This window comes from Prionailurus viverrinus, chromosome B1 (assembly GCF_022837055.1).
Source record: "Prionailurus viverrinus isolate Anna chromosome B1, UM_Priviv_1.0, whole genome shotgun sequence".
Taxonomy (NCBI): Eukaryota; Metazoa; Chordata; class Mammalia; order Carnivora; family Felidae; genus Prionailurus; species Prionailurus viverrinus.
Genome location: NC_062564.1, coordinates 50,548,275 through 50,836,632, shown reverse-complemented (window position 1 = coordinate 50,836,632; position 288,358 = coordinate 50,548,275). Strand labels below are relative to the sequence as shown.

At 39.7% G+C, this 288,358-nt stretch overlaps 1 protein-coding gene and 1 pseudogene across 2 annotated transcripts; both read left to right on the top strand.

Annotated features, from left to right (window-relative positions):
• Nucleotides 1-79,267: 79,267 nt before the first annotated feature.
• Nucleotides 79,268-282,851, top strand: KIF13B (kinesin family member 13B). 2 transcript variants are annotated; one of them, XM_047854895.1, is made up of 40 exons: nt 79,268-79,404; nt 95,361-95,454; nt 147,585-147,594; nt 151,912-151,972; nt 153,417-153,509; nt 155,048-155,228; nt 158,711-158,798; nt 161,773-161,907; nt 164,323-164,435; nt 165,654-165,765; nt 174,117-174,329; nt 175,690-175,800; nt 178,657-178,791; nt 189,182-189,312; nt 192,453-192,539; nt 194,080-194,270; nt 194,781-194,991; nt 195,878-196,040; nt 199,077-199,223; nt 200,615-200,764; nt 201,047-201,175; nt 207,479-207,652; nt 209,525-209,682; nt 211,112-211,244; nt 216,077-216,223; nt 216,852-216,881; nt 218,419-218,518; nt 219,329-219,455; nt 220,211-220,266; nt 221,888-222,012; nt 223,583-223,759; nt 226,813-226,905; nt 230,471-230,623; nt 231,636-231,713; nt 233,016-233,069; nt 244,659-244,770; nt 251,031-251,164; nt 271,372-271,434; nt 275,002-276,004; nt 278,139-282,851. In XM_047854895.1, exons 1-40 carry the CDS (start codon nt 79,350-79,352, stop codon nt 278,426-278,428), a joined length of 5,817 nt encoding a protein of 1,938 aa, XP_047710851.1. In that variant the 5' UTR covers nt 79,268-79,349; the 3' UTR covers nt 278,429-282,851. The 2 variants fall into 2 exon arrangements, with proteins under 2 accessions (XP_047710851.1, XP_047710850.1); XM_047854894.1 differs by having other exon boundaries at nt 147,582-147,594.
• Nucleotides 210,273-210,442, top strand: LOC125165109 (uncharacterized; annotated as a pseudogene).
• Nucleotides 282,852-288,358: the final 5,507 nt, after the last annotated feature.

The window sequence follows — 288,358 nt, the reverse complement described above, 5'->3', positions numbered from 1 at the left end:
GCGGCCTAGACCCTGCGCCTTCCCGCCGTGGCTCCCGGCCTGGCCTGCGCGTGCGCGGGGAGGGCCAGGGGCCGTTCTTCTCCCCTCATCCTCCTCCAGGCCGCCTTCCTGTCCACTCTAGAAGCTGCAATCTCCATAACCTCATCCCGCACCCCGGAAAGCCTCAGAATGTGCGAGAAAGAGGGGCGGGCACAGCCCAGGGAGGAGGTTGAGACTGGGGCTCTACCGAAAGGTCACTGTTCAGCCACTCCCCCGACTCCCCACCAACCCGGCGGCAGGGTGAAAGCACTTTAAGGGTGGATTTTTGGAAGGGGAGGGATTTCCGTCCCAGTGCATCCTACGTGACTCCCCTTTACGGCGCCCAGCCTCTCCTATCCCCATACCCACGGTGACCTGGCCACAGGGCCGGGGCAGCGGGCACCTTCCCCCAGGACCTAGCAACACGTCCTCATCATCCCCAACACCCTCCTTCCGCACCCTCACAGCACTCTCTAGAGAAGCCAAAACAGCAACACAAAACCCTCAGCCCAGAAGGAAAATACACATTTCTCCTTTAGCCTTGATGCTAGTCTTATGCCACAGGAGAGGGAGCCGAGAAATTGGTCTGAAAGAGAGAAGCAGACATGCTCTTTCTTCGTGAACCTCTGAACCCTTGCCGCTCTCCCAGGAGTCCTTCCCGTTCCCTGGGCGCGGTCTCTCTTCTAAAAAGAACTTAATTCCCTCCTTTTCCTCACCTGCTGGGCCCACCAGGGTGCAGAGTCCATGATGTGAGGCTCCTTCGGATTAACAGACCAGTGCCCTGAGATAACCTTTAGAGCCCTGGTCTCAAGGTCATGTGCCCCAGGAAAAGGAGGCCGACTGGCCTCAAGAGACCACAGGTCCGGACCAGAACGTGCCTGGCAAAGGTCATGCCACGGAAAGCTTCTGACATACAGGAAAGTGCACCTGGACTTCACAGGGGGCCTCCCTTCAGCCCCCTCTCACACTTACACAGATTGATGTGGCAATATTTATTCCCATTTAATTGAGACACTGGTTTAATTTCAGATTGCCTCGGTTTAAGGCCCAATGGGGTTTTCTGCAGCTCTTTTCCCTAGTGCCTCTACAGAAACTAATTGCTGTTAATATCCAATTTTGGCTTTATTATTCGTTAGCCAATTATGTATCCCATAGCCCAGGCCCCTTGCTGCTTACTGCCTCTGCTGGAATCAGCTAACACTATGCCTGGCTTCTGCTTTTTTCCCTTTGCCTGATTCAGACCCCTCCCCCACCCCTAGATGATTTACAGGGCACATCAGTCATTTTGTTTGTCCCAGCAGTTAGCGCAGTTGTGGGGGGGGGGGGTTACTTTGAGACTTTTTTTTTCTCCTTTTGAGAGAAATTTCTTCTTCGCAGGTGAAGTATACAATCGGCACTTTTTAGAAAAGAAAATTTAAGTTTTTCAACTCTCTCTTCACCACCTCTGGGCCTCCTTGTTCTGGAGCGGTTTTTGGAGTAGCCTGTTTCAGCCAGAAGCAAGGGTGCCTCATCCTTAGAGTTTCTCCTGCAGCCTGGCTCTCCTGTCACCTCCCCCAGGGGCCGCCTGCGAACTACCTACTGCATGTATATGACACCTTGGACTCTAACAGTGCCCAGACCATGTCATTTCATATTTCAAGGAGGGAAACTTGAAAATGTGATTTGAAAAAGGAACGATTTTCAGAGGTGAGGAGGCAGCTTTTGTCTCTACCACAGATACCCTGGAAACCGCTCCTGCTTTCACTCCTTAGCATGTGGAGCTGATGCAACTGGGGACAAGAGCCTTAAAAAAAAAAGTAGTTTTTTGCCTCCTTTTATTTGTGTGCCCCGAGTTCACTGATACACAGAAGCAAGCACTTCCCATTACTGGTGCTCTGGAAACAGGAAAATAAAAGTAAAAATCATAACGACAGCAGGAAGATCCTTCTTTGTCTGTTTTCCCTTCTTCCAGCCCCCCTTTGAATTAATGCTTTAAATGCTCTGATGTGCTCTTACATTTATCTCTGGCAGTTCTATAGCAACCTGCATAGTGTCAGCATCGGGATCGAATGGAGAGAAAACAAAATGTCAGAGCAACTGGTTTTAGCTGAGGCCTCCCTGAGCTACCTGGAGGCCCCCTCCCCTTCTGATAAAGCCAGAGGAGGCTGAAGGCTTTCATCATAGCCTGGGAATCCCATGGTCAGGTTTTTCAGAGGAAGGAAGTGAGGGTGCATGTAGGTCTGGAACACTGTTAAGAAGGTGCCTTACACATAAGGCTCAGTAAATACCACCAAATTGGATGTAATTAAATTAGCAGCAGCTGTCCTGCTTTTCTTGCAGAAAAGCTCCAATTGTGCATTCAGGCCTTTTGGGCAGAGAATAGAGTGACCTCACAGAATGAAGGGGTCTAAAGATGTTTCTGGTTCGTCTCCTAGCCTCAGCCTTGCTTAACTCATCCAGGTGTCTGGAGTTTGATTTCCAAGTGGTCCATGCGTTGTAGAGACTGTGTACCTGCCCAGTCCCAGACGTAAATTCAGAGTAAAAACAAACAAACAAACAAACAAACAAATCCTTCTATCTTCCTTGTAGAGCACTTCTTTCACTTTCTAATTACCCTTCTATGCAAATCTCTCCCTTTCGTCACCCCCAATCACATCTCATCCGAGGTCTGCCCCATGGGGGTGTGCTGTAAGTAAACACAAAAATACCAATTCTATTCCCTTCTACTGTCCTCCTCCCAGCCCGGTGAAAACATCTATATTCTCAATGGTCAACAGGTGTTAGGAGAAAATCAGTGATGCCAAGCCATCTCATACCAGTATGTGAATGGCTCAGTCTCTTAATTGTCCCAGAGATATTTCCACTTTAGAAGAGATGCTTAATGTAGCAAGTGGGATTCAGTTGTTGGAGTTTCTTGTAAAGGCATTTAAAAGTGGGAAAGCAGAGAAACATCAACTTGGGAAAGTTGGGAAATACCAGCTTTCCCACTTTTTGTGTGAGGAAAGCATCGTTGCCAGACGGACCAATGCTCCAAACACATAGATATGACATAGTTCATTAAGAAACACATTCCAAGTGAGTATCTGGGTGGCTCAGTCGGTTGAGCGTGTCCAGCTTCAGCTCAGGTCATGATCTCATGGTTCGTGAGTTCGAGCCCTGCTTTGGGCTCTGTGCTGACAGCTCAGAACTTGGTGTCTGCTTCAGATTCTGTGTCTCCCTCTCTCTCTGCCCCTCCCTGCTCATGCTCTTTCTCTCCCTCTCAAAAATAAATAACATTTAAAAAATTTTTTTAAAAATCCCACATTCCAAGAACCCCAAATGAATCCTTGTTGGTTCCCACCTTAAGCTCTGACATTATACTAGTCCATATAGAAGGCAGGGAGGAGCACCTAGAGCCTTTAAGAAAAACACCTGTGATTTTTGCATAATAAATGCCTACTGGCCCAGGCTATGGCCACCACATTTAAAACCACCCCTTTCATGTCACTTTGCATAATTGTGAATTCTGATTTTGCTGTTCCATGAATCACAATTATTCACTTAAATGCTGGCCTATATGACATGGTGATCCCACTTCACTCCAGAATCCAAAGCAGACTCAAAGGAGTTCCAGGCACAATTGGAACTGGGTAGAGCTTGACTTTGCCACAGTCCAGCATTGGTTTTGTTCACTTTCCTCTCTCTAATTGACCCTTCCCTTGTCTAGTGGAGCTCCCTCTTCCCCTGACACCCTGACTGTGTCCTGTCCCCACAGCGCATCTATGTTTCAGACAATGGCAAAGTCAGGACCAGGAGCATGTTCTTGTAGGGCAAGAAGGAGAAAAGGTTGTGACTTTTTTCCAGCACATACAGTAACTGCCTTCTCAGCTTTCTGCCAACCTCTTAGAAAACTTGGATTTGGAAAATGTCAAATGTCTCTCATCTTTCCACTCTTCCTCTTCTACCTCAGCATCTCGCCACCTTCTTGTGGACAATTAATCAATAGCAACAAGGTAGCATGAGAAGTTAGGAGCATAATCTTGCTGCCAGGCCATACTGCATCCCTGTTGCGTTAAACCTGTCTTATTCAATTCCTGAATCACTCATCATTCTATTGACTAAAACCTATCCAAGACAGCATTTGGGGCATCTAGGAACATTATTTAATGCAATACCAGAGCCTCCCAGAAGTCTGGAGGGATTTGGTTTTCTTCCATTTTTTGAGGCCTCCAGGATATTATAAAATTAAGACGTGCCGAAAGCAGGGTTACCAAACTTGTGATGTACTTTATATGCTTATAGTTAAGAATTTGACGGGTATTGAGGAGGGCACCTGTTGGGATGAGCACTGGGTGTTGTATGGAAACCAATCTGACAATACATTTCATATTAAAAAAATAATACATGAAATAAAAAGAGGAACTATTGATTTTTAAAAGAAAGAAGAATTTCGAATTACATGATTAATGTCTGCTTTCAATTCTGCTACTCAACCTGGGTGGTATGTATAGCATCTTCCAAAAATGTTACCAAAAAGTCTGCATATGAGACCCTTTGTGACTCTGGCACCCGAGCAGAAAATCCTGTATGCTCAGGCATAGCCCTTGGCCCCCAGAGAGAGCATAGCATAGGGTGTATGATTGCAAGCTCTAGCATCAGACCACCTCTGTTTGATTCTTGGCTCCATCACCGGGCTATGTGACATAAGGTACGTTGCTAAACCTCTCTGAGCATATTCTGTAAGACAGTGATGATAATTATGCTACCTACTTTATAGAGTTGTTGTCAGGATTAAGTTAGACAACGCGTGTTAAAATGTTTAGTGTAGCACGGAGCAGTATTCAACAGAATTATATGCAAGCATATATGGAATTTTAAGCTCTCTGGTAGCCACATTTTAAGTAGAAAGAAACATGTGACATGAATTTTAATCATGTTTTATTTAACCCAATATATGTAACCCAAAACATTATAATTTCAACATGTAATCAATATAAAAATTGTTACTAAGATATTTAACATTCTTTTATTCATCGTTAGTCTTCAAACTTTGATGTGTATGTTATACTTACCATTTTAGTCAATAGAATGACTCAATTCATATGCTAAATTTTCATCAGAAATACTTGCCTCATACTCCAATTTCATACAGTGTATAAAGAGGTAAATTCACATGCCCAAGTTAGTTCTAACCATTTTTAACAGTTTCTAATAACCAAACAGAGCATGTGTTTTTAACCTTAAATTAAAGATTCCATTCTTCAGTTGTAGTAGTCATATTTCAAATGCTCACTAACAACATGTAGCCAGTGGCTCCCATGCCAGACAATGCAGGTTTCAGCATAATACTTGGCACACAGTAAGTGCTCAATAAATGCTTACTGGCCATTACTCTCAGGGTCCATCCCTCCCCAGACACAGGGAATGACTCCTTCTCTTCCCTCAGATTCTAGATTGGACCAGGCCTGTCCTTTGCTCTACCCAGGGCCTGTGAGACGAGCCCTTCCTGACCTTCTCCTCTGTGATTTCATGAAGCCTTCTGCAATTGCTAGGAATATTTTGCTCTGTGCATGTGTAAGGAGCAGGGAGAGCAAGGCTTTTGTGGAGGGTTATTCTTGGCAACAATAACTTGGTACATCTGTGCAACAGAAATGACAGGACTAACGTGGTCACACTAGTGACTGACATTTGTTCCTATTCACAGACCAAATTGTATGTGAGAGAAAATAGACACGAGTATGGGACATGCTCCTAAATTTAATTCTGTGCTAATTTCTCATACTGTTAATTACGGACCTTTTCTAGCTTTCTCCATATTCATTTTTCAAGCAATTTTTATTAAAATCTTGCTGTGTGTCAAACATTGGTGTCAGCTAGGAGGAACTTGTAGATACATAGGATTCACTCCCTCTCTGCCCTCAGTAATCTTACAGACCAGTAGAAAAACTAAGGTAAGTGTGATTGGTGTCATGAGAGAGACAGTCAAAATGCTAGGAGAGTTCAAACAAAAGAAAAATGCCTTTTCCAATGAGAGAGTTAGGGAAACTTCAAGAGGCAGGTGGGATATTGAGGGGAGGGGAGCATCCTAAATGGAAAGATTAGCTTGAGGACCATCCCAGGGATGTGAAGACTCTGCAAGACTAAGCCTAGGTATAATGACAACATACCAGAAAGAAAGTGTGGGGCCAGATTGCATGTGGGAATTGCTGGATCATATAATGTCTTAGTCAGCTCAGGCTGCCATAACAAAATACCACAGACTGGCTGGCTTAAACAACAGAAATTTATTTTCTCACAAGTCTGGAGGCTGGAAGTTCAAGATCAGAGTGCCAGCATGGTCGAGTTCTGGTGAGAGCTCTCTTCCCGGCTTGCAGATGGCTGTCTTCTTGCAGTGTCTTCATGTGACAAAGAGGGAGAAAGAGAGAACTCTGGTCTTTTTTTATAAGAGCAATCATGATAGTCCCACCCTCACCCAAGCCTAATCGCCTCCCAAATACCATTTGCCAAATACTATTTGCCATCTCCAAATGCCATCACGTGGGGAGTTAGGGCTTCAACATATGAAGTTGGGGTGGGAGGGACACAATTCAGTTCATAGCACATAGTAATCCTATTTTTTAATTTTTTGAGGGACCACCATACTGTTGTCTATAGTGGCTGCACCATTTTACATTGCCACCAACAGTGCACAAGGATTCCAGTTTCACCACAACATTGCCAACCCTTGTTATTATTCTGTTGTTGTTTTTTTCTTAATAGCAATCACCCGAGTGGATGTGAGGTGGTATCTCGTTGTGGTTTTGGTTTGCATTTTTCTCAAGACTAGTGGTGTTGGAGCATCTTTCATGTGCTTATTGGCCATTTATATATCTTCTTTGGATAAATGTCTGTTCAAGTCCTTTGCCCATTTTTTAATTGGGTTTTGTTGCTGCTGTGACAATCATTACTCTGAGGCAGTTCTGACAAATGGAGTGGAGTCAGGAGTCCTAACCCACTGAATAAAATTTTACTGCCCTAAGTCTAATATCAGGTAGTCGCCCTGGTCACCTGCATACCCTCTGATCATCACGTGTCTCCTGGCACTTTGTGCTTAAATCCTCAAATGTTCCTCCTTGGTTGGATTTTTGAAACCCTTCTTGCCTGCCTCCAATTCCTCAGGGCAAGGCTTGACCACTGGAGGATTCCTATTCCAAATCTGATGAAGGACTTCAAACAGTAGTATGTTTACATCCATGACCCTGACCTCTAGCATATTACTCAGAACTCTGATGATTTCAAGTGACAGACACCCAATGTGAACCAGTTTAAGCATGAAGGGGAATTTAGTGACTCATGAAACCCTGTACAAGAATCTGTTTGTAACTAAAGGACGGCTGGAAACATGCACTCTTTTAGTCTTCTGTCTCTATGCCTTTCTGCTTGTATTTAATTCTTCTCTTTCTGCAAACTGGCCTCTGCTTCCCAGGTCTTCACAGCAAGACATGTGGCCATTGGAATTTTCCTGGGTTTTACATTTTATAGCCTGCTTAGGTCAGGTGCCCACCCCTGGGCCAATCAACTTGACCAAAGAGATGGAAAGCCCCAACTGGTTAAGTGTGAGTTAGGTGTAGGCATGGAGCTCCCATGTTAACTGTGGATGTAAGGGAGGGGTGTCCACCTAGAAAAAGGTACTGGCTAGTTAATACCACAGTGTTCTGTGACCACCCATGTCCTGTGAATGGTGCCCTTGGACTTGTGATGGAGGTCCTGGTAGAATATCCTATTTCTGGACTCAAAGCCACCAGGCTGGTATCTCTCTCCTATACCCTCCCTCTTCAGAAGGCCTCAGCACCAGAGCCCATTACATCCTCTGGAGTCCTGTAGTTTATTTATTTATTTATTTTAATTTTTTTTAACGTTTATTTATTTTTGAAACAGAGAGAGACAGAGCATAAACGGGGGAGGGGCAGAGACAGAGGGAGACACAGAACTGGAAGCAGGCTCCAGGCTCTGAGCCATCAGCCCAGAGCCCGACGCAGGGCTCGAACTCATAGACCGTGAGATCGTGACCTGAGCTGAAGTCGGACGCTTAACCGACTGAGCCACCCAGGCGCCCCTGGAGTCCTGTAGTTTAAAATGCTAATCACTTCTGACCCTGGTGCCAAGCTCCCAGCAAGCTTCAGGGTCAAGTTTAGTTTATGAGAGAAGCTGGTTGTGAAGACCACAAATTGTTACTTTTTTTTTTTAACCAACTGTATAACATTTGGTGATTTTCACAACACCACCCTGCTTCTATCTTACTGTGTTCTCTCCCTCGCAAGCCACTAATACTTCTTATCTCCTCCCTAAGAAAGGAAAAGGTGGGGGGAGCACCAGAAATGCCTATGGCCTCATCTCCCAGGGGTTCCTGGACACAGAGTAATTTGGGACCTGAAGGAAATCCCCACAGAAAGGCCCTGCCTCCAGGCCTCACTAATTCTGGATTTAATTCTCTCCTGTGAGCCAGGCATTGAATTACTGTCCCCCAGCCCCCATACCTCCTGTTTTCCATTGTCTCATCTAATAAAAGTTCCAGATCTGAAAGTATCTGAGACCCTAACCCTAATCCAATTAAACCTGCAAAAGCAACTAGACTTGGGAAAGACAAAGAGGTGAAGAGGTTAATAGCAGACAGAACCTCCACTGAAGAGCTAAATTAGCCTTGCCCACCTCAGGAGAAATGTTAAAAGCAGATTACTAAGACTGCTGTTGGTGATTAACATTTGCTCAAAATTCTAAGTAGCTGATTTTTTTCCCCAAGTTAAATGTTAACCTGAGGAAAGAAGGACAGGAGCTATGGGAGAAGAATGTAAAAGAGAAAACAGAAAGAAAGGCCTGTTGTGTGGATGTCTTCCTCCCAAAGTAGTGGGGATTGAGAATGCTTAGGAACCGCTTCCCATTCCCCTTTGTTTCCTTCTTAGGTAGGAAAGATGGAGATTTTCACCACCTTCATTCAACAGAGAAGCTGTGCTCCAGGATGCAGGAAGCAGGGTACCAAGCCTGAACTTGACAGGGAGGTTGGAAGCTACCTGGAAGCCTTCCAGTTTTGTATCCTATCTTGGTCAGTTAGGGCTACTATAACAAATACCATAGGGCACCTGGGTGGCTCAGTAGGCAAGTGTCCAACTTCCGTTCAGGTCCCCGTATGGAGCTCTCTGCTGTCAGCGTGGAGCCTGCTTCAGATCCTCTGTCTCCCTCTGTCTGCTCCTCCCACACTTGTGTTCTTTCTCTCTCTCTCTGTCTCTCTCAAATAAATATAAATAAATAAATAACATAACATAACATAAAAAAAAAAAACCAAGTACATAGCCTGGGTAGCATAAACAACAGACTCTTACTTCTTACTATTATGGAGGCTGGGAAGCCAACTCAATTGCTGGTGAAGACTCTCTTCGTGGTTTGCAGACATCTGCCTTCTCCCTGTGTCTTTAAGGTTTATTTATTTATTTATTTATTTTTATTTTTTGAGAGAGAGAGAGACAGAGCATGAGTGGACGAGGGGCAGAGAGTAAAGGAGACACAGAATCTGAAGCAGGCTCCAGGCTCTGAGTTGTCAGCACAGAGCCTGACATGGGGCTCAAACTCACAAACTGCAAGATAGTGACCTGAGCTGAAATTGGATGCTCAACCGACTGAGCCACCCAGGTGCCCCTATTCCTGTGTCCTTACGTGGCAGAGAGAGAGCTCTGGTCTCTCTATCCCCTTGTAAGGGCACCAATCATCATGGGGTCTCCATCCCCATGACCTCATTCAAACAGTTACCTCCCAAAGGCTCCACCTCCAAATATCATCACACTGGGGATTAGAGTTTCAACATACAGATTTGGGGGTAGGGGAGGATGGAAACATCCAGCCCAAAGCAATACTTGTGAATCTGTGAGGTGGGTTTGTTCTGATGCAACAAATAACTAACACTGAAAAAGCCCGATCTCTACTCAGTGTTCTGGGGCACTTTGGTGCATCAGGACCATATTCTTGGTGCAAATAAATATATTGATTTTCCTTGATATCCTGTGATAGAGGTTTCATTTGCCATGATGAAGAGTAGAAAGAGTATGATGTGAGTGTGTACGTGTGACTCTTTGTGAATACCATTAGTAGGATGTCAGTGTAGATAGAAATTCAGTCCAGCAAGCAGGGAGTCACAAGAGTAATGCGCAGAACAGCACTACATTAAGGCACTAATCCAGATGTATGGGAAGAAACAAAGAAAAATTGGATATGGATCTTAAGTTTTAGAAACTTACAATACAGGGAAGAGAAGACTTGTATAAAGGGCTAAAAACATAACAGAAAGTGATAATTAACATAGACTGCTGTTAAAAAAGTCATGTAGTTTCAAGAATGTAAAACGGTGCGGCCACCATGGGAAACAGTACCAGTTTCCTCCAAAAATTACAAATTGAAGGACCACATAGTCCAGCAACCCCACTTCCAGGTACAAATCCAAAAGAATTGAAAGCAAAGTCTCAAACATATATTTGCACATCCATGTTCATAGCAGCATTATTTGCAATGGCCAAAAAGGTGAAAGCAGCCCATGAGCCCATCAATAGATGAATGGATAAACAAAATGTCATCTATCCATACAATGGAATATTACTTAGTCTTAAACAGGAGTAAAATTCTGACACACATGACAACATGGATGAACCTTGAAGACATTAGGCTAAGTGAAATAAGCCAGTCACAAAAGGACAAATCCTGGATGATTCCACATACATGAGGTACCTAGAATGGTTAAATTCATAGAGAAAGACAGGAGAACGGTGGTGCCAGGGCCTGGGGAGAGGGAAGGTTGGGGAATTGTTTAATGGGCACAGAGTTTCAGTTTTGCAAGATGAAGAGTTCCATGGACAGATGGTGGTGATGACTGCACAAAAATATGAATGTATTTTTCATTAGCACTGAATGGTGCACTTTAAAATGGCCAAGATGATAAGTTTTATAAGTGTGTATTTTGCCACAATTTTTAAAAATATCATGTTATTTCAGACAAGACTTCCTGGAAGAGGTAGCATGGACCTGTGCCTGAAAGGGCAGGTAAATTTCAACATGTAAAGAGGAAAAAGGACAACAGAAACAGAAGGAAGAATGCAAAATGTCCAAAGGCAGACATATTCATAAGAAGACACAGTGAGTGGTTTGTTTCCTGGAACAAGCGTTTAGGAAGGAAAGTAGGCTTCAACAGCCTAGACGACGGGGCTTTGAAATCCAGGATTTTATTCTCTATGCCAGCATATCCAGCGTTTCCGTGGTGTGGTCCACAGAACACTGGTTCCATGAGATGCTGTGGGTAGAGGGGAGGAGTACTCCCTGTTCCACTGCAACAGTAATGGAGTAATAATAAGTAATAAGTAATCCCAATAGAGATTAATGGGTTTAGCTCTGCGACCACTTCTTCTACCCATCTTGGCCTGCAGAGGGAAGACACTACGGAACTTTCTCATTCATTCCTGATGCCCTTGGTAAAATGATGTATCCTCTGGGCCTTCCCATGGAACATAATCCGCTGGTGGATCTTCTTCTGGCCTCCAGTTATAAGTCCATTCTAGTATACCCACTTCCTCTTTCTGCCTTCTACTACCATCTTCCAGAGTAACTCAGGCATTTTCCACTTTGCTTAGTGTTGGCCATTGTCTTTTTCCGGGCTTCTAAGAGCAATCCCAGCAAGCAGCTGAGTTTTTTCCATCCTCTGGGGTCTTCAATAGAGTGTTAAATCTCATGAGGGGCTTCCAAATCAATACATTTTTTTTAATCTTTATTTTTGAGAGACAGAGTATGAGTGGGGGAGGGGCAGAGAGAGAGGGAGACACAGAATCTGAAGCAGGTTCCAGGCTCTGAGCTGTCAGCACAGAGCCCAACATGGGGCTGGAATCCATGAACTGTGAGATCATGACCTGAGCTGAAGTCAGACACTCAACCGACTGAGCCACCCAGGTGCCCCATCAAGTCAATACATTCTTGCCTGTCCAGCATCACATCCCATGTACTTGATCAAGTACCCCTAAAATCCAATCCCAGACATGCCCCCCAGCTCCTGCCAGTATATGTCATCTAGTTTTTATAATTCTTTAGGTATAAAGTCTCTTTTCTCCTTCATTTTGCTGAGCACATCTCCAGTCAGATTTAAATCTATGCTGAAATTTAACTAGTTATCAGCCTGGCAGCCAGGAGAGGAGATGAGGTCAACTCCTTAGGGGAGGCACCCAATTGTAGGGGAATGATTTCTGCAGCATCTTCCAGCACAACAAAAATTCTGGGCCTTACTAGGGAAGGATGAGCTACCTCTGCAAGCCCAGAAGGTCCGATGGTGGTTGTAGAGTTAACATCTTCAACATCCATCCAAATGCCCAGTCTCATGTTTTAAGGTCCCAGGCTGCCATAACATAATACCACAGACTGAACAGTTTAAACAACAGAGAGTTATTTTCTCACAGCTCTGGAAGCTTGGAAATCTAAGATCAAGGTGCTGACCGATTTGGTTTTTGGTGAGAGCTCTCTTCCTGGCTTACAGATTGGCTGCCTTCTTTCTGTGTCCTCACATGGCAGGAAGAGAGATCTCTGTTTCTCTTCTTGGAAGGCCACAGTCCTGTCAGATTAGAGTCTCACTCTTATTATCTAATTTAACTTAATTACCTTCTAAAAGTCCTGTCTCCAAATACAATCATGCTGGTGATTAAAGCTTCAACATATGAATTTGAGGGGAACACAATTCAGTTCATAGCACAGATTTTCACAGTGCCCTGTCCTTTGCATAATGCACCTGCCTTAGCTGAGCATTCAAACATATTTGGGGCTTTGTGACTCACAATGAGGTCTTCAGCCTGCTGCTCAAGTGTGTCTGCCTTTTCACTCTGGGTGGAAAAAGCCTCTTTGTGAACTACCACCAAGGCATTCTGGATCTTGCATTTAGCCATTATCTGCTTTTTAATAGCCTTCAGTCTCTCATTATCCTTTTGCAGGATACCAGTACAACTTTGCAGTAATCAGTCAACTCCATTGTCTCTGTAGGCACTGTTTTCCCCGTTTTCTCCCCAAATTTCTGTATCATCACACCGGCCACAGAATTACCCTCCACCATGACATTTTCTCAAGTCACCACCAGTGATAGCTTTAGCAATTGAGCCACCACATTGTGGTGACTATTCGTGACCCACCTACTAATCAAAATGGCTTCCTATTTCTATATTGGGTGAGTGATGGGCATACCCATCTTGCCCCTTATTTTTTCACACCACTCTCACACCACTTCACTTGTGTTAGTCCAAGTCCTCTGAGAATCAAACCCACGAAAGGAATAAGCATGCAAGGGGAAATGCCTATGGGAGAGCAAATGGGAAGAAAGCCCCAAAGGCTAGAGAGCCATGTCATATCACTTCTCCCAGGTGAAGGAGAGAGGGAGGAAAGAAGGTTAGATGGAAACATCCTGGACTGCCATGAAGTCTAAGAAAGTTTCAGCAAGGCCACTAAGAAGTACTGGAGTCAACATCAACTATCAGTATCCTTGCACATTTAGTCACTGACTGGGAGTACCCAATGGGAAGTCCTGACTCAGCACAAATACTGCTGCGGATTTCAGAAAAAAGAGCCAGGGAAATTGGTCCCTTATGATCCCTGTAGCTAGAAGTCGGCCAAGCTCAGTCACTACTCCACAGTGCTCCAGGCCTTCTCTGACTCCAACTGGGAAGAAAGAGAAAAAAAAAATGTTACATTCAACAAAAGAATAAACACATCATGTTTTTAAATCCTTGAATGTTGATCTCAATATCCACTTCTTCCAATTAATTGCAGAGGTAAACTTCTTATCACTGCATAATCTCCACCATATTGGTAGGTATTTGTTATTTTCTCCTACAGGTCAAAAACAACACTGATGGCAGTCTGTGAAGGCAAGGGTGCTAAAGGCCATCTTCACATTTTGCCCCCCATAATTTTTTTGATAATTGCCTTCTGAGAAGCTCACCACTGAGAAGTGTTCACAATGATTTGCCACTGCCATGGCATCATTTTATAATGTTCACAATGTGAGGCTAATCTCTGTGCATGAAAGTTTAATGCTCGATCAAAGCATATCCCCATGCTACCTCTGAAAGGAAAGGAGTGGGCAGGTGGGATCGTGTCCCTTTACCCAGAAAGGAGAAACTCAAGTCCATGGGAGCAGAGTGGCCACTGTGCAGAGTTGATCTGGTGCAGGCCTGAGTCCCTCTGGTTGACAAAGGCATTCCCCGGGTGCAATTACATGTCGGTCCTTTGTCAATGGTTTTTTTATATCTCTACTCAGCTTTTTTCTTTTATTTTATATCCCATTCCAGATCCTTCTGACACTAGTCAAAATCAATTCGCAGCCATGAAAGGCAAGTTCATAAGCTCCACCTAGCCTAACTCATATAAAATTAGAGAAAAAGATCCTCTAGGTTGTCAGTTCAGCATTTATCGAGCTCCTGCTGCATACCAAGCACACACTGTTAAGTCCTGAAATACAGAAATAAGATCCCGGCCCTACTTTCTGAAAGCTCCCAATCAACTCTTCCACAGTCCTCATGCTCCTCACTGCATTTGGAGTGCCAGGGTCTAAATTATTCACAGAGGATAAAATGGTCTATTTTGGGGTAACTCCTATCACACTTCGTGGTGGCTGCTTCCATTTTTAAAATAGCCTCAAGTGTGACTATTAATCAGGATATCATTAAAAATAATATCTGTCAGGATGACATTCATTTCTGTTCCATAAATAATGTCACCAGCATTGAATTCCTGAACAGTGGAACATTTACAGAGTTACAGAAGAACTCTAGGTAATGAGCTTCTGGAGGACAGGGCTGTGTCATTTGCCTTTCTGACACAGAGCACCTAGGACAGTGCCTGCCACAAAATGGGAGCTCAGCAAAGGTGTTCTGAATAAATTTAAAAATTCCTACATCTCACATTGTGACCGTGTGGTGAAAGTATGTAGCTCTTCTTTGTGACATCGAGCTCCAAGATTCAAAAAGTTTCCAAAACATCTTAATGTGTCTTAGAGACCATTATTGCTTTTTAAAAGTATATTTAAATCTTTAAAAGTGTGCTTATCTCACATCTCTTAGGTGAATACATTTTGTAAGTTCATTACTCAGTGTGTGAAAGGATACATAGTCCCATTGATTTTAAATCTACTTCTATTAAAGGTCAAGAGCTGCCTCTTTTTGAATGGGATAAAAATCAATGTCAGTGTTGCTTTGTCCACTTCTAATTTTCTCTAATGCTAATATTGTAGGCTTATTTAATTTTTTAAATTAGATTTTAGATAATTGTAGATTCACATGCAGTGGTAAGAAATAATACAAAGTGACCACATGCACCCTTCACCCAGTCTCCTACTAATGGAAGCATTTTACATAACTACAGTATAATATCACACCTGGGAAATTGGCATTGCTACAATCCACTGACCTTATTTAGACACTAGTTTTACATACACGTGTGTGCGTGTGTGTGTGTGTGTGTGTGTGTTCAGTTCTATGTGATCTTATCACAGGTGTAGATCTGTGTACTCACCACCCAATCAAGCTTTAGTACAGTTCTCTTGCCACAAAGATCTGGCATGCTACCATTCCAAAGCCACCTCCTTTCCTCCCTTCCCTCCCTAACCCCTGGCAACCACTACTTTGTTCTCTAGCTCTATTTAATAGAATGTTACATAAATGCAACCATATAGTAAGTAACCTTTCTTTTTTTTTTTTAACGTTTATTTATTTTTGAGACAGAGCATGAACGGGGGAGGGTCAGAGAGAGAGAGAGGGAGACACAGAATCTGAAACGGGCTCCAGGCTCTGAGCTGTCAGCACAGAGCCCCACGCGGGGCTCAAACTCACGGACCGCGAGATCATGACCTGAGCCGAAGTCGGAGGCTTAACCGTCCGAGCCACCCAGGCGACCCAGTAGATAACCTTTCAAGATTTGAGATCCACCCAAGTAGCTGCAGGTGTCAATAGTCTATTTCTTTTTCTGACAGAATAGTATTCCGTAGTATATATGGAATAGTATTCCATAGTATGTAGCACAGTTGAATAATTCACCTGCTAAAGGACACTTGGGTTGTTTCCAGTTTCAAAATCTATTTGATTTTATAAATTTTTTTTTCAAAAAATTAGGTCTTTGGGGGCACCTGGTTGGCTCAGTCAGTTGAACATCTGACTTTGGCTCAGGTCATGATCTCACTGCTCATGAGTTTGAGCCCCACATCAGGCTCTGTGCTAACAGCTCAGAGCCTGGAGCCTGCTTCAGATTCTGTCTTTGCCTCTCTGTCCCTCTCCCGCTCAGACGCACTCTCTCTCTCTCTCTCTCTCTCAAATATAAATAGAAACATTGAAAAATAAAATTAATTAATTAAATAAATAAAATATTTTAAATTAGGTCTTTAGCCATCAGTTTTATCATATTCAAAAGCCCAAATACTTTGTTTCCTCTCTTATCCCTATTGTTGCTTGTTCCTTTAACTTTTTAAAATCCTAGCATATTTTTCAGAGTCCTAGCATATTTTTCTGAGGTTTATTGACTAAAATTCCACATAGAAATCAGAATCAAGAACGCAATACTTTTAAATGATAGTACAATGATAATATTTTCTCTTATGTTTTTAATACCTTTCTTGGTTGGGCCCACACTTAGTTAACTTTTTTTGGCTACATGAAGCTGATAAACTCAGAGAACAGTCTAATATTTTCCACAAACAATTAGCCCAAAAAGCTGTAAGTATAGTTTGGATTATTATTTTTCTCAATATTCCATCTTTTATTTAGCCATGCTGAAACTCATTTGATACTTTTCTGCAGCTCAAAGAGTCTGGCAAGAGATTCTTCCATCCTATGACCCTCAGTTTGTGTTTTCACTACCTGGTAAGTTCTGTGCAGTCTGCATACTTGGAGACTGCACCTTGCAATCCCCTACCCTCCTTTTGTGTGCAGGTCCAGGGCTTCAAGCCAGCTTTTCTCAATTTCCTGTGACTGTGTCTCTTGCTAAGGAGTATCTTATTTATGACTGCTTTCTGTTCATCAGAAGCAAGGGATTCACTTGACTTTCCAGAGCCCTGAACCAGATTTCTGAGCTCTGGTAAACCAGCCTCATTACTGTCATAGACTGAAGAAGAAAGGTACCAATAAACTACCCCAGTGGTTCTCACATCTGTCTGCACATCATGTCCAGATATTAAATCTGGGGCAAACCCAGAGCATGAGCATTTTTAAAAAGTCCTCAAGAGTCACATAAATTATAGGGGCTCCTGGGTGTCTCAGTCAATTGAGCATCTGACTCTTGATTTGGGCTCAGGTCATGACCTCACTGTTCATGGGTTTGAGCCCAGCAGCAGGCTCTGCTCTGACAGTGCGGAACCTGCTTGAATTTCTCTCTCTCTCTCTCTCTCTCTCTCTCTCTCTGCCTCTCTCTCTCAAAATAAACAAATAAACCTTAAAAAATTTAAAGATTCACATAAATTATAGTAAATCCATATATTTTGAATACTATGCAACCGTAAAAAAGAGATCTTAAGGGGGACTCTGTGAGTGAAATGTTACAAGGACCACAAAGTACCAGAGACATCACTACAAGCATGAAACCTACAGACATCACAATGACTCTCAACCCATATCTTTCTATAATAACACTGAATGTAAATGGACTAAATGCTCCAACCAAAAGACAGGGTATCAGAATGGATAAAAAAAAATAAGACTCATCTATTTGTTGTCTACAAGAGACCCATTTTAGACCTGAGTACACCTTCAGATTGAAAGTGAGGGGATATAGAACTATCTATCATGCTACTGGAAGTCAAAAAAAGTTGGAGTAGCCATACTTATATCAGACAAACTAGACTTTAAATTAAAGGCTGTAACAAGAGATGAAGAAGGGCATTATATAATAATTACAGGGTCTATCCATCAGGAATAGCTAACAATTATAAATGTCTATGTGCCAAATACAGGAGCCCCCAAATATATAAAACAATTAATCACAAACATAAGCAACCTTATTGATAAGAATGTGGTAATTGCAGGATACTTTAATACTCCGCTTACAGCAGTGGATAGAACATCTAGACAGAGAATAAAGAAAGAAACAAGGGCCCTGAATGATATATTGGATGAGATGGACTTCACAGATATATTTAGAACTCTGCATCCCAAAGCAACAAAACATACTTTTTTCTTGAGTGCACATGGAACATTCTCCAAGATAGGTCACATAGTGGGTCACAAAACAGCCCTTAATAAGTAAAAACCTTAAAAAAATTTTAAAGAGTCACATAAATTATAATAAATCCATATATTTGGAATATTATGTAAGCATAAAAAAGATGGAGGAAGTCATTCTGTGCACTGGAACATCCTTTGAATAAGAAGGCAAATTCCCTCTTGCCCATCACCTTTCCAGTCTTCTATCCTGAAATAAGAACTTGATGTCAGGAGATATGGCAACCATCTTCTGATAATGACAACAAAAGTAAAAAAAAGATCAGGCAGGCAGCTACAAGGTATCTAGGTCTTCGATGATCTAGAACCATGGCACCAACCCTTCAGACCAGTCTGCATGAAAAGAAACAAGAAAATAGAAAAAAAGATGCATGGAGTAAAGCAGGGATGAGGAACAGGGAAGGTCTGATGGGCTTGAGTGTCAAGTCCCAGTTCACTGCTAAACCTGGTTGCATGCTGCTCTCACACCTTGCAATGCACCTGATCTTCTCATAAATCCTTCTTCCTTTGCTTATGTGAGCATCGCTGGATTTCTGTTACTTCAACCAAGGGTCTCACCAAAAGCAGTACTTCAGCATTGTGTTATCACTAATGTTTATAATTTTGTCTCTCATCAAGAAAAGGTTAAAATATACTTGATAATCTGGGAATGCAAGCTGGTGCAGCCACTCTGGAAAACAGTATGAAGGTTCCTGAAAAAAACTAAAAATAGAACTACCCTATGACCCAGCAATTGCACTACCAGGCATTTATCCACAGGATACAGGTGTGCTGTTTCGAAGGGACACATGCAACCCCATGTTTATAGAAGCACTATCAACAATAGCCAAAGTATGGAAAGAGCCCAAATGTCCATCGATGGATGAATGGATAAAGAAAATGTGATATATATATATATATATATATACACACAATGAAGTATTACTCAGCAATCAAAAAGAATGAAATCTTGCCATTTGCAACTACATGGATGGAACTGGGGGGTATTATGCTAAGTGAAATCAGTCAGTCAGAGAAAGGCAAAAATCATATGACTTCACTCATATGAGGACTTTAAGAGACAAAACAGATGAACATAAGGGAAGGGAAACAAAAATAATGTAAAAACAGGGAGGGGAACAAAACAGAAGAGACTCATAAATATGGAGAACAAACTAAGGGTTACTGGAGGGGTGGGGAGGTGGGCTAAATGGGTAAGGGGCACTAAGGAATCTCCTCCTGAGATCATCGTTTCACTATATGCTAACTAATTTGGATGCAAATTTTTAAAAATAAAAAATAAAATTAAAAAAATAAATATATACTTGATAATCTCTAATTTGTAAAAAGTAGGCGAGTTATCACAGTGTGGTAGCAATAACATTGGCTTTGGAGTTGGACAAAATTGGATTCAAATCCCCGTTCTGGCCTTCACCCAACATGTGATTTTAGCCAAGTGACATAAGTTCTCTGAGTCTCCGTTTTCCTTACTGCATAGAGGGTTGCTTACTGCATACCCATCTACAGGGTTTTTAAGGGCTGAATACAATAATGTATGTACATGGCTATTATTATTATTCAATAATAATAGGAATTTTTGAAAAAAGGTGAAGTATGTATTATATCTTAGAAATGTTTACCTTGAAAGTGACTTTCCTATGTAATAGGATTATCATTTTTTTTAGAGAGAGGATTACCCTATTTTCCTAATGATCCAGATGGTAGACCATCAGTGCATACTGGCCCAAACTTGGAATATTGCAAATATTATTTTTGAGTGTCAATAAACCATCAGAAAAATTATATGCTAGCTAAACAATATCCTTAAAGTAAGATTTCTAAAATTTATAGTCACTGTGTAAAGAGATTGGCAGCCAAAGGCTGCTCTGAACATCACTTGCCAGAGCTCAGGGACAAATTGGGTGTCTCAGAACACCAGATGACTTTACAGACCACACGCCTCCCATATTCATCTAAGCCCCAGAGATTTTGTGCAATCTCTGCACTAGAAAACCACATCCACAGGTCTGCTCTTCATCATGAACAACCATAGCTTTAAATACAAGACAGAACTTTACAATCAAACAAATCCAGATGGACAGTTCTCTCAAAGCCAAATCTATACCCAGGACACAGATTTCTAGAATAAAATGCAGCCAAGACTGATACAAAAACAACCCAGGGAACAAAAAGTCCCAGTCACTATAAAGTCATCGATCACTCTGCTACTCAGAATTGAGCACCACGTGCACATAGGGTGGGGGAGTAGGGGAGGACCACAAAGTAGATACCAAAGCCCTGGAAATGTGCAGGGTGAGTGGAGGTCAGTAGAACACAGTGGTAACAGAGGGAGGGCATATGCTCCTCTAACAACACAGTCCACTTGATCTCCATTCCTTGTTAAAGAATTAGGGCTTGCCTTCACGCATATCCATGGCCCTGCTAAGGGCCCTTACGCTACCCATGTAAGCCACCATGGTCATATATGATGCATCAAGAAGGTGAACTGTTTAGAATACTTTGATCTTCCAGGAGACACAGAGGTTATACTCCTTCTCTCAGCCTTGCAGGCTAGGACTTCAACTTGATCAGTTTGCTCCAAAGTGGCCAGGCCCTGCAGGACTACCTTGTGCTGACCAATCTTGTAAGAGACTCACTGGTAAACCAGATGTCTGTTGACTGACCTTTTATTAGGAGAATGCATATCCTGTAGGCTGTCCTCATTTGGTAATAACCTTTGCTCCCAACCTTCTTCTTTCCACCAACATATCTTTACCCTATATCCATGTCTTCAAAACCCTTCTCTTTGAGACAAACTCTTGATAAACTGTTAATGATGGTGGTGGGTGGTCAAGGATAGGCTATTTCTTTTGTAACTACAATAATAATGGTTACCATCTATTGAATAATTGTTATATGCCAGGCCTTTGGTAAGCATTTTACATACATAATCTCATGTAATTCTCAACCATATGTAATGGGCTTATTATTATTATGGTTTTTATAGATGAAGATGATTTTTATAGATGAAGAAGTGGAGGCTCCGAGTGGTCAAGTAACTGAATTGTCCCAGATTGGGCTGCCCAGGAAGCAGACCCTGGAGTTATTGTGCTGGATGTTTGTTAGGGAATGCCCTTGAGATTAGGACCTGTGGAGCAGAGGGGATGGTAATGGGAGTGGGTAGAAGGAGAAGTTGAGCTATGATGCCCATTGACAGCCTCAGCCAACCCATGGGTAGCTCTGGAGCCAGAATGGTGCTTCAGAATTGCCTCAGATTGGGCTGAGATGGCCAGGTCTTTGTATTCCCTCTCAGTCATTGGACATGGATCCTTCAGAAGGGTGGATTTTAGGTAAGGTGGCTCTGCAGCTGAAGTAAATCCCAAAGAGGCCAACAACTGGAAAAAGTTTGCTCATCACACTTCCGGCAGCTGGGGCAAAGAGTACTTCATTGACACAGGAAATGGGTGGCACATCACCCATTTGATGAGTCTGGAATGTTAAGAAGGTCCAAACCTAGTGAGTGGTAGAAGCAGACTTGGAACAGAAGCCTCTCTGACTCCAGACCTTTCCAATGAACCAGCTTTCTATAGCACCTCCCACAACTCTTTAAATTGACTGTTTAAGTTTCAGCTCTCAAAAGATGGTTTTCTTCTTTTATGCGCTTTGCCTGCAAATTGGTATCCTCCTCCAAGATAGTAGGGCCCTTGGGCACATTTATGACTCTTGCCTAGAGGAGAATGACTCTCCTCCCCTCTATGGAAGAATAGTGGCCTCAGCAGTGTTGACATCTTGAGCCTTTAGCCTGCAGAAAAATCAACAAATACTCATGTCCCTCTCATAACACACTCAGTGGTTATTTTAGCCTCAAGACCAGACATGCATGCTCACAGGATGAAACCAAACATTTCAGCAGCTCTACTTCATCCTACTGCTCTAGAACAATTTCCATCCATTTCCCTCTTTAAAAATTTACTTTTGAGACCTTATTTAATTTGCTTTTCTCCATCAGAGCTATTAAAGTAAACAGCAGTGCGTCAAACAACGTAAGAGTCACAGATCAATTTTGTAAAAGTGACACTTCATCTCTGTAAGAATTTCAAACCATATATTAAGTTCCTCAAAATGACATTACCCAAGGTTAACCACCGTTAACATTTTTTAGTATATACTTCCAGTATATCCTGTGCATATATTCAAATTAAAATATAGGTATTCACTTTTACATAAATGGGAATAAGCCATAAATATGATTTGGTAATCTGCCCTTTCCCTCACCAGTGGGATAGGGGCATCTTTTCATGACTACAGATTCTCACACTGGAGCATATGAGTAGCTGACAATGACCCTAGAGATACAGAGAGAGTTGCAGAGAAGGGGGTAAGTTGTGATAAAGCTTTAGGATTTTATCCTAAGAATAAGGAGAAGACATTAAAGGACTACAAAATTTAATTTATTTTTTTAATTTTTTATTACATTTAGTTATTTTTGAGAGATAGAGAGAGGCAGAGCACAAGTGGGGAGGGACAGAGAGAGACAGAGACACAGAATCCAAAGCAGGCTCCAGGCTCTGAGCTGTAAACACAGAGCTCAACATGGGGCTCGAACTCACGGTCGGCGAGATCATGACCTGAGCCAGAGTCGGATGCTTAACTGACTGAGCCACCCAGGCGCCCCTAATTTATTTTTTAAGTGGCTTATTCTGACCACTGGTTGCATCAAAACAAGTCACTGTTTGTTTATTGCCATTATTCAGTAAAAAAAAAAATCTACATTGAAATGATGTTCCCATGGTGTTCAACCTTAGACATGAGAAAGGCAAATGTGAGCAACCTCTACTCAATCCACACATAAGTTTTGGGGTTAGAATTTATTAATTATCAGAGAAAGAACCATCAAATCAAAAGGGTTTCCTCTCTCTATAAACCTTATCTGTCTGCTTCCAGAAACGATAAATGTTTGTGGTAGAAAATATAGAGAATTGAAAGAAAAAGAAAAGAAAAGTTAACTGATTTATAATTCTACCATCCACAGATAACCACTAATCATTACCATGTTGGTATATGTTCTCCCAGTCTTTTATCTAAGAATATTTTTTTCTTTTACAAACAAGAGCAATCATTTCACACAAACTTTTTATATTTTAATGTATTGTGAACATCCTTCTTGATCATTAAATATTTTCCCACAACTTCATTTTCAATGGTCATCTAGTATCCATTATGTGGTACCATCATTTGTTAAAATGGTCTCCAGTTGTTGGCAATTGGGTTGTTTCAAATCACTGTGATGAACAACCTTGTAAGTAAATCACACTGTGATGAACATCCTTGTAGAAAGGTATTTGCATGTATTGCCATTTTAAGATTACAGCCTATTCTTACAGCTCCGTCCCACATCATACCAAACATTATAAAATACACCTCCAGCTCACATCAAACATCACTGTTTTTGCAGTAAAAATGTAAAGGATTTTTATAAGTTGCTTTTGAAATAATTTAGCTGTAAGGAGCACATTTAATTTGGCTATGACTTTTCAGCAATCATTTACCATATAGCATAATTCTTGTAAACTGAGAAAAATCAAACCTACAGATAGCTTTTAAATATAATGAATTTTAGGGGCACCTGGGTGAATCAGTCAGCTGAGTGTCTGACTTAATTTTGCCTCAGGTCATGATCCCAGGGTTATAGGATGGAGCCCCACCTCATGCTGGGCATTGAACCTGCTTGAGATTCTCCCTCTCCCCTCTGCCCTTCTCCCCCGCTCATGCTCTCTCTCCCTCTCTCTCTAAAAAATATATGTATATATAATATGTGTAATAAATATAATGAATTTTATGAACAATAAATTTAATAATTTATTAAATTGATATAAAATTATATTTTGTGGATATTTAGTTCAACATCTGTTAATTTCTTTTTTCTTTTTTTTTTTTAAATTTTGGAGCCATGCGTTTTTTTTCTATGTCTCATTCCATCTATTTTGTAGGCTCTTTAAAAGCTTACAAGCCTCAGTCAGTATGACTGTAGATCCTAATATAAAAAGTGACATTGCAAATTGCTAAAAGGGGCCAATAATATAGAAAGGGTGTTTTTTTTAAGTTTATTTATTTTTGAAAGAGAGAGTGTGCACAGGGGAGAGGCAGGGAGAGAAGGAGAGAGAGAGAGAATCCCAACCAGGTTCTGTGCTGTCAGCGTAGAGCCTGACAGGGAGCCGATCCCACGACCGTGAGATCATGACCTGAGCAGAAATCAAGAGTCAGACCCCCAACTGACCAAGCCACCCAGGTGCTCTAGAAAGATACTTTTAATAAAGCATGGCCACTATCACTCTTGATAAATTGTGAACTATGTCTGTGTTCCCCTCCTCTTCTTCTTCCACCCCTCTGCACATGAATTTAACATTGACCACCTGTAGGTCAATGGGTGTCCCTGGGAGAAATAAGAGAAAGAAAGGCATATGGCTTCTTAGGAGTTGATGGCCTGCTTCCCACTTTTTGGTGGAAGGATCATATGGGTCAGCCCACACATTAGCACTTGAACTTGCTGTTGCTGAATAGACATCTGCTGAGATGGACATGCTTATGTATTTGCATGGATACATATCAGCAGGGCTTGAAGACGTGGCATAGTGATGGAGGCACAGGCCACCAGTAAACAACTGGACCCCATATCCTCCACTCTACCCAGCATTGACTTTCTACACCCAAGGAAGCCGACTTCCCCTTTTGTGTTTTCATAAAGCCAAGGGGTCCTCATTCTAAAGGCATCTCTGGCACAGAACACAAGAGGAAAGAAACCCACCCCCATCCAGCCATCTGGGATTAGACAGGCTTTAACATGCAACCCCCAGTATATTGAGGCAGGATTTCTCAAACTACCTCCAAATGTCAAGTGGAGGAATGTATTACAGCTCATCAATAGATGCTTTTTTTCTTTGAAGAGACATTTTAGGCAGCAGAAAAAGTCACTGCCTGTCCCTACCCTTCCCTTCTCACTAATTTTTTTAGTGCCTTTATTTTTTAGAGCAGTTTTAGGTTCATGAAAAATTGAGGAGAAGGTGTAGACATTTCCCACAGACCCCTTGCCCCACACATGCATGGTGCCTCAGGACTCTTCCCTCTTCCAGAAATGCCTCTCCTTTCATTTCACATTTTGTTCTTTGTGTTTTAGCCCCTTATCACTGGCATAGAATCTCTGAGGTTTCTTCCTTACGTCTTTACCCTAGCTAAGTTTTCTCTACCAAAAATTTCTCTCATTATTCTCTGAGTTTATTAGCCATGCATTTTCTTCTTATTGCATTTTATTTATTTTTAATTATAAGAGTAATAATATGAACCGAGCATATCTTGGCATTTAGCTATGATCAAGCCACCCACTCAACCCACCTCCACTAATTACTACCACCAATCATATATTCAACAAACATTTACCAGATTCCTGTTGGTACTAGGGACCACACTAGGAATTGCATAAGACAAGAAGCAATGGATTTAAGTTGGAGCAGATACGGTTTTTATGAAATAGAATTGATGTAATAACTCTTTACGGCTTAGCCAACGTTTTCACCAGAATCACCCCCATTTACTTCTTATGACAACTCTAAGGTTGCCTCGAACCACAGAGCCAATATCTACATGTGCCAGACATCTGTTGTTGGCCCCTCCACATCCACTCTTCCCACCCTATGAGTGTCACAGAAAGTTGACTTTCATGTGACCAGCAGGGTCCTGTGCCATGTGACTTTGGTTGAGTCTGGCCAGTGAGGAGCTTGGCAAGGGATCAGAAGAAGGAAGGGAGGGGACAGAGGTCAGGATATTTATTCCCCTGGTTTCTCTCCTTAAGTTTCCTCAAAGGGGGACGCCGGGGTGGCTCAGTCAGTTAAGCGACAGACCTCAGCTCAGGTCATGACTTCTCAGTTCATGATTTCAAGCCCCACGTTGGGCTCTGTGCTGACAGCTCAAAACCTGGAGCCTGCTTTGGATTCTGTGTCTCCGCCTCTCTTTCCCCCTTCTCCACTAGTGCTCTGTCCTTCAAAAATAAATAAACATTAAAAAAAAACCACAAAGTTTTCTCAAAGCGCTATGAATCTGGACCAAAGGTCATTGTTCTGGACCAAAGGTCAAGGCAACCTGTTCTACATAACTTTCCCTCCCAGTTCTGGGAACTTCTTCCCCTCAACCTTAAGAGTGGCAACACCTTCAGTGCTGCTAGCCCCATGTTCCTACAACATTCTTGTAGTTCCTCTTCACCTAACAACACTTTTGAAATGAGTTACTCTGTAAACAAAGCCCTCTCAAATTGTTTTAATTTGAAAGAGAGAGTGGAAGCGTATCCAAATGTGGTATATGTTAATAGGTGACGTGTTTATGAGTGTTTCTTGTAGTATTCTTCTACTTTTCTGAATTATCTTAATTTGCGTGGTATAATTTATTTATGTTGATCCCTAACTGATACAGTAGCCAAGCCAGAGTCCAAATCAAGCCTTTGTAAGCAGACATAGAGTGACCAACCGTCTTGGTTTGCTGGGACTGTCCCAGTGTTATCCCTGAAAGCCCTGCATTCCTGAGGGGAAACCCCTCAGTTGCAAGCACACTTTTCTACAACCCCAAGCATTTATCCAAGAAAGAACCAAACTGGTTGTGGTACAGGAAAAGCCCAGGCAAAAAAACCCCTGACTATCTTTTTGGTTAAATAGTGAGCCTTCAGCCTAACTTCCCAGCCCAGAAATGAATATGGAGAGAATCATTATTTCTAAAATACTTAGGTTGTTTTGATTGCATATTAATGATAAAACTAACTCAACCCTGAAAAAAAATGTGTTGAACTGTAGAGCCTTATGATTTCAAACTTAACATTTCACTTTATATACATTTTTTATAGTAGCAAAGTACCATAAGACGATCAATGAAGAATCTGCCAACACACGAAAAAAGTCACATTAGGATAAAATTCTGTGCAGGAAGTATAGTAAAATTATAAGTTCCAAGGAGAAATGGAATTATGTAAAATTTCTAACTATTAAAGAAATGTTTAATTTAGTTTTTTAAGTGGGTAATTCTGGGTATCAAATCACCATAACATTTATGTTCCAAAGGATATACTAAGAGTTATAAAATAGTTTCTTTAAAATTTTCAGTGTTTGCAGTATATTGGATTTCATGGCTCTTGCAAATATTTAAACTTACAATGAAACATTTTTAGTGTCAACTTTAAAATGTGTCAGAGAGAACATAGTTGTTTTTAATTGTTTAAGTTTTTTAATGTTTATTTATTTTTGAGAAAGAAAAGGAGCAGGGAAGGGGCAGAGACAGAGGAGGACAGAGGATCCAAAAGCAAGCTCTGTGCTGATAGCAGACAGCCCAATGTGGGGCTCAAACTCACAACCCATGAGATCATAACCTGAGCCAAAGTCTGCCGCTTAACCAACTGAGCCACCCAGACGCCCTGAGAACATAGTTTTAAAAAAAACAAAAAACCAAAAAAACAAAACAACAAAACAAAACAAAAATCCTTAAGGGCTACATAAGCACGTACATTAGCATGAATGAACATATGATCATCATAATAGTGACTTTTTGATCACCTGCTGCATTATCAGGCACATAACATTTCATTTCTCTCCCAACTTATTTGTTCAAAAAAGTGATAGACTAGCATAAGAAGCTCCACAAACCCTTCACTAGTTAATATTTGCCATTTTGCCCATTCTCTTTTCATATTGTGATATTTCTTCCCTAAATATTTCAATAATGCATTGTTTAAGAAAAGAACATCTCCTGTAGAACCACAACAGCATTATCACACTTAAAAACTTCACCATAATTTTACATTATCCAATATACAGTTAGTATTCAAATTTCTCTAGTCATCTAAGAATATTTCTGCTGGTTAGGGTATTGTTTTATTTTGATCCAAGATCTAATCAAATGTCATGCATTTGGTATAATGACTTTCTACTCTATTTTAAGTTAAAATGGTCTCATTGCCTTTTTAATATATTGTCTTATATTACTTATATTATATTATTATATTATATTATATTATATTATATTATATTATATTATATTTATTATAGTTTTTGACAAGTCTGGGTCACTTGTCCGATTGTCTTATAGAAAGCCTCATGTTTTGGATTTGTCTTATTGCTTCCTCATAACTTAGTTTCAAGTTAGACATTTTTGGCAAGAGTACATCTTAGGTGATGTTGCACCTCTTGTCCATCACTCTACTTCAGGAGGCACAGAATGTTAGGATGTCCCATGACTAGTGATGCTAAATTTAATCTCTGAGCTCAGGTAATTGCCCACTCTAAAGGTCCATGTTGTCCTTGGTAATTAGTAAGATTCTGAGGGGGGAAACTTTGAGACCATGGGAATAAGTTGTTCTTCAACAATTGTATTCATCCACTCATAATCCATACCTGAATCAACTATTACATTAGAGGTTTTAAAAAATGGCTTTTGGGGCACCTGGGTGGCTCAGTCAGTTAAGCACCCAACTCTTCTTGATTTCGGCTCAGGTCATGATCTCATGGTTTGTGGGTTCGAGGCCTATGTGGGTCTCTGTGCTGACAGTGTGGAGACTGCTTGGGATTCTCTCTCCTCTCTCCCTCTGCCCCTCCTTGATTTTTGTACATACTTGTTGTCTCTCTCTTTCTCTCGACGTAAATAAATGAACTTTAAAAAATGGCTTTCTATCATTTCTTCTATCATTAATTTTATTTTTATCTTTATTCTAGCTATTAGTATGGACTCACGGAAATTTTAAAAATCAATGTGTTACCTAAACATAAGACCCCAAACTATAAAACTTCTAGAAGAAACAGGGAGAAATACTTGTGACCATAGATTTGGTAATAATTTCTTAGATATGGCAAGGACAGGCAACAAAAGCAAAGTAGACATATAGGACTATATCAAGCCTCACAGCTTTTGTGCATCAAAGGACACAGTCAACAGAGTGAAAAGGCAATCTACAGAATGGGAGAAAATATTTGCAAATCATATATCTGATAAGGGGTTAATGTCCAAAATATACAAAAAATTCCTACAACTAACAACAAAAAATTCAAATAACCAGTTAAAAATAAGAAGACTTAAAAATTTTTTTATGTTTTATTTATTTTTTGAGAGTGAGACAGAATGTGAGTGGGGGAGAGGCAGAGAGAGAGGGGGAGACACAGAATCCAAAGCAGGCTCCAGGCTCTGAGCTGTCAGCACAGAGCCCAACATGGGGCTCGAACCCACGAACTGTGAGATCATGACCTGAGCCAAAGTCTGACGCTTAACCGACGAGCCACCCAGACAGAAGACTTTAAATAGACATTTCTCCACAGAGAATTATACAAATGGCCAAAATGAAATGATGCTCAGTGTCACTAATCATCATAGAAATGTAAATCAAACTACGATGAGATATCAGCTTACACACATCGGGATAACTACTATTTAAAAAAAGAAATAGTGAGTGTTGGTAAGGATTTGGAGAAATTGGAACCCTTGTTCTCTGTTAGTAGGATTACAGAATAGTGCAACCACTATAGAAAATAGTATGGTAGTTCCTGAAAATTTAAAAATAGAATTACCATATGATCTAACAATTCCACTTCTGGTTATACATCCAAAAGAATTGAAGGCAAGATCTAAAAGATATTTGCACACCATGTTAAGAACAGCACTATCCACAATAGCCAAGAGGTGGAATCAACAAAAATGTCTATCGACCGGTGCATGGATGAACAAAATGTAGTATATATGCATAATGGAATATTATTTAACTATAAAAGGAAACACTAATTATTTTTATTTATATGAATGGCTCGCTGTATATATCTAATTACCATATAGCACAACTACAAACATACACTTCCCTCAGATGGTTGGACCACCTTTATCGTGGATTTTATTCTCAAAGCCTGCATATATATATGTATTTAACCTTCATAGTTCAAGTAGCATTGCTGCCTATTCACAATTTAAAATATCCAGGAGGAGTTCTGCTGATGAGGATCTAAGTTCCTACCTCCACAATTTTTATAACATAAATAACATAAGAATAATATATAAATATATATAAATATAACATAGTAGCAATAGGGGATAACATGTACTGAACATAAATATGTGTCACGCATTGTGCTAAGCTCTCTATACATCTTTGATCATTTACTTGTCATAAAAAGCCTGATTCGTGGGTGTTATTACCATGCCCATTTCACAGATAAGGAAAGTAAGGTGTAGAGCAGCTGGGTCACTTGCTCAAGATCATACAGCCATTAAGTGACGAAGTCAGACAGGGTGGTTCCACACAACAATGCTGCACAATGACAGTGTTTGATGGTGCTTGTTAACGAATGTTGCACAGAGACAATGAGTGGTTGTCAGTAAAAGGGCAGGTTTCAGTGAACGGAAGGATCAGTGAAACCAACAGTCAGTAGAAGCCAATGTTATTTTTCTTATCAACAAGATTGTAACCCTCTTTGGGGATAAGGACCCTACTGTACATTTCTTGCTTGCCAACACTTAGCATAGTCCATATGCATAAAAGCTTCTGCTGCTCTGAGAATAATGCCAAATTCAGTTGATGTCTCTAACCCAATCACATGGAAATAACCCTCCCTCACCCCCTAGCCCCACCCACATCCCATGAGTCACCTAAATTGGGTCAATTCCACTACTGAAACAGTTTTCCAATCCCTCCTCTCTTCTCCATCCTCACTGCTACTGCTCCAGACTGGATCCTGATCATTACTTGCCTGGCTTGGGACAACATTCTCTTCGCTGCCTGGGACACCCTCACAGATTCTGCAATATCCAAGTCTCCCTTGACTCTCTAGATAGTGTCAGTTACTCTTTCCCAGCAGGGCTTATTCCGTTATATGACAATTCCCTATAAACACTTTTGTGGTTTCCAGTTAGACTGAGTTCCTCCAGCAAAGGTGCTGTGTCTTTTCACATCTCTTCTGCCGAGGACAGAGTGTAGAACACAACAAACGTCAGGAAGTGTTTGCCGAATTAATGATGTCCCAAAGAACTTTACTAAAATATTTTAAATTAAAAATCATACTTAAAAAATCAAAATGTAAAGTGTTCGAGCAATACAGAAATTACAAAATAAAGATAAACCTCCCTCTCCAACGCCAGTTCTTCCCAAAGATTACACACACACACACACACACACACACACGTACGTATATTTATAAAAAAATGGAATTACCCTGCATATATGTGTATATACAGCTTGCTTTTGTTGTATGCATCTGGGAGATTTTCTACAGAATTTGTCTCACTATTTAATTTTTTTTAATATTCTTTTAATGTTTATTTATTTTTGAGAGAGAGAGACAGAGACAGAAGGTGAGTGGGGGAGGGGCAGAGAGAGAGGAAGACACAGAATCTAAAGCAGGCTCCAGGCTCTGAGCTGTCAGCATAGAGCCCCATGCGTGGCTCGAACCCAAGGACTGCTAGATCATGACCTGAGCCAAAGTCGGACACCCAATTGACTGAGCCACCCAGGCGCCCCTGTCTCACTATTTTAAACTACTGCATAGTATTCTACCACATGCACATTTACTTAACCAGCTCCCTACTGGTGGATATTGGGTAAGTTTCAGTTCTTTGTTGTAATAATGTTCCAATGAAGTTGGCTTGAGGTCCCCTTTTTAAGTCTATTTTTTAAAAAAGAGTAACACGTCACATGGTTCAAAATCCAAATGTACAAGAGGGTATAGAGTAAAAAGTCTCCTCTTCTTTCCTATAATCCCCATTCCACCAACCCCCAGCCACCCAGTTGCTCCATCCATAGAGGCAATTAATGTCACTATTTTCTTACCTATGTCTACATTGCCATACAGTGAAGAGAACATCCAAGAGCTATATTCCAAGTATAGCTTGGAGTAGTGGGGTCTTTGTTGGGTCAAAGAATAGTGGTTTTGTGGGGTTGTTAGATGATACTGCAACTTGTCCTTCAAAAAGTTTGCACTCAGTCATACAAAGACAGATACCATATGTTTTCACTCTTATGTGGATCCTGAGAAACTTAACAGAAGACCATGGGGGAGGGGAAGGGGAAAAAAAGGTTAGAGAGGGAGGGAGGCAAACCATAAGGGAGTCTTAAAAACTGAGAATAAACTGAGGGTTGATGGGGGGTGGGAGGGAGGGGAAGTGGGTGATGGGCATTGAGGAGGGTACCTGTTGGGATGAGCAATGCGTGTTGTACGGAAACCAATTTGATAATAAATTTCACATAAAACTTATGATATAAATTTACTCACATAATTTGACAATAAATTTCATATAAAATGTATGATATAAAATTACATAATTTGTAAATATTGCGTTATTAATAAACATCAATTCAATAATTAGTAATACTAATTAGGACTTAGTAAATACCAATTTGCACTTCTACCAGCCACAAACAATGTTTATTTCCCTACACCCTCACCAACCCCAGCTATTTTCAAACCAGTAAATATTGGCCAATCTGACAGGTGATAAGAAATAGCTCTGATATACAGTTCTTTAATTATGAGGGAAAATGAGCAGCTTTTCATATGCTTATTATTCATGTGTTTGAATTTCTTTTTCTGTGAACTGCCTACTCAGGTCCTTTGCACATTTTTCTATTGGATTGTTCTATCTTATTGCTTTGTAAATTTTTTTGGCACTCTATCTGCAAATATTTTCCCTCTTAATACATTGGTGATTAAAACCCCATAATTCAAAATTCAAAGTTTCCATTCAGGTGTCAGTTTTGTCTCCCCAGTCAGATTGAAAATTCTTTGAAACCAGGGACCAAGAATCTCATCTAGTCCAAGATTATATGGCAAATTCTAGTTGATCAGCTGCAACCTTCATTCTGGGCACCTGACATGGGCTGAGATCCTCTGGGGAAGAATTGTATCTTCTGTAGTTACAGAAGAAGATGAGATTTGCCTTCCTGGGTCAGCCCCTCCATCGATCCAGTCTAGCTTTCTATCTGACAGCAGCAACAAGAAACATGTTGAAGGGAATCCAATTACCCTCTTTGACATCCACTTCAAAAGGTTAGGAATTTATCTTATGTATCACCACTTGAGATCTCTCTTCCATCAATTCATCTAAACCTCTCCTGAACCTCAGCGTATGGTCCCACTCCAGGCACTACCGACAATGAGTTCTTTTGTTTATAATGCAGTATATCAACTTCTGGGTCAGGAGGGCAGTATTATATGTAAGCACATATAATTCTCCCACTTCACTCCAAATACCTATAAATAATAAATAAAAGTGGGTTTAAAATATTAACACAATGTTCCTTGTATTGGTTCCAAAAGTTTCTTCAAACTTTTCTTTGACCCTTTTTTATTGTGCATTATTTCATGCAGAAAAAAACCAAAAATGTATAAATATACAGCTTAATGAACCATGCTAAAGGGACAGCTATGTACTCATACCACGTCAAGAAAGAACATTGCCAGGGTCTCCAACCCCCCTGTGTGTCCCTTTCCCACAAAAGGAAGGTAAACACCATCCTGACTTCTGAGATAATCATTTTCTCGCATTTCTTTTTGTTCTACCGTCTATGGATATACTCCTAAAGGCTAAACTTTAGTTTGGGCTGGTTTGGGCTTTATGTAAATGGACTTTGTATTTTTGTATTTTGATTCTTTCCCTCAACATTGGGTTTTTTAGGATTTATTCATGTTTGCTATGAATAGGAGTTTTTAAATTTTAAATTTTTATTTTTTTATTTTATTTGTTTTGAGAGAGAGTGCACATGCACACATGTGTCTATGTGCTTGAGCAGAGGAGGGGCAGAAAGAAAGAATCCCAAGCAGGCTATATTCTCAGTGCAGAGCCTGATGCAGCACTCGATCTCATGACCTTGAAAGCATGACCTGAGCTGAAATCAGGAGTCTGACGCTCTACTGACTGAGCCACCCAGGCGCCCCAAACAGTTTTATTTTTTTAATTTTTGTTAATTTATATTTTCTGCTGAAAACAGTTTTAGATCACTTCTTTTCTTTCTTGATAGTCTTCCATTATATGGCTATACCTTAATGACACATTCTACTGATGATGCACATTTGGGTTGTGTATTACAAGTAATGCTGGTATTCTTGTAAATGCATCCTGGTGTGTGTGTGTACAAGTTTCCCTAGGGGTACACTCAGGAGTAAAATTGCTGAATCAAGGGTATGCATATCTTCAACTACTAGATATTGCCAGACATCTCTCCAGAGAGGTTATACTAGTTTCCACCCCCAGCAACAGTGCCTAAGATTTCCCATTGCTCTATATAACCCTTAATACGTGGTATTGTCAGAGAGTTTTTTAAAACAACTTTGTTGAGATATAATTCACACACCATACAATTCGCCCTTTCAAAGTGTACAATTTGATGGGTTTAATATAGTCACAAAGTTGTGCTTCTGTCATCACAATAAATTTTGGGGAATATATATATATATATATATATCAAAGCATCAAAATGTGTACTTCAAATATCTCGCAATTTTATTTGTCAATTATACCTCAATAAAGCTGAAAAAAGAAGAATTAGTATCTTTAAATTCTTAGGACATTTTAATTACCACCCAAATAAAAACCCCACACTCCTTAGACATCATTGCTCAATCTTCCAATCCCAGCCCTAGACAACCATTAATCTACTTCTGTCTCTATACATTTCCTGTTCTGATCATTTCATATAAGTGGAATCATACAATATGTGGAACTTAATGATGGCATCTTTGACTTAGCATAATTTCTCAAGGCTCATCCATGTTGTAGCACGTATTAGTGTCTCATTTCTTTTCCAAATAATATCCCACTGTATGTGTATACCATATATTATTTATCCATTAATCAGTTGATGGACATTAGGGTTCTTTCTCTATGGGGCTATTGTGAACATATGCTATGAAACATTCACATACAAGATTTTGTGTGGACGTGTGTTTTCTTTTCCCTTGATTATATACCTAGGAGTGGAGATCCTGATCACATGGAGTCTGTGTTTAACCGTTTGAGGAACTGTCAAACTGTTTTCCAAAGCAGCTGTGGCATTTTACATTCCCACCAACAATGCATGATGGTTCCAGTTTCTCCACATCCTCTCCAACACTTGTTATTATCTCTGGTTTTTTATAATAACCATTCTAGTGGATGTAATTTGGTATCTCTTTCTAGTTTTGATTTGTATTTCCCTAATGGCTTCTGATGTTGAGCATCTTTTCATGTGCATATTGGTCATTTGTATATCTCCTTTAGAGAAGTGATTTTTTTCTGTATCCATTGACCATTTTTTAATTGGGCTATTTGTCTTTTTATTACTAAGTTGTAAGATAGATATATCTTCCTTACTGGATACATGATTTGCAAAAATTTTCTTCCATCCTGTGGCTGTCTTTTCGATTTCTTGTTAGTGTCCTTTGAAGCACAAGTGTTTTAAATTTAACTTCCCGTTTACCTATATTTTATTTTATTGCTTATGTTTTTGTGTTGTATTTAAGAAATTATTATGCCTAATTCAAGACCATGCAGATTTACATCTACATTTTCTTCTAATACTTTTATAGTTTCAGCTCTTACACTTAGATTTTTAACCTATTTTGAATCAATTTTTATATATACTGTGAGATAGGAGTCCAATTTTATTCCATGAGGATATCTATTTGCATATAGATATTCAGTTTTCCTAGTATTACTGGTTGAAATGACAATTCTTTTCTCATTAAATTGTCTTGACGCTTTTGTTAAAAATCAACTAACTGAAAATGTGAGGGCTTATTTGTAGACTACTCTCAATCTATTCCATTAATGTATGTGTCTATCCTTATACCAATATCACACTGTCTTAATTACCACAGCTTTGTGATAAATTTTGAACTGGGAAGTATGAATCCTCCAACTTCGTCCTTTTTCAGAATTGTTTTTGGATCCCTTGCATTTTCATGTGAATTTTAGGATCAGCATGGCAATCTCTGCAAAGTCAACTAGGAGTTTGGTTGTGACTGTATTGAATATGTATATCAATTTGGGGAGTATTGCCATCTTAACAATATCAATCATGATAACAAAATCAATCATGAACATAGGATATCTTCTCATCATTAAAGGCCATGTCAACCATGCTCTGTAATTTTTAGTTTCCTTGCCTAATCCTCCTGGCTAGCACCTCCCATACAATGTTGAATGGAAGTGGTGAGGGCAGACATCCTTGTTTTATTCCTGATCTTCGGGGAAAAGCTTTCACATTAAGTAAGATGTTAGCTGTGGGCTTTTTATAGATGGCCTTTATCATATGAAGGAAGTTCCCTTCTGTTCCTGGTTTGTTGAGTGCTTTCATCATGATGGAATGTGCTGGATTTTGTCAAATGCTTTTTTCCACATGTTTTCAGATGATCATGTTCTTTATTCTATCGATGCTGTGTATCACACATTTTTTTTTAAATGTTGCACTGATTTTTTAATGTTAAGCCAAACTTGCATTCCTGGGATAAATCCCACTTGGTTACAATGTAAAATCTTTGCATATATTGCTGTATTCAATTTCCTAATTTTTGTTGAGGATTTTTGTGTCTACAGTTGATTCTCGAATAACGTGGGGACACTGACCTCACACACAGTCAATGTAAGCCTTACCAATAACAGGAACAGTCCATTAACATGTATTTTGTATATGTATTATATACTGTAGTCTTACAATAAAGTAAACCAATAAGACATTATTAAGAAAATCATGAAAAAGAGAAAATACATTTATAGGACTGTACTATAAAAAAACTACATGTAAATGGCCCTTGTAGTTCAAATCCATGTTATTCAAACCCATATCAACTACATATTCATAAGAGATATCAGTCTGTGGTTTCCTTTTCTTCTGATGTCTTTGCCTGGTGTTGATATGAGGATAATACCAGCCTCATAAAATAAAGTGTTCCTTTCTCTACTTTTTTTTTTAAAAGTTTGTTGAACAATTGGTATTAAATTTTCCTGACATGTTGGATAGTTGGCAGATTTTTTTATTTCTACCAGCTGATGAATGCATATTGGTATCTCACAGTCATTTAAATTTGCATTTCTCTGGTTACCAAAAGTTGAATAATTTTTTATATTTTCATTGGACTTTTGAATTTTCTTCTATTCAAGTGTTCTGCTCATTTGGGGAAGGCTGTTTGTCATTTTATTATTGATTTACAGAGATTCTTTTTATGTTCTAGATCTATCTTTTGTAAATTATATGTGCTGAAACAAATATCTTCTTTTCTGTGTCTTTTTAAAAAGGCTTTTCATAGCCTTGATAAATATAAATTCTTATTTTTCTTTTTTTCTTTGACTATATTCTTTTTTAAATTTTATTTATTTTTTTTAATTTACATTCAAGTTAGGTACCATATGGTGTGATAAATAGAAATTCTTAATGCTTATGTAGTCAAATATATAGTCTTTTCCTCATCATAAGATTAGGAAATTTTGTATGTCCTACATAAAAAAAATCCTTCTCTTCTTCAAGATTATTAAAATATTCTCTTATTGTATCTCCTAATTTTTCTTCTTCTCATTTTAAAAACTTTTTTCCACCTGGGATGCTTTATTGCAAATGATGATGTTATATAGGAATCCACCTTCATTTTTTCCCCCAAATGGGTATCCACTCATCCTAACACTGTTTACTGAAAATACCATTCCTTCTGCACTACTCTGCAGAGCCAACTTTAGAATACATGTAGTATCCTTAAATGTTTCTGGATATCTCTGCAGTTCCAATGATCTATCTGCTTATTTTTATCCCAATACTACCCTTTTTAATTATTATAGCTTTAGGGGAGCTTGGGTGGCTCAGTTGGTTAAGCGTCAGACTTCAGTTCAGGTCATAATCTCACAGTTCTCAGGTTCAAATGCTGCCTTGAGCTCTGTGCTGACAGCTCAGACCCTGGAGCCTATTTCAGATTCTGTGTCTCCCTCTCTCTCTGTCCCTCCCCCACTCATGCTCTCTCTCTCTCCCTCTAAAATAAATAAACATTAAAAAAATTTTAATTATTACAATTTTAGAATTATTTTCAATAACTTGTAAAATAACTGCTTCAACCATGTTTCTTTTCATGAGTGCCTTGACTCTTCTTGGCCCCTTGTACTTCTATACATGTTGTGGAATTGGCTTCATCAAGTTCCCCCCAAAATTTGTTTGGATTGCACTGAATCTACTGATAAACTTGAGTAGAAATAACATTTTATTTTATTTTTTTATTTTATGTTTATTTTATTTTATTTTGATTTTACTTACAATTTTTTTTAACATTTATTTTCGAGAGACAGAGAGAGACAGGTGCAAGTGGGGGAGGGGCAGAGAGAGAGAGAGACACAGAATCCAAAGCAGGCTCCAGGCTCTGAGCTGTCAGCACAGAGCCCCACGCGGGGCTGGAACCCACCAACCGTGAGATCATGACCTGAGCTGAAGTCGAACACTTAACCAACTGAGCCACCCAGGCACCCCAAGATAACGTTTTATAATATTGAGTCTTCCAAACTACAAGCATGGTGTATTTCTCCATTTATTTAGGTATGCTTTAATGTCTCATGCTAAAGATTTTTATTTATTTTGGTAAAAGTATTATACAGACATTTTTATGTACTTCATGTTTTTGATGTTATAAAATTATATTCACATTAAATATCTTTCATTTTCTGTTTGTGACTAGTAGAATAGAAACATAACTGTTTTTTGTATCTAGTCAATTGGCTAAACATTCATTGATGTTAACCTTTGAACCATAAATTCTTGGGGAATTTTTATGCATACAACCAGATTACATAAAATGATGACACTTTTGTTCCTCCTTATGAATTTTGTTTTTCTTGCATTTCTGTGCTAATGAGGACTTCTATTTACTGAATACAGCAGTGATAGTGGATCCTTATTTGGTTCTCCATATCAAACAGAAAGTGAAGTTTCGTTAAGTGTGTGGCTTGTTGAGGATTAAAAAAAAATTTTTTTAATGTTTATTTATTTTTGAGAAAGAGAGAGAGACAGAGCGTGAACAGGGGAGGGAGAGAGACAGAGGGAGACACAGAATGTAAAGCAGGCTCCAGGCTCCAAGCTGTCAGCACAGAGCCTGACATGGGGCTCTAACCTACGAACCGTGAGATCATGACCTGAGCTGAAGTTGGATGCTCAACCGACTGAGCCATCCAGGGACCCTGAGAATTTGTTTTTTATTTGTTTGTTTTACTCTACTGTGTTTTTTTTTTTTTTGAAGACAGTTTTCATAAAGTTAAAAAAAAATCTATTCCCATTTGGCTATGAATGTTACCATGAATGGACACTAAATTTAATAAAATGCCTTTTCTCTATCTTTTAAAATGATCACAAGTGTTTTTTCTTTAATCTGTTACTGTGCTGGTTTACATTAATTGTTTCTCTAATTAAACCAACCCTAGTTTCCTAGAATAAACCAACTCGGTGCTAATATATTATCCTTTTTACATTGCTAGATTCTATTTGTTATTATATTGTTTAGAGTTTTTGTATCTGTGTGCGATTGGCCTAGAAGTTTCTTTTCACATACTATCTTTATCAGATTTTCTTTTGCAAGTGGTCCTTAAGCCCAGTGCAGAGCCTAACTGGGGGCTTGAACTTATGACCCTGAGACCAAGACCTGAGCTGAGACCAAGAGTCAGACGTTTAACCGACTGAGTCGCCCCATACCCTTATCAGATTTTGATAGCAAAATTATGACAGCTTCAGAAACGAATTAGAAGTAAACTCTTTTCCTGTTTTCTGAAAATTTGTTTAAGACTGCCATCACTTGTTCCTTGAATATTGGGTTGAACTTTCCAGTGAAGCCTGTGGGCCTGGGATTTTGCTTGTAGGAAGATTTTTAATTACTAATTAAATTTTTCCAATCACTTCTACAAATTTTCAGGGTTTTTTTTCTCTTCCAGAGTCAGTTTTCATCTTAAACATTATTGAGGGATAACTTATATAGCATCAAATTCAAGCATCTTTTTTTTTAAGTTTACTTATTTTGAGAGAGAGAGAGAGAAAGAGAGAGAGTGAACAGGGAAGAGGCAGAGAGAGGGAGAGAGAGAGAGAGAGAGAGAGAGAGAGAGAATCCCAAGCAGGCTCCACGCTGTCAGCACAGAGCCCAACGTCGAGCTCAAACCCACGAACCATGAGATATGACTTGAGCCAAAACCAAGAGTCAGTAGCTTTAACCAACTAAACCACCCAAGCACCCATCAAATTCAAGCATCTTAAGTGTATAATTGAATAATTTTTAGTACATTTGCAGAGTTGTGCACCTACAATCCTATTTTAGAACTCAGACTCAGTTTGGGCAAGTGTTTTTTTTCCTAAGAATTCATCCATGTCACCCAAGTGTTTTGGCATAAAGTTGTTTATAATACCTTATTATTATATTGTTAATTTTTCTAGTATCTAAGTTATCTCTCCTTTCCATTCCTGTATTTTTGTACTATTTTTCTTTATTCCTTGATCAGTCTCACCAAAAGTTTGTCAAATTTATTAATCTTTTTGGAGGAACAATTTCTGGTCATATCAAACCTCTCTGCTGTGGATTCGTTTTTCATTCCACTAATCTCTGCTTTCATCATAACTAATCCTTCTTTTTACTTTCTAAAGTTTATTATTCCTTCCTAGTAGTGAAAATGGATGTTGAACTCATTTATTTTCAGTCTTTTTTTTTCTTTTAGAGTAGAATTATTCAGAGTTGTAAATGCCCCATTAAGTATTATTTTAGCTGTAACAGTGAGTTTTGAAATGTAATATTTTTATTATTGCTCAACTCAAAATATTTCAAAATTTCTGTTATTATTTCTTTTTGGATTCATGGTTATTTACTGGTACATTTCTTAATTTCCAAATTTATGGAGATTATTTTGTTATATTTTCATTATTGATTTCTAGCCTAATCATATTTTGTTCAAAAAATAAGCAGTGCATGATTTAATACATCAAGATTTTTTTCACTTGTGGCCCAGAAGTGGCCACTCAAAAAAGTGTATAACATGTGCACTCAAAAGAAATGTTTTTATTCTGAAGTTATTGGAAGCAGTGTTCTAAATATTTACATTAGTTCCCTTTTGTCAATCATGATGTTCTAATCTTCATTGTTAGTGATTCTTTTGCAGCTTCTATAAATTAATGAGAGATCCCTGAATTATTAAATTTATATCCCTAAATTATAAATTATTGAGTGTTTTTTTAACCTTCTAGGATAATTGTAGATTGGTTCTTTCTCCTATGATTCTGTCAAGTTCTCTTTTATTAAGTTTTGTGAATGGTTATTAGGTAAATACAAATTTAGAAATTAATCAATATTTCTGATCATTTTCATGTGACCTTCTTTATGTCTAGAATTGCTTTTTGCCTTAAAGTCCTTTTATAGTGTCTTTTTATTTTACAAATACTGAAATTCATTCTTTTTGGTACAGTTCTATGAGTTTTGACAAGTGTATGGAGTTGTGTAACCACCACCACAATCAAGATATGGAACAATTTCTTCAGCCTCCAAAATGATTTTATGCTTCTCCATTGTACATACTCCTACAACTGATCCCTGGCGATCTGATTTGTTTTCTATCACTATAGTTTTGCCTTTGCCAAAATATCACACACAGAGAACTGTGAAGTATACAGCCTTTTGAGTCTGGCTTCTTTCAAATAGCATAATGCATTCAGGATTTATCCATATTATTGTGTACATCAATAATTTGTTCTTTTTGTTACTAAGTGGTATTCTATATTATGATTGTACTGAAATTTACTTATCCATTCTCCAGCTGAGAAACACCTGGGTTCATTACAGGGGTTTTTTGGTGGTTAGAAATAAAGCTGCTATCAACATTCACATACAGGTTTTCATGAAAACAAACCTTTTCTTCCTCTAAGGGGTGGTATTGCTAGGTGATATGGTACATCAACATTGAACTTCATAAGAAACTGTCAAACTATTTTCCAAAGTAGCTGTACCATTTTGCATTCCCACCAGTGATGGGTGTGAGTTTGATTGCTCTGTATTGCTGTCAGCTCTTGGTATTATCAGGCTTTTGTTTGTTTTATTTTAGCCATTTTGTTAAGTAGTAGCTCATTGGGCTTTTAATCTGCATTTCTCTAATGATTAATGATACTGAACAATTTTACACAGGTATCCATTATATCTTTGGTGAGTGTCTGTTCAAACCTTGGCTCATTTTAAAAATTTTAGTTGGTTTTTGTTGTCAAGTTTTGAGAGTTCTGTGCACAAGTCCTTTGCCATATAAGGTTATTTGCAAATAACCTTCTTCCAGTTTGTGGCTTGTCTTTTCAGTCCTTTAACAATGTCTTTCAAAGATAAATAATTTTTTAAAATGTTTACTTATTTATTTTGAGTGAGAGAGAGAGAGAGAGCAAGGAAAGGGCAGAGAGAGAGAGGGAGAGAGAGAATCCCAAGCAGGCTCTGAACTGTTAATGTAGAGCTTGATGCAGGGCTCAATCTCACCAACCACCAGATCATGACTTGGGCTGAAATCAAGAGTCAGATGTTTAACCGACTGAATCACCCAGATGAACCACTAAATAGTTTTTAATTTTATTGAGCTCCCTTTTTTTTTCTTGTATAGATCATGCTATTGGTGCCATGTCCAAAAACTTTCTCAAACTCAAGGTCAAAAGTTTTTTTCACATGTTTTCTTTGAGAAGTTTTATAGTTTGACATCTTACACTTAAGTCTATGATATATTTTGAGTTAGTTTTTATATAGTATCTAAGGTATGGGTCAAGGGTTTTGAGGGGCTTGTTTGGGGGCAAGGGTTGCAATTGTCCAATTGTTCTGGTATTTTTTGTTGAAAAGATTATTCTTTCCTCCTTGAGTTAGGTAATGGAAATTCTCCAACTTTTCTTCCTTTTCAAAATTGTTTTGACTATTCTATTTCCTGTGCTCTTTAAAAAAATGTTTATTTTATTTATTTTGAGAGAGAGAGAAAGCACAAGCAGGGGAGGGGCAGAGAGAGGACAGAGAGAATCCCAAGCAGGTTCCTCCCTGTCAGCACAGAGCCCATCACAGGGCTCAATCTCACCACCGTGAGATCATGACATGAGCAGAAATCAAGAGCCCAAAGCTTAACCAGCTGAGCCACCCAGGTGCCCCTCCTGTGCTTTTCTATGTAAATTTTAGATTTAATTCATCTATCTATAAAACCTCCAGCTAGGATTTTAATTGGAATTGCATTGAAGATACAAATCAAACTAGGGGAAATTCACATCTTAATGAATTAAGTCCTCCAACTGATGAACAGAGCATATATCTCCATTTATTTAGACTCTCTTTGATATCTTTCTTAAAGTGTATTTTGCCTGATAGAAATATAAGTACACCAGCTTTCCTTTAGGTCAATATTTGCATGGTGTATCTTTTCCTACCTGTGCCCCCTCAGAAATGTCCACATCCTAATCCCTAGAACCTGTGCATAATGATAGGTTACATGGCAAAGGGGAATTAAGGTTGCTGATGGAATTAAGACTGATCAGGCTAATCAACTGACCTTAAAATAGAAAAATTACCCTGGATTATCCAGATGAGTCTGATGTAATCAAAAAGGTTGTTAAAAATATCAGAGAGAGGCAGAGGAGAAGAGTAGGTAACATTGGTACAATGTAAGAAGGACTCAGCTTAATATTGCTCGCTTTGACGATAGAGAAAGGGGGCCATGCACCAAGGAATGTAGGCGGCCTTTAGAAACTGGAAAAGGCAAACAAATGGATTCTCACCTACAGCCACCAGAAGGAACACAGCTCCAACAACATCTTGATTTTAGCACAGTGAGATCTCATTTGTATTATTTAAGCCACCAAGTTCATGGTTCATGTAACTTGGTTACAGCAGAAATAGAAAAGTAATACACTATCCCTTTACTCATACTTCTTAAGTATTATGCTTAAAAAGTCTCTTGTAGACAGCATATGATTTAATTTTGCTTTTATTTTTCCTTACAGTCTGATAATCTTTGTTTTGTAACTGGAGCATAGGATCCACTTACACTTAATGCAATTGCTTATATATATTTGGGTTTAAGTCTAATACCTTATGTGATACTTTCTAATTATCCTATCTATTCTCTCTTTTTTTTTTTTGCTTATATATTTTCTTTTCTCTTTCTTTGCATCTTTTCACTTGATTATGTTTTATGATTCTGTTTTCCTCCCTACTGATTTATATATTATAATATTGTAATTCTATTATTTTAATGGATAACTAAAAATTAAAACATACATAATTAACTTACCAAAATCTAAAATTAGTCAATTGGTATTCTTTCCTTAGACAATTAAAAATCTTTAGAATGCTTTAACTCCATTTATCTCTGTCCAACATATTTCCTATTATTGTTATGTAGTTTAATTTTATTTTAAACCTTACAAGACATTATTATTGTTTTATCTAGTTTATGTTAATTTAGATTTTATCTGGATATTTGCCACTTTGTCTTTATTCATTTATTAATTTGGTATCATATGATTTCTGTTAGAAATGTATCCTTTTGGGGTGCCTGGGTGGCTCAGTCGGTTGAGCCTCTGACTTCAGCTCAGGTCATGATCTCACGGTTGTGAGTTTGAGCCCTGCGTTGGGCTCTGTGCTGACAGCTCAGAGCCTGGAGCCTGCTTCGGATCCTGTGTCTCCCTCTGTCTCTGACTCTCCCCCATTCATGCTCTGACTCTGTCTCAAAAATAAATAAACATAAAAAAAAATTTTTTTTTAAAGTATCCTTTGGAATTTGCTTTATTGAGCTTCTGATATTATCAAACTCTCTCTCTTCGTGTTTCTCTGTATGAAAAAATCTCTATGTTACCCTTATTCTTGGAATCTATCTTCACTGTATAGAAAGTGACAGTTATTTTCTTTTAATGAATTGACAAATTTCATTCCATTGTCTTCTGGCTTCCATTGTTGCTATTGAGAAGTCAGCTATTAGTCTTGCTGTCAATCCTTTGAAGATCTTTTTTCTCTGGATACTTTTCAGATCAGGTCTTAGTTTTTGGTCTTCTAATCTCAATATGGACTTAAAAAGAAATTGAAACACCTTGTGATTCTTAAGTTTTTACATCTCTGGGTTGGTGTCTCTTATTGTTTCTAGAAAGTTCTAGAAAATTCCTAGCCTTTCTCTCATCAAGTATTGCTGTTGCCCTTTTTTCTTCTCTCCTTATAGAAATTTGCTTAAATATATGTTAGACCTTTTCATTCTTTTAACCTTTTCCTGTGTGTGTGTGTGTGTGTGTGTGTGTGTGTGTGTTTATCTTTTTGCTTCTTTGTGCTACCTGCTGGAAAAATTTTCAGACCTTTCTTCAAAATGATTTATTCTCTCATCAGCTGTGTCTAATCTAGTGGTGAACTCATCCACTGAGGTTTTAATTTCAGTTATTGAAGTTTTGCCTCTAGATATTCTATTTTGTCCTTTTTCTATTAAAATAACTTTGTTCTTGCCATTTATTTCCATTTCCCTATAAATATATTCAAGCTTATCTTTTATCTATTTAAATATAGTAAGCACAGCTGTTTAATTATGCTTGACAATTCCGATAACTTGTGTCTCTGTGAGTCTTGTCTTATTGTTTCTTCTGGTTCTCAGTCATAGTTTTGTTCTCTTTTTGCATTTATCATCTATGTGTGCTGCTAATGTATAGAGAGAATTACTTACAAGAAGTATTTGAGGCCTCAGATGAAGTTTTTTTGCCCAGAGAGGATTTGCATTTGCTCCTCCCTGGTGTGGAGATGCTACAGGCCCCAACACTGCCCAAAGTTTCCTGAACCACTCAGATGGTATAAACCTGACAAATCCCTCTGAGGGCCAGGTCATCACCACTCTAAAGATATGGCTCTCTGAGTTTCATATTATGATCTTCATTCAAAATATCCTTCACTGGGAACTTTTCTCTTAGAGTACCAGAAATTTCAGTGTTCCATGTGGAGAAATATCTAGCTTTAAACAAGGAGAAGACAATAATGTCTGGGTTCTTTCTTTTTAATAACATTCTCTATGAATTAAGAATATATTAAGAAGCTTGTCCCTTAGAGTTAAAGCAACATGTTATGTTAGTTTCCTTGGGAAATAGTTCATAAAAAAAGAGCATATAATTCAGGATATATTTATTAAGTGTCTGCCACGAATCAGATGCAGTGGTGCTAAGAATATAACTCTGAGAAATACAGAAACCAGCCTTCTAATGATTACTTAATTTCTTTCCTGGATATAATTGGCAGCTTAAAGATTATTTTATTATTTTGATTGATAACTTTAGGGTAAAATAAATCATTGTGTTTCCATTATTTTACATTTGTTACTGTTCCTCAGAGAGCTCAAAGCCTATTTGGGGAGAAAACATGAAACAGCCTGGGTAATCCAATCTACAATTATTTATATGAGAGGTCTTCTACCAGGAATACGTAGGAACTAATGGTCATTGAGTTCTTAATTACAAGGTGCCCAGTACTCTACATCTATTTCTTACCTATGAGATAAGCATTATTATCCCCATTTTACAAGTGAAGAAACTGAGGTAGGAAGACATTCACTTTCCTGAAGTCACACTGCATGACACGCAACTTCCACAATGGTTCCAAAGATCCCTGCCTCCTGGGATCCCCACCACACTGTGTATTATCCCTCCTCCTTGAAAGTGGGCTAAAAGTAGGGGCACCTGGGTGGCTCAGTTAAGTGTCTGAGTTTAGCTCAGGTCATGACCTTGAGATTCATGGGTTCCAGCCCCACGGGTTCTGTGCTGACAGCTCAGAGCCTGGAGCCTGTTTCAGATTCTGTGTCTCCTTCTCTCTCTGCCCCTCCCTAGCTCGTGCTCTGTCTCTCTCTGTCTCAAAAATAAATAAACATTAAAAAAAATTTTTTTTTAAAGTGAGCTAAAAGTAGTAACTCACTTTAATCAACAGCGTAAAGAAAAGTGGTCGGATGTCCCTTCTGAGATTAGGTTATAAAAGACTAACTTTAATCTCACTGTCTGTATTTCCTTTTGGCTCTTTTCATTCCAATGAAGCAAGCGCCTATGTCATGAGCTGTCCTATGGAGAGGCCCATGTAAACAAATAGAGGCCCTCAGTGCAACAGCCCAAGAGGAACTGAGGTCTGCCAACAGCCACGTACATGAACATGAGAGCAGATCCTCCCCCCAGCCATGCCATCAGATGAGGCTGCAGCCTCGGCTATCTTCATGATTGCAGCATCTTGAGAGACCCTGAGCCAGAAAGCCCAGCTAAGTGATGGCCACATTCCTGACCCATGGGAACTGTAAGATAGTAAGTGTTGTTTGGAGCCACTAAGCTTTGGAGTCATGTGTACACAGTAGGGAACAAATACATACTGCTAAGATGAGGCAGTCTGATATTGGACAGGTCTATCTGAGACCACACTGTCTTCCCGAGCATGTTTATACACTAACACATAATTAAAATCATCAGAGAAAGTACCTCTGAAGAGAAATCCAGACAAAAATACAAGTAAAACTACAAAAGTGGAACTGAACTCATTCTTAAAACTCACTGAATCCAATGCTTTCATTTTACAGTTGAGGAAACTGAAGGACTGGGACTTTCCCAGTGCCCCATGGCCATTTGGGTAGGGCTAAGGCTAGAACCTAGTTCATTTCCCCAGCCAAAAGACTTTACACTGCTTCATCCTTGTTTGCCTTGCTATTTAAGGAAGGGGAAAATGCCTTTTGGGTTTTGTTCACTAATATGTTTTGTATAAATGGCCTGTATATGTTATGAAGTAATGGATACTTATTGCAAGAGAAGACCGCCAGCAACTGGCCCTTGATGGTCACAATGAAGAGAAATTGCTCAATATCTCCTTATTCCCTTTTCTCTACCTTTTGCCCCAGTGGCAAGAAATGGACACTGAGCAGAACTAGGAGAAGCCCTGGTTAATGGGTTATCTGGATGCTTTATGAATAAGAAATTGTAATCAGGCCACATGCAGGCAAGAGGAAAGGTACTAGTTATGAGAAGTAGATGATTAGGTAGCTTATTAGTCAGGGAATTATAGATATTTTGTGGCTGCTAGGATGTGGAAGATGGTTAAGAAGATAAAGAACAATTTTTCAGGGTCCCAAGGAATCCTCTTTTTTTTTTTTCTGAGAGAGTGAGAGAGTACACACACACACACACACATGAGCTGGGGAGGGGCGAAGGAGAGGGAGAATCTTAAGCAGCTTCCACAACCCGCAATGGAGCCCAATATAGGGCTTGATCTCATGACCCTGGGATCATGACCTGAGGCCAAAATCAAGAGTTGGATGCTAACCTTACTTTTTAAAAATTTTTTAATCACTTAAAAAATTTTTTGTTTTAATATTTACTTATTTTTGAGATACAGACAGAGTTCCAGGAGAGGTGCAGAGAGAGAGAGAGACGGAGACACAGAATCCAAAGCAGGCTCCAGGCTCTGAGACGTCAGCACAGAGCCTGACATGGGGCTCCAACTCATGAGCAGTGAGATCATGACCTGCATGAGCAGGGTTGAGAAGAGACAGAGAGAGAGAGAGAGAGAGAGAGAGAGAAAATCTCAAGTAGGCTCCACACTCAGCATGGAGCCTGATGAGGGGCTCCCTCCTATGATGCTGGGATCATGACTTGAGCCAAAATCAAGTTGGACGCTAAACCAACTGAGCCACCCAGGCGTTCCCCAAAGAATCCTCAAAGAAGAAAACAGCACTCTACAGAACGCATTCTATAGCCACTTGTCCAGCAATATCTTTCCCCACACCCCCAGCCTCATTCATAGGTTGTAATGTTATGTAGTTCCACTAGAGGTCAGCACTTCTCCCTTTCTAAAGCAGAATTGCTACCTTTTTCATTTAAAGCCTAACCGCCTTGAAATATTTTGTCTGCCAAACAGAGTTTATAAAGAAATAATCAACTTGGGTTTCAAAATTTTATTTATCAAAGATGCAAATAATAGCCTCCATACATTTCAGATCACTCTGAGATAACCAGTATTACAAAATTCTACCACTACCCCCCAATAGTTTTTAGTTAGCTTTCCCATGGGGAAATGTAAAACATCCAGTGGAGCTTTGAAATGCTTAAAATTAAAAAGAAAGGAAGAAGGAGAGGGAGGGGAAGGAAGAGAGGGTTGGAGAGAGGGAGAGAGGGAATCTGAGATGTATAGGGCTTCCCAATTCCCTTGGGATGCAGAGGCCCAGATGTTAGGAAACACCAGTTTTAGCTAGAGAAGTCCAACTATCTACTCAGGGTAAGATAATTATATTTTCCTTTTCAATGTAGGAAGACACATGTCCTTGGATAGAAGGAAGAACTTGGGTTCTTCCTTGGGTTAGGGAAGAACTAAATATGTATTGAGGAAATCTTCTAGATCAAGCAAGCTCCTAATTACGTTTTTGGCTAATGACAAATGTGTTGGAATTAAGTGGTGGTATTTGGCATCAGCTGAATGTCAGTGTTTACTCACATTTTGGTGTCATAAGCTTGCAGAAAGGAGACATCAGGCCAGTTTGAGGCAAGATGAATTTAATCACCTTGACCAGGTTGTAATCTGCTTGAAGTCAGAGATTCTATACCATATGTCATGTCTTCTCCAGTGTCACTACAGAGCTTGGCGATGGGTTGACGATAGTGTATTAAAAACCAACACTTGTTGGGGCGCCTGGGTGGCTCAGTCGGTTAAGCGGCCGACTTCGGCTCAGGTCATGATCTCGCGGTCCGTGAGTTTGAGCCCCGCGTCGGGCTCTGTGCTGACAGCTCAGAGCCTGGAGCCTGTTTTGGATTCTGTGTCTCCCTCTCTCTGACCCTCCCCCATTCATGCTCTGTCTCTCTCTGTCTCAAAAATAAATAAACGTTAAAACAAATTTTCTTTTTTAAAACCAAGACTTGCTAGCAAGCCTCTAATGAATAAAGTGCATCAATTCTCCAGAATCTACAATTCTCAAGATACATGTGGAAATGGGTAACATACTATATACATCTATGGTTTAGATATATAATCCATGTTCGATGCTCAAGTTAAGACTTCAACAGTTGACAAAACTCAAAGGATTTGAAAAGGAATATTGTGTATATTCTTTACATGCTTTTGAAGCCTTACTGCTGGGACACGTTGACTGCAGGAAAAATATTGGTCACAAGGTGGCGCTGTTGCCTTAGCGTCAACCTTTCCTCTGCCTCTCCTCTCAGCGGGCATGCCGGGTCTCCACCCATCAGACTAAATGATCCCCACGTTAGTTTGAATTACTAAATCTGGAAAGTGAGGAAAAATGATGGGCACAATGATGAAATCACTGTCAGTCTCTACCTTTGGGTCCATCTGAGACTCAACTTGATTTTATCAGAGCAAGAAAAGAGGGAGACAAAATTTAGAGCTCATTTCCTATTTCTGATAGGGTTACTGAGCTAAGACGTTAAGTATACTCTGCTTGGGCTCAATTTTCTCTCTGTGTCTATTCTATGCGGTCATTCAGTAAGACATGGCCAAGGTCTTATTCTTTGTGGAAGAAAGAAATGAGGGTTGAATGTGTGTTCACGGTGCCGGGGGGAGGGGGGGGGGGGTTGGGATGTTTCCAGAGGTGAGTTAAAAGGTCTGTGTTTCACCAGACCCTGACCCTGTTTTCAACAACACAAAGGAGGGAAGGTTATCAAACACTTTTGATCATGATTCAGAACGACCTAAATTGGCAGCAACAGTTAGCTAGACCCAATTAGGTGAAGTTGAATCTGCAATAAATGTAAAATCTCAAACCTGGAAGCAAATAAATGAATGACCCCAATTCAGCAGCTCCTCCTGTCCTCCAAACAATTCATTTGTATCTACTCTGGGCCATCCTTTATTTAATCCTCACAACAGTACCAAGAAGAATCTATGACTAGCCCCATTTTTTAAAGTTTATTGATTAATTTTGAGACAGAGAGTGAGGGGGAAGGGGCAGAGAGAGAGAAAAAGAGAGAGAATCCCAAGCAGGCTTCATGCTATCGGCACAGGGCCCAACGCAGGGCTCAAACCCATCAACTATGAGACCATGACCTGAGACAAAACCAAGAGCTGGCCACTTAACTGACTGAGCCACCCACATGCCCCAATTAGCCCCATTTTTATGGAGGCAAAACTGAGGCTAATGATCTTGGCTGGAGGCACACAGCTGACGGTGGCTCTGAGATGTGAATACATCTTCCTCTCAGAGAATCCTCTTTCTGCTTTGCCTGTGCAGCCTCTCCCACAAATTTTAGCAAAGGAGGTGGGGCCGGGGGGCCCTGTACTGGAAGTGGGGTTCTTTGTGAGGATCAGTGTGGGGGCTCCACAGTAATATGCTCATGGTTGGGTTTTTTTATTAGTATTATTATAAGTGGTTTTAGGGTCAGCTTTGTCACTAAAGCCATCTAAACTGGAGCAAGTGACTTAACCTCTCTGTGACTCAGTTTCCTCATCTGTACATGAGGGAGAATAAGAGTACCCATCATCCAGTTGCTGTGAGAATTTAGGGAATTAAATACAGGTAAAGCACCTTTTACACTCCACTCTGCACATTATGAAAACTTTATTTTTGTTCCTGTAGCCAAACCAGTGGGACTAGGCTCTGATACGGCTTTAATGAAGATTGTTCAATTCCATCAATGAGACAGTGCATACCTCAAGCGCCTACTGTGTGCTAAGCTCTCGCTAGCCATAGGGGGTTGACAGATGAAGCCACTGGCTGCTGCCATGCAGGGTCTCTCAGCCCTGCAGGAGAGACAGTTACAAATAAGGAGAACAATGTGTTGCTGTGTGATGACATCACCAGATCAAGGCCCTTCAAGGGTGAAGGAAGGAGAAAGCATTTAAATCTGCCCAAAGCTGTCAGGGAAGGCTTCCCAGAGGAGGGGACATTTAGCTGAGTTCCCAAGTAAACAGGAAAGGAAAGAAAATTTATTTTTTTAATGTTTATTTGTTTTTAAGAGAGAGAGAGAGTGCAAGTGGGGGAGGGACAGAGAGGGAGGGGGAACAGAGGATCCGAGGCAGGCATTGTGCTGACAGCAGTGAGCTTGACACGGGGCTGTAACTCACGAACTGAACCTGGGATCATGACCTGAGCCAAAGCCAGATGCTCAAGCAACCAAGCCACCCAGGGGCCCCAGGAAAGAAAATTTAAACTGGAGGCAACCCAAAAGCAGGTGGGCCTGCTGAACAGGGTGGGTAAGTGTGAGGAAATGGCAGACCAGATGCTGGAAGCAAGCAAACGTCCTTGGAGGGACTTCATACCCAAGATCCTGTGCAAGAAGAGCATCCTGGAAGAATGAAGCTCCTCAAACGTTAATTTGCAAACAAATCACCCGGGGATGGTGTTAAAATGCAGGGCTGAGGAGGGCCCAGCTTTTAGCATTTCAAGCTTCCCAGGCTGCTGGTCTTGAACTACAGTGTCCAAGGGTTCTCAGCTCAGACTGCATGCTATAGTCACCAGAGGGATTTCAAAATTCCCTTACTGCCCAGAGCACACTTCGAGCCAATTAAATCTGAATCTCCGGGATGAGACTCAGACATCAGTGGCTTTTACAGTTCCCCAGTGATTCCAGCGTGCAGCTGACAATCTACACAAGAGGTGGTAGGAATGTGGGAAGGATGTACATACAAGGAACTTTAAGCGGCTCATAGCCCCGTAACACTAAATGGAGGAGAAGAAGGTAGACCGAGGAAAGAATTCACCACATCATGAATTAACCCTCTTTGGAGAAGCCTTCCCTGGCAGCTGTGGGCAGAGTTAAGTGCTTTCTCACCCCCCTCCCTCAAAGGGCCTTGATCACCTGCCTGTTCCACACTAACACGCTGATCTCGTTTGTAACTTGCCTCTCTCTCTCTTGTTTTTTAAAAACTGGGGTAAGAGGGGCGCCTGGGTGGCGCAGTCGGTTAAGCGTCCAACTTCAGCCAGGTCACGATCTTACGGTCCGAGTGTTCGAGCCCCGCGTCAGGCTCTGGGCTGATGGCTCAGAGTCTGGAGCCTGTTTCCGATTCTGTGTCTCCCTCTCTCTCTGCCCCTCCCCCGTTCATGCTCTGTCTCTCTCTGTCCCAAAAATAAATAAACGTTGAAAAAAAAATTTTTTTTAATAAAAAAAATAAAATAAAAACTGGGGTAAGATATAATAACACAAAATTTACTCTTAACCATTTCCAAGTGTACAATTCAGTGGCATTAAGTACATTCACATGGTTGTGCCGCCATCACCAACATCCATCCACGGAAAGTGTCACCTCCCCAAATTGAAACTCTGTACTCACTAAACAACAATGCCCCCTTCCTCGCTTCCCCCACCCAGGGTCTCTGGCAACCACCACTCTACTTTCTGTCTCTCTGACTCTGACTACTGTAAGTGGAATCATTCAGTGTTTGTCCTTTGGAGACTGGCTTATTCCACTGAGCTTGATGGCTCTCAAGGTTCATCCATGTGAACGAATTTCATCCTGTGTCCGAATTTCCTTCCTTTCCAAGGCTGAATAATATTCCATCGAACGTGTACAGCATTTTGTGTATCCACTTATCTATCCATGGACACAGGTTGTTTCCTCCTTTTGGCTGTTGTGAATAATGCACAGCTATGTACAGCTTTCTGTTCCAGACCCTGCTTTCACTTCCTTTGGGCATATGTCCAGAAGTGGGGTTGCTGGATCGTGTGGTCTTTCTGTTTCATTTTATGAGAAACCTTGCCCATCGTTCTCAAAAGACTGGGAGAGTCTGCAAGGCAGGGGCTGGCGGCTTCACCCGAGAACACCTCTACGCTAGTCATTATCATGACTCTTTCTGGCCTGTTTGGGGTGTGCTGAGAATATGTAAAAAATTGAATCACAGAAAGCAGACAATTTATGGAGTCATTTCTAGCAATTTTCACTTAGTGCCACACCTGGTAGGGACAACAACAACAACAAGAAACTGTAGTCAATGCAGCCAAAGGGTGGGGGGTGCCTGGGTGGTTCAGTTGGTTAAGCGTGGGACTCTTGATCTCGGCTCAGGTCATGATCTCTCGGTTTGTGGGTTCAAGCCCTGCATTGGGCTCCGGGCTGAACATGGAAACTGCTTGGAATTCTGTCTCTCCCTCTCTCTCACTCTCTCTGCCCCTCCCCCGCTGTGCTCCCTCTTCTCTCTCTCTCTCTCTGTCAAAATAAATTAACTTAAAAAAAAAAAACAATAGGGGTGCCTGGGTGGCTCAGTCGGTTAAGTGTCCAACTTCAACTCAGGTCACGATCTCACGGTCTGTGAGTTTGAGCCCCACGTCGGGCTCTGGGCTGATGGCTCAGAGCCTGGAGCCTGCTTCAGATTCTGTGTCTCCCTCTCTCTCTGACCTCCCCCGTTCATGCTCTGTCTCTCTCTGTCTCAAAAATAAATAAACATTAAAAAAAAAAAAAAAACAGCCAAAGAGATCAGCAGGTCAAGGTGAGAGGTCAACAGAGAAATACCTCTCTGCTCTGGAGGCCGCTGGTAGGACACCAACATGTGTCAGAGAAGCCCCTGTGTGGCTTATACGAGGAGGAGATAATATGTATATGTATATGGGTGTATCTATATATATCATGTGCCCATTAGCAGACCTTCCCTAAAAAAACAAAAAACAAAAAACCCCAAAAACATCAGAGTATTTTATGGCATCAATTTCTGAGCTCTAGAATGAAGGGAAAAAATTAAGAGTGCTCTTCCCATCAATAGACACCACCGACATGGCTATAGAGGTGTAAGTAGAATCTGTGATGAAAAATGAGGGGTGACAAATGAAACACCTGTTTGAATGGTCATTGCAGTGAAAGAAACATAGTCCCAGAGTGTGCACCCTGAGCACCTCCGGGCCCGATGTGTGTAGAGTCAAAGACTTTAGTGATAACTTCTGGCAAGAGGAGGAACAAATGAGAAAGAAGCAGGAGAGAGACCACAGAGAAGCAGTGAGCCTGCCCCAACACATGTGGTGGGAGTGAGGGGGGTGGTGTAAATTAACTTTTGAATATAGAAAAATGATTTTTTTAAGTTTATTTATTTATTTTGAGACAGGAGAGAGAGAGAGAGGAGGGAGAGCATGCTAGAGCAGGGGAGGGGCAGGGAGAGAGGAAGAGAGAGAATCCCAAGTAGGTTCCATGCTGTCAGCTCAGAGCCCCATGCAGGGCTGAAACTCACAAACTATGAGATCATGACCTGAGTCAAAATAAAGAGTCAGATGTTTAACTGATTGAGCCACCCAGGTGCCCCAGAAAAGCGTTCTAGAAGACTCACAATCCCATCACTGAAAAATATTGACCAAAAATAAAATAAAATAAAATATATACATGTAGTTAAACAATTTTTTTAACTTACAAAAAATGCATGAAATAAAAGCAAAAGTCTTTTTTTCTCTGCCAAGCTCCTGCTGGCATACCTTTCTAGAAAACAGCATTTATGCATGCCAGTTTATTTACTTGTATTATTTTTTATATTTGCAAAGAAATATTATTATATGCATTATTCTATACCATCTTAGAGAGTGTTTGTTTTTTTTAACCCAAAAGAGGAAAAAAAATACCCAGCAAAGACCATAAAATATTAAAGGCAGGAAAGGGCAGAGAGGTCCATTCATACCAATGCTATTCATATGAATCCACTAAAATTTTTTTTAATTATGTTTATTTTTGAGAGACAGAGAGAGAGACAGAGCATGAACTGGCAAGGGGCAGAGAGATACAGGGAGACCCAGAATCCGGAGCAGGCTCCAGGCTCTGAGCTGTCAGCACAGAGCCCGACACGGGGCTCAAACTTACAGACTGTGTGATAATGACCGGAGACAAAGTCGGCCACCTAACCGATTGAGTCACCCAGGCATCCCCCACTAAACATTTTTTAGCCCAATTTTCCCCAAACATCCTTTGAGCAATTAAAAATGTCAGCACCTGGAGTTGGAGCTGAATATGGCAAAGATTAAGGTTGCCAGTGGCTAGGGGCGCCTAGGTGGCTCAGTTGGTTAAGCATTAGACTTCACCTCAGGTCATGATCTCACAGTCCATGAGTTCGAGCCCCATGTCAGGCTCTGTGCTGATAGCTCAGAGCCTTGAGCCTGCTTCGGATTCTGTGTCTTCCTCTCTCTGACCTTCCCCCGTTCATGCTCTGTCTCTGTCTCAAAAATAAATAAACATTAAAAAAAATTAAAAAAAAAAAGATTGCCAGTGGCTTCAACTTTCTCAATACATTTGACTTCATAGCAGCATCAGAAATATCACATTTCTCATTAATTACACAGGATGAGAAAAGAGAAATTACTTGTTTCATGTGCTTGAGTGGGCCACTTGCCCTGGTTCCCACTCTCTCCTGATTATGAACGAAGGAAGAAAATATTTTGGACCATTTTAATCAAATCTGGATTGGCAATGTTTTCAGAAGAAAACCGTCAGGCATGCTTTCACTCTTTTGTCCTTTGAAGCTCCCTGCAAGAAGTAGCAAATATTTCAATAAGGCCTTACATTGCCAAGCCAGATTAAGAGTAAGAGCCAGACTTTTCCCATATACTCTCTGCTCCCACACCGGCACAGCCTCCTCTATTATCAACATCCCTCACCAGAATGGCACACGATGAATCATGGCAGCCCATTTTTTTCACAGAGTAACTTTGCTGACATGCATGTTCTCTTGCAGTGGGAATTGAAACGCTTCTAGAAGAAAATTCTACAGAAAATTCACAGTTCAAGTTTCCAGGCATTTGTTTGAAGTGCTTCGCTGAGTCTGTATTTTGAAATGCCCACTGCAGGTGAATGTATTAAATATACTGTACGTGTTCTTCATGATTCTCCTAACTTTGAATTTCAAAAGAAATTCTTCTTCTCTATTCTTGCCGAAAGTTCATAATTCTATTTTTATTCCTAATTTTTAGATCCACACATTCAGGATCATCTTTGTCTACTTAATTTTTTTAACGTTTATTTATTATTGAGAGACAGAGAGAGACAGAGCATGAGTATGGGAGGGACAGGGAATGGGGAGACACAGAATCTGAAGCAGACTCCAGGCTCCAAGCTGTCAGCACAGAGCCTGACGCCAGGCTCAAACCCACAAACCGCAAGATCATGACCTGAGCCAAAGTCGGACGCTTAACCAACCGAGCCACCCAGGCGCCCCTGTCTACTTAATTATAAAAGCTTAAAACATAGCGGATGACTACATTTCACTCAATCATTTTATGGAGCACTATCATGTACCTGTCCTTCAGACATATCGGGATGAGATATCAGTCTCTGCCCTCGAGGGGGCGCTCACAACCAACTGAGTAGAAAGGTTAGTTCCCATCAGCAAATGGTATCTCCAAGTTGCCAAGCCAGAAACCCAGGAGAGCAACAACATGGATAAACCATAAAGACATTATGCTAAGTGAAACAGGTCAGTCCCAGAAGGACCAATCCTATATGATTCCACTTACATGAAGTATCTAGAGTAGTCAGATCATAGAGACAGAACATAGGATAAAAAATGGTTGGCAGGGATGGTGTGGGGGGGGTGCAGGGGGAATTGGGGAGTTGTTGTTCTTTAAAGGACACAGAGTTTCAGTTCGGGAAGATGGCAAGAGTTCTGGAGATGGATGGTGATGATGGTTGCCCAACAATGTAAATGTTCTTAATGCCACTGAACTGTGTATTAAAAATGGTCAAGAAGGTAAATTTGTGACATTTACTTTACCACAATAAAATTCTAAACAAAAACAAGAGTCACCTTTGAGGTCTGTTTCTCTTTTATCTCCATCTAATTCATCATCAAGTCACATTAGCTCTACTTTCAAAATAGATCCAGAAGGTGACTGCCTCTCACCTTGGCCCCCATCACCCTCTAAGGCCAGGCCACGCCGTCTCTCACTTCGACTCCTAAATGGGCTCCCTGCTTCCTCCTGTGGCCTGTGCTGCCTGTCTTCCACATAGCAGTAATAAACACTCTTGGTTTCTGCTTTTTTTAATCCAAATCTAAGCATTGTCCAAATTCCATTCTGAATGATTTTCTTTTTTATTATTATTTTTTTAAATGTTTATTTATTTATTTTGAGAGAGAAAGAGTGTGTGTGCACAAGAGGGGGAGGGGCAGAGGGAGAGGAAGGGAGAGAATCGCAAGCAGGCTCCACACAGGCTTTGTCAGCACAAAGCCTGATTCGGGGCTTGATCCCAAGAACCGTGACATCATGACCTGAGCCAAAAATCAAGAGTCAGACACTTAACTGACTGAGCCACTGAGGTGCCCAGGGAATGGGATATTTTAAAAATTGAAATACCCTGCATCATGTTAGTAGGGAAATGTAAATTAAAACTTTAATGAGATGCTACCACACACCTATTAGAGTGGCCCAAAGGCAAACACTGACAATAACAAACGCTGAGGAAGATGTAGAACAACAGAAACTCTCATTCATCGCTGGTGGGAATGCAAAATGGTCACATCAGTTTGCAAGACAGTTTGGCAGTTTCTTATAAAACTAAACATACCCTAAGATCCAGCAATCGTATTCCTTGGTATTTATCCTAAGGAGTTAAAAACTTATGTCCATTCGTGGCTCAGTTGGTTAAGCATCTGACTTCAGCTTGGGTCATGATCTCACAGCTCATGAGTTCAAGCCCCGCATTGGGCTCTGTGCTGACAGCTCAGAGCCTGGAGCCTGCTTCAGATTCTGGGTCTCCCTCTCTCTCTGCCTCTCCCCAGCTCATGCTCTGTCTCTGTCTCTCAAAAATAAATAAATGTTAAAAAAAATAAATAAATAACCTTATGTCCATTCAAAAACCTGCACACAGATGTTTATAGCAGCTTTGTTCATAATTGCCCAAACTTAGAAGCTACCAAGATATCCTTCAGAGATGAATAGATAAATAAACTGCAACGCACTGGAATATTATTCTGCCGTAAAAAGGAATGAGCTGTCAAGGACAAAAAGACATGGAGAAAACTTGAATGCATATTACTAAGTGCAAGAAGCTAACACAAAAGACTACATACCGTATGATTCCAACTACATCACATTCTGGAAAAGGCAAACTATGGAGACAGTCAAGAGATCAGTGGTCACCAAGGGTTAGGGAGAGGGAAAAGTGAATCTGCAGAGTCCAGAGGATTTTGAGGGTAGTGAAAACACTCTATAATATTATAGTGATGGGTACATGTCATTCTACTGTTTGTCCAAACCCATAAAATGTCCAACACCAAGAGTGAGCCCTAAGGTAAATCATGGACTTTGGGTGATGATGATGTGTTAATGTAGGTTCATCATTAGTAGAAAATGTGCCATTCTGGTGAGGGATGTTGATAATGGAGGAGGCTGTGCATGTGTGGGGATAGAGAGTATATGGGGAATCTCTGGCCCTTACTCTCAATTTTGTGGCAAACCTAAGACTACCAAAAAAAAAAAAAAACGAAGTCTTTAAAAAACAAACAAAATGAATAAAAAATAAAATAAAAAATTACTCCATGAAAAATGTAGAAATCATCATTAGAAAAAAACAGTAAAACTGATGGTTGTTTCCGGTAGTTGCTTTCTGTTAGGTTACATATAGTTTCAAGTGATAATAATGTACGTGTTCCTGAAAGTAAAAAGACACAACTTTTTAAAGTCCATTTGGAGGGGCACCTGGGTGGCTCAGTTGGTTAAGCATCCAACTCTTGATTTCGGCTTGGGTCATGATCTCACGGTTCTTGGGATCAAGCCCCACATCAGGATTTGTGCTGACAACGTGAAGCCTGCTTGGGATTCCCTCTCTCTCCCTCTCTCTCTCTGCCCCTCCCCCCTCATTCTCTCTCTCTCTCTCTCTCTCAGTAAATAAACATTTTTTAAATGATAATAAAAATAAAGTCCATTTGGAATAACTGCACTAACGAGTCATTCTGAGTGGTGTCTTCATGCTTTTCAAAGTGCTTTCATGTATATCACCCCACTGGATTTTAACAACAGCCACTAGGCTGGCATAGCCTAAGACAGCTGCAAAATTGCCACAGAAAGTGGATAGAAATGATGAAAGAGGAACTGTTTTATAACTCAGAATTCTATTTTAGTCACAATAAGACAAAAGAGAACAGACACAGGGCATTCTTCTAAAATTCCTGCCTAGGTAAATAAAATTTTCAGAAATAAGGAGGAGACAACTTTCCAAAAGGGCATCTTGAAGAATGATTGGAAAATATCAGAATGGCAAATTTCATTAGAGGAAGGGAAATAAATGATAGGTGTGTTATAGTCCTTAAAAATCACAAGAAATAGGGGCACCTGGGTGGCTCAGGCAGTTGAGCATCTGACTTTGGCTCAGGTCATGATTTCATGGTTCATGAGTTAGAGCCTCGCATTGGGCTCACTGCTGTCAGCACAGAACCTGCTTCAGATCCTCTGTGCCCCTATCTCTCTGCCCCTCCCCTGTTGTGCTCTCTCTCTCAAAAATAAATAAATAAACCTTTCACAAGAAATATAATCATGACTAGTAATTAGGGACCAGATGAGAACTGCATAATTTAAGTGATTGCATACTTTGTGTGAGAATGGAGGCAAACCCACCAATGAATACTATAGATACAGGGGCATGATACAGACCTGACTATTGGTCCAAGTCCTGGGTTAAGTCCTCTTCTGCACTGGCCCAAGGAGGGGCTGGCTCACAGACACAGAAGCTATGATGGTGAGCTGGGGTCTTCTCACCCCCCATCTAGTCCATCAGTGTCATGGCTTGACCTTCTCCCAAATATACTTGGAGAGTGGTCACTCTCCCCTCAGCCAAATACAGAAAAGATTTAGAGAATGAAGGTCAGGTTTACCCTGGATTTCTTCGTTCTTTAGGACCTAGGTCATGAGGGTGGAACCCTTGTAAATGGGATTAGGACCCTTAGAGAGAGATCCCAGAGAGATCTCTCACCCCTTCTACCATATGAGGACACATCAAGAAGATGGCCAGCTGTGAACCAGGAAGCAGTCTCTCACCAGACACCGAATCTACCAGCACCTTGATCTTGGACTTCCAGCCTCCAGAACTGTGAGAAACACATTTTTGTTGTTTATAAATCACCCAGTCTGTGCTATCTTTATTTTAACAGCCTGAAAGGACTAGGACACTCACCTTAGTCCCACCCTGCTGACCCTTGCTTTCCAACCCCAAAGCCACAGTCCCAGCTCCTGACCTGATTATTTTCTACTAATAATTTTCTAACTAGGCCCCTGTTTCCACTCTTTCTCTTCTTTAAGATCAAAGACATGCCCACTGTTGCTTTCTTCCAGCATCATTCCCCTAGGCAGAATTAACTGTGCCTCATTTGTGTCCTCAGAACACTATTAAGGCACTTATCTCCCAGCATTGTGGTTATTTCTTGACTTGTCTGTGATCTCTGTGTTCTCGAAGAATTCATGGGTACAGTCATTCATTGAACAAGAAGCTGTGCAGCTAAGTGGTTATGAAGGGGGTTTCGGAGTCCCACTGCCTGAATTCAAATCCTGACTCTCTTCTCTTTACTCATCTGTGACTTTGGGCAAGTCACCTCACCTTTCTAATCCTTAGATTCTCCATCTACAAAACAAGGTAACCAAAGTACCCACTGCACTGGACTGTTGACAGGATTGAGTAAGACTGTCACAGGGTTTGCTTCAATAAATTCTAGCCACCAGAATGCAAACTGGTGCACCCACTCTGGAAAACAGTATGGAGGTTCCTCAAAAAATTAAAAATAGAACTACCCCACGACCCAGCGATTGCACTGCTAGGTATTTATCCAGTGGATACAAAAAAGCTGATTCCAGTGCTATCGACAATAGCCCAAGTATGGAAAAAGCCCAAATGTCCATTGACTGACAAATGGATAGAGACGATGTGACGATGTGGTGTGAGTACACACACACACACACACACACACACACATAAAATGGACTGATAGTTGCTGGAGAATGTTGGGTGGGGGATGGACCAAATAGGTGATGGGCATCAAGAAGGGCACTTGTTGGGATGAGCACTGGGTGTTACATGTAAGTGATGAATCACTGGGTTCTACTCCTGAAACCATTATTACACCACTCCTGAAACATTATTACATTATTTTTTAAATAAAATTTTAAAAATTTTTAAATGCTAGCCACCATTATTAATAAATGCTTGCTGAATTGAATTTCCTCTACCCTGTACATCAATGTTCAGTTACTCTTCCTACAATGTCACTTTTGTCATATCATCCCCCTGATCAAAATCCTCCAGGGGCCTGCTCAATTTGGATGAAGCCCCAACTCCTTAACTTCAGTAGGTATTGATTTATGGTTTAGATGTGTTTAAATAAACATGTTTATTATTGTTTAAATGTTTTTTTAAGCACCATTTTTGTAAAGCTTCTTTTGTAATTAGGAGTTGATCACAAGAAAATGAATCTGTCAGGATTAACCTTTCAGGGAAGCATTCTGAGAACCTACCTGAAACTCAGTGGTTCCCACCCCTAGGTGCATATTAAAATCAGCTGGGGAGCTTTTTAAAGCATACCAAAGAGTAGGCCCAACACCCAGAAATTCCAATCTAATTGGTCTGGGGGTGTGGCTGCACGGTGGGATTTTTTTTTTTAAGCTCCCCGATGAGTCTAATATGCAGCCAGGATCGAGTGGCACTCTGATCACCTCTGCTTTGTCATACCTGGTAGGAATTTCATGCCAACTTACCTGCAACCACACAGTTCTGAGGTTCTTGCTTTTTAGCTGGCTGTTCCTGTTCCCAGTTTGCCTGGTATAGGCCCCAGACACACATCCTACCCTGAAGGATTCATAAAGAAGTACCTTTGGAGGGAAACAAGCCTTGTCTTCAATCAGGCCACGAACACATCTTGACTCACCCTCATAACTTCCTGGACTCTTGATCCAGTTTACACTTTACTGATAACATCCTAGCTGAAGAACCTGTTTCTGACCTGCAGTGATCCCTTCACCCCTTGGCTGGGTCTGGAATTTCATGTTCTCTGGGCTCCTCCCTGGTCTTAGACTGGCAGGAGTTGATTATTTCTTTGACTCTTAGGACTTAGCCTCCTGACTTTCACCTGGATAGCCCCTAGCCTTCTGAGCGTTTACAATCTTTACCTTCCATCTTGTGGTTCTAACCCCATCCCAGCCCCCCCCCCCGGCCCCCATCCCAGCCATCGGTACACTTGGGGTGACCAGATTCTACTTACTTTTCTGATAGAGAACTGGGTGACAAGCTGAGCTTTGAACAACAAGGAAGCAAGAGGTCTGGAATAAGTTAATCCAGAGAAAAAGGGAGGGGGGCAGTTTTACATTTGCGTGTGTGTGTTAGGAACCTAAAGTAACGCATAGGGTATTCCAGTAGACTGCAAAAATCACAGTCCTTTCCATCTAAATAGCATGTTTTCCACTCTTTATTTCTATCTTCCTCCAGCTTTGCTTTCCTCCCTTTTAGCACACAAAACACATGGAGCCCAAATAGGAAATCTGAATTTCTATTACAGTGAGGGCAAAATGAGATTTCAGAATCAAATTGAACCACTGCAGAATGGCAAAGAAAGTGACAGGTACCAGCACTCAGTATTTGTATAGGTCCTTCATGTAATGTCTGTATCGTTAATCTGGAAGGGCCCTGCTCTTTAATTAAGGCCCCTGTGGTACACTTGAGATGGGCATCTCCTCCCTCCTTGCCTTGGGTCATGCAGGTCTAAGCTGCCAGTCTCAATTTAGGAGAAGGGGTGCTGCTTCTCACATCAGCTCACTTCCGGCACCTACATCCCTTCCGCAGTTGTCACTTGAGGGCAACCTAGCTCACAAATCCAGCTGGGATGACACCTCAAGGGGTTCTTTCACTTAAGACTTGACAGGCAACTAAAAGATTTCCTAAGAATATGGGAATCCACACTATGGAAATGACAACTGGGTAAAATTTACTCTATAGTTAGCTTAAATATAATCATTTAAATTATAACTATAAATAATACGGAGTAGCGTTTTGATATTAATTCCTTTTCTACATCTTGGTGAAAACTTGGACAAATTTCTTCGCAGAGTCTCCTATTTTCTTATGATTTACTTCATCAGTAGCATCCCATATTAGCCTATAATGAAAAAAGTAATTTCCTTCCATTATGACCCTTATGACTAATTCCAGAAAACTCACATTCATGGTTGGCAATTGCTCCTTCCTCAGACAGTATTAAAACATTTGATCTAATTATGTTTTTAAGCCATCAGGCAAATCTACAAGAGAAGGTCTGAAGGATAATTACATCAATTGTCTATGAAAGAAACAATGGCTCCAAGTCTGAGAAGAGCCTGTGAATGAAGGCCAGCTTGAATTTTATGCAAAATGTAGCTGAATGAAGTGACCCTAAGGGTGGGGTCCCTTGGTGTCGCTCGCTTGGACCTTGGATGATATCTATCAAAATTCTGTTTTAACCTTTTCATCTTGACAGTGGCTAATCAAGAAATCTGGCCATACCTTAAAACTGCTCTGATTTCATTACAGTACAGAGAAGTTTACTGTCTTATTTTTATAGCACTTTTTTGTCATTGAAATATGTAATTCAAAAATATGAAATGGTTAAATGTCACAAAAGCAAAAAAGTCAGAAAAAATTTATTGATTATAGAAAATTAGGAAAATATGGAAAGTGTAATAAATCATTAAAATTAGCCATAGTCCTCCCAACTAAAATCTAACATTCTGGGGTATTTCTAGTTGTTCTTTTTCTTTTAGTGTACAGGTTTATATATGGGTATAAATGCATATCTTAGGTAAAAATGGGATCATACTGAAAACTGTTTTTAAAAATTATTGTTAGGAGGCGCCTGGGTGGCTCAGTCGGTTAGGCGTCTGACTTCGGCTCAGGTCATGATCTTGTGATTTGTGAGTTTAAGCCCCATGTCAGGCTCTGTGCAGACAGCTCAGCGCCTGGAGTCTGCTTCAGATTCTGTGTCTCCCCCTCTCTCTGCCCCTCCCCCACTCACACTCTGTCTCTCTCTCTCTCTCAAAAATAAACATTAAAAAAATTTTTTAAATTATTGCTAGAATGTATTTTTCCATGCCATTAAATATTTTCCAAAAACATGAATTTTCATGATTGTGTGTAATGACTGCATCCTCTTATAAAAAATACATATAACAGTTTATCTATATCCCTATTGTTGGAAATTTAAACTATTTTCAGTTTTTGAATACTATAAATAAAACCCAACTGATTATCCATAATTGTAAATGTTTATTTATGACCTCCTCTAATTACTTCTTTAGGATAAACTTCCTAGAAGTGGAATGACCAACGGGTTCACAGGTATAAACATGTTTAAGACTCTTTAATGTCTAAGTTGCTCTCTAGAAAAGTTGCACCAATATATACTTCCTACCAGAAATATCTGAAAGTGCTGTTGTCATAGGGACTGTCCCCCTGTGGCTTTAGCACTGAAAGTTCCACATTCCAGGAAACCCCTCTAGATCTCCAAGTTTTCATTCAGTATGGGTGTGGAGGCTTGGGGGAAAAGTATAAGATGCACGTGGTTGCTAAAACATGTGGGCTGAAAACAACATTGCTTTTAGCGTCAAATGGATATGGCATAGATTATCCACCCTCCATGGTCACCAACTACCCATGTTGGCTGCCATGACTTTCAGTTCCTTGTGATCATCAGCATGATTTGACTTAAGAGTGTAACTCAAAATGCCTTGTAACTGTGAGGCTTAACTGTCCTTGTCTCTGCCTATGGATTAACTGTTGTGCTTTGTTTGTACTGAGAATTTGTATTGAGTGCGAGTTTAATATTTAACATCGTGAATATTGTGATCATGTTTTCTAAGAATTCAGATTATAATACCAACTCCAGCATGACCCAGACGTCTCTGAAAACGAAGGCTAAACTGTGTCATTTTACTGGCAGATGAAAAGACACAGGGACATGGTTGGGGAGGTAAATAACCAAAACAGGGCACACTATGCAGGTGCAGAAAAAAAATTGGAGTCAGGTATGGTGGAGAAGATATAAAATCACAGATGAAGAATGAATCTCAGAAGTCTGGGATGAGACAATCAAAAGTTTGTTTGTTTCTCCAAAGGGCACCAATGCTTTGTGGAAAAGAGTGGCCATTGAATTAGTGAGAACATACCACACTAAGGAACACACAGTTTCATATTGCTCCTTTTGATTGCTCTGTGACTGAGTGAAGTCACATTTCCTGATTCAGAGGTTTAAACTGAAGTGTCCTATGGGAGAACAGGAGAACGAAAAGAGGAAATTCTGATAACGAATGTATTGGCCTCCTGCAATGGAGAGCCATTCTGGCAGAGCTCACCAACGTTACACTTTCTACAGTGTATCAAGTGATAAGTTAAATCACAGCAACAGTGGTGTTAATAAAGGGGATCAGGATATGCCACCCCCAAATATGCCAGCTTGGCATATTCTTTTGAGCTGAAGTTACTAGAGAAACAGCGGATACAAAACATGCTCTCTGCCCTCTTCCATCTGCCTCAAAGCACTATATAAATTTTCCCTGGGGGTACCTGGGTGGCTCAGTGGGTTGAGCATCTGACTTCAGCTCAGGTCATGATCTTGCGGTTTCTGAGTTGGAGCCCTGCCTCAGGCTCACTGCTGTCAGCACAGAGCCTGCTTAGGATCCTCTGTCCCGCCCCCCCACACACACCCCCCCCCCACCCCTACACTCCTCACATGCGCTCTCCCTCAAAAATAAATTAAAAAACATTAAATTTTCCCTGGAGAAAGGTGCCTCCCCACCCCTCCCCCCAGCCCTGCCCCTTGCACCAGGAAGAAAAGCACTTTCATCATCAGAAATAGGGAGTCGAAACTGAGATGGGTTTGCATAAACAGACCTTACTAAAATATCCATTATCTTCCATTAGTTCCCCCATATATTCCCCAATCTCTTCCCTGTGATTTATCATCTCTTGGAACCCAAACCTCCTTTCCTTTGTTCAAATGGTATATACACACCCAAGTCTAGCTGCTTCTTTGAGTTTCACTTCTTTTCTGTGAACTCCTGGGCACATAAATATTAAATAAAAATTATACCTTTTCTCCTGTTAATTGGTCTTTGTCAGTTTAATTCACAGGCTCCAGCTACTGAACTAAGAGGGCATAGGAAAACTTCTTCCTCCCTGACAGCAAAAAAAGTTCTATTTCTTGGGTACTTTGATAGGAAAAATGGAATTCCAAATCATCTTCTTGATTTCTATGAAGACTTTAGTGCAACTATAGAAAACATAAAACAAAAGGTTGTTGATATATTATCCAACTACAAGCTGGATCATGCTTATCTGCATATTTGGCAGACAGTTCAAAATGTAAATTTGGGCAAATTACATTCCGTCTATACTGTTCTCACCAAAGACTATGAAAAAAGATCTTTTCTGCTACATATTTTGCATACCTTGTACACCACCACCACATTGCTAAAAGAGAGATGTGATTTGCTCACCTATGAAATTGAGATTTTCATTACAAAAGCTTTGGTCCTTTTTCAGGCTCTTGAAAACTGCAGAATAACTTAATGAGATATTTGGCTATAAAAATGGAAGGAGATAGCCTTCTGAGACATGGGCCTGGAGAATGGCTTGCTTTGGAGTGCTCACGAATGATGAGCATTTTAGATATGAATAGTTGATAAGATGGATGTAGAGACGCAAAGACGTTATTGATAAACACATTGATAAGCTGTTATTTCTTCCAAAACAAGCTTGTAGTTGCAAAGTGGATGAACATTTTTGGAGAGTTGGATACAAATTCTTACATGTCTAAAACCCTGCTATTACTAGTAAGTAAAATCCTAAGTATTCCATGCTGAAATGCTTTGTTGAGAGGATATTAGCTTGTTTCCATCACATTGGAATTAGTGTAATGTGGGCTTGATAGGAGCATCTCTGTAAATCAAAATGACTTTTACATTTGAGTATATTCATTCTATCACTATATAAAACAAAAGGAGACTCTAAGTTATTATAAAAGGAAACAGAAAGGGTAAAAATATCCTATGGTATTATGGGAGAGAAATAAAATCTTTTGTTTTTTTTATTAAACATAGGTTAAGGTTTGTTTAATTAGTCCTATTGTATTTACACTCCCCTTTTGAAAAGTATTACATTTGTGTATCTTAAGCATACACAATAATAATACAGCCTACAAAATGTAAATATCCAATAAAGAGTTTTAAAAAGTTAAAAGTAAGTTGCTGTATCAGAGAATCGAAAGAAACATGATAAAAATATCATTTTTCAAGGTGCCTATCTGGCTCAGTTGGTGGAGTGTGCGACTCTTGATCTTGAGGTTGTGGGTTCGAGCCCCACATTGGATGTAGAGGTTACTTAAAAATTAAAAACATTAAAAAAAATCATATTTTTCCTGCACATCATTTTCTAATTTGTCTTGTTACCAAATATATGTTGCCCTTGTTAACTAGTCTTATTGTGGTTTTGTTTAAACAGCATTTATGGGAGTGCCTGAGTTGCTCAGTTGGTTAAACGTCTGGTTTTGCCTCAGGTCATGATCTCACAGTTCGTGGATTTGAGCCCTGCATTGGGTTCTCTGCTGTAAGTGCAGAGCCGGCTTTGGATCCTCTGTCTCCCTCTCTCTTTGCCTCTCCCCCTGCTCATGCATATGTGTGTGTGTGCATGTACTCACTCTCTCAAAAATAAACATTTAATAAATAAATAAATAATTTATGTAATGGATAAGTAAACAATACTAAATAACATCTAGTTTTAGATTAATATCTTGTTTTCATATTTTTATCTTAACAACGCATATATCTAGTTATTTATTATATATTCTATTGTTATTAATTGTTTTCTGGAATGATTGTGTCCTGGGTTGGCTCTCTAAAAAAACAGTCCCTTTACCAACTTTATGTCACCAAAAACTAGGCATTAATTTTTTGTTAGAAGTTTGCCAATTTGTTAGAAGGAAAATTGCCATGTCTTTGCCAAATGTGCATTTCTTTTTTAAATATTTTTTATTGTTTATTTTTAAGAGAGAGAGAGTGACAGAGACAGAGACAGAGTGCAAGTGGGGGAGAGGCAGAGAGAGAAGGAGACACAGTATCTGAAGCAGGCTCCAGGCTCTGAGCTGTCAGCACAGAGCCTGACGTGGGGCTCAAACTCATGAACTTCGAGATCATGACCTGAGCCAAAGCCTGACGCTTAACTGACTGAACCACTCAGGCACACCATCAAATGTGCATTTCTTTACTATGAAGCAGATTGAGCATTTTTCACATGTTCATGAACCACATATTTTTCCTTTGGAAACAGCCTGTTTCTTACTTTTATCAAAATTTCTATTGGTCTTAAAAATAAATTTAAAAACATTTCTATTGGTCTCTTTCTGTCTTTTTGATTTATAAATTTTCTTTAGGACTGTAAGTCTACGTCAATCAAACTTGCCACACTTCTCAATTTGTGGCTTGGTCTTTCCATTTTTTGGTGAAGTTTTTGGGCATACTTTAGAAATCTTTGTTTTTTGAACTACCCGTTTTTGTTTTTTCTTAAAGAAGCAGTTTTGTACAGGGTTGAGAATAGGGTTCTGGAGTTGCTCGGACCCATGTTTGAGTCTCACTTCCACCTATACAGACCTCGAACAAATTCTTGGTACTTGTACTATTACTGATGACTTCTTTCTTTGCTTGCAATCAGCTAACTATTCACTTTTACTTTTCTCTAGTTCAAGTTGATGCATGTAAGCCTTTGATCTGTCTGGAATCATACTGGTGAATGATGGCTACATCTTTCTATATTTCGAAGGAGGTTTTGCTTTTCCTTCCACAGATGATGTGCCAGTGAGAGAATAGTGCAGCTGTCCCCACTCCATTCTGGGGCTTGTTCAGCTGCCTCTGAGTCATTCTGTGGCATTGGGCGGGTGTTATAGCTCCTGGCTTTCTAGTGGGTAGAATAGCTTCCAGATTGGGTCCCAGCTGAATGAAGTCTCCCTTGGTGACATAGAAAAATGAACTCTATGATACTTCCTATTACAGAGGCCCCCCAGGCTACAGCTGTCTTGGGTTTCTCTTTAACCACTTCATGCCTGGTGCCTAGAAGATTAAAACCACACATGGCATCTATCCTAGCCTGGAACATTTCCTCTCCTCTTGTCTTCCCTCCAGTATCGGGATTTGGGTGCCCCACCCTCATGCTTCCTGCCTAGGTGACACCTTCTAGATCTGAATCTGTGGTGACTCAGAATGGTCCTCTCTCCCCAGCTACACTTTGGCCTCCACCCCACCCACCTGCTACTGTGATATGTGACAATCTCCCCGGGAAAACAGGATCTTAATTACCTCCCTCGTATCAAAGGTGGAATTCTGTGGATATTTCCTTCCATTGTAACAGCATACTTATCTTCAAATAAATTGTAACCTTCTGGAAATGTAGAGCTTGTCATACTCATACTCATTTTTTGCTTCCTTATCACAGGCAAGTATTTGATCACACACACATGCAATCAAATATTGGTTAGATTAGTTGCACCTGGGTGGTTCAGTCAGTTGAGCGTCCGACTCTTGGTTTCAGCTCAGGTCGTGATCTCACAGTTCATGGGATAGAGTTCCGTGTCCAGCTCTGCACTGACAGTGTGGAGCCTGCTTGGAATTCTGTCCCCCTCTCTAGACTCTGCCCCTCCCTGCTCATGCTGTTTCTGACTCTCTCAAAACGAATAAATAAACTTAAAAAAAAACCATAAATATTGGTTAGATTAAATAATATTTGATTTAACAATATCAATAAGGAACAAAGGGAGGAGAGTATCTTTGATGGCAAAGATTCCTTTCAAGGTATATTCCTGAGAGATTAATTTTCTTCCAACTCTATACAATATTTCCCAGAGGAGGTTTTTGCTCCTTTTCCAGATAGCCTTCTTTGTGAAAAAGTCAGTCGCTTCCCTTAGGCAAGGAGCCTGAGCCAAATAGTTTACCTCCAGCCTGCCCTAAACTTTCAAAGATTCAAAAAATCCCTTTAAATTCTAAGTCAGATTTGTTGATGAGCTGTGGAAATCTCTGAGTTTAAGGGAGTAGACCACTGCAACCACAGATCTGACTAATCTAATCCCTTAGGGGGTGCAGCGGGTCCCCCAAGCAGTCAGTGCTTTGTGCCATAGCCCATGAATATTTTATAGATGTCCTTTTGTGCTCACTTATGGGCACTGATCTGTACAATCTGGCTTGAATAATATCAAAAGAATACCTCCTCTTGACCTCTGTTCCTGAATGATTTATGGAGACGCACTAAGCCTATCAGAGATTCGTTATTGAGGTCCTTAAGAGATGCTTTTCTTTTTTTTTTTAAGTTTATTTATTTATTTTGAGAGAGACAGAGTGCACGAGCAGGGGAGGGGCAGAGAGAGAGAACCCCAAGCAGCCTCCAAATTGTCAGCACAGACCCTGATGTGGGGTTCAAACCCACAAACTGTGAGATCATGACCTAATACGAAATTAAGTCAGATGCTTAACCGACTGAGCCACCCAGGCATCCCAAGAGTTGCTTTTCAGCAAAGGGGGAAGTAAATTTATGTTTGTACATAGAGTGAACACTTTGGGGGGGCTTAGTGTAAAATCTGTGTTTTGGAAGGCCATCTCTGGCTCTTCAGAGATTAGTAGGAATTTAAATTTCCTCAATAAAAAGGGCCAAATGATGTTCTAAAGATCTTCTACTCCACTCCCTCTCCAGGCTTATTTATTCCTGGAATTTCTTGTTACTCTAGAATATCAGTCAAAATAATTAACTTAAATCCCTTCTCTTGTCTCCTGGCTCTTCCACCTCTGTGCCTTTTAAAAATGGAAACAATTCAGTCACCTAGTATATTCGGTGTTGGCTGTGTGCTCCTTGCTTTGAGCAATACCAAGAATGAGAAGACATCATCCCTGCTACTGAGTTCTCAGTCTAATTGGAGAAGACAAGACTTATATACCTTATTGAAGTTGGCTCGTAACCCGACGCTAACATAGTACAGTACTAGAAAAGTTTCCAGAAGGGAAATAGTAATGCGTGTAGGATTAGTGAGGGATGACTTTATGGAGAAAATAGGGCTTGAATGGTTAGATTTCAACTGGCAGAGGGAGGGCATCCTAAGGACAGTAGCAGTTTTGAGTGAGAGTAATCAAAGCAAGTTTGGGGGATGATAGAGACTGTACCAACAGTCTTGGAGAGCAGTAAGTGGTAAGGGCAGATGAGGAATGCCACGCTCCATAAAAGAGTAAAACCCAGGTCTGTGAAGCCAGCATGAAGAGAGGACTCTCCTGGAGCAGAACCCAGTGATCTCAAATCTGTACTTCTGATTTGACTCTTGTGGTCTTTTCCCAGTCCCCACTGCCCTTACCACATTGGCCTCAGAGATAGACTTGCTTTTTAAAGATCTGTCAAAAAGCCCCTTCCTTTGCTTCCCCTTAGCATAGGTCAAATAAACATAAGTTTAAGAAAAGTTTACTAAGCACAAAAAGAGAACAAAAAGAACATTAATACGTAAATAATTGAGTTTACAAGTTACACCTTGCTCTCTGGTCTCATAAACCATATCTCATTCCAAATGAGATCCCAGGGAAAGAGGGCCTTGTCTGGGGCCACCCTACTTAGTATATTCAGAGGACATCTTTTTTTTTTTTTTAATTTTTATGAGAGAGAGAGAGAGAGAGAGAGAGGGAAGGGCAGAGGCAGAGGTAGAGAGAGAGAGAATCCTAAATAGTCTCCATGCTCATGTGGAGCCTGATATGGGGCTCAGGTTCATGACCTGGGCTGAAATCAAGTTGAATGCCCAACTGACTAAGCCACCCAGGCGCCCCTCAGAGGAGATCTTTAATCTCCAACACTCAAGAGCACCCTTCTAATCATCTAAACCTCTCAAAATCCAAGCTAATTCCTTCAGCCTCCTAAACCCCAAGGCTGTGGCCTTACCCTTTTAGGAGAGTGCATACTACTGTTTCTTTCCTTTGTCGTCTTCTGTGCCTACTTTCTTACCTCTTAGCTAGAGGTAGAGAAAGAATGGGCAGCCATTCTATCTCTTGGCTCTTTCTCCCCCACCCTGGAACTGGCTGGAGTATCCTTAGCTTTGCCTTCTGTGTGATCTCTCAGGCCTGGCATACTGAGCCTGCCCCTTTTTGAGGCCATTGTCTTTAAAGGGGACTCCTACATGGCACTGAGAAACAAGCAAAGAGGCAGCAAAAGAACTTGAAGAAGTTACTGATTATCCAGAAATCTAAGCAAATCTTTTCGTTTTTAAGGACAGTTACCATGTCTTTCTTATCTTTGTATCCAAAGCACCTAACACAGTAGTGCCAAGCACATGATAGGGAAGTTTGTTGACTGGGGTAATAAGTTAATTAAAACAAGGAGAACAGAGTGCTGCCATAGAAATCAAGGGACGGACTCAAAAGCTTCAAGAAGAGGGATGGCTAATAATGCCAAATATCACAGAGAAATCAAGTATCAAGTAAAATGCTGAAAGATACCCTACTGGGTTTGCAATAGGAAGGCTGATTGCAATGACAGTTTTATTAGAGGGGTGAGGGTGGGTGAAAGCATGATTAAATTAATAGTTGGTTGACTAATGACAGGTGAGGAAGGAAAAACAATGGGTATGGATTATTATTTGGGGGAGGATGGCTATGAGGCAGAAAGGCTGGTAACTACAAGTGGACCAAGGGTTGACACAAAGTTGTCCTTGTTTTTTTTTTCCCTTGAGTTTTATTTTTTGTTTTGATTTTTCTGTGGGAGATACCAGCTAAAGAGAAGGGGCTAGTGGAGAAGGAAAGGTTGAATTGGTTAGACAGGGAATGACTAACAGAACAACTTTGCCATGGAGGTGGGATGAAAGATCATGGAACAGAGGTCTTAGCCTTGAGCTGAAGGTGCACACCTACCTCTGCAACTGGAGGGGAAAAGTTCGTGCTAATATAGTCATAGATAAAATTACGGGCATAGGAAATTTAGGGAATTTTCACCTGAGAGCCTTGATCTTTTACAGCAATGCAGGAGTGGCATGATTTGGGAGTGGCCATGCTGGGCTGGGTGGCCTTCTTGGGCTGGGGGCTTGAAGACAGTGATGAAGATGGTAAAAGCCTCTGGAGGAACAGGAGGGAGACCCGAGCAGGAGAACAGTTTTCAAGCTCTACTGAGGGCCACGCTGAGATCAAAGGCCACAGATTTGGTCTTTGATCAAAGACCACCACTGTGTATGGATGTGTGACTTCCTCTAGCTGGGTTCCTGGGCACACAAGGGAAATTGATTACATAAGTTTAGGGATTTACAGGTCATGAGTGGTGTTGATGATATAGTCAAGAGTAAGGTTTAGACTAGGGTTGTAAGAAAATGAATCTCTGGGGCACTTGGATGGCTATCAGTTGAGCGTCCAACTTCGGGTCAGGTCATGATCCCACAACTCGTGAGTTCAAGCCTCATGTTGGGCTCTCTGCTGTCAGCACAGAGCCTGTTTCAGATCCTCTGTCCCCCTCTGTCTCTTTCCCTGCGCCACTCACTATCTCTAGGAAGAAAGAACAAAAAAGAAAAAGAAAGAAAGAAAGAAAGAAAGAAAGAGAAAATAAGGTAAAAATGAACCCCTGAAGGAGTCTGAGTATGAGGGACACCTGGGTGGCTCAGTCAGTTAGGCATCCAACTCTTGGTTTCAGGTCAGGTCATGATCTCAAGGTTTGTGAGATTGAGCCCCATATCAGACTCTGAACAGACAGCATGGAACCTGCTTGGGATTCTCTCTCTCCCTCTCTCTCTGCCCCTCTCTCTCTCTCTCAAAATAAATAAACTTTTTTTTTAAAGGAGTTTGAGTATGAGAAATGAGGTAGGTTGAGGAACTAGAGGCTTAAGAACGATGTACTTGGTCCTTGGAAGTAGGAGGGTGAGGGAGTTTGGATGAAGTTGAGGTTATGGATGAGAGTTATTGAATTTCATAGGTGGAGCAGTCTTAGGTCATGGCAAGATCCAGGTGTGGTCCTGTTAGTGGGTGGTTGATGAGGAGTGTCAGTAAACACTGAAAGACCAGCTGAGCATCAGGTACTACATGAAGAGACAGGGTGGGGTACTGGTAATGGTTTGGCAGTCTAGACAAGGGACACCCAGGATTTGCATTCAGGAACTTCTTACTCAGGCTACTGTGTGAGTTAACTTGCCTTATTAAGTCTCAGTTGTCCATCTGTCAAAGGCTATAATCATAGCACCCACTTCATGGGATAGTTGTGAAAACTAAATGAGATCATATATGGGGAGTGCTGAGCACAATGCCTGGCACAGAAGCATTCCATAAATAACAGCTATGACATGATGACTGCTATTATGGAGGCCGAGTCTCCCACCAAGGATTCACAAGGTAGAAAAGCATGAAAAATACATGAAAGGACCCATGGGGATGGCTTCTTTGTGAAAACAGCCTAGATTTCTGGAATCAGACCAATTTGTGTTTGTCCTCCAGCCCAGCCGCTTACTAACTGTGTGATCTGAGGCAAGTCATCTAATCAATCTGTCTGAGGTCAATTGTGATGCTGTGTTGCTAGTATCTTCATTCCCCTAAATGTATTAAGTGCCTGCCTACTCAGTTCCAGGCATTGTAGTGAGTGTCGGAGACAAAGAGACTTGAAAAAGACACCCTCCTTGTGCTCACAGTATAGCTGAGGAGACTGGAAGAGACAATTCTAATTGGGAAAACTAAGCTCTGGCACAGCTAAGACACACAGGTGAATCCTGATTTATGCTGGAAAGAAATGTTTTGCCTGATCGAGCCATTAGCTCATTCCTTCCTTTTTAAAGGCAAAAACAGAACTTAGTACACAGTTCCCACTTTTTTACAATAATGGAGTTTTAGAAACGATTTTTGGAAAGTAGAATGGTGAAAAATAAATCTCAGGTTCCAAGGGGCTGAGCAATCTGCATGTAGACACCTCCCATCCGGGAAGACTGTGGATGGGAGGTCTGAACAGTAGGAGCACCGCGGCTCCTTTGGTGATTTGCTCAGGTCCTTGGTTTCCCCATCTGTAATGCAGGGATAATAACAGTAAGTACTTCACAGAGTTAGTGAGTGGTAAGTGAATTAATTCGTGTAAAATGTTTATGACAGTATCTGGCACATAGTGAGCATTCAGAGTATGTTAGCTAGTATTATTCTGTAAGTGATGATCTTATAAAGAGAAGGCAAAATGTATTCCTCAGTCGACGCAGGCGTCACCAGAAACTGCTGAATGAGTGGATCAAAGTAACAAAAAGTAAACCAGAAATCAGGTTTAGAATGAGTAAATTTGCAAAACGTCAGGGCAAAAAATAAGAAACTTATCAACACAGCTCAAAATCAACCTTAAACAGACCTTGAATCTAGTAGGTACCCAATAAATATTGGTTGGCTTCTTAAATCCTTGCTTTACAAAACAAAGGTCCAAGGGAGTGCTTTATTTACCAAGTTCTTTTTTCTTCCCTCATTCCTCTGAGTAGTTAAGAGAGAGACCTGACTTTTCCTGTCTCCTGTTGGAGCCTGAGCCCACACCCCCCGCATAGTGACTAGGCAGCTTTCCAGGTTCGCCTGATGTTAAAGCCCCCAAGCTCCTGGGCTGCAGGTTGTAACCTGTATCTCAGTCCTTTCTCTCTGGTCTACCTCAGGAAGACTTTCCATGGGAAGATAAAGGCACTTCTGGTCTTGGGCTCTCTTCTCTAAGAATCCTCTCTCCTCATCTATATTGCAGAAGTTAAAAGAGAGAAGTTGGTGTGAATAGAAGTCAGAACAGAGAATGGCCCACAGGGGTTTTCTCTACAGTTCCTTGGGAAGCTACTATCATTTTCTTCCAATCAAACATTTCCCCGACAATTTAAATGATTTTGGAACTTTAGAGAAAGTCCTCACCTCTTCCCTATTAATTTCTGCCCCACCCCCACTTCACCTCCTTAGGGGCTTTCTTCTGAAATTTGAGCATAAATTCAAACACAAGGTTCCCACAGAAACTGTGCAGCCTTCTCTTTTTCTGCCTGTCTGACCTCGGTTTACAATGCTAGATTCAAGCTATCATCACAACATGCCTTAAAAAAAATTTTTTTTTAACGTTTATTTATTTTTGAGACAGAGAGAGACAGAGCATGAACGGGGGAGGGGCAGAGAGAGAGGGAGACACAGAATCGGAAGCAGGCTCCAGGCTCTGAGCGGTCAGCACAGAGCCTGACGCGGGGCTCGAACTCACAGACCGCGAGATCATGACCTGAGCCAAAGTCGGATGCTCAACCGACTGAGCCACCCAGGCGCCCCTCATTTAAACCACTTTTAAGTGTACAGTGGCATTAAGTATATCCCTATTGTTGTCAACAATCATCACTATCCTTCTCCAGAACTTTTTTCATCTTTCGAAACAGAAACTCTGTACTCCATTAAACACTAACTCACTGGGGCACTGGGTGGCTCAATCAGTTAAGCGTCCAACTTCAGCTCAGGTCATGATCTCACAACTCATGAGTTTGAGCCCCGTGTCAGGCTCTGTGCTGACAGCTCACAGCACAGAGCCTGGAGCCTGCTTTGGATTCTGTGCCTCCCTCTCTCTCTCCCCTCCACTGCTCGAGCTCCATTTCTCTCTCTCTCTCTCTCTCTCTCTCTCTCTCTCTCTCAAACATTAAACAAAACAAAACAAAACACACTACCATTCCTGCTTTCCTCCAGCCCCCTGCAACCACCATTCTGCTTTCTGTCTCTATGAATTTCATTTTTCTAGGTATCTCATATACATGAAACCACACAGTGTTTTTGTGTGTGGTGTCTGGCTTATTTCAATGAGCATAATGTCTTCAATGTTCATCTATATGTGGTACAAGAATTACATTCCGCTTAAAGGCGCTTTTAACCTTTTTGACAGGTCAACGACAGGATGGTTGGTAAAAGGGCAAGTCATGCTGGCTTTCTGTATTTATTCACCTGTAAAATAGTTCTGAGTTTTGTACTATCATTAAAACATATCCAAGTAGGCATCACAAACCTACAGGATCCAGGCACATGAGTGGTAAAGCCGAGTGGAAGTAGGCAATGGTGAAAGGGAGAAACTTGCCTCTCATAAAAGTGGCCACTGCCACCTAGTTCTAATCCATTATTCTCAGGATGTAATTGCACAGGCCCAGAATTGCACAGACAAGTCTCCTAATTTTCATGACAGTACTGTTGGTGCAAATGGAACATATTTACAGGTCAGATCTGGCCAGTAGGCCACCAGTTAGTAGTCTCTGCTTGGGTTTAATAACAAGCTAATTTTAGCGCGGCTTCATGCATTCATTCATTCACTCATTCACGCAATAAATGTTTACTGGGTCTCTACTACCTGCTAAACTACACACATAAGATATGGTTTAAAAAATATATGGCAGGAGAACAAATAATCGCAGCATAAGTGCTATAACAAAGCAAAGATAATAATGACTTACTTTTATTGATCACTTGTTATGTGCCAGGGAGTTTTAAAAGAACTTATTCGTATTAACTCATTTAAGCCTTGCAACAATCCTATGAAGTAGGCATTAATGTCTCCATTTTAATCATGAAAAGACAAGCGCTAAATATCAAATCACTTGTCCGTGGTCACACCGCTGGAAAGTGTTGGTGCAGGATTTGAATTCGGATTGGTTCCAGAGCCCAAGGTCAAGACTGGAATAGATTGGTAGGGGCTCAGAGGGCGAGGTTGTATATGGTTAACCTGCGGATCTATGAAGACATCCTGAAGAGGTTAACTTTTGCCTTGTCTTGAAGGAAGATTTCAGCAAACAAGGCCGGGAGTGCAATCCAGGCAGAGGAAGTTGAGGCGGGGATCAAACTTTAAGGTTAGCGGGAAATAAGTCTGAAGAAATCGCTCTCAGGGTCTCCAATGTCATCTATTCAACTATTTTCAGGTATGGTATCAGCCTACCGACGGCGTATGTTTCAGTACTAGCTGTGAGAGTAGAATGATGTAGAAACAGAGGAGCATTTACACGTGCCAGAGAGCGAAATGCGTCTAATGTCTCCTGCCCCACCCGAGCCCCTCCGCCGCTGTCCTGCCCACTGCCCACGACTGCCTTCAGGGACTACAAGTCCCGTCATGCAACGAGGGAGCGCCGAGAGCTCGGCGACCTGCCCCGCCCCGCCCCGGCTCCGCCCCCTCCCCGCCCCTCCCTCCCGCAGCCCCCTCCCGCCCGGCCAGCCCCGAAGAGTTGCCCGGTGGCCGAGGCAGACGGAAGCCGAGGGAGAGTCTCGGCAGCAGCAGGATGGGGGATTCCAAAGTGAAAGTGGCTGTGCGGATCCGGCCCATGAACCGGAGAGGTGAGAGCCGAGCCCGCCCGGGGCCGCCACGGTGGAGGCGGCAGGTGCCTGGCGCGCCCTTCCCTCACCCGCGGCCGCCGTGTGGGGTCCGGCCGGCCCCGCCCCTGCAGTCCGCGACCAAGCGAGAGGGCGGCCGGCGCACCCCGAATCCTTGTCTCCCCGCGCCCGCCCGTCCTGCGCGGGGACGCCCCTCCCCTCGCCCGCACCGCGTCCGGGACGCGGCGGGCCCCACGTCCCGGTCCGCTGCCCCTTCCGCCGGCGCGCCCGCCCCGCCCCGGCGCCCTTTCGCCCTCACGCCTCTCCTGCCCTTGCGGGTGGGCGCTCTGGTCCTTCGCCCCGGGCTCGTTTCTTCCTTCCCCCGCCGCTACTCTTCGCCCGTGCACCGACGCGTCCCCTGCGTTTTCCTTGCCAGCTGTCAGAGTGGCCCCCACCCCTCGGTCTTCACCCCTCCACCCTGGCCGGGACGACCAGGCACCCCGAGGCCCCACGTCTCCGGCCCAGTCACCTCAACCCTGCACTTTTGTGGTCCGCGGCAGGAAAAAAATGGCAGGGAATTTGGTTTACTCTTGAGAAAGCACTCAAGTGCAAAAATTCCTCGTCTTCATTTTTCATTCTATACGTTTAACTGGGCGGTCATAAAGAATTGTAAAAACTTTGAAGTGAGAAGAGATGCCCTTCCATCCCCCGCTTTTTTGACTGTTGAGATAGTTTTGTTTTTGCTTGAAGTCATATTCGTCATCTCTCAACAATAAATAGTTTAAGTGCCAAGATTCTTGTGAAATTGTATCTTTCAGACATTCTCTCAATTCTGCAGGGAGGGTAGAGAAAGCAGATAAACCGAGTACATTTTAAATCCTCTTTAGACTGTCGAATGGAGTGAAGAGTACCGCGAGGAGGTGGGCTGGGTCTTGGCTTTAATGCTTAAGCAGCAGCGTGACTGAGCAAGGAACTTTAAATGAGATAATATATTTGAAAACACTTTCTGTACAAGGCTATGTTATTGAGATCACTGTTATAATCCCAGGAGATGACTTTTCAATTGATAAGACTCTTTTTGCAGCTTCTGTGTTCATATTCAAGTGTTAAGTCTGTAGAAATCACGAGTTTTCCAATTTTCCTTTTCTCTGCTGTCTTTTGTATATATTGAGATATACGTATCAGCTAGTTGACGGTCTGTTTTGTTGGTTTGTCCTTCTTTTCCAAGTTGGTTTATGTCTTCCCTAGGAGTCAGATCTTCCCAAAAGATCTTTCTTTTGGCGTTGCTAGGTCAGTGTAAGGCTGTCATGTGACCTGGGAGAGTTTTGTTTTTTGTTTTTTTCTCCTTCCCCTAAGAACTTAAACTAGTGCACATTTTGGGTCTTCAGTCTTTCCTTTGACAAAATCAAAGGGTCTTAGATGAACTCTGAAAGTTTTCAGAAGCTTTTGTTCTTAGGTGCTCAGGCATCTTTATTCAAGTTTATTACCATTACAATGATTTAAAAAAAATGAAAAAGCAGGCCATATAAAACACAACTTTATCTGGAACTTGATTCTGAAAGGATGATTTCAGCACATTCTTAAAATTTCCTTTTCACAAAAAACTTGGAAATGTCAGTGCTAAAAAGATGTAGCTAATCATCACAAAAGACCTATCTCAGATCATTAGAATCCTACCCTCGTCCCCTCCCCACATGAATTTCAGTTTTTAAACATTTTTTAAATGTTTTTTTAAATTTATTTTTGAGAGAGAGAGAGACAGAGCATGAGTGGGGGAGGGGCAGGGAACAAGAGGGGAACAGAATTTGAAGCAGCAGTTATTTTTTTTAAGTTTATTTATTTATTTTAAGTGAGAGAGAAGGAGGGAGAGCAGGGGAGAGGCAGAGAGAGAGGAGAGAATCCCAAGCAGGCTCCATGCTGCGAGTGCAGAGCCTGACATGGGGCTTGATCTCAGAGAACTGTGAGATCATTACCTGAGCCTAAATCAAGTCAGATGCTTAACTGACTGAGCCACCCAGGCACCCCATGAATTTCAGTTTTTGAGGGAAGGTACTATATAAATTGTCATTAATTAGATTATAATAATTGTATCAGAGTGCCCAGGGACACATAGAATACAAATTTTCACTGTGGAATGGATATTAGCTGTTCCTTTGGTTGAACTCATTTTAAAATTAAGGTTTGGGGTGCCTGGGTGTCTCAGTGGGTTGAGTGTCTGATTCTTGATTTCAGCTTAGGTTATGATCTCGTGGTCATGGGATCGAGCCCCATATGGGGCTCCACGCTGGGTGTGGAGCCTGCTTGGGATTCTTTCTCACTCCCTCTACCCCTGCTTGTGCTATCTCTAAAAACAAACAAACCTGCCCCCCCCCCCCAAAAAAAGATTTAAAATTAAGGTTTATACATAGATTCATTACTCCGTAAATAGAAGTGCATTATTTTGGTAACTGCTTCCCCATTCATTTAGTGCCATCTCTTACCTAGCCTTGTTATTTCCTGAATGCATATGGACTTCTTTTTTCTGTAATTACCACAGATAATTAAGATTGGTTCTATTTCTGTTTTGTCATGAAGTAGTCATTTACATAAATCTAGAAGTTATGGAATTCAGTGTATTATTGTGAAGCCGGTGATTTTTTTTTTTTTTTAACATTTCATTTTTAAGTAATCCCACTCCCAGCTTGGGGCTCGAACTCACAACCCCAACATCAAGAGTTGCATGCTCCACCGACTGAGGCAGCCAGGCACCCCTAAAGCCAGTGATTTTTAAACTGCTATCTAGAATTTGTTTAAAAAGACTACAATGGAACTATATTCCTTTCCAGGAATTTTGAGAAGAATCATATTACTTTGTCTAATCATTACTTCTGTGAAAATTAGTGTATTAAGTAGTAGTATATGATTATGACAAATAGTAAACTTTTAGTCATAACTGTTTCTCTCATAGCATATTAGTTCAGGAAGCAACCTCAGATATCACTCCTCACAAATAAGATTGAGATGAGAATGGGTTACAAGGACGTTTTACTGTGTAGTTTCTGATGTTTGGACTCATCGGCTACTTTTTGAGGAAAATTGAAATTTGCAGGAAGCTTCTAACGTACCATTAAGATCTTCATGTGGTTCAGTATCTGCTAAGGTGTTAAGGTAGTTAGTTGGCTTATTATTTAACATTTATCATGGAAGTAAGAGTGTTTCAGTCTTTTTTTTGCTAAATTATACGTGGGTTTGGGTATATGTAAATATACCCAATATAAAAAATTATATGTAATTTTACCTAGTTTTAACATTGCAACTTCTGTTTTGCTTTTCTTCATCTGAAATATGAACTCAAACGAGCTGAAGAAAAGCTGTAAACCTGTTTTGTCATGCTATCTTGAAGTTCTATTTGCAGATACTGTTTGGTTTTTCATGTTCTTTTTCAGACATGGACAACTCACCACGTAACTCTGGTTGTGTTCTTCCACTGTAAGGAACACCCATTCATACATTATTAACCAGTATAATTATTAAATGAACCGAAAGGTTTACAAGCATAATTGATGGCACTAGGTAGATCAGTGACACTCTCCTATTCAGGAATTTGATGTTTTATGACTTCAGATGGTTTAAAAAATATTTAGTATTTACTGAATGCCTGCCAGATGTCTAGCTTATATTAGATAGTATGGAATCTTACTGCCTTTTTGTAAGAGGTTTCCCATATTTAAATATGTGTAAAATCAATTACCAAAATAAATAAATTTACACCAAAAGTGTTTGGAAAATACCTTTGCTATCTATCTGGTCTAAGGTAGTGAAACCAAAAATTACATTAGATGTTTAGCTAGAGAGAAGAGTAGTGAAATGGGTTATTTCAGTTGTTAGGAAACATGGATAATAAATTTATTTCAACAGGTATTTCTCAAGGGTTTACTTTGCACTTTATAGTACTTAATTCAGTGAAAGGCTCAAAGACACAAAGAAGAATGTACTGATAGAAGTCAGTGCTTAAGGAAATCATAGTCTAGTATCTCAGTGGAAAAATTGTTATGTATCTATTAAGAATGATGACAATGGACATCATTTAACAAGGAAGACTTTTCTATGTTAGCAGAAAAACCAGAATGTAAAACAGAATGTGTAACTGTAAGGTTGAATTTGCTGTTAATTTTATTACTGTATAAAAATGTAAACAGGGATGGACAAGGGCTAGAAAGAAACATGAAAAAATGAGATTGCTTATTCTTGTTGGGAGAATCTTAACATCCTAAAAACTCTTAGTGTTGACTAGTATTGTAATATTCAGTTTTTTAAAACGTGCTTCATGGTTCACGCTCATGAGGTAATGGCCGTCCCGTGAAAAGATAAGATTAAAAGGTAAACAAGCACCTATCACAGATTGCCAGGTGAGTGATCTGGCAATACTGGAATTCAGAGGAGTGAAAGGTCCCTGGAAGCCTGGTGATCAGGGAAGGCTTCTCTGGGGAGGGAGAACCTTGGTTAGACTTAGAGGGAGGAAGCTTATGATCGGAATGGGTGCGTGGTAGGAGGGGAGGAGAGAGCGTTGGGTCTTTGAGGAGGAAGTGTGGCCTGAGAGCAAAGGCACAGAAACAGGAATGAACCAGGCAAGTTTAGGCGGCAGAGACAGATAAGCCTGCCAGAAGGATGAGATTAGAAAGGTAGGGTGGAATTGCAGGGAGCCCTTAGTGCTGGCTCGGCCCAGAAGTCCGGGTTAGGGTGGCTAGTCCATGTGCTCTCTTTAGCTCTGTAGAACTTCGCATGGATCTCGGACACAGCATGGAAAAGGAAGACTGCCAGGTCTCAGAGCAGGATCAAAAGCCTGGGTAGATGCCTGATTCAGGGCACAGCTGGGCAACATTTAAGAGCGGGTTGTGAAAATGAAGCCACGTGAATAGGAAGAGTAAGGAGGCTGGTCAAAACTTAGGTAAGCAGTCATGACTCAGAAGACAAGGTGAAACTACAAGGTGAAACTGAGGAAGTAGGAAGCTTAGAGAACATGCTGACAGTCTGGGAAGACACACGTGATCCTTAGGAAATGAAGGGGCAGGGTAGCAAGGAGATTCTGATACAGGAAGGTGGTTTTGACCCTCAGGACATTGGTGGGCTCAGGGAGATGACTGATACTGGAGTTGAGGACGGCTGTGGATGGAAATTTCTGACATACTTTCTAAAACAGAAGATCCTTGTTTTCTAGCATCTGCTTGATATGCTAATGGAGAATGAGACACACAACTCTTACAACATTGTTTTGTTTCTGCTGTCTACTCAGTGACTGAAATTGGGATTTATACATACAGGGCCACAGGCTTTTGGAGAAGAAAGTACAAGTTTACATGATAAAATAAAATAAAAACTTGTTTGAGTTGGCATTTACTTTTACCCCCTCACCTCCATAAAACAATGACTAATGTCCAACTTTTCCAGTCCTTAAGGTCTGAAGATGGAGGATACTACTGACAAAACTATTCATTAAGCAGATGAATGGAGATGTTTATTGAGTGGAAATGGATTATTATTGATTGATCTCTTGGCTTGCTGATCAGGTTTCCCTTGTGTTCAACAGAACATGTTAAAAAAAAAAACTTGGCAAAGATGAGCAGTGTAATTTATGGGGAAGTATGTGAAACTAATTGATCTCTAGGACACAAACCCATGACTTAATTGGTACTGGGCTTGAGCTTTTGGGTGATAGAGATACCTTTATTATTTTTTTAAATTTATTTTTGATTGAGAGCACAAGGTGGGGAGGGACAGAGGATCTGAAGCAGGTTCCATGCTGACAGTAGTGAGTCAGATGTGGGGCTTGAACTCATGAACCATGAGATCATGACCTGAGCCAAAGTCAGACACTCAACTGACTGAGCCACCCAGGTACCCCTGCTGTAGATATCTTTAAAAGATGGTATTAGCCCATTCAGTATGCGTTGATTGAAGAAAAGAATAATAGCTACTCCTTTTTAAGAGCTGTTTGTTAGCTACAGAGTTCAGTACTTTGTATATGTTATTCTTTAAACAAAACTTTGAAAGGTAGTTTATAGAATTACCATTTAACAAAATCTCAGACAGGGATAAGTAAATTTCCCCAGGATTACAAGACCAGTATTTTGGAGCCTGAGTTTCACCTACTTTCCCATTGAAACCTGTGCTTTTACTGCTATATTGGATGTGGTGATCTTTAAAGGGACCTTGCATTTTTGAGTTTATGTAATTTTCAAAGATGTGCAGGATATACGAGAAGCATAAGTCATGATCTTTGACCAAAGGGACTCCCTGTCTTGTTTGTAATAAGAGATGCATGCACAGGTGAGTCAATTACAAGAACATATGTACACAGTGATGCTAGTGCATTACAAATGAAAGAAATGGGGATGGGACTTGAGAATGGTAAGGGTTGAGTTGAAGACAGTGGGCAGGGAGGCATGCATCGTAGGTGGGGTACATAACACAAGTTGTTGGAATTAATCTATGTGTTTTTACCTTGCTCATAAGCTAATAAGTTAGCTAGTTACTGTTTCATGGATGCTAGGAGAAGACATAGGACTTCTGGGTCAGAAGACTTCATGGCAGAGCAGCCATTGTGAGTTGCTCCCCTCACTGGCCAATCCCACAGGGGTGATGTGGAGTGTCCAAATGGATGCCGTGCAAGCAATTGGTTTGCGCTGCATCTGAGGAACACAGGGCTTGGGGAATCCATTGTTTTAAGTGGTAAGCAAGCCTGCTCTCTGTCCTGAAGGACAAACTTGTCCCTCAAAGTTGCTGACTGCAGACCGATTCTTGACAGAGGTGCTGGGTAAAGAGCATTTATGGCTTAGCTCATACCACCAGCAGGAGCATGTCAAGATGGCATTAGAGCAACTGAAAGTTAGGAAATGCAGGAAGACTGTAAAGCTTCTGTTTTAGATGATTTATATGACTAAGTGAACAAATGTTGGGGTCATTAACTGACATCAGAAGTATAGGAGAAGCTGGTTTTAGGGTGGAGGTGTAGGAAATGATGAGTTCTGTTCTTGGGCATTCAACAATATTTAGTCAGTGGTGCCTACTGCACCTACGACTATGAATAAGATATTGTACATAGGTGGAAGAAACTCTTAGGTGTCTGCAGTGCAGTGGGTGGATCCAGAGGTTATTGCATAGGAGTCTGAACCTAAGGAACTAGAGATGTGTGTAGATTTGGGGGTCATTACTGTAGGTATAAGATAGAATACCAAATTAAGGTGTGTGCAAAGGAGGAGGTCATAGAGGCCAAGAGGAGAGACATAAGTAGAAGCAGGTAAAAGTAATATGGAACCCAGAGAGAAAATGTGTCAAAGGATGAATGGTCAGTAGGAGATCACAGGAATGGCATGTATGATAATGGCATGTATGAATTGTGTTCAGTGGACTAGGCAATATGGTGGTCAGTGGTAATTTTCAGAAGAATAATTTTGACTGAATGAATAAATTAGTGTTGGTGTGTTGGTAGTGGGCTGAGATGTAAGTGGGTTGCCAATATGGTGGAAGTGATTATACATGAATATTCTTTCAAGAAACTCCATTTATGAAATTCTTTTTTTTTAAGTAGGCTTCATGCCCGATATGGGGCTTGAACTCATGGCCCTGAGATCAAGACCTGAGCTGAGATCAAGAGTCAGATGCTCAACTGACTGAGCCACTCAAGCACCCCTCAAAAAACTGCATTTAGAAGGGAAGGATAGAGTGGCATCCGGAGGTGTCCTAGGAACAGACCTTTTTCCCCTTTGAGTCTGAGAGATGTTTGAGCCTTGTGGTAGACAGAAAAAGCCAAGAGAGGGAAATTTTTGAAATATGGGAAGAAGAGGATAATTATATAATGGGAAAGCCCTGGAGTCCTTAATTTTCTTGATGAGGTGGATTGTGAGGTTGTTATTTGAGAGTAAGAAGGATTGGCTTGACTGGGATCTTCAGAGCAATGTTCAGAAATTTAATTAAAGGGCTCTAACCATATTTTATATCTGTTGGGGGCAGTAGGGTCATTCTTGCTAATTTTTTTGAGATATAATTGACGCATCAAAAGTGTACAATTCAGTGGTTCTAGTGTTTTTGCAGAGTTGTGTACCCATCACCATTATCCAATGGCAGAACATATTCATCATCCCAAAGAGACTCTGTCCCCACTAGCAGTCACTGTCCACCCTCCTGACACCCTCTGTCCTCCAGCACACACCTACCCCTCTCCCCTGTCCGGGGCATCCACTGTTCTACTTCTTGTCTCTATGGATTTGCCTATTCTGAACGTTTCATGTAAATGGAATCATGCAGTATGTGGACTTCTGTATCTGACTTTTTTCACTTGGCATAATGTATTCAGGGTTTATCCATTGTTGTAGCATGAGTCAGTACTCATTCTTTTTTTTTTTTTAATTTTTTTTTTAATGTTTATTTATTTTTGAGACTGAGAGAGCAGAACATGAACAGGGGAGGGTCAGAAAGAGAGGGAGACACAGAATCCGAAGAAGGCTCCAGGCTCTGAGGTGTCAGCACAGAGCCCAACGCGGGGCTCGAACTCACACACCATGAGATCATGACCTGAGCCAAAGTCAGAGGTTCAACCAACTGAGCCACCCAGGCGCCCCAGTACTCATTCTTTTTTAAAGTAGAATAGTATTACACGATATGGATATGCTGCATGTGTTTACCTATTCATTAGTTGATGGGCATTTGGCTTGTTTCTACTTTTTTAGCTGTTTTGAATACTGCTATGAACGTTTATGTATATAACTTTTTGTGTGGATGTATATTTTTACTTCTTTTGGGTATGTGTGTATGTATATATATGATATATATATGTACATATATACATACATGTTTGTACATACACACATATATACTACACACACGCACATAGAAGCGGAATTGCTGGGTCATATAGTAATTCTGACTTTTGAGGAACTCCTAAATTGTTTTCCAAAGTGACTGCACCATTTTACATTCCCACCAACCATGTATGAAAGTTTTTCTCCATGTCCTTCCTTGCCAATACTTGTTTTATCTTTTTGATTATTACTATCCTAGTGTGTGTGAAGTAGTACCTCATTGTGGTTTTGATTTGCATTTCTCCAGTATCTAATGATGTTGAACATCTTTTCATGTGTTTATTGGTCATTTGTATATCTTTGGAGAGATTTCTATTCAAATCATCATTGTTTTAAAAATTGGGTTGTCTTTTTATTATTGAGCTGTTGGAGTTCTTTATATATTCTGGATACCAGTCCCTTATCAGATAAATGATTTGCAAACATTTTCTTGATTTCTGTGGGTTGCCTTTTCATTTTATTAATGGTGTCTTTTGAAGCACACATTTTTTTTCTAAGATTTTAAGTCATCTCTACACCCAATGTGAGGCTTGAACTCACAACCCCGAGATTAAGACTTGTATGCTCCACCGAGTGAGTCAGCCATGCACCCCTGAAGCATAAAACTTTTTCATTTTGATATGGTCCAATGTATCTGTTTTTTTTTTTTTTCTTTAGTTGCTTGTGCTTTTGATATCATATGTAAGGAATCATTACCTTACTCAAGGTCACATGGATTTATGTCTATATGTTTTAAGAGTTTTATAGTTTTAGACCTTGTATTTAGGTCTTTGGTCTGTTTGGAGTTAATTTTTGAATGTGATGTGAAGTAAAGGTTCCATTTTATTCTTCTGCATATGGATATCCAGTTGTCCCAGTACCACTTATTGAAAAGACTGTTCTTTCCCCACTGGATTTTCTTGGCACCCTTGTTGAAAATCAATTGCCTATTGAATTTAAGGATAAGATACAATAAGCTCTTTAGGAATGTGACTGGTAGGTAAAGGGAAGTACATTTACACTTCTGAGTAGTATATGTGGTTTGAAAATTATTAATAATTTTCTGGAGAATTAGAGAACAGATTAATAAATGGGCAAGTCAGAATTATTTTATTCACACTGAGAATGATACATTTCCTCAGATGCAACATGAGTTATGTAAAGGGAGTATCCCAGATCCTGCCTGTCTTTCACTGTGATGTCATTGAGGAACGAGCCATAGTTGATTTATGCATTGAAGAAAGACTTGTTTCAAATGATTGTTCACTTGTACAGGGTGACTAATTTGCTGGCTGAGTAAGCTGAATTGTCAGCTGTTAATATTTTAATATTCATCTTGAGGAACTTGACCTAGAAGAGGATCCTGTTTGGGAAATACTATGGGATCTTTAATGTTAGTGGAGTAAATTTCCTTTTTTTAAGGACTGATGGATACATCAAAGCATTCATGGCTCTAAGTATGATAAAACTCAATTAGTCATGACATAAACTTATAGTATTACTTAACTATAAGATCATTCTGGTTTTTTATTGGTTTTCAGACATAGTACTAATTAAATCCCAATCTCATTATTATAGACTTTGCTAGGTATAAACTGTTGTCCATGTGTTACTTATTATAATAGTGGTGAGTATTTAGTGCCTTTTTTTTTTTATTGTGGTAAGTATATATAACAAAATTTACCATCTTAAACCATTTTTAAGGGTGAAGTTTAGCGGCATTAAGTTGTTGTGCAACCATCACCACTATCCACCCCTAGAACGTTTTTATCTTCTAAAACTGAAACTCTGTATCCATGAAACTCTTCTGTTGACTCTTAAGCCCAGCCCCTGGCATCTACCATCTTACTTCCTATCTCTATGAATTTGATTACTCTAGGTACCTCTTATAAGTGGAATCATATAGTATTTGAGCTGTTACAACCAGTATATCTCATTTGGCATAATGTCTTCAAGGTTCATCCATGTTTTAGCAGAATTTCATTACTTTTTAAGGTTGAGTAATATTACATTGAATTACACCACATTTTGTTTTTCCATTCATTCATTGATGGGCACTTAGATTGTTTCTACCTTTTGGGTATTGTGACTACTGCTGTGCACATGGGTATACTTTAATGCAGTTTTTGCAAAGGCAGCTCATAGAAGTTAGGTCCTTATCTTTAAAAAACAATTTTTTTTTTTTTACATTGTATTTATTTTTGATAGAGAGAGACAGAGCACAAGTGGGGGAGGGGCAGAGAGAGAGGGAGGCACAGAATCCAGGCAGGCTCCAGGCTCCGAGCTGGAGCACAGAGACTGACGCGGGGCTCAAACTCACAAACCGTGAGATCATGACCTGAGCCAAAGTCGGACGCTTAACTGACTGAGCCACCCAGGTGCCCCAGGTCCTTATCTTTTTAATCTAAGTATTGCTCCAAACTAAGAGGAAGCTGCTTATCTTTTGAATTTTTGGTAGTTGTTTTAAAATTTTTTTTTAATTTTTAAAATTCACATTAAAGTTAGGGCCTAAATTTGTTACTGTTATTTAACTACTACTTACTTTCTAAGCAGTATAGATCAAGAAGTCTTAAATGGAGAACATATCATATTTAGAATCTTGTTGCAATATAATTGAATTCAACCAACTAGTAGCATTTGATGGTACTCTAGCTATAGCATTTTATATTAAATGTTTTTCATATATCTGATCCTTAAACTCTCTTCAGATCTCACAGATTTTATTTGCTTGTGTGTGTGTCCTAGATGTTCCACCCATATTCTAAACAGTCTTGTGAAAAGCCTTGTCTTAATATCTATTCATCAGTCAACAGAATTGGAGTGGGAATTTTGTTTGATTAAAAACTGAGCTAATGAGGGGTGTCTGGGTGGCTCAGTCGGTTGAGCTTCCAACTTTGGCTCAGGTCATGATCTCGTGGTTTGTGAGTTTGAGCCCCACATTGGGCTCTGTGTTGATAGCTTGGAGCCTGGCGCCTGCTTCAGATTCTATGTCTCCCTCTCTCTGCCCTTCCCCTGTTTGCATTCTGTCTGTCTCTCTCAAAAATAAATAAACATTAAAAAAAAAAAAAACTGAAGTAATGAAGTAAAGATAGTTGTGAATATTTTAAAGGCCACCTTTCATGAGTGTTCGATGTAGGGACATTTCTAAGTGTTGCAGTCTTCAGGACAGAATGAATTTAGGTTGGATATTAGTTATTAGGTGATTCTGTGTATTATATAGGATTTTCCAGGCGTTGGTTCCTTCATGATGTCATTAATGCTCCCAAATTATTAGTTGTATCTACCGAAGTCATGAAGAAGAGGCAGAGAAGGGAGGAGCTATGAAGAGAATAAGGAAAAAGTATACAAATGTTGAAGGAAAATGTTTGGATCCCTTCTCAATTCAAGATCATTTAAAATGATGGCAGAGCACTTAGTGAGAAAATATTGGATTTACAGTTTTTCAGGCATGCATTCTAATGTGTACTTTTGCATGCAAAACTATACACACAGCTCCTTTGCTCAGACCAAACACTCTTGCAAGACACTAATAACTAATTTTGTGGTGGGTGGTGAGACAGTAGATTCTGAGTCACAGCACAGTTTCCGGAGGGTTGATAATGCATTTGTGTATAATACAGATTTGACTGTGAGGGGCCAGCCAATACAATGTGGTCAGACACCATTAAGAAGTGGTGTTAACAAAGTATGATGATTATAAACTTTCTTGAGCTCTGGGCCTATAGACTTTAGTGTCAGTTGACCACAGTGGAACACTTGCTGCTTTGGGATTAGTCTTCCACACCTAACTCTGTAGTTTTCCTTTCAGTTTTCTTTGCCTAAAAAAATGTGTTGGCTAAAAGAAAGACTGCTAAATTTTTTTATACTTCTAGAATACATTTTTGAGAACAAATGTAGAATAACCAATATAAGTAAAATTGTGTCAGGTACAGGGAGGGAATTTTTTGTTTTGCTTTTTTTTTTTTTTTAAATTTGTCTCAGTTATGTAAGTTAAAATGTAAAAAATAAATGACCTTTCCTGGGAGTGGAAATACTTCTAAGTTATAATGAGATGACATTGACATTTGGCCAAGGTTCTTTGGGAAATACAAAATAGCTCCAGGGCAGTGCAGCTCCTTTCCTTAGGGTTTATCTTTTGGTAATGGCAATAAGACAAACAAATAGTTTCATACTTTGGGTCAGAAAGATATAAAAAAATATAAAAATATGAGAACATAAACATGCCGTGGCCTATACTTACAAAAAAATAGCTTTATTGAGATATAATTCACATATACAATTCAACCAATTTAGTGGTTTGTATTATGTGCAGTTATCAGCATAATCAATTGTAATATATCTTCATACCCCAGAAGAAAACTATACCCATGTAACAGCATGGTTACCATAGTTAGTGATACTGTATTGCATATTTGAAAGTTGCTAAGAGAGTAGATCTTAAGAATTCTCATAATGAAAAAAGTTTTTTTGTAATTGCATATGGTGACAGATGTTAATTAGACTTATGTGGTGAGCATTTTGCAGTATACACAAATATGGAATCATTTTACATGTTTTATACCTGGAACTAATACAATGTTATATGTCAATTATACCTCAATTTAAAAAAACCCTGTCATACCCATTAGCAGTCACTCCACAGCCATAGGAATAACTAGTCTGTTTTCTGTGTCTTGTTTGCCTATTCTGGACATTTCAAATGAGTAGAATCATATAACATGTGGTATTTTGTAACTGACTTTTTTCAGTTCACACAAGCTTTGTTCATGTCGTGTAGTATGTATCAGTACCTTATTCCTTTTAATTGCCAAATAATGTTCCATTTTATGGATATAATAAATTTATCCATTTATTAGTTAATGGACATTTGGCTTGTTCCACTTTTTGGCTGTTATGAATAGCCAAATACTAGGGTTATGAACATTTATGCACAAGCTTTTGTGTGGACCTAGATTGTCATTTCTCTTGAATATATATGTAGGAGTAGAATTACTGGGGACCAGCTCTGTGTTTAACCTTTTGAGGAGCTGCCAGACTGTTTTCCAAAGTAACTGCACCATTTTATATTCCCATCAGTGATGTATGAGGATTCCATTTTCTCCACATCCTCATTAACACTTGTTATTATCTATCTTTTTGACTATAGTTATGCTAGTGGGTGTGAAGTGGTATCTCATTGTACTTCTGATTTACATTTCCTAATGTGTAATCTGTTGAGTATCTTTTCTGCTTATTGGCCATTTTTGTATCTTTTTTTGAGAGATATCTGTTCAGATCATTGCCCATTTAAAAGTTGGATTATTTGTCTATTATTGAGTTGTAAGAGTTCTTTATATTTTCTGATGTAAGCCCCTTATTAGATATATAATTTACAAATATTTGTTCAATTCTGTGGGTTGTCTTTTTACTCTTTTGATGGCGTACATTGAAGTACAAAGGTTTTTCATATTGATGCTGTCCAGTTTATCTGTTTTCTTCTTTTGTGTTTGTGCTTTTGGTGTCTAAGAAACTATTACCTAACCCAACATCATGTGCATTTACTCATGTTTTTTTTTTTCTTATGAGTTTTATAGTTTTAGCTCTTACATATTTATTTCTATGATCTGTTGGAATTAGTTTTTGTGTATGGTGTTCATTTTTGTGTGTGTGGATATCCAGTTGTCCCACCACCATTTGCTGGAAAGACTGTAGTTTCCCCACTGGATTGTCTTGTCAAAATCAGTTGGCCATAAATATGACAAGTCTATTTCAGGACTGTCTATTCCCTTAATCTACATGTCTGTCCTTCTGTCCTTATAGTAGCACTGCACTGTCTTGATTACTATAGCTTTCTAGTTAAGTTTGACATTGGTGAATGTCGTCTTTCTATTTTGTTTTTTTTCAAGAGTATTTGGCTATTCCTGGTTGTATGCATTTCTATATAGATTTAGGATTACCTTGGTAATTTTTGTTTAAAAAAAAAAATCTAACAAACTAACTGGGATTTTGATAGGGATTATCTTGAATTTTGTAGACCAGTTTGGGATATATTGTCATCTTAATAGTATTAAGTCTCTCAGTTAATGAATGTAAAATAATTTTCTATGTATTTAAGTCTTGAATTTCAACAGTGTTTTGGAATTTTCATTGTACAAGTCTTACACTTTTTTTTTTCTTTTAGAAAGAGAGAGTGCAGGTGTGGGAGAGGGGTGGAGGGAGAGAGAGAGAATCCTAAGCAGGCTCCATGCTCAGCTCAGAGCCCTATGTGGGGCTCAATCCCATGTCTCTGGGATCATAATCTAAGCTGAAACCAAGAGTTGGACTCTCAACCAACTGAGCCTCCCAGGTGTCCCGGTCTTGCACTTCTTTTAAATTTATTCTTTTACATTCTATTTTATATTCTTTTAATACTTTTCAAAAGTATTTAAATCTTTTTGATGTCATTATAAATGAAATTGTTTTCTTGTTTCTGTTTTTTTTTTTTTTAATTGCTGGTGTATAGAAACACAACTGCTTTTTGTATACGGTATTGATCTTGTATCCTACAACTTTGCAAAACTTGTTTATTCTAATAGTTTTAAAATGGGTTCCTTAGGATTTTCTTTTTTTAATTTAATTAATTTATTTAGAGAGAGAGAGAGTGCGTGTGGGAAGAGGGGGTAAAGGGAGAGAGAGAGAGGGAGGGAGAATCTTAAGCAGGCTCCATGCTCAGCAAAGAGCCCAACACAGGGCTCCATCCCATGACCCTGGGATCATGACCTGAGCCAAAATCAAGAGTCCTCTTCTCAACTGACTGAGGTACCCAGGCACCCCTGATTCCTTAAGATTTTCTGTCTATAAGACCATATCATCACAAGTAGAGATAGTTTCACTTCTTTCTTTCCAATCTGGATCCTTTTTGTTTATCTTGCCTAACTGCCCTGACCAGAACTTCTAGAACAATGTTGAACAGAAGTTGCAGTTATAGAATATCCTTTTCTTATTCCTGATGTTAGTCTTTCACCATCAAATACGGTATTAACTTCAGGCTTTTGTAGATGTCCCTTATCAGGTTGAGAGGTTCCCTTCTATTTCTAGTTTGTTGAGTGTAAAGAGTGTTGGATTTTTGTCAAATGATTTTTTCTGAAATAAACTACTTTAAAAATGACTATTTTCTCTGTTTTTTTTTTCTTTTTTCATCTGCAGAAATTGACTTGCATACCAAATGTGTGGTGGATGTAGATGCAAACAAGGTTATTCTTAGTCCTGTAAATACTAATCTTTCCAAAGGAGATGCCCGGTAAGTTAAGAAACAGTGTTATGTTAAATGGATTTTTATTATTTATTTAAAACAATTTTTAGTGTTTATTCTTGAGAGAGAGAGAGAGAGAGAGAGAGAGAGAGAGAGACAGAGCATGAGTGGGGGAGGGTTAGAAAGAGAGGGAGACATAGAATTTGAAGCCATCTCCAGGCTTTGAGCCATCAGCACAGAGCCTGACGTGGGGCTTAAACCCATGAATGGCGAGATCATGACCTGAGCTGAAGTCAGACACTTAACCAACTGAACCACCCGGGTGCCCCTGTTCATGGATTTTTAAATGACTGAAAGCAACAATGGCTGCTGAGTTGAGTTCAGCTTAGCAGATAACAAATGCCTAATGACTATGTAGAGACATGTAGCTGTCAAGTCAAAGAGGAAAGGTCTATAATATGGAATGATTACGTGTTAGACTGAGTGTTGTAGATAGCAGTTGTACCAGAAGCTCAGAGAAGAGAACTTTAGGTAAGATGGTAGAGTAACTGAGGAAGCCTTGAAGGAGATGATATTGGCTAAAGGATTAGTAAGATGTAAATGGGAAGAAGTAGAGTAGAAGAGAAGGCCTTTAGGTTGTTCTTCAGCTTGGGCTGTTTTTACTTCTGCCACTTTGAATCCTGTCTGTCAGTTAGAGCCCATTTCAAGTGTTACTTCTTCCTGAAGGCATTGCTGCATCCCTCAGTGATTCCTCCCCTCTAAATCCCTGTAAACTATAATGTGTACTACCTAACTGGATTATTATACATTGTTTTAGATTGTTACTTGTAGCTCAATGGTGGATTGTAAGGTGTTGGAGGGAAGGGACTGTCTGTCAAGGGTTGAAGATGAATCACTTCCAGATTTGGATGACAGTATAAACAAAAAAGCAAGAAAGTGTTAAGAAAGCGAATTTGGGGAAGAAGCAAGAGATTTATTTGGTTTTTCTGAGCAAGTGCAGGGAAGTCAATTTAATAAAATAAGGTATGATCAGATTACAGAAGATCTTGAAAGAAGATAAGGAAATTTGACCTTTATTTTTATGGGTAAGATGTCATCTTTGACAGTTTTTAAACACTGTGTTTAAGCAGGTAGATTAGGAAAAGTTGGTAATTGGTCATATAGAGAATGGTTCCAAGTGGGGAAAGACTGGCTTTTCATAGAGATCAGCTTTAGTCAGAGTGAAGAACATAAATTAAACAGTGCCTTCCATGGTGCTTAGCATGAAGTAGATACTTAAATTTGTAGAGAAAATGTTGTATGTGGAAATATACACAGAAGGCATTGCATAAATGTTCTTTCACACTTGATCTTAGCCAAAAGGCCGAGAAGTGATCCATAAATGTTCTTTCAGATTCTTTGAGTTGAAAGAGCACTGAACTTAGTGTCAGAAAATCTTAAATTGAGTCCCTACTTAACCATGATATTTTTAACTATTAAGTAGCTACTAAATTAGTAGCTAGTTATTTTTTACTTTTTTTGAGCCTCATCTGTATGGCGTATGCCTTACCTATCTAATAGAAGTCTTTTCTGAAGATCAAATTAGTGATTGTTAAAGTACTTTGTAAAGTGTTCTGTAATTGTCCAGGTTTATTGTCATTGATGTAGAAAAATTGTTTTAAGTTTATTTATTTGTTTTGAGAGGGAGAGGGAGAGAGTACAAGCAGGAGAGGGGCAGAGAGAGAGGGAGACAGAGAATCCCAAGCAGGCTCTACACTGTCAGCACAGAACTGGATACAGGGTTTGAACTCACAAACCGTGAGATTATAACCTGAGCTGAAATCAAGAGTGGGATGCTTAACGGACTGAGCTACCCAGGCACCCCAACATAGATTTTGTAAGCATCACTAGGATATGGGTACTATTAGATAGGATGTTATTAGGGTGTGAAGGGTATAGATGTGTCAAAAATAATGCTAGAATTTTGAGCTTGCTAACTGAATGACCTATTGTCCTAAGTATTAATTGAGGTCATTAATACTGGAGGCTGTTTATTGCTCTTAGAATTCTCAATCTGGAGATTGTTGCTTTATTTGAAAATGTGGGTACCTCGGAACAAACATGGAGGCAATATCCTATGGTAGGAAGAGTATAGGCTTTACCTATAGGCTGACATGGATTCGAATTCTGGCTTTGCCATTTGGTAGATGGTTACCCACCTGTGATCCTTATTTATAAAGTGTTTTAGTTTCTTATTGCTGCATAACCAGTTACTTTTAATAGCTTAGTGGCTTAAGAAACAATAATCATTTATTATCTTATGGTTTCCTGTAGGTCAGGAATTCAGACAGGACAAAGCAGGGAGGGCTTGTCTCTGCTCCATGCTGTCTGGGGTGTAGCTGGAAGACTTGAAAGCTGGGTATGGGAATCATCTGGAAAAGGCCCAGTCACCCAGGTCTGGTGGTTAATGCTGCCTATTGGCTTGAGTGTAGCTGGGGTGGTAGGCAGAATACCTACTCACAATCTGGTGGCAAGTGTCCTGAGAGAGTGAGAAAGCCAGGTGGAAATAGTATTGGCTTTTATGTCCTAACCTTGGGAGTCACACAGTATCTTCTGTCCCACTTATTTACTCAGGCTGATATAAAGATCTAAACAGTTTCCAGAAGAGGAGGCATAAACTCATCTTTTTTTTAATGTTTATTTACTTTTGAGAGAGAGAGACAGAATGCGAGTGGGGGAGGGGCAGAGAAAGAGGAAGACACAGAATCCGCAGCAGGCTCCAGGCTCTGAGCTGTCAGCACAAGGCCAATGTGAGACTCAAACTCACAGACTGCAAGGTCATAACCTGAGCTGAAGTTGGACCCTCAACCAACTGAGTCACCTAGGCGCCCTTTAAATTTTTTTTTTTTAATGTTTATTTATTTTTGAGAGAGAGAGAGAGAGAGAACATAGACTAATCTTTTAATGGAGGAACATCAGTGTCACATGAGAAAAGCCTTTGGGTTGGGATATGTATTGTTGTGGCTGTCTTTGGAAAACACCGTCTCCCACAAGTGTGTAATAGTATCTACGTGATAAAGTTGTTGTGAGAAAAACATGACAATATAAAAGCTGAAAAATGTTTTCTTTCCTTTTGAGATCTTTAAATCTTAGGGGTTTCTGAAAGAATCAAGTAGCTTTTCTTGGTTTCACAGAATATCTTGGATGGCTCTTTTTTTCCATGTGCTGAAAATACAAGTCGAATATCACTCAGTGCTATAGAACATTGTAAAAAAAGTTTTTTTTTTTTTAAATGACAGCTGCCAGTAAGGTTGATATGTAATGGTTTTTGATGAAGGAAAGTTAAGCACAGACTTAAAAAACAGCTTTTTAAAAAAAGCTTATTTATTTAAGTAATCTCTATACCTAACGTAGGGCTCGAACCCACTACTCCAAGATCAAGCATACATGTTCTTCCTTCTGAGCCAGCCAGACACCCATTAAAAAACAGCTTTTTATTGACATATGTAATATACATATAGTGAAGTATACATGGCTTCATAATTTTCATAAGTTGAATACACTCCTTTAAGTGGCACCCAGAGAAAAAACAAGAACATTGCTGGGATGCCAGCTGGTTCAATCTGAAGAGCATGTGACTCTTGAGCTCAGGGTTGTGAGTTCAAGCCCCATGTTGAGTGTAGAGGTAACTAAAAGAAAATAAACTTAAAGAAAAAAAAACAACCAAGAACATTGCTAGTAAAACAAAAGATTGTCTCTGGGTGCCTGGTTGAGCATTTGACTCTTGATCTTGGCTCTGGTCATGATCTCTCGGTTCACGAGATTGAGCCCTGCATCTGGCTCTGCACCGACAACGTGGGGACTGGTTGGGACTCTGCCTCTTCTCTCTCTGCCCCTTCCCTGCTGTCTCTCTTTCTCTCTCTCTCAGAATAAAGAAATAAACTTAAAAAAAAAAAAAGATTGCTTCTGGAGAAATGCTTTTTCTTTTAATATAATATCAAGGTAAAAAGAGAAAATAGAATTTTGGAATATAGCAGTCTAGTGACATGTGTTGACTTTATTAAATCTGAGGAGTAATTGGAAGGAAAGCATAAATAAAAAGCTATTTTATGTGATGTGTGGTTAATTACAGTCTAGCTTGTAGAATGGCTAATCCATAAAACAACAAGTTATGCTAGCATATTTATAACTAGAGAGCCAGGAATTTGAAGTTAACATGTTAAGTGATTTGAGTCTGTTTAAGGCTCAAGTAGTCAGTTTAGGACTTAAGTTTAGTAGTCAGAAAGACTCAAATTAATATTTTTTCTTTAAAAGCTCTAAAATCCTTGCTTTTAGAATAGTATCCAATTTTATTAATGTAAAATCATGACTAATTTTATATGTATACTTAACTCAAGTTGGTATACTTTGAAAGTGAACATATATACATTTTAAAGTAATGATTTGTATATTTTTCTGATTAATTTTGTGTTAACTTCTGGCAGTTGTATGATTTGATGTTTGTGCTTATTAAAACTAATAGAAGCTATGGTTGAATGGGTAAACTGTTTCCAACATAACAGCTTCATCATGGGGATTTGGGAAATATTTTTTGCTGTGCTAGATACGGAATTTCAAAACTGTTCTATAAAGTAAGATGCTTAAAATTCAGAAAATTGATAACACAAAGCTAGAGAAGAGATTAAGAATGCCAACTTTGGAGCCAGAAATAGTGGATTAAATCTCAGCCTCACCATTTACCATGTGTGTTATGGAGCAGGTTACTTAATTGTCCTCTGCCTCTGTTTATTCACCTATAAAGTAGAGATTACATCAGTACCTGCTTGTAGGTTGTTATGGCAATTTAAACGAGTTAAAATATGTAAAATGGCAGTGCCTGGTATATAATAAACCATATATAAATATTAGCTATTACTTTATTAAAATTTTTTTAATGTTTATTTTTGAGAGAGAGACAGAGACAGAGTGCAAGTAGGGGAGGAGCAGAGAGGGAGACACTGAATCTGAAGCGGGCTCTAGGCTCTGAGCTGTCAGCACAGAGCCCTATGTGGGGCTCGAACTCACAAACAGCAAGATCATGACCTGAGCCGAAGTCAGACGCTTAACTGACTGGGCCACCCAGGCGCCCCTGTTAGCTATTAGTTTAAATATTACTGTTATTATTATGGGCTGTATTTATGGTATATTCAGTGAGATATAATATAACTTCATAAAGGAAATAAAAAATTTTAAAACAAAATATATTCAGTTCAATAATAGAGTATATATGCTTATCAAGAAATTACCTAGTTCTATAAAAATTTCAGCTGTGCAAGGTCAGAAACTTAATTTTATCTAGTTTGCCCAAAGTTGATGGAGCACTTAGGGACTAACATGCCATCTGTTAGAAAGCTATGACCCTTCATTTTATGTTTACAGTGAATAAAATAATTAGTCCCTGCCATCAAGCTTCTCCTTAGTATCAACTAATTTGGGAAACCAGATCAAAACATTGCTTGTGAGCATAGGGTAAGAACAAAAGGACATTTTATCAAATATGGAAAAGATTACGGACGAAGTATTTCTATTTCTACAATACTCAAAACACTAGAGATTATGGGGCGTCTGGGTGGCTTAGTCAGTTAAGCGTCTGACTTTGTCTCAGGTCATGATCTCATGGTTTGTGAGTTTGAGCCCCGTGTCAGGCTCTGTGCTGACAGCTCAGAGCCTGGAGCCTGCTTCAGATTCTGTCTCCCTCTCTCTCTGCCCCTCCCCTGCTCATGCTCTGTGTCTCTCTCTCAAAAATAAAATAAATATTGGGGCGCCTGGGTGGCGCAGTCGGTTAAGCGTCCGACTTCAGCCAGGTCACGATCTCGCGGTCCGTGAGTTCGAGCCCCACGTCGGGCTCTGGGCTGATGGCTCGGAGCCTGGAGCCTGTTTCTGATTCTTTGTCTCCCTCTCTCTCTGCCCTTCCCCCGTTCATGCTCTGTCTCTCTCTGTCCCAAAAATAAATAAACGTTGAAAAAATTAAAAAAAAAATAAATATTAAAAAAACAAAAACAAAAAAACCCACTAGAGACTGATACATTTGCATCCACCAGACCGATCTTTTTCTTGTGTATGGAGGACTGGGTACACACTCACAGATTTGCTCTATGTATTTTCTCATGCGGTGCCACACGGCTTGGACTACTAGTACAATTAACTGTTTTTTTGGAATTTCTTTTTTGCCCTGAATCAGTTTAGTTTTCTAGATTCGTCCTGGGGGTTTTTCAAATCTTCATAAGCACCATGTTCACAGATCATCTTTTAGAGCTAATGACCAATTCATTATCTATTTTTGGTACGTTTTTACAATTATAATTCTCAATGTTTGATTCTTAGCATTTAGGAGCACTTTAAGTTGCAAATAATACCATGGTGTAGAACAGCCTCCTTTTATGTATGTATGTATGTATTTATTTGTTTGTTTATTTATTCAACATCATACTTTTATTTTTTTAAATTTACATGCAAATTAGCATATAGTGCAACAGAGATTTTAGGAGTAGATTCCTTAATGCCCCTTACATGTTTAGCCCATCCCCCCTCCCTCACCCCCTCCAGTAACCCTCTGTTTGTTCTCCATATTTGAGTCTCTTATGCTTTGTCCCCCTCCCTGTTTTTATATTATTTTTGTTTCCCTTCCCTTATGTTCATCTGTTTTGTCTCTTAAAGTCCTCATATGAGTGAAGTCATATGATATTTGTCTTTCTCTGACTGACTAATTTCACTTAGCATAATACCCTCCAGTTCCATCCACGTAGTTGCAAATGGCAAGATTTCATTCTTTTTGATTGCCGAGTAATACTCCATTATATATATATACACCACATTTTCTTTATCTATTCATCCATTGATGGACGTTTGGGCTCTTTCCATGCTTTGGCTATTGTCGATAGTGCTGCTATAAACATGGGGGTGCATGTGTCCCTTCGAACTAGCACACCTGTATCCCTCGGATAAATACCTAGTAGTGCAATTGCTGGGTTGTAGGGTAGTTCTATTTTTAATTTTTTGAGGAACCTCCATACTGTTTTCCAGAGTGGCTGCACCAGCTTGCATTCCCAAGAACAGTCTCCTTTTAAATAACTGAATAAACCTTTAAGCCTTATTTGGTCTAAATTAAAAGAAAATTTTAATTTCAACTCAGGTCACAATCTCATGATTTGTAGGTTCGAGTTCCGCATTGGGCTCTGTGCTGACAGCGCAGAGCCTGCTTGGTATTCTTTCTCTGTGTCTCTCTCTCTCTCTCTCAAAATAAATAAACTTAAAAAAAAACCCAAAACTTAAAACTTAAACTCTTAAAACTTAGTAAAATTTTATCCTGTAATAAATGTTAATGCTAGTTAGCCTGTCACAATGATAGGGCAAAATAGTTTCTTAGGCTGAGGTTGATCTTCTGCCTTTTGCCTTATTCCTCCCTCATCTACCCACCAAACAGGCCTTTCCTACTAACCCTGGCTAAAGTCCATTGAAATACTAATATTGTTTTAAAAGGGAGTAAGGTGTGATTTCCCATGGAGAGTGGCAGCATCTACTTTATGAAACAGTTATGTTATAAAATTATGTATAGGTGAATTTGGAAATGAGAATGCATTTTCCCATGGGAACTGACAGTTGTTCCTCATAAAAATGCTATTCTATTAAAAAAGTGACTAGTTTGGCCCACAACTCATGGAATCAATCACATATTTTTACATTTTGGTATGCAGCAAAAGTGCTTCATTTTGTCACACATAATTTTAAAAAGATTGTATTCAAGAGTTGAGATTGAATAAAATTAATAATTTTTCCTCCTTATTGAGGACATTCTGAAGTGAGAAAAAAAATATATATATATTTTGGCTCTGGGTGTGTGGCAGTGAATAATGCAAGACTATCAATAACCAGAATCCTTTAGTGTCACCATGCAGAAAGTCCCAGCAGTTAAACCCACTATTGTTTTTGAAACAATTAAAAGACAAATAACAGTATTATTATGAACATAGTTCTTACCTCAAGACCACTAGGAGTCCTTACACAACAATTAACATTTTTTAAAATGTTTATTCATTTTTGAGAGAGAGAGAGAGAGAGATAAGAGAGAGATAGGGGAGGGGCAGAGAGAGACTGGGACAGAAGATCTGAAGGTTCTGCACTGTCAGCAGAAAGCCTGATGTGGGGCTCAAACTCACAAACTGAGATCATGACCTGAGTTGAGGTCGGAGGCTTAACCAACTGAGCCACACAGGCACCCCATTACATGACAATTTAAGAACCAAATTTAGGCATTCATTCATAGCCTGTAAGAACTGGATGGATGTCTTTGGTTATTTACTTTCAAGCTACTTTATTGAAATGTAATAAATATATCATGTAATTCACTGGAATTCATTGTTTAAACAGTTTAGTAGTTTTTATTATATTTACTGAGTTGTGCAACCAGCATCATGATCCAATTTTATGACATTTTAATCATTCTGTCACTCTACTTTCTATCTCTGTAGATTTGAGATTTGACAATTTTGGACATATAAATGAAATAATACAATACATGGTCTTCTGTGATTGGCTTCTTTTATGGAGCATAATGTGTTTGAGGTTTGTCCATGTAGCATTTATCAGTACCTCATTCTTTTCATGGTGGAATAATATTTCATTGTATTCTGTTTTGTTTATCTGTTCATCAGTTGATGGATATTTGGGTTCCACTTTTTGGCTATTATGAATAATGCTACTGTGAACATTTATGTACAAGTCTTTGTGTAGACATATGTTTTCATTTCTCTTAGGTAGATATCTAGGAGTGGAATGGCTGGGTCATGTGGTAACTCCATGCTTAATACTTTGAGGAGCTGCCAGACTATCCCAAAGCAGCTGCACCATTTTACATTCCTAACCAGCATTGTATGAGGATTCTCATTTCTCAAGCTTTTAAAGAAGGCTTATTTACTGAAAGGAAAATGGTGGTGACTCTGGCTAATTGGAGAGCGCATACCCTGCCTGAAGGCATTCAAATTACAGTTAAAAAGCAAAACAAAACATTGTGCTGTCCAAACAAAACAGGTCTTGGCCAGATTCAGCCCTTGGCTGCTGATTTGGAACCCCAGGTTCCAGGATACTTTCCTACTGAGTCTGACTTCTTGACAGCTTTTTAAAAATTGAGCAAATTTTAAAAAGTAACAATGCAAAAAGGTTTAAAGAATAAAACACTTTTATGTTAATCGGTCACGTTAACAAACCATTACCAATCCAAACAATTTAAGTCTTGTGTGAACCTCCTTCCAATTTTAATCCCGTTCCTCTCTGCTACGGTTAACCACTTTCCTGAAGTTTTTTTTTTTTTTTTTATCTTTCCCTTGTGTTTCTTTGTTTTTAGTTTGTGTACTTGTAAATTATTTGCATATATTACGTGTATGCGAATGACTGTTTCTAGTAAAAGATCAGATAGATAAGTGACTCAAAGTTTGACTATTTATACAGTATAATGCCTGATTGATTGACTGATTTATAGCCTGGGGACAGGACGCATGGGCAGGAAGAGCTGCCTAATGCCTGATTTTTAAAAGCAAAAAAAAAAAAAAAAAAAAAAAAAGTGTTAATAGGAGCCAAAAGAAATATCATAAGTTTATCTTAGGAGGGAAGCTAAAAGTTGATATTTAATCACATACCATATTCCTCCTTTTTTCCTCTGAAAAAACCCAGACCTAAACCAAAGCTTTTCCCTCCTCCTCTATTGTTTGCAGTGACTTCCAGACAAGAATGGCAGTGACATTGTATTAGTGTGCCTCCAACCCTTTGAGGAGACTGTGGATCAGTGAGCTGTGCCTGTTCAGAGGTGCTGCTTGAAACACCACAGCTGAAACCTAATAAAAGAGAAGGAAATTCTCACTAAAAATTGCATTGTTCAATCCCTTGGTCCACTAGTCTACTTTCCTCTTTAGCTCTGTGTTTTTTCTATCGTGTGTGTGTGTGCGCGCGTGTGTGTGTGTGTGTGTGTGTGCGTGTGTTGTGTAACACCGTAAGAGTTAATACATTAACTTGGGAGTTTCTCTTACAATTCTTTTTCACCCTGTCCCACCAAATGTAAGCTTTGAAGGTAAGAATTTTCTGAAATAGAAAACATTTGAGAGTTAGACTTTAAGACCTTAATGAATGTGAACACTGATTTTTTCGTGGTATTTTGTGAAATGGTCTGTTCTTTAGTACATGGTCTATATTTTGTGAAATGGGCTGTTCTTTAGAAGAGTTTCTTCAACATGGATGTCATTAGCCATAAATGGCACAGATATGCAGTGTTTTTCTGTTCTATAGTAAAACTATGGTGCTTCCTTCTTTTTTCCCATTTGGTCATGTTTAACCTAAAGACTAATTGATATGTATGAGGATAACTGCCAGTCTAGTGAGAAAAATACCTGAGATGTTGGTCTCAACCAGTACTGGTTAGTAAGGTCATTAAAAATCTTTTTATTCTTGGGGAACCTGGATGGTTCAGTAGGTTGAGTGTCCATCCAGCTCTTGATTTCGGCTCAGATCATGATCTCACTGTCGTGGGATTGAGCCTTGAGTCAGGCTCTGTGCTATGAGCCTGCTATGATTCACTGTCTCCCTCTCTCTCTGCCCCTACCCCATTTGCACTCTTTTGCTCTCTCAAAAATAAATAAATAAACTTAATAAAATTTTTTTATTCCTTCTGATTTTATACTAGACATCAGTTTAGTCACGTCATTATTACTTAATATGAGCAAAACATACTCCGTCTTTCTTTGGAGGTTCATAGTACTCTGATCCTGGTAGAAGAATGAATATGTGCATATACATTCAAATATATACAAACTTTAGTGAGGCTGACCCATGCATATACATTTCTCTTGCAGATGGATTGAGCAATGCTGCCTAGGAGAGGGCCTAATGCCAATAATTGCTTTGAAATATCAGAAGTCATTTTCGGAGCAATTCCTTGTTAGTGGAAGGCATCATTAGGTCATATTAGATGATGACTTTTAAAATTTTCTACTGCTATATGGATACTAATTTAAGTAAAGATTTTAATTGAAGGAAGTCATGCAAAATGTAATTATGGTATGTACAATAGACCTGTTTGTTCTTTCTGCTGTGAAATGACTTGAGTGAGGCTAATAATTCTGCCCAAATAGAATTTACTCCTCTGGAGAACAGTATGTGGTATGTTTTAATTTTATAAAGACCCTCTTCCTTGGGGAGCCTGTCCACCCTGATTATGTCAGAGTAAAGTGAGGAGAGCATTGTTCAGTATACTCAGAAAGTTATGATTTTTCCCTCTATTTTAAAAAAGTACTATGACCATTGAGTATAGAAGTCATGTACTACTTTTGAATATAGTTATGAAAATGAATCAGATTGTTAAAGCTGAAAAGATAATAAAATATGTATAACTGTATTCATATATTTATACAGTTAATATAGCAAATAATTAAATAGCTTTAAATATAGATTTTTTTGAAGTTTTGCCAGAAAAGGCTAGTAGATGGCCAAAATGAAATGTGAGATAGTTTGTTAGTAAACCTGCCTGAACAAAAATTAGACTTTTATAGTAGAATTGGTGATATTTTAACATTGCCATTGGGTATATAAATATTAATTATCTCATCCTTTTATTGGTATAACAAGAAATAAATTTTTAACTTTATTTTTTAAATGTCTATTTATTTTGAGAGAGGGAAAGAGAGCATGCGTGTGTGAGCAGGAGAGGGGCAGAGAGAGGGAGAGAGAGAATCCCAAGTGGAGTCCATACTGTTAGCACCGAGCCTGACATGGGGTTCAAACCCACAAACTGTGAGATCATAACCTGAGCTGAAATCAAGAGTCGGACACCTAACTGACTGAGCCACCCAGGTGCCCAGAAATAACCGTTTTTTAAAATATGAGAATAGAGAGTGTCTATCACTAAGTCTACTTGTTTACTAACATTTGCTATAATGAGAACTTAGCGTTATGTGTGTTAGTTACTAGGTTAAGGTTAATAGGAATTAAATGTTTTGAATTTATCCAGAATTCGAGATTCGGCACAGAAAATTATCAGATAATATATGTTAGATATCTAATTACAAATAAAGTTTAGGTAAAACTATCAAGTCTCATTATTGAGGTTTTTAAATTGTCTTTGTTCTTTAGCAGTACATTTTTTTAAGGGTTCTTTGTCTCGGTCTCTAGTGTAGGAGTTGTTGCTAACGTAAACTAGATATTGTATAAGCATCCAGACTTTTCTTTAAAGATAGAGGTAGCACTACTCCTTGAGGAAGTGTCACATGAGAAACCATTCTAACCCAAAAAGTTGCTGTATCACAGTACCTTAGCAATCTTTATGATCCGTTCAACAGTTCAACATCAGCTCTTTGCCAAGTATCAAGCTAAGAGTTAGGATAATCTTTATTAATCCTTAGTTCCATTACATCGTGGTTAAATTATTTTTAGCTTAGAATGTCTGTAAACACTAGTAAAACAAAACACAAAGCGAAACAGAAGACTGAAGAGTTGAGAAGTTGAATTACTCTCTTGTGGACTTTGTAAGGTTAGATTTTTGCAGACTCAGATTTGAAATGATTCTATTGTTTAATTTTGAGCATTGTGCATTTTTTATGAGAGTGATATTTAGCTAAAATGAAAAATGATTTATTTTGAACATTAGTAGTTTACGGTTCTGGAGCCCTGTTTACTTCTTCCTAAGTTTGTTAAGTGTCTTCTTTGATGGTGAATTTTACTTTTGCTTCATTTTCATCAAACATCATTTATATATATTTATAATTAAATAAAAACTTGTATAAAATGGGTAATAATTAAGAGCAATACTGAGTCTTTATCTTCCTGTTTTGGCCCTTATATAAAATAAGTCGGTAATCCCTTTGTTCTACTTTTAGGAAAACTGAAATGGAATTTGCATAAAGATCACTAAGTAGGTAAAAGTTGTATTTGTCACTTAATTTTAAAACTTTTTGTTACAGAGAATTTAAAAGATACACCAAAGTAGATAGGATAGTATAATAAACCCCCATGTGCCTGTTACTCAGCCTTCAAAATCATTAGCTTGTGGCTAATAAGGTCCTAATCAGATCTTCAATTCTTTCCTCTTTCCTATATTATCATCAAGTTTTCAGTGTTCACATGTCTAATTATCTGATAAAGTTTTTTCCCTATAGTTTGTTTTGAATAGCATATAAATATGGTCTCTACATTGTGATTGGATTATGTTTTTTGATTTATTGCTCCTTCAGTTGTTGAAGAAACTGGGTTGCTTGTTCTGTAGATAAAGAGGTGAATTTATTACAGAGGATGTGTTATCCTTAGTTAGATGTCAAATCTTCCTGATTTTTCTGGTGAGTATTTTTATCCCAAAATTCCTTTCCTCTCTCTGACATTACCCTAGTTAAGGACTGTAATTGCCTTATGTTTAGATTACAACATAGCTTTTAACTGATTTCTGAAACCCACTAATACCAGACTGATCTACCTTCAAGTCTGCCACTACTTCCTGTATTCTAGAATCTTTTGAATTTAGAGCATTTATTATTTCTAGTAACTAAGAAATGTCACTGTCTAGGTGACATCTTTTATGTTTGTCCTGTCCTATTTTCAAATGCTTATATTGTTTAGCTTTTTCTTGTGTGTTTTGAGGCCCCTCCGCTTTTAGACTGGCTACCTGAAAGCTGAGACCACTTCTATTCTTTGTGGCACTTGCAGTGCTTTCCAACGAGGTGTTTGTTCAGTGAGTGTTTCTTGATTATAGCTATTGTATTAGTGCTTGTTTTCAGAAGCTCCCTCGTTCTGGTATTACCCCCAATTAGTAATTGGAAGGGTGATTTATAAATCAGGGAGTTAGATTTTATGAAGAGTATTTTTCAAGACAGTGGTAGAGCCTGATGAGCCTTCTCCATCCACTTTACCATATGGAGGGCAGTTTTCAGTATCCTTGTCCACTAGATACAGTAGCTTGTTTACTCCCATAGCACCACGGCTTTTGTTTTATTTTTGTCGTTTGGACAACAACCTTTTGTTTCAATGCTGTTTCATTATATTTAAGTTTACTATTTCTTAGTGATCTAATATTAGGATCATACTGTAGGATAAATCTTCCTTTGGGAAGAATTTCCTGAAGATTAAATAACTCTGTAATATAGAAAATACATTTTCCCAACTGGGGTGCCGTGGGGTACATTTACCCATAGATGTGTTTTGTTTTGGTTTGCAGTTTCAGCATTTAAAAATCAGAAAGTTTCATATAAAAATTCAGATTTGTAGTTTTTCTTAAACAGCCCCAAAATCTGGCAACACTGGGCTTATTGCCTCCTTTGACAAGTCCATGAGCTCTTCAGGTCCCCAGCTGGTGAACTCCCTTATTTATGTTGTTTACCTGGCCCCTGTGGACCTTTCCATTTATAACCTTTGGTGTAGATTCTTACTGGTTCAGTCACAAAACACATTCTTTCCTGACCTCAGCCTAGGGGTTTGGGGCTCACGTTACTCTTTGAGACCATCAGTGTTTGCACTCTACATATGTTATCAGTTCTTCTTTATTAAGAAATGCAAATTCCATAATTGTTGACATGACTTTGTGTATAAATTATTAAGTGTTCAACTTAATACATTGTATACATTTGTAAAAATATAAAACAATACTATCTTCACTAAATGTATAGTTATATTTACATATATAGTTTTCAGAACAGTGTTATTTTTCTTAAAATACTATGTTAACCTATAATCTTGCTATTTTTTAAATTAATTAATAAAATGTTTTAAAAATTTCTCAGTTTTAAATTCTCACTCAAACATGGACCGTAATTCATAAAAAAAAGCTCTTTATGGTCCTCAGTAATATTTAAGAGTGTAAAGGAATCCTGATACCAAAAGGTTTAAGAATTTCTGATCCTAAAGGATAATTAAAATTGTCTGAGGCACACACCAAAATTTTAGAACATAATTATTTTTCCCCTTCTGAGCAAATCATCTCTAGGTCCCTGCAAAAGCCTACTTAGCCCATGGTATTTCTGAAGTTTATAGCACTATTTGGCTAAGACATTTTAAGCAAACAATTCTTTGATTCAGAGTTCCAGGTTAGCAAGGCCAAGAAATCTAACCCTCTCTTTTATAGTGGGGAGTCAGGGATTACCTGGTTCTAAGCCTTTCTGATTGTTCTCTTGCTCTTGATAGAGTTTGTCGGGTAAACGGTGGGAAGAGGATTTGAAGAACTGAGGTGTAATTTTTTGTGATTTGGGATTTTTTGGGGGGCTCTCCTGTGAGATTCAGATGCTAGGGGGTGAGAGAAGGAGTTGTGGAGAAGAAAACAGGTTTCTTAAAGACTTTGGGGGTTTGAAATAATCCTACCTCCTTCCCTTTGAGGAGTGGACAAATTAGGAGAGAACATGCCCTGCCAGGAGTTCCTGAAGTTTCTCCTCCCTCTTCTTTCCATCTATCAGTCACCCATTACTTGTCCCCAGCAGAGGATCAAGGAGGGAATCTTTCTTCCTCTCTCCACTTTGGTGTACTTTGTTCTATCATTACAGAGTCTTCACCTTATATTACTGGAGTAATAGAAGAGTTAAGTAAAGCAAGATATGGGTGGAGAAGAGGAATTCCTTTGCTTTTGCTGTGGTGAGATAGACAGGGAGATAGACAGTATGGAGAGACATTCCCAGCAGCTGTTTGCGGATAGGGGAATTCCCAGGCCAGTTCAGTTGGGCAGCTGTCCAAGTAGAAGGATAGCACGTGTACTCCTGACATATGCTTGGTTTTTTTAAATTCTCTAGTTGCCAACACCTATCTTGTTCCTCCAACTATATTTTAGATCCCTTTGGGTTAGGGATTGAGTCTTATCCAGTTATCCTTCGTGTTCAAAGGATTAATAGGTATAGAGTATCCATGTGCTAATATCTAGCATAGGGCTGGACACGCAGATGCTCAAGCAATACTTTTAGATTGAAAAAAAATCACATATATTGTCCTGTTGTCCTAAGAGGAAAGTGGAAAGTCCTCAGCCTAATCTCATACAATTTCCTTTATGATGTGGATTGGAACAGGCTCTACAAGTCTTACAAGAGTATATGTGGAGAAGACAAATTTAGGTGTATTTTAACTGTAGTGCTGATCATTGGAGGGACTTTGGCCTGCCATCCCTGGTCCTGAGGAGGGCTAGTTCTGATGGCTCTCTTGGTCTGTGTTGTACCTTTCAAGAAGGAGCTCCTCCAGGTGTGAGATTCCCGGGACAGGTCTGTTCTTCATAGTGGGTTATGTGAAGTTCTGTGTCTACCAGGGTATTAAAGAGGACAGAAAGGGCAAGAAATGAGTTTATATTAAAAGTGAAGTGAAGAAAGCAAGAAACCTTTGACAAATCAAAATCCTGCTTACTGTCAACAGGATGGATTTATTTGATTGTAAATTTGTATGTTGGAAAATTTATAATAATTTAACAAAAAAATTGAAAAATATCTCTGAATAGATGGGGCGCCTGGGTGGCTCAATCAGCTGGGCACAGGTCATGATCTCATGGTCTGTGGGTTCAGGCCCTGCGTCGGGCTCTGTGCTGACAGCTCAGAGCCTGGAGCCTGCTTTGGATTCTGTGTCTCCCTCTCTCACTTCTCCTCCCCCTGTTGTGTTCTATCAAAAATGAATAAACATTAAAAAAATAATTTAAAAAAATATCCCTAAATAGAAAGATCGGTAACTAAAGATTTCAGATGTCAACGGAATGTAGGTACTGTGAGGGAGAAAAGGATGGCCAAGACTAATCTTATTTTTATTTTCAATTGGAAATATAGTAATTTAAGTTTCAGGATATCTGTTAGTTTTTATGTAGCTGGAGCCTTACAGATTTCTGGGAAGTTGAATTTGTGATGCATAAGCACTTTTGATTAGAGTTCTTTGTTTTGCAGCCTGGGACTTTTATAGCAATTTTATGCAAGAATACATATATATCTAAATCTTTATTAAGGTAAAACCTTTTCCTTTTTATTTCTTAGATGTTACAAACTTAAAAAAATTATCAAGTGTTGTAAAAAAATAAATTTTACCCAACAAAATGAAAACCATCATATGAACCTGAAGAGTAGCTACTGTTCTTATAGTTATACTTTATAATTTTACTTGACTTACGTATCCTTCAGTGTAGAAAATTGGGTGACTTGATGTTTTGGTCATATGTAACAAATAAACTTCCTTGTTCAACTTTATTCGCAAAAAACAAAAACCCCATATGTAAGCAAAATCTTAGCCTGTTCAGTTATTACTCTCACTTAGTCTCTGGGCCAGTCATGGCTACCCTTGCAGTCTGCTATATACTCTTTGGGGGGATTGGAAACTGCAATATAATGGAAGCAAGTGGACACCATATACACATTTGGTACTATTTCACATTAGTCATTATAATTAAGTTATATAAGTTAGTACAGGAAAACCCTATTGTGTGAAAATTCTTTCCCTGAAAGTTTGATTTATTAGAATTGAACCCATATGCTGGCCTTTATCCACTTGCATCAGGAAGGATGCTTAAAAGCAGCATACTGGGACAGAGGCTGGCTCAAGATTAAGTCATACCTTGGCACTGAACTAAGGCCTTGTTATTTCTGTAAGCTTCATAGGTTTTCTGACTCTTTCACCTTTGTCTCCTGTATCACATACTTCTTATGTGTCACTTCAGATCTTCCTGGCCTTATTCTCCCTAGAGCCTTTGATCATGTTGTAGCCCTAGCTGTTGCCAACTCAAACTGGATGCTGACCAACTTCATGTGGACATAATCTGACACCTCATGGCTCCCTCCTCTTCCCCTTTTTCCCTGGGACTGTGTTCTATGATAAGCCTTAGGTTTTGCTTTCTGAGGAATCCATGCTGAGAATGGACATCCTTTTTGTATGCCCTCACTCTATATGGTAATGGGTTCCCTTGATTGTGCCTTAAGCTGACTATCAGTTGATCTGATGTATTTTGGCCTAACCTGGTACTAATAATAAAGACTTGAACTTAACAGTTAGGAAGAGGATAGGCTTGTTGATCATAGAGTGAATTGAGTTTTAAATTTATCAACCTTGGAAGAATTAGAAATGGTAAGGATTGAGGTGCTGCCAGTAGAGTTAACCATCATCATTGCTTATAAGGATAGGAAAAGGCAAGAGCTGGTTGAAGGGCATTCAAGAAGTAGGACTCAGACTACACTTTGAATTCTGGTCTGCCATTTACCAGCTGTGTGACTTTGGAAGTTTCCTTTACCTCCCTGAGCCTCAGTTTCCTTTTCTGTAAAATGGAGGTGATAATACCATGGGCATAAATGAGTTATTTATATCGGATGCTTGGCACATGGTGGGTTAGTAGATGGTAGCTGCTGTTATTAGTCTTTGATTTATTTATCTTGATCAACTATCTAAAACTTTTATTTATTGAAATGTCATATTTTAAGTAATTTTTTTTCTTTTTAAAAGTTTTTAAAATTTTATTTTGGAGAGAGAGAGCATGAGCAGGAGAGAGGGGCAAAGGGAGAGAGAGACTTAAGCAAGCTCCATGCTCAGTGCGGAGCCTGACGCAGGGCTCAATCCCGCAACCCTGGGATCATGACCTGAGCTGAAATCGAGTCAGATAGATGCCCAACTGACTGAGCCACTCAGGTGCCCCAATAATTTTTTTTTCAAACAACACTGACATATGCTAGATACTCAGTAAATATTTATTGGCTGGGTTAGACATGTGGTAAACTATCATACCATGTTCCTAATAACAAATAATGCCCTTTTGCTTTTAATTGGCAAGAATCTGAGGTGGTTTAAGCTGTGGTTTCTAGTTTCTTAACCCTCTAGATAGCAACTGCAAGATGTTTATTTCAGGGATTGTGGGTTTCCTCTGAAGTGCATTGATTTGCGTACTGTTTCTCAGAGTTGGTTTCCTTGTTCTGGGCAAAGAACTATTATATATAGTAAAAGGAACTCAGTGGTCAAGGTTTTCGAATACTTGAAGGTATAGGAAATGCAGAGACAGCTAGTTCAGAGTTCTTAGAAATACAAGGAGTGAATAGAATTTAGTTTTTGGATCTTCTGATTGTTGATAAATAGCACTTATTTATAGGTTGTATTATTGCTTACAGTATGTTAGATCCTTTGCAAGAGTTTTTTAATCTATAGGTATAACAAAAGTACCTACAACAAAAGATACAGGCACCATGCTTTCTCATAATTTTCTGGAGGTGAATGAGGCAGTAGGGCTTTCTGATATCACACAATTAGTAAGTGGCAGAGCTGGTATTGGAACTCAGGTTTTCCTGAGCTCATTTTCTCAAAGTCAGATGAACTCATTGTTTCTGTTTCCTTCTGAGATTTTACAGAAGAGTTTCTTCTTGATTTATAAACATTTGAAAAAATTATAATTGGTTATTTCATATTAGAGCAAATAGGCATTCAGTAGTTATCGATTGATATTTATTATATGTAACCCTGGCAAGGTTCCTGATAAGGGAAAGATAAATATGACATGCTTATTTATTTATTTTATTTTTTAAAGTTTATTTTTAGTAACCTCTACATCCATGTAGACCCTGAGGTCTAGAATCACATACTCATCCCACTGAGCCACCCAGGCGCTCCTGAACTGCTCTTTTAAAAATGATTTTTAAAAAAATACTTTTAATTTTGGAATAGTTTTAGACCTACAGAAAAATTTCCAAACTATTATAGAGAATTCTTCTGTTTACCTGTCACCCAGTTTCCTTTATGTTTATTTTTTATCATTAATTCAGCAAATATTTATTGAGTGCCTACTATGTGCCAAGCATTGTTCTAGGTGCTAGGGATATAGTAGTGAATAAAACAAAGTACCTGGTCTTACGAAATTTACATTGTTTAGGAATGAATTCATTTGGGAACTAAGGCTGGAATAACAAGGTACAAAAGGAAGGCTTATCCAAGATATAACTAGAACTTTTAATTTCAAAACTTAAGTAACCTGAGATTTGTTTAAAAAAATGTTTTACTCTACATCTGTCTTTAGTTTTTCCTTTTTAGACCGAAAAGGTCTTTTATTTTATTTAATTATTCCTCTGTAATTTATTTTTATTTTTTAAAATATTTATTTTTTTTTTTTTAATTTTTTTTTTTTCAAACGTTTATTTATTTTTGGGACAGAGAGAGACAGAGCATGAACGGGGGAGGGGCAGAGAGAGAGGGAGACACAGAATTGGAAACAGGCTCCAGGCTCCGAGCCATCAGCCCAGAGCCCGACGCGGGGCTCGAACTCACGGACCGCGAGATCGTGACCTGGCTGAAGTCGGACGCTCAACCGACTGCGCCACCCAGGCGCCCCTAAAATGTTTATTTTTGAGAGAGAGAGTGAGAGCATGAGCTGGGGAGGGTCAGAGGGAGAGAGGGAGACACAGAATCTGAAGCAGGCTCCAGGCTCCGAGCTGTCAGCACAGAGCCTGACGTGGGGCTAGAAGTCACACATCACAAGATCATGACCTGAGCCGAAGTCAGATGTTTAACCGACTGAGCCACCCAGGTGCCACCCTATTCCTTTGGAATTTAAGCAGCACTTTTATTTTTATTTTTTCACCATTTTATTATTAGTTTTCACTGAAATATAGTTGACATACAAAGTTACATTAGTTTCAGATGTGCAACATAGTGATTCCACAACTCTACGCATTATGTTGTGCTCACCACAAGTGTACCCACCACCTGTCACCATACAACACTGTTACAATACCATTCATTGACTGTGTTCCCAAGGCTGTACTTTTTATCCCTGTGACTTATTCATTCCATAACTGGGAGCCTGTATCTCCCACTTGCCCTCGTCTATTTTGCTAATCTCCCCTCCCCCTTCCTGTGTGGCAGCTATCAGTTTGTTCTCTGCATTTATGGGTCTGTTTCTGCTTTTTTGTTTATTTGTTTTTTAAATAACACATAGTATATGTGCTGCCGAAGCGAGCACTTTAAATAACATATATAAGCAAAATCATGTGGTATTTGTCTTTCTCTGAATGCTCTTTTTTTTTTTTTTTTTTTAAAGGAACTTACATCTTGGAGTTAGGGAAACCCATACACTGTTAAGTATATCACATTCATTAATTCATTCACCAACTATTTGTTGAGTGACCTCTGTGTATGTCAGGATGGTATTGACCCTAAGAAAGCAATGATGAACAGAAGAAAATTTAGGTTCCAGGCTTTATGGAGCTTTTTAGTCTAGCAGGGGTATTATGAACTGCTATCTTGGTTATTTATAATCAGATTAGATATAGATTAGATATAATCACCTAGGATTAGAGCTAGGTAGTCACTTATAGGTATTTTCACCCCCGTAACTACACTACCAGGAAATTCTGACTGAATTCTGCTACATGTTCGTTAGCAGGTAAGCACAACATTAGTCAGACAAACCCGTTTGTATGAGCTCAGGGAGGTCACAGCTTTTAAATAAGAATCTTGCTAGAAAGTTTCCCTTGAGACAAATGTAGCAGAATTTGGTACCCCTTGGTTGGAATTATGTGACAGAATCTTAATTCAGGTCAAGCTGGAGCCCTAGGCCAAAAATACTGTTCTCACTGGCACAGGATGCTAGGTTTGTGAGAGTCCTGGACTTTGTTCTCCTAAGAATGGAAGTACCTATTATAATATTTCTAACCAGTCTACATGGTTTTAACACAACACTTTTTATCAGTGAAAATTTATTTCTAACATTCCTTGTGTTGATTAACAAACCTTCCACTGTTGATCAGAAAAAAGATTAAAAAAATAAATAAAAAGAAAAAAGATAGTGGATGGTGTATAAAATCTACTGCTAGAGCAGAAATTCATAACCCATTTTTGCCATGAACCCTTTGGCAGCCTGATAAAGTCTGTGGGCCCTCCTCAGAATAATCTTTCTTTTTAAAAAAAAAAAAAATTTTTTTTAATGTTTATTTTTGCGTGCACGAGAGAGACAGAGTGTGAGCAGGGGAGGGGTGGAGATAAAGGACACACAGAATAGGAAGCAGGCTCCAGGCTCTGAACTGTCAGCACAGAGCCCCATGCAGGGCTCAAATTCACGAATAGTGAGATGAGACCTGAGCCAAAGTCGGATGCTTAACCAACTGAGCCACCAGGCGCCTCTCACAATAATCTTTTAAAAGCATAAAATACAAAGGTTTACAGGACACCGAAAATGATGAAATGTAGTTATTAGAAATATTTTATTTATGTGAGGCAGTAATATGTGCTTATTTATTATGGTATTAACTAACAAGATCTAGTGTTGGGAACCATTGCTGCTTTAATTTCAAAATTGTGACAAATGTAAATGTAAGGTATTTGCAGCAATTGAAATGTGCTGAAAATAGGTGTGATTTTTATTGGTAACAGTGTCACTGCTAATACTGTAATGTATTACCTACATTAATAATTGAGAGTAATTGCTAAACTTCAGTTACAAGTTCATGAAAAATCAAAGTATAACTTTTTCCCTGTCTTCTCAGGCATTCATTCTTTCTATCCAGTTTAATCTTCCCTACTCTAAGTTGTGCATTTTTTAAAAATTTTTTTTAGTTTAGAGAGAGAGCGAGAGAGCGAGAGCGAGTTGGGGAGAGGGGCAGAGGGAGAGAGAGAGAATCTTAAGCCCAACATGGGGCTAGATTCCCTGACCCTGGGATCATGACCTGTGCCAAAATCAAGAGCTAGATGCCCAACCGAGAATCTTTCATATGCTACCTAATCAACCCTGGAGTATATATTCATGATCAGGATATCAAATGTTAACTAATTATCCCTATATGTGGATTAAAACAAACACTTGCATTTATCACTGTTTTCCTTTTGGGGGGGTATAATTTAGTAGGGATGATGGCATTGTACAAATAATGAATACAGACGGTGTGAGGAGTTCCATAGGAGAGAGCCATAAAGAGGATCTTGTCTAAAATAGAGGCTATATGATAAGAGGATCTAGGTAAACATGAATACAGTGGTGTGTGCTGTGGGTGTTGGAAAAAAGTGAGGAGAAGGAATGAAGGTTATAATTACTGTACTTCTTTCTTTGAGGTTGAAAAAGACATCAGAAAAATATATGATTAGCAGGCTTTGTTCTGTCTGGTTCAGAAATAAAGATATTTCAGATATAGAGACTAGTATGATGGTGGGGGCAGAAGCTGGAAAGGCAGGATGGAGCCACATGTGAAGGAAGGGAGGGCACAGAAGGTTCTTTCACATGTGAGTGACCCAATTATCCAAGCACAGTTATAAGTACTTTAAACATGTTAAGTTATCTAATCCTCGAAGCAGTCTTATTATTATTTGCATTTTATGGATGAAGAAACAGGCATGGAGGGATTAAGTATCTTGCCCAGAGACAACAACTAGGCCTGTCTGGCTCCGCTGGACTGAGGACAACTCAATACAAGATCACACTGATGATGGTGTGGAGGAGAGGGTAGGCAGGGCATGACTGGAGATAGGAAAATCAGGTCAGAGACTTGTTAAGGTGATACTGGTACAAGATGGTTATTGTGGCCTGAACACTGAGCAGCGAGAATAGGTGAAAAGCATTTTCCAGCTTGGAAGTCTACATGTTTGTATTTTCAAGTTAGGCAACATCTCCAAAATTGGAAATGAAAGTCCAGGGTTCTACATAGAGATTTTTACCAGCCCGTTTAAAATATGTACTTGGCTGGATCAATTCCTATAAGTATCTCTTACTGACTGTAGAATGATCATTGTGGGCAGGCTTTTGTTGTAATCACCAGTTAATGTTTACAGTAAGCATCCACTTAGCCACTTGTCTGGATAGAAACACCAGCAGAAAGCTTCCCAAGTGTTACATGGTGACTAAGCTCACAGTTATAAGATACACATACCTAGGCCTTGTCACAGCAAAGGGAACATTCAAATTCTGGCTCACTGTTAGCAATCACTTTGAGAAAATTCCGGAGAAGTACGAGGGAAAGTTTTAGGCCAAGGGGAGACTAACAGTGCACTTTGGACCTGGAGGAGGATTGATTCATACTTGAATGTAGAATGCAGCAGACACCTCAGTGAGTCCTGATTTCCTAGGTCTAGGACAAGTTCCTGGCAGTGTAGTGAGTTCTTTGACAGATTCAAGAGGGCTCAAAAATGTGAACTTGTACTGCCTGGCAGATAAATAACCAGGGCCCATAGTTCTCCGTATTATAGATGATTGGCGCTAACTGGGAGTTCATAGAACATTCCTAATCCACATTCTGCATTTATAGGGATGAAGTAAATTCATTCCTGGTCACAAAGCTTTCTACTGGCTGTGTCCAGGTTCACCTCCAGGCCTCATAGATTGGATGGACGTTTCTTAGGGGCCTGTGGCAGGTGGGCAGGAAGTCCTGTGATGTCCTTTCCCAGCATGCTTACCCACACAGCTCTTCCTTTGACCTCAGACTCCCTGATATCTCTGCTCAGAAGTATGGCGTGTTTTTTTTTTTTTTATTTCTTTATTTTGAGAGAGAGAGAGAAAGAGAGAAAGAGGGAGAGAGAGAATCCCAAGCAGGCTTCACGCCTGGCACAGAGCCTGATGTGGACTCCATCCCATGACCATGTGATCATGACCTGAACTGAAATCAAGAGTTGGACGCTTAACCAACTGAGACACTCAGGTGACCCTGTTTTTAAAGCAATGAGGATTTTCAGGTCAGTCAAGACTAAATGTTAAAAATTTCACCCTCATAGTCCCTCAAATATGTTCTCTTCTATATTCCCATTTTTACTTCCATGTTTCTATTTTTCACTTTGATGCTGACAGACTAGCGGTCTGATTTAAACTGTGGTTTCTTGATAAATTGCCTCTGTTTAGATCTAGTTGTTAATTACAGTTACCAAAGTGTAGGTTTCCAGGCTGGAAGGTGCAAGCAATTCTTTTCTATTCTTAATATTCATCCCTGGGACAAGCTGTTAATTGGAAGGCAAGGTACTTTCAGTCAAAGCAGGAAAACTGGAATTATTTCCTTAGGATGCATCAGCAAAATGTACAGGTAAAATTTTTATACCATTTGTTTCAGGTTTTCGATGTACCTTATTTAATAGGGATTCAATAAGGTAGTTAAAATGTACTTTTATTAAATCACATCATGAAGTATTTATTTCAGTTATAGTCGATCCTCATTTCAAGTGATAAAATATTTAATATTTTCTGCCACCTGTTAACAGCATTTTATGCCAACTGCTAGAGTAGTTTACAATCTTCCATTAAATATGTAGAAAAAGTCTAATTTGATGTTTAAAAAAGTTAACTGACTGGGGTGCCTGGGTGGCTCAGTCGGTTAAGTGTCTGACTCTTGGTTTTGGCTCAGGTCATGATTTCATGGTTTATGAGATTGAGCCCTGTGGGCGGCTCTGTGCTGACAGTGCAGGGCTTCCTTGGGATTCTCTCTCTCTGTTCCTCTCTGCCCCTCCCCCGCTCACATGTGTACTATTTAATAAATAAATATTAAAAAAAAGTTAATGGACTTCTTTCTCATTCCTATTTAATTATTTTCAAGAACTCAGTATACTAGAGTTTGATATATGTGTTAACCGAATGAATACTATGTCTTTATCATACCCCGTGTTCTGTGAATAGCTTCTAGTTTTAGTTATACATTAAATTTTATTATTATAAATCAATTAATGAGAAACAACATACTGATATATCTTGTCTTTTATCCATTTTAAATTACTAGATGTATATAATTTAAATCCTTACTTGATTATTTTTAGTGATTTATCTTACGAAATGTATTCCATAATACAGTTCTCCTTGAAATGAATGTTAAAACTTTTATTTAAATTTTAAAAAGAGGTCAGGCTATTTTGTACAGAAATCATGTTTATTTACCTGGTTAGTTTGATAATAAGATAACCAAGATTTGATAAGATATGTAAGATAAGGATTTGATACTAAAGCCACATTCCAGTCATATTATACGGGATAAACTTTCCCATAAATTGAATCAGCTAAAAAGGCTGCTTCAATCTTTTGAGGAAAATATATTTAAAGCATGTCATAAGAGGATATAATTTTGTTAAGTAGTAGTATTTTCTGAAAGGTGTAATGAGTTAAAGTTTGATTTTTTTTTTTCTTTATGAGTTTCAGAGGCTAAGCAAAGTTCCAGTAAGTAAAACTGTAGCAAGTGTGATTAATTTGTTATGATGAAGTCTTTGGCATATATCCATGAATATACTCTGTGATGTGAGTGCAACTCCTCTTACAAGTCAGGCAGTTTCCAGTTCTTTGCTTTCAGGAGCCTAATTGATTCATTAGCTTATAGATCATTAAAAATAATAGTTGATGTTAGATCACTATGTGATTTTTTTTTTTTTTTGGCATGTACCATGGCAGAAGTGCAAGGATTTGAATGATGTTGCTATAACAAACTCCTTCCAGTCTCATACCTTATATATTTGAGCAAGGTTTTCAGTGTTTTGCTTTAGTACAAAAGAAAACAGGAATAGAATTAATGCTGAATGAGCAAATAAATTGAACCAGTTATCAAAAAACTCCCAACAAACAAAAGTCCAGCGCCAGATGGCTTCACAGGTGAATTCTGCCAAACATTTCAAGGAGAGTTAATACCTCTTCTTCTCAAACTATTCCAAAAAATATAAAAGGAAAGAAACCACCCAAACCCATTCTGTGAGGCCAGCATTACCCTGATACCAAAACCAGATAAAGACTCCATTAAAAAAGAGAACTACAGGGGCGCCTGGGTGGCGCAGTCGGTTAAGCGTCCGACTTCAGCCAGGTCACGATCTCGCGGTTCGTGAGTTCGAGCCCCGCATCAGGCTCTGGGCTGATGGCTCAGAGCCTGGAGCCTGTTTCCGATTCTGTGTCTCCCTCTCTCTCTGCCCCTCCCCCGTTCATGCTCTGTCTCTCTCTGTCCCAAAAATAAATAAACGTTGAAAAAAAAGAGAACTACAGGCCAATATCCCTGGTGAACATGGATGCAAAAATTCTCAATAAAATACAAGCAAGCCAATTACAACAATGCATTAAAAAAATCATTCACGACAATCAAATGGGATGTATTCCTGGGTTGCAAGTGTGTTTCAATATTTGCAAGTCAATCAACGTGATAAACCACATTAGTAAAAGAAAGGATAAGAACCGTATGATCATTTCAATAGATTCAGAAAAAGCATTTGACAAAGCACAACATCCATTCATGATAAAAATCCTCAACAAAATAGGCTTAGAGGGAACATACCTCAACATTATAAAGGCCATATATGAAAAACCCACAATAATATCATCCTCAATGGGGAAAAACAGAACTTTTCCTCTATAGTCAGGAACAAGACAGGGATGTCCACTCTCATCACTGTTATTTAACAGGGTACAACAAATCCCAGCCATAGCAATCAGACAACAAAAAGAAATAAAGGGCATCCAACTTGGCAAGAAAGAAGTCAAACTTTTACTATTTGCAGATGACATGATACTTTATGTAGAAAACCTTAAAGACTCCACCAAAAAATTGCTAGAACTGATACATGAATTCAGTAAAGTTGCAGGATGCAAAACGTTCAGAAATCTGTCACATTTCTACACATCAGTAATAAAGCAACGGAAAGAGAAGTTAAGGAATTGATCCTATTTTCAGGAATAAACTTAACCAAAGAGGTGAAAGGCCTATATTCTGAAAACTACAAAACACTGATGAAAAATTGAAGATGACACGAAGAAATGGAAAGATATTCCATAAATTATCATGGATTGGAAGAATAAATATTTTTAAGATGTCTATAGTACCCAAAGCCATCTACACACTTAATGCAATCCCTACCACAGTACCAACAGCATTTTTCACAGAGCTAGAACAAACTAAGAATCTGTATGGAACCACAAAAGACCCCAAATAACCAAAGCAGCCTTGAAAAAGAAAAGCAAAGCTAAAGCTGGAAGCATCATAATTCCTGGCTTCAAGTTATGTTACAAAGCTGTAGTGGTCAAAACAGTATAGTACTGGCATAAAAACTGTCACACACGTCAGTAGAACTGAATAGAAAACCCACAAATGAACCCATAAGTATATGGTCAATCTTGGACAAAGCAGGAAAGAATATCAACAAATGGTGTTGGGAAAACTGGACAGCAACATGTAAATGAATGAAACTGGCAAATTTTCTCGTACCAAACACATAAAAAAATTCAAAATGGATTAAAGACCTAAGTGTAAGACCTGAAACCATAAAAATCCTAGAGAACACAGGCAGTAACTTCTTTGACAACAGCTGTAGCAACTTCTTTCTAAATAGGTCTTTTGAAACAAGAGAACCAAAAGCAAAAATAAAGTTTGGGACTTCATCAAAATGAAAAGCTTCTGCACAGCGAAGGAAATAGTCAACGAAACTAAAAGGCCACCAACAGAATGGGAGAAGATACTTGCAAATAACATATCTAATAATGGGTTAGTGTCCAAAGTACATAAAGCACTTACAAAACTCAACACTGAAAAAGTGAATAATCCTAAAAAATGAGCAGAAAACATGAACAGACATTTCACCGAAGGAGATATCCAGATGGCCAACAGACACATGAAAAGATGCTTGACATCACTCATAATTAGGGAAATACAGATCAAAACTACATTGAGATATCACCTCATACCTGTCAGAATGGCTCAGATCAACAACACAAGAAACAACAGGTGTTGGCAAGGATGTGGAGAAAGGGGAACCCTCTTACAGTGTTGATGGGAATGCAAATTGGTGCAGCCACTGTGGAAAACAGTATGGAGGTTCCTCAAAAAGTTAAAAATAGAGCTACCCTATGATCCAACAATTGCACTACTGGGTATTTACCCAAAGAATACAAAAATACTAATTCAAAGGGATACATGCACCCTGGTGTTTATAGCAGCATTATCTACAATAGCCAAATTATGGAAACAGCCCAACTTTCCATTGACTGACAAATGGATGAAGAAGAGGTGGTGTGTGTGTATATGTATATGTATATGTGTATATGTGTATCTGTATATGTATATATGTATATGTATATACACACATACAATGGAATATTAGCCATAAAACAGAATGAAGTCTTGCCATTTGCAACGACATGGATAGAGTTAGAGTATTATGTTAAGTGAGGTAAGTCAGACAAAGGCAAATACCATATGATTTCACTCGTGGAATTTAAAAAACAAAACAAATGAGCAAAGGGAACAAAGTAGACTCTTAACTATAGAGAACAAACTGGTAGTTACCAGTTGGGGGGATGGGTTAAATAGGTGATGGGTTAAAGGCACTTGTGATGAGCACCTGTGATGAGCACCAGGTGTTGTTTAACTGACTGAGCCACCCAGGCGCCCCAAGCACCAGGTGTTATATGGACATTTTGAATCACTCTATTACACACTTGAAGCTAATATTACACTGTATGTTAACTGAAATTTAGGTAAAAACGTAAAGAATTAATGTTTGGTGACGTCTCATTTTAGTAGTAAGCTATAGTCAATCCATGGATTCATTTCATTAAAAGATGTTTTTCCAGGGGTGCCTGGGTGGCTCTGTTGGTTAAGCATCTGACTCCTAATTTTGGCTCAGGTCATAATCTCGGATCTCATGGTTTGTGGGATCACACCCTGCATTGGGCTCTGTGCTGACAGTGCAGAGCTTGCTTGGGATTCTCTCTCGCTCTATCTCTACCCCTTCTCCACTAGTGCTTGCTCTTGCTCTCTCTCTCTCTCTCTCTCACAAAATAAACTTTAACCTCCCCCCCCTAAAAAAAAAACAAAGCAACAACAAAAGAGATACTTTTCCAGTACAGTTTTACTTTTTATGTCTATCACAATTTGTAATATGTTTTATTCTGATCAATCATGTACTACTACTAATTGTATTGATAGCCCAGGTTAGAAGAAAAGTAGAGAAATTAAAAATTTTAATTTACATAGATTTTTTTTGCTGAAAAGAATGGTAGAGTGGTTAACAAAAGATTTTATATTAGGATAAGATACTTGGTGGAAAGTGGAATGGAATGGAAACATGAGTTCATGGGGGAAAAAGTAAAGGTATAAAATTACTATTAAAGAAGAGGTTTTTATTAAAAAAATAGTTGATAATATCAATAATAAAAATCATAAAATACCCAAATTTGCAAAAATGTATGGTACTTGGTTTCTGAAGGATATAATTAAGGGAATTTTATTAAAAAAAATTTTTTTACATTTATGTATTTTTGAGAGACAGAGTGAGACAGAGCGTGAGCAGGGGAGGGGCAGAGAGAGAAGGAGACACAGAATCTGAAGCAGGCCCCAGGCTCTGAGTGAGTATTCAGCACAGAGCCTGACGTGGGGCCTGAACCCAGAAACCGTGAGATCATGACCTGAGTCGAAGTTGGATGCTCAACTGACTGAGCCACCCAGGCGCCCCAAGGGAATTTTATTTTAAAATATGGTATTTCAGAAATTTTATCTTTTGTAACTATTTAAATTCAATTTTGAAAAATTTTATATGTCAACTTAACAATATATTAGAAGTTTTAAGATAATTTGGGGGTCCATGAGTGAAAAAGCTTGAGGATTATTGTAAGTAATGGGCATGTACTTTGATTTATTAATCTTAGACATATATTCAATGATTCACTGAAGATTTACTTATATAAAGTATATAGTATAAGGTTTATACCTCTTTTCCCACTGTTTGATTTTTATATTATTTTTATTTCTTCTGTTGGTCATTTCTGTGATGTTTTTACATAACATATTGAAACTTGTATTTCTTATTAAATTAACCTTAAATATTATCTCTTCACTATTTCTTTAACAAGCTAAGGACCCTGTCCTCCTCCTGTCTAACTCTTTTCATAATCTACTTGCTTTATTTTTAAGTTGACATTATTTTATATGATATATGTATGTATCCATCTATCTACCCACCTGCCATCTTGCCTGTCTGTCCATCCATCCATCTACGCATTCACCCATCCATTTGTCTATCTATCTCTCAATGCTAGACCAAATAGTGTGTTGGGATTGCTGGTCTTTCTCTGGGTTCAGTATCACAACCCACAGGCTGTTTGATGGAGATTGTTCTAGCATAAAGTGCAAATAAATTCTCTTTTCTTAAATTCCGTCACTTGTATTAGATTTTACTGCATTTTTGTTTGCGTTGTATTTGGACTATGGCTTACTGAATAGCTTTTTATTTTTCCTGCAGTTTTAAAAAATATTTGATTGTCTTTCTCATATTCTTAAAATTTTCCTTCCAAATTCTTAGCTATACAATTCTACTAAATTCTTCCAGAGATCTCTACCTCAGAGCCTTCTGTCTTGTGGTTGCTCTTTCAGCCTGCTCCTGTGCAATTCCTTATCTGGAATTCAGTGAAGAATAATTAACATTTTCAGTTTCTTTTTAATTTTTAGATCAATTCTTAAGGAAATTAGTACTTTGGAGTCTAGTGTATAACAATTGAGGAAGGACAAGATGTTGACAAAGAATATACATAGGAAAAGTGGCTACTGGAGATTTGAGGAGAGGCTTATAAGGAAAGATTTTTTTTAGACAGGGCGTAGTCGTGGTTAACCTAACTCTTAGTCTCTCATTCCATTGATGCCTACAATTTGGCAGGGACTGAGCTATATTTAGAGGCTGAGATATCAAGATGAAGGAGCTGGTGTGGAAGCAGCAGGCTGCAGAAGCACCTGTAGGCAGTTGATATAATGTAAAACATGTTATAAGAAAACATATTTAAGGAATTCTGGAAACTTTATAGTATTTTAATCCTTCACTACTGTGATTCTTTTATCCAGGAAGCATGATGTAACTATGTTTATAATGTCCTAAGACGCAACGGGTGTTTCAGATAAGAAACAAGTCTAAAGAGGTTCAAGGGGGAATCAATTGATACCCATAAAAGAAAGGAAAGGGGAGGGGAGGTGGTATTAGGAAAAGCCGCCTTACTTTAGCATATATTATTAGTGAGTGATCCGATTAATACAGCAAAGTATAAAGAACCATCTTGAGGGGTGTGCCCTGACAGCCCTTGGGCCTGGGAAAAACTTATTTTTGCAAATGAGTTTCCACTTGGTAGAATATGACTGGGGAAATTTTGAACTAAGCACTTGAGCTCCTTGTCTCCTCTGGACTAGCTCTTATTCTGGTGTTTCCTCCAAACTAGTTTACCAGAGAGTAAAATAAGACATTTGCATCATCTTGTCATCGTAGCCAAAAGGCATTCATCCCCACTTTTGAAAGAGATTCTTTTTCTCTGTTGGGATTTTTGTCCACCCCAACTGTGAACTGAGGTAGTCATGTGGGTTAGTAAGATAGAGGAAATATACAAACCAAAAATAAAAACACTACACGTGGTGTATAATATGCTCCAGGCACTGTTCTAATCTTCATAGCAATCCTGTGAAATAGGTTCTCTTATCATCTATAGGTAAGGGAAACTAGAGCATGGAAAGTTTAGGTTAGTTGTCCAATGTAACATAGTAAGTGGTAGAGCCGGGATTCAAAATCAGGCAATTTGATTCCAGAGCCTGATCTCTTTACCACTATTTTTATGCATCTCATTTCACCTCAGTTACTGATAGAACAGATGGAGAAAATGGCTTTAGGACTGAAACAAGTGGGTTTCCCGATTCCTCACCCCTGAATTACAGACTTTCCCAGGCACAGGCAAACTGGACAACTGTATGCCTCCTTTGTGGTTGTGGAGGAACAGATCCCGTGTACTACCCTGTCCCTTCTCTTGAACATCACTGACTGGATAATTCACCCTTCCTTTCCTCAGGAGGATGGAGTGAAGGGACTTAGAGACATCAGGAGTGTTACTTCGAATTTTTCCACATGGAAGCACGAGGAATGAGGAATTAAATATCTTCACCTTAGCACTTCTGATTCACTAAAGGACGAGTCTTTTGGATACTTAGCATAGGTATGCAGGAGCTTAGAGAAAGGGCAGCCTTTCCCCAACAGGCAAGATTTAAACTAAGCACCTGAAGCTTACATAACTTCAGTTTTCTGCCACTGAATATACTTATCCATATAGCTTTCTGCAGTTTATAGCTCACTTTGTTATGCCATCCGTTTCATTTGAAGGCAAACAACAAAAAACTATAAAACTCCAAATTAGGTCGTTTTAAACAAACATCCTTCCTCAAGTTTCCTGAAACAAGCAAAGTTGTTTTTTGCTTGTTCCCCCACGTCATTTGCCCTAAAAAGAGAGAGGCAAAATCCTAAAGTAGAAAGAACATAGTTTTTAGAACAAGAAACTTAGGTTTGAATCCCAATTTTGCCACTGAATAAATCATTTAATCTCTCTGTGCTATTCTTTCCTTATTAATCTATAAAATAGAGAGTGTAAGACCTACGATGTAGGGTCGGTGTGAGGATTAGAGATAAAGTATGCCAGGTATTTGACAGTAACAAAAAGTAGCTTCTAATGTTAATAAAGATATGAAAAATACAGACTTAAGCTTGTTGAATGCTTAAAAAATAATTTCAGCTTAAAAAATACTTTTATATGAACAGGTTTTTTAGGCAAGTCTCCTTTCAACACTGCTGGGAAACAGGAATACTGATGAATATTTGGGTATTTTGTCTGGTTATCTGTAGGCACACTCATGTATGAAGGTGAGTGCACAAAACTAATTTGCAACTAAGCCTCCAATATGTGGTACTGGTTATCTATATGTTGTATGCAAATCAGGTTTTAAATTTAAGAATTCATATCCTCATCTTTTTTTTTCCCTTTTATTTCTGAGAGTCGAAATTTGCATTCAAAAGCTTCCAGTGCTTTTTTTCTTTGTCCTTCAAGATAATGCATTCAAAGATTGCTGCTGCTTTCTGTAAAACATTTTAGCTTAGTTGAAGAATATCATAAATTCTGATGGCATAACTGTTTCTTTAAGAGTTTGTTGGTTATATCTTGGGATATTAAATAAACAAAGGATGTAGGTGCTTTTTTTCTTTTCTAGCACATTTCCCTTGTTGTCCCTCTCATCTTTACCCCCCAACCCCTAGCTCCCACTGCTGTGTTGCACAAAAATTAATGTTTTTGTTTGTTAGGTAGACTTGATAAATCTTTTGTACCTGTAACCCCCCTTCCCTGTTCCCTACACACCACTTAGTCTACTTGGGGACTGGAACACATTTCCTCAGGTCTGTTTTCCTATTCAGGAAAGGAGGGAGGGAAGGACGACCAAAACAAAACCATGAAAGACTAAGTCACAGAAGGAAGAGCCACCATACAATTTGCTTTAGCAACTTGGTCCTGAAAAGAAAATTCAGTGTTGATGATCTCACAAGAACTGTATGGTTTCGATTTTGTCCCTCCAGCTGAGTATTGCTTCTGTCTTTGTTTGAATCCCTGTCTAACATGTAATTGTTGACTTTGAGCAAGTTATTTAATCTTTCTGAGCCTTGGTTCCCTCACTTATAAAATGAGGATAATAATAGGATCTATCCTTTAAGGTCGTAGTGAGGATTAAAGAAAATGATACACGGGATGCACTTAAAATAATGCTTGGACTCAGGAAGATCACAAACCTTTATTGGATCCAGATTGAAACCCAAGTTGGCTTACTTCCACCATACACATGACATTGTACATTAGTGTCAAGTAGGTTATGTATGTAGTAGTAGCCCCACCAGATTACTGAAGTAGCAGAGAGGTTTGATGAGGTTAACTGACCATTAGGATCATAAGCTAGTGAAAGGCAGAACCTAACTAAACGAAGGTTTCTCTTTAACTGCTGGTGTAGATGCCTTTTGCTCTACCAGCATGTCATGAAGGCAGTGTCTTTGATATCTAATGATGTGTTGTTTTATCCACTGTATTGCAAGGTTCTTGAGGACTTCAGCTAAGTGCATGGTACCATCTGATTATAGATGCTTACATAGTTAGAAACTGGATGCAAAGCAATAAAGACTACTTTAGCATAATGATTCAGGTGTATTTGTTGAGTCATCCAGTGTAGACATGAGTAATTAAATACAATTTACTGTAATTAATTTACACATGTTGAGCTTGGTCCAAAAAAGATTGGTCTAAATTTCAATAGGCAGTTTTGCACATATGGACCATTAAAAAGTATTAAATGTGAAGTTAAATGTATGCTGAACATATGACCTAGCAGTTTTACTCTTAGCTATCCAAGGGAAATAAACATGAATGTCTACACAAAGATTGTGAAGTAGCTCGGAACTGGTTAAAGAGGTAGAAAAAGTGGACGAAATAATAGAAATGGCACAGGGAAATGAGTATGAATGAGAGTAAAGAAAAAGTGTGGATTTGACCAGGAGTTTGCCAATCCTTATAGTAGTCTAAAAGTAAGGATATGGGAATTTTCCTGTTCTCTACAGTGAAACATAAACACTTCTTAAAAAACTCAACCACTTTGGTCCTTATGGAAATGTAAATTAGCATCTCAGTGAGATGCCACTCCATACCCACTTGAATGGCTATAATATGAGACAGGTGGTACTAAGTGATGGTACAGATATGGAGCGGTTGTAACTCTCACCTGTTGCTTGTGGCAATATAAAGCAGTACATATACTTCAGAAAACAGTTTGTCTCCTGAAAAGGTAGATATACACTATGTGACCCAACATTCCTTCTCTTGGGCATCTCTTCAAGAGAAATAAAAAGAATCGTCTGCACAAAGACTTGTTCTTGAATGGTCACAGCCACACTATTCATAAGATCCCCAAACCAGAAACAATTCAAATGCCTATCAACTGATGAACGGAGAAACAAAAATGCTATTCAGCAGCAATAAAAAGGAACCGAGAACCGATAACATGCTACAACGTGGATAAACTTCAAAAACATGCTAAGTGAAAGACACCAGATGCAAAAGACCACATATTGTATGATTCCATTTATATGAAATGTCCAGGAAATAAGGAGGAAAGAAAACAGATAAGTAGTTGCCTGGGGCTGGGAGTAGGTCCTGGGATTGACTGCAGTCAGGCACAAGGGAACTTTTTGGAGCAATGACGGAAATGGTCTCAAAACAGATTGTCATTGAACTGTTCACTTAGAATGGGTGATTTTATGGCGTATAAATTATATCTCAATAAGTCTGTTAAGGAACTATGTACACACATATTTAGAATTTGTTAGGTTTTTTTATATCTTTGAAACTTGCATTTTTTTTTTAAGATGCCAGAATTGGCAACTCATAAGGAAATACCAAAGATTTACCTGAGCTTTCACTCCTCTGTGACTTAATATTTCACACTTCTTCCTGATCTTCTTTTAGCAGCTGATATTGGCTAATTCACACAAAATGTGAAGGAACATGAGGTGACTGTGCAGATGCATGTAGTCTTTTGGGTTTTGTTTTGTTTTGTAAGTAGGCTTCACACCCAGTGCAGATCCCAAAGCGGGGCTTGAACTCACGGCCCTGAGATCAAGACTTGAGCTGAGATCAAGAGTTGGACTCTTAACTGACTGAGCCACCCGAGCACCCCAGATGCATATAGTTTAAAGAATCCATTTGGTCTAAAGAAGGAGTTCTTCCGGTTGGCATTCATTTTGGCTCTTGCTGGTCCAGGCATTTTTGGTTCCTCAAAATAACTATTGCCATAGCTTTGTTCCTACATTGTAAAATGTTGCCATTTTTTGCTAGTGGCCTCAATTTAATCCTTGATCCTTTTTCTTCTTTCTATAGCTTGACTCTTTTCTTATTCCACAAATGACCAAGGCTTTTATTGATTTATTTTGCTTTCTCTGTTATTTCTTTGCTTATTAAAATCAATATTTACAGAGATGAAATTAATGGAAGCAGGGTGTTTTTTGGATGATGTAAAACTTATTTCCTTTGGGAAATGTTATAAGGTGAATGAACACAATTCCTGCTTACAAAAAGGAAAAAAAAGACTTTTGTAACTATACAATGAGAAATAGGTGTTTTTTTCCTTCACATTTCAGGCTTTTACTAAAACAATGGTAGAATATTTCGCTCTGTGATATGTAGCAGAGATTCTAGCAGATAAATCCAAGTTAGTTTTTGGCAGAAGAAATTAATATCAATAGTATAATTAAAATTGATTAAAAATACAAATGCAATTTTGATTTGGAGGTTTTTTGTGAAAATATTCTGTTTACCTTGTCACATTTATCTTTGTAAAGCTAAGTAATTTCCAAATATTGTATTCCTACTTTGTTCTCTGGCACATTTTAGCATTACTTTTTAATGTTTTATGATTTTGCTTTTAGCACATTCCCTCCAATAGTATCTCAGATTATGAAATTTCTTTTAATGAAGAACAAGAGTGTCATGATTCATTAGTGACCTTCACCATGAGCTTGAAATGGGGAAATGGCTGACTGCCTTGTATTTGCTCCATTTTTGTAGCACCCAGCCTTTTATTTATTTATTTATTAAAAAAAATTTTTAATTTTTTTTTTTTGGGGGCGCCTGGGTGGCGCAGTCGGTTAAGCGTCCGATTTCAGCCAGGTCACGATCTCGCGGTCTGTGAGTTCGAGCCCCGCGTCGGGCTCTGGGCTGATGGCTCAGAGCCTGGAGCCTGTTTCCGATTCTGTGTCTCCTTCTCTCTGCCCCTCCCCCGTTCATGCTCTGTCTCTCTCTGTCCCAAAAATAAATAAACGTTGAAAAAAAAAAATTAAAAAAAAATTTTTTTTTGAACGTTTTTATTTATTTTTGAGACAGGGAGAGACAGAGCATGAACAGGGGAAGGTTCAGAGAGAGGGAGACACAGAATCTGAAACAGGCTCCAGGCTCTGAGCTCTCAGCACAGAGCCCGACGCGGGGCTCGAACTCACAGACTGCGAGATCGTGACCTGAGCCGAAGTTGGCCACTTAACCGACTGAGCCACCCAGGCGCCCCGCACCCAGCCTTTTAAACGTAGGCTTTGGATCAGGCAGATGCCAGTTTGAATCTTAATTCACCTCCACTAGCTATATTAATTTCTAAGTACTAATTGACTCAGGTGTAAAATGAGGATACTACCTCATAGGGTTTACCATGTTAGATATGACGATTGTGAAGTACTTAATATAGTGCTTGGTGCTTGGTTACCATTCCATAAAATCAGTTCTGTGTTAAGCCTGTATCTACAGGATTCCAAGTTAGAAGAGTCCAGATTGAGTGAGTTGTTGCTCCATCCTTTGTTGGTGTGAGTGAGACACTGGAAAGTCCTCATGGGTAATTTACTTATGGATCAGCTGGATCTTGGCCTGTTTATAAGCTTTGTTAGGTTAGGGCCAGAGGAGCCTTTATTCTAGGGCAAGTTTAGCTGTACACCTAAATTGAGGCCTTTTGGGGCTCATCCACTAGCTGCTCTTAGTGTCCAAGGAGATCTGTCCACTGTGGCTGCTTATAACTCCTGTCTCCGAACCCTGTGTGAGCTCTGCAAAGTCCACCTACTTCTCCAGCAGTAGTCTTTCCCAGATAGTTTTTATGGCCGGTTGGCATCTCACCTTCTGCATGTGCAATTTAGTATTCAGTCGGAGACAGTGGGGGCCCCATGCACATTCCTGGAGTTTTTCTTCTGGACTGTTTACGTCTCTGGCCAACAAATTCCAGCTGCGTCAGATCTCAGATGTCCAATCTTACCATCTCAGCCCACGCCAACCTGTTCTGGCTTGGTTCCCTCTTCCTGTACAGAGCGTCTCTAGGTAGAAAGCTCGGGCAGTTGTAGGGCCCATCTTACTTGTTTGCCTTCTCCCCAAGATCATAATCCCGCACTGCCATTTTATGAAAACATTTGCTTCATATCTTTTGGGCAGTGTTCTTGTTTATGGTAGGAGAGCTAGAACCAGTTATTCTGTCTTGGCTAGAGTTGGAGACTTATCTTAACTTCCTTATTGAATACTAAGGAGAAACATTTCCTGCAGCTCTGAGGGCAAACAGCTACTGTGAGTCCAAGTACTCTACAGGGCTTTTGTAGCAAATGGTGCTTTTGTGCAAATAAAGAAAAGGTGGCCCCTCTAGCCAGACCAGTTAGAAATAGGCATTCCTTCTGAGCTGTCCCAGTCTTGTGAAAAGCAAATGGTGCCTTTGTATTTGAGCCCCTTCCTTTGCCATGGCCCATTTAGTGCTTGGTCATTGTAGCAGGGGCTGTGTTTTAGCTCGCACTGCACCTCTGGCCAGGTGTTCCTTTGTGCAGTACACTGACATGCAACTGTGTGTCATGGCCTGTGGTCTGGCTTAACGTGGTACAGCTCTTCTTCCAGCCCCACATAGTATGTCAATTGCTGGAGCAAATGAAAATTAATACTGTTATTCTGGAACATTTGTACTCCAATTGTACCTCTTATGTTGAGGAAAACTTGCTGAAAATTTCTTTTTCTACATTCTCCATTCAAAAGAGGGGTCAAATAAATTTGGCAAGAAGTTAAAGGCTAAGGACAGGGAAAAAGGTCCTTGACATTATTTTGAATTACATAGTAGGAAAATGTGTCAGGAACTCATTTTAGTAGATATCTGAAGACCAAATATTTCCTTTGGGTTCTCATTAGTTCGCTTGAAACAAATGTTATCTGCCCCACACATTTTGTTTCTGTCAAACTAATCAAAATGGAGTCCTATAAATTTGGGGAGGAACATGATATTTTCTCGGGGCATTATTTTGGGGAGTGAGGCTGGAAATGGTATTGGGTGTGTGTGGGTGTGACTTCGCCTGGAAGGGATCAGAAAAAAAGTCCTGTGCTGGTGTTCCCTGCAAGAAACATTTAACCACACAGCCCTCTGTGTGGGGGATGGCTCTGTAAGACTGGCTTTGTGCTCTGGAAAGAAACCTGGAATTCAAGGGTTTTTTTTTTTTTTTAATTTATTTTTTTGCAATCAAAAGTATAATGAATAATAATTCTGTGAACTTTTATTTAAAAAAATTTTTTAATGTTTATGTTTGAGAGGGAGAGAGAGACAGAGTGTGAGTGGTAGAGGGGCAGAGAGCCATGCATACACAGAATTTGAAGCAGGCTCCAGGCTCTGAGCTGTCAGCACAGAGCCTGATGTAGGTCTCAAACTCACAAACCACGAGATCATAACCTGAGCCAAAGTCAAACACTCAACCAACTGAATCACCCAGGCGCCCCTGTGAACTTTAATTGTAAATGTTTTATTTATTTATTTTTTTTTTTGAGAGAGAGAGAGACAGAGAGAGAGAGGCAAAACACAAGCAGGAGAAAGGTAGAGAGAGAGGGAGACAGACAACCTGAAGCAGGCTCCAAGCTCCAGGCTGCCAGCACAGAGCCCAACGCGGGGCCCAAACCCATGAACTGCAAGATCATGACCTGAGCCAAAGTCAGACACCCAACTGACTGAGCCACCCAGGTGCCCCATGAACTTTAATTTTAGATACCATCCCCTTGAGCCTACTACTGTCTTTTTTTTTTTTTGAGATATAACTGACATCTAAAATTTTTTTATGTGTACATTATTTCACCACCAAAAGTCTCCACCAAAATTAGGAGGTAGACCTACCCTCCTTAATTTGCTTCTACCCTCCTTAATTTGCTTGCTCTCTCAATAGTGTTTGATACTGGTTATGCTTCTTCCTTCTTGAAATTCTACCCTCCTTAATTTGCTTCTCCTTAATTTGCTTCTTCTACCCTCCTTAATTTGCTTGCTATCTCAATAGTGTTTGATACTGGTTATGCTTCTTCCTTCTTGAAATTCTCTTTTTCCCTGCGATGCCACTCTTACCTGGTTTTCCTCCTTTGGTCATTCCTTTTCGGTTTCTTTTGAAAGTACCTTATTATCGAAATAAAAATTTGCAAGGTAGTGTTATTTTCTTATTCTGCCGATGACTTTCATTTATATTTGGTCCTCAGTGTCTTTCTTATTTCTTATCCAAAATGTTAGCTAATCAATCTATGGAAATTAAACTAAGATGGGAACAAATAGAGGCTATTTGTTCAGTGTTTACTATAGCAAGGGAGTCTGCCACAGTCACTTGTGTTTGTCAGAGACTCAAAGGCAGGCAGAGAAGCACAAAAGCTTTATAGTAAAAAAAAAAAAAAAATGAAAAGAAAAAAAGAGCACTTCAGGTGTGCTTCTGATGGAGGTTGTTGGCATGAGGAAGCTGGAGGCTGGTTAACTAGAAGCAGGTGTCATTTGTGGTTGGTTTGGGAGCATACTTGGCTTTTTCTGGTTGGTTCTGAGTTGTAAACAGGGGCAGAAAATAGGGAAGTCACTGACCAATTCCTGACTGTTCTGGGTCAATTGCTGCAGAAGTTGTGGGTTCTAGTTGTCATATATGGTCTGGACATTGCCCATTTGTATATTCAGTCTTTTTTTTTTTTTTTTTTTTTAATTTGCATGTATTTCTACATGTGAGAGTAATCTTTGAAATTCGACCAGGCTCATCTTACAACTGGTTGAACCATCTTAAAATCTGACCAGAGCTGCTTTAGACCAAGACATTGAGCGATGAGCTCTGTGGGCTTTTGGTTACATCGTGGGTTTGCTCTGGTCTCTGAATCAGCAGAATCAGGCCCCTCACTTGTGAGGACAAAGCCACAGCTGACTTTTCCCCTTGCAGGCCAGCCCAAGGGACTTCCAGAAGCCTGGCCTCAAGGGGCTGTGTATATTCAGTCTTTTAAGCCAAACGTGGATTAGGACATGAAACTCCATTGCTCTTCGGAAAATGTCTCTGCAGCACTCTTTCTTAACCTTTTTTGGGTTATAGACTCTATTTAGAGAATCTGAAAACTATAGCTCTTCTACCCAGAAAAAAAAATCAGGAATTTACTGACCCACTGAGGCCCATCCATGGACCAAAGATCTCACCTATTTTCATGCATATTTACTCATTTTGTTACTATGATACAATATTTTGTTTGTATGAAGTTTTGACTAGTCTTCCCTATACCTTAGGAGTCATTGTGAACAAGTATATGTACAAATGTGTTTAAACAGCACAATTTTTATGCAGTATCATGGGAGGTGACATGCTAGATGAGTCAACATTCCTGGATACTGAGAAATAAGCTCATTCAGCCACAAAAAAGATTGAACTTTTTATCATTTCAATAGTTTTTTTATATAAAGCTTTCTAAAATACATCTTATTTCCCTGACAGGGAAAAAAATCGATGGAAGATAATGGCTTAGAATCTTTTTCATGAGGAACATGAAGAGCTCCTTGAGGGCAAGGAGTGGTTCCTTATTTATTCTGCAATCTGTCAGTAAATTTTAAAACGAGTACTTGCTCAGGGTTTGTACAGCAAATCGGCCCTAGGATATTGTGCTTTTCTTGTTGACATGTCTTTTCATCCCTTCGAGCAACAACTGATGGCTTCTAGTAAGATGTCACCTCAGATTCTCCTTAAACTGTCAAGATCGTTAGAGGGAAACAGACGAGCCGAACTCTTCTGGTCTACAACTTTACATTACAGTTATGATATTAAGTCTTTAGGTCCTGGTCTGTTCTGTAGAGAAAAGCATGGTGTCTGGCTTTTTTTGTTTGTTTGTTTGTTTCTGGAAGCATTGTTTGCTTTTGATTTAAACATATTTTGAATAGTTGGTAAATGATATTCTAATCTCTGGTTAAAAAGGTATCTTATTGTATGTACCTAACAGCAAATGTTTTTTGGATGAACATTAGGACACTCAAAGAATTATAGAGACCCTGGGAATATTATAAATCAGGAGTCCATTTAAGAACTGAACAGTTTGGACAAGCTCATCATCTGGTAATTCCAATAAGCATTGTTGTGCGCCTGCCATATGTCAGGCACTGGGAAAACGAAGAAGAATGAAACATGCCCTGTGTTCTCAAGGAACTCATTATCAAGGAGGAGGAAATACAGCCACAACACTTTCTTAGGAAAGAAGACCCAGGGGACCTAAAAGTTCCTAAAAACAGATAGAGAAGGTACCTTTTTGTAGTTTGGGACAAGAAGGTCATTACTAGGCTGAAAAGTGGGAGAAGTACGCAGGTCGCCGAAAGTACAAAAGTAACCAAGCCTGAAGGACACGACACATCCAAACGTGTGTAAAGCACAAGGCATTAGCAGGGAGGAGCAGTAGGAGACTGAGACTGGAGAGGTGGGAAGAGGTTCAACCCCAAGTTACCACTGTATCAGGACTCAAATCACGATAATGATGATATCTAACATTTATGGAGCGTGCACGAATGTATGTGCATCAGAGCCTGTCCTGCTCGAAGAGTGGATTTTACCTTCTAGGGGATAGGGAGCCAGTGAAGGGTTGTAGGGCAGAATTATGACCTGCTGAGACATGTGGCTTAAATACATAGTGGATGAGAGAGGAATTGTAGAGAACAGATAGGAGGCACGTGAGCACAGTTAGGAAGCTACATGGTGGGTAAATCTAGAGGGAGATGAAGAAATAGGGTATTGCTGCCAATGCATATGCCTTCTTACTTCCCATAGGCCTCCATGCAAATGCCATTCCACGAAGCTTCTAACCACCCTGTTTAAAATGTCAACCCCAGCTTCACTTCGTACTCCCCTTCCCTGCCTTATTTTTTTTCCCATAGCACTTACTGTATTACATATTCATTCATTCATTCATTCATTCACTCAACTGTAATAGGATTTAAGCTCTAACCGGGCTAGGATTTTTGTCTGATTCATTCAGTGCAATTTTGCCAGTACTGAGATTAGCACCTGGCTTTTCCTAGATACTCAGTAAAGTCTGCTGAGGGAAAGGGTGAATGTGAGAAGGGACGAGGGGATGGGTTTGAGAGATGTGTCAAAGATGAAAATCATGTCTCAGGAGAAGGATAAACACAGCAATCTTTAGTAAGTTAACTAAGCAGTTCTTATCCTTCTAAGTAGTGAAGTATGTAGTTGGGGAATTCTTGGACATGAATTTCCACTTAAGGAAGCTAAGGAAATCTTTGCTAAGTAATGGATTTGGAGAGTAATTATAGTAATGAACTAGAAATTACAGTTTTTCTCAACCTGCTAACTGACTTAACCCCCAAGTTAACGTTGTTTCATGAATCAAAATTGAACGTGCATGAATGTATGTGCACCAGGCATGATATATATGCTCTTTTTTTCCTTGAAGCCCTCAGCCTTTCCACTTTTAGTCTGAATTCTAGGCCTGTTACTGCTTATAGTGAAGATAAGGGCTTTAGCTCTCATTCTGTTTCCTGGCTACTGATTCTAATGTCATTACTGCTGCATGTGACATTTGAGTTTGGGACTCCTTATTTAGGATTTGACAGCCAGGATTATGTGTGGAGATATTAAAGAGGATTGTATTATTTAATTGGGTGGGCAGAATCTGTAGTATAGTCCTGATAGGATTATGATGGCACTCTACTTTGGGTTCTTGAGATTGGATATGGAAACCTTCTTATGTTTGTGAATTTGTAAGCCTCCATTTTCTTTGAGTATGAATAAAATCCAGTTCTACTTTTCTTTCTTAATAGGAATTTAAAACTCAGCTGCCACCTGGCAGATCCATGTGGAAGACAGCAGTAGTTCAGATGTAGCCAATGTTGATGTGTGGGAATTTAGGCCTCGTGTTTCCAGATCCTCTGAATTTTTAAGAGAATTCTGATGAGGAATCTTCCAATTTTCGACTTTTGTTCTATACTGTGAGGACTAAACAAAAGACAGCTGTGAGCTATATTGGGCCTGTGGACCTTGAGTATGTGACTTCTGGTTTGGAGACTGAAGTCTGGATCTAGCTAAAAAGAGTAAGGGAACAGGAGAGTTAATTTCATACTCAGTAAAAACTTTTTCCTGCTAAATCCAGTCCAATCAAAGAGAAGTCTAATCACAATAAAACTGGAGAAATATGGGTTCATAAAATTAGAAACCCAAGGATAACTACAAACACTGAAAGAAGTAATTATAAGAGCTGCTTTGCTTGGAGCCTAAGAGTCTTTCGGTAATCTATACTAATCTCTTGTATACCTGGAAGTTACTTTAACATATGATTACTAAAATGAATATGTATGATTCTGTTAACATAGATGTGAAATATATTTCACAACCCTCCCCCCCCGCCCCCACCTCCACACACAAAAGTGCACCAATATTGTTGTAATTCTCTGGCCAGATTTAAACTTTCGAGCTCAGGTAGACAATAGATTAAAATTTACTGTGCTTATGTCTCAGGAGAAAAATAAACACAGGGGAAGAAGCAGGTGATTTTCAAGTGACTGAGTTAATAGTGAATGTATTCTTTGAATTGCACTATCCCAATATTGATCATTGAAATCGTATGAATTTATAAATGAGGGTTTTCATATTTCTAAAGTTTTGTGATTGTGAAATATGCCAGTTGTGGTTCACCAGCCATATTTTTTGGATGTTCCCCTGTTCTCAACCAGTTGTAGTTTGTGTGGGTGGAAGATTCTAATAGAAGAGGATTGTTTCTCCAAGGACTGTCAGAGGTAGTGACCCAAATATTCTTCCATTTCTGAAGACCCCTCCCTGCCTCATTTTTTGGGATATTCAGCATTGCCCATTTCTGATCTTTTCTGGCAGTCCATGGATGCATTTTCTCTCTTCATGTAATGTGTGTCATTTATAATTATCTCCTAGTTTCTCATTGAAGACAGAATTTGTATTTGTTCTTTGTTTGCTTTATTGTTTGGGGGATGATGTTAGCAGAAATGCTGGTGGAAATATCTTTATTCTATCTGGGGTAAATGCGACTGGGAATAACATAAGTGACCATTGGATGTTTAAGAAAGATAAATATAGAGAAATAATTAAGCTGAGAAATGATGTATGGATAGGAATTAGCCTCAAGATTTCAGGACAGAAAGAAAGTCACAAATGAAAGCCCTGAGGCTAGAAAACTGGGCACCCCTGGCCAATTAGAGATGGCCAGCGTGGGCCAAAGGCAGACGGTGCCGGATTGTGTGCTGGATTGTGATGCTGGATTGCAGGTGAGACAGAGGCAGGTGCCAGGCCACCTAGAGAGCTTAAAACAGTGTTTGCCGAATAACAAAGAGCCTTGTGTTGGATACTGATAAATTCAGAGAGATATACTCTGTCCTGTAGAAGCCTATGGTCTAGCTGAAGAGATTACCCAGGTATTAAAAAGTTTATATCATGCAGCCAAATGATAGGTAATATGACCAAATGATAGGTAGTAAGTAAACGTAGAGATAGTTTTGACTTATAGGAATTATGGGAGGAAAACTCACTTTTGGGGTTCTTGTGGAAGGATTCTTTTTTTTTTTAAGTTTATTTATTTATTTTGAGAGAGAACAAGAGCAGGGGAGGGACAGAGAGAGAGACGGAGAGAGAGAATCCAAAGCAGCCTCTGCATTGTCAGCATGGAGACCAATGCAGTGCTTGATGCAGTGCTCAAACTCATGAAACATGAGATCCTGACCTCTGAGCCCAAATCAAGAGTTGGACGCTTAACTGACTGAGCCACCCAGGCGCCCCTATGGAAGGATTCTTAAGTGAGCTAGAGTTTGAGCTTTACTCATGGGGTAGGGCTTGAATAAACATAGTTGTTAGAGGGAGTGGCATTGTCTGAGTGTAGGTATGTGGAATACAGGAAGTATGCTAGCTTGCTGGAGAGGAGGAATCTTATAGGGCTGTGATGTGGGAGATGATGCTCAACTAGTAACTTGGGTTGCCTCTACATACCAGGCATCTGCAAATATCAGTGCTAGAAGTAACCAGAAATAGAACTTGTTGAATGCTTCATGTTCATGTTCTTATTGTAAGTAAAAAGAGCTATACAAGTGATCTGGTTTATAACTTCTCATTTCTTCTGCAACATCGTTACCAGCTGCTTCTCTCTTCTCTCTCTCTTCTCTCGTTAGATAGTTCCATTAATGGGGAACTGGCTCTTTAACACAGTGCTAATTATCCTTCTTTCTTTTCTTTTTTCTTTTCTCTTCTCGCCTCTTCTTTCCTTTCCTTTCCTTTCCTTTTTCTTTCTTTGAGAGAGAGAGCATGAGCAGGGAAGAGGGGCAGAGGGAGAGAGAGAATTTTAAGCAGGCTCTATGCTTAGCACAGAGCCCAACGTGGGCTCAACATGGGACTCAACACAGGGCTCGATCTCATGACTGTAAGATCATGACCTGAGCTGAAATCAAGATGTTGGATGCTTAACTGACTGAGTCACCCAGGACCTCCCCTACTCCTGCCTTTTTAAAGTAGACTTCATGCCCAGTGCAAAGCCCAGCATGGGGCTCGAACTCATGACCCTGAGATCAAGACCTGAGTTGAGATCAAGAGTTGGATGCTTTACTGACTGAGCCACCCAGGTGCCCCAACACAGTGCTTATTATTCTTGTATTAGAGAGAGATCCCTCTTCTTTTTGCTTTCTCCAGTGGATCACCAAATTCAGCCTCTAAACTGACCTAGAACAAGTCTGTTTCTCCTCTTGGGGACGAGTATGTGAACCCTCTCAAATCAGAAGGTGGTGTCATGTCTTCCTTTAATCTTCCCTGCCCTGTGCCAGGCTACATATTTCCAGTCCTTTGATATATTCTTTCAGTGGTAGCATTTTCAAACCCTCCTACATCCTAAGTGCTGTTCTCCAAAATATTCTAGTTTATCAATGATGCTTTTAAAATTTTTCTTCAAAAGTGGAGTACTCCAAATGTCAATAAAACAATAAATAGGGCTTTTAGTGATGTTTATACTTATTAAAGTTGGCTAGAGAAGCAAAGATTGACTCATGAGTCTGGTCAGTGTCAAGATTTTTAGTCAGATCAGCTTTATTCCTTAAGTGGAAAGCACATTGGGGGAAGGGTGACCAAGAAAAAATAATGATCACCACACAGATTGTTGTTTGGTTGCTGGTACTGCCAGCTAAGTCCAGAAAAGCAACAATATCATTACGTAGCATGGCTGTGTTAGAATAAGCTCTTTGTGATGTATACATCCGTTATGGAGTAAGCTGGAGAGAGATCCTGTTAAAATTGAGATTTCAAATATTTCTAATTGTGAAGGTTTCAGAAACTTAAATCTTTAAAAGAGGTGTTGATATTTGGATATAATGTTTAATTTTGGTAGGTGGACAGCATTAATTGATTTGTAACTTGTCATTTTTTAAAAATAAAGTCTTCTAATGTTTATTTTTGAGAGAGAGAGAGTGCAAGCAGGGGAGGGGCAGATAACAGAATCTGAAGCAGGCTCCAGGTTCTGAGCTGTCAGCACAGATCCCAACGTGGGGCTCGAACTCACAACCCACGAGATCATGACCTGAGCTGAAATCAGACGCTTAGTCAACTGAGCCACCCAGGCGCCCCTGTAACTTGTAATTCTACTGATATTGCTTTGTATTTTACACATAGAGGGTACTATGTGGGTTATTTTAGTCCCAAATTGATTTTTTTTTGTTATGGTAAAAATACCAATAAAAATTTCCAAAGATCACTAACATATAAAATCGTCATTAAATTTCTTCTTCATATTGTGGCATTCTAAAAATTAGGAGTGTAATTAGACATAATTTTATGGTATGGATTTATTATTTAAATGAGACATAAGCTGCACCCCTAAACCAGGTCAGTAAAAAGGAGATGAGTAGCTTATCCACAGATAACTGTTCTGTCCAAACTATGCAACTAAATCATTTGTTTCCCAAGTTGACTTCTTCCTGAAAAGCACATCCATCCATGTTCATCCACCTGAGCTGTTAACATCTCCAGTAACTAGACACTCACCATTTGGGAAACAGTAATTGTTGCAGGCAAGATTCATCAACGGATCCTCAAATTCATGGGTGAAAGTATGATGAGAAATGGTATTTACATAGTCTCAAAGTCTCCCCTTAAAAGAAAAATGTTCAAAGGGAAAACTAGTAACATTACTAGTAATGTTAGTGGAGAAACCTAGTAGATACAACCATAAGCAAGTGATCACAGAGTTACTGTCATCAGTTATGAGATGTGGATGGACATCATCATGTGCCTTCTGGTATGAGGCACTGAGAAGGGCACACGATTTTTTTGTGTGTTGTGCTTGCCAAAATGCTTAACCTGAATTTAGTTCTGAGGAAGCATTAGAGAAACCCAGATTGAAGGACGTTCTACAAAATAACTGGCTGGTCCTCTTCAAGTGTCAAGGTCATGAGAGACAGACTCTCCCAGATGGGAGGAGACAGACATTGCATCTCAGGTGTGATCCTGGACCAGAGAAAGGACATCAGTGGGACACAATTGGCAAAATGTTTATATAAGGTTGGCTGTAGACTACTTAATATGTTTTGTGTTGATGGTTAATTTCCTGGTTTGATCATTATGACTGTGGTTATGTAAGATGTCAACATTTGGGGAAGTTGGGTGAAGCATACACAGGAATTCTTTGTGCTATTTTTGGAATGTTTTGTGATTCTGAAGGTATTTAAAGTGAAGTTAAGCAATAACAACAAAGTAATTCAACTCAGCTGAGAGAACTAAGACTTTCAGGTTTTTATTTTGCGACATCTCTCTTGATTGGTCAGGGACTGATTTTCTTTGCTTCCTAAATGCCCACTGTGAGCTGGACACTGGACACTGAACACTGTGAGGTTTCTAAATGAGGGATTTGGGGAGAAGTTAGCCATTACTATATTGGATTGCAACTACACTTTTTGTAAGGTTTTGTTTAATTCATTAATTTACTTATTTATCTTTGTACAGAGCTGTAATTACATCTTTGGGTTTCCAATGGCTCTGTAGGTTATTTGAGCTTTGCTGCTGTAGTCACCAGAATCCCTAGTTGGAAACTTAGCTCTGTAATTAATTTGCTGGTTTGTTTCTGTTTTTATTATTAGGTTCTGAATTCAGGTTAGTCTCATGGATTCTTATGTGATGGGTCATATATTACTGAATTTTATATTTGTCGATTGTCTCTTAGGAAGAGCTGAGTTTTGTATAAAATATTTAAACTTGAAATATCATGCTAAATATCATATTTTTACCTCAGAAAAGACTGTTTGGAGTTTTATAAATATAATGAATAAGTAAACTGACACTGGCATAAGCACCAGGTGGTAATCTTTTATTGGGTAATAATTAGAATGGAGGAAATTAATATATTGGGAAATGTTTCTGTTAGCAAGAACAGTTGTTAATGTATGACTCATAGATTTTTAAGTCTAGAAGAAACTTGATGAGGCTGTTTTGATCAGTGTGGAAGAGGGGAAGAGCCTGGACTGGGGAGTCAGAAGACCTAGTTTTATATCCCAGACCCATCACTGCTCTTTATTGTCTAAGTCAGGTCATTTTACTTTTCTGAGCCTTGAGTTTCTCATCTGTAAAACTGGAAAAATTATAGTATCTTGCAAAATTATTGTGAGAATTACATGAAGTAGCATGCAATGTCCCTGGCCTGATGTGGGCGTTTCATATATGCCGGCTCTGTTCTTACCTCCAGCTAGGTTTATAACTAAGCCATCTGCAATGGATGAGAATCTGCTTTGCTTTTAAAGACCTATGCAAAGATGCATATATGCAATGGAACATTACATAGTCATAAAAAAGGATGAGATCGTGCCATTTTTGACCACATGGATGGACCTAGATAAGTCAGACTGAAAAAGACAAAATACCATATGATTTCACTCATGTGGAATCTAAAAAAATAAATTAATAAACAAACAAAAAGAATCAGAGCTGTAAATATAGAGAACAAAGTGATGGTTGCCAGAGGGCATGCAGTGGATGGATGGACAAAATGGGTGAAGGGGAGTAAGAGGTACAGGCTTCTTGCTACGGAATGAATAGGTCATGGGGATGAAAGGTACAGCATAGGGAGTATAATCAATGGTATTGTAATAAGGTTGTATAGTGACAGATGGTGGCCCTGCTTGGGGTGAGTACAGCATAATGTATAAACTTGTGGAATCATTATGTTGTATGCCTGAAACTAATATAACATTGTTTGTCAACTATACTAAAAAACAACAATAATAACAAAACCCCGAAAAACAGTAAAACCACAAAGATGACAGCATGTGTCAGTGATCTCTACCAGTATTTCATAGGGTCTTTTTGTTGGGAAGTTTTTCCATATCTCTTATTCCAGAGAAATTACTTTCTTTTGTATGTCAGCCATAATTGGCTGTCACCCCAGGATCCATTAGACAAATGTCACTCTTTGGTAGACTTTCCTTGGTATTTTCTTTCTTTTTTTTTTTTTAAATTATTTTAATGTTTTTATTTATTTTTGAGACAGAGAGAGACAGAGCATGAGCAGGGGAGGGGCAGAGAGAGAGGGAGACACAGAATGTGAAGCAGGCTCCAGGCTCTGAGCTGTCAGCACAGAGCCCGACGCGGGGCTCGAACTCACAGACTGTGAGATCATGACCTGAGCTGAAGTCGGACACCCAACTGACTGAGCCACCCAGGCGCCCCTTTCCTTGGTATTTTCATGTTCTTATCTGAAATCATTTGATGTAAGTAAGTATTAAAATTTAAACCTTTTTTCCTTAGCCAGAACAGAATTCAGGTTTTTTAAAAAAAATTTTTAATGTTTATTTTTGAGAGGGAGAGAGACAGAACAAGAGCAGGGGAGGGGCAGAGAGAAAGGGAGACACAGAATCCAAAGCAGGTTCTAGGCTCCGAGCCATCAGCACAGAGCCCAACGCGGGGCTCAAACTTACCAACCATGAGATCGTGACCTGGGCCAAAGTCAGATGCTTAACTGACTGAACCACCCAGGCGCCCCAGAATTCAGTTTTTTAATAGAAGGACCTATATAAAGAGTGAGCTACTGCTGTATCAAAGCAGAGAAAACTACTTGGGAGTGAAATCAGATGGTAAAAAGTAATGAAGGTTTAAATTATATTTTTTACAAGACCCATACAAGGATAAGCAGAATGGATAAAGCAGAAATATTAGGACTTTAAAAACTATCCAGTGCTCAGATGATGCTTCTTCTTCCTGAGAGATACAAATTAGTTTTCTATAAATAAGGACTCTTAGGGGTGCCTGGGTGGCTCAGCTGGTTGAGTGTCCAACTTCTGCTCAGGTCATGGTCTTGCGGTTAGTGGGTTTGAGCCCTGCATCAGGCTTGCTGGTGTCAGTGGGGAGCCCTCTTGGGGTCTCTGTCTCCCTCTCTCTCTGCCCTTCCCCTGCTCGTGCTCTCTCTCAAAAATAAATAAACATTAAAAAAAATTAAGGACTCTACCCTACTAGTTAATAGATATTAATTTAGCCTTTATTTTAAATTGCTATTTGATTTCAAAGTTAATATTTAGTAGTAGTAATAAAAATTTACATGATATTTATTATCATTTTGCCCTTCAAAAATTGTCTTCTAACCAAGAAAAAAAATTTTTTTTTAACTTTCTTCCTCTTCTTTCATGTCCACAATGACGTCCCTTTTGGAAACTCAGAAGCCAGCCAAAGGTAAGATACTTGATTTATTATAAATGCTTGTGAAGATCTTATGTGTGTATTTATAAGTACTGGTAATTTTCTTCTCAAAAATTTTTTCTGTCACTTTTGTAAAAGTAATGCAAGCTGTCAGCCTGTTCATAAATCCAAAATCATTTATTGGCATAGGAGGAACTGGAGGTTTATGGAAAAGCTGTATTTGTACTTTGACCAATTCTGGCCAGTTTCCTGGCAGCTATAACACAGATTCCTTTTGTGCTCTACTGTTCACCATGGATTGGCTCGAAACTGGTCGTTCCAGACTGTGGTCAGAACCGTGCTAGGCAGACTCATCCATGTTGCTCCTGAGACAGCTGGGGACACATTCCCAGGCCAACAGAAAGCAGTCCTGGCCCACAGGTTTGTCAGGCAAATGTGCTTTCATCTTAGATTTGAGCCCAGATTCTAAAGAAACTTCTGTGGAGCGCATCAGTATCTCCTAAGGAATTCATAGGTGTGCCAAAGTGGGCACAAGGACTATATTTTTGAATTGACCATACTCTGCCATTACTTGGAACTTGTCAGGAAATTCAGATTTTTATCTAAGTTCTTAGAATTTTGTTTTTAAGAGTCTGTGGTTGAATTGTAATTCCAATCTCTATTATTGTTGCTAAAATATGTATAGGAATGGCTCTTTGGGACTGAATAATTTTTTAATAGTATAATGTGGCACTGGATTTCTTTATATTTGTAAAATTCACTTTACTAGTTTGATCTCTTCTGTGTACAAGTATTGGATTATTTTTTGTTTTCTTATTTTTTTTGATGGAGCCAGAGACTGGAGATTGCAATAAAGATGTGAGGAAGCATTACATGACCATTTAAAAACTATTCATGTTTTATTTAATTCAGTTGTGTCTTCATGTTTAGAGACAACATTTTGTTGACATAAAAAGTATAGAAGGACCAACATCACATTACTAACATAGTGGTTACTTCTAGGGAGAGGTATGCTTGGTGAATGGGAGACCTTTTATTTTTACTTTATGTTTCTGTGTTATTTGACTTTGTGTTGTGAATGTGTGCTTCTTTACTGTTATTTGAAAAAAAAGTTTTATTTTATTTTAAGGGAACAATATTTAGAAAGAAAAGGGTTTGTCCTTTAGGACATCCTTGGCTGAAGATTCTTATAATAATTGGAAGATTCCTATATAACAAAATTGCTTAAACTTAGAGACCATTCAACATTGTGAGTAAATAAGAACTAAGTGTTCATTAGTTCCCAACTTTGTACCAGGCTGTGGACTTTCACATAATTTGAGGAATACAGCTAATCCAACCTAATGATGGAGAGCCTAGTGATAAGCAGACCCCAGCTGAAAGGCTGGTTTCCAATCCCAGCTCCCTCACCTGCCAGCTACCAGATTCTTAATTTCTTTATACCTCAGTGTCCTGTGAACAGGGCCTAGCACCTGTATTGACTAGTGGTTTCTGTAATGGTAGCATCTCTACTGCAATTGAGAATTAGAAATGCAATTGTTAAAGAAATCCCTAAATTAAAAAAAGAAAAGGAAAACAAACAAACCCATAATGACTGAGAGAGGAGTGCCATTCTGAGCCTGCTCTCTGGTAAGTGCACGCATATGGGGATGGCACCTTTGAAGTGAGAGCTAAGCTTACAGAACAAGAAGCAGGATAGTTTCTACTTATCCTGATTAAGAACAGAATTAAATAAAATAAGAGATGAGAGTTGAAAGCTAGAACAGAAGAAACCTAATTTGAATTTCACATTTTATTCATTCTCACCGTGCTGTAATGATTGTCACTATGGCTGACAAATACAGTTTGAAAAGGACCCAAAATGCAGTTTGCCCCAACCCAAGTCCTTTGGGACCACCTTCCATATTCCTTTTTCTTTTCCTCCTCTCTCTGTTGGAGTATTGCTAACACAGCGAGCCACCACTCTTGACAGATACAGGTCTAGCTTTGGAAAAATGTTGAGGGTCAGTAATGTACAACATAGTGCTTCAGCCGGTGGATGGCTTCTGGGCTCCAGGGCTCCTACCTCTTCCTGGGTCTTGCCAGTCATTGGGCTTCTCCTTGCCTTCTTGGCCTAGCATTCCCATCACTGCCCCCTCCCAGGGAACAAACACCTCCCTGTCTGCTGTTTTGCAGAAAGATAGGGGTGTTCTGATCATTCTCTGCTTTAAAAGTCTTTTTAACCAGTCATCCTGGCGGCTGCCCCCAGGGTGCTCTCATGCCCATTTACTTGTTCTCTTGGTGCTCTCCCAGAACTGCTCTTAACCTTTGCAACCGTCTTCTTCTGCAGTGTTTTGGCCCCATTCTGCCCTACCCTGTCCCCCATCAGTCTCATTATAGCTATTTTTCAGAGTCTCCATTTCTATCCAGATAGAAACAGGCAGTCTAGCTTTCAAAAACTTGCTCTCCTTTCCCCTCTTCTTCCCCCTTTTGGCCCTTTCCCTTCTTTTGCTCCATCATTTTGAGTTAATTTCAAGTGGGAGGGGGATATAGGCATGCATACTTAATTTACCATTTTAATCTAATTTCCTTTCTTTAAAAAATTTTTTTTTAACTTTTGGAACTTCGATCCAGGTAGTCTTGTGAGTTTACACAGATGCACTCTCTTGGAGGGACAGATAAAATATTTTAAAATACTGAAATCATGTCATCATACTCAAAAACAACATAATGTGGGGCGCCTGGGTGGCTTAGTTGGTTTGACATCTGACTCTTCATTTCAGCTCAGGTTATGATCCCAGGGTCGTGGGACTGAGCCCCTCATTGGGCTCTGCACTGATCTTGGAGACTGCTTAAGAGTCTCTCTCTCTCTCTCTCTCTCTCTCTCTCTCTCTCTCCCCCCCCCCCCGTATCCCTCTCTCCCTCTCCCTCCCTCCCTTTCCCCTCTCCCCTTCCCCGTCCCCCCTTCTGCTCTCTCTCAAAAAAAAAAAATTGCTTCAAAAACAACATAATGTAACTTTAGGGACTAGCAGCAAGCTGGGGCTAACGCAATGTTTACTGGACCTTGGGATCAGACACAGGTTCTCAGAAGTGATTAGAAGTTCACCTCTTATTAGATTAGATTAGAGGGGGCCCTGATGTATGGGTGGATGAGGACTGGAGAACTCATCATATGAAAACTGATTTGAGTGAGGCTCCAACATGAATGAAGTCTTAAAGAAAAAGATTTTGGCCACCAACATTGAGCTGTCTGTGGAAATTAGAGGGCGTGGAGACATTGGACTTTGGAAAGACCAAAACCTGGGCTTCAGTATCTGGGAGTGGCCGTGTGACTAGTCATGTAAAGGTGGCCAGAGGGAGAGGAAAAAAACAAGCAACCACGTAAAACATAAAACACAAACTCCCTATTCAGATGCACTTGCAAACTGACATATAAAGGCCCAAGAGGAAAACTGTTATCAGGAAGTGAGGCAGCCGACTCCCAAAGTTGGAGAGTTTGAACTACAGGCTGAAATGATTTTAAAAACAATTACACTTAAAATCCTTAGAGACTTAATTATAAAACATGAAATAAAAAAAAGAAAAACCAATGAAAAAAAGTTAAAGATTGCTAAATAAATAAATATATAAGCAAGCAAGCAAGCATATTTTGGAAAGTAGTAAATGTAAAAGATCCAAACAGAGCTGGTCTGTGATATCTCACCAGGTGGCATTAACCACTAACCACTTTCCAGTGTGTATTCTTACTAAGCTTTTCATCTGTATAGATTTTGGAACAAACATGGGACTGTGGTCCAGACTTTATAACTTTTACATTAATACATGAACATTTTCTTATCAGTGTTCTGCTGATAAAAGCTATGCAGTGTTGTACATGGGTGTGTTATAATTTTTCGATTCTGCTGTCTTGTAACATTTTCAACATGCTGTAGTAATCATCTTTACATCTTAATTCTTTTAAAATACCTGTATTTTCTCTGAGAAAACTAAAACTGTAGAGAATGTATAAAAGCATAAAGAGGACAGAGATCACTAATCTTATGCAGAAATAAATTTTATATGTGTAACTAGATGTGTGTACATGTATATGTGTATATAATAACCACCATAAATATTGTTTTGTAACCTCCCCCTTTTCACTTAACATTGTGAAGGGTTTTCCATGTGAAATAAAGGTCTATATCATTTATAGAGTATTCGTTGTAAAACTGTACCATAAATAATTTAACTAACCTCCATTGTGAAGACGGTAAGTTATTTTTATTTCACTACTGTGAACAATGTTATCAATGTTACAACATTGTTATAGCATTATAAGTATATTAAGGGTTTATTCTTAGTACATACTATACTGTTTTTATTTTTCAACAGGTGTTTGCATATGATCATTGTTTCTGGTCCATGGATGAATCAGTCAGAGAAAAATATGCAGGTAAGTACAGCATCCTATTAACTACTTACAATATAGAAAAGGTGTTTTTATGTTTTTTCCATAAAGTATGACAGCATTATTTTTTGTATAACTTTAAAAACTATATAGAGAACTTCCTCCCGTCTTTGCTGTTTTTATATTAATCAGGAAATAGATTAACAAGGTGCTGTTCTTGGTATAAGACAATGAAGGTAGATTAATAGGGTACATGGTTGAAGTTATCACACGCATTCCCAGGCCTTACATGGGACCTGGAGTACACTAACCATTTAGATTCTCTTCGATGTCCGTGATGAGTCTAGCGAGGCAGCTTGATATAAGGAAAGATGAGCCAAGGAGAAAAGGAAACCCTTAGTTTAGTCCAGGCTCTGCTCCTACCTGCCTCTGTGACTAGTAAGTCACTTATGTTTCATTGTTTCATTTCTCTCTTTAATGGATTCTCTAAATTTGCTTGGAATTCTGTTATTTTCTTACTCTACTCAACGATGACTGTCTTAAGTTTAGAACTTGTCTACAAGTTTAGGACTACAGCGACAGCCTTCTAATTTCTTTTATTCCCAACTGCTTTTATGACACCTGTTTCTAAGCAGTATCTTTTAAATATTGTCATATTGTATTGGCTTTTGTCATGAGACAGAGTAGTATTACAGCTGGTTCAAAAACTTAAGGTTAGTTTAGTATAGCTGGCCTGACAGATTACTTACAGATTGCTTCTGTATTGGAAATAAGAGGATGATATGCTAATCTGGGAAATTAACTAGGAAGTGGGGCATATTGGAATGCTATTTTTAGCATTCTAACAAACATACTTTCTATGTAAGTATATATATAAGTGTATAACAAACTGGATGCATAACAGCATCCAGGTCTTTCATATTTCATATTATATTCAAGACTCAAAGAGAGGCTGAATGATTTTGTTTGATTATTGACATACTTAATTTAGCCTGTGGAAGAGAATTTGAACCTATTATTTTTGTCCATGATTGAAAGCTAGAAGAAATTTTCAAGATCTTCTCTCTTCTAGCTGGTATGTATTGTAGGCCCTATAATTAAAAATTATCATTGAAGAAAAGGAGAGGAGATTGATATATATAATTGTTTAATTCAGGTTTACTGAGGTTCCAAATATAAACTTTGGATATTTTTAATCATCGTTTACAAAATTAGCACTTCATTAGCTTTTTGCATTGCAGAGGATTTTTGGCCAGTGTTTATTAATTCAAGTTCATATTATCCAGGAACTTTTTACTCATTTCCTATCCTGGGCTAACTAGAAATACTTGAAAGACATAAGCCTTTGGACACCTTCATCAAGTCCTAAAATCTTGTTTGGAGATCTACAACTTGAAAAAGTGCATTTTTGAGGGGGTTGTTTTTAGTTTTTAAAAAGTTGTTCATATGTAGTTAAAATATCCTTTCTTATTCTTTTTCTCTCTTTCAGGTCAAGATGATGTTTTCAAGTGCCTTGGGGAGAATATCCTTCAGAATGCGTTTGATGGTTACAATGCATGTATCTTTGCCTATGGACAGACTGGTAATGTTAAATAATATATACTTTTTTAAGCTTTAAAGACTGTAACAGAGAAAGTAACAAAGAGAATACATATTGTTAGCATCTTATCAGTTACAATTGATAAGGAACATTTTGAATTCTGTACTTCTGTGGTTAACAGGAAAGAAAATCTATATAAAGTGAAGGAGTCACTCTTATAAGGGTATGTTGCATAGGTTGTCCAATTGAAAACTAGTCTTTGTGGAAGAATGGTTCTGGGAGTACCTGGGGGGCTCAGTCATTTGAGCGCCGACTCTTGATTTTGGCTCAGGTCATGATCTTATGTGAGATCAAGCTCCATGTTGGGCTCTGCACTAACTGCATGGAACTGGCTTGGGATTCTTTCTCTCCCTCTCTCTCTGCCCCTCCCCCACTTCCTCTCTCTCTCAAAATAAATAAATAAACATTAAAAAAATTAGAATGGTTGTGATATTTTTAAGAGCCAGTGTATGATGTGGTTAAAAGAACACAGATTCTGAGCCAGGGTAGCCCAGCTCCAGCCCAGCTCCTATGAAACTTACACCTCAGTTTTCTTATCTGTAAAATGTTGGTAAGTGTAAGCCTTCCTTATAGGGTTGTCACAATTAGTTAACATCAAAAACTTACAGAAAAAGCCTGGTACTTAAGAAGTGGTGTATTGGTTTGAGATATTATGATAATGATAAATGTCAAGTGATAAAAGCAGCAATTTGTAGAATTAAAAATATGTTTATAAAAGCATTGCTACTAAAGAAGGAATAAGAGTTATACTTAAGTTAGGACTATGCATGATTTAATGTTTTCCTTTCTATTTTCCTGTGTTTTCTAAATTTTCTTTAATGAATATGTATTTTTGGTACAATGGAGAAAATAATTTTATAGTAGAGAAAGAAGATTACTCTGGTTTTTACACTGTTGCCAAAGGGTAGTAAGTTAATTTGCTCTGGGGCCTATAGGGATAATGTGTATTTTTTGTGCTATGATTAGTGGTTGGGAACAGTCACAGTAGTATTCATCATATGGATCTTCCCAGTTAATTTTAGAAAACTAGTTAGACCTCACTTTTTTTCAGTTGTTTTAGGTAATTTTTTAAAAGTATGAAGATGGTTAAATTATGTTTTTATTTTCTTCCTAAAAGGTGCTTATTTTATTTATTTTGAAAGAGATAAAGTGTGCATGCACAGGGCAGTGGGGGCAGAGAGAGAGGGAGAGAGAGAAGCCTAAGCAGGCTCCACGCTGTCAGCTTGAAGCCTGAGGCAGGGCTCAGTCCCACGAGCTGTGAGATCACTACCTGAACCGAAATCAAGAGTTGGATGCTCAACCAGCTGAGCCACCCAGGCTCCCCAAAAGTGTTTACTTTAGATTTTACATGTGTAATAGGAAAGCTCCCATATTTGGTTAGTCTTATCATTATACTTGGTATATTTCTTATTTTATTTTGGGCATTTTACTAAGTGCTATAATTTATTATGAGCAATGGAATGGGAGTTATGTATTTAAACTTCTCAGAGACAGTAATAACTATGATTTCCACTTTATAGGATCTGGAAAATCTTATACCATGATGGGCACAGCCGACCAACCTGGATTAATTCCAAGACTTTGCAGTGGACTCTTTGAACGAACTCAGAAAGAGGAAAATGAAGAGCAGAGTTTTAAAGTAGAAGTGTCCTATATGGAAATTTATAATGAAAAAGTTAGAGACCTTCTGGATCCCAAAGGGTAAAGGACTTTGAAACTTTAATGTTATAGCATTAAGGACTAAAACAGACTTCTAAATTGACTTAAGTGAATTTTTTTATATTGAACTCTGGTAGAGTTCTTTGTGCTTTTATCTGTTTATCTAGTTATTGTCCTTGTGACTGTGTTTTCAGTCACATTGAGCAGCTTCCTGCAGTCAATTCTGGCTTTTGAGTTTAGGGCTGAGTTGGGGAGGGAAGTATTGTTGAGCCACATGTATTTGCCTCATACTGCCTTTTTTCACATACATCCAAAGCCACAAACAAAAAATACGCAATGAAAATTAAGTTGCTTAGTATCATGAGGGACTGGTATCCTTAATCAAGTGGAGTTTCTTTCTTTCTTTTCTTTCTTTTATAAAAGGCCAAGAAATTTCAGGTCATTAGCCATTTTTTCTTTGCTTGCTGAGAAGGGCATAATCAGAGATTTGAAACCTGGACTTTAGGATAGTTAATTTTAAAGATCCCCAGAGAAAAAGAATGTGCCATTTTATGGCATAGACTTTGAAAGAGAAGTGGTTTGAAAGTATTAGAAAGCCTTAGAAAATGCTGTTCTCACTCTGCAGTCATAACTGAACCTAATGAGGAAGATAAGTATCTGAGGAAATCTGTCCATTGCACAGTTTTCTGAGTCAGATTTTAAGGAAGTGCAACAATGGTGAAAAAGAAACAGATAATAACCACAGCATATGGTTTATAGATGTGAGAACAGTGTTTATAAGGTCAAAGAGCCACATGAACTGAGGCTTATAATGTGGAGTTACAAGGGGATGCATAATTATGCTTGGATGAAGAAGATGATCAAAAAAAGGTGGTCTTAGAAGCAGTGAATCATAGTGATGCTCAATCGTAAGAAAACGTGTCAATCCCTCACTGGTATCTGTTTTCTTTGTCAAAGGTAATGATCTTCAGTCCTTTCACAATGACATTCAATTGGCACTTAGTGTTTCTCTGTAAAACTTAACATTTAGGGGCGCCTGAGTGGCTCAGTTGGTTAAGTGTGTGACATCGGCTCAGGTCATGATCTCACAGTTCATGAGTTCGAGCCCCGTGTCGGGCTCTGTGCTGACAGCTCAGAGCCTAGAGCCTGCTTCGGATTCTGTGTCTCCCTCTTTCTCTGCCCCTCCCCCAGTCATTCTCTCTCTCTCTCTATCTCTCTCAAAAATAAATAAACATTAAAAAAAAAAAAACCCTTAACATTTATTGAATGATCATTATTACATGCCGAGCACTAGGCAAGTTGTAAAGGAAGATCTCACAGTGTGGACAGAATGAGAGTTTTGGAAACAAGTAATTATAATACAGTGCAGTGATGCTTTTAAATTATGAAGGAGGCTTATATAAAATAGGTGAGGGGAAAGAGGGAATGAGGAGAAGGGAAGAGTCCACGAAGAGTACTGGATGATTTTTGTGCTGAGTAGCAGTTTGTCCACTGAGAAGTTAGGTGAGAACCATTCAGGCATAGGGGACAGCCTATGCTAAAAGGATGGAGGTATAAGACATCACTTGCTTGGAGAGTGACCCCACTGTCCAGGGTGGCTGGAGGACCCTGAGCATGGCTGGAGGGCACTGAGCATGAAAATCTAAACAGGGAACCAAAGGAGGCCAGAGGTAGGAAGGTTCTAGCTTAAGTACCCACATCTTGCTGAATACTATGTCCTTGTACTTTTTCTGCATCTTCACCTCAGTGAAGAGCATCACTTTCTTTGAGATCCCAAAGTTCTTCTTGCCAGGAATTCTTAGCTGACTTTGTATTCCACATTGCTTGTGTGCAATAGTTCCAACTTTTATCCACAGTTTGCCTGGAGTCTTTAATAATTTCTTATGTTTGTCTTGTATATAGTTAGTATTTAACAGCATGGGCTTGGGGTTCACATAGCTCTGCATCTGGGTCCCTGTAATTGTTACCTATTAAGCAAATTTCGTATGCTTTCTAGGCCTCATTTGTACAGAGGGGATGATAATATTACATAATATTGCAGAGGGCTGTTGTGAAGATTGGCTGGGATGATACACCTGAGGTCTTAGAACAGTTACATAGTAAGTGCTCAGTTAGCTGCTGTTGTCTCCTCCATGAAAGTTTCTTGAGGATTTTTGTAATGTTTCTGAAGAGTTGAAGTAAATAGAATTAAAAACTCTAAAAGTGATCCCTTTTCAGTGAAAGACTGTCTGAGAGAACTTAGTTTTTTAAATCAAGTACTGATTTTATGAATTCAGTATCTACTGTGTGTAATGATGTAATTATGTTGTTTTATACTCAGGAGGTAATACAGTACACATTATCTTTAAAAGAAAAGAAAAATTAAAGGAAAAAGTTATAGTATATCTTGAGATCAGAATTAAGTCAAATATTTGTTCTATATTTACTTCATGTCCAGTTCTATAGTGGTAAGTGAAATTTTTGGTGGTTGATCCTAGGGTGCTAGAGGATTCCAAATCATTAGAAAATCAGTACATAAAATAAGAATCACTTGTAATCTCACCAGCAACAAATATTCTTTTTTTCATTGTAATGTTTATATTTAAAAAATTTTTTAATGTTTATTTTTGAGAGGTGGGGGAGGGGCAGAGGGGGGCGGGGACACAGAATTCGAAGCAGGCTCCAGGCTGTGTGCTGTGAGCACAGAGCCTGATGAAGAGCTGGAACCCATGAACTGTGAGATCATGACCTGAGCCGAAGTCAGACGCTTAACCGACTGAGCCACTCAGGTGCGCCATTGTATTGTTTATATTTTTTAAGGAGCTTTTTTGAGAGAGAATTCATGTACTATACAATCATCAACAAATATTCTTAATGTTTTTTGGTTGATGTATTAAGTATGCTGTATGTTCTAGGTTTTGGCAGATTCCCCTTACGGGGTTTATTAGTTCTTTGTTTTAAGTGGTATTTATTTATTTTTTAATCATGAATAAGTATTTAATTATACTGAATCCTTTTCACTGCATTTATTGAAATGATTGTGTTTTGTTCCCCATTTAGTCTATCAGTCTAGTGTGATAATGGGCATGAATCAGTGTTAAAACAACCTAGCAGCCCTGGGATCAGCCTAATGTTACATTTTTAAATCATGATTAAATTCAGTGTATTGGCTTGTTTGTTTTTATTCATGACTGAGATTGGTCTGAGCTTTCTTGCACAGTTAACATTTATTGAGTTCTGTTCTTTGTACCACTTTCTGTGAAATGACAAGTAGATTGTTTGTATTTATTTGACTCTGCATTCTTTGTGGTAGGAAATAGACATCCCACAGTGTACCCTTTTGAGTGATGTGATATTTTACCACATTATGAAGTTTTTCTTACCAGTCAAGATTTTAAATTTTGGTTTAGATTCTTCTTGAATCAAGTTAGTTGGTTCTTTTTACTTGGGATCTTTATTGAATTCAGTGTATATTTTTATGGAGGACGATTGAGTCCTTTTAAAAACACGTTATTGTTTTAAAATTCTTTCTTTTTAATGAGCAGAAGTCGTCAAACGTTAAAAGTCAGAGAGCACAGTGTGTTGGGACCCTATGTCGATGGACTTTCTAAACTGGCTGTCACAAGCTACAAGGTAATAACATCCTTTATGTAAACTGCTTACAGTCACTGTAGCAAATTACTTCTTGTTTAAATTGTGATGATGATTTTTCTTGAAATTAAAAAAAATTACAGTAGTATTACTTAAAAGCTACTTTTTACAAAAATCTGTCTTGAAAAGCTACGTATGGCTATTAGGACAGTTTAATTTTGAGAGAAGGTTATACACATTTGTCAAGCATACCTAGTCATCTGTTGTGAGATACATATTTTTTCATATTTTATGAACTCTAAAATTGTGATATTCCTTATGGTTACATCTTAAAATTATAAATGGCAGCATTTTTCTTCCCTAGCAGTACATAAAATAATGAAGTTGCTTATGATTTCATTGATTTAGTGAAATAAAATATATGAATTGGGTAGTTGGAATTCAAAGTCTGTTTCTAATTTGAGAGGATCACGCATTGGTCTTTTATTCTCTTCATTTTCCAACTTCACACTTCTGCTTTGTGTGGATCCATCAGGCTTTGCGTGTTGGGGAAATGGGGGTGGAGTGAGATGCTGTGATGTCATGTACCTTGGATTAAGAGTCACAGAATATTGATCTGGTGATACTTAATCCTATTGTGTGACTCTTGTATGACTTTGGATTCATCTACCTCACTAAAAGCCTCTTTGTCCCAAGTTATAAAACGGAAATTAGTTGTATTGTCTTGAGTATATTATGTGGTAGGCCCATTTGGTTTTTTTTGTTCTTTAATCAGTTCTGTCATTTGGTCAATGATACTTCATTTAGTAGGTGTTAGTTACTTCATTTGGTTAACATCTATTGAACATCTATCATGTGCCAGACATTGTACTAGGTGCTGAGGATATAAAAAATGAATGAGATGGTCCATCCCCTCAAGATACTTGTAGATGTTATTATAAAGGTATTCTGAAACAACATGACTAAGAGCAATGAGAAATTCTTGTCTAGGATTAGTAGTTTGGAGGAGGGGGATACCTAACTTAAATGAATATGTAGGTGTCTGGGGAGGGTGGAGTCTAGGAAGACTTCCTGGAGGAGATCAAATGAGATAATGCATGTGAAAAGTCTTTGAGAAACCTAGGGTATTAATGTTAGTAAGTATTGTTATTTTAATAATGATTATTTGAGGACTTATTTATACAACACTGGAGAGAGATCAAGATGTTTTTGAATGCTCAGAGGAGATTGGAAAGTGACAAGAGACATTTTGCTTGTTTAAAAAATTTAAAGGCTCAGGGCACCTGGGTGGCTCAGTCAGTTGAACTTCTGACTTTGGCTCAGGTCATGATCTCATGGTTCATGAGTTTGAGCCTCACATCAGGCTCGCTACTATCAGCCTGTTAGTGGAGAGCCCACTTAAGATCCTCTATCCCCTTCTCTTTCTGGCCTTACCCCGCTTGTGTGCACGTGCTCTCTCTCTGTAGAAAAAAAAAGGACTCAATACAGAGTTTATGCATGAGACAACAAATTAGAGGCCAATGAATAAGTGTAGGTTAAATAGGGTGAAGCTTTTACATTAAGTCTCAGGATGGTCAGATTTAATAGATCTAAAAAATTTTGAATTTTTCTTTTTGTGTTGAATTTTCCATTTTGGTGCTTACTTAAACTTCTCTTTATAGTTAATGTTTCTACTTTGAGGCTTTTTATTTGTCATATAGAATTTTTCCTTAAACATTATTCTTTTTCATTCATATGGCAAAATAGAAAATTATGATTTTTAAAGTTTTTTATATATATGTGTCAGTTAGGATTGTGTTGTCTGCAAGTAACAGGAAAATATAATAGGATTTAAGTTCTTTAGAATGTGAATTGTTATCTCTTTGTTCATTATTTTTAGTATTCAAAATGCACTAGCATCTAATAGGTGACTTCAATATTTATTTAAATGAATAAATGAAAGAATGAATGGTGAGAGGGCTGATATAGTGGCTCCAAGATGCTGTTAGGGACCTAGATTCCTTCCAGCTTTCCACATAGAGCCAGCTCTGTAGTAATACCCTTATTCTCATAGTTCAAAATCTTAGTTCTTAGAACCAAGATGTGACAGCATGCCTACTCCCTTTAAGGAGAATTCCCAGATGACTTTACATCTCATTCACTAAAACTTAGTCCTATGGCCAGACTGAACTGCAAGGGCATCTGGGAAATATAGACTCTTAGTTCCACGGCAAGGTGCTTAGCTAAAATTTGGGTTCCTTTACTAGAAAGAAAAGGAGATGGGGTAAGAGGAGACAACTAGTCAACTCTTTCATACATACCATCTTTCTTGTTCCTCATTAAAATTCTTGTAAGGTAGATAATATTATAGCTCTGTACTGTTATTTATGAAACTAGAATTCAGTTTGGTTAAGTAACTATTTTTAGAGCTTGTAACATTTAAAAAAATGAAGATCCCATCCCATGATCTTTCAAGTGCATCTTGCTGTCTCCTTTTAGCAGTAATGGCAACGAAGTAGTAAATCTGTGCAGACATTCATTTCTTGATGTCTCAGTTTTCAGAAACAGGTCTGGTATAATACACACTAACATGGGTGACGCAGCACTGCTATGCCTGTGTGAAGGGTTTAGAATCATTTTTGTTTGTTGCTTATTCATATTCTAATTTAACAATTGTCTTCTGTTGCTTCTGTCATTAAAGAAACTAAATTTTTTGAAATTTCTAGATTAGATGAGGGGTGGCATCGTATGTTTGTCCATCTTGTGGGTCTCCACCCGTGGCTTCTAAACTTTCCTAATTCTCAAAGCTGCTACTTTATTTGGCATCTACAGAAAATAAATGTGGTTTTTTTTTTTAGTTTTCAGAGACAGCATTGGCTATTTTACTCTGTTGGGCTTAATGTTCACTGAAAAACAAAGTGTAGATGTGTAAACTCCAAATGTGGTTGTCTGAGTAGTGATACTTGTAATGCATTTCATAGGATAGCAGAGTTTTATTTGACAATGCAATGTGTATCTATGACTTGTTTCCACTTAGGATATTGAGTCTTTGATGTCTGAGGGTAACAAGTCTCGTACAGTTGCTGCCACGAACATGAATGAGGAGAGCAGTCGATCCCATGCAGTCTTCAAAATCACCCTTACCCATACTTTATATGATGTGAAGTCTGGGGTAGGTATTCAGATGCCTGACCTTTTTGTTTGTTTGTTTGTTTAATATTTTAAAAGTGGATCACGGGGCGCCTGGGTGGCGCAGTCGGTTGAGCGTCCGACTTCAGCCAGGTCACGATCTCGCGGTCCGGGAGTTCGAGCCCCACGTCAGGCTCTGGGCTGATGGCTCAGAGCCTGGAGCCTGTTTCCGATTCTGTGTCTCCCTCTCTCTCTGCCCCTCCCCCGTTCATGCTCGGTCTCTCTCTGTCCCAAAAATAAACGTTGAAAAAAAAATTTAAAAAAAAAAAAAGTGGATCACGATTTATCTTACTCTATTCCTTCAAGTGTCATATAACTTAGAATCCTAGCTGGACATGGGTATGAATTAGGAGTCAGCAAGAAACAGAAGCCACTGTAGATTAACAGAGAGGGATTTCACAGAGGGAATTGGGTGATTACAGCGTTGTTAGAACACCTGAGGGGGAGTGGACTCTAGAGTAAATCTCTAGGAATAATCACACAGATCTCACCCATCAAGGATGAGACTACCTCTGAGGCTACCACCAGGGCTGTGAGATCCAGGCATGCTCAGTAGCTGTGATCTAGGCCATAGGAGTTAATGAAGCTGCCTCTTAGTGACCTGGAAGCTGGAGAATGTAAGCTGAGACACTTGTTAGAAACCCTCATATTTCCGTGATCCTGCTTGCCAGCAGAAAACAGCCAAAACAGTCCAGGGGATGACCTCTACTTTACTTCTCCTTTCCAAATCTGAAGCACATGTATCTGCTTGACAGAACCTAAGTCACATCATGAACCCTGGCTGTAAGGGAATCTGAAAAATGTAGTTTTTAGCCCCATCCTGTCCAACTAAAGGAACGTGGAACAGAAGTTAAACATGCTGTTGGTTCACGGTCTCTGCCACAGAATTTTTTGAGCTTTAAACTTTGATGGCTGACTGCAGAAGCTAATGTTAACTCTAGCTAATTTAGTAGAGATTCTTTTGAAATGTTCTCTTCTGCTAAACAGCTAAGTATTAGAAGGAATAAACTATACTGGGGAAATTGTACTATAAAAGTATCGGATTTGTAATGTTTTGAATACTTGGTTTTGAAGCTCCTGAAGAGTAAACAGAGCCAGAGATGTATATGCTTCCACCATACTGAAACTTTTCTTGGTTTACTACTTACTTTTTATGTGAATATTTGCATATTTTATTATGATGCCTTACCCCCCACCCCAGCAAATCAGTTTCAAATGCCAGAAGCTAAAATAATCATGCTGGCAAAATGCTAGATTTTGGTAAGATTTTCATTTGCTGAAAGCATATTTTTCTTTTTTTTTGCCATCACAGCAAGATTAGTGTAACAACAAAGAGTTCTTTGTTTTCTGTTTCCTTTTCAGCGTAAAACAAAAAACATACTGATGACTTTTTTTTTAAACCAAAAGTACTTTTGATTTGGGAAGCCGAATATCCTTTTGTTAGCAACATAGTTTATTTATGGAAATAAATATAAATGTGTATATTAAAGAAAAGTTTTAAAAAATAATTCAGTCTGGGGGGTGCCTGGGTGGCTCAGTCAGTTAAGCATCTGACTTCAGCTCAGGTCATGATCTCACGGTTTGTGAGTTTGAGCCCCACATCAGGCTCTGTGCTGACAGCTCAGAGCCTGGAGCCTGCTTCCAATTCTGTGTCTCCCTCTCTCTCTGCCCTTCTCTTGCTCTGACTCTCTCCCTCTCAAAAATAAATAAACATTAAAAAAAAAAAAAAGATCCAGTCTGTAGATTTGGGCATTGCTTTCCCACATTTCTTGTATTTCTGCTGAAGTATAAAATATGTGTTATGTGTGTGATTACATTACAGAACATTTTTGATAAAGGACATATCAATATATGTGTATATATATATAATAACTAGAAAAATATGTAAGTTTATACTTGAAACTATGAAGTAAGGGAATTACTATATATAAATAATATGAAAAACTTAAGCAAGTGTTGGGTTTTTGAGAGACCCCATTATATAAAATTTTAATTTTTTTTTTTTACATCAGTAAGAATTGCAAATATTTTCCTTCAGGGTTATTGGTAAATATTTGTGAAATTTTAAACAACTTTATATCATTAAAATTTATATTTTACAAGTGCCATTATATGAAAATTTTATTGGGCTCCCTTCAAATATCCCATTTTGGGGGCACTATTTTTCTGAGGCAGCTTTCACTCTTGCCTGAATTAGTAAAGCCGTGAATATTTTGTGTGTATCTATCTACTACTAGACTGGACAGTTCTCTTACACTGTTTTAGGTGAGCACAAGATAATTTTGAAATAACAGTAAATGTTTTAATAAAGGATTTAGATAATAAAATCATTCGGTAGAGATGTAGCATTTTCTGTATTCTTTAACTGTTTATAAGTGTTTGTTGATTTACTTTGTAGACATCTGGAGAGAAAGTGGGCAAACTGAGCTTGGTTGACTTAGCTGGCAGCGAGCGGGCAACGAAAACTGGAGCCGCAGGGGACAGGTTGAAGGAGGGGAGCAACATCAACAAGTAAGTTTTCCAGAAGCTTACTTTTATTACTTTACTGACTTAAGAGCCAAATGGGGAACTTCTGTGGTTATTAAAAGAATAAGGTTCTGGAATTATTGAGGCTATATTGAATAAATAATTGAGAATTTTTTCATATATATATACTTTTTTCAAATATATATCTATATTTATATAGACATAGATATTTATGGACCCAAGCATATTTTATGTTTTGTTGAGATGTCTAATGGGGCTGAAGAGCACAGTCAAGTCAGAGGTTTCTCAAGAGCAGCCCTACTGAGATTTGGGGTGATTCTTTGTCCCAGGGACTGTTCTTTTGTGTTGTAGGATGTTTAGCAGCATCCCTGGCCTTACTCACTAGATGGCAGTAGTACCTGCCACCTCTCTTCTCCCACCCCCAGTTGTAACAACCCAAACATATCTGTGGACATTGCCAGCTGCTCCCTGTTTGGGGCACAGTAGCCCTCCACGGGAGAACCACTGGTCTAAGCTATGGAAAAGCTGTTGAGACATCTCAGCCTGGGTGTCACGGTCTGAGCAAACATCAACCTGTGTACTAGCCACGTTGAGCTTTTCCTTTTATGACTGTTGTGGTGCTTATTTATACCAAGAAGCCAGGGTTTTATAAAGTAATATTTTGTGTACCAATTCCTTTAAATGGTTATATTTTCTACCTCAAGCTAAATTATTAGCTCCTGTGGGCAGGAATCCAGAAGGAAACACAGTGAGAGTCACTAACTGGAGATCATAAAAGACCATCATCCAGATGCTATGTTGTTATTGTATTATTGAATGGTGATATATATGAATGATATTGTGTGTGATATATTTATAGATATATATGACATATATAGATACACTGACACACATATATAAATGTTTTTGCCTTATACTAAGTTTTAATTAATTGTATTGTGTTTGTGGCTTCCTTTCTTAAAGATATGTGGTGTTTGTATCTTAACCTAAAGGTTTACAGCTCATGTTGCTATTTACAAAAATGAAAAAAAATAATAGAGCTAAGCAATTTAATTGCTTGCAGTAGTATTAGAAGGATATTAGCTTTTAGAGTTCATGGGTTTTTAAACTGAGCAACAAAATGCTGATGGCAGTGCTGTTCTAATGCAGGTACAAGGCATCTTGATGTTCAGTTTTGTGCTAAAATATGATACTTAATATACTCAGTTTTTTATGGTTATTCCGGTTTGTTGCACCATGCAGGTCCCTCACGACCCTCGGTCTCGTTATCTCAGCCCTAGCAGATCAGAGTGCTGGCAAAAACAAGAATAAATTTGTTCCATATCGTGACTCAGTTCTCACTTGGCTGCTCAAAGTAAGCTCCCCACTCCCCCACCCCCATCCTTTCTGGTGTACTCTTAGTGGTTGGTAGAAAGGAAGAGAAGAGTAGATTGTTAATTCCTCCCAATTACCATTTCTTCTAATAATGTTCAAGTTTAAAATCTTACATGATAATCATAGTTTCAGTAGATTAAGCACCTGATTCATCAGAATCTGGAAGCAATGGGATTTAGGGCACACTGAATCACACAGTTGCCTCTGAGATTTTGGGGTGTAGCAGAAGGACCTCCTGCTAATCTGATAGCCTAGTGAGTCATAGGAAAGGATTTCCACTGTCTTATGGACTCAGCTGGACTACTCTGTCTTTCTCACAGACTCCTTTTGTTTGACTGACATTTTGGACCTTGTTTTTCTGTTTAACATCAAGACTACTCATGATCATTTTAATTTACTTTCAGCTTAGGTGTTGTTTAAGGATACAGAGTAGAGCACACAGTCATTAATTTGTTAATTGACTTAGTATGTGTAAGATAGATGGAAATGAGAAAGAAAAAAGACTATGGAATGCTATGAGGAGAATGTAAAGAAATGTAAGACCCTCCTCCCTCTATAATAGCTATAATCTAGTAAGGGAGATAAGGTGTACACAAAATATTATAAAAGAGTCAGTGATTCCATAAGAGAGACAGTAAGGACATGTAATAGGTGTTTGGTGAAGAGAAAGGCTATTTCCAGGTCTCTTCTCGTCTTCAAGTTTCCCTGTAGTCTCTCTTTTTTTTTTTTTTTAAGTTTATTTATTTTGAAAGAGAGAGAGAGAATAAGCAGGGGAGGGGCACATAGAGATGGAGGGAGAGAATCCCAAGTAGGCTTTATGCTGCCAGTGCAGAGCCCGACACGGAACTCAATCTCAGGAACCATGAGATCATGATTTGAGCCAAAATCAAGAGTGAGACGCTTAACCGACTGAGCCACCTAGGCAGGCGCCCCTCTCTGTAGTCCTCTTGGAGGTGTCATGGTGAATTGGCTATGGGACTGGGAGCTAGAGGATTGAAAATCCAGTGACAGTTTAACTCTGTATAGAGTTACCAACCTAGAACAAAATATTTTACCTAATACTTTTTCTATTTTTAAAAAAAAAAAAATAATTTTATGAGCTCTGTTTAGTTTTGTGATAGGTTATTCTGTCACTGATCAAGACTTTATTGAACACCTGTTGCTCACTGTGCTAGGAGTTGAGAATGTAACACTTAGTATAGGACACAACTCCTTTTTTTGGCTGTTTTAAATTTTTATTTTATTTTTTATTTTAATTCCAGTGTAGTTAACATACAATGTTACATTAGTTTCAGGTGTACAATATAGTGATTCAACAATTCCATACATCACCCAGTGCTCTTCACGACAAGTGCACATCCTAATCCCCATACCATAATTCACCTCCCCACCCCTGTAACCATCAGTTTGTTCTTTATAGTTATGAGTCAGCTTCTTGGTTTGTCTCCCTCTCTCTCTTTTGTTGTTCCCTTTGCTTGTTTGTTTTGTTTCTTAAATTCCACATATGAGTGATATCATGCAGTATTTGTCTTTCCCTGACTGACTTATTTTTGCTTAGTATTATTCTCTGTAGCTCTATCCATGTCATTGCAAATGGCAAGATTTCATTCCTTTTCATGGCTGAATAATATTCCATTGTGTATATATACCACTTCTTTATCGATTCATCAGTTGATGGACACTTGGGCTGCTTTTGTAATTTGGCTATTGTAAAAAGTACTGCTATAAACACTGGGGTGCATGTATCCTTTTACATTAGTGTTTTTGTATTGTTTGGGTACATACCCAACAGTGGGATTTCTAGATTTTAGGGTGCTTCTATTTTTAACTTTTTGAGGAACCTCCATACTTTTTCCAGAGTTTCTGCACCATTTTACATTCCACGAACAGTGCAGGAGGGTTCCTTTTTTTCCACATCCTCTCCAGCACTTATTATTTTTTTGTGTTTTTTATTTTAGCCATTCTGAGAGGTATGAAGTAATTTTAATTTGCATTTCCCTGATGATGAGTGATGTTGAGCACTTTTCATGTGTCTGTTGGCCATCTGGATGTCTTCTTTGGAGAAATGTCTGTTCTTGTCTTCTGCCTATTTTCTAATTGGATTGTTCATTATTTATTTTTTTGGTGTTGATTTGCATAAATTCTTTGTATATTTTGGATACTAACTCTTTATCACATAAGTCATTTGCAAATAATCTTCTTTCATTCAGTAGGTTGCCTTTCAGTTTCATTTACTGTTTCCTTCACTGTGCAGAAGCTTTTTATTTTGAAGTAGTCCTGATAGTTTATTTTTGCTTTTATTTCCCTTGCCTCCGGAGATATATCTAGACAGATGTTGCTATAGCCAATGTCACAGACATTTCTGTGCTCTCTTCTAGGATTTTGTTTTAAATTTTTTTAACGTTCATTTATTTTTGAGAGAGAGAGAGAGCGGGGGAGGGGCAGAGAGACAGAGGGATACATAGAATCTGAAGCAGGCTCCAGGCTCCAAGCTGTCAGCACAGAGCCCAATTTGGGGCTCAAACCCACAAACCATGATATCATGACCTGAGCTGAAGTCAGACGCTTAACCGACTGAGCCACCCAGGTGCCCCTCTTCTAGGATTTTTTATGGTTTCACCTCAGTTAAAGGTGTTTTTAATCCATTTTGAATTTATTTTTGTGGGTGGTGTAAGATAAGTGGTCCAGTTTCATTCTGGACCACTCAATTACATTCATTCAAATGTAGCTGACACCATTTGTTGAAGAGACTTTCTTTTTCCCATTGGATATTCTTTCCTGCTTTGTCGAAGATAAATTGACCATGTAATTGTGGGTTTATTTTTGGGTTTTCTGTTCCGCCTCATTGATCTATATGTCTGTTTTTGTGCCAGTACCATTATATTTTGATTTCTCCAGCCTTGCAATATAACTTGAAATTTGGAATTGTTTTCCAAAATTGCTGTGACTATTCAGGGTCTTTTGTGGTTCCATACAAATTTCAGGATTTTTTGTTATAGTTCTGTGAAAAACGCTATTAGTATTTTGATAGGGACTGCATTAAATGTGTAGACTGCTTTGGGTAGTATGGACATTTTAACAATATTTGTTATTCCAAGGTGACACAACTTTTGACTTAGTCTATAACATGTTTATAAAGGAAGCTGGGTTTTCTTCTATTTTCTACTCTCTCAAAAGGTTAGTGGTATTCATCTTTACTTTCTAGAACTCTGCACACCATTTGAGCATGCTTCATTAAGTGAAACTGACCACAGTGTAAAAAATCAGGTAGATTACTTCCATTGGCCAAAATGCAAAAAAAAAAAAAAATTTAAAACAAAAGAATAAACAAACAAAATTTGATAATTAAAAAACACTTGTAGATAGGTCTTGAATTTAAGGGGTATTACAAAACATTAATCATGCTGGTCATCAGTAATTAACCTTGAAATCTCATGTGTTTAATTTCCAGGAGACATTTTGATAAGATACTCATTTATTCCTCAGACTTTCCCACAGAAACATTTCCTGATCATTCATGATTATTCCCTGGATGTGCCTGATTTAAAAGACATAATATTCATTGTCCTGTTTCAGTGTTACTACTTCAGTCCATTTAAACAAACACTAGGAAATATCTTTTATTAAATTAATTCACAGAATTAAAATAGCCAGTGTAATTATTGAGTGTCCATTCCATAGGTTGGAGGCCAGAAGAATCAATTACTTTGCAAAGTGCTTCATACACATGATCTCATTTACTTCTCTGAAAGCAAATGGTAATGTTCCCATGTTACAGTGGGACAGTGGTCGCAGAAATAAGATTAGGGCTGACTTCGCTGCCCATCTTCTCTTGCCTAGGCTATGTAGTGTACATCCTGTCAAAGGTTACTTTTCGTTAGAAGGAGAAACATTTTACTTTTACCACATGTTGATAGAAACTCATGAAAATACTTGAAGAGCAAAACTAAATATTTTTGAAAACTCACTTTATCTTCTGTTCAGTAAAATTAGGTTGTAATTATAACATCCGTGTGTCAGTTCTTAGGCTAAAAAAATGAAGTTTTCTTGTCATGTTTCTTACTTGAAAACTATGTGACCTTCTTTGTCATGTGTAACTTTTGCAGCAAGATCACAAGTGGGGCATTTTTGCAAAACTTATTCCGATGTTCAAACAGTTTTCCCAAAGGCCTCTCAGAATCCATTGATACATAAATCAGTCTCCTTTGAAGTAGCTTTTATGCCCTTTTTGCTCTGTCCTTCTTTAATTCTAAATTAGTCTAACTCTCCCTGATCCTTGTTCGACTTCGTATGATTCTAGTATTCTCCAACATAGCTATCATTGAACTCATAAAATTGCTCAGCCTTTATCAGATTTGCAGTTTCTTTTAAAAGTGTTTTTGCATTGTATTTGCATTATAATTGTGTTATGCTCTTGATATTTACCACATCTGAGAGTCAGAGAAAATGAGTACCCTAGGTGATTTGGTGGGGCATACATATGAGTGCTCTTCTGTCACTCTTCTCTCCGGGTGGGTTGAGTGGTTACTCATTTGGTAAGTGGTCAGTGGAGAACCATTTCTTATCAAGAGATTTTTTTGCTTCTCTGTGTAACCTTCTAAATGTGAGCCTCTTAACATCAAATAATTTCTGGTAATAAACACTCAAATAATACGTATCTTTTGACTTCATCCACCTTCTTCGTTCTTACTGCCACTTACCTAATGAAGGCAACTTTCATCCCTTGCCTGGATGATTGAAACATCTCCCTTGAGTTTTTTTATTAATCCATTCCTTCTTTATAGTAAGGTTGTACTGTCTTAAAATTAATACTCTTCTTAAACTTCAGTCTCTTCAATAATTCTGTTAGAGGCCCTTATGATAAAGTCCAAATTCTTTAATGACTTGTGACTTTCTAGGCCTTCAATAATCTGACCCCTCACTACCTCTTATTGTTCTTCTTGCTCTTAATATGATCAGTCCTAGCTAAGTGTTGAGTCCTCTTACTTCTAGGACATTATTCTTACCGTGTTTGGAACATTCTTCCTCCTCTCTACAATCTCCCCTCCCACTGCCCTCCCCGTAAATCTTTATCTGGACAATGCTTATTCATCTTAGGTCTCAAATGTCACTTTCTCTGAAAGTCTTCCCTACCGTTTCAAGACTGGGCTTTCTGCTCATTCTCTGTTTTCTGTGACCATGTTGTGTTTATCCCTACTCTAGTTCTTACCGTGTTGTATGTAGAGCACCACCCTCTAGATGTAAACGCTGTAAAGAGCTGAGTGAATGAGTACCTTCAGCTCTGCTCTGAACCAGCATTATGACCTTTGGTAAGTCTGTCAATCTTCCTGGGTCTCAATTTCTCATCTGTAAAATGAAGTAATTTCATTAGATGACTTCAAAGAGTTCTTTCAGCTTCAAAAAATCCTGCCTTCCAAAATTCAATTTCTTTCCTATGTCCATTTAATTTGCAATTGCCACATTTGAAACAAAGCTTGCCTGATTTGCCTAATTAAACAATTAAAGAGTAACAAGAAGCTTTATACTTTCTCCTTGAATGAGTGCCAGTTCTTTTGTTGCTGTTTCCTTTTTGCTAATGGCATGAGGCCATTTTTGAATATAAGCATATTGTTACTCATGCACAAGGGCTTTTAAAATATCAAGTATTTGTCATTTGCCAGGTTTCCTTTTCTCAGCACAAATTAAAGTACAATATGCATGCTTTTTCCCTTTGGTAGTTATTGTTACAAATCCCCTTTTACCCAATAGCATTTGCTGTTCATGTGGGCTAACAGAATGCCGTAGTTCTTGAAGGGCAACACTCCACCATGGTGCTGTTGGTGAACTGAATTATAATCTGACATGTAATTCATGTGATCTTTATATATAACATTGGAATTTCATTAATGTGCATCTTGGTATTCTTCTGGACGTTGCCAAAGCTGGGCACCAACAGTGTGATATCAGTGTCTGGAAGCGAAGAGGAAAGCAAGTGATCACACAGACTTGGCGGAAGTTGCTTCTGCTTTCTAGAGTCCAGATTACTTATGTTTCCTTCCTTTTCATGTGCTGGAGTGTATTTCCTTCAAAGACCTCATTAAGCTTTGTTTTCTGTGGAAAACCTAGTTTTCAGTAGTGGATGAATAAACAGATACATAGTCTGTGATTGTATTGAACTGTTAGCAGTACCTAGGGAATTATTTTGACTCTGGCACTAAGACAGAATAACTTGGAAAGCTATCCAGTCACCTTACTTGCTCCTCAAATCTGAGCTCTCGCTCTGTTGCCAAGTGGCACTTTGTTGCTATATTATTGTGGGTGACTGGGGGCGGGGGGAGTGAAATCATATTGGACTTGAAGGCAGAGTACAACTGGATTAGAATATTGTTCAGTTTACTAGTTCTGGATCTTTAGGCAGAGTATTTGACCTGCTTTGTCAGAACAAACCTCTGGTTTTTCTTTTGTTTTTTATCTGTAAAATAATTCACAAAAGGCTGAGGACTAAGTAAAATTTGTACAAGGATGGTATAAATCACAGATTGCACAAACAAATTTTAGATATATTGATATTGGAAAAACCTTTTATCTTCAAAGATAAAAAGTTGACTTTTTTATGATCTTTGATTCCCCATATTGGCCTGCTTGAGAATCCATAATTCAGTGATATCCTATTGCTGAAAGAGGGTATCAGATCTCTTTTTTTGGGTTGTTCTTTTCATCTTGGGATAGTATATTAGGGTATTATTAGATGTCTATTGCTATGTAACAGATTACCCCTAAAACTTAATAGCTAAAAACAACAACCATTTATTATCTCATAGTTTTTGTGGGTCAGGATTCTGGGTGTGGCCTAACCAAGTGGTTCTGGCTGGGGTCTCCCATGTGGCTGCAATCAAAGTGTCATCTGGGGCCGTCATTGCAAGGTTTGACCTGGGGTTGGATCTGCTCACCTCAGTGGTTGTTGGTAGGCTCCAGAAGATCTCTTTCCATTTCACTTTTGAGGTCTCTTCATAGGGCCACTTCACTTCATGACAGTGGTTTCCCAAGAGTGAGAGAAAATACCCACAACAGAAGCCATAGTCTTTTTATAATCTAACCTCAAAAGTGACATGCCATCACTTCTGCTGTATTCTGTTCCTTAGAAGTAAATCAGAAGTCCTGCCCACACTCAAGAGAGGGGGATGGTACTGAGGTATGAATACCTGGAGATGAGGATCCTGGGGGGCTGTCTTAGAGGCCGCCTGCCACAGGAGGGTGACATACAGCCTTTGGATGGTGAAGCGGAGTCCGGGTGGACTTGATTTCTAGTTTTGTAATTCTGAGTTATATGTAGTTGTTTTTTAGTGTTGTCAAGTGAAAGTTTTTTGAATTTGTTGGAGCCTGTTCTAAAGCCCATTTCACCATACTGATCAGTTTTAGTATAATGAAGAGAGTATTTTTTCTTCAGCACCCTTGTCTGAACTGTAGAAGTGGTCGTGTAGAAAGTAAAGCCTGTTTGAGTAGTTTTTTTTTTTTTTTCAATGTTTTTTTATTTATTTTTGGGACAGAGAGAGGCAGAGCATGAACGGGGGAGGGGCAGAGAGAGAGGGAGACACAGAACCGGAAACAGGCTCCAGGCTCTGAGCCATCAGCCCAGAGCCTGATGCGGGGCTTGAACTCACAGACCGCGAGATCATGACCTGGCTGAAGTCGGACGCTTAACCGACTGCGCCACCCAGGCGCCCCCTGTTTGAGTAGTTTTTGAAGTGCTGTCAGAGGGAATAAAATCAGGTGCCTCCAACATATCTTTTGTTTTAAAGACTATAATTCTACCTAGAATTCTTGAAAAATTCTTGAAAAAAATTACAAGATGACTGATAGTCTGTAACAGCAACACTTTCTGAGCCATTATTTAGGCTTCACATAGATTCCAAGTACATGGCATCATGCGCTAGATTGTAGGTAATCACTCTTTGATCAGATAACAAATAACATTATGATTGTTCAGTTTCTCTAAGGAAGATTTTTAGTCATTTAAGAAATCATTGTTTTTTGTTTTGAGTAGTGTGCTGACTTACGACATCATATTGCCTGTTAGAAGAGGACAAATTAACTTAGAACCAATTGTTATTAAACTGAAATAAATGGAGCCTTTTTTGTATTTCCCCGTCCTTTCTTAATAACCAGATCTCCCTTCTGCAGAAACGTAGCTTGGCAGAGAAGAAAGAGCATGGGACTGGGGTTCAGCATATCGGTATTTCAGTTCTAGTTTTGTCCTTAAATATGTGTTCTCTCACCCTTTCTGACTTCATCTTTATCATATGATGTTTTCTTCCAACTTAAAAATCCTACTCAATTTAATTCTTCATCTAGGACAGTCTTGGGGGTAACAGCAAGACAGCCATGGTGGCCACTGTTAGTCCAGCCGCTGATAACTATGATGAAACCCTTTCAACTCTGCGGTATGCAGACCGCGCCAAGCACATCGTGAACCATGCTGTGGTGAATGAGGATCCTAATGCACGAATTATCCGGGATCTCCGGGAAGAAGTAGAAAAGCTCCGAGAACAGCTAACTAAAGCAGAGGTATAAGGCACAGCCAAGCCACACTTTATGGGTCTAGGAAAAGCTAGAACTTGAATTTTCTTCCCCTTAGCTGTAAGTGCTAAGTACTCCACTTAAAATTTTTGAGTTTCCTATAGTAAGAGAAATTTGAGATGAATAATAAATAAAGGCAGATAGATTTTCATAGTTGAAATTTAGAGAGTTTTTTTTTTTACAGGTGTGAAAGGATTGAACAGAAAGAGAGAATATAGGGAATTGAGAAAATGTTCCTTTCCACAGTATAGGCAGCAGACAAGAAAGAAGAGGTATAATTGAATAAGGAAGAGAGGGAGAGAGACGCTTGAAACAAAATGTATATAATTTAGCACAGAAAATGGTGAAGAGTGGGCATAGACTAACTGGAAGAGAACTCAAGCAGATATTTGCTGTATCATTTGTTCACTGGCTGAAGTCAGAATGAAAATCTTAAGGACATCTTCCACTTCTTGATAACCTAGTTTTTTCATGTGGCTTAATTATGTTTATAGAAAAAGTATTTTATAGCAGAAATACCCACCTATTTAGAGGTACTCTATTTCTACTACCCTATGTACATTCTATAACGTATGGTATTTATGTTCCATTACTGAATTTGAAACCTACACAATTCTAACCTGCAACTAAATGTTTTTCTTTTGAAAAGTGAAATAAAATACCAGATTCAGGATCTCTACTTTATTAGCATTTCTGTTCCCAGAATTTCCCAGGACTATGGGACTCTTTCCTGGTGTTGGGACATTAGCCCTTTCTTTTCTTATAACCTGTTTTCTGGTAGTAGATTGGTAAAATACATGGTCAAAACGTCATTTTGGTTATATTTTTGCCTGTTGAAACTTATCCTGTTTTTATAGGAATAATTTTATGGTTTATTAAGATTCTTTGAAATTTTGTTTCTGTCTTCCTGGTATTAATAACACCATTCAGTTTGTAACATGTACGTCTGTATATACTTGAATCAATACCTGAAGTCATCAGTAGAGACTAGAATGAATCCTGTGTATAAGTCTAGATATATGACCTATTGGGATTTAAAAATAAGCCCTTGAGAACTTGAACTTTCTGCGAAGCTACATCATCACAGTGACAATTGGTTGGAGAAAAAGGAAGCAGTTAGGTCTTCCTTTCAAGCCCACCTTGGATGACTGAATGAGCTTGTGGGGTGCATACAGTCTGGATGCTGTGTGTCAGTGGCATTCATTGTTATGTCTTAAGTAGATCAGAGATCTTGGTGACTTGTAGAGCTGAGAGGAGGCAGACTGTTATTTTTATCCTTCTGGATTTAGTTAATGCTTTCTTCAGAGCATGGTACAGACATTTCATGAAATAAACATTTTGCTTATAGGCAATGAAATCTCCAGAGCTAAAAGACCGGCTAGAAGAATCAGAGAAGCTAATCCAGGAAATGACTGTGACCTGGGAGGAGAAATTAAGGAAAACCGAGGAGATTGCACAGGTTTGTGCTTTCTGATTAAAGACGCAGAAACCTCTTGGCAGTTTGTGCAATGCAACTCAGATGTCATTTTGGGTTCCTATTTTGATTTTTTAGCTTTGAAGATGGCAAATCTAGCACCACTAATAAGAACCTAGATTCAAGAGTCTCTGCCTTACAAAGATAAAGAAGACAAATTACAATTAATTGTTCATTGTGTAAGAAATATTTGTTTAGGGTCATAGAAGTTTTTTAAATGAAATAACTACTTTGTAGCCTCTGACTCTGAATACCTAGTTAAGTAAGACCTAAGGAACTTACCCAAACTATAAAATGCTTAGTGGTAGATATATTAGGCTATAAGCCTCTGGCTTCATTATGACAACTCAGTAAAAGTAATATGAAATACCTAAATCTGAGGTGACTGTCTCTCACACTTAATACAGGTAGAGTTGTGAAATTTTAAGGTAGGAACATTGGCGTTTGGAAAGAATCTTAAATGTCTAGTTGTTTACTTAGTAAAAGACTTGCCCCATGGCTTTCCTGTTAGATGGATGTTCAGCCTCTGCTCTTAAAAATAGAATGTGGAGTTAAGTACCCCATTGAGCAGTCTTTTCATGGTAAGGTAACCTCTGCCTGTTCCCCTCCTTTTCTAAGTTAAAAATCTCTAGTGTTTTCAACGGTTTCTTGTTTAGTAAATATATATAACTTGGTATTTCTTTTGTCACCCAGCAGGTTCCATCTTTAAATGTGCTGCCCAGAATCAATCTATACATCAGATGTTGTAGGGTGGCACTACTGTTATGTAGCATAAAGTGGATGTTATATTTATATTAGTGCAGACAGACTTTAAATATTTTTTATTATAGTCATTTTCAAAATAGATGAAAACAAGAGAAGAGTATGATGAATCTACATGTACCATCACCCAGTTTCATTAAAGATCACCATGTAATCCATCTTGTTTTAACTGTATCCCTATCCTGGGTTATTTTAATACATATCCTTCAAATTACAGAGAAGAGAATATTCCAGTGTATGAACTCCATTTCTCGTTACATATTTCACTTGTTTTTCATAAATTATAAGTCATTCTAATAATTATCCAGTTTAGAACTAATTTGTGTGAGCCTTTTTGAGCTACTCCAAAAGTAAACATTGACCCTGAAGTGCTGCTGTATTTGAGTTGCTTTGCTGCTACAAGACAGGGTCGGTCTTAAGTAAAATTGCAGTGCGAATACTGGTGAATACTGGTGAATCTTATCGTTAGCATCTTTTCCTTACCTAACTGTTCTCTGCCTCTTTCACACGTCCCTTTTGAGAACCCTGCCTGATTTTATCTCACACCTCATTTAGCACCTTATCTTTGCAAGCCCCCAGGCTTCAGTGCTGCTGAGCTTGCTAACTCCTCTTTCATGGGAAAAGACCTGGTCTGTTAGTCATTGACCTTTTTCCAAAAGAGACGAGCATATCCCAAATTGTATTTCTGGCAGTATAGCCACAAATTGTTTATAAGTCTTCTGGGAAGAAAAATGGTCCATGGTCAAATAACTTTGGGATGGTATCCCTAAAAATAGCAAATTCTTCAGGCTGTAATTTAATTGTGCTGCAAACTTACTGTGTGGCCCTAATTAAATGACTTAGCCTGTCTTGTCTTTCGTCAGAATCAAAGGCTTTTGGTGGCTGTGACTCATTACTATTTGTTATTTATATATAGTCAAAGACACCCTACTTTGCCCCAATTCATATACTTTAATCGTAGAGCATTGGTTGCAGGAGTCATGCGTATCCCCCTATATGCAGACATTCATATATTGTGTGGTCTCAGAGACAGTCATAAAAAAGAAAGGTTCATACTCTTATTATGAAAGTAGTACTTGATGCATATGCAAGTTTTATTCATTTATTTATTTAGCACATGCTCAAGCAGAGGAGGGGCGGCAGGGAGGTAGAGAGAAAGAGAGAGAGAGAGAGAATGAGAATAAGAATAAATATGAATTGCAAGCAGGCTCCACACCCAGTGCAGAGCCCAACGTGCAGCAGGGTCGATCTTACCATTGTGAGATCATGACCCGAGCCAAAATCACAAGTCAAATGCTTAACTGACTGAGCCACCCAGGTGCCCCTACAAGTTTTATTTTGGTAAATTTACAAACCTGATGTTTTGAGTGCTCACTGGTTATGCACTGTTCTTGCTAGGTGCCAGGAATTCACAGTGGATAGATAGGATCCATGCCCTCATAGAGAAATGGTCAAGTAAACAAGCCTGAGTTACCAAGTATGAGAACAAGCATACTTCAGATAGAAGAAACAGGTGTAAAATCTCTTAAGAGAGCATTCTTGACACTTTGAGGGACCTGGAAGAGTTCCATTTAACTATAGCACAGGCTTTGAGAGTAGGAATGATAAGACATGAAGGTGGAGAGGAAACGGGCCAGATTGAAGGGCCTTGTGGACTTTGTTGAGGGAGTTTGGCCCTTATCTTGCTGGGGAATCACTGAGGGTATCAAGCAAGGGAGTGTATTGAAAATTTGGCCTTTTAGAAAGATCACAGTTGGTAAAACACCTTTGCTCATATGTATAGAACTAAGTGAGAAACACAAATTCAAGATGTTAGATAGTTTTAAGAAGGAACATTGAGAATTCAATAGTATAGTTGGTTGCTATTGGTAATGGCTTATTTTTCAAAACAAAGTTTTAATTAACAAAATTAAAAACATTATATAGTTTGGAAAGAAAAAATGCAATAATCTATAATACCATGTCCTAAGATAACATAATTAAATTATAAAATTATTTAATGATTATTCCAATGTGAGACCTTTTATATCTTGCTGTGTCAATAGCTATGGAATTAATCCTTTTCTAATACATTTATAGGAGCGACAGAAGCAACTTGAGAGTCTTGGAATATCTCTTCAATCTTCTGGGATTAAAGTTGGGGATGATAAATGCTTCCTTGTTAATCTGAATGCTGATCCTGCTCTGAATGAACTTCTGGTTTACTATTTAAAGGTGAAGTAACAGGCTTTGCTGCTATTTCCTGCCATGATATAGAACAATATTTCATAGTATTTTTTTTAACTTGAAGAAACATGCTTATTCAAAAATAATGAATTAACACAATTGTTTCTATTCGAATAAACTAGAAGGTAGAAAAATATTGAGTTTCTGAGATTAGTTACCCTTTTTAGTCTTCAAGTGATGTAATTCAACCTAGTAATATAAAAACTAATATTCTGATGTTATTTTCAAGACATTAAGTATCTTAGCTACTATGATTGACTGTGATTTATGCCAGGGAGCTAAGTAGATAACTTTAAAGCTTAAAGAATGACTTTTGGAACTAAACAATTTATTAGTAGACTAAAGTTTTTGTCATTTATATGAAGCACACCCTTTTCTGAGTGGTTATCAGATTACAAGAGGAAATGTTTAAAGAAAGTTATGGTGTAGGACCACTTACTATGAAATTTGTTTCCAGTAATTTAGGAAAATTCAAAAATTTGGATTATTGACTTATAAAAAAAGAATAGATGACTTAGAGAGTGAGAGGGTCAGAAACCCAAATAGCGATGTATGTTGAAATCTGTAAATTGTGGCACTTATCAGGAAGACAAGAGACAACTTTAGAATAAGCAGGAATCCTGAGACACTACATAAATTACGAGGAGGAGCTCACCAAAATCCCCTTGTCCCAGGGCGTAAATGAATTAGGTAATGGACTATATGATTTTGACTTGTGGTTAATATATACTGGGAGGAAATCTTTTCCACCCTTACAATATGGATACTATATATGTAGGTTTAACTGAAGTGACTAAGAAATTAAAGATAATGAGCTGGTAAAGTTGGAAACTGCTTTAAAATTAGAAAATTGTGTGGTTTCATTTCTAAAGAGACTAAAGAATTCACAATGCATTGGCTAGTTTCCCAGGTTTTATTAAAGATATCCTGGGGTAATTGGTTTATGTTATTTTGATAAATAAAACCCCTTTATTAATGAGTATCTGATACCATGTTGTATTATGCTGTGAATTAAATTGTGTTTTTGATACATATAGTATATGTGCACTCTCAGCTGTTGTGTTCAAGTGGGAGCAACATGGGAGTGGCAGGGAGATGACCCACGTTTTTAGTTTGGTATGCTGCTGAACGGATGTGTGATTTCAAGTCCTTTGCCCCCTCCAGTCTACAGATCCATCCTCTATAGAAGCGTGCTTTCCCTGTCTGACTCCCTCACAGGAGCCCTATGAGGATTGAGTAAGACTTGATATTTACAAAGTACTTTGTAAACAGAAGCACTGTAAAATATAAAATATTCCACATACCATATTCTTACTTGATACTCAGCGTGGTACCTTATGTATATTACCCTTGTCTATTGCAAAAAAAATGATAAGTGATCATATCACTTACTATGTTTCTTAATGATGTGGGCAGCATTTTCTGTTAGGGTTTCAGCTATAGGTATTCATATGCTTTAGGAGAGGTACAAGACAGAATAAGACACAAATATTCTGCCCTTTTTATTTCTCAGAACTATGAATTCTTTTTCTTTCTGATGTGATGAAGTTCAAACTGGAACACACACATACGCCAACAAGAAAAAAAACCTGATTCTATCTGTTCCTTAACTAAAAAATTAAACAAAGAAACTATTTAAAGACTTTTGGAGAGTAGTCAAAATATTTCTGGTCATCTTGTGTGGAGGTGTTGGGATTCTGTTTCAGACTGTGTGGTCAAGCCTGTTTTTGGCAGAGTCTAAGGCAGTGTTGATTTCTTCACTGCCCAGGCTAACCTCGTGACAAAAGTATATTCATGACCAAGCACATTCAAAAGGATGATCTCAATCCAAGAACAGTTTTTGCTTCAGTAAAGTGATACCATGATGTGGGTTGGAAGAATCTGGAGGCTGAGCATTTTTTATTTCTTGCCTTCAAATTCTGAAATCAATTTAGATGCTGGACAGATGACTTCATATCTCTGGGTGATTTTCAGCACCCCATCTATAAAAGAGGACCCTGGATTAAATTATCTCTAACGTTCTTTTTAGTTCCAAGTGATATGATTCTCTTCCAGAACAGAATCTTCCATATATTTGTTTTGTCTGGAACTGGTAGAGGCAAGGTATGGTGGCTAAACCATAGGTGGAACATAACTGACAAGATAATTTTGCATCTAATTTGCATGTGTGGGCAGTCCTTACATGTCATGGTTCCAACATACACAAATTCCAGTTACCACAATCTAGTCGATGATGCTGACGCCACTGCCGTTTGTGAGATTCTACACATGCAGCCAGGGAAATGTTGTGAAGATGAACTTACTGATGTAAATAATGAAAGTGTGATGAGAAGGATGAAGATGGCTCAAAGGGACACTGGAGAATACTTCACACTAAAGGAGCTCTTGGAGATATTTCACAGCATCTAGAGCACAGAGGTTAAAACGGTAGAAGCTTAGAAAGGAGTATCACAGTTTGCCAAGGCACAGGAAATATGCTCCCTCCATATTGTAAGTTACATATTGAGAAGAAGGCAGGTACTGTTTATACTACTCCTGATAAGCTTTTAACAAAAATAAGATACTTTTTGTTTTTAAATAGGCTGCATGCCCAGCATGGAGCCCAAAGTGGGGCTTGAACTCACGACCCTGAGATCAAGACCTGAGCTGAGATGGGGCACTTGGATGACTCAGTCGTTTAAGCATCTGACCCTTGATTTTGGCTTGGGTCATGATCTCACGGTTGTAAGATTGGAGCCCTGCGTCGGACTTTGCGATGACAACACAGAGTGTGCCTGGGATTCACTGTCTCTTTACCTCTCTCTCTCTACCTCTCCCCTGCTCATGCTCCCTTTCTCTCTCTCTCAAAATAAATAATCTTAAAAAAAAAAAAAAAAAAAAAGACCTGAGCTGCAATCAAGAGTCCAATGCTTAGCCAACTGAGCCACCCAGGCACCCCAGAAATAAAATGCTTTAAATTTCAGTGTTTCTTTTAAAAAAAAAATTTTTTTTTTAACGTTTATTTATTTTTGAGACAGAGAGAGACAAAGCATGAATGGGGGAGGGTCAGAGAGAGGGAGACACAGAATCTGAAACAGGCTCCAGGCTCTGAGTTGTCAGCACCCAGCCCGATGTGGGGCTCGAACTCACGGACAGCGAGATCATGACCTGAGCCGAAGTCGGCCGCTTAACCGACTGAGCCACCCAGGCGCCCCTCAGTGTTTCTAATAGTCTAAATTACAGTATACTAAATAAATATCGGTTTTACTATTTTTTCATTATCCTATATGTTGTAACAGTAAGAAAAATTTTAATGGTTTTACAGACATTTTAAAAAGTCACAGAATAATTGCGGTTTCCCCATTGATTATTAAGATCTCCTTGCAATGTTATTTTTACAATCCTTTGCTCTCATGCAAATCAAGGACTGCCTGTGATTCTAAGACAGTCTTGGACATTTATACCAGTGCCAGCCAAGCTTCTAGAGGGAAGAGCTGCTTCCCCCACCTTAAAAACATTATGCTAGTAATATACTTTGTTTTCTGAAGAGTTTTATAAACACATACTAGAAAAAGAGGGGGGATTTGTGCCCAAATTCCAACATGCAGAGATGACCACAGTTAACATTTAATAGTTTTACCTGTATCTGCTGGGTCTATTCCTATATGTATGTCTATAGGCTTATACTGATACATATTTTTAAATTATAGAAATGGGATCACAGTATAATTGATTCTCATCATGCCTTTCAATTATCCTCCAGATCTCTCAGGAGGGCTATTTTGCTTATGCGGTTCTGGATCTGCTCTTTGCACAAGTCAGCTATTAATGGCCCTGGAAACAAGGCTGATTCTGAAGGATTTGGAGCAAATTATACATGTACACACTTGATAAGGATTCATACCAGCGATTCAGCAACAACTTTAAATGTTTTTATTTATTTTTGAGACAGGGAGAGAGCACGCGCTAGCAGGGTAGGGAGTAGGGGCCAAGAGAAGGGGAGACAGAGGATCTAAAGTGGGCTTTGTGGCCCAAGTGTCCATCGATGGATGAATGGATAAAGAAGATGTGGTACATATATACAATGGAGTATTACTCGGCAATCAAAAAGAATGAAATCTTGCCATTTGCAACTATGTGGATGGAATTAGAGGGTATTATGCTAAGTAAAATTAGTCAGAGAAAGACAAAAATCATATGACTTCACTCATGTGAGGACTTTAAGAGACAGAACAGATGAATGTAAGGGAAGGGAAGCAAAAATGATATAAAAACAGGGAGGGGGACAAGAACATTAGAGACTCTTAAATATGGAGAACAAACAGAGGGTTACTGGAGGGGTTGTGGGGGGGGGAATGGGCTAAATGGGTAGGGGGCATTAGGGAATCTACTCCTGAAATCATTGTTGCACTATATGCTAACTAATTTGTATGTAAATTAAAAAAATAAAATTAAAAAAATAATAAAGTAGGCTCTGTGCTGACAGCAGAGAGTGGGACGTGGGGCTTAAACTCATGAACCATGAAATCATGACTGAGCTGAAGCCGGTCGCTTAACCAACTGATTAATGTTTTTCTTTTTCTTTTTTTTTTTTTTTTTTGAGAGAGAGAGAGAGAGAGACAGAGTGTGAGCGGGGGAGGGGCAGAGAGAGAGGGAGACACAGAATCTGAAGCAGGCTCCAGGCTCTGAGCTTCCAGCACAGAGCCTGAGGTGGGGCTTGAACTCATAAACTGCGAGATCATGACCTGAGCCAAAGTCGGATGCTTAATCGACTGAGCCACCCAGGTGCCCCTTTAAAACTTTTTTTTAATGTTTGTTTATTTTTGAGAGAGACAGAGACAGAATGTGAGTGGGTTGCAGCAGAGAGAGAGGGAGACACAGAATCCTAAGCAGGCTCCAGGCTCTGAGGTGTCAGCACAGAGCCTGACACGGGCTGTGAGATCATGACACTCAACTGACTGAGCAATCCAGGCACCCCTCAGCAGTTTTAAAACACATGTCTTTTATAGTATAGCTCCCATTGAAAGTAAACTGCCTGTTGTCCTCTTTGCCAGTATTCACAGTCACCGACTGAAGTGATGAGAATGGCAGAGGCATCAGCCATTCAGTGTTTGTGGAGCTGTGGGTTGGGCCCCAAGGACCCCAAGATGGAGAAGACACAGTCATGGCACAGTAGGAGTTCTTGGGTTGGCAGCGGTTTGGTCTGTGTGGTGTAGTGTTTGAATTTGTAAAAGATGGGAAGATAGCATTCCTGCCCTTTTCACCTCCATTCCAGAAAAGCTGTCTTCAGAGTCTAGGTTCTATTAAGCTAGCATGACTTCTTTGTTAAAGAATTTTGATTACTTAGATATGTGAAGAGTAACAGGTACTTTTCTGCTTAGTGCCCTTGGTACTTACTTACCTTTTCCTTCAGAAATTATCTGGGAATGCTGGTAAGACTGAGGGACCTCATGGGCTTTATCCATATGCTACTTTTTCTTCTTGCAGGCTGGGAAAAGCTAACCTGTGAAATATGTCACTAGTGGACAAGTCCTGTCTCTCTTCATCTTCCTTTTTCCCCTCCCTCTTTTCCCCTCTGTCTCTGTCTTGCTCTTTCTTTTAGGACTTAGCTGGTCAAAGGGAGATTCTCAAAAGAGCCACATAAATAGTTGATATATAAAGGAAGCAAGGTACAGTAAATTCATAGAATAGTTAACTAATCTTCTCCAGTGAAATTAAACGGATGAAAAAAGGTTAAAAACCATTTCTAGCCTCTGATTATTTCTGAGATTTTTACATATGGTATTTTATATTTGCTAAAGTTTTCCCTAAAACCAGTCTACTTTATTTTTTTAAATTTGTTTTTAATGTTTATTTATTTTTGAAAGAGAGAGAGAGAGAGAGACAGAGAGAGAGAGAGAGAGACAGAGCACAAGCAAGGGAAGGGCAGACAGAGAGGGAGACACAGAATCCAGGCAGGTTCCAGGCTCTGAGCTGTCGGCACAGAGCCTGATGTGGGGCTCGAACTTATGAACTGCGAGATCATGACCCGAGCTGAAGTTGGGCGCTTAACCAACTGAACCACCCAGGCGCCCCAAAAGTAGTCTGGTTTAAGAATCATTGTATCCACCTATCACAAAGAGACTGAAAAGCCACCCCTGATTAATTTATCTTGTTTTGATTACCTTGTACTTTCATAGCACTTAGATACTCATTAGATAAACTGTGCCAACCTATGATAAGTTTATTTTTTTTTCTTGTCATTGTTTTTATTGCAGTGCTTAGAGCACAATAGGAAGAACTTATCAGAAAGCTTATTGTTTAAGTTGCCTAAACATCAAACAGTAAGGCTTTGGCAGATTGAGCTGTTAGAGTGCAGTGTTTGAGATTACAGTGAATCATCATCCAAATCAGGATAGATTATAACCTCAACTGAGAGATTTAAGTTGTCACTGACATTGTAAGCACCATAATTGTGACTTTGTCTCTTGTGACTCAGTGCCCAACTCATAATAGGTACTTAGTATACATTTGTGAAAAAAATGAAGTTTTCCTTCCAGAATTTGGATTAGATCTTTGCAGGTTTGTGTTAATATCTTATCTCCAATAATTTTTAATTCAGTCTATCAATAGATACTTAGCATACACCATATGTCATGTACTGTGCTCATTGTTGTAGAAGATGCAGGAGTTCTGTGAAGACTGCTGTCTAAATAAAGGAAAAAAGCAACATTTGTGCAATTGATAGTGAAATATGGTATCCCCTCTAAGGGGATTCAGAGAAGGGAGAAGTCAGTGTTGCCTACTGGTGAAACTTTCTCAAGTAGAAGATGACCCTCAATTAGAAGACCCCTGTATTTAGATGAAGGGAAGAGGGAGCCTTTCAAGCAAAGAGAACAAGAGCAAAGGCACAGACGTGGACCTGAATCTGTGTGCAGTCAGACTATGGTAGTGGGAGTTGGTTCTAGACTCAAACCCCAACCTGGGTTATATAGTTCAAGGCAAGTGCTTTGAAATTTTTCCCTCTTTTTTAGGTGGTCTTGGGCCCTTTTTCTCTTTAGACTCTTTTCTCCCCCCTTTTGGAACTTCACTTCACTGTGGGGTTGGTGTTGTACAGTGGGGGTGGGGGGGGAGCCAAAGTGGGGAATGCAGATAGGCATGGAATAGATTCTTTAGGCCTGCTACTGAGCATCACAAAGCATTACTTGTAGTTTCATGGAGTCAAGCCCTGTTCTCCAGATTAGGAAAGTATAGGATTGGCCAGGAAGCCTCAGCTAATAGTGAAGCCTCAGCTAATAGTGAAGAGGCCAGGAAGCCTCAGCTAAAGCTTTATGTGGAATGTCCTCTGTATTTTATATACTCCTTGGGGACCGAATAGGATACCATGGGGCAGCTCTGGATCCCAGCTCTTTGTTTCCTTAGAATCACCACTGCAGTACAGCTGAGAGAAGAAACCCCCAGGAAAGGTGAAATGAATATACTAGTGGGGAAGGGCCCTTTTTATGAGATTGAGGTCCCAGAAGAGATGGGAATCACTGGGACCCACAACATAATTAGAAGGGTTACCAGCAAAGAGGAGGAGAGAATCATCTTCCTTTGAGTCTGAAGACAAATGATCATTTATTTTTCCTTTATATTTTTTTAATGACTAATTGTGCCAGGCATGTGTTAAGTGCTTGGATTACAGTGGGGAGCAGGTCAAGCTGTTCTCTGCTCTTGTGGTGTTTCCATGTTAGCTGTGGAGACATATAGTAAACCAACCCATAGTCAGTGCTAGGTAAGGAATTGAAATAGGAGAGTGGTGGGGTGGTTATATCTGATTGTCAGTTCCGAGTATACCTCCCTGAGAATGTTCCCTTAAAAGGTGAGATAGAAATGATAAGAAACTACCAATATCAAGGTTAGAGGAGGAACCAGCCAGTGTGCTCAAAGAACGGATAAAAGGCCAGTATGGCTTTATCGTGTTCCAGGAGAAGGGGGAGTAGTAGGAGCTAGGATAGGAGAGGCAGGCAGGGCCACATCACTGAGCGTTTTTTGTAAGCCTGAGTAAGAATTTGGACTTCATTAGAAGTTCAAAGGGAAGCCACTTGAGGGTTTTAAATAGGGGGGGCTGCATGATCAGCTGTTGTGCTGGGAGTGGATGGGGGTGAGGGATTAGGAGTGGAGAGATAGTAGGAGGCACCTGTATTCACCTGAGCAATAGAGTGTAAAGCGTGATAGTAGAGGTGGAGGGAAAATGAGTCAATTCTTGATATGTTTTGGAGGGACAGTCTGTAGGGATGTTCTGATCAACATGGATCCAGGAGTAGGCTGGTAAGGGGAAGATAGGGCTCAGTAGCACCTAACCTTTTTAGTTGACTACCTGGGTGGTGGCAGTACCACTATTAATGGAGAAGAGAATAGACTCATTGGGTGGAGGTTGGGGGAACAAAAGTTCTGCTTTGGCCCTTTCACTTTGAAATGTCTTTAGATACTCAAATGTCATTAAGAATGACATTTAGAGGGTGGGTCAGTTGGTTAAGCCTCCGACTTGGGCTCAAGTCATGATCTTGTGGTTTGTGGGTTTGAGCCCTATGTCGGGCTCTGTGCTGAAAGCTCAGAGCCTGGAGCCTGCTTGGGATTCTGTGTCTCCCTCTATCTCTGCCCCTCCCCTGCTTGCATTCTGTCTTTTTCTCTCATAAATAAATGAACATTAAAGACATTTAGACACCTTGAAATGTCTTTAGACATCCAAGTAGGCAATAAATAATGGTTATTGAGACTAGAATAGTGGTAGTGGAGGCAGGAAAATAATGAGCTAAAGCTTATGGTTCCTGGTTAGTGATTTAATTTATATAGAAACAGTGTCGCAGGCAGGCAAGGTCTGAGGACCCAGGTGGGGTTCTCCAGAACCAGCCAAGAAGGTCCTTGACTTCATTCAGGATGGAAACCAAATGTAAGCCAAGAGGAAATGAGAGCAGTTTATTGAAGATATGTAGAGAAAGCAGATACAGAGAGAGCAACTGGGAGATTCTGAAAGGAAAGTAAGTCTCATCTTTGTTTGAAGCCTGGGGTTTTTATTGAGGGTTGTGTCTTCTCAGGCATCCAGGAACATAGACAAGTGTTTAGGTGTCCTCCATAAGCCACTTGTGCCCTAGGGCCACAGTTCTTGGTGGATCAGTGGTCTTGGTCACTCCTTAGATGGTGTCTATTGTGCTGGAAGACTCCAAAGAAATCATTAATTCCTTGGCCTTTACCGGGAGGACACATTATCTGTTCCATAAGATGTGTGTGTGTAGGGGGATGTGGGTCCTAGCAAGAACAGAAGCAGGAAAAGGGGCAAAACAAGCAGTTTTTCATAGGGTCCCTTTAGTTTTCCTGTCTCAACAGCATTTAAAACCCATGGGGCTGGATGAAGTCATTGTGATCAAGGGTCAGCAACTGTTTCCACTGGCCAAATCTAGCTCCCTGCCTGCTTCTATACGGCCTGGGAGCTAAGAATGGTTTTTACATTGTTTAAATAGTTGGAAAAAAAATAGAAAAGCTATAATATTTCAGACATGTGAAAATTATATGAAGTCCAAATTTCAGTGTTCATAAATAAAGTTTTGTTGGAAAGTAGCCACACTTGTTCATATGTGTGTTATCTGACAGCTTTCACACTATGAGGCAGAGTGGTTTTATAAAACTTGCAAAGCCTTACATATTTTGTATCTGACCCCTGATCCAGGTGTATGCAAGGAGTAGGTGGCCTAGGGACACATCCAGGTCTTATCAGCATTTAATTATGTATGGGCAGTCAGATGTTGAAGTGCAGAAGAGGGAACTTAACTTTTAATCCACTTTCTCAGTTGCCAGCCAGAAAGCAAGGCTGGTGATTGGGGCTTCAAGAATTGCATAATTGCGACTCTATAGTAAGAAGAACACATCCATCATATCTTCTGTGAGGATTAGAGAGACCATGGGATTCATAAAATAATTGTAATCTTTTCAAAATGCTTAGATTTGAATAGCTTTTTATCTTTGTGGTTGACTCATCTTGATTGAGACCAGATAAATGATGTGCAGCTTAAGTAACTGTGGTCTTCAGACCAATATTTTTGGTATATCATTGACATATGGCTCATGCTCTGAGAGTAGTATAAAGTATTTGGAATCAAGATTGCGATGGAAAATAATGAATATAGTATAGACATTAATATAAAACTATAGCTTTAGGTTTAAAAGGTATAACTCAACTCTGCATTATTCCTTATAAGGAAATACAATTTATAGAATGTATTTCAGAGAAAGCCAGAAATTCCCCCTACCCCATTCCATTTGCTTAAGAAAATCTTTTAGCTAAGGTAATGGATCAATATAAGAGGGCTCAGGGGAGATGATTTCAGTTTCTATACATGTAAGAATACAATGTTAATCAGTGAATTTGATTCTTTTGTAGGAACATACATTGATAGGGTCAGCAAATTCCCAAGATATCCAGCTATGTGGAATGGGAATTCTTCCTGAACATTGTATTATAGACATCACATCAGAAGGCCAGGTTATGCTGACTCCTCAGAAGAACACCAGGTAATGTACTTTAATTAGCGTTAATGTCATAATCTTTAAGAGGAAGAAAGGACACTACTTGTGGACGCTTGGCCTTTGCTTTTTAAGTTCACTTAATGAAGATATTCACTTCGTTACCAAGGCCTTTACATTTAACTTTTTAGTAGTTCTTAAGCCATGTTCCCTCTCTATACTCACCCTCGTGGCCTTATTTAAATAAGGCCCTCATCAAAAAAAAATAAAAATAAAAAAATAAGGCCCTTATCATATCTTGATTGGAACCTTTTCTCCTGGGTCACTCACCAGATAGCCGAATGGCTTTCTACTATTTTTGATACAAAATCCCTTATATCCCTCCTGTCTGTCTCCTATTCCTCTATGTCTGCCATTCCTTTGGGCAGCTAATTCCTGTTTGACGTTCAAGGTTAAGCTCTGTCATTATCTACTTTGGGGGAATTTCCTGTTTGGTCTAAGTGAAGGGCCCCTAGTACATATTCCCATACACCTTATGCTTCCTGTCAACACTTTGTATTTGTATTTTTGTGGTCTCTTAGCCTTTATTACCCCAATGGACTATGAACTCATTGAGGACAAGGGCCCTTCTATTTTTGGTTCTCTGTCCTTAGTATGTAATAGAAGACTAGTATATAAGTGCTCAGTAAGTAATGGATGAATGAAGAGGTGTACCATTATATAAATTAAATGTTTGTCAGTTTGTTTCCTTGGGCTGTGTGTTATATAATGATCCATAACTGTTAACTGATTTATATTGAATTTCCAAATGTTGGACCATTTCATCCTGTGATACTGAATAATCATTAATATCATTACTGATTTTATCCACAAAGTCTTTAAATATTGGTAAGCAATCAAGCTCATGGTGAAGGATGCAAATAAGAAAGGGGAAAAAAAAGAGAAGACACTGGGCCTGGCACTCCCAGTTAGGGCATGCCATTCTCCTATTAAAAAATCAACCTCAGGCAATGTTACTCTGAGGCTGTGATAAATAAGACAAAGCAGGCCACATCATCATTTTGTTTCAACACAGACAAAAATCAAGGTCACTCTGCCACACACCAAATACCAAACACCGTCTCTTGGTTGAGGTGAGCGATTATTTCTTCACTTGTCACATCTTCATCGGAGTCTCCCCTCCATAGATAAGATTTTTTGAAATGCCCAATCATACAGCATCCAGCACATACAGCACCCCATGCTGTCAGAGCCCTTCCCAAGTCATCCAGCTAAAGCCCAGATCCTGCTACAGTCCTTCCCAGCACAGTCTCACTGAGATACCCTGTGCTTCCTGGGGCTGTGTCTTCTCCCTGTGCATGTTCACCACAGGAGTGCTCCTCATGGTCTTTGGGTGGAGGACACAGACACAAGTCTTTCAAACTCCAGTTCTCACTTGAAGTTTACAGTTGGCAACAAATACCGCCATTCGTTTCCTCGCTTTGTTTATTTGCAAGAAAATGCCCAAAATAACACTTTGTGTGTATGTCTTTTGCTCATGACACCCTTCATTCTTTGGTATGAATGGACACAGTGCTTTTTATGTACTTCCCATTTTGTCACCTGAAATGTTTAAAAAGTTGGGTACTCAGAATCAAGAGTAAAAAAAAAAAAACATAGTAATTTTTACTGCATCATCAAAGACATTCTCAAAGGAAACATTTTTTAAAAATTGTGAGTGCATGGCAGTGAGTAGTCCAGTGACTACTAGAAATGTTTGGTGCCACTGCCTTGGTTTGTGCTAAAACACCAGCAGTTTTACTCATTTGCTGGTATAAATGACACAGTGAAAAAGGGCAGGTTAGCATTATTATAAAAATAGCTTTGATCTTGGGGACCCCCCAGAGACCACACTTTGGAAACTGTTATTGTGTTCATGCTTTTATTTACTAATTATAGCTTAACTGCTGTTGCCTTTAAAAATAAGCCTCTATATAAGTTTGCCTTTAATTAAACTCCTCATTGTATTTAAGGAATTTGTGTCATAAAAGCTAAAATCTGCTAATTTTAGTAGGTTCCTTCTTGTTATATGTTTTGAGCCTCGAGATTTACATAATCAGACTATAGGAGGACCAATTACTTCTAGTGTTTAAAAACCCACATGGCAAGTGAAATCTAGATACAGAGAGTAAGATTTTGCGTGTATGCATATACATAAAAAGTAATTAGCAATATAAAGCCAGGTAGTGCTTAGGATGGCAAAGAAACTAAGATACTATAGGCTGGGGTGATGAGCAGACTTTGTAGAGGAAGCCGAAACCAGCTAGGCTGTGAGAGCTGAGGACTTGGGGGGAATGGAGAGGGACAGGAACTCTGTTCTAGTTTGCAGGACTGGCTGGTATAAGCCTGGCTTTGAAAGAAGAGTAAGTCAGCCATGTTCAGTGGACAGAACATAAACCTTTTGTTTTTTTGGCTGGAGTTGAGAATTCACTGGAAAGGGGAAAGGAGATAAAGAAGGCTTCCTTTTATGGGGCCTTGAGTATCAAGTTAAAGAACTTGACCTTTATCCTGTATCTAAGCAAATGAGTCCTTCAGCAGGAAGGAGGTTTGATGAAACTGGTATTCCAGGAATATCAGTCTTATAGTGGTATGCATAATTTTTCTGTTTATTTCCTGCCTCTGCAAATTCTTCCCTTCATATCCTTCTGTTCATCCATCTGTTGAACTCCATTGTCAAGATAAGCAGTCAAGTGGACCTGACAAGTCTTTTATATATTGATAGGATATGAATGTTTTTCTGTGCTCTAGGAAGTTACAGAAGATTTTAGCATAGGTCTCATTTATTATTACTGATATCTGTAGATATTTCTAGATTCTAGTTGGTTGATTGGCTCTTATCCATGTAGATTGGACATATTCGATTATATGCTACCAGCTTTTTATTATTGGCTATAATAGTTCCATACTCCCTAATATACTATATAACAAATTTGAAACTTTGAAAAGTAGAGGATAATAATATATTATACTTAGTACCATAAGCTTTTTAGGTAAATCAGCAAAGAAGTAAATACAAATAATGAAATTTACTGGGAATCAATTTGGGGAATTGATTATTTTATTTTTCCTGGTAACTACATCTCTATGGTATAGTAAAGGAGAAAATGTTGATAATCATTGTTTGCATGTTTGACCTCTTCTCCCCACAGAACATTTGTAAATGGCTCTTCTGTATCTAGTCCTATACAGCTACACCATGGGGACAGGATATTATGGGGAAACAACCACTTCTTCAGGTATGACATTATTCATGGCTCTTAGAGATTGTTGAAGATTGTACTCTGAAATAGAAGAATATATATTAGGTAAACTTAGCTCCATAAAAATTAGACATTATTTTGTGTACATATATATTTATTGACTGTATATGGTTTGTTCACTATATGGTTTGAGCCTAGAGGCATATGAACCCTATACTCAGGGACAATAAGGAGTTTACTTACTTATTTTTCCCTTTTCATTTTCCAGTGGAAGATGATTGTTTTGCCATCTGGTATAAGAATTCATTAATTTTTTTTTCTGACATGCTTATTTTTTTATCTGTTTATTTTTTATTGGAAGAGTAGTACTTTTAGTTTCCTTCTTCATGAAATAAAATTTGTATTTCATTTAGGAATGTTTTCTGCTGCAAGTAATAGCAAACTGAACTATTAAAATGACTTAAACAGTTTGTTCACTGACAGAATAAGAAATCCAAAGGTGGATGGTTGGTAGCATTGGCTAAGCCTTTCAAAACTGTCATGGTAGAAGTCTTGTCACTGTTTCACTGTCTTGGCATTTCCCTGTGGTCTGTGGTCTAAAGATGGCTACAGCACTCCAGGCATCAAAGCAGCATCTGGGCACATATGAAGAAACTGAGAGAGATGGGTGGTGATACTAGCCCTGTCTTCTTGATCAGAAAAAGCAGAAATCTTCCAGAGTCCCCAGCAACCGTCTACTTTTGTCTCATTTGCTAGAATTTGCCTGTCACCTGTAAGAGAGGCTGAGAAAGTGTGTGTCCCGGGACTGCACACATTACTTCCCATAGAAAACTGGTGTTGTATTGCTAAGGAAGGGTGGACTAGAGATTGTACAGAATTAGAATCCTGCTGTGTTCCTTTTCCTGTCACTGGTCACCCTGCTTGGGATATCAGCTGACTTTTCTTATAGCTAATAGAGATCCTTTGCTTGTAGGCCAGTCGATATTTTGATTACTGAGGAAAGGGTAGAGGGGTACAAAGTATGTGGAAAATATTTTTCATTTTTTTCCTTCTCAAACTAAATCAAGTGGAAATTGCTTGGCTTGGTTTTCAAAACCTCCATAGTTTGGGATAAATTGATCTTTCCAGCATTATCTCCCACAATTCCTGCTATACACATTTTGTGTGCCCCTGTGTTGTTTTGTTCATAATTTCTCCAGACTATGAGAGTTTCCATTCCTACATCTCTTCTCATGCTGTTCCCACTGCCCTAATGCCCTGCTTTCTCCTTATTGTTTAAGGCTTGCCTCAGATGACTTCCTACTCTGTCATCCTTTCTGTTGTTATCACAGTGTTCCTCAGCTTTTCTTCAGCACTCGCTTGTTACAGTCATGTGGCCCAGTCATGCTGTCTGTTGTAACTATTCACACATATGTGTATGTATTTCTACTAGTAGAGGATAAACTTCCTGGGTATAGTAATTGCCTTACACTTACATGGTGCCCCCTTGGCATCTAACAAATACCAGTATTTAATGAATGGAATGAATACGTGCCTATCTTTATTTTAAAAATAATACTCTTTTTTTTCTCCCAAGACTGAATTTGCCTAAAAAGAAGAAGAAAGCAGATAGAGAGGATGAGGAACAAGACAGCTCCATGAAGAATGATACCAGTTCTGAGCAACTGGATGTAGACGGAGACTCCTCCAGTGAGGTGTCCAGTGAAATCAACTTCAATTATGAGTATGCACAGATGGAGGTTACCATGAAGGCTCTGGGTAATAATGGTGAGCAGATCTGTTGTGCATTTTAGAATCTTTTAAAGTTGGTGGAGAGTTAAACATGTTTGTGACTGAGACCTTTTAAATGTTAACCAAAAAAGGAAATCTTTATGTTATTCCCTGCACTCTATTCTTTTGTGTCTTTGGTTTTAATTTATTATATAAACTTTTCATTCTTTCAGCCTTGATTACAAATCACTGCCAACTTTATTCTTAGTGGTAGAATTTCTCAGATTTGACACTTGACTGCCACTCTTAGGTTATGTGTAGAACACACAATAAGACCTGCTTTTTCTGGATGGAAAACAGTTCAGCATATATCTAACAAGAATAGATGATATGATGAGTAATTGTGAGTAAGGAAAACTGAGTTTATTCCAAACTGTCTTCAAGAGTCTTCTTTTACTAATTAGGGTGACAAACAGCATAGCAATATATAGAACAGCATTTGAAATATATTGTGTTGTACAGTCACCTTTCGTTCATTATTTACCTTTTTAAAAAACCCTTGTTTAGATCCAATGCAGTCCATATTGAACAGCCTAGAACAACAGCATGAAGAAGAGAAACGATCTGCATTAGAGCGCCAGAGGCTTATGTATGAACATGAATTGGAGCAGCTACGAAGAAGGCTGTCTCCTGAGAAGCAAAACTGCCGTAGCGGGGACAGGTTTTCTTTCCACTCACCCAGTGCTCAACAGCGACTGAGACAGTGGGCTGAAGAGAGGTAGGTGCATAGGGCCTTTATTACACATGCACAGCCAGTGCTTGTTACTGTAACCTGCCCAGGTCAGATGCAGGGTGAAGAGATCTAGAAATTACTTGAAAAAAAGTTAGATTAAAAAGAGAGTGTTACAGCTTAAGAATCATTTGGCATTATCTTATTTTTTTCATTTTTGAAAAAAACAGGAATTACCAATTTATATTGATTTCTTTAAAGTTGCCTTTGTTAGGTACTGCCACATTTTAGTTTGTATGGCTTTTGGATTGAATAAACAAATATTTGTACGTAGAAGTTATACTTTATCATTGTATTATACTTTAGGTTCTGAAGCTTGGGTAGATGCTTTTTAAAAAAAAAAGAAAAAAAAAGAAAGGTGGTTATCTGGACTGATTAGTTCAGGTAGGTAAAGCATGGTGCTAATGAGATGCAGATTGCAAGTTTGATCTCTATATGGGCTAATTAGCATTGCACTAAAATGTCTCATCCACGGTTACAGATTGTACTTAACTAACCTCTTGCCATTCCAAGTTTGGTCTGCAGACAGGCAGCATCTCTCTCAGGTGGTGATTGATAGAAGTGTAGCATATCAGGTTCCACCCCAGCACTCATGAGTCAAAATCTTCAGTTTATCAAGACCCCCAGGTGACTTGTATACACAGTCAAGTGAGCACTGTCCTAATCAACGGCCAGCTTGTTACACAAGCATGTGCCTGTACGTATAACGTAGCCCGGATACAAGCGCATGCATGGGTCGGTGTCAGTAATGTATTCCCTGTGTGCAAAAGGCAGTTGTAAAGCTTGGTTCGCAGATTGGCATTTGTGTATTATGTAGTACATAATATTCTGATGTGCTGCTTGACGGTTACCCCCCCCCCCCTTTTTTTTAAAGAGAAGCAACACTGAATAACAGCCTGATGAGGCTGAGGGAACAAATTGTTAAAGCCAATCTGTTGGTGAGAGAAGCTAGTTACATTGCAGAGGAACTGGATAAAAGAACAGAGTATAAAGTAACCCTGCAGATTCCAGCCTCCAGCCTGGATGCCAACAGGAAGGTGAGGTTGCCATTCATGGAAGAGGCAAAGATGTCATTGGGGACATTGTCTATTTCACCAGTGTTATTAAACACCAGTGGATTTGCCCTTCTCCCACCTGTACTTTCTGCAGTCTGTGTCCTTTCGTACTTGCTCTCCAGTAGAGTTTATCTGCTTTTAATTCTCTGCCTCTGTGCATATATGTCCTTTGTCCACAAGAATATCCTCTCCACCTCCACCCACCACACTCTACCAATTTATTTCCCTCAACTCCCTTTCTTCCAGTTTGTTTAAATGATTTCTGAAAAGTCTTTCCTGATGAATCTTCTGAAAGTGGTGTTTCCCTTCATTTTGTTACCACTGTACAACCCTCCTCCCTTAACGTACCTGTTTATTTTACATAAAGCATGTTATTTCCACTTGCTAACAGATTGCTCTGCAAAACTGTTTATTAGTTGTCTCATGTGTGTATTCACGGTCACAAATTTTTGTGGTATAATGTAATAAGCTTAATAAAATATAGAGGGACGTTCCCATCAGAGTTTTCTATCCTTGCCATTCAGGTGTTTTCTTTGTTATTTAGGTTCTTTTCTAGCTCTCAATCATGTTCATATGTAATTTTTATGATAGAATGTTATATTCAGAAAAATATTTTGAGGGTCTGTGTGCTTTGTTTCCCCTACAGTATTTGACACAGCAGAGGTTTAATGAATCCTTCTTGGGTGTTCTAACTTGACAGCAAGGACCACATCTATCTTTTTCTTGTGGCATCACAACATCAAGGTCAATGATTCCACAGAATAGATATTTGGCAAATGTGATACTTAATGTTTTTAGTAATATAGGTATTGTGGATGTGATACATTCATTGCTTTATGGAGATGTGCATTTTTTAAAAAATTTTATTTATTTGAGAGAGAGCATGCACACGCACATACAGGGGAGGGGCAGAGAGAGAGAGAGAGAGGGAGAGAGAATCCCAAACAGGCTGCATGCTGTCAGCACAGAGCCCGACATGGGGCTCTAACTCACAAACCGTGAGATCATGACCTGAGCTGAAATCAAGAGTTGGACACTTAACCGACTGAGCCACCCAGGTGCCCTGAGACTTGTCTTTTGGTATATATTCTGTGAACTTAGAACTTTATTTTGCTTGTTGGCATCTGTAGGGCAAACCATGGGTGCAGTGGGACTCAGACAAAAAGCAGTAGAGGAAAGCTAATCTTGGGCAGAAGGTATAGGGCTTATATTCTTCTAGAAGACTGAGCAGAGCAAGGTCTTTTTCCATTCTGTAGTGTTTGAGTTGGAAAAACAGAAACATAAACATTTTTCCCCCATTAAGCATGACTCTCTGTAGCTTTTTCTGTGTATCCTGGCTTGGACCTTATTGGAAAGATCAACCCTGTCTCCAGGCAGCCAGGTCAACACCTAGAAGTGACGCAGGTCATTTTGGGCATCCCTCTCTCCCAGACACCTGGGAGTATGTTCATGGGGTATGTGATGGCCAGTAGAGATGATGCACATTGCTGGTGTTGAAGCAGCCATCGTTAACAGACGGCTACTAATCTACACTGCTATCATAGATTTACTAGATTAGTATTTTCAGATTTCACCTGGAGAGACGAGCTTGACAAGAAAGTTATTTCTTAAGTAGAGAGTCTCCTTAACTCAGGCTGGGCCTTAACTCTTTTATCCAACAAAATCTTTTGGTTTTGGTATTTGAAAACTCTTCATTTCACTTAATGTCGTGTCCATGCTGTGCGCACCGTTATTTGTTCTGGTCTTACTCCTGACCTTGTACTCGCCTCTTTCTGGTGATTTTGGTGAGAGGCAGAAATTTCTTTTTTCCAATGCTTATTGTAATTGCAGGAGGGCCAAGTCTTGATGCTTCAGCATATTGCTGGTTGCCATTTCCTCCTGGTTCTAGCATTCTCTGCCTGTAGTACCACTCTCTGCAGATCACTGATGAGCTTTTTGTATTGATTCCCTGGTTGGCTGAGTATTAGGTAGGGGAGTCTTTATAGTATGAGAGAATGGTAATTTTTTAGCTTCAGAATTCTAAAATCTTTGTTTCATCATGTAAATTCTGTTTCTTTGAAAATGATTATACGTGGGATGTTAAAGTAACATGGGTGTATTCACAGTCCCCTAAAGTTCCGAGTAGACATATCCAAACAGTTGGTAAACTGGTGACTCTAAATTGATGAGTAACTGATAGATACGTCTCTCTGGGGGAGATTCACAGGGGCATTTTTATTTTCTACTTTGTGGTTTTAAAAACTTTTTCTATATTAAAAACACATTGCCTTTTTAAGCTGGAAAAACTTCATTAAATTCTAGGTTTTTTTCTGGTGAGATTCATATAACATAAAATTAACCATTTTAAAGCAAACAGTTCAGTGGCCTCTAGTGCATCTCTATCTAGTTCTATACTGTTCTTTTAAATTTTAAATTTTAAATTCAAGCTATGTGTATTTTTACGTTGATGTCATTTGTTGCCTTCAAATGGGTAAATGGGATTCTTTTCATGGTTTGCTCTTTTAAACATTTTGTGTTTTGTACCACATTAACATACTACCCATTCAAAAAGATATTTAAATTCAAACTTGAAAGTAAAAGATCATTTCTTGGCTCTCCATCCCAGCAAACTTTCCCTTCGCATTCAATGCTTATGACTCTTTTTCTACCCACTGGGACTCTGATCATATGATGGTCTGAATAAAACATTTTTAATATCCCATTAAACATGATTTAGTCTGTTAGGTTTTAGATTTAAATTTATATCCCATTTACTATATGAATAATATACTATGTAAATTTACTTTGTAAATTACATCTAATTTATATACTTAAATTTAAATTTTGATCGCCATTGAATATAATGGCATCATATTAAGCTTGTAAGGTTTCTGGGAAGTTTTGCAGTGAACTGAATAGAGGATGATAGCAGCTTTAGTTTGGGTTGATGACATTTGACTGGTGGGTAGAGAATGGTCAGGGTTGACTTCCGTGATGGATATCTTTGTGTTTCACATGGTCACTCTTACTGTTTTACAGCGAGGCTCTCTTCTTAGTGAGCCTGCAATCCAGGTGAGAAGAAAAGGAAAAGGAAAACAGATTTGGTCTTTAGAAAAACTGGACAACAGATTGCTGGATATGAGAGACCTTTATCAGGAGTGGAAGGAGTGTGAAGAAGATACTCCAGTAAGTTATCTGAGAAAAAGGACTTAACCAGTAGTCATAGAAAGAATCAAGCAGGAAGGAGCCTAACCATTTTAGGGAAGAATTGTTCATTTTTCTAAAATAGTAATCCTGTTTCTAGAATAATACTTATTTTAACCTTCTAAATTGTTTTGCTAATCAAGAATCTTCTTTCCTCTCCTCATTGTATGTTCTCTGGATTACTTGTAGAATCTTCTACATTCCATTCTGACATCTGTAGTTGTCATGTGTGTCTGGTCCTGTGCAGGACTGTGAATTTACTTAGGACAGAGACCAGGCCTTATTATCTCTCTTCCCACTTCTCCACACATTTAACCTTGCAAATAGTATCCTGTAGTATCACTTTTTTGAGTACAACATCAGTGGTACCTTAATATTTATACCACTAAGAGCAGATTTTGAAGGTGTTTTGATCCTAAAGTGGGTGATGTAGAGCTGTACTCTGGAACTTTCTCCTCAAGTTGCAGGTTTTCCCATTTAGGTCGGCCATGTACTTGTGCATATTTAAAACAGAAATACGTGTTATGTATATTTATACAACTTTCAACACTGTTGGTCTTGTTTCCTCAGAGTTGTTTACTTCCTTAGCATCTTGTTTTTAAAAATAAATGTTTATTTTTCCAGATTGTCATAAAAAATGACTTTATAGTTAGATGACATTTTTTCTTAAATTTTTTTTCTTTTCTTCTGTTATTCTCTTGTATGTCAGCCTAGAAATAAAACAACATTAACAAATTACAAAAAAGCAAACCACTCTTGCGTATGGGGTCAGCTCTCGTTAAGCAGCACCATTATCTTATGGTTTGGCAGGAACAAGTGGAATAGATATGAATGACAACTGAAGAGCACTTTTGTACACTCGACTTTTTTTTCTAGCTAATATGTGTTCTCTATTTTCATGGCAAGATTTCCACATAAAGGAGAAGAAATAAAGTAATGATATATTGAGATGGCTCTGTCATGGGTGAAGGATGCTGATCCCCATTCTGATGGGGATGAGGAAGAGGGAGTGGGTGTGACCCAGTGTTGTACTTAAGCTGAGTTTGATCACTTTCTTACTGGCCATGAAAAGGTGGTAGTAGGTTGAATTAATTTGTTTTAAATTTTTTTTGAATGTTTGTTTAGTTTTGAGAGAGAGAGAGAGAGCAAGCATGAGCGGAGGAGGAACAGAGAAAGAGGGAGGCACAGAATCCAAAGCAGGCTCCAGGCTCCAAGCTGTCAGCACAGAGCCCGACGCAGGGCTCGAACTCACGAGCTATGAGATCATGACCTGACCCAAAGTCGGACATTCAACTGACTGAGCCACCCAGCCTCCCTGAATTAATTTGTTTTAAGTGATTTCTGAAGTTGCGATGTTCCAAATCTCTTTAAAGGTCATACGGTCCTACTTCAAGCGTGCTGATCCATTCTATGACGAACAGGAAAATCACAGTCTCATTGGGGTGGCGAATGTCTTCCTCGAGTCCCTCTTCTATGATGTGAAGTTACAGTATGCTGTTCCAATTGTCAACCAGAAAGGAGAGGTTAGTTTTCTCTTTATGCCTTATACCCTGCAGAAAAAAGTTTAGGAAACATTACAGTGGTGGTAGTACATTGTTGTGACTCTTTTTCATCAATAATAAGTGTTATTTATGTGTATTATTATTACCTGTGTTTCCATCTGCTTGGTGGTGATTATTCCAAGTACTTTGAGGAAAAGTAACTGTTAGAACCTACACTTCTAAATTCTCTTTTACCATTAACCCAACCACCTGACTCTAAAATGGGAGAAATAACAAAATCCCATTTTTCTTCTCTTGTTATAGGTGGCAGGTCGGCTGCATGTAGAGGTGATGCGAATCAGTGGTGACATTGGGGAAAGGATTGCTGGAGGTGATGACACCACAGATCTCTCCTGTGATAAGGAAACCCAGGAGAATAGACTTGTGTGCATGGTAAGTCCCAGTTTCATTTAGAAGTAATGGAAGTGTGGTGGATTTTGAGGATTGTGGGTAGTTAGACAATAAATACTGTGTTCTCTTTCGAATTTTGAAATACCTGTCTCTAAAGAAATCTTTAGTATTGGTATTCTGGAGACCATATTTCATCATATATACTGATTTACCAGTTAGGTACTTCTACTACCTTCCTCTTTGAAGTTTCAGATAAGTCACCTCTTTTTCCAGGACATTCTGCTCCAAAGTTATATGGATTTATGTTTATGTGAACTTCTCTGTAGAGAAACAAAGTTTTTTTCACATGAATTTCTTCCTCCTATTGGACCTCTTGACTTCTGCTGATGCTAGAGATTTACTCCAGTCTTGTTTCTGCTCCTAAGCTCCTATTATATAGAGGTCACTCTTCACGTGTTTTTCCATGTGTTTTTTGTTCCCCTTACCCATGTGCCTTTGTGTATGCTATTCCAGCATGTGCTCATCCCAAACCCTGCTCTTTCTGGTCTTTCCATGCATACAATTCAAGAGTATTTTTGAGTGATATCTGTTAGACATTGTGCTGAGAACATAAAGATGAATAAGACAGGATTTCTGCTGTCAAGGAGCAACCTGTGTAGTTTCTGTTTATGTGGAGGGGGACACACAAGAATCCAATATCGTGTGACCCAAGTGCTCTGAGAGAGGTTGAAAGAGTTGCTCTGGGACATAGAGGAGAGGTAATTAATTCAGAGAGTAAAGTCTGAGGAAAATTTCTGGAAGTGAGACTCAGAGTGAACTTGAAGGTGGGGGGGGGGGAGCATGTGATATAAACCTCTTTCTCCATAGGGTACTGTCGTATTTTCATGGGTAACAGCTAGGTAGATCTTTTTTTTTTTTTTAATTTTTTTTTTTCAACGTTTATTTATTTTTGGACAGAGAGAGACAGAGCATGAACGGGGGAGGGGCAGAGAGAGAGGGAGACACAGAATCAGAAACAGGCTCCAGGCTCTGAGCCATCAGCCCAGAGCCCAACGCGGGGCTCGAACTCACGGACCGCGAGATCGTGACCTGGCTGAAGTTGGACGCTTAACCGACTGTGCCACCCAGGCGCCCCATAGCTAGGTAGATCTTAAGTAGGTCATTACATTCGTGAACTCCTACCCAATTGGTGTAGTTAGTGCCACCTCTGTCACTCATTAGGACAATGAAAAAACTCTTACACATTTCCAAACAGTGTGTTGATCCAGTGTGCCATTGGTTGAGAATCTCTGTAGGACCCAGTTAAAAGGGTTTTTGAGGAAGAGAAATCCACGAGGATCATAGGACCAGTGTATGAGTGAGAAGAAGGCCATTAAAAGGTGAAATGAAGGAAGCCTAAACTTAACGTGTATTTCATAATCCATCCTTAGTCCAGTTCCGTGTCTCAGTAAATATTGGAGTTAATACTGAAATACTAAATTGGAATACTAAACACTGAAATACTAAATACTAAAATTGGAGTTAATACTGAAAAGAGTAAGTGAGGCATTTGCTGCGAGCTATGGGGAAGCTACTACAGCTGTTAAAGATGTGCTCCTTTCTATGGGTCTTTGTATGTATTAAGAAGGCCTCGGATGTTTAAGTCAGGTGCTTCAGAATGTGGGGAAAATTCTTAATTCACTAAAAGGTTAATCCTTACTGTATTATTCTTGATTCTAGGACATTTTCTCTGAGGTTGTATGATTATCAAAGGTGGAGACATAGACTTGATGACTCCATAATGGCTCCTTTTAAAAGTGATGGACTAGTAAATGCAACTATGTAAAAGTTTACCATTAGTAAGGTACCATACACAGATACAGTTTCATTTGAGAAAGTCAGAACTGAAAAAAAAGTAGTATATAGTGGGTAACATAAGCTTTAAAAAAAAAAGAATTTAAAATATTTTCAGATTTTTTTTAATGGAAGATATCAAACATATAAAAAAGTAGTGAGAAAAATGTTATTGATCCCTATTTACCCTCCCTTCACATTATCAACTCATGGTCAATCATGTCTGACTCATACACCCAAGCTGCTCTGTGCTGTCTGTTTCCCCTGGATTATTTTGAAGCTATTCCAGACATCATATTTCATCTGTAATAGTTTAGTATATATCTCCAAAAGAAGAGTACTTAAAAAAATAACTATTATACCATAATCTAAAATTAATACTTTCTTAATATCATGATTTACCCAGTTTCCTTGATTGGCTTGTGTGATGTGTCACTTAAATCTTAATCTTTAGATTTAGATCTAAATCTAAAGTGTCACTGGCCTTGTGCTGGCTTGCTTCCTCTCTTGTTATCTCTCTCTCTCTCTCTTACCCTATAGTTTCTTTATTGTAGAAACTGACTTACTGGTCTTGTATTATCTCATAATCTAGATTTTGCTGATTGGTATTATTGAATGTGTTAAACTGGTAGTTAGATATGAAGGTGATAATATGGAGAAGGGGAGTAGCAAGGGCATTTTATAGGTGTTGGTGTGTTCTTCCATCCGCAGTCATATTATGTCTGGTTTTCTTCTGGAGATGTTAGCAATTACTGATGATTATTACCTAGATGTTTCATTAGGAGTTAGAAAAGAATGATACTATAATTATATCACCATTTGTTAGCTAGAATTCTTCTCTAGATTCTTGGGAGGGAAGCAAACCATAAGAGATGCTTAAATACAGGGAACAAACTGAGGGTTGATGGGGGCATTGGGGGAGAGGGGAAAATGTGTGATGGGCATAGAGGAGAGCACTTGATGAGATGAGCACTGGGTGTTGTATATAAGTGAAGACGGGAATCTACCCCCAAAACCAAGAGCACACTGTACACACTGTATGTTAGCTAATTTGACAATAAATTATATTAAAAAGAACTCTTCTCTAGATTCTAGAGAGAATCTTCCTATTATATCAGCTATTTTGTTCTTCAGGGATACAATTTGTACAGGAAAGGCAGGGTAAATGTTGCATTCTTTTCTCCTTTTTTTAAAAAACTAATTTTCAGGGCACCTGGGTGGCTCATTCGGTTGAGCGACCGACTTTGGCACAGGTCCTGATCTCACGGTTTGTGAGTTCAAGCCCCGTGTCGGGCTCTGTGCTGACGGCTCAGAGCCTGGAGCCTGCTTCCGATTCTGTGTCTCCCTCTCTCTCTCTCTGCCCCTCCCCCACTCATGCTCTCTCTCTGTGTCAGAAATAAATAAACATTGAAAAAAAAAATTTAAACTAATTTTCAAAATAATTAATTGGTTTTCCTACAAACATACAAAAGTGGCCAGTGAGGTGTTTGTTGTTTTTTTTTTTTTTTTTTTTGGCCAAATGTCATTGTGAACTCTTTGATTTAAAAATATTTGATGTGTTTTGATCCATTGTATTTATTACCTATATTGAAGCTCAAATTATCCCATCTTTGGCCTGTGGGCTCCTCTTCAGTTGTCTCTTGAGTCCTTTTGACACAAACGTAACCCTCATAGACTATGCTACAAGCTTTCTTGCTTCCTGGTATGATGAATATTCTAGTTTCATTCTGGACATTTCCTCTCCCAGAACTAGAATCAGCTATGTCTCCAAGGAACCTAGTTCCTTTCAGTGGAAAGTGTTTTTTAGAGACCATATTCTAAGCATATAATAGTCTTTTGTGTAAAATGAGGAAGACAGACTATATGACAATAAAATATTGGTGGGAAAAACAAATCATTCTGGGACACTTAACAATAATAGGTATCACCAGCTTATAACAGCAGTCTAGATTTATTTTTCTATGATGAAAGATAAGTGTGCACATATTCACATATTGATGTTTTCAATTACATTAAATTAAATTAGTGTATTTTAAAACCCCAAACAACATGTCTTCTGACATTCCTGGGCTTTATAATGAACAGTGGCAAGTCGAAATCTGTGGTATTCTGACACCTTGTGGTGATTTTGATTTCTGTATGTAGAAACTTAAAAAGCAAAAAGACCCAAAAACTATGTTCTGGATGCAGGATATTCCTCATTCCTGGTATTCTTCGTTCCTGGCAGTCTTATTCCTGATAAGTTGCCTGTAGGATATAGTTCAGCATATGAAATCTTTTTAATTTATTTCAACCTTAAAATTGAGATTGATTTCTAAGGGAAAAAAATTGGTTTTCCGATGGAATTTAATCACAAAGAATAGTATCAAACATCTGTCCACTCAATGCTTTGATGTGTTTTCATTTCATTCCATTAGTATGGTCAGTACTCAGGCCAGTATCATTAGGTAGCTGTCCTGTTTCACATAGGAGAAGTCTCAGCCTGAGAAAACCAAGAATTTAATCTGTTCAAAAGCAGAAGCTAACATGTGACAGAGATTTTTATTTAGATTTATGTTCTACAGAAATCTTGTAATCTCCTCAAACACCATATTGTCTCACCTTAAAGAATATAATAAAAAAATTTTAAACACTTAGTGAAAAAGCGATGGTTTTTTAAATTTAACAAAAAATTAATTGCCAAACACTGATTGCTCTATTGGGTTTAGACGAATAAAATGCATTAGTCAATCTGTCTTTTTTGTAGCCTATCAGGGGAATTGCTATCTGAATGTCTCAAAATCTTGTTGCCATTGTAGGGAATAATGAATAATAATGGAGTTCTCCACCATTGCTTACCCCTTATGTACCTGGTATAGGAGAAAATAGTCCTCTACTTTGCATGATATTCTGTCTTATTATTGCTTCCTGAAATGTTAAGATGATTACATTTGTGGTTGCTGAACTATACCAACTTCAGCCACATATTCAAGTTTATTTTTATTAAATTTATTTACTGGAGACACAGTACATCATACAACATGCAGGAAGTGACTAAGTGAAAAACATAATAAATAATCAATGCTCAGTCATGAAAGTCAGCCCCTAATCAATTATAAAATCAGAATTTAGTTTTGCTCAATTAATTTTAGAATTTAATTTCTGTCATAGCTGGAGGAGTTTTAGAATGTCACAACTTATCACAAAAATTCCAACTTAAAAATCAACTTGGGGCGCCTGGGTGGCGCAGTCGGTTAAGCGTCCGACTTCAGCCAGGTCACGATCTCGCGGTCCGTGAGTTCGAGCCCCGCGTCGGGCTCTGGGCTGATGGCTCAGAGCCTGGAGGCTGTTTCTGATTCTGTGTCTCCCGCTCTCTCTGCCCCTCCCCCGTTCATGCTCTGTCTCTCTCTGTCCCAAAAATAAATAAAAAACGTTGAAAAAAAAAAATTAAAAAAAAAAATCAACTTGACACTGCCTGCCAAAAGAAATATTTAGAATATTTGACTGCTTTAAAATCCATTATGGGCATTTATTCTTGGCACATTCGGGTCTAATTAGACATACATTTCTTTCTCTTTTCTTTTCTTTTCTTTTCTTTTTTCTTTTCTCTTTTTTCTTCTCTTGTCTTTTCTTTCTTTTATAGTAGGCTTCATACACAGTGCAGAGCCCAACACAGGGATTGAACTCATGACCCTGAGACCAAGACCTGAGCTGAGATCAAGAGTTGGACATTTAACTGGCCAAGCCACTCAGGCACCCCTGATTAGACATATATTTCTAATTGCATGTTGTTATCACAAAGCCCTGCACTCCTACAGTCCAGGGTGCATTTCCTTTGATTCATCTCTTCCCTGAATCTGTGTGGAGGAGGCATTCAGTAAGAGTTGGTACAGAGATGGTCAGCATTCACCATCTTTAATCTCCATTTATCCCTTCAGATCTTCAAACTATACATTCCCAAGGCGTTTTAAATTTTCCAGAAAATCCTCTAGTAGCATATAATATTCTACTCAAGAACCTTATTCTTTCTTATTCTTTAAAATATCAAATAAATGTTTTTCGCCCTTTACTGAATATTCCTTATTGTCATGGATGCTGGTTTCTTTCTTCATAAATCATTCTTAACACTCTTATGTTCTTATGACACATCCATAGTTAGCCAAATTCATATCATTGAATGGTGTTGATGTTGAGAACCTTCTTTTTCTCAGTTAATTATAATTAATAATAATATGATGATGATGATGAGATTGATGGTGATGATGATGTAGTTATAAGAAGCTAGAATTGCTCTGTAGATACTTGAAAACATCCAAGTCAAGGTGGTGTTACTCTCTTGTCAACCTCTCACTAAATATAATAGTTGTCGTCACCTTTTCACAGATGCAGAAATACAGTCCCCGAGTGAATGGGATTTGGTCAACAAAAACCAATAGTTGGTGACAGAGTCAAGACTGGGGTCCATCTCTAACTCAGAGTACTTGTTGCACCTTTTCTGAGTTAAAAACAAATAGAGCCTTCCTTTTCCTTCAGGTTAAAATACTTCAAGCCACTGGCTTGCCACAGCATCTGTCCCACTTTGTGTTCTGCAAATACAACTTCTGGGACCAACAGGAGCCAGTAATTGTTGCACCTGAAGTTGATACCTCCTCCTCCTCTCCTGTCAGCAAGGAGCCTCAATGCATGGTTGTCTTTGATCACTGCAATGTAAGTTTGTTTTCCAGACTCCGTCAGCATTTAAATACTTAGGTAAAAACAAAACTGTAAAGTGAGCAATATTTTGTTGAATAATTTGGTATCAATATATATCTTTTTAAAAAATTTTTTTTATATTTTGAGAGAGAGAGCACTTGCAAGCAGGGAAAGGGCAGAGGGAGAGGGAGAGAGTCCTAAGCAGACTCCATACTCAGCAGGGAGCCCTACTCAAGGCTTAATCTCACGACCATGAGATCATGTCCTGAGCTGAAATCAAAAGTCGGATGCTTAACTGACTGAGCCACCCAGGTGCTTCTTCCTTACAGTTTTCTTAATAACATTTCTTTTCCATAGCTTACTTTATTGTAAGAATACAGTATAGGATATACATAACATACAAAATCTGTGTTTATCAACTGTTTAGGGGTGCCTGGGTGTCTCATTCAGTTAAGTGTCCAACTTTGGCTCAGGTCATGATCTCATGGCTCGTGAGTTCAAGCCCCGTGTTAGGCTCTGTGCTGACAGCTGAGAGGCTAGAGCCTGCTTCAGATTCTGTGTCTCTCTCTGTCTCTGCCCCTCTCCTGCTCGCACTCTGTCTCTCTCTCAAAAATAAATAAACATTAAAAAAATTTTAAAAACCTTTACGTTAGTGGTAGGCTTTCTGGTCAATGGCAGGTTATTAGTAGTTCAGTTTGGGGGGGAGTCCAAAGTTCTGTGTGGAGTTTTGACTGCACGGGGTTTTGGTAACCCTTGCGTTGTTCATGGGTCGGCCATATATACTCTTCTCAACGGAATCCATGTGTTGAGTTAGAGTACTGGAGAGATTGTCATCTAAAAATTGTAAGAAACTAGTGTTTTTGAGAAAATGAAGATAGAAAAGAGACAATGATAAACTTCATTGAACACCTGATGCCCTGCTAAGCAGTTTATATTATTCTTCATCTGATCTTTACCACTGTTGTATTTGATGATAGTGCTTTTATTGTTTTAGCAGCAGCAGTCAGTTCAGAGAAGTCAGTTTACCTGTGGCGAGTGATTAGAAGAGCCAGGATGGTCAGACTGTCGATTCTGTTTTTCTAGAGAACCACAGTTGATCCATCTCATTTCTTTCAAGAGAGAGGTCTCTTTTTCATCTATTTTAAACATAGAAATACCTTTGTGTGTTAAAGACCAAGAGAGACAGTGTGGATTTTATGACTTTTTAAAATAAACTGTTTTGGAACTTAATAATTATTGCAAGATGCTGTCATATATATCTTATAAAGATGGATAGGTTGGGAGAATTTTTAAAAATTGGGTGATTTTTTTTTGCACTGATAATCATTATTTATTCCTGCTCTCCTGTTATTGGAGATAATTGTGTCCTAAAACTAGAAAAATTGTTATTCTAACACTGTTACCTTATTGCATGTAATAACTTTTATATGAAGACATTGTAGATCATTGTTGGAAATCTTTTTTTTTTTTTAAGTAGGGTCCATGCCCAGTGTGGGGTTTGAACTCACAACCCCAAGATCAAGAGTCACATACTCTACCAGCTGAGCCAGCCATGCACCTCTCATTGTTGGAATTCTTAATATAACTATTTATACTTTTAAAATAGCTTCCCAAATATTGCTAACAAAATAGAATACAGTGCTGGTCTTTCACAACAGATTTTCAAGGCGAAAAGTTTTTTTTTAAATCAGAGTTACAATTATATTTAAAGTCAAGAACCTTAGACCTTCTGAGCACTCATCATGCATGTTCAAAGATTCTGTTTTAGAACTAAAACATTTTTTTTCCATTTCTCTTCTCCATAATGGAGTAGATATGTGATGGTGGGTATGAATAATCATAAGGTTATCAGAAGGTATTTCCTCTTTTGTCATTATTTTCTTTTAGGAGTTTTCTGTTAACATTACTGAAGACTTCATTGAGCATCTTTCAGAAGGGGCATTGGCAATTGAAGTATATGGCCATAAGATGAATGATCCTCGGAAAAACCCAGCCCTGTGGGATTTAGGGATTATCCAAGCAAAAACACGTAGTCTTCGGGACAGGTGAATTTTAGATACCATCTGATTCCATTTATAATTTCAAAGAGTTGCTAGAGATTAATACTGCTATTTATAAAGGTAACCCTTTCCTGAGCATTACTAGTGTTCCAGGGATAGATGGTATTATTTCCAGGGTATTTAAAGCACAGTTAAACTTCCTTGGAGGAGTGAACTTGAAAGAGTGAAGGAAGAGAAGTTAAATGTATAGATAGTTAAGAATAAAGAATGAATGAATTTTTAGAGAATAGTTGCTTAGCATTACTTTTTTTTTTTTAAGTTTATTTTGAGAGAGACAGAGACAGTGCAAGCAGGGGAGGGGCAGAGAGAGAGGTGGAGAGAAAGAGAGAATCCCAAGCAAGCTCCATGCTGCCAGTGCAGAGTCCAATGCAGGACTTGAACCCATCAAACTGTTAAGATCGTGACCTGAGCTGAAACCAAGAGTCAGATGCTTAACAGACTGAGCTACCCAGGCACCCCATTCTGAATTACTTCTAGTTAATCAACTAGAGGGAGAATGGATCATGATATACCTGAGAATTCAGGTTTTACTTATTTTGTCTTTAGCTCAAAGTTCTTTTGAAATTCTATCAGTCATCGCTTCTCAGCCTTTTGGCTAAGATCAAGTGTGAAATGCCATCAGTCATGGAAGGAAGCAGGTTTATTTGTTGACCAGAATTTTAAAAAGAAAAGTTGAAGGGGAATGACTGAAAGAGCATATATTTGTGCTTTTCATTTTATTATAGAAGAGAACCAGATTTTCTTTTCTTGCATGTAGAAAGTTTTAGCAACTCCTAAACTTAGACATTGAGACTTTTTTCTTGATTCTTTTACTAACCTGAGCAAAGATACTTGTCAAGTTACCAAAGCATATATAGCACTACCTTTATCTATGAAAAGATAATCACTGTACTTGCTTCTGTGCATCTGATTACCATGTTTGGATTTTTGAATAACCACTTTGGAATATATAATCATCATACCTTTTTTTTTTTTTTAACTTTTTTTATTTTTGAGAGAGAGAGTGTAAGCGGGGGCAGGACAGAGAGAGAGGGAGACACAGAACCCGAAGCAGGCTCCAGGTTCTGAGCTGTCAGCACAGAGCCCGATGCAGGGCTTGAACTCACGAACCATGAGATCATGACCTGAGCTGAAGTTGGAGGCTTAACTGACTGAGCCACCCAGGCACCCCATTATCATACCTTTTAGAATGAATTAAAAGAACTATTTCTAGTTCTGATGTTAAATTTGTTTAATTTTGCTTTTAATTATATGTGCTAGTATGTATTTGTGTATTACTCACTGAATCAGATCATTCTACTGAATTAGTTTGTTTGGAGGTCATTATCATTGCTAGTTGTCATGTGAAGGATCCTAAGCTGTCTGTGCTGAAATAGAAATGTATGATTTTCTAAGAACTTCACGTATTTCCTAGATGGAGTGAAGTCACCAGAAAAGTGGAATTCTGGGTCCAAATCTTGGAACAGAATGAGAATGGTGAATACTGCCCTGTAGAAGTAATTTCTGCAAAGGATGTGCCAACAGGAGGAATCTTTCAACTCCGGCAGGTAACAAAATTGTGAATGTTATCATTCTGAATGTTAACATTAAATTCTTTGGCACCATAAAGCTTAATATTGGATTCCTATTAGCGGAAATGTCCTTGATAATGAAATCTAGACTGGCCAAGTCCATTTTTTGTATTAAAATTGTCTCCTACTTCATGTCTATTTTCTTTCATTTAAAAAAATATTGCTGTGTGGGACACCTGGGTGGCTCAGTCAGTTAAGTGTCTGACTTTGGCTGAAGTCATGATCTCACAGTTAGTAGGTTTGAGCCCTGCATCCGATTCTGTGCTGACCACTCAGAGTGTGGAGCCTGCTCTGGATTCTGTGTCTCTGCCCCTCCCCCACTCACACTGTCTCTCTCTCAAAAATAAATAAATGTTAAGAAAAAAAATATTGCTATTTATAATACTTTAAAATCAGCACCCGATAGGTTTAGTAAGAAAAAAGATAAGCTTAAAGAACAACTTAGAATTGAATTATGGGCAATAATAGAAACATTAAGCAGCATTAGAATATTTATAAGGACAAGGAGAAGCATTGTGATGTGGCAGAAAGAACAGGCACTTCACAGTCTAACATGCCAGGGTTCAGTTCTGGTCTCCCACAGCCTAGCTGTAAACCTGTGAGCAAGTTCAGTCACTTCTCAGAACCTTTCCTTAGGTATACAGTGGAAAGTGTGATGATAACACCAACTTTGTAGGACAGGTGTGAGGTATAGAGATACTGTGTGTGAAGCCCAGTGCTTGGTACTTGGGAAATGAAAGGGTTTTTTTTCCATCTAGACCCAATTCTCTGATTATCTGTAGATACCAACAGGGTGTCCTACAGTTCAGTTCGGTTTGAATTGAAACCTCAGTTCACTCATAGTTAGTGTCAGACTGCACAGGTTTAAGGGCTTAGACTCAGCACAAGATTGTCCTCATTTCAGATGCCAGTTGCAAGTATCTGGTCCTCAATTCTGTCTAGCTTGGCTACAAAATCGCAGGTTCACCCAACTCTCCTCCCCTTTACTTACTATTTGTAGTTTCCATAATAAAGGATACAGCTCAGGAATAGCCAGAAGGAAGAGATGATGGGACAAAGTACGGGAGGAGGGATAAGGAGCTTCGGCATCCTCCCTTTGTATGCCGCCCTCCCACCACCTTGTTTTGTTCACCAACCTGGAGGCTCACTGAACCTCATTGTTTGTAGGTTTTTATGGATCATCATTATGTAGGCATAACTGATGAGTGATTAACTCAGTCTCCATCCTTTCTCTGCTCTCTCCTGAGGTTTTGGGGTGGACCTGACAGTTCCAGACTTCTGATCAAGGCTTGTTTTTTTTGGACTATTGGCCCCTCTCCTGAAGCTATCTAGGGGCTTGCCGAGGATTGTAAGGTTTAAAGTTGCATCATTAAGGGGCGCCTGGGTGGCAGGGGCGGTTGAGCAACTGACTTCGGCTCAGGTCATGATCTCATGATTTGTGAGTTCAAGCCCTGCATTGGGCCCTGTGCTGGCAGCTCAGAGTCTGGAGCCTGCTTTAGATTCTCTGTCTCCCTCTCTCTGCCCCTCTCCTGCTCACGCTCTCTCTCTGCCTCTCAAAAATAAATAAACATTAAAAAAAATTTTTTTAAGTTGCGTCATTAAAAGATGCACCTATAATCATTATCACTCAGGAAGTTCTGTGAGTTTTAGGAGCTCTCTGCCAGGATCTGAGGACAAAGACAAAGTATCTTTGTATGATACTATAGGAGATGTTACATAAATGCAGCTGAGTTGCATGAATATTTGCTAGAAATCAATACAGCAGAGAAATATGTGGGAAATTTCACTTAACTGCAGGCAGATTGTAACCTATAAAGTGTCTACACTGCCATAGGAGAGAATATCTTAATAGAATTTACATAAAAGATTTGGAAATACTCTTTTTTTTGCTATACTTTACATTAATTCAGTATTTAGTAGAATATTGTATCCTATGATAGTTTCCATACTTTATTTATTTATTTGAGAGAGAGAGAGAGAGAAAGAGAGCGAATGAGCGAGCATGCACCTGTGGGAGGGGCAGAGAGAGAATCCCAAGCAGGATCCCAACCTGGGGCTTGATCTCATGAACTGTGAGATCATGACCTAAGCCGAAATCCAGAGTCAGATGCTTAACTGGCTGACCCATGCAGGTGCCCTGATAGTTTCCAGACTTTAGAACAATAGTAAAATATTAGAATAGCTTTTGAAAAATGAATATCGAAATCATTCAAAGCAAAACATGAGAAATGGTTAAAGGAAAAAGAAAGTTTGCTTAAATATTTAAGTTTCTGAATGTTTTAGAAGGAGGAAGGTGGTAAGTACTTGTTCTCTGACCTTAGCAAACGAATTTTAGCAAATTCATTCATATATGGGCAAAGATCTAAAAGCAAAAGGAAATTAGTTTAAATTATAACATCAGATAAATATATAAAATAGGATTCTCATGGGTGTGAAGAACATCTTTTTCTGAACATCTGTTAAAGAAAAGATATATATATGTGTGTGTGTGTGTGTGTGTGTGTGTGTGTGTGTGTGTGTGTATATATATATATATATATATATATATATATATATATATATATATATATAAAATCTTCTTTGGATGCCTTAGAAATTCATCGCCTGGAAGGCAAGACCAGATAATTTTCTGTTAGTATAAATAGAATATGTAAGTATTTGTCATATATCTGACAACATTTACTAAAAGTATTCAATGAGTTGAGTTAATCAAGGAAGGCTTTTTCTTAAATTTTTTTTTTTTTTTACGTTTATTAATTTTTTGAGAGACATAGACAGAGCACAAGTTGGGGAGGGGCAGAGAAAGAAGGAGACACAGAATACGAAGCAGGCTCCAGACTCTGAGCTGTCAGCACAGAGCCCGACGCGGGGCTCAAACTCACAAACCGTGAGATCACGACCTGAGCCAAAGTTGGGATGCTTAACCGACTGAGCCACCCAGGCACCCCAGGAAAGGCTTTTTCTGAAGGGTGTGGGTCTTGATGTGGATGCCAAAACAATCGTGCAAAGGCTGGAAACATTTTTCATACCTAAACAGCAAGAATAAAGATACAGTAGTTGGAATTAGGTAAGTTTGGGTAGAAAGTAATATGTAGGAAGATCTGGAAAGCAGCAACAGAGGAGGTTATAGAAACATGTGGCAGCTAGTTCATAGAGGGCCTTGGATAGTAGTCTCATTTGAATTTAATATATTTGAAAACCAGAACGTACTGTTCTCGAACAGGAAAGCGGCAGAGGAGAACTGATTAGGTTCGCCATAAAAAATTGCCAGTTTTGTAGTTAAAAAATGCTCAAATATCAGCAGTTACACGAAGTTCAGTCTGTTAGTTTAGGTATACTGTTCAAAGCTTTTCTGTGGAACAGTAAGCAGTTTCAGATCTTCTGTGTCCTTTTCTTCCTTCTGCCTACCTTGAACGCTCCCCCGACACAGTGCCTGTACTTCACCTTTTGCATGTGGGCACCCATGGAAAGTGGGTTACTTTCTGTCTTAGGGGAAGTAAACAAATAAAATGTAGCTAGTTGAAATGAGTGAACTATTTTAGACAATCAAAATGTTTTCTGGGGGTACTCTTTCCACAAAATAAGTGATGCATAGTTATTGGAAAATATTAAATCAAAAGACATCTGTAACTCATCTCTTCAAATCTGGCCTTTAGATTAATCATTTGCCTAAATTGATTTCCCTGATAATGCAAAGCTCTTGGGAATTAAAAATCTGATGGAAGGGGGGAGGAGATTTGAAATTGTATATTCAAATTTCATTGTTCAGATTCTGTTTTACATCCCTAAAATTTATAAGCCAACTCTGAAGTCAGTAATTTGGGAATATTGGGAATTTTAAAATACTGTTTCATTGTAAACATACAGGATCACATAGTATTTATTATGAAAATATGCTTAAGAAGGAACAGCTTTCTGTTCAGTTCTTCATTTTGCAACATGGTTTTAAATTATTTGGGATTAGAGCAGTGATTCCAGGATAGTGGTCACCATTCTTATTTCTTACTCTGCTGATTTTTAAAAGTAGATCCTACTATATCTATTGGGTTTGGTAATCCCTCTTTTTTTTTTCTAAGTCTGGTTAACATTGTTTATCATACTTTTTAGCTTAATATATTATGTATGTTTTTCTACAACAATGTTTTAATGACTGTATATTTTATATTTATATACTGTAGCTTAAGCAGTTGTCAATATTATGCATTTATTTATATCTAGTTTCTTGTTATTCTTAACATTGTTTTAAGATCTTTATACACATATATGATTATTTACTGAGAACAGCTTCCTAGAAAGTTGAATTGCTGAGCCAGGGGATACTTAAATTTTTAAGGCAAATTGCCTTGCAGAATGCTGTACCAGTTTATATTCCCACTAACAATGTATGTAATTGCCTGATTCATAACCTTTGGGCAATATTGAAAATTGCCTTTTTAAAAGGTAATTGCTAGTTCAGTAAGTGAAAATAAGTGTTTTGTGCTTATTTTAATCTGCATTTATCTGATGGTGAGTTGAACAGTTTTGCTTGTCCCTTCCTTTTTGCATTTCCTTTGTTAGAATTTTTTCTGGTAATGTTTCTTTTTATTGAAAAAATATGCAGTCCATATATTCCATGTCTTTCTACTTCCTGGAAAGGTAAATTATTATTCCTGATTAGTTTTTCAATTTGTAGTTTACTACTTAAAGATGTGGTGAGATAGGTCTCCAAAGTTAAATGCTTTCTCAACATCAGCCTGTAGGGGTCTCTCTAAACCAAATATTTGGAAATTAAACTGATTTTAATAAATTTAAATTTGTCTCTGATACAGGGACAGTCTCGGCGAGTTCAAGTGGAAGTGAAGTCTGTGCAGGAATCTGGGACTTTACCACTGATGGAAGAATGTATACTGTCTGTTGGCATTGGATGTGTAAAAGTTAGAACACTCAGATCCCCCAAGACTCTTGAGACCTTTCATGTAAGTTTCTGTCTCTGTGCCAGTTACATTCTTGGTGAAAGACCCAATGAGATAAGAGAGTGTTTTGGAACTTGCCAGAAAACTGCCTTCCATGAACACTTCTTTCAGTTTTTAATTTGATGTCTTTTTTTGTTTGTTTGTTACTGTATTACTTTTGCATGAAATCAGTGCACCTGAACCAGACTGTGGTTTTGCCCTGGTACATGGCAAACTGAGGGTTAAGACATCTCAGCCTCCAGAAATTCCTCAGTTGCCTACTAGTGATTAACTTTCCCCATTACCCACCCTTCTACAGAAACCCCCTACTGGCTTGTAAAGACTCTTTGCCAGCAGGTGTTTGATTTCTCCTGGGGAGTGGGACTATAAACCCAGCAGGGAGAGTATTGTACTGGTTCCTGAAAAGGTCAAATGAGCATTCTTCACTTTCCTATGAGAAGCTTAAGGTTTTACTCCCAACTTCCTGAAAACTATAAAGCAAAGAGTGAGGGTGAACATAGGTGGGAGATGAAACAGTACTTTCATTAAATTAGAAAATATAAAGTCTGGCAAAAGATTCTGGCTGTTGAGCATAGCCTGATTCTTGAAAAAATAATTGTTTTAGTTATGTATAATATATTTTTTCTTTTAGGAGGAAGAGGAGGACATGGACAGCTACCAGGTAAGGAAGCACCTGTTAGCTTCATCAAATGAGCTTGATTAAAGTACTGAAGTACACATTCCTGAGTCTTGCTATACTGTTATTTAATAATTACACAATTAATTTTGATTCAAATATTGCTTTTCTCAAATTAAAACAGAGTTTTGTAGTCTTATGTATAAGAAATCATTTGTGACTTTCATCATTTTCCAAACTTAGAGCTCCCCATCCAAGTTTCCTACAGATCCATTTCTCCAGATCCTTTTCCTTGCACTCCCTCTCTCCTTGAGTGGAGTCACCCCTCCTTTTCCCTGTAAGAGCTATCTCATACTGAGCTTCAGTCAAGCCACACTGCTTAGGTATTTTCCATCTTTTAAACCAGGTCTGCCTTCCCCACTTACAAGAGTCACACAGGTTTGGTTTTGCCCCCTCCACCCTTCCTAATCTCCTGCAAGATTTTGTTTATGTCTGTCCAGTTCTATCATGTTAGTCTTGCTAGTCATTGTTTAGGACTGTCAGAGCTCTTTGGATCCTGATTATGTCATCCAGTGTAGTCACTCTCCTGGTTTTGCATCATTCTAATTTGATAAAAATGTCTGCCTTCCTATAAGTGACTGATAAAAATATTGTATCAGATAGGGTTAAATACAGAGTCCTATGGCACAACAATAGAGACTTCTTTTAAGCTGACATTATTCCATTAATCACTGTTCTTTGGATGTGATATTTCAGTCATTTATGATTTCATTCAAGTAGATTCATTGCACATTTCTCCATCTTGTCCACAAGAATGTCATGAGCTATTTGGTTAAGTGCCTTAGTGAAATCCAGATACACACTGTATCTTCAGCATTCCACTGATCTACCCAGTCTTGTTAACTTTATTACAAAAGGAAATGAGGCAAGATTGGTATACAGTCAGGTGTTGAATGGTAGAGTTCTTAGTCTGTTGATAACGCCCTCTCCCCCTCCAAACTGCCCCCTACACACAAGAAACAAGGGAGAGAAACATTATATGTTGTTTGTAGAGACTAGTGAAACAAGTTGAAGGCTGAAACAAGTTAAGAGATTTGAGGAATTCTTATGATGGTTCCCAGGGATATAAATTTTAAGATTGTTGAGTAATATTTGTGATTTTTTTTTAATTTACTTATTTTTTTTAGTAGGATCTATATTCAGTTTGGGGCTTGAACTTACAGCCCCGAGATCAAGAGTCACATGAGCCAGCCAGGCGCCCCAGTATTTGTGATTTTTATCCAGCAAAGGGACATTGTAGATCTTAGTTGTAAGGCTTGCCCCTTGAACCAATAGAAATAATACTGGTTCTAGGTATCAGAGAATGTCTTTTCAGAAGCTGTCTTGTTCTAGAACAACAATTCTTTGATTTCTGGAACTTTCTGTTCCAAATAATGATTAGTGTCAACTAGTAGTGGGGACAAAGATATTGATGTGTGATACTTTACAGTTTTGAAGACTTAGAGTAAGGTAGATGGAGCATTGGTTTCAAGTATTTTGTCTTGCCGTTATATTTGCCATAATTTCCCTCGTTTTCTTCCAGGATCGGGATTTAGAGAGACTGCGTAGAAAATGGCTAAATGCATTAACAAAACGTCAGGAGTACTTAGATCAACAACTGCAAAAGCTTGTCAGTAAACATGGTAGGAAAAGCAAATTGAATATTTACCCCCCCAGTCTGTGCATAATTAATCTCTATTTGCAGCCACATAAATTAGAAGTAGATGAACACATCAATAATGGGGATGGCAAGAGCATGGGAATGTTTCTTATTTATGTCCTGTCCTTTCAGAATAACATTTATTTAACTGTAATAATATCTTTCTATAGGTTTCCCCTTACCCGCAACAAAGAGAAAATATAGTATGTAAACATTGTCCTTCAAACGGGGCGCCTGGGTGGTGCAGTCGGTTAAGCGTCCGACTTCAGCCAGGTCACGATCTCGCGGTCCGTGAGTTCGAGCCCCGCGTCGGGCTCTGGGCTGATGGCTCAGAGCTTGGAGCCTGTTTCCGATTCTGTGTCTCCCTCTCTCTCTGCCCCTCCCCCGTTCATGCTCTGTCTCTCTCTGTCCCAAAAATAAATAAACGTTGAAAAAAAAAAAAATTTAAAAAAAAATAAAAAATAAATTAAGGAGGGTGCTAACATTTTTGATTTCTTATCCAAAAGTACTTGAATCCTTCAACTCTGGAAGAAATTATTCATGTGCTGGTGGTCCCTGTTGGCTTTCCAAAGATGGCCTTTCTGTAAGAGTACAGCCATGCGCTTACAGTTCACTTTTTATCATGATTTTTTTTTAATCACTAATTAGGGAAGTAATAAGTTTTTGGTGAACCCTCATCAGCCAGTGACTGAAATGCAGGCAAATCCTGTGGATACGCTGGACAGAAGTGTAAATATCAAGTGAGAAATCTGTGTGAGAAATCTGTATTTCATCCTAATTCCTGACGTTCTAGATAAAACAGAGGATGATGCCGACCGTGAAGCTCAACTTCTAGAGATGAGACTGACCTTGACCGAGGAGCGGAATGCGGTAATGGTCCCCTCTGCCGGCAGTGGCATTCCAGGGGCCCCAGCAGAATGGTATGAATGCCGTCACATGTGTTCTGATGTTCCAGGTGTTCCCTGAGATGCCTGCTTTCTGTATGAATTTTGCCTGTGTTTCAATTAATGGAAGACTCATCCTAGCACAGGGGAAAAGAATTAGAGGAAGTGTTAAATTATTTCATGAATTGGAATAACTATGGCCTAAAACCGTGTTTTATTAAATAATATTGTTATTGGCCCAAGTAATTAAGATTTCTGAGAATCTAAATCAATATTTAATACCAGTGCACTTAGCATTAAAAAAAAGTTAATATGTTAATTACTTGGGTCATTCCCTTAAAAGACCATTCGGTCATAATAAAATTGCATCTCCAGGAGTTTTGGGTTTTGGGGCTGGCTTAAACTGTACTGTCAGCAAATGTTCTGTGCCACTTTATCGAAATTAAAAATAGTAAATTAAGCCATATGAGGCCCTTCGGTATGTAATTTTATTAAAAAGTAACTTTAAACAAGTGAGCTGTATTATAAACAGGTAGAGGTATCTTAGAAGACTAGAATTCTAGTATCAGAGCATATGATAATTATACATGAGAGCACCAGTGAAAAGCAACAGCAGTTACAGGTCAGTTTAGGGGCATCTCTGATGTGAAATTATAACAAAAACACAATACCCACAGTTATTATTGGCTTCATCTGTACTGTTCTCAGTGTGGATTAATGCTATGACGCAAGGTACATGCTGCTCAGAAAGTCTGCTTTATTTGAGATGCTCTTTGTTCATTATGTTTTAGGACCCCAGTTCCTGGGATGGAAACACACATTCCTGTTATATTCCTTGACTTAAATGGTAAGTTAGGAGGTGCTTTCTGAAGGCTTACCTCTGACAAATTAGTGTCCAAGTAACACCTGGATTCTAACGAAGTTTGCAGTTAGGCAGTTCTTTGAGCCTAAGGTTAGGGTCTATATTATGTATGCTGAGGGACACTGATACTTGACAAAGAATGACTTTTCTGTAAGAATAATATTTTTTGTAGCAGTGATAGGTATGTTTCATCATGGTGCGTTCTCACATTTCAATCTATAATCCATACAGTTGTGCATATGCTTTGTTCTCATCATCAGGTTAGGATGTAGTGGTAGTATTTTCCTGCACTTAAAATAATTTTTTCTTTAATTCCTAGGAAAAGACTTCTGTCTGGAAAGAGATCCTCATGTAGCATGCTTCTTTTATCTGGTGTTTTCTTAGAACTATCTAATAAATTTCTTACTTTTTCTGTGAGTTCTTATGCCCTTCATTCCTGCATTGCTTAGTTATGAGAACCTGTCAATTTTTCCTTTCTTTTTTTCTCCTTCATGTAAAATGTTTTGGATGTGGCTACATTTTACCTATACTCTGCCCAGGGAAGGAAAATAAAAATGAAAAGGTAGATTAAAGAGCTAAAAATAAGTTAAAAGTCAGCAGTTACATTCCTAAATATCTGCAGGAAAACCATGTGTTAAAATTAACTATCCTAAATAGACAAGCTTAGATGTCCTCAGTGTGTTTCTTCCACCTAGCTGAAAGTGAGTTATAATATCTGAGGTATTTAGCATTTTTTACTACTTAACTTATTTAGATATATGGAAAATTATTATATGCACACAGAGTTAGTAAATAATATTTAGCCATTTCTACTGTCTGTCTACCTGATGGGGTTTCAGTGTTTTGCCACAGCACTCTATCCTGTCTTGTTCTCTTGAGCCTTGCATGCTGAGGGTTACTCCAGCCTATTTTTATGTTAGGTTCCTAGATAGGTGAGGTGCTCTTGTGTGTGCTTGTGTGTGCATGTGGAGGAGGGTAAGAGTGGAAAAGAATAAGCTTATAGAAGACCTGTTTGTATGGATATTCCAAGACATGGTCAAGAGCTTGTTCAGCCTTTTGCCCATTCTTGATCCACACAACCCACATACTAGAAAAGATACTTTTGGTGCCTGCTCACAAGCTTAAAATGGATAGGGTGTTGAAAGGTCCAGGCTTAGAACTAAATAACTAAAGGGTCAGGGGGCAACCCTCCAAGTTTCCAGCTCATGTAGCCAATTGATTCTTTTGTTGAACTCAACTGTCAGATAATTGGAATCACTCTCGCTTCTCATTTTTCAATGCACTAAAAAATAGGGAATTTCAGTTATAATCCTATCATTAACATTTATGGGCTGACCTTGAATAACCTCTTGGGTATCTTGGCTTCATTTTCCTTCCATGTAAAATAAAGCATAAAGGTAAGAGATTGGATAAGATAATTTCTTGAGAGTCTATCCATCTCTAAGAACTGTTTAATGGTCCTCTTCCATGTCCTGTAAGATTTTAGAGCCAAAAGCAAATGAAATTTGAGGCAGTAGAATTTTAATACCAAGCACATTGAAATTTAGCTGGTAAGGGTTATCCCTTAAAATGATCTCTGTATTTAATGGAACTTCTTTGCTTTTAGCTGATGATTTCAGTTCCCAGGATAATCTTGATGACCCAGAAGCTGGTGGATGGGATGCTACCCTCACTGGAGAAGAAGAGGATGAGTTCTTTGAACTGCAGATTGTAAAACAGCATGATGGAGAGGTAAACAAAGCATAACTAGGGAAAATCAGATGAAAAGTAGTTTCTTTAACCTTTCCTTGAGTCTTTTTAAACAATCAGCAATGTAATCACTTTAATGCTTACATTTGTCAAGATGCATAAATGAAAACCTTTCATTACGACTTCCAGAAAGATTGGAACCGCTTCCAGAAGGAGTAGATGGTCAAATTACATCCATTTGCCATTTATTTCCCCTCCTGGTAAAGGATCTCTCTCTCTCTGTTAGTATTCATAGTTCAGGTCAGCTTTGGTCCATCATAAACCGACATGATGTTTGGGATTTGCTTTGAAATTCTTTACTAAAGACTTTTTTTTTCTTAAGTTTATTTATTTTGAGAGAGAGAGAGAGAGAGAAAGCATGAAAAGGGAGGGGCAGAGAGAGAGGGAGAGAGACAATCTCAAGCTCTGTGCTGTCAGTACAGAGCCTGATGCAGGGCTCGAACCCACCAACTGTGAGATCATAACCTCACCAATTGTGAGATCATAACCTGAGCCAAGATCAAGAGTCAGTCACTTAACCGACTGAGCCACCCAGGTGGCCCTGTGGTAAAGGCTTTTTAAAGAGGAGAAAAAAGATGAAGTCAGTGTGGCAAAATCTAGCTAATGTTTGAATCCAGGTGATGGGTATATAGTGGGAGCTTATTTTCTAATTTTGAGTATATCGGAAAAACAATAAAATAGTTTACACAAGGAAAGCTGATGTGATGCTTAGGGCACATTATCACTTAGTGGTATTCCTAAGATGCAAAACTTTAATAGCAGGGAAAAAGACAACAAACCCAACTGTGATACATTCTGTACAATTCTGTACATTCTTTAATAAGTCAGTGTCATGAGCAACAAAGAAAGGGTGGGGAACCATTCCAGATTGACATGGACTAAAGGGACATGACCTCTAAATGCAGTTAGTGATCCTGGATTGGAACAGCTGAAAGACTTGAATGTAGACTATGTATTATATAATAGTATTTTATTGATGTTAAATTTCCTGAATATGATTGTCCTATGGTTAAGTCAGAGGATGTACCTGCTGTTAGAAGATACTTGTTAATGTATGTAGGCATGTAGAGTTACAAGTCTGTAACTTCCTCTAAAGTAGTGCAGCAAAAAAATAATACTGCGTGTATATGTGTTGCGAGAAAGAGAAAGGAAAAGTGGCAAAATATTAACAGCTGATGATTGTAGATGGAAGATACACAGGAGTTCATTGTCCTGAGCAGCTGATGATTCTAGATGGAAGATATACAGGAGTTCATTGTCCTGAATTTGCACTTTTGTTTGAGCATTTTTCAAAATAAAAACATTTTAAAAGCCAGCCAGCCAGGAACATCATGCTCTGTTCTTCCCAGACTAGGGTGATGGAGACCATATCTTCCTATCCCATAGCTTTTCAGGGAGGTTCTAGTACATCTGCACTCATGACCAGCCTGTAGGACTATAGCCAAGTCAAGATGTTTCCTCGTGAGGTTGTTTTTTTGTTGTTGTTGTTTGTTTTGTTTTGTTTTGTTTTTCCAGGAGGAGAGGGAAAAGTATGTTCTTTCTGTCTCTGCAGGTGAGAGCAGAAGCCTCTTGGGACTCTGCAGTGCACAGCTGTCCTCAGCTCAGTAAAGGCACCCCTGCGGATGAGCGAGTGTATCTGATTGTGCGGGTGACAGTCCAGCTCAGCCATCCAGCTGACATGCAGTTAGTGTTACGGAAACGAATTTGTGTCAATGTTCATGGCCGGCAGGTGAGTCATTAATCCTCGTTGAAGAAATGACTTTAATCACAGGTCTGACGTTGAGGGCAGGGCCAGGGAATGATTGTTCTGGCCTCTCATCTAAGTAGACTCTATGAAGCATTTTCTCTTCAGCGTGCCTGTTACTGTCTTGTAACTGTGCCTGCTTCGTTCTGGCACATTCCATCCCGACTTCTCCAAGACAACATTAAGTTGTTACAATCAGTCTTTCTGATTACATAGTCACAAATTAATGCCATCCTTTTCGCTGCCACAGAGCCCAGTCAAAGTGAAATTCACTGTTTTGTTTTTTGACTTTTCGTTTGGGTCACGCAAGATGTGAAGGTTCTCTGTAGGTTTGCTGTTGTTTGGACATCTTACCCTCCGCTTTGCATCTCTTTCTTCCGTTTCAGTCATCTCTGCTAATTCACTGATTCATGTATTTAGAGAGTGTACTCTGTCAAGCTTTGGGTAACAGGATAAGTTAGAAGTAGTCTGCATCTTGAAATAGCTAGTGTCCGTTGGTGTATGTAGACATATATGAACAGGTGATCTGTCTCTGTTGGGTTAGTGCTGTAATGCCAGTGCTCCCTGAGTGCTGGAAGGCTGCAGGCCAAGGGATGGAGAATTCACACCAAGGGAGTCAGAGCAGGTGTCAGAGAGGGGGGTAGCATGTGAGCCACTCCTTTACAGACAGGGGAGTTAGGCAGGCAGAGGAGGAATTGACTCTTCTGTGGAGAGGAGATAACACATGTGCAGGGGTAGTGAGGAGGGACAGGGCATGGAGGGCTCAGACCACGAGAAGCAGAGTGTTGACAGGTGTGCCGGGGTAGGGGGGGGGGCCAGGTCCGTGGCTGGCCACGCAGTTGCAGCTGGATCAGGAAGGACCTTGTGCCATGTGACTGGGGTTAGTAGAAAACTTCTAGGTAAGGGTATAAACTGTTTCTTTCATTGGCTTTGCAAATATAGGACTTGGGAGGCTCATTCTGGAGATTCTTTTAACTGTGCTCATTTTTTTTTTTTTTTGAGGCCTTCTCAGTACACTGACTAAAACCAGGACATATGAAAAGAAATCTTTTCATTTAAAAGAGCACAGTCATGGTTGACAGAGTCCTAGATGTAATCTCCACCCCTAAAAATTAATCTTTAGTTCTAAATGTCACACTGATATCAATCTTTGAAATGAAGACTGGCGGTAATGCTGTTAAAATTGCAGCTCTTTAGCTTGGCAATCCAGCATCAATAAAATCCAGGTCATCGGGTTAGCTAGACGTATATGGTGTGGCTCCCGTTCACTCTTCTCCATCTCTCTTTTCTCGGAAGTCTTTAAGGGATTGAAAAAGACGTGTTGCTCTTGAGCGTTTTGAAGAGCGATTTGCCATGCCTGAGCTAGACATTCTGGTTGCCAGGCACTGAGACTGCCCTGGGACAACCACCAGCCCCACAGAATCCTTAACAGAAAGGGTGCATCATGGCATCACTGAACTCCTTCTGGTGTGTGTGTGTGTGTGTGTGTGTGTGTGTGTGTGTGTGTGTGTGTTTCTCTAGTTTGTTTTTATTTTTTATTTTTTATTATAGCGACAAGAAGTTGCCACATTTTTTTCCTTGGTTGAAATGACTTGACATTATCAAATTGATGCTGAATGATGTAATAGTGTTTTAGGGCATGCCAGTTTCCCTCCTGATTTCAGATACTTCATTCCCAAAATTTGCTTCTTTATACAAGAACAGGGACTTCCTTATGACGCTAATGTGTGCAAATCAGCTTCAGTAGTTCCATACAGAAGGAAAGCAAAAAGTAGGTAACAACAGCACCCACACCTTCCATCTCCACCTGTTAAAAAGAAAACAAACCTACAGCTGAGCTCTGACCAGTGTAATTGGCAGTGGCTCAACATTGCAAGGCTGAAGTGGGTAGAATGAAGGGCTGAAATCAGTGGTCTGTTTGCATTCTAAAACTACAGTTTTTATTTTATTTTTTAATTTTTATTTTTTAATTTTTATTCTTATTTTTTTCTTCATGCTTATTTATTTATTTTGTGAGAGACAGAGAGAGAGAGCAAACAGGGGAGAGGCAGAGAGAGAGAGAGGGAGAGAGAGAATCCGAAGCAGGCTCCATGGTGTCAGCACAGAGCCTGCTTTAGGGATCGAACCCACAGACTGGGATATCATGACCTGAGCCGAAATCAAGAGAGGCTTAACTGAGCCACCCAGGTGCCCCATAAAAGTTACAGTCTTTTAAAAAGTTAACTATAGATCACTGAAGAGGAGAGAAATTATTATTAAGGAGGTTTGTGAAAATATGTACTTCTAGGACCAAACAGCTGGATTTTTCTATTTTTTTTCGGAGGTTCTCACATATTTCCTGCTTCCCTTTTGAGTGAGGGAAAAAGTTGGGCATCAGTTTAATATTCTCTCTTCTTCTTATCTTGATTCACCAATTGTATTCTGCCCTCATCCCTGCTCTCTTCAACCTCTACAGGATGTTCAGTCTTAGCAGCATCTTCAAATGAGTCATCTATGCATTAATTCAACAGTTCAATTCTTAACTGTGCAAAGAGCACAGTCAGCATAAACAATGACCATGCACTCTTAAATCATTCTTCATAACGATCCTGCTTTGGTCAAGAATTTAATGCCTGAACTTGTCAATATTCATGCTGCAAGATGTCCATTGTACTGGAAAAAAAAAAGTATAAGAGTACCAGTCCTTGCTTACATCTCAGAAGGTCACTTTATTGTGTTGAAGTCAACAGTCTTTTTTTTCTGTAGCCTTTAAGCAGAGCTAAACCAGATGCCCAGTGTCTGTTTCCAGAGTTTTGGGTTTATACTCTTCATATAATGGGTCTAGCACCTGTCACTCAGCAAGAATCTAATAAATTGGTTTTGTGCACTAAAATGAAGTTGAGGAGTCTCTATTTAGTGATTTGGATTTCAGCTTGCTTATGTTGGAAATATACTCTGTTTCTTTTTGTTAGAATGAATGCAGTATCCCTTATGCTTTGTTAATGAACACTCAGTTTTTGAGGTAGGAAACCATATCTTTCTGTTTTGTTTTTCTCTAGGGTTTTGCTCAGAGTCTCCTAAAAAAGATGTCACATCGAAGTTCTATTCCTGGCTGTGGAGTGACTTTTGAGATTGTCTCCAATATTCCAGAGGTGAAGGATTGTACAAAATTTGAGTTTACTAAAAATAAACATGTAAAAAGAGCTACGTCCCTGAAAAGTCACCTACCCAAGAAATACATAGTCCATGAAAATGTGTGTTTAGGCAAATGCTGTAGGTTTGTAGAGGAATTTTCTAATCTTAATGTGATTCATAGTAAAATGTACTTGTGGCTTCAAAGGTTCTGGTTTTAGTATTTTGTTGAAGAAGAACTTTCTTTTGAAAAGCAAATCAATACTCCTAGAAGACAGCACTCCTTTTCATTTCTAGTAGACATAAGATAACAATATTGTAACCCTCAAAGGGAAGCAACATAGCTCAAAATAGAGATTCAAGCTTTGGAGATTCATTTTGGAATCACACAGAAATCTTACTTTCATCACCTCTCAGTGAGGTGCACTTAATGAGTTACTTTGAGCCTCAATTTTTTCATTTATCAAATTGGGTTAGTGATACCTCTGTACAGGGTTGTGTTTTAAGGATGTTGTACACACACACAGAGCAGTAAATTGTAATTACCATTATTATAGATCCTATTATTATTTTCCTTTCCTTATTTCACTTTCTGAACTGAGAGAGCCATAGGAATCAAACAAATGTAGTTTCAAATACCCCCGGACAGAAGCTTGCTGGACGATGTAGTTTTCATTTGCTTCCTAATATTTAATCCCAGATTTATTCACCTGGTCTTCGACACAGCTGGCAATGGAGGCCTTCCTTACAGGGGTAGGAAGACATGAGGGTTCTTAGAAAAGGACTCTGCAAAAGGGAAATCAGAGCGGTCCCGTCTGTCACGCTCACCATCCAGAATCGAGGAGTGAGGAGGTGCAGATTATACTTTCCTAGGGAGTGAAGAGTGGGAGAGTGCGCTGGGAGTGGACACTCCCTACTAACCACACGGTCCACATCAGCACCCTACGCTTCATTTTTGAGTGCTGGAAGTTGTTGATTCTGTTGAGTGAACAATAGGTGGACAAAATGTATTCTAAGCAGTGAGTTTTTGGAAGGGTGAAAAGATTATATAGTGCTTAGGCTCTGCTTTAGATTTCTTATACCGCAGGAAGTCTTGTACTGGATCTCCAAAGTGTTAGACTTACATAGTAAGTATTAGCTGTTTAACTGTTTAATTTGGAGCCTGCTGCACATTTTAAAAATAAGTCTGTTTTCAGAGTTAGACTAGCTGCAAAATCTTAGGTCTGTAGTCGATTATTCTTTGTATACTTATATGCTCAGCAAGAGATGCAGTGTTTATTCTCTGTGTCTGAATGTTTTATGTCTTTCTGGTTGTTTCATACCTTAACTCTATACATGGTTTGAATGCAGTTGAGAAACAATGACTGCTGTAGTGAACTCTCTTCCATTTTTCCATTTCTCTCATTTTCCTTCCCCTCCTGTCTCATCCCCTCCCAACTGTAGGTTCCTTATCCTCTTTAAAGGTGCTTTTATTCCCTGAGTGATACATTTTTCAAAGGGAGGAAATGCAGGGGGATCCATTGAGAGAGAAGCATATGACCTCATGTGGTTGGGCTGCTTGTTAATAATTATCTAAACATCTAAGTTGGCAAGTGTTATTTTCACATTATCAAATCCTGATGATAAAGAAAAAGGAACAGCGAGACTTAAAACTTAACAGGAAAAGGACTACACTTAGTTTATTTTTTATTTAGAAACAAAAAGATTCCTCAAGGAGCTAGGTTTCATCATGAAAAATCCTTGAAAAGTTCTCTGTGTTCCCTGTTATAGCAGCTATGAGAGCTTGGTGGCAAAAGAACTGATGGTAGGCCAGAGAATAGGAAATGGTTTCAACTGTCTACCCCAGGACCCAGTAATTCCACCTCTAGGTGCTTACTCAAGAGAAGTGACCATGTGTATCATAGAGATGTGTATAGGAATGCTCATAGCAGCTGAATCCAGAGGAACCCAAAACTGGAAACAATCCAAACATCCATTAGCGGATGAATGGATAAGCAAATTGTGGTATATCCATAGTGTGGACTATCACTTAGCTACACAAAGAAATGAACTTCTTCAGTGAATCCAGAATCATTATGCTGAATGTAAGAAGCCAGACACAAGAAAGGATGATTCCATTTATGTGAAATTCTAAAACTGGTGAAACTAATCTGTAGTGAAAGAAATTACCTTGCCTTGGGGGGAAGGGTAGCCCGTAAGTGAACTTTCTGAAGTAATGGAAATGTTTTGTATCTTGATAGGGACATGGGTAACATGAGTGTATCTGTTTCTATAAAACTCAAGTTTCCCTTTTCTTATAAAATCAGGATAATGCCTGTTACCTTCAGACACCAAGAAGTATTGTGTGTTGAGAGGTAAAAGGACTACTTTGTCAGGAGTATCAGGGGACCTAAGTTCTAATCTTGACTCTCTTGCCAATTACGTGGCCTTCATCTTTCCTCATCCATGAAATGAGGATGATTGCTTCTTTTCAGAGTTATTAAAAGGCTCAAATGAATCCTATAGTGGTAGGAGACAGAAGTTTTGTGAAGTTAAGCCACCTTCCAGATTCTTCCACATTTTATCTGTTCTTAAAGCTTATTTAAATTTTAAAAAATATTTTTGACGTTAGAATGTGTTTAATAATTGATATCTTAAAATTAATTGGCAGAATTTTTTTCTTTTCTCCTTAGTGGTATATAAAATAATGTTTTTCTTTTCCTTAAAGTTGATGACATCTAAAGATGCAGTGGCATATGGATATATATTTTGTGGGTTTTGACATTATTCTGACAAATTCGCAAGTTAATAAAGTATCAGATTTTCTCTGAATAGAGTAATTTGTTAGGAGCCAAGCTTGCTTGACATGATTAAATACATTAACAACGTCCCTCCCTGACTTGTGAACATCTTGTTTATCTGCACGGGCCGCCCATGTCAGAGGAGCAGGGATGGGCTCTTGGCAAGAGCACAGCAAGTGAGAATTTCCCAGGATACTTTTCTTCTTGGTGGGTGCAATGCTGCCTTTGGCCTGTCTCACTCCAGAGTTGAGGACTGAGACCAGTTTTAAAAACTGCTACTTCTTGGACGTGTAGTCCGTGGTCTGCTGCTTAGGGAACGGGTGGAAAGCCAACCTTCCTTTGCATTCTTCTTCTCCATACCTGTGTCTGCCTCCTACTGGAGTTATTTGGACCTGACCCCTGTCCTGCTGTCACCCCAGCTTCTTGTTCCTCTCTCTTGCCCCTCATCATGTATTTCTGAAGTATTGTGGTGGTGGTATATTTCCAGCTATTTCCACCAAATCCTTTGTAACCAGTAACATTTCTGTTTGCAACAGAAACATAGCAGAGGACAATTTTATTGAGAATGTGCTGTGTTTCAGTGGCACTGTGTTAACCTTTCAAGTTAACCTAACCACCAATTCATACCGTAATTTCTGTGGGGAAATGCGTTTTGAGTTCTGAAAGCTGGCAGTAAAGTGGAGTTTTGGAATATGTCCCATTTAGTTCAGTACTCTGTGTGTGTGTGTACTTGTATAGATGAAGAAGCTTTTATGTTTTCTTCTACCAAGTACTTAATTTTAATACACAACTTTCTGTTCTCCAGGATGCCCAGGGAGTAGAGGAACGAGAAACATTAGCAAGAATGGCAGCTAATGTTGAAAACACCGCTTCTGCTGACTCAGAGGCTTATATTGAAAAATACCTCAGAAGTGTGCTGGCTGTGGAGAACCTTCTCACTTTGGATCGTCTTCGCCAGGTTAGCCAACAGAGCTGGTAGCAGTGGTGCTGACCCAGCCTGATTCTCTTTGCCTCTCTACAATTCACAGGATTGTTACATCCAAACCTTTGAAGCATCTGTTTAAGTGGGGCATATTAATTTAGATTCAACTTATCAGTTAAGTCTTGGAACATACAAAAGCTATACTGGGAAGTTACTTTTCCCAGTACACTAAATGGTGTCTAGTTGCCTTGAGTTAATGGGAGAAAATATTTAACTCTCTCTGGCTGAAGAATTATTTTTTTTTTTTCAACGTTTATTTATTTTTGGGACAGAGAGAGACAGAGCATGAACGGGGGAGGGGCAGAGAGAGAGGGAGACACAGAATCGGAAACAGGCTCCAGGCTCCGAGCCATCAGCCCAGAGCCTGACGCGGGGCTCGAACTCCCGGACCGCGAGATCGTGACCTGGCTGAAGTCAGACGCTTAACCGACTGCGCCACCCAGGCGCCCCGTGAAGAATTATTTTAAAAACTCTTTGGTAATGGACAAGAATGTTGTGGAAGAAATACGTAGGTATGAGGCAGAATGGACCCTTCTTTGCTTAGCTGGATATGCCAGCCACAGCCTTAGAGTGGTTCTCTAGAAGGGATAATAGAGATGCCAGCAGTAAACCTAATCCTTAGTGGAACCTTAAACCTCATTTTACATAGCAATATCGAGACTTTTATTATTTCTAACCAAAGATCCTAATGAAAAATAAAAGTGAATGATCTAATTTTCATGATCTTTCTCCTGGAACTAACTTCTGGCCAGCTTCAAGGGGGCCATCAAGAGATAAAAGAGTGATCTAAGTAACCAACAGCTATATAATTAACTTTGAATATTCCACAGTGATTGGAATTGGGTCATTCCACCATGTGAAGTAACAGCCATTATTTAAAGAACGAGGAACGTGTGTGTAGAGATAGTAGCTCAAAGACTGCTTTACATGCCATTGCTTTGGAGGTCTGTCTCAGATACGTGTTTTTCCTGTGTACATTTTCTGACAGGAAGTTACAGTGAAGGAACAGTTGACAGGAAAGGGGAAACTGAGTAGGAGGAGTATTAGCTCTCCAAATGTGAACAGAGTGAGTACATGGACTCCCCATTTGGTGCTCTGCCTGGGCTCTCCTTCCCTTTTCTTCTTTGCTTGGATAACTCTTCTCCATCCTTGTAACTCTCATCTCGGGTATCATTTCCTTCTCTGAACTGATGTAGCGACTGTGCTCCTGTGCTAGCCAGTGTGGTAAGGAAAGTATCCATTAAAGTATGTTTCTAATGTCTCTCCTTTATTTTTGTATGAGCAGTGCCTAGCACAGTGACTGGGTGTTCAGTGAGTGTGTGTTGAACTAAAGCAAAACTAGCCAAGTGCTTTGTGTAAGTCATTTGAATTTTCTGGGCCTAACTTCATTACTTTTAAATTGAGAAGTCTGGACTCGGTTTACAAACTCAGTTGCTGAAAGGCCATCCAGGGTAGCATAAATGAGTAAAATAAGTTAGGTTTGTTTCATAACAGTGTCTTAAGTTTATTGTTGTTTTTTGAAGCATAGATATAATTTATGTGCATATTAAGCATACAAATAATTCTTCACAAAGAAATATGATTGTGGCCCTGTGATTTATCTTTCCTTTCCTTACTTCTGACAAAGATGTGGGTATGAAAAATACTACCTTTGTCTGAATTTTGCACTAAGGAAAACCACAGTACAAACATTGTAAAGAGCAGCTGACCTTTAACCTTAGTGTTTGAGAGACCATAGTGACAGGTAGGGAGAGTATCAGATGGGAGGGCACATGGGGCCTCCGAGTGACCAAATGACATCACTAATGATCTCAGACTGAAAGATTGGGAACATTCTCAGACAGTAAGAAATATCATTTTATTTCAACTTAAAATCTTCTCATTTCTTTAGAAAATGACACATCAAAATGCAGAGATACTTGCAGAGGTTTGGCATTTAGAATCCTATGGTTTAAAATTAAATAGCTTGTGTCTATACATCTGCTACGAATACCCAGAGAAGGAAGTCCTAAGATCAGGACATGGTAAGATAACCAGTAACCTGGTATCCTTTCAATAGAAGGGGAAACACAGATTAAGTACCCTTACTCAGGCCCAGCCAGTTGTTGCCTCAGTGTAAATGGGGTATCTGATCTTACACAAGCCTTCTGCCTTAAAGTTGCATTCAGTTAAAAAGAAAAAAAAAATTGTGCCTAATAACATCCCAAAGTTTACGCTAGCCTGGTTTACAGCTTTGGTCTCCACAACGTCTCTGCTATCAGACTTTAACGTCCTGTTGATTTGGTTTTCAAATTCTTGTATTTCCAGGACTGTAGATTTATATACTTTCTCACATAAAGGACTAACACCCTCTGTATTTCTTCTTCAGTTGTCTGGCAGCCGACAAGACCTTATTCCATTCTACAGTCTAGGCAGCAACAAGGTAAGTGTTTATAACTTGTTTTCTGTCAGTCTTAGAACAGTTAGTTGCCCATTCAGCTTCCCCTGCTCAAATACCACACGCTAGTTTTGCGTGTCAGAATTTCTCCTTCTCTTCTATACTGTGTGAAATTTATTTGAAAGTGTTCAGAGTTCATTTCTTTTTATTTGCCAGTTAAATTAAGGTTTACTATGCCTTATTACTCTACTCTTTAAGGGTTAAACCCCAATATTATTACTCAGGTTCATGTTTCTACTTAAAATAATCTTCCTGTTTGTGTCAATAAAAGAACTTCGAATCAGATTTTTAATAGTAAAATGTCGATGGAATGATTACACATCTGTGAAGAATAAGAAGATTTTATCTGAGAGTTAATTTGCTGGAAGAAAGAAAAATAAGGGAATAGAACTTTTGTTAGCTGGAATTTATTCATTGTTAATGTAGTGTTCCCCAATTTAAGAGACTTTTAAGCATAGATAATTCTTTATCATTTACTTAAAGGGATCACACTTGAAATTGTTATAACTGGATGTCCTATATCACAGTATTTTTTGTGTCTGATGTTTTTTTTGGGGGACCTGGTTAGATATTGTGACATTCAACCAACTGTGGGCAACAAGCCCTGTACTGGTATCTTAACCCTTGAGGAGGTTAAAAGTGACTTATAAAAAGTATCTTATAAAATAGCCTGATGCCAGGCATTTGTTTGAAAATAATCTGAGGGAGAGGACAGGGGTATAGATTAAAAAAAGATGGACTATTTACTGATAATTGTTATAGCTGCATGGGATTCATTATACTATCCTTTCTACTTTTGTTATTCTACACTCTGTTTTTGTGCATTTGAAATTTTCCTCATGAAAACTTAAGAAAAAGAACAATTAACTTGATGAATAATTAGACTCATTCTTAAGATCTAGGTTACTAGGAGTTTACCTGAAATAATACATAAAAATGTGTGTATATACATATACATATATACATATGTATGTACATATATATGTGTATATATATGTATGTATATATGTATATATATGTATGTATGTACACATATATATGTATATATGTATGTATGTACATATATATGTATATATGTATATGTGTATGTATATATATATATATACACACACTATTATTTTAGGCAAACTTCTAGTAACCTAGATCTGAAAAATGAGCTATATATATATGTTTATAGACATATAAGTTTCTCTCTAGCTTATTAATTTACTAATCACCTACCATGTATCTCAAAGTGTACTAAGTACTACTCCTTTACACTGATCCAGTGATGGGTTTGATTAGTTCTTTTTTTTTTTTTTTAACATTTATCTATTTTTTTTTTTTTAATTTTTTTTTTTAACGTTTTTATTTATTTTTGAGACAGAGAGAGACACAGCATGAACTGGGGAGGGGCAGAGAGAGAGGGAGACACAGAATCCGAAACAGGCTCCAGACTCTGAGCTGTCAGCACAGAGCCCGACGCGGGGCTCGAACTCACAGACCGCGAGATCGTGACCTGAGCCGAAGTCGGCCGCTTAACCGACTGAGCCACCCAGGCGCCCCAACGTTTATCTATTTTTGAGAGAGAGAGAGAGAGAGAGACAGAGCATGAGTCGGGGAGAGGCAGAGAGAGGGAGACACAGAATCCAAAGCAGCCTCCAGGCTCTGAGCTGTCAACGCAAATGTGAGATCATGACCCGAGCCGAAGTCAGACACCCCGTAATCAACTGAGCTTAATCAGTTGAGCCACACAGGCACCCCTGATTTGTTCTTGATAAACACAGCATAAGTTGTGATTACCAGAACAAAGCTGAGATTTTGGGAAATTGATTATGTCATTATTTTTTAATGTAAATAAATTAAATACTTTAAGGAAAATATAAAGAAAAAAAACATGACTTTTGCATTTTTTACATTACTTCTAACCCAAATTCTCAATTATATTATAAATTCCTTGAAAGAAATGGCCAAAATTTTCTATCTACCCCGATTTCCTTATGTTTAAATAATATCATCACTTGAAAGAAAATTATTGTGCTTCATCTAAATCACAAATAAATGGAGTAAGGGAACATGGATGCTATACTAGAAGTATGATAAAGTAGGAGACCAAAGGAGGGAGTGGACACTTTTATAGGCAGTATTCACAGATCAGGAGAGGCTGCAGAGAGGTGATAATCCCTGTAAGCTGAAGAATAATGAAGTCCACCCAAGGCAGGGAAGGAGTCAAAGCAGCAGTGTGAACAAAAACATGGAGGGATGAAAAAGCTTGCTAAGTTCATGACAGTGCATGCATTGTGACTGAAAGAAGGTGGGGGGTGGGGTACTGGGGGGTAGAACCCAGAGGAAAGGGGCCTGATTATAGAAGTTCTAACATTTTGTGCCGAGGAGTAATGGGGAGGCAGGTAGCTGCTGAAGGAGTAATGGCAGAAACATGGTTAAAGTTGAAGTGGAAAGTATTTTTTAACAGTCCACCTAAACCCCACTTGGGTTCCTGGTTGTGGCCTATAAAATTACATTAGAATAATGGATGTAGTACAAATACATACAGTTATCAATGTAAAAGTGTGAAAAAAATTTAATTGGAGGATGGAGGAGATCAGGGGAGTAGATTCAGCAGTGGGAGGGAGAGGGAGAGCGGTTCAGGTATATTAAAGAGAGAATGTCTAGAACTCTGAGGACCTGAAGAATGAGGTTGGGCAAGGGAGGAGACAAAGGTGACAGAATGGAGAGATGAACTGTAGGAGGGACAAGTTTGGGGCAGAAAATGATTTAGTTCAATTTTTGACATAAGGTGTCTGTGCCAGTTGAAGGGTCTGGAAGCCTGGGCAGAAGACAGATTAGGGAGCTGAGGGGCATAGCTGAACAACTGAGTGAGGACTTAGATCTAAATAAAGGCTGAGCTCAGGGGCTTGATAATACTCACGAGCATGTGCCCGAGGAGAAGCTGGCCTGGCTGATGGAGAAGGAGTCCCCAAAGAGGAAAGAAGACCCCACAGAGAGTGGCTTGGAAACTGGGCAGAAAGGACTTTTTAAGTTTGAAGAAGGACTCCTTCCAGTTTCCTCAGGGACCGCAAGATGAGGACTGAAAAGACTGTTTCAGATGTGACAGTGAAGAGATTTTTGGAGCCTTTCCCATGGCAATTTCTGTGGAGGGTTGGGGAGAAGTTAGCAGGACCTATCATATTAAGTGAATAACTGTAACATTACACATTTTTGTTACTCTACTGAGGACCTTCCTTTTTTAGTCATCTTGACCTCTTGGGGTCCCTGAGTAACTTAGTGAAAATGAGGAAAGTCTGATTTTCACCCTCTCAGGTTTTACTGGTGTCATGGTGCCATCACAGCAACAAGGATTTGGATCCCTCCACTCTATTTCAGTGTATATTAGTAGTTGTCATACACTTCAAACAAGTTAAATGCCTCTTTTTTCCCATGGCAGCAGTTGGCAATCTTCCTCAAAATTTGGCTTCAGTTGCTTCTCCCCAACCATAGCGTTCCCCACCCTCTGGAAGTATTGTCAGGGAAAACGGAAGGTGCCAGCTTGCCATTACTAACTTTGCTCCCAGTTCAGCTGTGAAGCTATTATTTTACCTCTTTTTGGACTCTTGGCATCCCTGGGCCCTGAGGTTAGTAGGTGTAGCTGGGCTTTAGTCACCATCTCATTGCTGTGGGCATCCTGGGACTTCTCGCTAGGTTGAATGAAATGTCCATACATCATAATTAGAAACCTTTTGCTTTCCACTAGGAGAAAGAGAGGAGAAAACTGTTTCTAAGACTGATTTTTATGGGATGGATCTGTTGAATGGGTAAGGATATTCAGCTGATAGAGGCTTATATCCGTGATGCTAGAAAACTAAGTGAAAAGAATATAAAGCAAAGAGGATTTGATTCTAGGCTCACTTCAGAAGGGAGTACAGAGTAGCTGCCCCATTTTCAGAGGAGGGGTTCCTCAGTAGTTGTATCATCTAAAGCAGAGCTTCTTAAAAGATTTTTAGGAAAAATAAATATTCTTAAAGTTATATTTTCTTGCTAGCGAGAAAACAAAAACAAAAACAAAACCCTTTCCCTGCTAATAGCAGCAAGGAACAGAGGCTCTCCCTCTGGCCTTTAAAGGAAACAATGGAAAACATTTTCAAATGCAGCATTGGCCTTGTATTCAAAACCTGTTTTTAACACTACCCATAATAGAATTCCTCAAGATCGGGTGGTGCTTTAACTAATTGACATACAAAATACCAGAATCCCTTTACACAGTAGCAGTGCTTACCTACATGTGAAGTGAGATATGGACAAGAGTGTCCACGAAACTTTGTTTATAATGGCAGCAGATTGGATGCAAATGTCCATCGGTTTGGTCTGGTTAAATACACTTTATCTGGGCACATGCTGCACATGTGCATGCGCGTGCGAAACACACACACACACACACACACACACATAAATAAATGGGATACTATGCAGCTGCAAGAATGATTAGGAGCCCTTCCAGGTACTAATATAGAAAAATAACCAGGATATACCTAATGATTAAAAATGAAGTGCAGACTGCTGGTGGGAATGCAAACTGGTGCAGCCACTCTGGGGAACAGTATGGAGGTTCCTCAAAAAACTAAAAAGAAAGCTACCTTATGATCCAGCAATTGCACTATTAGGTATTTACCCAGAGGATACAAAAATACGGATTTGAGAGGGTACATGCACCCCAGGTTTAATAGCAGCATTATCAACAGTAGCCAACTGAGAGGGACCTGGGGGGCTCAGTCAGTTAAACATCTGACTCTTGACTTCAGCTCAGGTCATGATCTCATGGTTTGTGAATTGCAGAGCTTGCTTGGGATTCTCTCTCTCTCCCTCTCTTACTGACCCTCCCCGACTCTCTCGCACTCACATGTGTACATATTTTATCTCTCAAAATAAATAAAAGAAAAAACTTAAAAAAAACCACACACAATAGCCAGACCACGGAGAGAGCCCTAATGTCCATCAACTGATGAATGGATAAAGAAGATGTGGTGTATATACAATGGAATATTACTCAGCCATCAAAAAGGATGAAATCTTGCCATTTACAATAATGTGTATGGAGCTAGAGTGTATTATGCTGAGTGAAATAAGTCAGAGAAAGACAAATGCAATATGATTTCACTCATGTGGAATTTAAGAAACAAAACATATAAACATATGGGAAGGGAGGGAAGAGAGAAGGAAACAAACCATAAGAGGCGCACAATGATAGAAAACAAACAGAGTGGATAGAGGGAGGTGGGTGAGAGATGTCTAGATGGGTGATGGATATTAAGGAGGGCACTTGTGATGAACACTGGGTGTTGTATGTAAGTGATGAATCACTGAATTCTCCTCCTGAAACCAATATTACACTGTATGTTCATGAAAATTAAAATAAAATTAAAATTAAAAAATTAAGTGCAGAGTAGTTTGCTGCCATTTGTATTACAAAAGGGACAGGAGAGAAGCGTGTGTGACTGTGTATAGATTTGCTTGCATATGCCTACGAAACCCTACAAGGATATATAAGAAGCTAATACCATTATTTACCTGCCTGGAGAGAGGGTGGAAGTGTGGGGAAGAGCAGGTGATGCCTTTTTCTATTGTTTGATTTTTGGATCATGTGAACATATTAGCTATTTAAAAAATAAATTAGAATTAAAAAGCATATATAACATAAATAAAACATGTATGCATGAAAATCTCAATAGGAGCAGAGAAAAACATTTGTCAAAATTCAACACCCTTTAAAAAACAGAAGTGAAGAATTTTACTTCCTACTCTTTTAAGTAGGAAGAGTTCTCTTGTGTATAGTGTTTGAGGAGGTCTCCAATTGCTTTATTTATAACAATTTATACACAAAATCCTAAAAGAAACTGTTTTGAAAAATCTCAGACTCATTTTTTTTTTCTTTTCTTTTCTTTGGGGAACTTCCTGCATTCTTCAGTTTTCAGAGATCCAGGGAGAGGTAATTAATTCATTAGGTTTTCCTGATGAGTGGGATATAAATACTATCCTACTACCTAAAACTTGTATCATGCTTGTTTTTACCTTGAGAATAAGAATGAATTTTTAGGGGTACCTGGGTGGCTCTGTCAGTTAGGCATCTGACTTTGGCTCAAGTCATGATCTCACAGTTCCTGAGTTTGAACCCCATGTCGGGCTCTTTGCTGACAACACGGAGCCGGCTTCAGATTCTGTGTCTCCTTCTCTGTGCCCTTCCCTGCTCATGCTCGCCCATTCTCAAAAATAAATAAACATTTTTAAAAATTATAAAAAATGAATTTTTAAATGTAGCTTTTATAAGATGACTAAATTTGACACTGTAATCATTTTTTTGGCTCTTTATTGTAAAAATAACTTTGGTAGTCAGTATGTAGGATTCCTTTCAAATGTTTCTTATTCTAAGACTGTGAAAGTATCTGTGAAAAGAGCCCAGGAATTAAGACATCTTACTGAATTTAGAAGGCTCTGGAATGTGAGAAGTTGGAATAATTCATATTAAGCAAATAATATAAATAAATATTTGAGAACTTGTAAGATGTCCTTTTCTCGAGCATGGGACAGGGAAAGAGGAGTAAAAAAAAAAAAATGGCAGAAGTGCTTGGGGCATTTCTTTGACACCACAGAACTTTCCTTAGCAGGACCATCTTGGTTTCTTTGCAATGAAAGTATTTAATGCACAAGAGAGTTGAGTCAGAAACATAATTTTAATCTGAAGTTGATGATGCTTGCTTAAGATGCTAGAAAATGAGTTTTGAAATACTTGAATATTAGTTACATTTACCTTGCAAACTTGTGTGGGCCTATTTCTGGGTTCTGTGTCCCATTCATTTCTGTGTCTAGCCCTCTGACCTTGATTATGAAATCAGAATTATAGACCACAGACTTTGATGTGCTGTTTTCCCCTGTGTAATATGGGAGCATTCAGGTTAGATGAAATGATGTTCAGAAGCGGGGAGAGGCCACAGAAGAGGTTCACATCTCCCTTTTCCTCCTAATTTTCAGTTGATATGGCAAAGATTAGTCATTTCAGACAAAGTGACACTAAACGGTGTGGGAGGGAGGCAAGGGCAGAGAGTTCGTAGGATTAGGGCTCTTGGGGAGATGAGAGGAGATGGTGAGCTACTTTTAAAACAGTCTCTAGTTTGGCCTTGCAATTCGCCATATTTTACATGCCCTTATTATTGATGCTTACTCCATGTTAGAATTGGAATTGCTGTACTGAGCTCCACCAAGATTGAATTGATGGACTAATTAATCTTAAAAAGATAAATGGAATTTGATGAACCACTCCCAACTTTTAAGTTCACCTTAGGGCCTAAAAGCAATCATTCATTTTTTTTTTTCTCAAGTTTTTATTTAAATTCCAGTTAGTTAACATACAGTGTAATACTAATTTCAGGTGTAGAATTTAGTAATTCATCACTTAAATAAAACACCCAGTGCTCATCAGAAGTGCCCTGTTTAATACCCATCACCCATTCAGCCCATCTCCCACCCATCTCCCCTCCAGTAAACGAACAATAACAAAAAAAAAGACCCTTAAAAACCAGACCCTTAAATACAGAGAACAAACTGGCTGTTGCCAGAAGGAAGGTGGGTGTGAGGATGGGTAAAATAGATAAAGGGGATTAAGAGTACACTTATCTTGATGAGCACTGAGAAATAGAAAAAATCTATCTATCTATCTAGGTAGATAGATAGATAGATATAAAATTGCAGTGATGTTGCTATTTACTACTATTTACTGTTACTGTCATTATTGTAAGCCAGTTTTTTAATAGATATAATGAAAACTTAGCAAGCTTTTTATGACCAGTCTACCAAGATGGACTTTGCTTGCAGAATTAATTTCAGCAGATTGTTTGTTTTTCCATCTAAAATTGGCTGTGCACTGAGACCTTTTGTGATGCAAGGAACACTGTCAACTTAAAAATATTGATATTTCTAAAGCCATTTTAGATGGAATTATACTTTTTATAATTTTTATATTTTTTAAGTTAGTAAGATATTGTGTTTATTGTCCTCCAATTGGAGTTTTCGATGCAGTAGCCAAATGCCTAAATGAATATTCAGTTAACAAAACTGATTTTTGTGTGTTTTGGCTGCCTCACCTTCCTGAAAACTGCAGTGATTTAGTGTGGCACAGGTAAAGGCTGATGCCAAATATGAGTCATTTCTTTTTTGGTTGCATTGGAAGCCACCTTTGGACCTGTAATGTCACTGGCACTTCTCATTCTTTACCTCTTTATCTCTTTCCTGATTAAAAACAGACCTCTTTCTGAAAAACCTAAAGAATTTGTGTCTGGAAAGAGCAGTAACGGAAATTTTAGGTGCACCAGGAGGACCTAAGCATGTTCTCAAATAAGCTGAGAGCCTCTGTGTTTTCCCTGTTTTATTTTGTCTTTAAGCATGATGGTAGCCACACATAACTGCTGTCTCAAATAGGGTTTTATTTCTTTGAATTCAGCCTGTTAGCACAAATAATCCCTAATAAGTATGAAGCAGTTTAAAGATCTTAAACAAAGCTGGAGTTTTCTCCCTTGTATATCCTCATCTTGGCTGATTTCTGAAGTTTGATAGACATGTAGAATGTTAGAAACAAATCACAGATTTATCTTTTTTTTTTTTTAATTTTAACGTTTATTTATTTATTTATTTATTTATTTATTTTTTAAATTTTTTTTTTTTCCAACGTTTATTTTTTGGGACAGAGAGAGACAGAGCAGGAACGGGGGAGGGGCAGAGAGAGAGGGAGACACAGAATCGGAAACAGGCTCCAGGCTCTGAGCTGTCAGCCCAGAGCCCAACGCGGGGCTCGAACTCACGGACCGCGAGATCGTGACCTGGCTGAAGTCGGACGCTTAACCGACTGCGCCACCCAGGCGCCCCTAACGTTTATTTATTTTTGAGACAGAGAGAGACAGAGCATGAACAGGGGAGGGGCAGAGAGAGAGGGAGACACAGAATCTGAAACAGGCTCCAGGCTCTGAGCGGTCAGCACAGAGCCTGACGCGGGGCTCGAACTCACGGACCGTGAGATCATGACCTGAGCCTAAGTCGGATGCTTAACCGACCGAGCCACCCAGGCACCCCAGATTTATCTTTTTAGATTCCAGGTATGTATGTATATATATGTATACATACATACATACATACTTTCTTCATTTTGAGAGCTGAGCTCCTAAGAGATCAGAATGATCTAGTGTTTGGCCAAGTCCTATTTATTCACTGTCCTGAGTTCATCTCCCTCTGAAGTATCTGTAACTGGGATGCTACCTCCCCCCGCTCCCCCAACATTTTAGTAAAGGGAGAATAACTGTGGAACAGCCAGGGATGTAAAATTTATTGGAAAGACAGTAATTGCCTTGTCCCTGGGGGGCAGTGTGTGTAGTTACACACTGAACCACAGGTTTCATTTCTGGCAAGAGAATGGACATGCATTATAGGAGGAAAAGAATAAGTGAATGATTTCAGTAGAATGTTTCCCCAGAGATCTGTGGGTGTCAGAAAGAGGAGGGAGGAGTGTTGTACCCAGTTTATCATCCAAATTTGTTGTTCCCTCTAAAGCAGCGTCTGTTCTACCCCAGATCTCTGTGTCCCTGCCTTTGATTGGTGAGACCTGGGAATAGTTAGCATGTGGAATTCCTCAAGGTTAAGATGACGGTTAAGGTAGATGGATGAAGCGAAATGTATTTCCATTTTTCATTATCTGACAGGGCTAGTGGTATGGCTAAGGCAGTATGTATATACTGTGTGCGTCCTTTCAAATGTTCTCACTTGAGATATTTGAATATATGGTGCAGTAAAAGTTATTGCTTCCATTCCGATTTGTTAGTAACATTATGTGTGGGGGTGCCAGCTGGGAAATAGTACTCGGGAAGCTAGCGGAGCCCCGAGTGTGCCTTGGGGGAAGAGAGGACACCAACATTATTTGTCATTGGACCATTATACACCAAATGGCTGAGGTGCTGACTCCAAATCAGCTACTTAGTTTTCCTAAGGGACAGAGTGCCACTATGTCAGCTGCCAAACAAGAAAGAGAAATCTGAAACACAAAAATACATTTATTCTCAAATTAAGTAAGTTGTCTTCAAAACAACCTTGCATGAGCTTAACACTGTAAACAAAGAATGAGGCTTTTCTTCCTCTGAGAAGCTCCAAAGAATATTGACCTTAGTGTTCAGCTACCTGATTGTGATGTCCCAGAATACACAAAGCTGCAGCTTCCCAGACAGACAATTAAATTTAAATGCAAAAGACATTAACGAAACATTAAAGTATGTAAATGAGTGTGTGATTCATAGTAACACAAATGCTCCTACAGTGAAGTATTTCAGAGTTCATGGTTTCCCTAATCATCTTTTCATGTCTGTTTTGTTTCCTGGCTTCCTAATGCTAAAACATCATACCATTTTTTTAAAACTATCAAGGGCTGAGAGAGTTCCTAGGGAAAAGTGGCATTCTCAGAGGTAAACAGGATCCAGATCACTTAGGGCTTATTGATTTTATGATCAGTACTTAGGTTGCTGCTAAAAGTGGATAGGTTTCCAATATGTATCTGAAACCTTAGAGGTCTTTCTACCTCCATCCATCTTTGGGAGCAGTGAAGAACTCACTCTGCAGGCGATTACTAAGGAGAACTCAAAAGTCGTTAGCATCACTCATCTGTGGGATACCAGCTTAAACGAATGTAAAATACTCTTATTTAACTTGGATACAAAAGAAGTCAGAGTGATTATCAAAGGATCAAAAGGGAACTTAAAGCTTTTATAAGATTTGCATCTCATCCCCATTACTGGGTGTTGTACTTCTAGCATTTGGTTGGGGTTTATTTCTTTACGAGATGGGACTGAAGTTAAAAGTGCTTTGATGATATCACCATTTACTCCATCACCCAACTGGTGGTGTTCTTGTATTATGCAATGAAATCTTTTTAATGGGGATTTACAAAATAAGTTAGGTTACAATAAAATTTGTTAATCCAGAGACTTCCATTATTGGGAACTGGTGATTACTTGATTTGTGCTCAACTGGAACTTTAATGCGTGTTGAAAATAAGAGCCTTGGTAATATACTGTTCTAGAATTTTTACTTTCATGAACGGTGTGTGAATGGATGGGAAGATACACCCTGGAGAAGAGAGAAGACACAGCCTACACCATTAGAGTTTTTCCTCAGTCTCAGCTGAGAATCTGAAGTGAAAGGATCTTGAGGCAGATGAGCAGAAAGAAATAGCCTCTCTGAGGCAGAACGTAAGGGAGGTTTTCAAAAGGAATGTCTTCATGTATCTGTATTTCCTGGGAAGCAGCATGATTTACAGACAGAAGGTTAGAACAGAGCTGAGGAGACTGAATTGTGAACTGGAGAGGAGATCCAAATTTGAGGTATTGTTAGTATTTGGGAAATTTGCACTATAAAGATGAAAGTACAAGAGGAAAGGTACATAAACAATCAAATCGGTCATGTCTTTAAAGGGAATAAAGCTTTAGAAATGATAACAGGTTTTTCTTAAATATCTTCAGGTTTTTCTGTCAACTATTTGATTTGAATAAAAATTGCTGTTTTTGTTTTTAACAGGGCCGGTGGGAAAGTCAACAGGATGTATCCCAAACTGCAGTTTCCAGAGGGATAGCTCCTGTTGCCCCATCTCTCCCAGACCGTTCCCATAATAACCATTCTCCCGACCCAGGTAGGTTACATTTTCATTTGTCAACCACTGTCATGGAATTTGAGCATCTTTCAGAAGTAGTTTAAAACAGGATTTCCTGGGGCACCTGGGTGGCTCAGTTGGTTAAGCGTCCAACTCTTGGTTTTGGTTCAGGTCATGATCTCACAGTATGTGAGATCCAGCCCTGCATCAGGCTCTGTGCTGACAGCATGGAGCCTGCTTGGGATTCTCTCTCACCTTCTCTCTCTCTGCCCCTCCTCTGCTCCCATTCTCTGTCTCTCTCAAAATACATACATACATACAACATACATGAACAAACAGACAAATTTTAAAACAGAATTTCCTACCCTGTAACTACTATCCTACTAGTGAATGCTCATCTGATTTTTTCCCTTTTTTGGTTTATAACATGTTACATTGATTTTTGAATGTTGAATTTATCCTGTATTACTGTGCTAAATACCACTTGATGTGTTATCATTTATATCTTCTTTATTCTACTTGCTAACTTTCTGTAAAGGATTTTTGTGTTTATGTTCTATGATGAATACTTCTCTTTTCTCATAATAATGCCTTAGTTAGGTTTGATATGAATATGTTGGCCTCATAAAATGACTTGGGAAATATTTCCTTACCATCTTTTTTTCTGAAAGATTTTATATAAGCTTGGTATTACTTCTTCCTTAAATGTTTGACAGGATTCACCAGTGACACTATCTGGGCCTGGAATTTTCTCTTTGGGAAACTTTTAAATTATGACTTCATTTTCTTTAATAAAGTGCTATTTAACTTTTTGTATTTCTTTGTGAGTCAGTTTTCATAAGTTATGTTTTTCAGGTAATTTTCTGTTTCATCTAAATTATTACTCTTATTTCAGTAAATGTTATGGTGTTCCTTTATTGCCCTTTTAATGTTTATAGGATCTATTGTGATATTCCTTCTTTTTATTTATTTATTTAAAAATTTTTTTTAATGTTTATTTATTTATTTTGAGAGAGAGAGAGAGTGAGAGAATCCCAGGCAGGTTCCACGTTGTCAGCACAGAGCAGGATGTGGGGCTCAATCTCACAAGCTGTGAGATCATGACCTGAGCTGAAATCAAGAGCCAGATGTTTAACCAACTGAGCCATCTAGGCACCCCTCCTTTTTATTTTTGATAATTTTTGTTTTCTTTCTGTTTTTCTTGAGTACATTTGAGGCATGTCTTATTTTTCTCAGTCTTCTCTCAGAACGAAAGTTGGTCTTACTTTCTTCATTGTTTACTTTGTTTCATTGATTTTGTTTTTATTTTTGATTGTTTCATGGATTTCTATTTCTTTCTGCATTTCACAAATTTTGGAATATGGTGCTTTCATTTTCATTCTATTCAAAATATTTTCTAATTTCCCTCTGATTTATTCTTTGACTCGTAAGTTATTGGGTAGCATGTTAATTCATTTTCATATGTCTGGTGAGAATCTTTTTATTAATGGATTGCTTATTTGATTTCCTTATGATCAGAGAGACTCTTTAATATTTCAGTCTTTTGGAATGTTTTTGAGATTATGTTCTACCTTGGTAAACATTCCATGTATGCTTGGAAAGAAGGTCTGTTCTGTTTGGGGGCATAGCATTCTGTATATATCAGGTCAGTGTGGTTGATAAGCTTATTCAGTCAGATCGGTTCTTCAAATAGTCTGTCCTTCTACTGATTTTTTTTCTATTTGTCCTATCCATCACTGAGAGAGGGCATTAAATCTCCAAATATGATTATGAAAAATTACCTACTTTTTCATTTATTTTATCTGTTTTTACATCATTCTTGTAGGAACTTTGTTGTTAGGTATATACATTATTTTTTCCCAATGAAGTGATATTTCTATCATTATTAAATGTCCCTTTATATCTTTGGAATTCTCTTACTTTGAAATCTGTCTCACTTGATATTAACATAGCCTCATCAACTTTCTTTTGCTTATTGTTTGAATGGTGTCTCCTTTTCTCAGTCTTTAAAATTTTAGCTATATTCGCTCTTTAAATGAACAAATATTTGCTATCTTGTCAGCATATAGTTAGCTCTAACTTATTTTCTAATCTAACTTGACAAGTTTTGCCTTTTTCTTGGCATATTTAATTCTTCTACATCTAATATTATTATTATTATGTCTGCTACATTGCTGTTGGTTTCTCTTTGGCCTTTTGTATTTTATTTTATTTTTCCGCTGTAACTTCTTTTCTGCCTTCTTTTGGGATAATTGGAAAAATATTTTTTAGTATTTAATTTTATTTCCATTTCTGGCTGTTTGGTATTTGTATTTATTTATTAAAGTCTTTGCTCAAGGATTCTAGTATAGATTCTTAATTTATCATAGTCTACTTAGAATTAATAATACATTACTTCCCACTGCACAAATATAAGAACCTTATAAGTGTATAATTCCATTTGCCTGTTCCTGGACCCCTCTTATTTTGTATTATTGTTGTTATATCTTTTGTAGACATTATGAACCCATTTTACGATGTTACTCTTTCTGCTTTAAAACAGCCAGATTAAAAGACTATAGAAAATATTTTATATTTTTCTTCATATTTATTATTTCTGGCACTATCCAGTCCTTCGTGAAGTCTTATATTTATCCAATATCATTTCTCTATAGTCCAAAGAATATCCTATAGTATTTCTTATTGTGAAGTTCTCTTGGAGAGAAAAGAATGCTGTCTCCCCTTGTTGAGATTATCTTCACTTCACTTTATTTGAAGAATTTTTTCACTAGCTAGAGAATTCTGGGTAGATAGCTTCTTTCAACACTTCAAACATCTTACATTGTCTTTTAGATTCCTTTTCTGCTGAGAATCAGCCATCATTTCTGTCTCTTTTTCCTACATGTAATATGTCTGTGTTTACTCTCTTGTTTGCTTTCATAGTTCTCTCAATTTTTGTTTTCAGCACTTGGACTAAGGTATACTTAGGTATGGTTTTCTTAGTACTTATCTTACTTGTGTTTCATTGATATTCTTGGATCTGTAAGTTGTGGTTTTCAACAAATTTGGGAAATGTTCAGCTATTATTACATTTTACCCCCAACAATTTTTCTCTACTCTTTCTGAGATTCAAATTACATGTATTAGATTGTTTGATATTACCCTACAGGTCACAGGAGCTCAATTTTTTTTAATTTTTATTTTTCATCCTTTTGTCTTATTCTTATATCTTCTGGTTACATAATTTCTCCTTCAATTTCCAACCTTCTGTTAAGTACATCCAGAGAATATTTTATTTCAGTTATTATTCTTTTCAGTTCTAGAATTTCACTTGTTTCTTTATTTAAAGTTTTAATTTCTCTGTGGATATTTTATACCTATACATTTGTTAAGATCAGATTCTTCTTTACTTCCTTGGGCCTGTGCCTAAAACTACTTCAACATATTTATCTGCTAAATCCAGCATCTGGGCCGTCTCATGGTCTTATTTACATTGACTGCTTTTTTCTTGACTATGGGTCATATTTAATGAGTTTTGACAAATGCATTTACCTGTGTAACCTACCCACCAGTCAAGTTTACAAGATGTACAGGACTCCAGCTACTTTCCACAAGCAGCCAGTGTTCTGATTTCTATTCCTTCAGATTAGTTTTGCCTGTTCTACAATTTCATACAAATGGAATCATGCAGTATATGCTCTTTTTGTGTTATGCTTCTTTTATTCAACATTTCTGTTCATGTTATCCACACGGTTGCATCCTTCAGTAATTTATTTTTTGTTGTTGAGAAACATTCACTATCACAGTTGAATTTGTCACAATTTTTAATTAGTTCTTCTATTTATGGACATGTGGCTTATTTCCAGTTTTTGGTTACTGTGAATAAAGTTTGTTCTTGTATAAGTGTTTTTGTGAACACTTCTCTTGAGTTAATACCTAGGAGTGAAATACCTTGTTTTAAAGTTCTGTAAATTTGTTGTTGTTGTTTTAAAGCTTGTAATCCATGCTTACTTGATTTACATTATTCTCCACTTTGCTTTGGTCATCATTGCTTCTTGCATCCCACTCTGTCTTTCTGAGTTTAGTTTCTTTTTTGTGAATTACATCTATCATCAGTGCATTTAGCAGTCATCAGTTAGTGACAAACCCTTTAGAAATTTTTATTTTGGGGCTCCTGGGTGGCTCCGTCGGTTAAGCGTCCGACTTCAGCGCAGGTCATGATCTCACAGCTCGTGGATTCGAGCCCCGCATTGGACTCCGTGCTGACAGCTCAGATCCTGGAGCCTGCTTCGGATTCTGTGTCTTCCTCTCACTCTGCTCCTCCCCTGCTCATGCTCTGTCTCTCTCTCAAAAATAAATAAACATTAAAAAAATTTTTTTAAGTTTTTATTTTGTCTTCACTTTGAAGAATCCTTTTACTATGGAAAATATCAAACATACAAGAGTAGAAAGAATAACACCATATGCTCTCAGGTAGCCCTCCCAACTTCAGAATGATCAGTTCATCACTAGTCTGATGTACCCCTACTCCTGCTACATCTCCCAGCCCTCTCCTGGATAATTTGAAGCAAATCCCAGATATCATTTCATCTGTGAATTATCTGTACATGTGTCTCTAGAGCAGTAACATTTCTCTAGAGCTGATAACATTTCTGTCCTAAGAAAAATTAAAAATAAGTCCTTGATATCATCAAATATCTAGTCAGTATTTAGATTTCTCCAATTGGCTCAAAAATACCTTTTAGTTATTTTGAATGAAAATCTAAGTAAGGTTCATTTATTGTGATGAGTTGATATGTGTCTTGAGTTAAAGTTTAATCTATATGTTCTTTGTCTTTTTCCCCCATCCATTGTATTTGCTGAAGAGACCACGTCTTTTGCACAGTAGACTATGTTACCATCCCCCTGAGGTTGTTTAAACAGGGTTCTCTATCAACCGTATTTCCTGTGAATTGGTAGTTAGCTCTATAGGCTTGAACAGATTCAGGCCATTTTGAGGGAGGGGTGGAAGGTAGGATAAATGGACGGGTAGTTTTGTGTACTTACCTCAAGAGACACCTTGTGTCTGATTGTCTCACCTTGTGATATATGCAGCCTTTGAAAGATTTTTGGCCAGATCTTCATTTAATTAAGGGTCTTCCTCAGTGTAGAATGTTAATTTAACTGTAGGGAGAAGTCTAGATTGTCCCTGTTGTTTGGTCTCAGCATTTAGATGATTATGTCCTTCTGGCTCTTTATTCATTTCAAACTTATTTTCTATTTGTTTCCTTTGTTTTGTTCTACTCTTTCCTAATTTTGCCTTTTTGTAAATTATTTGACTTTTTTGAAATCCGCTTTAACACATCTCTTGGAATTTATAGCTATCTCTTTGCTTTATTGTTTTAGTGATTGCTCTCATGATTATAAAATATCCTTACCTTTCACAGTCTACTTAGAGTTATTATACTACTTTATGTAAAATTTACAAACCTTGGAACTGTATGGGTCCATGTCGCAACTGTATTGCAATGAACTTAAAGTCATTTCAGGGGCCAGTGTAGAGTAGAGGTATGCTGGTGGCTGTGTGCTTCCATTGGGGCAGCATCACACACAGTTCCTCAGGTTGACTTGCTTGTTGTTTTTAAATTATTATGTGGATACAGTGTTTTACAGTTTGTGACTTAGGTTACATTTTCCTAAAACTTCAGTTTTATTCACTAAGGGGAGAGAAATCTTTTTATATCATAGATATTGTCTGCATGTCTGATCCCAGCCTTTGGTAATTTAGAGCAAGTAAGAACGTGGTTGGTCAGGGCATTGATCCCTCTCCTGTAAAAACAACTCAAACACCACCTTCTTCCTAAAAGCTCCATTTCATCATCTTCATTCAGTAAGTAGGTATGAAAAGCTAAAGCTGGAGAAGACATAGTCAGTCCCTGACTTCAAAGAGTTTAAAGTCTAGATAGAGAGCTATACATGTGTGTCACCAGCTGTGTGATGTAAAAATGAAAACCCCCATCTTATTCTAGGGCAGGAGGTAGTACTTGAACCAATTTGTGACAGGAGTGGGGTTGGATTACCCTTCGGATACTAACAGGAACACTGGATATTAGAACGTTTTTGGACTACCCTAATTGCTGTTATTTAATTGGAAAAGGAAATAACATTTTGTTTGAGGAGAGCCATAATAATACTATGTTTTTCTAATATTTTTAAAGGATACTTTTGAATAATTTATATTGTTATATTTGCTACAAATGAAATTTGGCAAACTTGCAAGAAAGAAAACGTCTATGTAGTTGTTTACATTTTATCTCTTTTCCTTTCAATACTGTTGACAGGATTTAGTAGCCTAGCAGCCTCCTACTTGAATCCAGTAAAATCCTTTGTGCCGCAGATGCCAAAGCTCTTGAAGTCGCTCTTCCCTGTCCGTGATGAGAAAAGGGGCAAGCAGCCGTCTCCCCTTGTACATCAGGTAAAAGCATCAGGAAAGCAATGGTGAACATTTCCTAATTCCTGGTGGAATGATGCTCTGTGTCGTCACATTGATGCTGAAGGGGAGGGATAGCAGTGGTGGTGGGGCCTTAGAACCAGCCTTTTTAGGCCTAGTAAAAGCTTGTGATAATTTCTCCTTCACTCTCTTCAGAGGTAACAGAGCTGTTGAAACTTACTGACAGTCTCAATCCTTTCTGCTTTTAAAAAGTGCCGAGTACACTGCTAATGTGATTTATGGTAATATTACTTAGAGCAACAATAGTAAAATTTATGAAGTGCACTTAGTGTTGTTTGTGTATTGCCAAACAGAAAATGTAATTCTATTTTTAATTCTTGATTTCATTTCTTATTTCAAACAATTTTATGTCATCACTGTCCTTCCCTCTCCACCTCTTTTTCCTCTGCTGTGGTCTATCTGTTCCTTCATTTAAAACGTTACAAGGATCACTTGTCTTATTTCCCCTTTTTCTTAAAACTCTCCACCCAGCCTTCAAATAAGTTTTAAAGAAAATCTTAGAGGGTTTTCAACATAATCAGGAATGTGCTCTTATGCGATGGTGAATGGGAAGCCTGTTGGAAATGTAATTTCCAGCCTTATGTAGGTGTGAATTCAGCAGAAAATGATAAATGAGGATTTATTTATACTCCTTCAAAAACACATACAGTGCAAGTTCAGTTGTTGAAATAGGTCTTTTGACATCAGCTTATCCACATTCACTTAAAACATTCAAGTTGCAGAAATGCAGGTGAGTCCTTGTTTGAGACCTTTAACTATTTAAAAGAATTTTCTGAGTTTATGAATGCATATTCAAGGGGGGTGGTATTAGTTTTGTAAGGCTGCAATATAGACATATAATTTTTTCAACTTAGCATTATATAAACATTACTTAAGCAGACATTTACACATATTGGATGGAAAAAAATCATGATTTTGGATGCTTAAACTAAATTTAAGCACATAAGAAGGAGTACTTGACAGTTATTGAAGGAATCTATGACCATGAGAGCTAAAAGAAATAGCAAGTCTAATCCTTGGTTGGGGTTTAGGCAAAAATGATTTTTCCAAGGATTTGTATATATTATTGTTACTACATCATTGGTTTGTAATGTATGATGCATGGACTCTCTGTGTCAGAATTTCCATGGTAGATTTTTAAGAATGTAACTTTAAAAAAAGCAATAACAGCCTGACCTCATAATCCATACCCCATCTGGGAGTGCCTTTATAATCTGTATTTATAAGCACCCAGGTGATTTTATCAAAATATAAAGTTTGATAACCACCATTTTCCAATTGCTATTTGGTGAAGACAGTTATAGAAGTTAAAGGAAATTGACACGGCATTAGAAGTTATTGAATCATACTCTGTAGTTATAGTTTTTCAGTGCTACTTTGAGTTTTTGATGTTGCAAGTCAAATCACCTGCTACAATAAATTATTTTTACTGTTTTGCCAGTAAATGATTGATTCTTCTGGATATGAGAGGAACAATAATGTGTTAGAAAGAAATGTAGTGATTGGCAAATAACTGCATTTTGTAATGTCCAGTTTAAGAAGGTAATCTTGAGATATTTCAAAGATACCTTACGCAGTATTTGTCCATTTGGTTTACTTTTTTTGAGCATATATGAGCAATGGCATTGGAGAGAGTAGCCCAGATATTTCACATTTCATAAATAAATGATAATATAAATACAAAACTTGCCTGAATGAAGATGCCTAGTGGTGGAGTTAAACAGTCCAGTTGGGGTTCGGTTTGTGAAAGCTCGACCCCACTGCAGGACCTTTCCTGAAGGTCACCAGGGAGCTGCATCTTGCCTGCACCATTCCAGTCCTCATCTGACTTGACATCATACCTGAAACACTTGCATCTCTAGCCTTCAGTGCTGTGACATTTCCTGGCATCCCTTCCTCTGACTGCTCAGTCTTTGTCAGTTGACTTTTCTGGGACCATCTATTCTATCAAGCTGCAAATATTCAGGTGCCCCAGAGCTCCATTCTGGGCCTTCTTTCCATGGGTCACCCCATTTACTTCCATGGCTCTGTTTATGCATTTTCAACACTCAAATTTCTATCGCCAGCCCAAATTTTGCCCCTCATCTTGGGCTTCATGGAGCCAACTACCCATTAAACTTTTTCACTCATAAATCAATTAGGCATTCACATTTTATAAGTCCAAAACATTACCGTTGGTTTCAGCTCACAAGTCTATTTACTCCCAACACACAAACTACTTAAAACTACAAATCCATCTCAGTATGTAGCACAAATGTCCACCTAGTTGCTCATATCTCAGAGTGCATCAGTAAAATTTTATAGGTACTGCTTCCAATCCAGTGACTTCTGACCATCTCCATCTTCATCAGTCATTCATGCCACCATCATCTCTTGCCTAGATTATTCCAGCAGCCTACATACAGGTCTGTCTGACACTTTTTGCCTCATAAAGTTTATTATTCATGAAGTAGCCAAAGTGACCTTCCAAAATCTTACTTAAATTCATGGCTTGAAGTCTTCCACTGCTTCTCACTAAAACTGAATAAAATCTAAATTCCTTACTGTGCCTTACAGCATCCTATATGATCTGTTCCCCTGACTTCTAATCTTTATGCCCTTTATTTCTTCTTTGTTCACCATACTAAGTCATGTTGGCCTTTTCCCCTTCTTCCTTCCTTCCTAACTTCCTTCCTTCCTTCCTTCCTTCCTTCCTCCCTCCCTCCCTCCCTCCCTCCCTCCTACCTTCCCTCCCTTCCTCCCTTCCTCCCTTCCCTCCTTCCTACCTTCCCTCCCTCCCTTGCTTCCTAATCTCATGAACACATGAAGTTCATTTTGGTCCCAAGAATTTTTTGCATTTGCCTTTCCTTATACTTGGAATACTCTTTCCCAAAGTTTTTGCATGGCTACTAGGTCTCTAATAGAGTGGTCTACTATTTAGAGTGGTCAAGATAGGCCAGTCTAAGGAAGTACACTTGCATTTAGAGAGGCCTTGACCAGCTAAACTAAAACAATAGCTTCTACCACATTAGTATACTATTACCATATTTAATCTTCATTGGATGTTATTGTTATGTTTATATGTTTATTAGCTCTTCTCTAGAATTGGTTGACCATTGACATATGCAGATTATTATATTAGATAGTTTGTATGTGTCAAGTGTCATCCAGTGGTATAAAGTACTATGTTTGCAGCTTAGAGGTGAGGGAATCACATCTGAGTGGGGATTTGCGATATCAAGACATAATTATGAACTTTCTTGCCTAGATTGATACAAGTTCCACTGAAGAACTATTCCTAAAGGAGGGGAAAACTTAAGCGTATCATCAGGACTTAGTTGATCAAAGATGCTTGTGCTCACATCATTTTTATTGACTGTCTGGGATAAAGCTCTCAGAGAAGTAAAGCATAATTTTAAATGACATTGCCAATATGGAGTTTTCTTTTGTTTAAATATGTTTTAAATTGTTGCCACCTGAATGGTGTTTCATCCTTGGAAATGGAGCACTGTAATGCAAATGGAATTTCAAAGTAACAGCAGTAAGAAGAATGCTGTATTGGTTAGACTTCTTTAGTGCTCCTCAATTTTTTTTAAATAGTAGTCTTTACTATAATGGCATCCCATTCACTTGGAAATGAGCTTTGATACCTAAAGTTGAGGGTCTTACTGTTGTTGATGATCTGTCCTGCCTCTCCTTGTGGGAACTCTTAGTCCTCCAGGAAAAAAAATTCGCTTCCTTCCAACCAGTTTTTGCCTCAGAGTTTCCTCTGGTGTTACCTAGGAGTTAAAGGGAGGGGAGGAGAAGGTTCTCTCTAGACTTAATTAATAGCTATAGGTTAGTCCACTATATCTCATAATAAATGCTCCATCATTCTTCAGTTGCCTTGTCAGAGTCTTGCTTCAAGTGGGGAGCCTGGAAGTGTTTTCAAGCCCACACTTGAAAATAGTGGAATCATCATCTTCCTCTTCTAAATAATGTACTTCTACCAAAGCAACATATGACTGTACTTTTTTTTTTTTTTTTTAAAGCCAGTATTAGCTTGTTGTGCCTCTGGTCAGTTAACATTCCCTTTTTTGTTTGTTTGTTTACACTCTTGTCAGTGCAGTTCTTTTTTATTACTGTGTTGTCTAGCTGATGTATAAAAATACTTAAGGAACTTTAGATTCATTTCTAAAATTTTTCATCTTAGTTTTGTTTTAATGCTCCTAGAATATCAAGGTACTTTTTTTTTTTTTAATTTTTTAATGTTTATTTTTGAGAGAGAGCGAGAGAGAGCGTGAGTGGGGGTAAGGGGCAGAGAGAGAAGGAGACACAGAATCCGAAGCAGGCTCCAGGCTCTGAGCTGTCAGCACAGAGCCGGACATGGGGCTCGAACTCACAAACTGCGAGATCATGACCTGGGCCGAAGTTGGATGCTCAACCCACTGAGCCACCCAGTACCTATCAAGGTATTTCTTAAGTAATTATTTAGAAAATGCATTTGATCCAGCTATCTCTGCAAACTTTTTAAGGGCATAGTCTGTCTTCATTTGAGTCATAAGTAAAATAATTGAACGTTAGAGGGCCTAAGAGAGAGCCCTGTCATAGGCAACTAAAGATCACTCCTCAAGTCACAGGGTGACAGTTCAGCATATTTCAGCTTTACATGTTCAGCAACTACCATCTCCAGTCCACATTTCTTCCTCTCTTTACCAAAGAGATCATGGGAGACTTTGTTAGATACATTATGGAAATAAAGGGACACCGTGTCTGTGGTCTTTCTCTGTATCACCAGTCTTGTAACAAGCCTAAAACACATTCATGCTGGCAAACATTCCTAAACTACTCTGTTCACTGCCTGGCTTTGCCATAGCTCTGTGTGAATTATCTAGTGGTATCATTTACCAGTAGTGCAAAGAAATACACAAATGCCATGAACCTTGCTCTCCTTTTGATTCTGTGTTTTATTTGCTGCTAGTGCTTTGTTAGTACACTCATTTCAGTAGCCTGTATAAATAGTCATTAAATAATCAATACCTAAGACTAAAAAACTTAGTGTGTTATAGAATAACATCAAAGATAGAACCCAGAAAAATAGAAATCAGTGCATATCCTAAAAGGAATCTGGATCAATTCTACAGTATGGGAAAGGATAAATTATTAATACTGCATAAGATATAGAGATAATAGATAGTAACCTTCCTGAAGCTATATAATGTGCAACAGCACAAAAAACCCCCAAAACCCCAATGGTTTGAGTATCAACAATATGTGGTAACCAAATAGACCACATATGATAGGATACTATTTTATTTCTATTCCCCCCAACTTTCTCTTTTTATCATTTTTAAAGCTGTTTCCCACTGAACTATGATGAAAGATACTAAAACTTCTTCCTTTTTTATATTTCTGTCCCAGTTTAGTTTGAAGACTTAAAGTTCTTCTCTGAAATAGTCACAATAATGAAGAAACTCACATGGACTCACCTGAACACCACCCTTGGCATTATTAGACCACACTTAGATTACTGCAGTTGGTCCTGGATGTGTCACTATGGGAAATCCATTGACCAATTGGAATTATTTCAGGGGATAACGTCAGAAATGATTTATGAGGAAGGATTAAAGGAGTTATTTATAGCTTGACCAAACAATGACTAAGAGAGCTGACTGTATAAGCAGTCAAGGGACGGCAGCACCGAGGCGGTGAGAGCTGTGTAGGATGGCTCTGCTACAGCAGGGGGTGGAAGGCGCAGAATGACAGAGGTGAAATTAACAGAGAGACTGGTAACAGCTGTGAATAAGTAGAATGATTTAGAGATAGCAGGGTGCTCTCTTCAAAAAAGCACCATGGAATTGCTGTCACTTCTGTTTTTTAAAAAATAAGATTTTGAAAATATAAAAATAGTCCAGGTAATAACTGAGGAATGGGATAGGTCTTGTTTCTACCAGTCATTCCTATAATCTCACTGTTAGGTGGAAGAGAGACAGAAGTGTGTAATGAAGGCAGGATTATTCTCAGAAAAGTACTTTTAATCAGAGTGTCCTTGACATTTTCAAACAAGAGTGTTCAGTACTCTCCCTCATGGAAAGATACAAACATACAACTATGGTGAAACTAACGAAAAGATTAATGTTTATTAACTTGTTCTTTGGAGTCAGCAGGTTTTCACATCAAGATGCTATTATTTTTTGGCATTATATTTCAGTATTTGAAAAGATTCATGGATCTTTTCTTGTACGGTAGAAGTTAATAGTTTACTCTGAAGATTTAAAAACAAAGATTCTTACATTGTACAAAATGTTTTGGTTTGAACATGTTCATAAAGACTCATGTTTCTCATTTTTATGGAGATTTGTTTTTGTTTGTAATCAATTTCTGAGTTCCAGAAATGCAAAGATATTGCACTGAAAGAGGTGGCAGCTGACAAAATTGCTGTCTTTGACCTTCTGATGCAAGTTTAGTAACTAATCTGGAAAATAATGAACTGCAATTAATGAAATCTGTACTCATATTCAAGTGTGTGTCTCAGACAGCACATAAAATAATTGAAAGAACTTCCTGCTCTCTAATTAGTTAGATTGAATTAATTTGGCATAATAGCTTTTTTCATGTATCAAGAAGTTTGTGTTCAGATGAAGCTATTTATTTGCTTCAAACTTTGGGACTCTAAATGATGCCTCTGGTTCATCTGGAGAATTAAAGAGTTAATATTCAGGTTTAATTTCCACCATCAAAAGCACAGTCCCATTTTCAGCCTATCTATGTTTTACAGTCTGTCCCTTTTCTGTGACCTGCACTTTGCTTGGGGCTATCTTGTCAACCACAGGGATATTTTTCTCTCTTTCAACACTGTTTCCAGCATGGAGGATGGACAAAGCCTTGAGGTGAGAGAGCAGCACTGCATATCTCCAGTACTAATTGAAAAGATGCTTGTGTAGTTAGTTATTCCATCCTTTGTGTCAGCAATCCTTCTGCACATAAAATGGGGGGGGGGGGGGGGAAGGGGCACATGGGTGGTGCAGTCAGTTAAGTGTCTGACTCTTGATCTCGGCTCAGGTCAGGTTTGTGAGTTTGAGCTCCCAGTTGGGCTCTGTGCTGACAGTGCGGAGCCTGCTTGGTATTCTCTCTCTTCTCTCCGTGCCTCCCCGGCTTGTGCTCTTTCTCTTTCTCTCAAAATAAAGAAGCAAACCTGAAAAGATAAATAAATAAAATGGGAAAAAACAAACCAACTACTAGTTCTTCCCTTGTGCACACAGATGGCTGTTTTTAGGGTTACTCATACGTGGACTCCTTGATGAAACAAACCTTATCAATGCTGCCCCATGTGTCATCACCATAACTAACTAAAATAAGAAAAAGGCTTTATATCTTGTTTTCCAGCCTTCAGTGTTCGTTAATTGTTCAGATTCTTTAAAAAATAACATAGGGGTGCCTGGGTGGTTCAGTAGGTTAAGCATCTGACTCTTGATTTTGGCTCAGGTCATGATCTCATGGTTCATGAGATCGTGCCCAGAGCCCAGCTCTGCATGGAGCCTATTTAGGATTCTCTGTCTTTCCCTTTCTTTCTGCTACTGCCCTGTTTGCATGCACGCTCTCTTTCTCTTTCAAAATAAATAAATAAACTTAAAAAAAAATGTATATTTGCATTTCCCGCCTGTAATTTAGTAAGTGCCACATGTAATAAATATATTTGAATATGTTATCGTACATTCAGTTGTTCTTGAGTTCATAAAGGCAAGTTTGCCTTTGGAGTACAGACTTTTTTTTTTAAGTTTATTTATTTATTTTGAGACAGAGTACGAGTTGGGGAGGGGCATAGAGAGAGAGGGAGAGAGAATCCCAAGCAGGCTCCACATTGACAGTGCGGAGTCTGATGTGGGGTTTGAACTCACGAACTGTGAGATCATGACCTGTGCTTAACTGACTGAGCCACCCAGTGCCCTCCCCGCTTTTTTTTTTTTTAATTTAAGGCAAATGATTTCCATTCAGTTGCTTTAGGGATGAATTCTTAGTCACTTTTAGTACTGTCAGTTTTCCAATATTTCATAATGTTTTGCTGCCTATCTTTGCCCCAGAAATGTATGGACACTGTATTGAAAGATACTGAGTTGACAGTGTTGTCTTCACAGTCAGGTATAATAGCTGATTTGAAAAATAGTGAAAATATGAGTTTCTGAGTCATTACTGAAGTTGATTGAAGAGACCTCAGTCTGCCAGTCATTTTTCAGAAATTGTCATTGTATACTTTCGTATGATTCTCTAGATCAGGGATTGGGAAACTTTTTTTTAAGGGCCAGAAAGTATTTTAGGTTTTGTAGGCCTGTCAAAACTAGCCATAGATAATACTTCTAATAAATGAGTCTGGATGTGTTCTGAGAAAATTTTATTTATAACCCCCAAATTTGAATTTCATATAATTTTTTCATGTTACAAAGTATTCTTTTATTTCAATAATTTGAAAGTGTAAAAATCATTCATAGGTTACAGGTTATACCAAACAGGTGATAGTCTAGATTTAGACCCAGTTTTTAAAATTTTAAGAGTAACATGGGGCGCCTGGGTGGCGCAGTCAGTTAAGCGTCCGACTTCAGCCGGGTCACGATCTCGCGCTCCGTGAGTTCGGCCCCACGTCAGGCTCTGGGCTGATGGCCCAGAGCCTGGAGCCTGTTTCCGATTCTGTGTCTCCCTCTCTCTCTGCCCCTCCCCCGTTCATGCTCTGTCTCTCTCTGTCTTAAAAATAAATAAATGCTAAAAAAAAAAAATTAAAAAAAAAATAAAATTTTAAGAGTAACAAATACTCTGTTTTAAGTAAACACCTTTTGTCCTTCATAGACACTTGAAAAACCAACAACCGTTATTTTTAATGAAGTGAATATTACATCCTTTAAAAAAAAATGTAAGTTTTTTTCACATGAATATTTAAGTAAGCATTAATAGCTATCATGTGGAAGTTTAAAAAGTAAAAATAAGAAACTATCTTTTATCACAACTCCAGAAATAATACTAGCATTTAAAATTTCCTATACATAGTACCTCAAATAAGTTGAACTAACACATATATAAATAATATAGTAAAATAAAAAGTCTGTTTTGATGGTCTCACTCACTTTTACCCTCTGATAAAATAGTTTACTTGTTGATGGAAGAAATGGGCCTTTTAGTTGTTTTATATAATTAAAGTTAAATGGGAGTATAAGTTAGTCCCTGAGTGCTTGTTTCTGAGCAGCAAGGGACTCTGTGTGTGGTTTTGCTCCCCCTACATCCCCAGCTTCTGGCACAGTCATTGGAATATAGCAGACACCTGACATGTGTTTGTGAATGAGTAAATTGATGATATCTAAGGTTCTTTATTTGAAAGAAAATGGAATTAAAGTCCATGGGGGAGGGGAAGAAGAAAAAAAAAAGAGGTTAGGGAGGGAGAGAGCCAAAGCATAAGAGACTCTTAAAAACTGAGAACAAACTAAGGGTTGATGGGGGGTGGGAGGGAGGGGAGGGTGGGTGATGGGTATTGAGGAGGGCACCTTTTGGGATGAGCACTGGGTGTTGTCTGGAAACCAGTTTGACAATAAATTTCATATTAAAAAAAATATTGTATCCTGAATGGCTTTGGGACTGATAACCGAAGTAGAATCTTTGGATTTATATTTTACATCAGATATAATTGTTGATTATTTAAAACTGGGCTTGTAGCAACCTAAACTAGAAGTATCTTTTAAGACACCACAAAATTCCAGTGATTAGGAAAACCATGGTATTTCCCAAGTGTGCTGAGTGTTTACTGCGTGCCAGAGATTTTATATGCATTAGCTCAATAGCGGTGCTAAGTTAGATCAGCGCTGTCCAATAGAAGAATGTGAGCCCCACGTGACATTTTAAATTTTCTGGCAGGCACATTTAAAAAAGTAAAAAGAAACAGGTCAAATTAATTCTAGTAATATAATTTACTTAACCTAGTATAGTCATAATACTGTCACTTTAACCTGTAATCAGTATAAAAAATTTACTGAGATATTTCCTTCTTTTTTTCTGTAAAGTTCTTGAGATCAAGTGTGTATTTTACATTTCTAGCACATCTCAATGTGGATACTAAATTTTTGTCGGAAATACTTGATCTTCATTTAGAGTTCATGAAGTAGACAAAATAGATCCCCGTGCCCAATCTGTTCTAAACGTACTCAAAGGCACTTTAATTTTTAAATTTTTAAGTAAAATTAAAAATTCACTTCCTCAGTCACATTAGCTTCATTTCAAGTGCTCAGTAGCTACATGGGCTGGTGGCCACCATGTTGGAGAGCACAGGGCTAGAGGGTGATATTAGATACTGAGATATTGAGGAAAATGAGACTTTGGTAGGTTAAACACCTCATCTAAGGTTACAGAGCATACTGAGATTTATATTCAAGGAACAAAATTGCATGCAAAATTGTGACCTTAAGAGATTTCACTGGATCTGACTAAAATATTACAAGCGATTATATTTATAGAATGAATGAATCTAAAGTATTTGAAGGAGTGGGGAGCACCTGGGTGACTCAGTCGGTTAAGCGTCCGACTTCAGCTCAGGTTATGATCTCATGGCTCACGAGTTTGAGCCCTGCATTGGGCTTTGTGCTGACAGTTCAGAGCCTGGAGCCTGCTTCAGATTCTGTGTCGCTATCTCTCAGCCCCTGCCCTGGTCATGCTCTGTCTGTCTCTCTCTCTCTCAAAACTAAGCATTAAAAAAGCAAAATAAGTAAAATATTTGAATTAGGGACTGGTCAAACCATGGAAATACACTGAGTAGGACCTATGTGTATTTTCTTGCCCATTCCTTTCTAAAAAAATTATCTGTGGGCAGTGGAGAATCATTAACTGCTTTCTGGCAGGAGAGTGACATGGTCAAATTTGTATTTCAGAAAGTTCTTCTGACTGCAATTTGGAGGGTAGATTAGAAGAGGATAAAACTGAAAGAATCTATTTGAGTGTATCTAAAAACCTCATGAGGCATTGTAATTTTGGGCAGAAAAATGAAGTCACCTTCCCATGCCTGCCACATTGATATTTGATGTCACTGATTGAAAGGGGCATGAGGCAGGTGGAATAAAAGTGTGTCTGGCAGGGGACCAGCTGGTGGCCACCTGTCTTCCACTCTGTGTGGCATTGCTCAGAGAATGCATGTGGACTGGATTACCACCTTCTGGATGTGCAACACCAGAGATGATCAGGCTTACACACAAACAAATGACTGATGGGTCAGGTAGAATGCTGAGTCACTCATTTAAAATAAGAAATCTAATTGCCAGATGGACAAAAGTGCTGGAGTCATCATAGCTAACACACTCTTACCCTGATCACCCTGGAGAGGCAGCGTGTAAATCATGAGCCAGCTCTGTGAGTGGGGAGCTGGCTATGTGAACCAGTTCCTGCAGGCAGCTGAAGTGTCAGTCTCTGGACTAGTGCAGGGTGCTTCCTACCAGCCTTCCTCCTGTGACTTTCCAGTTCCCCTTCTTCCACCCTAACCACTCTGCCTCTGATTAACATAACCTTTAAAAAGTATGTTTATATTGATTAGGTTATTTATTGCTGAGTCTTGATCTTTAGGTAATTGTACATGACTGTTTTTATCCATTGTTTATTACGCTTATCAGAACATATTCAAAGATTAGGAAATATTTTATTTATATGCACTCGCCCTGCTTGGTTGGTCTTGTTTATTATATTTTTCTCACTTTAGAAGCATGAAAATCAAAGGTTGTCTATTGATTATTTGTAGCAAAGGTAAATCCTACATCTCTTGTTATGTATTCTTATGCTTGGATTTAAATGATTGGTTAGAGTTTTAAAAAGGAGCGGGGCGGGGGCGGGGGGGCGCTCCTGGCTGGCTCAGTCACCAGAGCATGTGACTCTTGATCTTGGGGCTGTGAGTGTGAGCCACATGGTGGGTGTAGAGATTACTTTAAGAAGTAAAATCTTGAGGCACCTGGGTGGCTCAGTCGGTTAAGCATCCAACTCTTGATTTCAGCTCAGGCCATGACCTCATGGTTCATGAGATAAATCCTCGTGCTGGGTGAGGACCTGCTTGAGATTCTCTCTCTGTCCCTCTCCTCTTCTCAAAACAATAAATAAAAATAAAACCTTAAAAGACATGGAAGATCATATTTGCGTAGGATCCATTGGAAAATGACATTTAAGAATTTATCGAGTTCAGGGTGAAGGGGTGATTATTAGGAAAGGTTCATTTTCAAACAAGAAAAAAATTGCATCAGAAAATTCAGTGTTTTGGAACAAATTGTCTATTTTTTGCTTTAAAATATTTCTTCTGGGGCACCTGGGTGGCTCAGTTGGTTAAGCATCTGACTTCAGCTTAGGTCATGATCTCACAATTTGTGAGTTTGAGCCCTGCATTGGGCTCTGTGCTGACAGCTCAGAGCCTGGAGCCTGCTTCGGATTCTGTGTCTCCCTCTCTCTCTGCCCCTCTCCACTCATGCTCTCTCTCTCTCTCTCTCTCAAAAATAAACAAACATTAAAAGAAATTTTTTTAATATTTTTTCTCCCCTCTACCTACCCTTGTGCCCAAATTTCAGCATGTCTAATCTTTTCCAGATTGTCTGTAACTGTACAGTTTGGCCTTCTTCATGTCACTTAGGTAATTTATTCATTTATGTATGTATTCATTCAACAAACATGGAGTTATTCTCCTCTGTATGGGAATACAGAGATGATTGAGCCATAATCCCTACCCTTCAGAAAGCCAAATAGGATGATGTTGTAGATGCTGTAGTCTGTGTATGTCTGAGGCTGGCTGACATGGTGAAGGTATGCTCTAGCTGAGACAAACGTGACTGGCTGCGCACCAGGAAGAAAATCTTTGCCTAGGGAGAAAGAGGAGTGCAGGGAAGGCTCTGACAGAGCAGTGTAGTCAGTGCAGTGTGGAGTTAGCCTAACAAGCGAGGAGAGGGTGCAGCCTCACAGAGAGGTGAGGGTCTGTACGTGTTGCCAAGATGTTAAACCTTTATATTCTTTTAGGCAAGGGGGTCTCCCAGTAAGTCTTATGCATAGTTGAAATTCTGAGTTGATCTTCCCTATTTTCTTCATTCACGTGGCATGTGAAAACCAGAGTTAAAAAATGATGGGCTATGATACGGCAAGTGACCCTCATCTTTTCCGTGAAATACTTCTAAGTGGTTCTCTTGCTTGTAACCTACTCATCTGTTAAGTTTCAGTGATGCTCAGCAGACAGCACGATTGCAGGTTCAGCTGGTGCTTGAGAAGTCAGTCCTTTTCCATCTCTGTCACTGACTCATGGGGTACCCTGGATGCATTTAACCATTAGGTGAATGTCTCTGAACCTTGGTTTCTGTAGTGTGAGATGTAGATAATTACACTTCTATTCACTTGCCTCATGGGACTTCTCCTTAATATTTATAGCTGCAAAATACTTTGCAGTCATTTTTATTAATAGTTGCCAGATGTGTCGTAAGGATTAATGAACTTATGATCTGAAATGTTTTGAGCTCCTGAAATAGGAGGCAACTGCCTGCACAAGGGATATGTAAAAGAGCATTAAAATGCAAACAATACACATTTGGAAATTTGAGCTCTTATGTGTGAAGGACAAATGGCACACTTAAGATTTCAGTACACTTTGTAGATATTTTTGGTATCCTTAATGAAGTTCTTGTATTCATCACAGGCCCTCACCAAATACAGAAAGCTGGGTGCCCCCTGCCCCCCACACATAGGCACATGCACAGGTGTGTACACGCGTACACAAACAGACACCGATTCTGCTAATACCACTGTTTACCCTCCTCCCTGTTATCCATCCTTTCTGGGCATCATCCTTTGACTCTGTTTCCCCAGCCTCCCCCGATGGTTGTTTCCAAGTGTTCAGTAGTCTCCCTCATATCTCCAAATTTCCATTTCCTTTTTCTCTTACCATCCAAGTTATTGACTTATTGACTCTCCACCAAACCACTGAAGCAACTTCTCGATTGATCTCTTCAAGCTTCCTATCTCCCCTGGTTCAGGATTAATCTTGTCTACATGTAGCTCTTATCACTGCTCATTCAGTACCTTTAATAGCTCATTCCTGTGGGTGAAAATCAACCGTGAGCTCACAAGGCCTCCTGAACACCACCCTAACCTGCTTCCCTCTGCCCGATGTGGGTCACTCTAGATCATTCTCTCTTCCCCAAGACCTCCTGGAAGATTGAGTAGCTTTTCTTGGGGCAGAGGTGGCAGTAGAGGGAACAGATCAGACTCAGAGAGCAGCTCCTTTGCCATGTCATTCTTCATGTTGAAAGTGTCCTCCTGCCCCAGGAAAGCCACTCAGTCTTCAAGGCCTGTCTCAAAGTAAAATCGCCCTCATGAGGGTATTCTAGACCTGTTTCATTTATCATTCCTTCTACTCTGAATTTTCTCTGCGTTTGAAACTTTGATTCTAATATCTATCATTTTCCTTGATGTTTCAGTTATTTGCATACATGTCCTTGCCAGTCTGTTGAGAGCAAAGCCTGTGACTTTGTGACCTTTGTGTTCCTCACAGCGCTTGTTGCAGCAACCTGCACACCCAGACCTGAGTGTTTGTTGAACTGAATTTGGACATTGAATCAGAGTCCCAGTTATCTCCTTCATGTAGGACAGCTTTATGGAAACATTTGAAATACATAAAAGTAGAGAGGATACTACAGTGAGTCCCTGTGTGCTCGTCACCTTGTCTCAGTAACAATTACGGGTGCCTGGGTGGCTCAGTCGGTTAAGTGTCTGACTCTTGGTTTCAGCTCAGGTCATGATCTCACGATTTATGGATTTGAGCCCCACATCAGGTTTCACTCTGACAGTGTGGAGCCTGCTTGGGGATATTCTCTCTCTCTCTCTCTCTCTCTCTCTCTCTCTCTGCCCCTCCTTCCTCCCTCCTTCCCTCCCTCCCTTCTGTCTCTGCCCCTCCCCCACTCTCAAATAAACTTTTTTTTATGCAAGCCACTTAATTTCTTATTTAAAAAAATTTTTTTTTAATGTTTATTTATTTTTGAGACAGAGAGACACAGAGCATGAACGGGGGAGGGTCAGAGAGAGAGAGGGAGACTCAGAATCGGAAGCAGGCTCCAGGCTCTGAGCTGTCAGCACAGAGCCCGACACGGGGCTCGAACTCACAGACCGTGAGATCATGACCTGAGCCGAAGTCAGATGCTTAACCAACTGAGCCACCCAGGCACCCCTTAATTTCTTATTTTTAACCTCAAGCTAATTAAAAATAATAGAGGGGCACCTGGGTGGCTCAGGTGGTTAAGCAACCGACTCTTGATCTCAGCTCAGGTCTTTTTTTTTTTTTTTTTTTTTTTTTTTGATATAATTTATTGTCAAATTGGTTTCCATACAACACCCAGTGCTCATCCCAACAGGTGCCCTCCTCAGTGCCCATCACCCACATTCCCTTCTCCCCTACCCCCCATCAACCCTCAGTTTGTTCTCTGTATTTAAGAGTCTCTTATGGTTTGCCTCCCTCCCTCTCTGTAACTTCTTTTTCCCCTTCTCCTCCCCCATGGTCTTAAGTTTCTCAAGATCCACATATGAGTGAAAACATAGGGTATCTTTCTTTGACTGACTTATTTCACTTAGCATAATACCCTCCAGTTCTATCCATGTTACTGCAAATGGCCAGATTTCATTCTTTCTCATTGCCAAGTAGTATTCCATTGTATATATAAACCACATCTTCTTTATCCATTCGTCAGTTGATGGACATTTAGGCTCTTTCCATAATTTGGCTATTGTTGAAAGTGCTGCTATAAACATTGGGGTACAAGTGCCCCTATGCATCAGCACTCCTGTAGCCCTTGGGTAAATCCCTAGCAGTGCTATTGCTGGGTCATAGGGTAGGTCTATTTTTAATTTTTTGAGGAACCCCTACACTGTTTTCCAGAGCAGCTGCATCAGTTTGCATTCCCACCAACAGTGCAAGAGGGTTCCTGTTTCTCCACATCCTCTCCAGCATCTATAGTTTCCTGATTTGTTCATTTTAGCCACTCTGACTGGTGTGAGGTAGTATCTCAGTATAGTTTTGATTTGTATTTCCCTGATGAGGAGTGACATTGAGCAACTTTTCACGTGTCTGTTGACCATCTGGATGTCTTCTTTGGAAAAGTGTCTATTCATGTCGTCTGCCCATTTCTTCACTGGATTATTTGTTTTTTGGGTGTGGAGTTTGGTGAGTTCTTTATAGATTTTGGATACTAGCGCTTTATCCGGTATGTCATTTGCAAATCTTTTTTCCCATTCTGTCGATTGCCTTTTAGTTTTGTTGGTTGTTTCCTTTGCACTGCAGAAGCTTTTTATCTTGATGAGGTCCCAATAGTTCATTTTTTGCTTTTAATTCCCTTGCCTTTGGAGATGTGTTGAGTAAGAAATTGCTGTGGCTGAGGTCAAAGAGGTTTTTTCCTGCTTTCTCCTCTAGGGTTTTGATGGTTTCCTGTCTCACAGTCAGGTCCTTCATCCATTTTGAGTTCATTTTTGTGTATGGTGTAAGAAAGTGGTCTAGTTTCATTCTTGTGCATGTTGCTGTCCAGTTCTCCCAGTACCATTTGTTAAAGAGACTGTTTTCCATTGGATACTCTTTTCTGCTTTGTCAAAGATTAGTTGGCCATACATTTGTGGGTCCTATTCTGGGTTCTCTATCCTATTCCATTGGTCTATGTGTCTGTTTTTGTGCCAATACCTGAATCTTTGTTGAACTGAATTTGGACATTGAATCAGAGTCCCAGTTATCTCCTTCATGTAGGACAGCCTTATGGAAACATTTGAAATACCTAAAAGTAGAGAGGATACCACAGTGAACCCCTGTGTGCTCATCATCTAGTTTTAGTAACAGTTATGGGTGCCTCAGTCGGTTAAGTGTCTGACTCTTGGTTTTGGCTCAGGTCATGATATCACGGTTCATGGGTTTGTGCCCCACATTGGGATTCACTCTGACAGTGTGGAGCCTGCTTGGGATTCTCTCTCTCTCTCTCTCTCTCTCTCTCTCTCTCTCTCTGTCTCTCTCTGCCGCTCCTCCCACCCTCTCCCCTCTTCTGTTTCTGCTCCTCCCCTACTCTCTCTCTCTCAAAATAAATAAACTTTAAAACAAAAAGAAAAAAAAATCAAAAAAATGAATACATGGCCAAGCTTGTATGCCCATACCCCACTGTCATTTGCACGCACCTCTCAGAGTCCTCTGGTGGAGAAATATCTACCTGACGCTTACTTGGCCAGAGTCGGTTTTCTGGCAGCCACCACTGCCTGGCTTCTCACGGAGCGGGCATCATGAGCGGGTAGCATGTGAACCAGAGAAGTAGGTGTGTGCAAAGTACTTGACATTACACTCAGGACCCCGCTCAGACCTGATCCCATCTTATTTTTGACACTATTTTTTGTGTGTCCAGTGTCCTGCTCCGCACCCCTGTCATCTGACTGGTGGAGTTGGGGTGGGCCTGTTTATGAAGCAGATGTGTTTCTTGATGAAATGGCCAATGGGGGTGACTGACTATGACAGGAAGCTTGTGAGAGGAAGATGTGAGGTCTCAGCTTAGTAGCCTATAGCCATGACATTGGGCCCTGGGTACCAGGGGTAACTTCAGATACTATGGGAGGAAGTAAATATAAAAATAAAGACAGTAGCCCCTGTATTTGAAGACTGTAAAGCAGGGTGGAGGATACTTGCTTGGAAATAACTCGAGTATCACTGTCTACTGAGTTGACAGCAGAGTGGAGAAATGGAGATTCCTGTGAGAGAGAACTGGCTAGGTGCTGTGAGGGATGGGGGAGTGATGTGTTGTGCGAGTTGAGGGGAGAGGCTTTCCTGGTCCAGGAATCCAAGGAAAGGCTGGAAGGTCTTGTGGTTGAGGCCCTCATCACGTGCAGCTGCCTTTCCCCTACCAGGATATTCTCCTTCATTCTCTTCCACTCACATTGTCTGTCTTTCTTTCTTTCTTTCTTTCTTTCTTTCTTTCTTTCTTTCTTTCTTTCTTTTTTTCTTAAGTTTATTTATTTTGAGAGAGAGAGAGAACATGAGTGGAGAAGGGGCATAAAGAGAGGGAGAGAGAGAGTCCCAAGCAGGCTTCATGCTGTCAGCACAGACCCCAACGCAGGGCTTGATCCCATGAACCATGAAATCATGACCTTAGCCAAAATCAAGAGTTGGACATTGGATGCTCAACTGACTGAGCCACTGAGGTGCCCCTCACATTGTCTTAAACATACCTCTGATGCTAGCTCTCCCTGGCCATTAGCCCCTGGTGGCTCCCCAGTGTTGCAGGGTAAAGTGTACTTTCCTTTAGTTTATCCCTAGGTTCTTCCATGTGTTTAGACTTACCTCCCACCGTTTCTTAAGTGCCTGTGGTCTCTGCCTTTTCTGAGATCCCACCACCATCCCCCTTACCTTCAGCAGAATTAATCCCTTCTAGCTCTTTTCTCCCAAAGGCAGTCGCAAAGCATGGTTACAGCAGTACCCTTTGCTAAAACGTGGTACTCTTTGCTAAAATGCTGTTATTTGATGCTGTGAACTCAGGTTTACCTCCTAAGTGAGCCATCTTGTTCCAAGTGGGCCCCTCTCTCTTCAGGTAAGAGTTTGGGCTCCTTAGTAGGAAGCAGGACTTTGGCCATCCAGTCTTAGTGCCTGTACACTGTCCAGAGCATCTTTAAAAAAAAATTTTTTTTAACATTTATTTATTTTTGAGAGAGAAGAAGTGGGAGAGGAGCAGAGAGAGAGGGAGACACAGAATCCAAAGCAGGCTCCAGGCTCTGAGCTGTCAGCACAGAGGCCAACGTGGGGCTTGAACCCACAAACCATGAGATCGTGACCCGAGCCGAAGTCAGACACTTAATCGATGAGCACCCAGCATCCCTGTCCAGAGAGCATCTTTATGGCAGAGAAGCCTCAGGCACCCAGACACATCTTGGGAACTGGGAGGACCTGGGGTCTGAAGGGGGTCAGAAGGAAATTGGGGAGATATGAAGTCTACATGTCTAGGCAGTTTTGGTCAGGTAGTAGATCCATGGTTTGCTGCTTCCCCTTTTGGATCCAAGAAGAGAAAGGACACTCATACTGTACGGAAACAAACTGTGACACCCAATTTTGGCTCCTCCTGGGGGATTGTTTGTGGTGCCAGGATGGAGCCCTCTTGGGGCTGAGCATTCTGAGGCAAGGTCCAGACTCTTGCATTGGAACAGGGAGACCTGGGAAGGGGCCAAAGGTTGATTGTTGGAATAAAGGCAGAAATGGTGGATTCTTGGTTTCTTTGAGAGAATCACGTCTGTAAACCCAGCAGCTACTAAAGGAATATCTGATTTCTTCCCCTTTGCAGTTACCAGCTCCTTCTTTTGACATACGTTTTCCTTATCCTGGTGCTAATTATTTTTTCACTGTTTTGGTTTTTTTTTTTAATATTCCTTGAACCACATGTCCATAAATAAGGAGTCCTTCCTTGTGCTGTTGCTGACACCCATTAATTCAGGCTCTTACCCCTCATATCTGCTCTGTTGCTGGAGTCTCATCGTAATTTATCTCCCTTAGCCTTTAAATATTTCTCCAATCAGTTTGCCTTCTACCACCAGATCCATCTCCTCAAGCTTCTGCTTTCTCCACTCAGGCAACTGTAGTGGTTTTCGTCATTACCTGATGAGGGTAGTTGCAGACACCAAAGCCTCTATCCATATGTCTGTCCTGCTCTGTTTTATGCCCCAGACTTGTGTGCTAGCCAGACCAGCTTCCTTACTCTTCACCTCCTGTGACGATGCTTGGGCACCACTTCTCCCTGGCCATCAAGGCTTGCTTTGTATCCCACCTCCTGCCTGAAGCCTTTTCTGTCCCAACCATTTCTCTCTAGAGTCCTGCAACACTAGTATGTGCAGAATAGCCCTTGACAAACAGGCTCCATATGTGAGTGGAGAGGGAGCCTGTGAGTGTGTAGGTGTGCCATCTATGGTGTGGTTTTTAGCATGTGTCCTGTGTTGCCAACTGGGGTATACGTGCTCGCTGTGCTCCGTATTTCCTACACTTCCCTGTGGAGTGTGGCGCCACTAGCCTTGGCATGCCTAACTGGCAGGGACTTGTTAGAATTCCTGAAGGTATAAAAGTTCACGTTGAGTGCGTCCTCCTGATGGGCTGTCCCGTCTGTTCAATTAAAACCTTCTGTGGTGATCTCTCTGCTTCTCTTGGTCCCTTACGCCTGCCTGTTCACTTGTTTTCTCAGCCCGTGCCCCGAATCATGGTGCAGTCTGCCTTCCCGGACGTGGGGACGCCCAGAATGGTGGAGGTGAGTTAGTCGGGCGGAGGTGGCGCCTTTGCTGGTGGCTGCCCCACATGTGGTGGGTGGCCCCAAGGCTCTAATTTTTGAGTCCACACCCATGGGTTTTTCATTTTAGTGTTCCCGTTTTGATAATTAGCTATAATATAGGTCACTGTCTTCTCCCTCTATATTTTCCTTGTTCTACTTTTCTATTTTCAACTTGTTAATCATATGATTGCTAAACTTTTAGGTGCTTGACTGCTAATGTAGTCTGCTGCTTTAATAGCCCACTGCTAGGCAAAGGCGATTTCTATAAACAGAACAATCTCCTTATCCTGAGTGTTTGCTTAATTCTCAGTTTTACATTTCATTCTGATTCATGATATCAGCGTGAAAAGACTAATGCTAAACTGGGGAGAAAATAGTCTCTTATGATCTCCCACAGATGAACAGCACTTCTCATCTTATGAATAGCAAATCTATTTTCTCCCACTGTGCGTTCATTCTTTTAGGAAGGGCTGTATCTTTATCGGAAAATTTTATTTATTAAAACAATGGCCAAAAAGGGCAAATGATTTGAAAGAGAACTCAGACCTCCACGGATTCACTCCTTTCTAAAAAGGCCCTTTTCAATCCAGAACATATTTGATGTTCATGTGCACCACCCCCCTCAACCCCGTCCCCTGTGAGTTGTGTTTGTTATTTTGCTGAGGCAGGATTGGGATCCCAAGGCCAGTGGGACAGAGGGAGACCACGTCTTTCACGGGTGAGGGCACCAGACCTGTGACAGCCTCTGTGGCTCAGGGCAGCTCTGGGAGTGACAGCGGTAAGGGAATAACCCACAGATGGGGGGAGACGGTTTCCACTCACATATCAACTCCAGTCAAGTGGGAGCGGCTTCCTGCAGTGCTGTAACGGAAGGAATCTGAGGCTGTGCTCAGGCTCAGCAGGAAAGAACCAAGCAATCAGCGCTTGCCTTCTGCCACCTTTGGTCCCTTTTGTCACTGTGGATCTGACCTCTGATCCCTGGTTGTCACTTACTGGAGACTTTAGATAAATCCTTTAACCTCTCTGGGCCATGTTGTAAAATGCATATGGTAGTACTTGCCGGCCTACATCGAAGGATTCATGTGGAGGCAAATGGGATAATGACCAGGGAAATCCAAGCCACTGTCACTGGACTGTCACCTCCTCAGGACAGGACTGAGTTGGCCATTTGCAGATAGCTGTCCGTGTGGCAACGATGCAGTGTTACCATCGGAGAATAGGGAACATGTACTATTTCAGAACCACAGTTCCTGTTCAGATTCTAGACTCTGGTAGTTTTGTTTGTATATTCTTCCCTGCCTGGTCAGTGGTATTAAAAATAAAATAGAAAAGGATAAATAAAACATGTACAAGTTGCAAAAGAAAAATGATTGAAGGATTGCCTAATCTTTTAGAGTATTTATGTTGGTGACAGTTATTGATCTATTGGATTTAGTAAATTTTGCAGCCTGGAGATCCATCACAAAAATGGGCTGTTAATCTCAAGAGGTGCCGTTAATTTCGTACCCTGAAAGTGTGCCTTGTGGGGAAAGGAGGGCCTCTGGAGACAGGAATATAAATGACAATTCACGTGAAAATGCATGATTTATCAGACTGCTGAGTTAAGCCAAGTAACTGTAAGAGACTTATAGATCTCAGCTGTTTCCCAGTTCAAATAAATCCTGTATTTCAAATGGAAAATGGCCATTCCTGTAATATAAATAATCTTTCCGTAAATATTGGAAAACATATTTCTTTTTCTGAACAGCATCCTTCTCCAGAGCACCAACCCCATTCCCTGTTCCTGCCTTCTCTCTTACCCCTGTCATTGTGAATCAGGAATAGAGAGATAATCTGCTAACTTCTTCAAATGGCTTCAGTTATCACCGAAAGAGCACCCTAGGGGCACCTCAGAACCAGTAGAATGTGGACGAGCAGTGGCTGTCGTCATTGCCCAGGGGGTGGGCTTTGTGTGTCTCTGTCAGAGTGAGGCAGACAAGTCATACGAGATGGGGAAGCCAGCCTCTGCGGCTCCTTCCACTCTCAGCCCCCCTTCACTGCAGGGGAGGTTACTGCCTGGCCTGCATCTCCCTGGACCAGAGGGCCCCCGAACCATGACATGGGACCAGCCTGCAGGCAGCCTGTCTCCTCTTCTTCCACCTGACTCCCAGCCAGGAGCCACAAGCTAGCCACCAGGCCCGAGGGTCATTCCTGGCAGCACTGGCGAAGCTGTGTTGAGGCACATCCACACCCTTCACTGAGATCCTCATTTCAACTTTGCAGGAGAAAGTATTCTTCTGGCTTCTAGTGATTTTCTCAGTCCCTCGTGAAGTTGGTGGTGGGCAGGAGGATCTGTTTCCATCAGAGCAGGGTGCTTAGCCTGAGTGCCGGGAGACTGGGGATGCTGGTGGGTAGGGAGGGAATCGAGATTTAATCTGCACCTATTGTGTGCTGCACCCTGTGGTAAGGACCTTGCCATGCCTCACTGACCCTACTACATGGCCGTCGAGTAGTCTTCTTTCCCACCACCAAGCCCTTGTCCCACAGCAGCTGAGTGTTCAACTTAATTCTGACACCGTCTTCCCTGGAGATGGCATCAAAGCCCATGGGTTAAGGGCTCAGGCCCACAAGAATGTCCCTGCTTTGAGTATCAGTCCCAAGTCCAGGTGGTCGGTCATCTGTGCTTCTGATCAACCAGCTGTAGATAAGGGGTTCCAATGAATCTCCACTTGGGTTTGATTAGTTTGTCAGAATGGTTCGCACAACTCAAGAGAAACATTTTACTTACTAGATCACCAGTTTATTACAAGGGATACCACTGGGGAACAGCCACGTGGAAGAGGTGCATAGGGCCAGGTGTGGGGAGAAGGCATGGACTTTCAACGCCCTCCCTGTGTGCAACACTCTCCCCATACCTCCATGTGTTCACCAAACCAGCAGCTCCCAGGAGCCTGTCCCTTTCGGTTTTTGTGGAGGCTTTATTACATAGGCATGATTGATTAAGTCATTGGCAATTAGTGATTAGCTCACCTTTAGCCCCTCTTCCCTCCTTGGAGTTGGCTGTGGGGCTGAAGCTCAAATCACAAGGTGGGTTGCCCTGGCAACCAGCCCCCATCCTTAGGTGCAGGCCCAGAGTCAGCGCATTAACATGAACTCAGATGTTGTTGGAAGGGGCTGGTTAGGAATATCAAAATGCCTTTATCACTCTTACCACTTAGGAAACTCCAAGGGTTCCAGAGCTCTGTGGCAGAAACAGGATGAAGGCCAAATATGTATTTCTTATTATAAGTCACTCTATCTCAGGCAGCGAGCAGGTGGGTGACTGTTTGCTTGGTGCTCAGCATAGTGCAGAGTGCGGGCTGCTCAGTGCTGCGGAAAAAACTGGGGTCACCCGGACAGAAGTGGTGGAACAGAACTGGCACCCGGTCTGCCCAGGTGCATGGCAGCACTCTTTTCACTGTCAAAGCTGTAATGTTTCAACTGGCCACAAGATCTGTCTGAATTCTTTTGGAAATGAGCAGCTGACTTTGAATTTTAACCTTTATTCTTGGCCCTTCCCTGCTTCAGGCTTACCGAGAGAGCGTGGGGATTAGTGCGGCTCCTGATGTGACTGTGCAGATGGCCCCCGTGAAGATGTGTGACAGACCCACGAAAGCACCTCCCCAGCAGTCCGTCACTGCCAACACCCAGGCCCCCGAAGTTCAGGAAGGGCCGCCCAGTCCCCTGAGTGAGGCCTCCAGTGGGTACTTTTCCCACAGCGTCTCCACCGCGACACTGTCCGATGCATTGGTCCCTAGCCTTGATGCTGCGGCTGCAGTGGGGGGCCAGACGCCTGGCTCGCCCCCTCCTGCCCTCTGCCCGGCCACCCCGGACACGGAGCTCCCATTTCCATTTGCTGCTCCCACTGCAGACAGTGATCTTCCTGCCCGGTTGGAGGGTCAGCGCAGCCTTCTGTCCCTGCCACTCCCGGCAACGCAAAATGCTTGGGGCAACAGCAATGGTGCGTCCGAGGCCAGGGGAGCAGTTTCCTCGGAGAAGCAGAATGAAGAAGCAAGGGCTTCACTGACTCATCTCCCCACACCTGCCCCCCAGAAGGAATCACCCAGCCAGCAAAGCGGCGGCAAAGTTTCCTTGGCCACCAAGCAGCTCGGAAGAGCCACGGACCATGTGAAGCCTGCCGCCAGCTTAGAGCTGGATGTCTCCAAACCACAGCCTCCAGACCTCCTGTCTCAATCACCTGCTCTGGCGTCTCCATTCAGAATCCAGAAGGTGCGAACCTCCGAGCTGAAGTCGTTCTCGCGCATGCTGAGTGGGGACTCCAGCTGCCCCTCTGGTGCTGAGGAGGACCTGCCGGCCTCCCGGGGGCCGAGTGACAGCAGTGCTGGGACACAGGCCCTGGGAAAGCTGGAGGTTTCCTCAGATTCTGAAGAAGCCAGCGAAGTCCCAGAGTGGCTCAAAGAGGGAGAATGTGTCACCGTGGGCACCAACAAGATAGGCATTGTGAGGTACATCGGGCCAACTGACTTTCAAGAGGGGACGTGGATCGGAGTAGAGTTACACTCACCTTCAGGTGAGTGCTGCTTGTTTGGGACGGTTCCCAGGGCTCCTAAGGGGATTTCGCCAACTGTGGTCTTGGGGGGAGAGTACTGGCCCTGTCCCAGCACTGTGGGGAACTTGCTATGTGCCTTTGGGCACATCATTTGACCTCCCTGAGCCTCCAGGTCACTTTTCAAAATCAGGAATGAAAGTTACCTAAGTGTTCTCTTTGTTAAACCTCCAGACATTTTTCAGAAACCTAAGACATTGATTGAAAGCTACTATCAATTTGGTAATGAATTTAAATGCCTTTTTTTTTTTTTTTTTTTTTTAAGTCACAGAGGCATCTGCTTTTGAACTGTAACAGTGTAACAGTAGCTGTGTCTGCTGTTTCTGCTCAGGTTGCAAACACTGATGCCTGTGTGCAGGCTGGATGCCTTGGCTTGAGAACAGAAGAGGTGATCTCTTATGTCTCATTACAGAATGGCACACCTTAAAAGCAAATAGATCACCATTTTCTGAAAAACCAGGGCCACTACTTAAGGAAATACTTTGTCCTTTAGATATTTCTTTTTATTAAAACAGCTTTACTCTGACACCAATTCACATATTGTAAAGTCTACCTGTTAAAAGTGTACAATTAATTTAATGGTTCTGAGTAGATTTACAGAGTTGTGCAATCACTACCATAGTCTAATCTTAGAACAGGTTCATCAACCTAAAAAGAAGCCACATGTCTGTTTTGAAGGCCCTCTCCCTCCCTAAGTCCTAGCTAACCAACCAATAATCAGTTTTTCATCTCTCTAAATTTATATGCAATGTCCTAATCTGGACTTTCACATAAAGGGGATCCTACAATATGCTGGGCTTTTGTGACTGGCTTCTTTCATTCTGCATAATTTTCCAAGGTTTATCTGGTTACAACTTGTGTCAGCACTTCATCCCTTTTTCTGGCCAAATAATATTCCAGCCTGTGGAAGTTCCACCTTTTGTTCATCCATTCATCAGTTGGTTTCCACTTTTTGGCTGCTGTGAAAAATGCTGTAAGTTGGAAGTGGTTCTAGAAGAGTAATGCAGCACAGGCCAGACATTTTTTAAAGAAGTGTCTACTATTATGTGCAGGGAAATTGGGAGAGAAGTTTATATCTGCAGTTAGACTCAAGAATTAAAGTGGAATTAGCAAATAGATGAATTCATTCAACAATTATGCACCCACCATGTGGCAATCACTGTCTTGGTTTCCAAGGATACCTTGGGGAGCAAAACAAAGTCCCTGGTCTCACTGGACTTTCATTTTGGGAGGGAGAAAATAACCAAGTAAACAAACGAAGAAATAATTAACACTTGATAGTAGTAAGTGCTGTGAAGAAAACGAAATGGGGTGAGTGGGCAGAGGACAGTGGGGAGACTGGAAGTGGGGAGCTGGTGGGCAGGGGTGGGGGGTGTGCCCCGGGAGCCGAGGGATTAGCGGTGGCCACGCAGTGAGGGACATGGTCTGTTAGATGCGCTGAGAGGTGCTACTGAGGGGTCCTTGCTGACAGAGAGGAGGTGGTGAGGGTGGACCTGTTTGGAGTCGGGGGAAGAGAGAAGGGTGGGTTAGGATGTGCAGCGAGTGAAGACAATTCATGATTGTTTTTGCTTCAAAGATCATGTTCCCCACCAACCTGTCACCATGAGATACTGACATTTCGGGGTCAAGGTGGTCCCTTTGCTCAGGTATCCTCTCTCTCTACCCACTTGAGCACTGGGTTCTCATTCTTCACCTTAATGCATTTTCTATCTGTTTTTACAAAGGAAACTCCTTTCCTCCATTTTGACACATTAAGCATGACATCTGACTAGCTACAATTTGGTAATTTGCCAGTTTCCATCTAATGGATTCAGGAAAAATAATCATTCCACCAACCACCTCCATCCAGGTTGAAAATGGTCTCTTCCCTGGAGGAGGGTGGGGTCTGTGCCACTTCTGCTTTGCTGACTTGCCTGCACCTGGCCATGGGAAATGGCAGGACGGGCGCATCGACCTCACACCTGGGCTGCCTGGGGGTGCCTGTCACCGGTGGCCAGCACATGCTTTCTGGGAGCCTGTGCCCTCGGCCTCATCTGTTTGACAGGGAGCGAGGGGCCCTGGGAAGCCACCTCTGTGTCTTCTTCTCTTTTCCCCTCAGGTAAGAATGACGGCTCCATCGGAGGGAAGCAGTACTTCAAGTGCAACCCCGGCCACGGGCTGCTGGTGAGGCCGAGCCGGGTGCGCAGAGCAACAGGCGCAGGGCAGCGGCGCAGCGCGGGGCCCAGGCTGCAGGGCGCCCCTGAGCCCCGAAGGAGCAGCACCCTCTCTGGCTCCGCCACCAACCTGGCCTCCCTGACGGCGGCTCTGGCCAAGGCAGAGGGCACCACAGCGCTGAGGGCCGACAGGAGCCATAAGAACCCGGAGAACCGAAAGTCCTGGGCCAGCTAAGCCGGCGCCCCGGCCCTCCTCCCTCACAGTCCTCCTGGGCTGCTGGCCTGCTTCCCTGGCCAGTGCTGCCGGAGGGCGTGGCTCCCGAGCCTTGCCGGTGACGGCCCTGGGGTGGGCAGTGACACCTCAGACCCCCTTCCCTGGGGAGCAGGGCAGTGAACTCTTTTTGCACAACACAGGGCTCGTGACCTTTCCCTGCTCCTCCTGGGACTCTGGAAGCTTCATTTCTTCCTCTGCTCAGAGAAGAGGCATCTCCACAAGGCAGAGGGGTTGAAGGTTCTAGGAGCCTGGAGCAGTCCTGGATGGTGGGAGCCAGGCCCCTGCCTGGAGATTTCCCCACCTGGGGCTGTTGTTCCTCTTTTCTGTTCTGATGATCCCACTAACCTTGTAACCAACCTCGTAACCAGTGCCTTTCTTTCCCAGAGGCAGGGCATCCTCCCTCTGCCTCCAGGGCCAGCGCCCCAGCCGACCCGCCGTGGTTCTGGCTTGCTCCCCAGGCTCACTGCATCCTCTGGCCCCCCAGAGACCCAACACCAAGTAACAGACTCCCACAAGTGCCTCTGGTGGGACTTTTGGCACAAGGTCCTGGGCGCCACAGCAACGGGCACTGGGCCTGACCCTCCCACCTTTCCCTCCTCCTTTCCGCAGGGTTTCGTAGCGGTTTCTTTGTGGGCATGTTAGTGTCATTATACCTGGAAAGCGTTTTCTCTTCGCCATTTGTTCCCTTAACAGAGTGCTTGGAATATATTTATTTATATTTATTTTTTCAAAATCCGAAATCTTTCGCGAGCCACAATCATCTGCCCAGACATGAGTGCCCCGGGCCTGCCTTGCACATCACCAGCCTCTGAGGCTGCTCAGCAGCTGCCAGCCTCCTGCCTCTGGCAGGGGTTCCCAGGGGGACAGAGGGTGATGCCCCTCCTTACGTTATCATTGACACAGACGCACAAGTGGCCTTACTCCAAGAGAGCAAAAACTTGGAGGATTATGTTATGGTGCGTCTGCAATGGCAAAGTCAGCAGAGGTGTCACGACCCTATTTGGTGCAATTTTGGTTTCTTGGAAGGGCCTGAGACCAGTTTAACTTCTTGGCAGTTCTATACCCTGATGACTCCCTAAGGCTGGGGGGCTGTGGCCTAGCAGGTGGGCCTGTGCAAGGAGAGCTCCCCACTGTCCCTACCAGTCCAGACCTGGACAGCAGGAGACCCTCCACGAGCATTGCCCAGCTCTTGCAGGACACTTCCTGGAACCCTTCCCCGCCAGGCTGGTTGGGAGTTGGAACGGAGTCTGCAGAAGTGAGAAGAAGGCTGGTGCCTCTGGGACCAGGGGGTGGCGTGTGGCTCCGGTGGGGAGTGCCAGGTGGGATGGAACCTCCATGGGTGAGCTAGTGCTTCTGGAATTTTCCACGGGAGTAGCCCAGGGACCTAGTGCCCAGCATTCAGCTACCTGCCATGTATGTCCTCACAAGGGAGCAGGAGCCTAGGGGACACCCTGGCAGCCCGGGGACAAACCCCGGGTCAGGATTTGTGCACGGCACTGGGAGGCCTGTTTTTAGTTCTCACATTTAGACTCTTAGAAACGATGCCCAGGAAGCCCTTTTTGAAAAATCTCTGTTCCGTAGGGATTTGAAGCCCCTACGGAGAAGTCATGTCAGGTTCCCTGCCCCAGAGTGGGGCTGTGTGGGGCCCACGGGTACCTGAGGGTTTGCAGCTGCCGCAGGCCCGAATCCCCGTTGGGGAGGAGCCCGGGATTAATTAGCTTCCATTAATTACACGTGGCGCCGCCCGCCCGCCCACCGCTTTGGGGCCTGGCTTCCTAACAGCCAGTTGTGTGCCAGGTGAGAGCTGCCGCTCCCGCCCACCCCGTGTGCCTCAGTCCTCACTCCTCACTGGGCTGGGCCCCCGTGACTCGAGCTGCCACAGGAGGACAGGCCCGGAGCTGAAGGGCACACCCCTCGTGTAGCTTTATCTCAGCAAATGTTCAGTTTCTGCCTAACCTCCTTCCCAGCACAGAAGTCCTCCACAAATCTGTGTTCAGGTAGGACTTTTCTCTGCGGACACCAGCATCAGTGTGGTCCGTTGATGAACGAACTGGCACCACCCCTTCCTCTGAGGGGAGCAGCGATGCTCTCACAGCCTCTGACGACCTGCCTGTGGGCAGACGTCGCACGCCCAGCTCACTGGGGAAAACAAATGGAAGGTCATTTGGCCGTTTATGATCCTTATTTACCTGGCAAAGTACTTGCCGGAGCCCAGGCCTGCGCGTGCCTTCAGCAGCCTTCCGCAGAACTGTGTCGGGAAGGCCAGTCGGGAGATGGGTGTCATGCTCTGTCTCTGTCACTTGGTTTGGTTGACATGGAGTGGACTGCAGTGGAATTATGGACCTGAGCGGGGTCATATCAGCTGGAGCTTGCAGGAGCCGTGGAAGAGACCAGCCTGGGGTGTAAGGAGGTTTCGGGACCACCTTCTCTTTCTCCCAAGGTCCCCTCTGCAGCCAGCATGGCCTCCCTCCGTCCCCTGGGCCTGCTATTCCAACATTACCAGTTTCCTCTGCCTGAGATTCCCCACCACCCATCCCCGTTCCTTGCAGGTCTGCCTCCCAGGGGAGCAGCGTTGCCCCAGCCGTGGCTTCCCCTGGGTCTTGTGCGGAAGCAGCTAACAGTGTGAGCAGTTGAGCAGAGGGCCTGCCGGGACAGCCTGGCTGCCAATGGGGTGGGAGGGCCGTCATTGGTCTCGGGAGGAAGGCATTACTGTGGCTGCTGTCTGGTATGCAGCTCTCGCCTGCTTTGGAGCACGTTTTGGGCCCCGCCCTGCAGGGTGTGAGAGAGGAGACGTCTGTCCCACTGGTGTCGTTGGCGAGCTGCCACTGTGGCTGGAGAGTCAACAGTGGGCCTGCCCCGGGACCGGGAGAGGCTAGTCTGGCTGTCCTGACTCAGCTCTGGCCCCACAGGCACCTTGAGAGCCACGAGGCCTGTGTGGCTCGTCATAGGGTTTGCAGTCCCAACCCTCCCTATCTTCTTCACAACTGGCGCGTCCCTTCAAGGTCTGGGTGTCACTGGGTTAAGCAGGGTGCAGGCGTCACTCCGTTGCAGTCCGCTGTCTTCCTGGGCAGCTCGGGGCAGCCCTCCTCCTCCAGGGGATAAGCAGTGCGAGTCTGAGGGAGGCCTCCCTGCTCTGGTCTGCGGCCTTCCCTCTCGCTCCTCGGTGCAAACTCATGTTAACCTGTTACTAGAAAAGCAGTGGCGTGCGGAAGACGTGCTCACTAAAGCCATAGCCCAGGCAGTCCCTATGGCCCAGCGTTTATTGGGCCAAAGGTGCGGTCTTGCCGGGGGCATGGCCGTGGGAGGTGGAGGGAGGGGCTCCATCGCACCCACCTTCTGTTCTCACCTTACTAATAGGCCTGGTTTTAAATGAAGTGTCAGCACTAAGATTTGAGATGTGGTTCCAGCAGGTCCCAGGCTCTGGGATTGGGTGTGACAGCAGGAGGGGATGGGCCACCTGGATGCTGGGGCCGGCCCCAGGCAGCACCAGGATGTGTCAGAGGCCAGGCGGGGGATCCTCCTGGGCTTCTGCCTCCCTTTCTGCACATGTACAATCTCCACTGGCCGTCACCCCCAGGGCACTGCAGTGGCGGTGGGGCGGGGTGGGGGGGGGGTTGGCCATAGGGGGCAGCCGTCCAAAATCCCAGCCTGGCCAGAGGGCACAGGAGAGTGAGAGAGCACGGCCAGTGCATGTGGCTGGGGTCAGCCACGAAGGGCCTTGTGCATTTAGTGAGAGATTTGAGCTTCCATTGAGCTGTGAATGGGACCCTTGAAGAGTTTGAAAGGCTTAAACGGTGTTTAAATCCCTCATTACTTCCTTATGTTTTTTCATCTTGGCTTAACGTTCCCTGTATGTGAAACCCACAAGAAGTTCAAGGGTAGTTATTTTCCTGGCTGAGATTAGCTCCACTTGCTTGAAAGCAGGTTGGCCTTGTAGGCCTGCGTCTGGGACAGGGAGTGCCTGAGAAGGCAGCCACCTGTCTGTCGTGCCTTTTTACCCTGGGGATGGTGGGTGCAGCCTGTCTTGCAGCCTAAAACACTGGCTCAACCGTCCCCACACATGTCTTTCTCTCAGAGAAGTCCATTGTGCCTTCAGCCAGGCTGCTGACACTAATTTTGTGGGGGTCTTGGAGGGTCTTCTCCACGTGTGGAGTTCTGTAAATACGACAGGTTCACGTATAAAGAAATGATTTTGATTGGGCGACTATATTGATTTGCTGCACATGAAGTGGGAGTTTAAAAAATCCAAAGACTCTGTAATGAATTGTAAAGACTTAATGATTTGTATTATATAATGAACTAAAGGTCTGTACTTTTGTACCATATATGCCTTTCCGTCGTATGACCAGCAGCCTCTAAATAAAATCAGATGATTTCATGCTTATGTCCAAGGCTGGTCTCCTTGCTTTCCCCTCCCCCCACCCCCGAGGCAGGGGTGTTTGAGCTCATTCCAGGCTGTCCCATGGGGCAAGGGGTGGCCTGGGTCCAAGACTCTTCAAGACTGAGACTAGGACGGGGAGGTTCAGGGAAGCCGCAGGTCTCTGAGTGCACATCTCCAGAACCCTGCACCCCTTGTGGTTTGGACTAAAGAACCGGGCAGGCCCCACGGGTTCCGTGGCCAAGTCTTAACTCCCCTTGGTCGAGACCCTCTTACAGGAGCCAAGAGCCAATAGAAACTTTCTGATGGCCTTAGAACTAGGGTAACTGGAGCTTCTGGGCTAACTGGGAGACAGCTGGTCTGGAGGAGGTTGGTGGTGGGGGGGGACAGTCCTCTTCTCTGGAGCAGGATGTCCCAGTTCTCAGGCAACGGCTCCACTGTCCGCCTTGATCTACGTGATTGGCCCCACACCTGCGAGCTGAGGACTTCCTTGCGCTGCTGCACAAGCAGCTTGACCGTTGAAGGTTCTGCAACAGGCATTTGGGGGAGGAGATGATGCTTGTGGACGCTGGCAGGGCTGGGTCACACCCTGCAGGCTTGGAACCCAGTGTTATTTGTTGGTTCCTGCTCGTACCCATGAGGCCAGCATCCTCAGGACGTCGCTCCCGGCCGGGGCCCAGCACGGTTCGCAAGGGCACTAGGGGTGCTGGGCCCAGCCCCTCTTCCCTGGGGAGGTGACCAGGTCTCCTGAGATTGCCTGCAGGGAGCCCAGCACCAGGCAGGGGCAAGGCTGCTGGGTGTGCTGTTTTCACAGGCAAATGGGCTCCCCAGCGGCCCTGCATCAGTAAATCACTTGGCTCTCCTCTGATGGATCATGTCCTTGCAGGTGGAAGGCCAACTGGAGGTGGCCACCAACCAGTCAGGGCACATCTTTGCAGGGCTGGTTTATATTCCTAAGTTCTCTGGGTTGTTCTCTGAGATAAGTACTGCCAAATTATGACAGAAATTTGGCAGCCAGGAGCTGCCCTGTTCTGAGGCAAGTCTGAATGTAGAATTGATCTAGCTCCTAGGATGAATCTCAATTTTCCAAGCTGCTACTTTCCTGCAGCTCATGAGAACTCCCACAGCATGAGGCTATGGGGTTGTTACGGTCGCTCAGACCCCAAAACGAGCTCTAGTGGTTGTGTCACGTTTAGTCCTCTCGCTGAGTCACTCGGTGAACATTTGTGTGCTTCTTCCGCACCAGGCCTTGTGTAGCGAACAGCGCGGATGGGCAATCCCGACCAGTCCCCACGGATCGGAGCGCACGGTGCTCGCGGGAGGGGCCCTGGAGGATTTTAGCGGTTGAGGATGTTCCTTCTAGGCTGGTGCGTTTGCAGGACTCCTTTGCAGGCTTTGGCCCAGAGGAGGAGCGTGAGGAGACAATGTCCTCAGCATCCCCTCCCCCATCCCCTGCTCACCTCCACTTGGGGACTTAGGGTTTGGGGCAACTTAAAATTTTGCCTAGCCCTTCCTAAGTCTGTAAGAGGAAACCATTTATTTCTTAGGTTTTCTCTGAGGAGGGGTAAAACAAGTCAATCCTAGGCTGTGGGATGAGTGGGGGGACAGGGGGGCTTGGGCACTCTGTCCTTGAGTCCTGGGTAAGAATCTGCCCCCAACCATAGGGTTTAAGGAAACCAATGTCTTTAAGGAAAAACAATGAAGCTTCAGCTTTGCTTCTTTTCATTTTTCACTGCAAACGGAAAGACGGCTCTTTGAGAAAATCAGGTGCTTGGGACGTGGCCTGGAGCCCGAGAGGGAAAGTGTGTGGAGCTTGTCAGCGTGGACAAGCTGCTAGGACCCCAGAGGCGCTGAGATGTGGGAAGACAGAGGGAAGGGAGGGAGGGGGCTGGGGTCGATGTGAGGTTGCCCCCCCAGCCAGGGCAAGGGAGCGAGGGGAAGGTGTGGCCTCTCCTGGGGTAGGAGAGCCCCATGGAGGAGGTGGGCGGGTTCAGGGGATTTCCAGAGCAGAAGGCATTCCTGCCCCACCGCATAGTGTCTGTCACCTCAACCCTTTCCAGGTGTCCTGGGCCTCTGGGCGTGCCAACTGCTTTTTAAAGCACAAAGGGACTGATGTCCAAAATGGAAGGCTGCCACCCGTTAGTGTTGGGGAGCTTCCCAAATGATCGTTCTTCCCCCCCAAAGAAATCCCGGCCAGGCTTTGTTCAGTTATACATTTTATTCTCTAATAGGTACAATACTAAAATAAACACAAATTAAAAAAAAGTTTTATTAAAACAAAACTGTACAAAAAAGCAGTATACTACATTTTAATTACAGAACAGTCTACTGTCCAAAAGGCACTAATCCAGAATAGGAGATACAATGATACAGGACTCATTTGAACTATTTTAATCAATACAATAGAGCACTTGTTTCTTTGACCATTTACATCTAGAAACAAGGGCTTTTTGCTACAGTCATTACACATTGTTATAAATATGAGTCCCACAGGTGAAGGTGCAGTATCGCTCTCCCTAGAGAAGGTTCAGGCCACGAGGGACTGCGTGGGGCTGAGAGGTGGGTGGGGGGCGGGGCCCGGGCCCAGGGCTGCCGGAAGCCTTCCCAGTGGATGGGCCGACTGCCCTGGGTGCGCGGAGCTTGTCTTCCAGCCTGGCCTCCAGATAGTTGGTTTCTGGCCGTTACTGGCAGCCACTTTACCCCCCTCTTGTGTGTTAGCACCGGGAAAGTGGGTTCTGAGATGCTCCAGGGAACTGGGGCTGGAGGTCTGGGTGATGAAGCGCCAGCAGCTCAGCAGAGGGGAGGCATTTTGGTAACCTGATCTGAGAAAAGGCAGCGACTACTCAGAAGAGGGACACAGAGGCCAGGGACGGCTAGTGAGCTGGGCACTACAGCCAGGCAGAGCCCCCTGCTACCTTCTGGGCAAACTTCTGGCCCAGAAATAAGAGGTCCCGTTCCTCCACTCAGAGAGGCCCTGCATCCCCTCCTGATGGGCCCGGTGGAGAGTCTTCTGTTGAGAGAGACCTGTTACAATCTTGTGTTTTGGAACTTGCCTTCTAGAAGTGGGATTCTGCTTCCCAGAGGCTTGTGCCCTGCCTCGCTGCTGCCTCAGAACCACGAACAGCTCCTGGGCAGTAGACGGCCAAGCTGTGTCTCTGCTTGTCCGTGTTTGGTGACCTGGACAACTCTCTAAACCCCAGATTTCATTCTCTAACGGACTCTGGACCTAAGGAAGAGAGATACTGCAGCTTTCCAAACAGTGTCATACACAGAGAAGACAGACAGGCATCTGATGTTAACAAAAATAAGTAACAAAGAAATAGGATTAAACCAAATCTCTTCTCACAGCATCCTATACTACATCCTCCTTCTGCTTAGCAGAAAATTGTACGTACACAAAAATACAAATACACAATTTTGTAGAACAGTCTGATTTTAATATATTTATATATATTTATATTTATACGAGTGGCAGGTTAGTTCATTATATAGAGCTTTTTGCACTTTTGGCTCATATGCAACAAGGCTTATAAATTCAGCTTTAGCTTTCATTCAGGTTTTATAGCTTTTGAACAATTGTTTTCACATTTAAAGCAGCATCCAATTTGCACTAGGAGTTTGTGGTGATTATAGGAAAGATGGGGTCAGGAGGTTACTGACAGGGAAGGCAGGGCCAGGGCCAGGGGCAGATATACATTCCAGTGTGTGTGGCGATGTCAGAAGGATTGCTATGGGACAGAGTTGACCATGATGACCCCTTGAGGTAGACTGAACACCTTACAGCAGACTCAGACACAGGTGCGACTCCCCTCAGGGACACATGGTGCACAGGATGGGGGACAGAGACCAGGAGACGCCAAAGGGAAACACAGAGACTAAGACACACGACGGCCAAGGCAGGGAAGGGCACTCTGCCCCAAAGCCATCTGGCAGGGACCCCACACAGCCCGTCGCAGATACTCGAGTATTTGGTGGACGCTAAAGACTTTCAGGCAGTCCCAAGGCATCTGGTCCATGGTATCTGATCGGATTACGACTGTCAACCTCACTTTCCACTTTCCAACCTGCGCCAGCTAGTTCCCACCCCCGCAGCAAACAGGGAGACACAGCTGCACACGGTTCTGCAACAGAAAACAGTCCCCCCGCACTCTGTGCGCCGGGGTGTTCGGGTCCAAGTAACTGAGAAGAAAGGGGGGCTGTGGTGCCGCTCGCTGCACTGCTGTCCCCTGCTCTGCAGTGCTCCCGCGCACGCTCAGTGGGACAACAGACAAGCACTCGTAGAACCCGTAAACACGAGCAACTGGAGAACAGAGCAACAGCGCACTGCCCGGATCCGGGTTGGGGTGACGCGCTCCAGAGAAGCCTCCCTTCCATTACCACCACGGATTCAATATTCTCCCGTCTGACCACTTTCATCAACCCGCCTCCCTTCTCTCTCCCAATCCAAAGAATTCCTCTGGCAAATTTGCCCATACCTGTTAAATGTGAATGCCCACCATTTGGGTTATGACATTGAACAAAAACGCTGGATTATTAATGAAAATAAAGTGCCTGGTATGGATTTGTCTGTTTTGCAAAACGTTCTAATGCACCAACAAATCATCTGAGCGCTGCTTAGTGCCGTGACGTGAACAGAGTGCAGTCACAAAATAATCCGTCGTACACCCACCACATAATAAAGGCCCCAAATTTAGGTCAGACTTAAATAACTTTAAAAAAGAAGCAGATAATCTCACACTCATTTTCAAAGACACACTTGTGATCTTGCTTCACCCCCAGCGACGATGGCCTTTCTGAGCCCTTGTGAGCAGACACCCTGATCCCTCAAATCTAGGGAGAGGACAAGAAGAGGCAGCCAGGGTTCCAGTGATTAATGATGGCAAATGAATCATTGTGTTTTAAACCATGATTATCTGACTCTTTGCCCTCTTGGGTCTGGATGCACTTTCCAGCTGCGGACAAAGACAGACCGAATTCTGCGCTGAGGCGGTCTTGCTCTCCCCGATCTCCCCACTCGACAGCTGTAGATCTTGCTAAGCAGGCTCCTTAACATTCTCTACGAACCGAGACCGTAACCCCATTGACAGAGACACCCTTAAAAAGCAGCGCAGGACAGAGTGACGGAGCCAGCCTGACGGGGCAGTGCCAATGCTGCCCTGCCCACGAGCTTGCCCTTGTAGTTGTTCTGCCAGCAGAATGCTGGGGGCCCTGCAGAGGGGCAGCTCTCTGCACCTGCCCCTGAGGGCTAAGTGTAGGGAGGGGAAGAGGAGGGGGCAGGGCACAGGCCGACTCTCCGGCAGGTTCCAGAGGTCTGTAACTTGCTTAGGCACTTAAAAAACAGAACTAGAAATGTATCCTTGGAAGGTACTGCATACCTACTGGTGACTATGGCCGTGGAAGGGAGGGAGGGGAGCCCATGGGGAATCAGAGAAGGCTGTGGGCTCTTCCAGGGGAGGCAACTATGATGTTCTTGGTCTCATCTGGCAGGGGTAATGTCCCACCTTGCAGCCTGG

Bases quoted from the DNA above. Each gene is read 5' to 3' on its own strand.
- KIF13B (XM_047854894.1), top strand. From the start codon at position 79,350: ATGGGGGATTCCAAAGTGAAAGTGGCTGTGCGGATCCGGCCCATGAAC. The intron at 155,229-158,710 runs GTAAAGGACTTT...TTTAATGAGCAG, and splicing joins GACCTTCTGGATCCCAAAGG to AAGTCGTCAAACGTTAAAAG. The intron at 192,540-194,079 runs GTATGACATTAT...TTTTCTCCCAAG, and splicing joins GGAAACAACCACTTCTTCAG to ACTGAATTTGCCTAAAAAGA.